General features: G+C 38.5%; 4 protein-coding genes and 1 long non-coding RNA gene across 6 annotated transcripts; 3 read left to right on the forward strand and 2 right to left on the reverse strand.

The window, feature by feature from the left end:
- Positions 1–16799: 16799 nt before the first annotated feature.
- LOC148115065 (uncharacterized) lies at positions 16800–21363 on the reverse strand. Its single transcript, XR_015732090.1, has 3 exons — positions 21205–21363; positions 20143–20287; positions 16800–19149 (listed from the first exon to the last, which is right to left on the reverse strand). It is a non-coding gene; the product is annotated as an uncharacterized LOC148115065 (long non-coding RNA).
- A 1995-nt stretch (positions 21364–23358) lies between these two features.
- On the forward strand, positions 23359–76496 carry RGS7BP (regulator of G protein signaling 7 binding protein). The gene is made up of 6 exons (XM_034440976.3): positions 23359–24385; positions 27331–27497; positions 62578–62708; positions 71300–71447; positions 72133–72203; positions 75357–76496. The coding sequence occupies exons 1-6, from the start codon at positions 24221–24223 to the stop codon at positions 75446–75448; spliced, it is 774 nt and encodes a 257-aa protein (XP_034296867.1). The 5' UTR covers positions 23359–24220; the 3' UTR covers positions 75449–76496.
- Positions 76497–86894: 10398 nt separating this feature from the next.
- SREK1IP1 (SREK1 interacting protein 1) lies at positions 86895–98399 on the reverse strand. The gene is made up of 5 exons (XM_034440977.3): positions 98262–98399; positions 94349–94396; positions 90036–90176; positions 89758–89836; positions 86895–88691 (listed from the first exon to the last, which is right to left on the reverse strand). The coding sequence occupies exons 1-5, from the start codon at positions 98272–98274 to the stop codon at positions 88496–88498; spliced, it is 477 nt and encodes a 158-aa protein (XP_034296868.1). The 5' UTR covers positions 98275–98399; the 3' UTR covers positions 86895–88495.
- A 2002-nt stretch (positions 98400–100401) lies between these two features.
- On the forward strand, positions 100402–214411 carry CWC27 (CWC27 spliceosome associated cyclophilin). Of its 2 annotated transcripts, none has more exons than XM_034440978.3 (14): positions 100402–100796; positions 102956–103052; positions 104813–104925; positions 107006–107149; positions 108362–108460; positions 112148–112251; positions 112669–112738; positions 113857–113936; positions 114451–114484; positions 116860–117014; positions 169566–169666; positions 183018–183127; positions 185262–185365; positions 212796–214411. In XM_034440978.3, exons 1-14 carry the CDS (start codon positions 100755–100757, stop codon positions 212956–212958), a joined length of 1416 nt encoding a protein of 471 aa, XP_034296869.1. In that variant the 5' UTR covers positions 100402–100754; the 3' UTR covers positions 212959–214411. The 2 variants fall into 2 exon arrangements, with proteins under 2 accessions (XP_034296869.1, XP_087741852.1); XM_087885726.1 differs by having other exon boundaries at positions 100409–100796; positions 183021–183127.
- LOC148115066 (uncharacterized) lies at positions 174306–179736 on the forward strand. The gene is made up of 2 exons (XM_087885725.1): positions 174306–176667; positions 177685–179736. Exons 1-2 carry the CDS (start codon positions 175021–175023, stop codon positions 179668–179670), a joined length of 3633 nt encoding a protein of 1210 aa, XP_087741851.1. The 5' UTR covers positions 174306–175020; the 3' UTR covers positions 179671–179736.
- Positions 214412–222616: the final 8205 nt, after the last annotated feature.

A 222616-nucleotide genomic window follows, 5' to 3' on the forward strand; every position in this document is an offset into this window, starting at 1 on the left:
GGAAAGTACAAACAAGCTGTTAAGAGAATGGGATGAAAGACCCACAAGATAGGAGCTTCAGAAAAGTTTACATAGTCCTGAGAATGAGATGATGCATGAGAAATAAATTCAAAATAATCCTGTCTTGATTTGTTTGATATAAGATGGAACAAAGAGAAACTTGGAAGAGTTTTGTGATGGCTTCTCCTGACGCCTGCTCAGAAGAGGAAGAGCCAACTCCAGGGATTTCAGAGGAGGGCATGGGGGAATATCAGGAAGATGTCGAGGTCTCTGAGCAGGGAGTGAATGGGCCAGAGGAAGAGGAGAGGCCAGGAATCTCAAAGGGGCTGTCGGGAACAACTGGATGAGCACCTGGTTGAAGAAAAAAGGGGAGAGATGCAGGTGCAGCTGGGAAGCTCAGGGATCCAGTCAGAAGCACAGGGCGGAGAAGTAATGCAGCTGCAGCTGGTCAGTGAGATACAGTGTCCTCCTCCATCAAATCCCAGGATGCATGGGGTCAAAGGGAGGCAGGCACAACAGAGGTCAGCAAGGCTACTTGTGAGGAGGCAGCCTTGCCCCTCCTACTGATTTACAGTGGCTTACACCTACTTAGCCTGAGAGTGGAACAGCGCAATGCTGGAAACAACAGTTCCAATTTCTTATTGTGTCTATGTTCTGGCTTGGATTCCTATCTTGTTTCTTGATTGCACTCAGACTCTGGACTTGTGAGTGGATTCTGACTTGTACCTTGGATTTGGATATCATGCCTTTGGACTCATGCCTAGACGATTTGGTATTTTGATTGGTTGACTTCGTACAGGATTTTGTTTTATTGAAACTTGGGGAGGGGGGCTATTTGCAGGCAAGTTTAGTGTAAAATAATGGGGAAATAACATTAGGAGCTGGTGGTGTTTAAATAAAGCCCTTCAACTCTGTGTGTGTTTGTGTTTGTGTGGTCTAGAGCACACAGTTTTCAAGATTCTGACATTCTACTTTACTACAATAAAGAGCATTTCCAGAGTCCCCATGGTGGCTGCTTTTTTGACCTTGAGAATCTTAAGAAAAATCCTGACACTTTTCATGATTCGAGCAATCAGTCTTTCAACCAGAATAAAACAGCTGGAAGTGGAAATACTAACAGTGCTTAGGTGGAAAGAATTCTAGTGAAAAATCCATTTTGTATTTTGACAAAAGCTTCAGATCCTGCCGATATCTGTGTTTCTATTCTTGCATTGACTCATTGCTAATTATTAAAGGACCCAAGATTGTCTACTCAGCCTGGTGCTTTGGATGGGATAAGCTCTCATTAGAATTTAAGACTGTTTTACAACGTTGAATTTGATCACCAAGAGTAAGTAAAGATATATGCAAATTGAATCCTGGAAGCAGATCCTTAAAACTGTACAGGACAATTTGCATATTCTGATGTATATTTGCAGCACGTTGTTAGATACGTTAATCTAAATATTTCACTGATGAAATGTTTCCTATTATATAAAAATTACTATGGTTTTTTAGTTTTAACATTATGGGTTAAAATGGTTAAAATACTTCTGTTTATGTGTGCTGAATTGAATATTAGAAATACACTTTTAGCTACAATTTTGGGCACAAATTAAATCCATCTGCTTAGATTGGCTGGATTCCAATGATTGTATAGTTTATCCTTGGAAGTGAATACATATTTTAATTAGCATAGTTGTTGATTATGGTCCATATTCTGTTTTATTTATTCTGTTCTGCTACCTTAGTTTCAATTAAATATTTCTTCTTCTGTGATATATTAGATTTTGTTTACTGTTAGTTAAGGTCTGTTTCTATCCTGCAAATAAATTCAACTATAGTGACTTCCATTTATACTCCTTCTACAATTGTCATCATAAAAGATAACACTGTTGAAGGAATCATGGTTATATCATGAGAATACTGTAAGGAAGTTGCATGTCATACTAGTATCATCGAATCCTCTATCTTTGGAGAATTTTAAATGATGTGAATTCATTAACTGGAAGCGCGGGATGACCCCTTGCAGGGCCAAGCTGAGGACTTTGTGCAGTATCTGTATGACAAAATCGCTCAGATTCGGGAAGGGCTGGCCTCTGACTGGGTATGTCCGGATGGGATGACTGAGGCAGGTCTTGAGAGTGTTATCTGGGGGGAGTTCGATCCTGTGGCTCCCGAGGACATGGGCAGGGTCCTGGGACGGCTGAATGCGACCACATGTTTATTGGACCCGTGTCCCTCCTGGTTGGTACTGGCTTCCCGGGAGGTGACACGAGGCTGGCTCCAGAAGATTGTTAACGCTTCTTTGAGTGAGGGGGTCCTGCCGGCCGCTTTGAAAGAAGCGGTTGTGAGGCCCCTCCTCAAGAAGCCCTCTCTGGATCCGGCTGTTTTGGCTAACTATCGTCCAGTCTCCAACCTTCGCTTTGTTGCGAAGGTTGTTGAGAGTGTGGTAGCACAACAGCTTCCCCGGTACCTGGATGAAACTGTCTATCTAGACCCGCTCCAGTCCGGCTTCCGACCTGGGCACAGCACGGAAACGGCATTGGTCGCGTTGGTGGATGATCTCTGGAGGGCTCGGGATAGGGGTTGCTCCTCTATCCTGGTCCTGTTAGACCTCTCAGCGGCTTTTGATACCATCGACCATGGTATCATGTTGCACCGGTTGGCGGGGTTGGGGTGGGGGGCACCGTTCTGCGGTGGTTCTCCTCCTACCTCTCTGACCGGTCGCAATCTGTGTTGACGGGGGGCAGCGGTCGACCCCGAGGCACCTTGCTTGTGGGGTGCCACAAGGGTCGGTCCTCTCGCCCCTTCTGTTCAACATTTATGTAAAGCCACTGGGTGAGATCATCCGTGGCTTCGGGGTGGAGTTCCATCAGTACGCTGATGACACCCAGCTGTACATCTCCACCCCAGGCCACCCCAACGATGCCCTTGAAGTGATGTCCCAGTGCCTGGAGGCCGTGCGGGCCTGGATGGGGAGAAACAGGCTCCGACTCAACCCCTCCAAGACCGAGTGGCTGTGGCTTCCAGCGTCCCGATATAGCCAGCTGACGCCATCGCTGGCTATTGGGGGCGAATCACTCGCCCCCACGGAGAGGGCTCGCAACTTGGGCATCCTCCTGGACGCACGGCTGTCTTTAGAAGACCATTTGACGGCCGTGGCCAGGGGGGCTTTTTATCAGGTTCGCCTGATACGCCAGTTGCGCCCCTTTCTAGATCGGGACTCTCTACGCACAGTCACTCAGGCACTAGTCACTTCCCGCCTGGACTACTGCAACGCTCTCTACATGGGGCTCCCCCTGGGGTGCACCCGGAGGCTCCAGCTGGTCCAGAATGCAGCCGCGCGGGGGATTATGGGGGCGACGAGGTGCTCCCATGTGACACCTCTCCTGCGCGAGCTGCACTGGCTCCCGGTAGTCTTCCGGGTGCGCTTCAAGGTGTTGGTGACCACCTTTAAAGCGCTCCATGGCTTAGGGCCGGGGTACTTACGAGACCGCCTACTGCCACCAATAGCCTCCCACCGGCCAGTACGCTCGCACAGAGTGGGCCTCCTCAGGGTGCCGTCCGCCAGACAATGTCGGCTGGCGACCCCCAGGGGGAGAGCCTTCTCTGTGACGGCGCCCACCCTCTGGAATAACCTTCCCCCGGAGTTACGTATAATAACAGACCTCCGGATTTTTCGTCGGGCCCTGAAAACTTATTTATTTCAACTAGCTGGGCTGGCTTGAGCTAAATTTTAAATTGGTTTTAAATTGGGTTGTTTTAATTTACGGCCAGAATATCTAATTATTTTAATACTGTTTTTTAAATTTTGTATGTTTTGTTTTTACTTAGGCTGTGCACCGCCCTGAGTCCTATTTGGAGAAGGGCGGTATAGAAATTTAAACAAATAAATAAATAAATAAATAAATTAACTCATTAAAAATAGATTGCATTCCTTCCACCAAAAACTGGTTATCTCTAAACTCAATTTTCCAAGCTTCTAACAATTTGCTTCTCACTCCGAAGGAAAGAAACCATGATGAAAATAATTAAAAGGTGATGTGCTAAATATATTCAGTGTAAAAAAAGTATCCCAAAAACATGACATAATTTTCCAAAAATGAAATTATAATTAATGGATATTCTAATGAGAAAATTATTTGATAACACAGATAATAGAATTTAAGAATTAAAAGACAATGTTATGCTCGAAAATTTTAGTTTGAGATCTTCAATAAATATATCTTCAAACCAGTCATCCACTAGTTTCTAAACTTATTTTACAGGATAAATTAACTGGGTTGTGAGGCAGACTAAATTATATTTAGTCTGTATATTATAGTTTTGAAGAAGTATCAACAGTTTACAAGGTGTGCTGTTGCTGAGCAGATGGATACTGAGAAGATCCAGTTAAAGGACGCTATCTGAATGAGACCAAAGACCTCAGACCTATTAGAAATTAAATGAAAAAAAAAATATTATGAGTGCATTTTAAAACTGGAGCTATTGTTGCAGTTAGTTCTGATCTATTTAAGCAGGTTAAGTTGAAGATTATGCAGTCAATGGGCTCAATAAAAGATTTTTAAAAAATCTCTACCAGATAAAACAGGAAACTTCTTGGTTTTAAATCATCAGCTGATTTGAAATGTAAATGAATTATTTTTATAATCTAAATATTTTTTGTTTCTTACTTGGCCTTTGGGAAAGATTATTTAATGAATCATTGCTTTTGGTCTGACAGTTTCTAAAGATTCAGATTGGACTTATAATTCAGCCATACAACTGAAATTGTGCTAGAATCTTTACTGACAGCCTTTGTCTCAAACCTAGTGGTAAAAAATATAAACTTCTGATCTCAGCAACTTTTTAAAAAAAAGAAACGTGAATGGACAAAGAGGAGAGACTGAGAAAGTGGTGACTGGGTGGAATTAATGAGATCCTCTGAAAGGGGGTGAAAATTTAAAGAAAAGACCATTTACAGGGCAGGATGTGGCCACAATGCAAGCAAAGATTATTTGAAAGTATAGAGAGGAATGGAAAGAACTAGTGAATGGAAATTGACTAAACCCATTTTTTCCTTCTACTTTTCTTTCATTTCTTCTGTCTCCTTTGTTGTGCTCTGCATTGTGTTGCTTACCCAGAAGGGGAATAGGTAATGGGCATGTACTATATATGACATTTTTAATCCTATTGAAAGACATATTATTTTATCATATAACGTAACAAATCTAGCATGAATAGCCATTAATCTGTTCATTTGGGACTCTCTATGACAATACTCTTGGAAAAATCAGTGTCTCTGTCAAGATATGTTTGTATCTCATCAACTGAACTGATGTCATCATAAATTGCTCCTAAATATGCTAGGATGATTTAGGGTTTTTTAAAAAGACCAGCTTCGTTCATCCTGATGTCTTGATTTTCAGAACTGTATAAAACCATTTTATATTACCTATTAAGCACCTGGAAAATATTCAGACGTTTTGAATATTATAAAGTCTTTTGGCATGTTTGATATGGAATCCTTCTTTAGTTGTTTATTTCCACAACAAATAAATAATTATCTGAACCAGTATTAGGCTGCCGATACTCAGTTAAGTAAAATTTACCAAGTAAATCAAGTTTTGATAATAATTGTGTGCCTTTGAAAACTTCCAAGCTAGTCATTGTTATGGAAAGATCTGCACAAATGATTAAACATGGACAACATGTAATGAAAAATAAATGCTTGTTATAATCTGCTGTGTTATGTTTCATCAGTTCGCATAAAATAGATACTAAATTCATTAACCTAATATTTCATATTTTTTTCCCTCTCTTATCAAAATGGAAGTTGTATTATCCGTTTTTCATTTCTCACAAATAAATACTTAAGGGAAAATGGCATCTTTAATTTCTTTGAAACTGGATGGATACTATTTTATCCTAATCTGTATACAGTTTTCTCTCACATTGTATAAATTTATTATTATGAAATCAATCATAATACTTTGGAGAAATTTGGTCCTCTGGATTTTTTTCTTTTCAATTTTTTTTTCACCTCATTTTTTGTTCTTTTTGCATCAAAGGTATACATGTTCAACTTCTTTGACATTTATCCATTTATGTGCATATTAAATATCACTATTTCCAATCAAATGAATAGTATCTGATATAGAATGTAAAGATTAAGCAATTACATGTATATTGTCATATAATTCAGCAGAGTTTCCTACATGATAGAAGTTACCTCTTCTCCCTTCACATCAGGATTCTACTACATTTTTGTTTTTTAATTAGTATAAAAAGTCTATTAGGCAGTATTTTTAATGGCTTTTTCATTTTATCTAGTCCCTTTCTATTGCCCAATTGCAATTCAAGCCCACTATTCATGTGGGTGATAACTGGGCAACACAGATGGAGATGTACTTTAATCACAGTTGGTGTATTACTTAATTGAGTCCAATAATATTTACTAGCAAGCTGCTACATTCTTGTAGAATATATTCATCTCAGCAGGAGAAAATTTACTTTGATCCTGCTGTCCTCATAACATAAGTACTTATTTGTAAATGGTAGCCTGACTTACAATCATGCTCTCATCCTACATAGTTTGAAGAACAAACATGCACACCTGTACATCTGTAGGTCTTTTATGCACGGTTGAAATCTCTGCTTCTTGCAAATGTCCAGTTATCTGAAGATATTCAGTGCTTTACATTTTTTTTACATAAGGCATATAAACAAACATCAGAAGTCATCTGTGGACCTGAAAAGGTTCTTTTTGGGATACACATAGTGTCACAGATAGAAATGAGCACCTCACTACGATTTGGATGCTTCTGGATTGAAAGGATTAGCCAGCAGAAGTAAAGACAGCAGATACATTTTCCATTTGTTCATCTAAATAAATAAATAGTACTAAAATCAAAGCATTTTAAAATATGATGAGGGATGAATATTAAATTACAATGTTTAGCTTGCTCACTATATAGTTGTTCAGCACATTTCAGAAAGTTAGTGAAATTTATTCAGGTTTCAATAATTATTATAAAACCAGATTATGCATATAACTGATATTATTTTGACCATGACTAAAATAATGGTGAAGACTCAGAGAATTCTTCCACTATTTTAAATTCCAACTCAGTTCTCGCCAATTTCAGACAACTGTCTTGGCAACTTCAACTGCACTGCACACATCATAGTCAGGAAAGTACTACTCAAGAATTCATTATTTGTAATCATTTATCTCATATTCTTGATCATTTAAAAGCCTTGGTCATATCTTTTTAAATATATTTTCTAATTTGCTGCCCGGAGAATAGAACTAAATCTATATATCTAGATTACTAAAACATAGCAATCTAGATCACTAAAACATAGGAGTAAGTGTTTTTCTCGAAATCTTATGGTACCAGGCTGATGCTGGCAAAATACAGGATGCCACACCTCCATACAATACTTATAAACAGCTTGCAGAGTATTGCTAGCAGTAGGTAAGTCAGTTTCATTTCATATTGCATATGTCAAATTCCAAAACCATTTCCAGTTATTCCCAATGTATAATTCAGTTACTTGAATGTTTCCAAATACATCTTTTTTTAGGACTGGAGAAAGATATACCACTGTGTATCTCCAATCTCTCACATTCTGCAGTCTCTTGCAGTTCAATTAGCAACCCTGAGTTGCATAAAGTGACTGTACTTTATAAAATGCCATACAGTGCATCTTGCAATAGATGATTTTGCATGAATTAAAAATAGATGGGTTTAAGTTTAATGAAAAAAGTGAGTTGAATGTTTCTACTGAGGGTTGTGTTTATTGCATCAAACAATGCACAGACATTCAAAATTCTATGTAATTTATTAAGTGGACTGAGACAGTATTGGTCAAAGGGATAATGAATAGCTGCAGCTGTATTTTCTAAAACCTGTCACAAAAATATTCAACAATTATATTCCTACAATCAGACATATTAAGCTTAACTGAACTTATTCCCAAAGATTGTGCTCTAAATATAGAATAGTAGGATTGACATATATGAAGCTCTGTTTACTGGAAAATTTAATCACCAAACATGATTATCCCACATATCCAGTTAAATTTAATATATAATCATTGCTATTCCATTCCTTTCTTATATAAAGTTCCACTTGTACGCTCCACTATGTTTGTCACTATATTCTTAAACTGGAAGCAAAGAAAAGCAAGATCAAGTTTTTTTTTCTGCCATTGCCACAAGAGAAAATAGTACTGCCTGTAATATAAACATTAAAATATGCAATGTAATTTTTACTATCTAACCAAAAAGTTCATAAAGAGAATTTTAGTGTGCATGGTTTTATCTGGAAGCTGTCATCCACTACTAAAAGGGCTTCATTATTACTCATAACAAATTAATGTATGGACCTGATTTGAGTACCATATGCTACTGTAAAATACTATGAAAAAATTATCACGTGCAAATGCACAAAACATATGTACTATAGCTAAAAATATACAGGGAATTGTGGATGGACAGAAAATTTCACTAAGCTTGTGTTTTATACAACAGCTACTATATCCTGAGTTATAGTAATTATGAGAACTTTGGAAGGAAGTGTAAATTGAGCTAATGAGATATTACTGTTATTCAATTCACATCAAGCATTCTTTTACTGACTTGGAAGGTTAGTTTTCTCTCTTCTCCTGTTGGAGCCCAACACTGGGAATAAAAAAGACCTGTGGCTAGGATGAAGTCTGGAAAGGAAGCAAGCTTGCATTTTACATAGAACTGCCATAGAATAACCATATACAATTTTTTGTCAGCTTCCCACTGAAGCTCCACCTGTTCAGCAAACAGAGACATATAGCAATAGACTTATATACCACTTTACAGTGCTTTACAAGCCTCTCTAAGTGGTTTACAGAGTCAGCAAATTGCAGTCAGCCGGCAGTCAGCAGAAGTAGCCTGCACTCTAATGCAATTATTGACAATAAGAGATGTTTTGCAATTAAAAACATTTGGGGGAGTTGACTTATTCTTTCCAGTGTTATATCACCAAAACCATGCACTGAATTTGAAAACACAATGAGCTCCAACTAAAATTAAGTCCTGGAAACATTAAATTATTTCTATTGCACACATAGGCATTTGAGGGCTCAGTTAAGTAATTTATCAGGAAGTGTCAAATAGTCCAATCATATTGTTTTTAGACAGCATGATAATATTTATATTTAGAAAGCAATTTATAACTAACACCCCATCTACCAACTGTCACAGATGTCCCAAAATGGCCAATATGTCCAGCAGCATTTAAGGCACAGCATTGCGTAAGTGGGTAAGCTTTTGCTGCAGTGTAGGGCCCAGATCCAAATTTTCTTCATTGCCAGACTTTTTCTAGTGCATTAACTTTCCCCCAAGGACCAGCTAAGGAATAAGCAGTGTGGTCAACTGTGAACATGGCCTAGAATGAATCATACATACGATTTTCTATTCCAAATATGGACTTTGTTTTGAAAGAAATTTATTTTATATTTGTCCATTTCGCATGTCTTCCACAAAAACCTAACCCAGTATATTTTGGCCTACTATTTTTTTTTAAAGTGTACAAATGAAAACACCAACTAAGAAAGACAGATTTTAGATGACAAAACTGAAAAACATGCGCAATCACATATACATATACTTTTTATTTATCAATTTTCTGTAACATTTTTCTTCTCAGAAAAAAATCCTCACAACTGTTACAAGAAAACAATAAAGCCACCTTAAATACAGTGTACCATCATAATAAAGTTAGCAATGTTTAAAAACAATAAATATAAAAAATTAAGTGTTCATTCAAAAAAATCCTAAAGCAAGTGTTGGAGATGTGATTGTGATGATCCACTATCATATATGGTGGACTTGTAAAAAGGTTAAAGCATTTTGGATTAAAATATGGTGGATTATCCAAAATATTCTTAAAAAGAAGATAAAGTTTACTCCACAATTGTTTTTGTTGGGTATAATTACAGATTGTACGGTTATAGAGACTAAATTGATTTTAAATTTAATAACTGCAGCTAGACTTTTGGTGGCGCAATATTGGAAGAAGGAAGATTTGCCTACTATTGAAGAATGGACATTAAAAGTAGCGAATTTGGCAGAAATGGCAAAGATTTCGGCATATTTGAAAGATCACTCACAAGAAAGATATATATCGGAATGGAGAAGATGGATTGATTATATTCAAAACAAATATCGGACTAAAAAGTATCAAATAGCTTATGAATGAATAGAAAAATTAAGAGTATTGATGCTTAGTAAAAGGGGAGTTAAAGTGTGAAGGGGGGATAGGAATCCTTAGTTTATCAGCTTAGTTTAGCTAATATGATTGTCAATTGTATACCCTGTATTTTGTTCTGGGAAGTTCGGGGGGGGGAGGAAGGGAGGGAGGGGCGGAAATACTTGTAAAAAAATTTTTTTTCCTCTTTCTGTAAAACTATTTAATAAAATTTTAAAAAAAATTGTCATGCCTAGTATGGCTCTTCAAAAATATCCTAAAGCAAAATAACAGGTAATTTAAAAACATTCAGGATGTTTTCTTATCCCACAAATGCTTGGCAGAAGAGTTATGCCTTTCCAGTTTTCTATAAAAATACGCTAGTCAACATGCTTTGAGACAGAATTCCTACTTCTGGTTGCTGAATTATAGTGAAATTATAAGCAGAGCATCTTGAATGGATATTTAAACATAGGTTGACTGTTTGAATGTGCCCCTTTAGGAACTTGCAACCTATGTTGTATAAGCAATATCTATATCTTACTGGGTCCAGTAGCTCATACTGAAAACAACCAGTGTAGTATTCTGCAATTGTAGAATCTCATTTAGTTCTCCATAGTTCCCCCGCCTCCATATTTTGTTCAAAGATAATTCTATTTTCCCAATTTGTGACTTGGACGTAGCGTAAATTATCACAAATTCTAAGGATTGCTTGTAGAGATTAAAAATCCAACATTTGATTTACTCTGAGATAAGTTCATCAGAAATCACATGTCATTTAGAAAGTATATTGGATGTGTTCCTTCAAACAAACCATGTTTTTGATACTTCTCCAAAGACATGCGGCACGCAGGTCCCTGAATAAAACAGCTCTGTGTAGCATTACTCAAAAACCATGGCAACAAGAAACCACAGAGCCTCACAATTTCATAATGGCTAAAACCACAAGGAAACAGCAAACTGCAGCTACATGCCACAACATTACAGTGTGTCTGTTTACAATGGGAAGTGATGCATCTCATTTTGAAAAAGAAAAAAGCCCTTTAAATCCACATGTCAAATAACTGAGCTATCAAGCATATATTTTCGCCATGGGATGCACCACCATTCCCAGCAATAAATTATGATTAACAAGAAAGGCAAACTAAGTTGTTCTGGAGAGATATTTTCAGTGATTGTCTCCCTATGTGAATAGTTAAAAACAGGGAGGGTGTTTTTTTTTTCTTGAAGTACAATACAAATAGCTTTATTAGGGTTTTGATCAATAGGCTGCTGTTGCTTAAACTTAAAATTGTTTCCAACCAAATAAAAATATGTTTAAATTTAACTTTCCATATTTTAGGGAATTGGAAAACAAAATGGGGACAAAATAAAAACTGATAAGGTGGTATACTTGCCTTTCCATGCTTAATTAGAAAAAAAGAGGTTTTAGTTACTCATTTAAATGGATAAGATTATCATTTGAAGCAATTTACTTTATTTCAAACATAACTGCAATCAGTTTCCATGAAAATCAGACCAGGCTAACATTATGAAAATATTATCATTGCCAATTTTCCTGACACTGATCATCTAATTTGAGAAAAAAAAGAAATAAATATTATTGTAAACTAGGAGTAATATTAATTAAAATGGCTCATTTTCATTGAATCAAAACTATAACCTGCAACTTCCTTCTCAAGTACATTCTCAGCTCTGTCTTGAAACAAAAAAGGCATTCAGAAGACAATTGATTCACGGGATAATGCTTTCCAGTAGACCATACATAGCGTAACAGATTTCCTCTCAGTAAATATTTTATAAATACTATGTATTCATGACATCAGAGAAGGATAAAACTATAAGGCCCACCATGAAGATATTACAGCCGTTATACTAGAAGCATTACTGTTGTCAGCTCTTTAAAGTAAGTCAGTTAAAAAAACAAACACTACATGGATTCCAGGAACGCTACTTTATTGAAAAAAGATTTGCTACTACAATCTTGAAAGCTTGTCCAAGTATCCACTGCTCCTTTTGCGAGGACAACAAAGTCAGGATGGGGCTGTTTTGAATCTTGTTTTTGCTTTCCCGTTTTGCTTCTCCTGTAGAATTACATTCCTCTACAATTGTAACTATGAAAGTATACTGATCCACTGTTGCTATTTTAATATCGGTACTTCCTCTAGAATTTTTTGGAAAGTTTAACAATAAGTTTATTGTTAAATTTATTTAACAATAAGTTTATTGGAAAGTTTATCTCAAAAGAAATCATGAGACAGGAATAAAAGCTTAATAGTGTGTTTCTCTATTTATTATCTTATGCATTTTAGATTATCAGAAGGATCCACAGACATTTTTTTTCTGCTTTGTCATCTTTGAAAGTTAAATAAAAATTCCCAAGCAGGCCTGCCTTGCTGCCTTGAGACAATGACTCTTAAATCCTGACAAAAAGCAATGGATAGCAGCAGTGGTGGGTTTCAAATTTTTTTTACTACTGGTACTCTGGGTGTGGCTTGGTGGGCGTGGCGTGGCTTGGTGGGCGTGGCAGGAGAAGGATACTGTAAAATCTCCATTCCCTCCCCAATCCAGGGGAAGGTTACTGCAAAATCCCCATTTCCTCCCAGTCAGCTGGGACTTGGGAGGCAGAGAATAGATGAGGGCAGTAAGAATTTTGGTGGGTTCCTCCCGGTTCGGTCCAGTTTGGCCGAGCCGGTAGCGGTGACGATATGATGTCACCGAACCGGTTCTCCCCCCTCCCCGCCCTCCCCCCCCACATTATTCTTACCTTTTATTTGGTCCCACCCCCAATCTATTGCTGCCTCCTGAATCCCAGGTGATGACTAGAGGGAAAAAAACTGTTTAAACTCTTGCCGCAGGGCTTCAAAGGGCCGTCCTACAGCTGATCAGTGTTAAAAGCAAACAAATGAGTCGGGTCGTAGGTGCGAGGACTGGTTGTAAGTGCGAGGACCTTCCAGAAATGACTGGCCAGCTAGCCATGCCCACCTAGTCACATGTTCTCCAAGCCACACCCACAAAATAAGCCACGCCCACAGAACCGGTAGTAAAAAAATTTAGAACCCACCCCTGATTTTTACTACCAGTTCTCCGAACTACTCAAAATTTCCACTACCAGTTCTCCAGAACTGGTCAGAACCAGCTGAAACCCACCTTTGGATACAGTGTTTCTAGTAGGATGCCCAAAGTAGCCAGGAACAGATGAAGATGACTTATTCTTGGGTCTGCATAAATTAACAAGGAAAAGCTAAGCTAAACTGCATTTTTTGGTGAGTCACATTCAGTGCAGTGCAAAATTTGTAAGAGTGGCAAAGTGCGGTAGGGAGAAGGAAAGACTATCCTTCTTCTAACACCTTTCCTATTGGAATGCATATCCTCCTCTCCAAACTAAGCTGAAATTTTCATTGAGCTATCACAGATCCTAGATCCCTTTTCCAGTCTGTCACTGCCAGCTCAGATTCAATTATTTGTTACTTGTTTAGATTTTATATATCTAAACCACACTACCAATTTTTTTCCAATAGTTTACAATAAAGCCAACCATGCTAACACATCAGGGGCGGGTTTCAAAACCCATCGCTACCGGTTCACTCATGGGTGCTCTCGTGCGCACAGTGCTTCTGCACATGCACAGAAGCGTCCAGGCGGGTGGGAAGAGCTTCCCGCCACCGCCGCTACCGGTTTGCCTGATCCAGGGCAAACCGGTAGCAACCCACCACTGTAACACATACACAAAAAACAATTCCAGCATCTTTTAGTCAGCCATAATCTTTTTTGGAAGAAAGATGGAGAAAGGAAAGAAGATCTTGTCTTCACCACTTTTTTAAACACAGAATCAACTCAGAATCAACTGTTCCACAGAGATAGAGCCATTCCAAGGAAAATGCTGTCTTCTGCCACTCCAAACCATGTCAGGGGAGTCCTAAGCATCTCTGCTCAGGATGAGCAAAATGCATGGAAATTAGAGAATATATGCAGTTTAGATTTTTTTTTATTGTTTTATTATACACCATTTGCACTTGTATATATTAAACTATATTGCCTAATTTAAATCAAATAAACCATATTTTCAGATTCACATTCATGAAAATCAATTCACTAATGGCCATCTAAATAGATGTTCAACTTTATTGTTCTTCCACACTGTTAACATCCATGTCATCTAACAGTTCAGTAGCCTCAAAACAGTTTTCCTTCTTAGAACTATTTAAATAATTTCCATAATGGGTTTTAATGATCTTGCCAGTTCTTCTTGAAATTTGTTTTTGCATCTGGTTGTGTTGCTTCTGTCAAAGATTATATTTATTTTTGTTCTTCACATTTGGGCAAAAGTTGCATTTGTTTCAAGAACTTTCTTCCTCCAATAGTTCCTCAGAAGCCCTTCCTCATTTCTAACTAACCATAGCACAAACATGCCTGTGTAACTTTTTTCCCCTGCAATTGTCATAGCACTGTCTTTATCCTATCTCCACTCCTTGTTAGCAAGGTCGTCCTCAGCATTGTTAAAGTAATGATTTGCCCTCTAGGCAGGCAACAAGACATGGCTGTTTTACCAGAGTGCAAACTGATAAGGTTTATCAACCAGCCAGCATTGCAGTCAGATAAACCCTAGGATCAGCCCAGGATTCACTGGCTACTTTAGACTAGTGTGAGCACAGCTCAGAGGTATCAAACGCAATTTCATTGAGGGCCGCATCAGGGTTGTGTTTGACCTTGGGGGGGGCGTGGCTAGCTGGATGTCACTTGTGTCAGGGACACCTGTTGCGGCCCGACCACTCTGCCAGCAAAAACAGGCTCTCGAGCTCTCTTTTCAGCTGCGATGGCCTCCTGCAACCCTCTGCCAGTGAAAACGGAGCTCGGGAGGACCGCACACGGCCCTCCCAAGTTCCATTTTCACTGGCAGAGGCACCACAAGCCAGTCCTTCACTGTTTCCAGGGCAGCCCCGCAGGCCAGATTTAAGCATGCTGCGGGCCAAATCTGGCCCACGGGCCTTGAGTTTGACCAGGGGTGAAATCCAGCAAGTTCTGACAGGTTCTAGAGAACCGGTAGTGGAAATTTTGAGCAGTTCAGAGAACCGGTAGCGGAAATTTTGAGTAGTTTGGAGAATTGGCAAATACCACGTCTGGCTGGCCCCAGAGGGGGTGGGAATGGAGATTTTGCAGTATCCTTCCCGACACACCCACCAAGCCACACCACGCCCACCAAGCGATGCCCACAGAACCGGTAGTAAAAAAAATTTGGATTTCCCCACTGAGTTTTACACCCCTGGCATAGCTCTTCCCCTTTGGTCCCTGGGTACTGCCTTCTAGGACTGTTTTGTTAATCCAGATCTAACAACCAGATCTGCAATCTGAACAGCAAGTGACCCATGGTATAGCAGGAAGAGCTGCTGTATATAACGAAGAGAAAGGAATAAAGATTTCTCTCTGCTACTTCATAGCACAACTTTTCCACCACGTCAGCTGTTTAGATCACTTTTGAACACTATTTTAATGTTGTTCTGGAAGAGCCCTAACATCATGTCCCAAAGGTGCCCAACAACCAGCTCTCATCTGGCACAATTGTTTTGCATAGCAGTGTTCAAAATACCCTATTTAGCTGGTATCAGTTAATTATCAAGCTTATGCAGCATTATTCCAGAGTAACACTATTATTATACATAATTATATGCATACATTGTGCACTATTATTATAACTAATTAGAATTAATCAAGTTTGATAGGTTTTCCTCCTGATAATGTCCTCGACTAGTGTTTTTCAAACTTGGCAACTTTTAAGTCTTGTGGCATTCAACTCCCAGAATTCCCCAGCCAGCATGCTAGGCAGGGCCTGATTGTTGACGTCCACTCATCTTAAAAGTTGCCATGCTTTAAAAAAAACTGCACTAGACCACTGATAGAATGTTTCAATCAGATGAGATCTTGATGTGTGAATTGACCATCACCTGATAGTTACTGCAAAAACCTCTTTTCTGTGATGGTGCCACATCTCTGGAACGCTCTGTCCCTGAAATTCTCAAAGTATCGGCTCTGTTCTTTAGACCTACATTTTTTTTCTGCCCCATCTCTTTCCCATTTTAGATTGTATAATGCTCCATAAATAATTTATAAACGTTTTGTTGAAACAGATAACACGGCATACATTAGTGCAAATTTCTTTTCTTTTTTTTTTCCTAGTGTTTTCCTCCAAGTACAGGATCTGTTTTGCTTTGATCCATTTGATTGCGACAGGAATAGACAAACCGGCTTGTTGCCCATGCATGATGTCGTGGACTGAGAGAGTGAGAGGTCCGAAGTCACCCCCCTGGCTTTCATGCCTAAGGGAGAATTAGAACTCACCGTCTTTTGGTTTCTAGCCTGCAGCCTTAGCCACTACTAGACCAAATTGTCTCTCCTATATTGGTGCAAAATACAGCTGAAAAAATAATTCACATCCAGCCCAAGATTCTTTCTGATAACTTGTATGACCAAATACCATTAGAAAGAATGGCAGCAATTTCTCCTGGAAGTTTTTTTTTTTCTTTTTAGCCCTCCCTGTCAGATATATATTGATGGTCGTGCTCATTTGGTTCTATGAGGAAGTTATTTGGTCAATACAGCTTCAGGTTCAAAAAGTTGTTTTATTATTTACAAAATATATACATGCATACAATAATGAACAGGGTGTCCTGTTGCACCTTTTACCCTAACTGTATGACTCAGATGTTAAAAGGAGAGATAAGTTCACGTGTTGTCTTGCTGAGAGATAGATGAGAGAGAGAGAAAAAAACAGGGAAGATGTCCAAGTGGTTTCTGGGTAAGAGTCCAATAAAAGAGTTCATTGGCTGATATAGTCACATGTGATGTCTGTAAAGACTTAACCCCTTCTAGTCTCTGGTGCATCATATGCAGGCAATATTCTGACACTCCCCTTAAATCTGCCTCAGCATTTTATCAGATCTTGTCCTTTACAAGCATTATGGAGGGAGGGGTGAGATATATATTTTTTCAGAATGCACGTTATTCAAAAGAGCAGAAGCACTATGGTTTTCCTACCAAATGTTTTCTTTTTAATAGTAAATATGATTAAATGAAACCATTGAAAAGTATCAAACGTTGTGGCATTAGTTTTTGTTGGAAGTCTCAAAAACCACCAAGAGAAGTTACGGATGTCGCTGATAGCATAGTTTGTGTTCCACCAGGTTTTGCTTACCATTACTAAGAAAGAAGGAAGAATGCTAGTTATATCAACTAACAGACAATTTGTACATGGGAAATGCAGACTAAGAAGCAAACAACTTTTATTATGCCAAATTATTAGGCATCACTTGCATAAAATTAATTAGCTCGTATTTATTTGGTTTAAATTGCCACCCACCTTACGCATCTATGAAGGCAGCATACATGGATTAGAAGCACAAAAACTACAACATACAACCCTAGTTGTTCAAGGATAAAACTATGACACTCCCGCCTCCATAAAAAACACATCAACAGCAAAGATCCTTAAGCCTCCTGGCCCAAATGTCTGGGGAAACAGCCAAGTCTTCAGAGCCTTATGAGAGGGTAACAGGGTCTGGTCCTTCTGAATTTCAGGGGCGGGGGGGGGGCAGGATTTTACTACATAGATCACGTGCTGCTGTGAGAAGGCACAACTCCAGAATCCACCAAAATAATACTATTTGCTACAAGGGCCTAAAACATGCCCTCACTGTGAGGTCTGGTGGAGCGAGCAGAGAGAATGAAAGGAATTAAGTATTCCTAATTAAGTAATGATTTCTGCTAAAGCAGGGGTGTCAAATTGAATTTCTTCGAGGGCTGGATCAGTATTGTAGTTGTCCTCCTCAGGCTGGCCGGGGGGGGGAAGGGGGGGGAGACAGACGCCTCCTGCAGCACACTGCCAGCCAAAACGGAGCATGGGGGGCCGTGCGTGCCCCAGGAGTGCTATTCAGCAGGTTCTGATAGGTTCTGGAGAACCGGTAGTGGAATTTTTGAGTAGTTCGGAGAACCAGCAAATACCACCTCTGGCTGGCCCCAGAATGGGGTGGGAATGGAGATTCTGCAGTATCCTTCCCCTGCCATGACCACCAAGCCACACCAACCAAACCCCACTGCGCCACCAAGCCACACCTACAGAACTGGTAGTAAAAAAATGTGAATTTCACCATTGACGTGCCCCCCACCATGCCGTTTTCGGCCTCAACAGCCCCCTACAGCACCCTTCCAGCGTTGAGTTTTGACACCCCTGTGCTAAAGCATTTTTAAGAAATGAATTCTTACCTTGTGTCTATTCTGATGTGATCCCTTGAATCTGTTCTTCCAGAAACTGAAAGTACTAGCCAAACACAATAAAGATATAAAAGGCAAATGCTATCTTAGTGTAAGCATGTTTGATAAATGAAACAAGGAGGAGAGTAAAATCTACAGACTAGTCAGAAAATGGCAAAGATGTGAGAATATAAAAGGAATGTAAAGGTAGTTCCTTGACTTACAATCATTCATATAGTGACCATTCAAAATTACAAGAGCAGTGAACAAAGTGATTTCTGACGGGTTTCACTTACTACTGTTGCAGTATCCCCAGGGTCATGTGATCAAAATTTGGATGGTTGGCAACTGGCATGTATTTATGAGTTGCACCATCCTGGGGTCACATAATCACCATTTGTGACTTTTCCAGCTGCCATTCAACAAGCAAAGTTACAGATTTGATTTAACATGATTCACTTAAAAACTGGAGTGATTCGCTTAACAATTGTGGCAAAAAGGTTGTAAAATGAGGCATGACCCACTTAACAAATTTGGGGCTCAAATGTAGTTATAAGTAGAGGATTACCTGTAGTCCTAGTGAAGCTGAAAGTAAGATTTAGGTCAAATCTCAAAATAGTAATTATTAAGAGACTTTGAGCTTCCTCATTCTTCATCCCACTTCTCTCTCATGCTCTATCCTGTATTTTCTTGTCATTCCATATCAAGATAACTGAAATAGTAAAAACCAAGTATTTGTTTTTCAAATGTAAAAACCTGGATTGGGATACTTATTGCTGACATACTACAGCTTGGAAACCAAGCAGCAGCAATTCTGATGGTTGATAATTAAAGGCTAAGTTCTCCATTCAATTAATTATATCCCTTAGGAAAGTATTTACATTTTATATTGGGCTTCTCTCATATATATTTATTATTAACAAATTTCTAATGTAATCAGTTAAAATCATCACCAGCGGTTTTTGTCTTTGAAAATTATTGAAAACTCAGTGGCTTCAAATTTCATTATTTCTTCATTTTAAATGTGCAACTTTAGCCTTCCTATTTTTTAACCCTGTGGTAAATTACAATTTTAAAAATAATTAAAAACTTAACAGGAAGGTAGTTAATCAGATTTGTTACAAAAACTAACGGGCCCTGGTTTGTTAAGACTCATGTGCCAAACATTGTCCAAAACAGTAGAGTCTCTAAGCAAATGCAGTATTTAAGCAAAAAGATCCAGGTAGTATGGAAAATCTGTGACCTGTTAAGAAGTCTAGTACTAAATGACAAATACGACATGACTTATTAATATTAGATTCAGTTCTGCATTTACAGGATTCTTTATATATATTGTTTATATATCTGTACTGTTGACAAGTTTGTTTTGCATTTTTGATGGGGATTCTTTTTGTATTATTATTAATAGGAACAGTACTATATTGTAAAGCAAAAAAAAAAAAATGCAATTCCAGGGTGCTCTCTGTTCATGAAATATTTTTGCAATTCCAGATGGTTTCTGCTTCTCCATCTGTGGAAATACATTAAAAGGTTTTGTTTCAAAAAGAAAATAGCACCTAAGCAACTTTCTTGTTTTGTAATGGAGCATACTGCTGTTACTACACATATATATTCCTAGAAAGTATCCATTGAAGCAGGTTATAAATGAAATAATAGAAATTTATATTAAGACATAATATATTACTTATGTATAAACATAGCTTACTATCAGGTTCTGGATCTGGATTTGTTGCCAATATTTGTATTTGTTTGTGAATGCAGTTTCATTATTTTAAAAGCTGCAAGACAGAATTTATTAGGTGAATCTTCTCCATCACATCCACACTGCTATGTTTATTCATCTTTTGTAGCTGTTAAGGGCATAAAAATCATATCAGAGAAGTATACAATCAATAATCCTACATATGAGTACATTAAAATGTTAGCTGAGTTGTATATGTTTGTCCATATTTTTCACCCTGATTGTTTAAAAGATCATTTAGAATGATCTGCTACACAAAGAATATATATATATGTTCTCTGTATGCAATATTTGATGCCGGACACTATTTTTTGAAAATGATACAAGCATGCTTAGCTCATCTAGTGATCTGGGCAAGAATTATGTTTTTCTCCACCTGTGTAATCATGTAACATAAATATACAAGAACATGGTTGGTGTTATATCTTTCTGTAACCAAAATGAGTATAATTATTGCTTAACATAAGAGTAACAACCATAGCAACAAGAAAGTTCGGAATTTTATAATAGAATCCAAACTCAGTATATGGCTGAGAGATTCTAGGAGTTAAGTCCAGACATTTTAAAGTGATCAAGGTTTAGAAACACTGGTCTATACTTACATCTTCTATAATTTCTAACAAAGTCTTCCAAGACCCATCTAAATGTTTGGATTGAACCTCAGATTTGCTCTATTACTGGATTACAGTTCTTCCAGCAATTAAATATTATAATTATAGTGTATTCAGATTCTTGTTATCAGAATGCACATCTGTATGCAGCATTTCTCATAATGATTTAGGTTATCATAGTTGGACTATCTTAGGCCATACCAAAATTCAGTTCTCGGGGAGGAATGAAAGCTTCTAAACAATTTTTATTCTGATCCATTTAACTGAACGATTACAAGAAAAAATGGGAATTAATAGCACAGATATTTCTATAGTCCATATTTCCAGTGTTCCCTAGGTTTATGTGAAACCAATAATGTGTGCATTAAAACTATTGGAATAGTAGCAAAAAAAAAGATATAGAAGCAGTCCTTACATTGTCTATTCTTCCTTTTCAGGCATGAAATCTAGAAATAATTAAAAATGAAAGTACTTTAGTTCTGATGTCAATTTTTAGTAATGGATACAAAACATTTCAAATTTAAAATGTTTCAGCATAAAATGTCCCATTTTGAATTTGAAATGCTGATTCTGATTTTTACCTTCCAAAAGCATTCCAAGCTTGAAATCTGAACACTTATTTTAAATTCAGTCTTAAAATGCTTTCAAACTGGCTAAAACCAGCTTTAACATTTTCACAAGAGTGCAACAAGCTCTCCTGAACTCAAAACAGCCATTTCACTGGACATTTTATGTTCAAAATCTTGGAGTCTGAAACCCAAGCTTTGAGTTTTCTTAAAAGAATTGTGATCACTGCAAATAAGCTGCCAACCTGTTTTACTATTATACAAGAGCAATATGATTTATAAGCCATAATTTATATACATACTTAAAACAGTCAAATTTAGAACTATTGTTCAATCAGTGCATTAAGGCAGGTGATCAGCCTTAATACGCTTGGTGAAATTATCTGTCCTTTTTACCTATTGGCTTTAATAGCCTTAAACAATTTGGGGCCTTAAATGTCAGGCTAAGTTTCCCTTAACCCATTTGAGCCTTGCAGTTGATTTCTGAGTCCTTTTTTCAACAAACTATTAAATTAATAGTTGTTTGTAATGGGCCTTTTGTACACTGATCGCTTCAATTTAGAACTTTCTTTCAGAAAATATGTTCTGGCCTCTTTTTCTGTTTTCAGATTCTATAATTAGATAATTCTATAATTTGTTATAATCATATTACAGTTATAGTTACATACATTGTAACTAATTATGCTGGTTTAATTGACATTGGTTGTATAAGTTGATCTGTGAAGACACACTGTAAATTTAAAAGATTACTTTATTAAATAATGAAGCCACTTTATGTCAAAGCTGAATCTTACTACATTAATTACAAGTTGAGATGAAAAAGTTATTGTTTTTCATAACTGAAAGTACTGAAGTAAAAACTGAAAGTTTTATGAGTAACTCCCAATAAAAATAATTTTCATAATTTTGCGTAATGTTTTCTGCAATTATAAAAAAAGCCATTAAGGAGAGGATGGGCATACACGTGCCCATCTAAGATTTTATGACAGTAATTTATTTGTATCCCACCTTTATTATTTTTACAAATAAGTCATGGTGGCGAACATATCCAATTTTCCTCCAATTTTCCTCACAACCCTTTGAGGTGAGTTGGGCTGAGACAGTGACTGGTCCAAGTCACCCAGCCGGCATTCATGACTAAGGCAGGACTAGAACTCACAGTCTCCTACTTTCTGCATAGAGAATTATGTCCTTGAAAATTTTTTGTTCTATCATTAATCGTTCTATTGTACAGTATATCCAAGAAATTGCAGGAAAATACTCCTGATGAATATCTAGTGATCGTTCACCTCAAATGCCCAAAATTAACTTATCCAAAAAGTGCTAGCCAAAAGTGGATCCAAATTTGGGGTTTGCTGGTCTGTGGAAATAAACTTAAGTTATTTTATTCAAGTAAGCCAACTAGCTCTCCTGCATGAGTAACCTTGACCTTTGTTATCCAAATGTTGTTTTTCTGAGAAACACCTGGTGTTTGCTTCAATAGCTCATGATCCAGATGACATTGTTTGATCCAATTCGGTGACTTTGTTTGCAAAATACAGTACACCTAGCCTGGTTACTATTTTTTTTTCTTTTCCTTGAATTGCACAATATACTGAACCATCAACGTTGAGTCCACACAATATGCGAAGCACAATCGACCCACACTTTTTTTGAAACACTAACCTAGTTGACTATACTATCTGAACGCAGTTGCTAGTCTTGCAACTGACCTGGTTTAACATAAAAGGGGGAATTTATGCTTCTGCTTTTTTGGGGATACCAGATAGAAAAAAAACGGGGGGGGGGAAATAGTGGGAAAAAAAGGACTAGAGCCTGGTGATGGAACTTCAGAAGACGGTTCTCCAGAATTCCACTTTTGCAAGTGGATCCTATTTTTTTAGGTCTTGTCTCCGGTACGAGGGGCTGCCTGTTTTGGAAGGTTTGGGTTAGCTCCGCGGGCTAAGCCGCTAACCTTGGCGCAACATCAGGCCCCGCCTTGCGGGAGGAGCAACCCTCAGCGGCTTTCTGTTTCCTCCCGTCGGGGGTGGGAGGGAACCTTCCCGCCGACGAGACCGGCTGGAAAGGGAACAAGTAACGTAAGAGCCCAGGGAAAGAAAATCGCCCGACTGAGGCGTGCGCCTGCGCGCGCCCAATTCTGCCTGATATACACAGGCGCACATGCCTTCGCTCCCCTTCTGTGCTGCGGCGTCGAGGGAGGGGAGGGAAGGGGGGCGCCGAGCGAGCGAGGCAGAAGCTGGTGCTGCTGTGCGCGAAGGAGGCACAAAGAAGCGGGGTTGCTGGAGACGGGCGGGCTGAGGCAAGGGCTGCGTTTCCCTCCCCCACCCACCCACCCACCCACATCCATCCGTCCTGAATGGAAGCCCCGCTCGGCCGAGCAGCCTGGGATCTCCGCCGCTTGCAAACCGGCGCTTGCAGAGCGGACCCGCGCTCACTTTTGGCTCCAGGGACTGACACGCTGCGGGTCACGACGGCGCTGAAAGGAAGGCGAAGAAGAAGTTGTTGAGCATCCTCCGTCTCGCTCGCTGCCGTAAGCCCGACGGGAGGCGATGCTGCAAGCCACCGCCACCGTCTCCTCGAGTGCTCCCTTGCCGGCCGAAGGCTCCCTCGAGCCCGAACAGCCTTCCCGCCTGTGAAAGGGGAAGGAAAAAAAAAAAAAAGGCGTCCGGGCGAGCGCGAGCGATTCTGGAGCTCTCGCCGGGTTCATCGACGCGCTGCTGCTGTTGCTGTTGCCGCCGCCGCTGCCGCCTGAGGCGGCGGCACTCGAATCTGGCGTGGTGGAAAAATCTTTGCGCCCCCCCCCTACCCACCCACCTCGGCTGGCACCCGTGTAAGCAGCAGCTTTTGCTTGGTGGATGCGTATGAATGAGTTCTGCACCGAATGGGCGCAAAAAGCGCCCCAGGTCCACCGGCTCGATCTTCCAAATCGGCAAAACGTCGCTGCACGGCAGAGACTGCGAAGGCCGAGACAGCGGCAGCACCGAGGGCGCCCCTAAGACCCAGAGACTAGCCCTGGATGACTGCAAGATGGTGGGTACCGCGCAGCTGCGCCCCCTCCCCTTTGTTGTTGTGGGTTGTTGTTGTTGTTTTTTGGTAGACGTGTTCGTGTGGGGCTCGGTGGAGGGACCACTCCTCTCCCCCCCCACCCTTCCCCCCCCGTCTCCCGCTCCTTGTCTATTCCGATCACGTGCAGCTGCACTATTTTTAAAACTGCAGTCCGCAATTGAGTTGACACCCTTTTTTTTTTTTTGCTCAAGTAGCGGCTTCAAGACCAGGGCTTGTGAGGCGGCGGCGTCAGGAAGGCGTGGGGGGGGGGGGAGAGGGTGTGTGTGTTATAATGATGGATTTATTTATTTTTTTAAGTGTTTAATAGGTTGGAGAAAGAGCTCACGTTTATACGTGTTTCGTAGGAAAGGTTTAAAGAAAGATGCGGTTTTGGAACATCGGGGCTTGCGTGGGGCAGTGGATACTACAGAAGTAGCAAACATCTGCTACTTGTTTGGTAGTATTTGCCCACCGTGTAATCTGGAACGGTACTTCTTCGCCCTGTGTAGTAGACCTCGGAAACCCCCAGAGCAGGCATTTTCTCTGCTTCCCCTTAATTCCAGAAGTGGGAAAAATAAATAAACCCACACAGTTCCGCTGGCTCAATAGAAAACAAGGCTGTGAATGCACATGGAGGTGATATTAAAAGATGTGCACCCGTCTTTTTCACGCCAGAGTTGTGCTAACTTAGTGGTGCAAGTAGCAGCTGTGCCTGTTGATGTATGAACTAACTTGCCACTTCAACCCCCAGGGTAGATAGGAAGTTAATCTACCAGAAGTATATTCTTCCCAAATCCAAATTACGTTGAACTTTGGTGCAATTGAGCTCTGTAGTATGGTTAACTTATAAATTCATTAAGATAGAGCTCTAACATCGAACTGTTCCTTTAAAAAAAAAAAACAATTGTATTTTTATGCTAATTTGTGCAGTTGAAAAAGCTAAAATCATAGTACTTGTTAGGAAAAATCTATTAGTTTTCTAATTTCCCTATTTAAGTACTTACCCTTTTGGAATCTATTGGTTGCAGATACTTCTTAGGCTATTATTTATAGTGACCATGACTGTAAACAATGCATGATTTAAAAAAAAAAAACATTTAATGACAACTCAAAAATAATTACACAAAACATTTTGGTTGCAATCATATATAGATTTACTTCAGAATAAATACTGAATTCAGAAGGAATTTCCTTTGCATAAATTTATATAGGATTGTAAATTGCCTTGGGCTTCTAATTTTTATATAAATGTTGAATTTGTCAGAGTTAGCTGAAGTTGAAATGCGGCTCAGGAAGGTCTGAGCCTTCATAAATCAAGCAAGAGAATTTTAGAATTACTGCTTTTATTTCAATGTGATATAAGTAGTCTGAACACAGTGGGCTGAGATAGGCAGCAGACCAGTCTTCTATTTCAGACACATTAGATTGGAATATGCATCTTCCTTCAGCAAGACCTATGTGTCCTAAAACAACAAATTTACATTGAGATTTGTGTAATTAGCTCTTGATAAGGCTGCTATACACTTAATGGGATTCTTACTGTAATCTATGAATTTAAATAAAAGTCCATTTTGTAAAATGAAACTACTGATTATTTGCGCTGAAAATCTTTTTCAATGGAAATACGTAATCTGGGCTATGAAGGTTACAATATTGAATGTAGTCATTTTCTTTAGGAAATGATTTTCTTAAACTTTTTAGTATTCTTTTCATTTTAGGGCATTTAAAAAATCTTCCCATTTAAATTTCTTTTAAATGCAATTGTGAGTTTACAAAACGTTAACTTTTAAAAATAAAGCTTGACATTCATAAGGTTCTATTAAGGCTCAGCAACTGTCACAAAAGAGCTTTTGAGGATAGTATTTTCAAGCCTTGGTTTGGGCAGTCTGTCAAATGTGATTTTCTTTGTCAGGCCCATAACATACTAATCTGGAAGGGAAAGCATGGAAGATTTATTTTATCACACAGTGCACAACAGTCCCTTGGAGTTGAACTGATTGGCCAGAGAATCCAGCTATGGATGTAGAGATGTTTCACTTTGTACAACAGAAGTGTTGAAAATATAATTTGGTGTTAGGATTATGGCAAAATATAGGCCAACTCAACAATAAGATATATTGTTGTTGGTTACATATATTCAAATGAAGGGATGCCATTTTATGATAGTTTGAGGATTAAACGGTGGACAAATCTGAACTGTGTTACAAATTAATGTTAGAATATATTGTTAATCTTTTCCCTTGTTGCATACCATACATATACAAACGTTAATGTCTCAGAAGAAAAATCAACAATAGTAATTGTGTTAAGCAGAATGATAATGATTCATTTAACCCTGAAGCCTTGAGTTGGAAGTATTTTTATATACAGACTAAGGTACTAGTACAAATACTGAATGGCAAGGGATTTTTCCTCCTAGATAAATAGCCAGATTCTTAAGAATAGTAAAAACAGCCTTGGGGCCAGGAAAAGCAGTTTAAAAAAATAGCAGAGGAATGAGTGACACATTCCACTCCTGATAGACAGCAAGTCAGAAAATTGGGGTGGGTGGGTGGAGGCTAGGGCAGGGGGCATAGAGGAGAAACTATTTCTGGAAACATTATATTCTTTCATGATAAAATATTTGGCTTCTGGGAAAAGAGAAGCTGTTAGTCAGCCAGCTTCAGCATGTAAAAACACTTTCAAAGGCTTAAAATATGTGGAATATCTTCATTTCTTAGTGAAATTGCATGCTCTGGGTGAGCAAAGGGCAGCTTTTATAACATGCTTCATTATTTATGGCATGGTAGGGGCAGATCTTCGTTCTGTTTCAAATGCCTACATCAGCATGGCTGGAGCAACATTTTTTTTAAAAAAAAATCCTGCTTTATCTTTCACTGCAGCAAAACGTTGGTTTTATGTAAATGGATTTTTCTCTTTCTCTTTCTCAGCTTGTCCAGGACTTCAACACCCAGGTGGCTCTGTATCGGGAATTGGTCATTTCCATTGGGGATGTCTCAGCCAGTTGCCCATCGTTACATGCTGAAATGCACAGAACACGTACCAAAGGATGCGAGATCGCCTATCAGGCACACCAAAAGCTGTCTGCAATCTCTGGGTAGGAGACTCTTTCAGTCTACTTGCCTGAGTTGTTACCAGTTCTGTACAAGGTTTAGGAGCAAGAGATAGCCACTATTGTATTTTAATAGCCTGGATTTCGGTTAAAAGGTTTAATTCGTTCTGAGCTGGCTTTTGGGATAGGAAAGCACCTCTTTGGTCTTTAGTTACAGCTCTCAGAACATTTGGAGGAAAGCTGTGCCATTTAAAATCGTTTGAAACTGAAAGCATTTTGTAACCTGCTGTAACAAACACAAGTTCATAGTTAAGCTGATACGAGTCTTTGACAGAGATAGAGGAACTTTTAAAAAATACATTCTAAAATACAAAGTTAAAGAGCGACATTATTAGACCAGACTATTATTTTAAAACTTTTATTATCTATTAACTGGAAAATAGCATTCTAAATAATGTTACAATATGCTTTCAGATGCTACATTTTTGTTTTGCTTCAAAACTTACAGCTAAAACAGCAAATCACTTCTAAACCAACTTAATAAAACAGTTTGCATCTGTGATTATGCCCATCAGTTACATCTAAGGTGGAAATAAAACTGGAATACATTTAATTTACATTGGATGTACATTTTATGCAGCCTTGCAGTACTAATTGTACCTGCAAACAGGACTCTAAAAATCTAATAATATTCATTGAAGTATTTTACTTTTAGCTGCTACCAAAATACAAATATTTTGGATGGTATACAAAAGGCAGGCATATTAAAAGCAACAGACTCTACCAAAAGATAAGATAGTGATTTAAGTCATTAAAACTACAAATCAGACTTAAATTTTATACTTAGGCATAGTTAAAGGTAAACTGAAAGGCGGGGGGCGGGGGGTTTAGCCAATGTGGAAGGCACCATTAAACTCCATTGGGGAGCAAATTCATCATATTCAGTCATGACAAAAAGTCAGGCCCCAAGTCGCAGCATGGTGGCCATCTACTGTTGAAGATGTACTTCCCCAGATGATTTAAATGATGGGAACTTTGCAAAAGGAGGCAATGTCTAAGGTATCCTGAACCGAAACTATTTAGATCTGTAAAAACAAGTGACTCCTTATATTGCACCCAGAACTAAATTAGCAACTAGTATAGAGATTTCAAAATTATTGTTAACTTTGTCTCTAAAAAATAGACTGAAGACCAAAGTGGGTATAGCACTTTGTACCAGTATTTCACACATGGGTAACCCAACACTCAATGTATTATCTAAGTGAAGCTTAGAGGTTATAAGTTGCTTTTAGGTCATTATTTAGGAAAGAAAGCCTATAATAAATGCTTCCATCTAAGGAAATAAGAGGTCCTACTGCACAATAACTCACAATTTGCACATCTGCTCTGCATAGGAAAGTTTGACCCCATCTTATCTGTCATCTGAATTATGTCTCAATTTATTTTCCTTCTATCTCTTAAATCAATAATAAATCGTAATTGACAAGCATAACTAAATAGTCCTATCTTGTTTCAATTAAAGCAAAATTCAAAGCTCTAGTTTTAGTAGTGATTGAGTAATTTTAAACACTCTTGTCATGCTATACACTTTTGGAGACGTAATGTTGTTTGATGCAGATACACTTAGCACTAAGGATGCAAAGATTTTAATATTAGGGATAAGAAGTACACCTTTCTGTCATCAAACATTGTAATAATTTATTGGCAACAGTGCCATTAGTTTGAATAAGTGCTCAGTAGAGGCTTTGTAATTAGTTCAGCAAGCAGCAATAAAAAGATGCAAGTAGCCACCAAAAATACAGCATTTAAAAATTGAAAAGTGGCAAAACCAGAAGTCCTCAAAACATGCATTTAAAAGCAAGTTTGTAAAAGTGTAAATAAACATTAGTTGTAATAAACAATGAACATCAGTAATTGCCTATGTTACCGATAATTCTTAAAACTCAGAACCTGCCTTATACTCTACTGCAGCCTATTTTAGGTTTATAGGGTCTGCTCTGATTGACAGTATCTATCCATATCTCAAGTGGAAGACTTTTTCATTAAATATCAGTAATTCTTTCAGTGAAAACACTAAGCTAAATGTTAGGCCACCATTATATCATGCTCTTCTAAGCTAGGAACCCATACTTCGGTTCCTAACCCTACTTGCTTTTATCATGCCAAATTAAGCATATATTTTACAAAGTAGATGAGTCAAGTAGAAGAGAATTTGGATTTAATTTCAGTTTTGCTTGTGCCAGAATGCTATACTGGGCTGTGGCCCTTAAATAGACATCTGTGATAATTACACAGATATGAAGTCCGTGGCTCCAAATTTGCTATTTTGACATTTTCTTTTAAATGCATGGCAGTGTAACTGATGTAATCTTGTTTCCAACCTTCACTACTGGCTTTCAGACTGCGGTAGGGATTAAAAATGCCCTTTTACTTACACACTGTTCTGTACATAGCCCCTGAAATGTTTATTAAATTAAAGATATGCATAAAGGTCAGAAGTAGGACAGAGCCTGCTTCAATTTTCCCTAATACTATTTGTTCATGCTGCCCTTGTTTGCCAGACACCTGACCCATCATTCCTATTCCCAACCAGCCAAGGTATCATACTTGGCTGATGTCTTTTGAATGAACCTTGTGAAAGTCTTTAAAGTGAAATATTTGGATGGTCAATCGATCCAGCAAACAGACTGGACTGGACTGGAATGGAATAGTAGACAAAGCATTTCTTCAGTCTATCTGAAGCATCCATTTCATCTTGCCTAGTGGTAGGGCTTAGCCCTGAATAGATGAGCAGGTTTACTTTTTGCTTCTTCAAAAAAAATTGCAGGAAATAATACTGTGTTCCATTTAAGGATCTTTTTTTAAAAAAATAGTTATATACAGGTAATTTCAGTTTCACAGTTCCTTTTATAGGTTTGCTGCAAATCTTATGGAATATTACTGAGTTGTGATTGATGTGTAATGTACTAAAAAGCTGAGGGAAAATTCTCTGGTGGATGTGCTTTAAATTGGAATTTCTACACTACTAGTAAAACCATTTAAAACTAATTAGTCCCAGTTTCCTAAAAAAAGCAAAAATATGGATTCCAAACATTTGTGTGATTGAAAAAAATAGATTTATAACTATTTTCAAACTGTATTTTGCTTAGAAAATTTATTTTAAGAAAATAATGTGTGAACCTTAGAGAATTTAAGCTAGTGGGGTGTTTGAATAGAAAACTATAACTGAAAACATAATTTTAATCATGAATAAAATAGCAAACAGGTCAGTTTGAGTTGTGCTCCTGAGATGTGAATGCCTCAAGATGCTAAATAAGATTTTATAGTTAAAATGTGGCTGAAATTTTCCATCCATAGGACTATGGAAAGTTGGGTCGATCTGCATCTTCCCATGATAATTGTTTTACGAGGCAGAAGATGCCACGTGTCTATGGTCTTCAGCTTCCTGGCTGTGAGAGAAGATTTTATTTCTCCCCCTTGCTTTTAAAGAGCAGTTTAGTTGTACACCAGAAAGGGATTAACAAGATGCTTTATTTTTGGAATAAATGGTAGTGTATAAAATGTTATTCAGCACTAAGAAATAGTGATAAATGAAAATAAGTTTAGCTGTGGCTCAACCTGTGACACTGGAAGTAGATTAGGACAGATAAAATAAACCAATTGTTTACACAATCAATATTTAATTTTATGCTGCTTGTTGACATAGGATGCAGTGGTGGCCATTGGCCTCCATAGCTTCAGAGGAGTTTGATAGCTATAGAGCTTGTTGATTTTGTGGTAGTACAGTTCAGATTTCCCCATTCTCTTCTGCCTAAAAGACTCCCAGATTTCCCCATTCTCTTCTGCGTAAAAGACTCCCAGAATAGTTTGCAATTACGTACATGTGAAACAAAACTGCCTTTGCCTACATGCTTATAGTCTAAAAGACACCATTCAAAAGGAAGGCAGACTGGGAATAAACAACCAACTTAAGACGTCATTAGAGTCTTGGGAGTAAAGTTAAAACAGAAAGTAAATTCAACTGGGAATGGTGCTAGGTTAGAAGATAAGGGATTGGCTGTTGCTGGTTTTTCTCTGGTGGCCTCAGCAATCATTGGTGATAACTGGAAGAAGAAAACTCAATTGGAGTTGTATTCAGGAAAGAGGGAACATTCCAGTGAATACATTTGGAGACCCAGAACAGGGAAGAATCCTTTTTTCCCCACAAGGGCATGAAAGAGGACATGCTGGATTAACCTCTATTCTTATGTATATACAAAGACACAAACCGTGAACTTTTTCCAGAACTGTGGAGCACATACTTCAAATCTATATCTGATCCTATAACAAAGTGAAGCATAGCTATTGCTAAAGTGAGAAGTAATTAGTCCAAACAGCTATTCAAACCAAAGGCTACGGATTTTATTTTTCATATACTTGTATACCTATCTCCACACTGCATTACTAATCCCCTAATACATGGGCAGGTATAGTGTTTCCAAGAGTCCTAAAAGAATCTAGGGGAGTCTACATTTGCCAGATACAGAGCAGAAAGGGTTATCATGAAAAGGAAATGCAGAATTGAAACATAAGAAGCTTATGCTTACTTTGTTTCAAAGCAAGGAAGCACAAATACACACACACACACACACACAAATATACATACACATGCTCAATTTCTGATTAGTCAAAGACAGTTGGAAAAATACTGCCTGCTTTTGCAATTACTTAATTTATATAAGAGAAACCAAATATGAGGTGCTTGAGTACTATTTCATCAAAAGAAATAGATTGAATGGTTTTATTTTATTTTATTTTTGTTTGCCTTCAAGTCAGTGTTGATTTCTTGTGACTGCCAGGATTAGTTCCTGCAGTTCTCTTGGCAAGATTTCTTGGAAGTGGCTTGCTATTGTCTCCTTCCTGACATGGAGAGAGTCTCCTCAATCAGATTGAACCACTTGGAAGGAACGTAGATGAGGATGGGAGAAATAACATCAACTTCCTCCTCTTCGTGCTTCTCCTCATAGACTTTTCCGGATCTTTACTGCAGAAGTTGAAGCCCAGGCTGCCAAAGGACGACAGCTGGACAGGATATACAAGCAAAGGAAGTAGCAGCTAGTCCCACTGCTTGCTGCCACAGTTCAGACACCTCCCTCAATCATTTCAGTTGAATCAATTGCTACTCAGCTGTTTTAGATAAATTATACTGTTTTTGTAATCCTTTAAGAGTTTTACAAAATGTATTATTAGCATGCATTGGTCTAGAGCAGTGACCCCATTTTTGGCCCAACCTTTTCAGGAAAAAAAAAATACTTCCCAGTTTTAAATAACAATTATTTCAAAGTGTCAATTTCTCATGGAATTAAAACTTATTTTTTCCCCCAATGGCATCCATGTACATCTGACTGCCTACAGTAAAGTTCTGGTTGAAACTAGAATAAAATGCTTTCTGCAGTTTCTAAAGTTGCAAATGATAATCCTGTAATCCCGTCCATAGAAGTACATGTTTGAGTCTTGTGTTCACTTCATTAAAAAAAAACAGGTTAATTAAGTGTGCCCATGGCACAATTGAGAATTAAGAAAAAGTTCCATATTAATTCAGGAGCTGCAACCTGGAGCATGAAACCAAAATTTAATCAGTGTTAACAATTTGTCTAAAACATCCAAGTTAAATGAGCATTAGGTTAAATGGTTATCTGAAATGATACACCAGCCCAAGGATCCTCACAACACGAAGGTGAAGAGCTCCCTCAAGTGGCAGTTCTCAGAAGCCCTATCCAAACTCACTAGGTCAAGTTCACCTCAGATCAAGCTAGAAATTATACAGCTTATGTGAAATAAGAGACTTTGTATAGTAGAAGAAGCGAAGGCAGCATAAACCTCCTGGAACAATATACAATACAGCTAGCTCTGAGGAGAGGTCACACTCTCCTAAAAGGACAGAATATCCTCCTCTTAACAAACATGATCAGAGAAAGCCATGTCACAGGAAAAGGAGGTAGCAGGCGCCTGCGCTGAGCGCAGAGGTAGTATTCAACCGGTTCGGATTGGTTCAAGCGAACCGGTAGTGGCAACCTGTGGGTGGGGGTAGGCCCTCCCAGGCGCAGTGCCGTCCTAGATCGCTGTGTTTTTTATGCCGCATGCATGTGTGGACGGCACACATGAGCAAATTGCCGTGTTTTGTGACACCTCACGCATGTGTGGACGGCAAGTGAGTGTGCACGCTCACATTTCCGGTGCTGGGCGAACTGGTTGCTACACTGTACCACCTCTGGCTGAGCTGAGAAAAATGTATTGTCTCCCACAGTATAACCCTCAAAAGAATCCACAACACAGCAGTGGGCTGGGTAAGGTGCAGAGATACGGTGCTTCAATCCCAGAGTATTCAGACAAACAAATCTTCATCTTTAGGAGGTTAAGTATTTGCAAAGACTCATTTTATTCAGATGTAACAGAGGTTTCCAGAGGTACCTGGCCACAAAAATGTTATATAACTGGTCAAAATTACAACAGACTTTAAGAAAAACTACTTACAACCCATCCTCAGTGTTATGACAGTTGCCTCTCGCCCCACAATCATGTGATTGCATTTCAGGTGTTGAGCAACCAACTTGCTTTTATAGTGTTGCAGTGTTCTCAATGGTCACATGACACAATTTGCAACACTTTGCCTTTTTCATCATGTTCAATGGGCAAAAAACACGCATTGAATCTGGTGAATTCATATGATGACCAGGATGACTTGTTTTACAGCTGTCGTAACACAGTTATAAAATTGAGTCGGGTCACGTGGTGCCTTGGTTTATGATTACAACCAAAATTCAGGGCTCTATACTGGTTGTAAGTCAAAGATTACTTATTATCAATCTCCTTCTGTAAATTGTGGCCTTCCAGCACGGGACTGTCTTGTTGTAGCTTTCACAAACCTATAACAATCCTTTCCTCAGTCCTTTCTTTAAAGAGCATGAAGTTTCTCTCTGCCCATCAATGATTCCTAAAACAGTTTCCTGCTACTATCCACCGATATCCACAATGAGACTTTCGGGGACTTCAAGCCTAGCCTGAATCCCATTTAAACCCTGCCATGAGTCAGAGCATTTTATATAGAAAATGACATTTCTAACAGTCACACAGTAATGTCTTTCACTGAGACCAGGAAGTCATCCTCCCCTCCTGCTATAATTCTCAAACTCAGTTGAATTAGGATTTGTGCAAACTGACATCTCATGAGTCATCAGAAATTAAGTTGAGTAGAATGAAGATAAATAGAATAGACAGTCTTCTAGTTTCCTTCTGACTGCCACAACCAGGTCCCAAAGCTTCAGTGACTATGATGTTCAGGTAAATCAAGGGTTCTGTTGAGCTGGCTGCAAGTCCTAAAATAAGCCTGCTCCATAGGAAATTGTGGCCCACTTTACTGGAAATGTAGTCACTGCCATCCTCAACATTAATCTTCCCTGAGTGATAACTGTATTTGTATCTACACAGTCCGCCTTTATAAAGAACCATAAGTTCTATTCTCTTGAAGCTTGGTTGAAGCCTTCTCAGCAGGAGGACACTCAGGAGAGTGGGAGGATGCATTTGTTTTGTAATGATGAAAAGACTGATTTGTCACCAGTTTTTAAAAAATTAATGGTAAAAGAGTTTTAAATGTCATGTATCATTTGTTTCATTGTAATATATATATATGAGGTATTTTTCAAAGTGTGGTCTGAGGACTACTGTGAGTCACCAATAACCATTCAAGGTATCTAGGAAGTCAAATCAATACTTAAAATTTCTCAGTTTTAATTTCTGATATAATAAATATCAGTGGATATATAACCCACATAAAGCTCTTTGAGATAATCATTTTTAGGAATGTAAAAGGGTCCTGAAATCAAAATATCTAAGAATCACTGCCAAAAGCAATTTCACAATACCTAATGGGAGCATTACCCACTCAATTTCTTTCTTTGCAGAACTGAAAAAATGGTGATAACGCCATTTAAAAACATGTCACCTATGAAATTTATAATCCTTTTTTATAAGTCAGATAAAAGGCAATTCCATATATTATTATAATTGCTTAAGTCCTGGATTAGCATTGTGGATTGACCTTGTGTTCCTCTGTCATCATCTGTGTTTGGCAGCTGGCTGATTAATTTCCATGTCAGATGTAGTGCAAAAAAAAAATAGTTGTTGAACATACATTGGCAGGAAAAATACTGCAACATGTGGTGGTATCAGAGTTAGTGTTCCCAGACAGGAATAAATAATTTACACAATCTCATAAGAAATCCAGAGAACTTCAGATAATTATTATTGAAGAAAGAAGCTAAAATGAATGAATTTTGGTCCCCCCCACCACCTTATACAGTATAAGAGACTTCTTGGCACTCTTGTTTAAATTGGGCAACATGTTTCCATCTGTCCTTTTGATTGTACAACAGTCAGAATGCAAACTGTAGGAGGAAGTCACTAGAGAATTATACTAACCTGAGATTATTCTTTATGACTATGGGAGTAGTTGAACTATTTTGCTGCTCCTTTCTGAATGACTGGTTGTGTTTTGTAATAGAAGATGTCAAGAAAAGAAATAGAACTCAAAGTAAGGACTAGAATTTGAGTGGAGGGAGGATTTGACTAATTTTTGAACTCCTTAAATGGTCAGGTACAGAGACTGTTGGCTGGCTTATGCAAAGATACCAGTGTTTTGAGAATGCAAGCAGTTAATAACCATTAAGCCAGTTTTGTTACCTGATTCTGAGCATTGGAGAAAGGATGTGGAAGGCTATGTAGAAATGCACAATTATTCCACTTTTTTCTCATTTAGTTTGTTTCAACCATGTACCTTCTTTTATTACATATTGAATATTTCTCTTTCCCTTTACCCATTATGAAATGTTTCAATTTGAATTTAAGTTTTTGGTTAGACGTCTGTGATTGGGCATCTGCCAGAGGCCTTTTATAATTTTTCCACTTAGACTCCTTGAAATATTGAGAGTCCTTCTGTCTGGCCTCTTCTACCCTTTTTCCCCCAAAATAAGAAATCCCCTGATAATAAGCCCAATCGGGCTTTTGAGTGCATGGCAATAAGGCCAAGCGCTTATTTCAGGGTTCAAAAAAATATAAGACAGGATCTTATTTTCGGGGAAACACAGTACTTAAACCCCACATTAAGTCACTACTGTTAGTCAGCTTACTTTCTGATAGGTATAATTACTTCCCAGCAGTGCCTGATAAAAACGAAGTCAGCGTGTCAATATTTCCAAGATTTTCCTTGATGATTCATTGCTTACTATGACAGTTGTTTGCAATGAAGTGGGATTTATCATTTGCTTGGCTTCCTAAATAACTTTTCTTACAAGATGAAGTGCCTTCTGGTAGAAGGGTGTGTGATAAGAGATGAATATCAACAATAGAATAGAATAGAATTCTTTATTGGCCAAGTGTGATTGGGCACACAAGGAATTTGTCTTCAGTGCATAAGCTCTCAGTGTACATAAAAAACAAGGAGTAGCACCATCAGGTGGACTCTGTGGCTGGAGTACTTGGAGATGTTACTTGGTTGCTAAACTGAACCCTGACATTCCATATTTAAATCAAGGAGATAAGAGAAGGACAAACCAAATTGCCATCTTCATAATTTGATAACAAATTGCAACTCATGGAAATTTTCAACAGTTAGGATGATTTTGAAGTGGTAGCATATTGGGATGCTGCACAGTAACTCCAAAGAAACAAAATGGTCTCAAAAAATTTGAGATGCAAAGAATGAAGTAAACTAAAAGCAAAGGATTTTGGATGGACATAGAATAATTGTTGACTTTGACAGTATTTTCTATGCCCTCACAGACCACTAACTCAGAACTGGCAAATAATCTCTGCTAACATCAAAATGTCCTTTGTATATATTTTTATCCCCCATCCCCCACATTAGTGCAAGATTTTACACAAAGAAAGTTTAGATCAGGATTCCATTAGGAGGGTCTGAAATACATAGAAAACCTTTCAGTAGAATTGATTTTGTTGCAGGTATATATTTCCTTTGGGGATTTTATTAGTAAACACAAGTTCAGGGGATGCGAGATGACTACAATATTCACTTTAAAGAAATTGAAAGTTAAGAATACATGGGTATGCAAGTGCCTTTTTATTGAATGAAACTTTTCTTCTGCCTCGCTCTAATAAAAAAATTAGTAACAGTTTTAAAGCACAATTTAGTATTAGCAAGGAAATGCAGAAGAAAGCTGACATAATGGACTTATTGACAAATAAATTTGTTGGTTTCTAGAATGAATAGTAAAATGATTTGGTGAACCCTGCACTCTCTTTTTAGTGTATTTTATAATGATGCCCTATTGCTTGATTTTTCCTGCTGTGTTGTGTTGCAATAACTATTTTATGCTATTAAAATCATTCAGAATAGTGACTACTACCGTGTTTCCCCAAAACTAAGACATGTCCGGATAATAAGCCCAATTGGGCTTTTGAGCGCATGCACTAAAATAAGCCCTCCCCCCCGAAAATAAGCCCCTCCAAAAATACTTAGGCCCATGCGCAGGGAGGGAAGGGAGGGGGAACATCAGAGCTACTGCTGTCGGAGATCAGCAGGCCAGATTCGGTGAGACCGACGCACCTCTGCCACTCGGGAGAAGAAGGGAGAGAAGGCGCTGCGAGAGCACCCATTTTTCATGTTCTTTTCCTCCCGGGCAGCGGCAGCGCAGTCAGCTCTCCGAATCTGGCTTGCCGATCTCGGCCAGTAAGGGGGAGTGGCAGGTGGGAAGGGGTGGGGCGGCAGAAAAGCAAGAATTCTGCCGTTCGCCCAAACCCCAGATCTCCTGTTTGCCCTGCAGGCTCTTCAAGAGGAAGGCGATCGAGCCAGTCCGTGGCTTTTGCAATCCAAGCCAGCGCTTCTTCTCCTGCTCCCCTTTCCTCCCCCCTGAGCGGTGTGTAACTTGAGAACTTGGATTCTCTCTTTTAAACTCTTCCTGGCTGTCCTTTTGTACTCCTCTTCAGCTCCAGGAGCTGCAACCAACCCCCATCCCACCCCATCCCTGGCTGGGGGTGGGCTTGAAATATCTTTGGCAAGGCTGGCCAGGTGCCCCTCAGGGTGGAGACCCCCACCCTGGCCCCCTTGGCCACTTTGAGAGCGGCCGTGCAAGCCCAGCCCAGTCCACCCAGCCTCCTTGGTTGGCAGCCAGGGAAGTGGGGTGGGGGGAGAGAAGGTCCAAGAATACTCCCGGGCTGCCCCGCACGCTTCTCCTGCCCCCTCGCTCTCCTTTCACACACACAGCCAATCTCATGGAGCTTGCTTGCATACAGGCTTGCCAGAAACTCCGCCTCCTTCCTGCTTTGTGCTCCAGAGCCTTTCTTGTCCAGGATGCCGTGGAGCCTGGCGGAGCTGGCTGGAGAGGCACCGGCCGATTTCAGCTGCGGCCAAGCCTGAAAAGACACCTGTTGTTGGCCTTTGCACCCTGCACCAGGTGAGCCCCACTCACTTTTGACCTGCTCCGCATCGGGCATTACCTTGGCTCGGGAATCGGACTCAGGACCTTCCTCTGGGGTGTCCTTCCACCCAACCAAGCCCTGCCAACTTTACAGGAGTGGGGGGGGGGTTGGAAGAAAAGAAAAGTTTCTGGGCATTGGGCAGCTGCTACGATTGCTAGAGGCAGTGGCCTGAGCTGCACCAGCAGAGCAGCTGGTCAGCACTATGGCACTACTCCCCCTGCCGGGGGGCCAAGATTTTGAAGTCCTGCACCTCAAATATAATAAGACCCCCGATAATAAGGCCAAGGCCATATTTTGAGGGTCAAAAGAAAATAAGACCCTGTTTTGTTTTCGGGGAAACATGGTAGTTAAAGAAAGTCTCAAGTCTGATCCCTGGCTTCCTTAGTTTCAAAAAGAATTTGTAGCAGTTTATTTGAAATATTTGAAGAATCTAGAAATAGGTAATACTAAGTAAGGTGGTTAAATAGTCTGTTTGGATATAAGACGACTTCCTACTTAGAGCCTCCTGTATTTGAGCTTGACTCATAATGTTTGAATAATTTAATTTCACATCTACGTGGTTTTCTTGGCAATAGTTCAGAAGTGATTTGCTATTGCCTTCTTGCAGAATCCCCCCTCCTTTTTTTCCTGTCTAGCTTGGGGTCCTAGCTTCTTGGTAGCTACCCAGTCAGATAGTAACCATGTTCCACTGTTAGCTTTTCAGCCAAGGTCAGAGAGTGCTGAGCAAAATGAGTAAGTAAATTGTCTAAAGTGATCCAAGACAGCTTCTCATATTCCTGGGAAAAATTAAGCATTTTCTGGAAATGCTGCAAAGGCATTGCTAAATGAGAAAAAAAATGAAGGGACCATAGTCCAAACAGATTGCCAGTTTGCCTGTCTAATGCAGGGGTCTCCAACCTTGGCAACTTTAAGCCTGGAGGACTTCAGTTCCTAGAATTCCCCAGCCAGCTTTGGCTGTGACTGGGAGTTGAAGTCCTCCAGGCTTAAAGTTGCCAAGGTTGGAGACTCCTGCTCTAATGAATGTAGGGTGTTGTTCAGTTCCACTTGAAAAAAAATATGAGAGCTAACTAATTCTAATGTTCCAATTCTCTGACTTGAAACGTTTCCTTCCCTAATATGCTCCATATTAAATGTTCTTTCCTAATATGCTCCATATTGAATGTTCATATCATCTTGATCAGCATTTATTGCTATGTGAGTATTTATATGTCATTGTATTGGTGATAGTAAGTCATTTAATCTATGAGAGTCTTGAAGTCTGTAATAGGTAATTTCTTCAGCGCTTTCTAGAACGTGACTGTTTTTAGTTTGCCATAAAAGGGGGTGTAGAGTATATATAGAAAATTGGATCCAACTGAAAATTCAAGTGTGCATAATAATAAGAGTATATTTTGACTCCACTAAATTAAATTATTTTTCAGATATACTGTAGTTTTGGCCAAAAGTGTGGGTGCCTCTCAATGTTATCTAAAAAACAACCCCATTTGCCATAAAATAAGTTGAAACTAACACAACTACAGTACATAATGTCCTCCATATTCTTTAGAGCAGTGGTTCTCAACCTTCCTAATGCCGCGACCCTTTAATACAGTTTCTCATGTTGTGGTGACCCCCAACCATAAAATTATTCCTAAGACCATTGAAAATATGTGTTTTCCGATGGTCTTAGGCGACCCCTGTGAAAGGGTCATTCGACCCCCAAAGGGGTCGCGACCCACAGGTTGAGAACCACTGCCTTAGAGCATACACATAACAATATATCTGGCCATATCTGCACAAGTACATTTCAAAACAAGACTAGAACCCTAACTTCCAGGTTAGCTACAAAATGCTTTTATACCTAAAATATGAACAATTCTTTGATTGGCCATTCGTAAATTATATAATAAAAGAAAAATAAATTATTTTAAAGTATTCATCCGTGATCAAAGTCCAATCCTGTACTTCAGTAATTCATGAAGTAAAAAAAACAGAGTAATTTACCTATAACTGATACTCATAGAATATCTCTCTACTATGGGTTTACTTCCACCTTCTACTTCTTCTTGCATTTCCTGGGGGAACTGCTCAGAAATTGAAGGTGAAGGTGCAGAGGGCTGTTGCCTCTCTTTTTTAAATAGCTTTGTGTTTGAACAAGTTTCAGCCTGTCCTTTTGTCATGGCCAGGTCTCATAAGCTTTCTACTGGATCTAAAAGTGCAAAAATGCACCCTTGAGATACAGGCAAGAAAAGCTGAACAGCCACTGAAATTGTAAGTTAAAAAAACATTACATTTTAAGACTTCATGTGCCAGTATTGGACTTAAACGTTTATTTTTTGTGTCATTTTGTTATCGTGGTTAAATCAACCTAGGTGTTAAGGCATTAAATAAAAAAGGAAAAATCTTGCTTTAAAGAAAGCAACGCATGCGCACCAGGGAGCTGCTCTTCCAGTTTCTGGCACTCCCGCACACACAAAGGCCAGCTGGCCGGCACGCATGTGCACACCGGAACTCAGAAGAGCAAAGGGGGACAGCTGGTGTGCCCAGAGAGATGGCTCTGTGTGCCACTTCTGGCATACATGACATAGGTTCGCTATCACGGACCTACAAGGTCCCTTCCAACTCTGTTATCTGTTATTTATTTATCTTTCCAGTATGTTTTTACCTGGATTTCTGCACTGAGCAGAAGTTTGGATGGCCTAGATCCAGGGTGGATTTGATTTAAATCAACTCGATTTAAATCATGATTTAAATCACTAGTAAAAAGGCTTGATTTAAATCAACTCAATTTAAATCATAATTTTTAAAGAGCAACCGTCATCTCTGCTACTCCTTTGACCCACTGTTGACTCACCGATAGTCCCAGTGTTGCAGAATATACAGCCTCAGGCTACATAACTAAGCTCCATTTCATGCTGAATAAACTAAATTATTTATGTATCTTAAATAGAAAACTATCTTACGATAGATTTTTACCCCAAAAGTTTTTTATTAAAATAAATTCAATAAAAATAAAAAAAAATCCAATTTAAATTAAAAAAATCCAATTTAAATTTTAAAAATCTGATTTTTTTGATTTTTTTAAAAAAATCATTGATTTTTATCCTCCCTGCCTAGATCAGTGTTTTTCAACCTTAACAAGTTTAATATGTGTGAACTTCAACTGCCAGACTCCCCCAACCAATTTCAGTTCTCCGAGTGGAAAGTCCATACATCTTAAACTTGTCAAGGTTGAGAAACACTGTGGTTCTGCTGGCGTGCTTGGAAAAGCCTGAGGTTTTAGTACAAAGCAACCTTTTAAAAATTCTTTTAAGTGTCTAGACCGAAACAAAGAAGGAGCTACAGAATGTTCAAAATCAGGTGGGAAGGATTCCCATGTGTTCATGGAATATCTGAAGATGTATAATATGCCACTCGTAAAACTGATAGGCTTTCAAGATTTTATTATTCTACTTTACAATAGAGGTATTTCTACAATTCTGGTACTTCTGTTTCTTGAGCTTGGCTATACACAGAACCTATAGAGGTGAACCAGATTTGCTCACCATTCAAAAGAGACCATAAAAAAGCTAAAAGGGAAACAAAAAGATAGAACATCTCCTTGCTAGCAATCAACATTCAGATAAACAGAAATTAACACCAGGAGCAACAGCAGACAAATAAGCAGTAAACAATACCCTAATAAAAGAACTATCAACTCAGACAAATTTATTTATTTATTTAATTTATATACCACCCTTCTCCTGAAGGACTCAGGTCGGTGAACAGTCAAAATAACATACATATAAAATGTGAAATAAAGCAATTTAAAATAATTAAACCAATTTAGATAAAAAACTCACCAGTTAAGAATCTTCAGCATAAAATTTAGAACAATTAGAAGAAATTTATGCTAGCCCGGCTTGGTGAAACAGAAAGGTCTTAAATGCACAACAGGGATCATTCGTATCCCTGGGGGTATCCTGTTCCAAAGGGTAGGTGCCCCCACAGAAAAGGCTGTCCCCCTGGGAACCATCAGTCGACATTGCTTTAGTGATGGCACCCTGAGGAGGCCCACTCTGTGGGACCGTATTGGTTGGTGGGAGGTTATTGGTTGCAGAAGGTGGTCTTGTAGGTACCCAGGTCCTAAACCATGGAGCACTTTAAAGGTAAGAACCAACATCTTGAAGCACACTCGGAAGACCACCGGGAGCCAGTGCAGCTCGCGTAGGAGAGGTGTTACATGTGAGCGCCATGTCGCTCCCAATATCACCCGCGCAGCTGCATTCTGGACCAGTTGGAGCCTCCGTGTGCACCTCAAGGGGAGCCCCATGTAGAGAGCATTACAGTAGTCCAGACGGGAAGTGACGAGGGCATGGGTGACTGTGCATAAGGAGTCCCGATCTAGAAAGGGTCGCAACTGGCAAATCAGGCGAACCTGATAGAAAGCTCCCCTGGTCACGGCCATCATATGCTCTTCTAAAGACAGCAGCATGTCCAGGAGGACACCCAAGTTGCGAGCCCTCTCCGTGGGGGGCCAATGACTCGCCCCCAATAGTCAATGATGGTATCAGCTGGCTATATCGGGACGCCGGCAGCTACAGCCACTCGGTCTTGGAAGGGTTGAGTCGGAGCCTATTTCTCCCCATCCAGATCCGCACGGCTTCAAGGCACCGGGACATCACTGCAAGGGCATCATTGGGGTTGTCTGGGGTGGAGATGTATAGCTGAGTATCATCAGCGTAAAGATGGCATTGCACCCTAAAACCACAGATGAGCTCACCCAGCGGCTTCACATAAATGTTGAACAGAAGAGGTGAAAGGACCGACCCCTGTGGCACACCACAAATAAGGTGTCTTGAAATTGACCTCTGCCCTCCTGCCAACACAGACTGCGACCGATCGGAGAGATAGGAAGAGAACCACCGTAGAACAGTGCTTCCCACTCCCAGCCCCTCCAGTCGGCGCAGTAAGATACCATGGTCAATGGTGTCAAAAGCCGCTGAGAGATCTAATAGAACCAGGATGGAGGAGCAGCCTCTATCTCAAGCTCTCCAGAGATCATCAACCAATGCGACCAATGCCGTTTCAGTGCTGTAACCAGGCCTGAAGCCAGACTGGAACAGATCTAAGTAGACAGTTTCATCCAGGTACTGCGGGAGTTACTGTGCAACCACACTCTCAACAACCTTTGCCACAAAGCGAAGGTTGGAGACAGGACGGTAGTTTGCTAGAATAGCTGGGTCCAAAGAGGGCTTCTTGAGGAGGGGCCTCACGACCGCCTCTTTCAAGGCGGAAGGCAAGAAACCATCACACAGAGAAGCGTTTATAATCCTCTGGAGCCAGCCTCGTGTAACCTCTCGGGAAGCCAGTACCAACCAGGAGGGACACGGGTCCAATAAACATGTGGTTGCGTTCAACTTCCCCAGTAACCTGTCTACGTCTTCAGGGGTCACAGGGTCAAATTCATCCCAAATAACATCCTCAAGACTCGCCTCCATCACTCCGTCCGAACCTACCCAGTCAGAGTCCAAGCCTTCCCAAATTTGAGCGATTTTATCATGTAGATATTGTGCAAAATCCTCAGCTCGACCTTGCAAGGGGTCTCCCGTGCCCTCAGGTGGAGGAGGGAGCGGGTCACCCTAAACAAGGCAGCTGGGCGATTATCTGCCGATGCAATAATAGCGGAAAAATAGTTATATTTTGCCGCTGCTATCGCCACTAAGTAGGTCTTAATATATGACCTCACCAGTGTTCGGTCAGATTCGGAATGACTGGTTCTCCAACTACTCTCTAGGCGTCTTTTCCGGCGCTTCATTTCCCTCAGCTCCTCGGAAAACCAAGGAGCCGGGGGAATTCGACGCCAGGTCAGAGGCCGCAAAGGCACAACTCGATCCAAAGCATCAGCGGCCATCCTATCCCAGGTTGCCGCCAGGTCTTCAATCGAGTTGTGAGCTAGAGTCTCAGGAAATGGCCCAAGCTCCATCTGGAATCTATCAGGATCCATCAGGCGCCTGGGGCGGAACCACTTAATCAGTTCCGCCTCCCTGCGGTGGGGTGTAGCGGACAGAAAGTCAAGCCTAAGGAGAGAATAGTCTGACCATGACAAGGGTTCGATGACTATATCCCCTATATCTAGACCATTCAACCACTGGTCAGATACAAAAACCAAGTCCAGAATGTGTCCCCCCGTGTGAGTAGGGCCATGAACTAACTGGGTCAGGTCCATGGCCGTCATGGAAGCCATGAACTTCCGAGCTGCCTCAGACGTTTCACCGATGGACGGCAGATTGAAATCTCCCATGACAAGAAGCCTAGGAGTCTCAACCGCCACCCCGGCTATTATGTTGAGGAGCTCAGGCAGGGCTGCTGCTACGTGACAGGGAGCCAGGTACGCGATCAGCAGGTCCATTTGTAACCCATGACCCCATTTCACAAGGAGGAACTCACATCCGACTGTCTGAGGAACAGTGGCTTCCCTAGGATCAAGACCCTCCTTTATAATAACCTCCACCCCTACCCTGAGCCCTTGGCTGATGGAATGCACGGAAACCTGGTGGGCACATCTCTACGAGGGGGACCCCCAATTCATGGCCCAACCAGGTCTCTGTAATACCCGCCAGGTCCGCTCTCCCCTCCTGAATTAGTTCACAAATGAGGGGGGCTTTTTTTAAATAAGCAATAAACAAAACAGCCTAATAATGGAACTAGGGTACCAAGAAGAAAACATCACCTTTACCAAGACTGACAAATCAAGCTACTGTATACCGGTATATAGAGAGAGTAAGTCCCACTCCCCTTTAGCACTGAAGGTGTTATCTAGTTGGGTAATGAAATGTCTGCAAGAAAATAATCAAGCTTAGAGAACTCCACAGAGCTTGGCTATCTCAAAAGGCTAGCACTGCCTTAAAAAAAATGTTGCAGTGCCTCACTTTACTGAATTTTAAAAGAGGTATTTGTTCACAATATCTAAGCATCCAGGTCTCCATTAACATTTAACTTTGCCACAAGTTACGATGAGCCCTTGCTCATACCATGAAGGTGGTTAGCTTTTTTAAAAAAACAGAAAAGTTGTAGGAGACAAGCCATTTAAAAGCAAATGAGCTGAAAAGCATTCTTGTAGTTTATTCATAGAGACCTGCAGCTTCTGAGAAATAGCAGCACAGAAATACTTTTACCAGCTAAAGAAATAGGTCTTACGGCAGGGGTGAAATCCAACAGGTTCTAACAGGTTCTGGAGAACCGGTAGCGAAAATTTTGAGTAGTTCGGAGAACTGGCAAATACCACCTTTGGCTGCCCCAGAGTAGGGTGGGAATGGAGATTTTGCAATATCCTTCCCCTGCCACGCCCACCAAGCCACGCCCACAGAACCGGTAGGAAAAAAAATTGGATTTCAGCCCTGTCTTACGGGTTATAGTATACATGGGAATGTATTTCAGCCCATGTATTCCAGGCCCTGAAACAGAAGAGAAAAGTGTGAATAATTTTAATAATTAAGATACTGGCCTAGAAACCAGGAGACTTTCGGCATTAAACCCTGCTTGAGTGACCTTGTGTCAGTCACACTCTTTCAGCCCAACTATTTCACAGGGTTGTTGTGGGTAAAAAGAGGAGAAGGAAGGAGGATTATGTATATCTGCCACTTGGAGTTACTTTTAAAATAATAAAGTCAGTTTGGACTAGTGGTTAAGGCACCAGGCTAAAAAGCAAGAGACACTGAATTCTGCCTTAGCTGTGAAAACTAGCTGTGTGACATTTGGCCAGTCATTCTCCCTCTCAGCCCAAACTCACCTCACAGGATTGTTATAGGGAAAATAGGGGGAAGGTGTGTTGGATATGTTTGCCACCTTGGGTTATTTGTAAAAATAATAAAGGTGGGATGTAATAAATAAATAAAAACAAATAAATAAATAACAGCTGTAACCATGTCACAGAGGAATATATACCTTATACCAGTTTTGTGATTGTTATGTTCACTATTAGCATGATAAAACAAGTTTTATTTATAGACTAAATGTGAACTATAAACACAGGTAAATTTTATTCATGGCAGAACTCTTAAAAATATATCATAGCTCAGGGGTCGGCAACCTTAAACACACAAAGAGCCACAAAAGTCCTAACCAGAAGCCCCCCCCCATTCAATTCTGGAGCCGACTGGAAGTCTAGTTCCCCCACCATAGAGTGTCCTCCTAGCGCAGCGTCCTTTTTCCTCTACCTGTCCTAACCGAAAGCCGTATCAATTGTGGAGCCGACTGGTGACGGAGCCACAGCAGAGGGATGAAAGAGCCATATGCGGCTCCAGAGCCACTGGTTGCTGACCCCTGTCATAGCTCTTCAGCTGTACCAGATAGTATTGTATTACCAAGAAGTTTATTCTGCAAAGGCTAAATTGAGTTTTCTATTCTAATTACTAGGCAGGCATTAACATAACAATACAGTTGAATTTTGTTATCTTAGCACAATTATGTATTTAAATCATGGCCTGTGTTGTATGTGATGGGAAATCAGGGTATCCATGCTATGGATGAGTTTTATTATGCTTTCAGCATTCTTTACTTCTTCAACACCATCCCCATTGTCTTCATAAGAAGGTAGCTGAAACAAAGGCTGTCTGATTTAAATAAACAATTCTTATGTTTGAACTGCTGGAGTCCAATTTCTTTTGTGAGAATAAGACATGATTGATCCATTATTTGGGATCTTGACCTCCTCTGAAAATATAATTTAAGCAACCACACTTTCTAGAATTGGAGGGAACAAAGCAATCTGTGTGAACAAAACAGAAGCTTTTGATTCTTTGGAACTTAGAAAACATTAGGAAATTAAATATGTGGAATTTGTGGTTCAGTCACATAAGAAGAACCTTGGTTTCTCATTTTCCATTACATCTGGAAAAGACTTATGATAAATTTGCATTTTTATCATGTATTAATTTAAATCACTATTACTTCACATGAGTGTCTAATACTTAAACAATGTCAGTCATTTGAAAGTTTGATAAATGCAGTCTTTCTGTTTTTATTCTGTTAAAATGCATTGATAATTGTATTTCACCCAGTGGTATTAGTAATACTACAAAAACATATTTAAACCTGGGAAGATACAATTAACACCCAAGTGGTACATTTTTATAATCACTGTTTCTATACTAGATAAGCTCAGTTGTCAAATGTATGATATCTCTGAAGAGGTAAGTGGGCTGGATTAATTCAGTAACATCCTATTAAATAGGATGTGAATGTATAAGAATGAGCTATAGTCCCAACTTCAGAGGTATTCATTATTTTGCAAATAGTTGCCTAAGTGCTAATGAAGATGTTGAGTAACAAAGTTTCAAAATTAATAAAATATAAACTAATGCATATATTGTATCTGGTTACTGAAGAAATAATGCATTTCAATTTTTATATTTTGGAATGAAATATTTTTTGAGAAATTTAACATCAACCGTATTGTAATTTAGTCTTGCCCAACCTGGAATTTTCCATCTGTGTCAAACTATAACTTTCATCAATCACAAAATAACCAATAACTTAGGATAATAAAGGGAGCCTAGTTGGGTAAAGCTGTCTTAAAATGAGCCATCATCCAAGAACCATTTTAAGCATAAACAAGATCATCTCCTCCCATCAAAAATAACAAAAGTAGTAGGCGCTCATTAATTAGAGCACATTTGAAACGCTTATATGAACTTGCATTTAATCATTGCCCAATCTCTGGCTGCCTAAGGGAAGGACTGGAAGTTAGAAGTACAACAGAGAATTGCATGCATTTATTGACTCCCCTTTCTGTTACAGGGACATACAATTTGTGATCCAATAAGCTGAATATATCCGGTAGTTATTTTTTGATGGGTTGCTGCATATATGGCATCAGCCCTTATATGTTTTCCCCAAATGGTTAGCAGTAGTAATATTTTTGAAAAGATAATTGTAAAGCTTCACCAATGAGTAGAATTTAAATTGATCGAAGTACTTCATATAAAGCAAACTTTGAAATTCTCTATCTTTATTTGATGAGATAGCTGCTTAATTGGATACCCTTGCAGGGTGGGTTTTAAATAGATTTCTGGAAAATCAGGGTATAGTGGTAATTACAATAGCTACATGCTGTTTCCAGGATCAGATAGAAAGTTGGCTGAGGAATCTGAGTGAAAAGATGTTGCTGTGTTCATATTTTGCTTAAGGTTTGGTGCACCTGTAGATCTGGCTTTTGTTGAAATTGAAATGTTAGATTAAGTATATATTTGATCTAAACAAACAAAATCTTTGGCTTCTGATGAAAAAGTCTGGCATTGTGAAATAGGTTGACATTATGAGAAGAAAGATTTCTAAAGATTTCTTTAGCTAGGGAATGAATTGTTAACAATGTGATAAAACCAAGAGTATAAAGAAGGCATGATTAAATTGTAAAATGCCATAAAACAATTGCTTTTAATTATTCTTCATGTTAGTGATTGAAGAGTAGATTTTCTATATGCAAAAAGAGCTTGAAAATCAGACTTGATTATGTCCAATATTAATTCCCTTCTAAGAATAAAATGATATGAAAATATTCTGATTGATAACTAATGGATTAGCAAGTTTAAAATATAAACCTAGAAATAATTGCTTATAATTGTAAATGGAATTCTGAGAGGAGATATGTTTTGCAAAGAATAGCCTTCTCCTAATGTAGAAGGCAGCAATATGCTGTATGGCCTGCTGATACTGTTCATTGTGCGGGGCAGCGGTGGCTCACATGTAAGACGCTGAGCCCGTGCTCCGCTGAGGTCGACAGCTTGGTGGCTCGATTCCCATGAGCGAATAAACCACGTAGGGACAGGAAAGGAGCCTCCCCCGATTGCCTACTGGCATTCAGGCATCCTGCAGGTAAAATAACAATGCCCGAAAAAATTCCTTTCACAGAGGCAGCCAGCCACTTCAGTGAATGAATGAATGAATCTGTTCATTGTGATCCTAGTTGTTTAGGACCAGTAGGAGTTGAAATTCACATCTATAAGGTGACTCACCTTGTACTAATGGATTAATCTGGATTAACAACTGCTAACTTCTCCGTCTTGGAGCTCTCCATCTTTTATAATTTTATAATGTTTTATATATTTTTTTAAAAAATAATCTTGAATCGTTCTGTTTTAATGCTTAATTTTATTGATTAAATTGTACACTGCCCATAGCTCATCTCTAAGGGAGATGGGTGGTTAAGAAGTGTGAAATATAAGTAAATGAATACATAAAAACATATAGTATTTCAGCTACTGTATATCATTGTTTCCTATATTTAATCTCTTATTGTTGCCTAATGGGGATACTTCCATATAAATTAGGTATAAATTGACCATAAATATGAGTGTGCTTTGCATTCACAATTATGATCAATTGCAACATCAGCAGAAAATAACAAGTATGACTATCTCTTTTAGCAATTTATACTTTCTTGGGTTTTTTTGCATTAATGAGAAAGAAAGAGAGATTGCAAACATATATTTCCAGTTAGGAAGATGATTGCAGATAGAAATATGTTAAGTAATGTGTATCCGCTATAAACTATGATCATAATTAAGTTTTGGTATTGTATTTTGTGCTACCCTCAAGCAAAGACAAGAAGGTATTCTCAAAGGCAAGCTCTGTTTACAGCTGTGGGTTGGGAAACTTGTCAGTTGCCAGAGTGGTTATTAACTCATCCTGAGCTTTAGTTGTTTTTAATTGTTAATAGACTAAGATAGCCTTCCCTAACCTAGTATATCTCCAGATATCTTGAATTTCAATCCCCAGAATTAGGAATTAAAGTTCAAAACATATAAAAGTAAGAGTTTGTCCCAATTGTAACCTGTGCTACAACAGCAGTTGTCTTTATTTTTAAGGCACTGTTTCTTTCAATATACTGTGACAGTGGAATAACTATAGTACATGCAGCATTTCTCAGTGATGGAAATTAAGTGGATTGGTTTCATTCACTGCCTGAGCATTTCAGAAGCACCTCCTTAATTTTGAGTAATAGAGCACTTGACTCCTGTCCATTTATTAAGATTTTTGTTAATTTTGAATTTTTGAATGTATGCTACTTTAGATTTGAAGAACACTTAGATCCAGTTATGACTAAGTTAGACTGCTGTAATGCACTCTGTTTATGGATGTCTTGGAACCTGCAGTTGGCTCAGAATTTAGTAATTAAAATTGGCCGCTTATAAAGCCATAATTAAGTCAACCTTTCCTGTTACTTGAAGGGCATCACAAAACTTTGGGTAGAAAAATGTAGGACTGTAACCTACTTTTTAGTGGTGTCTTGAGCCTTTAAGTCAGTGGTGGGTTTCAAAAAAATTTACTACCGGTTCTGTGGGCGTGGCTTGATGGGCATGGCAGGGCTTGGTGGGAGTGGCTTGGTGGGCAAGGCAGGGGAAGGATACTGTAAAATCTCCATTCCCACCCCACTCCAGGGGAAGGATACTGTAAAATCCCTATTCTCTCCTGATCAGCTGGGACTTGGGAGGCAGAGAATAGATGGGGGTGGGGCCAGTCAGAATTTTTACTACCGGTCCTCTGAACTACTCAAAATTTCCACCACCGGTTTTCCAGAACTGGTCAGAACCTGCTGAAACCCACCTCTGCTTTAAGTGCAAAGGTTGCCATAAACAAAACCAGAAGGCATATTTGGCCTTCAGGCTGGACTTTTTTGCACTCTTTTCTAAGAATTGATAAAATACCCCCCCCCTTTTTTTTTTTTTAAATGTCCCAATTATGCTGTAGACCTAATGGTAGAAATTATGTGGAATATCCTTATAGCTGAAATTATATAGAATCTTTTTCTTCTTGCTTGGCAGCCTTTCCAACGAATACTTTTTATTTTTTTAGATAAGCAAATTTTATCCAGTATTTGCTTTGAAGTCTGTTTATTACAGTAGTTTATTTTTTTTCTTGTTTGCAATTTCCTTTTTTTTTTTTTAATTGCTAAAATTAAGGGGAAGGATTTTCTCCAGCCCATACAGTTCCCTTTTATTAATTGTATTGTTCTGAAAATCAAGGCATTTGAATCTGCTTGATCCTGTGCCATAAATTAAATCTGTTGTGTTTTCATTTCTACTAACACGTTGGAATTTAATAATCGTATAAGTACTTATAACCATTTAGGGTAAAGTAACATACAAGAGAATCACTAATGATATTTCTGCACTGTAGCTTTCTCCTGTGTGTAAGTTGGCTAGTGTTGGCCCCTTGAGGTAGACCATGTCAAGAAACGCAGAGATTCCAAGAATGCTACTTATTGTAGCTGTGTCTATTTAAAGAACCTTGGAAGCCTGTCCAGAACCTTCACTGCCTCTTTTGAAGGACAACAAAGTCCTGGCAGAATCGAGTTTCTTTCTCCCACTGTCTACTTTCCCAGGACTGAATAACTGTTTCTACTCTCCCACCCTCTTCTCAAGGCCAAAATTAAATTGGTTTACAGCTGGAGATGAAAGTGGCTTAAGAAATCCCTTTGCAGATTTCATCTCCAACCTTCACTTTGGTTACAGGGATGGCTTGAAGTTCTGTTGGAATTTGTTTATCCTGGGCCCTGAATGGTTGACGCTCTGCTTCTTGACTCTACCTGGATTGGAAAAGAAAAACCAAGACAGATCCATCATTACACTGTTCCATCAGTGAATGTGGGAAAAGTTTTTTACATTCCATCAATAAGCTTGTAAAGAAAAATAAAAGGCTGATGTGGAGTGATGGTGAGGAGGAGGGCAAGAGCAGTTCCTACTAGAGGCCACAATAGCCGGTTGGAGCTGAGGAATTACTAACAAAATAACTGAAAAGTAGCACATGGTGTTGGACAGGATAAGAAACAAGACCTAAAAACAAGGGCAAGGTTGGAATAAGGAATTTATAGCAAAGGGATGAGATGAGAATGAGGTCGTGTATTTTTCCTCTCCAGAAATGAAGCGTGGCTCTTCTTTACACTGGGCTAAACCCAGTTCCTTTGATTGAGGTTCCTGTAGTGGAAGAATTAAGGAAGAGTCTTCCAGCATTAGAAAAGACCCCTTGTAAAATGAATTTACTGTGCTAAGACTCAAACTGTATGTGCCTGACAAATGGCAAGGAAAATGTCTTTTTTCTTTTTCTTTTTCTTTTTTTTTTTTGCTTGCTTTTTTTTTTTTTTTTTTTTTTGGATTATACTCTGAAAATGACACATTCGTTAATCTAACACAAGATTTTAAAAAGGAGTCTAAATTGAAAGCATTGGGCTCTGGCTGCAGTCCACTTTCCATTTATTCATGTGTAAGTCCATTGAAGTTAATGGGAGTGTTTCAGATTAAGTGGTTTTTGATTGATAGCCCAGGTCATTTAAGGCTTTTTTTCCCCTACAACAACAATCCATTTTTCATCTTAAGTCAGTAAGCAATGATTGCACGCAAAGCACATGCGCGAAGCGAACCGGTGATAACACCAGTTAGAACCCACCACTGGCCTGTTCATTCCATTTGTGTTAATTGAAATGAGCTGGCCATCCTAACCCTGTCTGCTTTTCCTCTCTACTATATGCTGACATTAAGATGATTTTATATAATCTTAAGAGTGTCATTATGATATGAACCCCCTCTTAGGATTTCATTTTTCTTATCCAGCTGCACTGTACTCAGCATTTTTTAAGCTATTTGTTTTGGGGACCATAAAAGACTGCAGAGATTTATTGATTTAGCAAGCCCTGAGGGATCATACTTGTACAGTACTGGCAGAATATGCAGGCTGAACTCTTTTACTTAAATTCTGTTTAACCTTCTCTTCCTTTACTGTACAGAGTTTTTTCTTCTTTCTGCTGTTTTTATTTTAAACAACTTTTCTGCTTGAGCAAAATTTCTCAGCAAGCAAATGAACGAGTTAAAGTTCAGATGGTCAATTTCTGTTAAATGATGTGTATGGATTGGTTGAAGGGGGAAAAAAACTTGGGTTAGCAGAAGAAATAAGGTGTTGGGGTTTTTTTGTGGGCCACAAAATATTTGTTATTCCTGATCTCATGTTTGCCCCAATAGAAATTATGTTTGCTACAATTCTCATATAAGAATATTTTCCTGAAATGAGGAATAGTGAACTATAAAAGGTAAGTGAGCTATAAAATACTTCATGTGTAATTCAATCTGTAATTTGATTGCAGTGCTGGAAATTACAAAAAAAAAGTATGGACAGATCTACAAAGTCACTAGAAATTGACTAAAAGTGATGTTATGATATTGATCTTGAAAACTGTTTGTGAGAAGGAAGAAGGGGGGGAGGGGACGGGAGGAAGGAAGGAAGGACTTTCCTATTCCACCCAGGGAGTCTTACGGGAGGCATGCTGGCAAAAGGCATCAAAGCCCAATACCTTTTTTATCTGCATCACAGAAGTACATAAAAGGGATAGAGCTTCAACTATGCATCTTGCCTTCTCTGACACTGCCTTCCTCTCCTTGCCCCCTTGCAGATTCCCTTGGTTTTCATAACCATTGCTGAACATCTGAAGTCCCCATTAAGCAAAACTAGTGAATCAGCAGGATTGATCCAGATTGATCAGTGGCAATATGCAGGAACAGAGAATATGCTATAATTTCTGATGCAATTCAGAATTGGCTGAAATTCTTTTCCCCAGTATAATCTACTTCTCCCACTCCCTCTCTTTCAGAGCATTTTTCTTTGTTCATAAGGCAGGTTATAACTTCAATAAGTTTAGATTTCTAAGGGCATCCAGAATTGTTACCGAGTTGAATCACCTTAGACTCTAAATATAAATAAGTGAATTTTTCAACAGGATTACAGTTGATTCATTAAAAAAAATCATTAAAAGACTGAAGCTAACAATCAGATGGTAGATGTGGTCCCAACTGATCTACATTACTAGCTATGCATGCAGGTTCCTGCTGCCTCTGCTAGACTAGGATATCTATAGCCTCTCCTCAAATATGAATGCAGAAATGAATATTTCTCTTATTCTGTATTAATGGACAATATGAAAAGAGAGTTTACAAGGAGTGAGTAAAGATTTTAATATAATGTTCTTCAGGAGTTAAGTAAAGTTTATAAATCGCCTTCAGACTTGTGTGTTACTGAGATAAAGATAGGGTTATTAGTGTTTTTTAAATTTGGAAGTGTTATCAAGAGTATTGAATATATTAATTATTTAACACCTTGGCATTTCTAAAAACTGCGTCCCAGAGGCTTATTTTCACGACAATCAATAGCTATATCCTAAATTCCAGCAAAAGTCAAGGAAGAATTGTGTAGGCAGCTTGCTGTGCGTTTTCTGCGTAGCAATTCTAAATGTCAAAAAATTTTCTCTTAGAAAGTTATGCAGCTAGAGCGAGGGAAAATGATTCTAGAGGTCTTGTACACATTTTTTTTTTACACTGGCTATGGTGATTTTAATGGATCTTATACTTTATAACTAGGGATGCAGTGGCTCAGTGGCTAAGACGCTGAACTTGTCGATCAGAGGGTCGGCAGTTCAGCGGTTCGAATCCCTAGCACCGCGTAATGGGGTAAGCTCCCGTAACTTGTCCCAGTTTCTGCCAACCTAGCAGTTTAAAAGCACATAAAAAATGCAAGTAGAAAAATAGGGACCACGTTGGTGGGAAGGTAACAGTGTTCCGTGTGTCTTTGGCATTTAGTCATGCCAGCCACATGACTACAGAGACGTCTTCGGACAGCGCTGGCTCTTCAGATTAGAAACAGAGATGAGCACCGCTCCTAGAGTCGAAAACGACTGGCAGGCATTTACCTTTACCTTTACCTTATACCTTAAAAGCAGCACAAGTGACACCTGCAGATATTTACCTTTTTTCCAGATCCTACTCATTTACTTTGTTTATGTCAGCTCCCCCCCCCCCAAGAACAAAAAAAGACATATGGAGTTATTTCTGAGTAATTTCCTTTGTTGTTCCTCACCTATAGACCAAAGTCTTGTCAAACTAAAACAACTACCATATTTTTCGGAGTATAAGAGACACCAAAGTATAAGATGCACTTTAGTTTTTGGGAGAAAAATAAGAAAAAAGCTGATTGGCGGTGGATCAGCCTCCCGGAATACCCCCAATCAGCTGTTCCCAGAGGTGAACTTTAGCAACAGGTTCGTTGGTTGTGAGCTCTGCGCCTTGCTTTTTTTTCAGCCTGTCAAACAGAGGTTTCAGAGGCTGAAAAAAGCCTCTGAAACCTCTGTTACAGAGGCTGGGCAGGGCTACATTCGGTGTATAAAACGCACCCAAATTTTCACCCTCTTTTAGGGGGGGAAAGGTGCGTTTTATACTCCGAAAAATACAGTATTTGAATGATTATAGACATTCTCTGAGAGTTGCTAGGGAGGAGCCGTTTTTACTGTCTTCCACCTGACCAAACATTCCATGCTTTTCTTCCTCTTTGAGCTCTGGAATGCAGCCCCTCCCTACTGGGAATCCAGACTACGTTCCATCCCTGTTCCTGAAGAATTTACATGAATTCATTTATCATTTTAGGAGTTTTGCAATGTTCAATGGTGTCTGCAGGAGGAGGATCAAGAAATGCAATGTTTTTCCCTTTCGCGGAGCTGGGATGGGTGTGGCCTGCGCGTCACGCATCCGGCCTGCAGGCCTTCAGTTTAATACCCCTGAGATAGTGGTTGCAGTTGAAGCCCTCCCCCTTTCTATGTGCATGCACTTATAAAAGAGAGGGGTTGCAATCACATGATCCCAACCACCATCTTGATTTTTTGTTGCCCATCCCCTATGCTGCTAAACATAGTTCAGAGCCTGAGAATTCCTAGTGTAATCTCTTAAATGTTCCATTTATGTGCTGCCGCTTAAAGATCAGAAGTAAAAAGCCAATCAGAATAACAATTCATGGTTGCAAACATATTAAACATTTATAATGCCATATTGTTTCCAGAACAATTTGGTTGCTATTACACTTCCTTTTCTTAAAATCTCAATTGTATCAGTAGTAAGAGTTAATTCTGGATTTTTAGTGCTGCAGATTCAAGAGATAGAATCCTTCTATGAAGTATATGCTAATTAAATAGCTAGGCAGAATATATCCACAAAAGGGACCTTTGTAGCCTAGTAAGTTAAATAAATAATCTCTAAAATAGTATATAGTGAATGAAACATCCAGGTTGTCAAGGGAACTGATTGTGTTTAAAGGGAATACAGTCAGGGAACCAAAAGGTGTCAAATGTTTTTGCTTCATACTCCCCAAAGGAATCTAAAAATATAATTCAAGTTAAATCTTAACACTCTAATTATATCAAGTTAATATACTAAACATATGTACCAAACATATTCCCCTTTCCTTTTTAGGAAAAAAAAAACCCAAGAAAAATGACTTTTTTTTTTTAATGAAAGATACAACTTTCCTAAAAATTTGTATTGGAAACGAAATCAAAACAGAGAAATTATTCAATTGCTTCTGTTTTTTGCTTGTCCATACAAAAAGAAGTAAAATGATGAGGATGATGACAAACAGCCAATATCACCAGTTCACTGTTGCAAATCAGGGTTAGGTTTGTCTTTCCAGAGTTGTGTCCTATCTTGGTCATCTCTGTGCATAAAAGGGTTCATGTTTATTGATGCCTTAATAAATTCCAATTACTGGTGATATAACTAAGCCAGGGGTGGGCAACTGTGGCCCTTTTACAACCTGTGGACTTCAACTCCCAGAATTCCTGAGACAGCCAAGCTGGCTCAGGAATTCTGGGAGTTGAAGTCCACAGGTTGTAAAATGACCACAGTTGCCCACTCCTGAACTAAGCCATTCACATGTTTCGTTTTCTTCCCAGAGGGACTAAAAAAGTTTCAGACTAGTTTCAAAACTTATGGAAATGTTGTATCTTTAAATGTCCATACTATGTCACAGTTAATTGGGTACCACTTTACTTCTATACTTCCCTAATGGAATTCTGTTTTAGGCATTTTTCTCTTGGGGGAAATTAATTTTGAGGGATGAGGATGTTCCCCAGTTTCTCTGGTTCCTACCCAAGATTATTGAGAAAACAGAATAAGGAATTAGATGCCATAATACGTTTTTATGGGAATAGCCCTAAAAGAAAATCTACTTTACAGTGTTCTGTCAAAGTTATATTTTCCAGTGTTGGGTCATAAACCACTGTGTAATACATTATATATTATAATAGGCTGGTGATATAGAGATACTTTTATTTTCCACAGAGACAATCCTGTCCCTTTCATTCTCTTTCTCTTGTATTAATTTAAATACTAAATCACTGTTGGCTGGATACAGCCTTGCAAAAGTAATGGTTAGTGTTAGAGCTCCCTCTGTGGGGACGAAATTAAGTACTTTAAAAGCTAGTTAGTTGCTAATCTAGGTGTATTCTGTGCACTTTAAAATACTTCAGCAGTCCACCTAGAGGTACAACCTAGGAAGTGAGTCTCACTGATTTTGAAACTTTTTTGTTGCTAATATTAAGCAAATCACTGCAGTCACTAAGTGAATCATGTTGTTAAGCAAATATGGCTTCTCCCTTTGACTTTGCTTGTCAGAAGCTTGCTAGGAAGGTTGCAGATGGTGATCACATGACCATGGGATACTGCAAACTTTGTAAATACATCCTAGTTGCCAAGCGCTCGAATTCTGATCATGTGACTATGGGCTGCTACAATGGCTGTTACTTTGAGGACCTGACATAAATAACTTTTTAGTGTCATCGTAGCTTCAAACAGTCACTAAAGGAATGGTCATAAATCGAGGACTACCTAATTCAGATTTTCATGAGTAGATCCAAAGGTGAAGACGTGGCAAGGCTAAAGCCACAAAAAACAAGATAAATGTTGAAAGATGAAATAAGGCTTGTAGTTGTGTTTGTCTTCAGAAGATGACAAGAAGGATATATGCTATAAGTGCTCCTGGAAGAGAAAGTGAAAGGTAAAACTGTCCACTCCCCAGCTTTGTATGGAGTTTGTGCATCAGACACAGAAGGCACTTAGGCAGAGCAAGCATTCCAAGAAGCTTTCCAGATACTAGAAGGAAACAAGGAGACCATGTGGATGGAAAGGAAAGGTGGAGGACAGTGGCCTACAGGTCCAAGCTTGTGAAGAAGAACTCATTCTCCTGAGTTTCAGAATGAATTCTGAAGAAGAGTATTTCACAGGTTCTGCCAAGGAAAGAATTTCTTCTGCCTGAGAAAAAAGAACAAATTTACCATTCATAGTTGAGAAATAAGTACATTGTTGTATTCCACTAACCGCTCCTATTTTAAAATGAGCTCACATTTTCAAATTGCTATCATCAGCTGTTAAGTAGTTTGTCAGTGATCGTTATATTTTGGCTTTCATTTCTTTGATTAAAAAAAAACCTTACGGTTTTATTTTAATTTAACAGAAAATGCTTCCATTCATAAGATAATTATCTTTTCAAAATGTCCACTTGGGTATATAGCAAGCTACTGTATACAAAAGCATATTTTTGCCTATTTAATCAGTATGTAGAACGTAGCCTAATATTGCCTAATGTGATTAATGGAGTCCTTCCAAAGTCTTGGGCAGTTTTTTCTCTTTACTTGCTTCCTACTAACTGGACATGCAGTAGATGGCCCAAAGGCCTTTCTCCATAGTGGTGGAGATAGTATCCAGGAATGGGTTGTCCTCGTCTGTTCAGTTGAAGGACTGAGTCTGTCAAAGTTGTTAAGCCATGCCTTTGTTGCTAGGTCTTCCCAGCTTTTGACTCAGTCCTTCAGCCTGGACAGACGTGTCGGAAGTTTCTCTTACAACTTGTTTATGCCTTTTCCTTCCAAAACATGTGTTCTGCTTCTGGGAATCTATAACTTTTTCCTAGAATTCATGGGATGAAATACAGCATTGAAATTCTTACATTGGGATTTTCCACCTATTCACTCCTTTGCAGACCTCCACATTGAATTTTGAGGACATTAAGAAAAAAATGTGTGGCCTGTGAGCCTAGTAATAAATACATTTATAACCTTGTCTGACCACTTCATTAACTGTAATCTAATTCATAACATCCTTATTTTTTTCACTTTGGCTCCAGGACTTTGTCCAAGCTAAGTTTCTTTTAACTTTCCAGAAAGAGACGGCTTCTTTGTTCTTTAAAGCATTGATACTTTCCAAAACATATGTCAGATTTCACTACTCATAGGCCAGATGTGTCAGAGTGCTCAGGCCACCACAGGTGCCACTGACACGAGTGACATCGTGCTGGCCACGCCCACCCCAGTCCCCTAGGTCAAACACAACCCTGATGCAGCCCTCAGTGAAATTGAGTTTGACACCTGACGTAGGCAATTGATATGTAGAAACTCAACCCTGCATTCTGTAACAATAGAATCTTCAAAAATTCAACTAGATAAATTGCAGATAGGAAAGTAATACCAAAGGCACCTATTCCATTTTACATGATTATGTCTGGCTGGAGAATCATTGTTTACTGCTTTGTCAGGTTCTGTCCTTATGATAGATTGGAGTATTTTAAGATAGAAAAAATCTCTTACAAATAAGGGCAATAATACTAACTCAGAAATAGTATTTTGAAATAGTAAGTATTGCAATTCCTCTTTGATTCCTCTTTTTTCTTTTTTAGAAAATTATTGCATTGAGATGTCAAATTCTGTACAATTAATTTTATTTCTTATTTGTGTAACTCTGTAGAATCACCCATTTTTCCAAGACAACCCTGAGCAATGTACTATAAAAATAATAACATATGATTCATAAAATCTGTATTCAAAATAATGCCTATAACAGAAGCCATGGGTCAAAAAAACCCATTGCCCTTCAAATTACTGTGACAAAACAATTAGAAGATGGGATTGATTTTAACATCTCCCAGCCCAAATGCGGGTGGGAAGATTCAGATCTTTAATGCCTTGTGAAAGGCCAATGAAGTCAGGGCCATCTGGCTCTCTGGGGTAATGTTGATCTATGTGGCAGTGTTGATCTATGTGGCATGCATAGCAACAGAGCTTTGAGAAATACTGGATCATGCTTGTAATTTCTCTTGGCCTAATGAAATGTTTATTTAATGTTTTGGTTAAAAATAAATATGGCTGCAATCCAGAACCCTGTACACATGGCTATTTTCCCATCATTCACATGGAGTATTTCCCATATGAATAAAGAAGAAAAATATCCTGTGCTCAGAGAACTATATTCTGTATAACTATCAAGCTTTTTGAATAGAAGTTGGTAGATTATTTTTTTCCCCTTCACAATCTTTCAAAATGTGAAATGTCTTTCATTGTTGAATATTTGGTTCACATATAGCACTAAGACATTATTTGATTTGATTTAGGCTTAGGCTTAGGGTATATGCAAATCAGGGCATTATTGTTCAAAAGCTAGGATTTTAAAATGGCTTAGTGTTGCATAGAATACAGGTAACCCTTGAATAAGGACCACCCATTCAATGATCATTGGAAATTACAACTGCACTGAACAAGTGGTACTTCCAATTGGTCTTCATGGCTGCTTTGCAAATATAAGGTTGCAGTGTCCTACAGTCGCAGTATCACCATTTGCAAAGTCTGAGTAAGATGGCAAGAGGTGACAGATGGTGACCATGCGACGTATTTAACAATGTTGCACAATTTAACGATAACAACCAGAAATGCTGGAATTGCCATTACTAAGTAGCACCATCATATGGTTTTGCACTTTGCAACTGTCATTTAATGGTGGAAATTATGATCCCAATTACCATCATTAAATCAGGTGTGTACCAAGTGATTATAATTAACCTCATTGGTAGAAGTGCAGTACAATATCTCAGTACCTTTCATAGTAAGTCCTACTAAGACTCACCGCACAACTTTGTTTCGATTTTCAATAAACCACTGTTTAATTTTATTTGAACCTAATAACTAATATAGAATTGTTGTCTTTTTCACAACCCATAGTTAATTTCAAAACATGTTTCTAAAAGTATTTTTCAGTCATAATTAGGATTCACTATAGTTGTGGTCAAGTATAATGCTATATTGCAGATAATTTAAAAAAATAAATGAATATATTTGGAGCCAGAATGGTAGTATACTTGATCAAAAGATCAAGATCAAAGATTTCACAGGTTATGTTGGCGTAAATCAGTTCTTAATGTAATTTTAAATATATTTCATATGGAATTAGAAATAACATTCTCTTACATAAAATAAATTTTCCATTTGGCAAATTTTGGGAAAGATTTAGTAATTGGGGTTGGGTGCTTTTTAAAAAAAATAAATAAGCAAAGTTAGAAATTGACTAATAAACTAGTGATCATTAGCATACTGATTTTTCTTGCTGGAGAAAGAAGCAAAAGGAAGGAATCAACACCTTGAAATAAAATTGGGAATGTTTGTTCCTGAAGTGTTTGCTTGATTTTGCTACCTGGGTTTTGAAATATTCATTGCCTTATGCAATTCTTTTGGCGTCATTGACTTTCATGATAACAATCACAAATTGTTTCCTCAACTGAACTTCCAGTCTTGGCTTGTCTTATCCAGAGAAGTAAGGCAGGGAAGAATTGGTAGCTGATGATTCTATACCTTCTTGATGTCACTACAATTAAATGGTTTTTGTTTAGGCATTTCTTCCAAAAGAAAAATGTTTATATAGTGTGTGCGTGCATGCATGTGTGTATGTGTATATACACGCACACACAGTACGTATAATGTAAATTGTATGGAGAAACGTGGAGAGGAGAATCATTGGTTGGCAATGATAACATTTTCTATTTGTTTTACACATACATATATCTATTGCAGGCCAGAAGATGGGGAAATTCATCCTGAAATCTGTAGACTATATATCCAGTTGCAGTGTTGCTTAGAAATGTACACAACAGAGATGCTGAAATCCATATGCCTTCTTGGATCACTTCAACTTCATCGGAAAGGTAGGAAGGTAACATATGATAAATCCTTCAGATATTGTTTCATTCAGTTCAGCTCTAATTGGCTAATTGTGAACTAGGACCATCATCTATTAATCTTCAGTCAGTCTGCCCATATATAGTTACAGAGCCACTCAGTCCAGACCTTTGTAGCCATTCCATTGCAGTTGAGATTTGTTACATCTTTAGGCAGTATACCGGTAAATCCTCTGATGCAGATTTGCAAAAGAATATGGATGTTGATTTGTTGCTTTCAAAAAATTTATTCTGGCCACAGGTCACTACGAATTCATTTTAAGTAAATAGTCTAAAAGCATTGTTTTAAAGTATCGTAACAGTATCTGTATATTTAGCTAGAAATAAATATTTTTCTCGTAGTTCCCCTAAAAGTCAAAGCAATATATATGTGGTCCATCCCATCCTCTTCACACACACCCACACACACCAACCATTTTATCTCTTCTTATTTCTTCCATAGGCCAAAATAAAACCCACCGTTCTTTGGAATCACAGATCCCACATTTCAAAATAGCACACCAGCTCAAAATCAACCAGCTTGTATGTTTTTTTAATGGAGGAGGAGCATTGACAGCATTCTGTGACAAGCCTAAGACTTAGTTCTCCATGAACAATATCTCAATCTGTAGCATCAAGGGTCAGTATTACTCGGGGGAAGGAACAACATCCTTCCCCCGAGCGGCAAAGAAAAAACACAATTTTTTTCAATCTACCTAGAGTTGCCTTTATGCAAGATGGGTGGCATATAAATTCAATAAATAATTTCTTAGAGCACAGAATTATCATAAAAATTAGTTAAGACAGAAACAAATCGGGGGGGGGGGGAATCAGAAGCAGAATTGTTGAAGTTACTCTACTTCTTAGTTCTGGTAGTTGGTGAAATGGCAATTTATAAGGGAGGGGGATTAGTTCAATAGTTAATGACATCAATATCAGTGGTCTCTATCATCTCCACTTACCAAATAGAAAGCAATATGAAGGTCTTCTAACCAGGACCTGAAATTACTGCCAGCCAAAGCAGGCATATTACACTAGATGTATGAAACAAAATGGCTCCTGAATACATAGCGAGACAAGCCAGTAGAAGGAAATATCATTAGCTTCATGTTCTAATGGAACAGAATTTCTGAATAATTATCTCATTAATGCTGGAAAACCCTACTTCTAAGAGGCTTCAAGCAAAGCCTTTGTTCTCAGAAGCAAGGAAGGTGGTGTCCACCAAGCACTCCTAATATTCTGAAAGTAAGAGTATTATCATTGCATTATTAACCGACACATAAAAGGCATCATAGTTGACTAAACATATAGCAGCTATTCACAACTGCATCTTCCATGTTTAACTCTGAATATTATTTTATTTCCTGAGACTGAGGTTCTGAGTCTGTACTACACAGTCAAGATGCATTACTAAGCAATTTTCTGGGAGATGTCTACCCAATAATTTTTCATCTGACCGCACTCGTTTTCTTTATGAATATGTTCCCAAGAGCGTGTAATTATGAATATATGTAGCATCATCAGTTCTCTGACCCCCTAAACTCAGGAAGATAGGTTATCAACTTAAGCAAGCTGCGCATTTAGATGCTTTGCTGACTTTTCTTGCCTTGTGGATACAAAACAATTTTGCAAAATCAAAGCTCAAGGTTCCCTGTTGCTTTTTATATCGTTGGTAAAGTTCAGCTAGCTACCTAGGTCCACTTTCTTCCTTCAGGGAGCTAATCTACAGAAATAAAATCAACCTCCTTGTATGGGGGCAGTAAACATATTGAAACTAAAATAGCTCTTTTGCAAAGAGACATTGAGCTGTTTTTAATCCAGATGTGCCCTTCTCTTGCAAGCACGATGCCTTCCTCCTACACACTAATTGAGCAGAAGCCAAACCTTAGGAACTCAACTCTGCACGGCTTGCTCTGGGGATATTCTTATGGGGGAGAGAGGAGGAAAGGAGTACTTTTAAAAGCACTCCTATGCCGCCCAAAACTAGCACATCCCCTCATCTGTTTTTGGTAAATTCATATTTGTAGCCAGAATTAAGAAAGTAAAATGTTTTTTTTTTTTATCCACAGGACTTATTCCTCCTGTTACTACTTATAAAAACACTTTTCTATAAGAATGTCACACTTTTAACGCACAAATGCTTTTAATTTTTTTAAAGTTTTCTCACAAAAGTTCACTCAGTCCCCTATGCTCTTCTTTCTTAAGTACTATAGAATGTTATTCCAGTAACTCCTGCTATGTGACATGAGTTGGGATTTACCATCTGGCTTGCCTGCTTATTTCAACTATTAACTTGCTAGCAAACCCTGTGCTTATGTCACAAAGCTGATGTGCGCAGCTTTTCCTGGAGAATATTGTGCAAATAGATCGTTGCATCATTTTCTCAAATAAAAGAAATGCAGAATCGTAGATACTGGATGTATGTTCCTTGGAGGAACATAAATTAAAGTATTCTTGACCAAACACTCTCCAGAGTCTCTTTGATTCATTTAGTGGTGAGCTCATCTACTTTCTAAGTACAGTATATCTATACATTCTGTCATACTTCTCTTGCTACTAAGAAGTCATTTGGAAAGTGCTTTCTGGTAATTAAATGCATTAACATTTTAACGTTACAGAACGTGTCTTGGTCTTCTGTTTAATATCACATCCTTCTAGTTAAATAATAAATATACCTAATATCTCCTTTGTCCTTCTAAGGATTGGTGTCTAGTTTCTTGATCATTCTTATTACCATCAATATGACAGGTTGAACTGGACACAGTAGTCAAAATGAGCCCTTCCCAATTCAAAAGAAATTAAAGAAATTAAAATGTATTGTTCATTATTCTTGTTTTATGTATTATTAGTTCTCTATAACCCATCTAGAATCCACTAGAATTGAGGCAGTGATAAATTATATATATGCATACTAGTAATTTCACATCATTGGAAAATAAACTTGCTGATTTATCTTTCGATTATAATGACTATTACTCCAAGGTCTTTTTCACCAGCACTTCTACAAAACCACTTATATTTACACATTTAACTTCTCTTTCTTAAGTGAAGAAATTTGCATTTGCCTCATTTGAATTTCTAGTATGTAGGAAATATATTTTTGTTCGCTTCATTAACTTTTGGCCTAGAAGAAATCATGTTATTTATATTACCAGTATATACAAGTATGTACACTTCATATTACTCCATTATGATTATTCACTGATTTATTTCTTTATGTAGCTGCCCATCTAACATATGTTAGTTAATCCACATCTTTACTAACTTGCCTGCTTTGAATATTTTTCCAACAATTCTCCAATATGCGTGTGCAGGCACACAGAGAAACAAAAAGATGGCCAACCTGCAGAATCTAAAATGCTTTCTTTCCATTTGTCTAATCAGTGTCTCTCTACCTTGGCAACTTTAAGACTTCAGCTCCCACAATTTCCCAGCCAGGGAAATTGATCAGGTTAAGAAACACTGGTCTAAGTGAACTTGAAGCAGATGCTTATGCAACTTATGCCCAAGCAATTCACATACTGATTTTTACTTATTTCAACCTCTAAGTCTACTCTTCCACATGTACTTTAAAAAAGACAGACTAGGGAAGAAATGTGATGGATGAGGCAAACAATAAAAAAAAAAAAAGAAACACAGTCGACGAGAGAACTTGGGTGTCTATTTACGAGCTTTTGCTGTGATGAATGTTGGGAATTTCTATCTGTTCACAGGTGCCACTTCATAACCATTTTGTCCTGAACAAGGTGGAGCAATTGCCTGGTGGCAGTCAAGTATTTGTGAGGGGGAAATTGCTGACAGACAGTTGAATGATTTTTGTACTCCTTGTGGCATTGATACTGACCGAAAGGAGTCATTATTTGCAATGTCCTTCAAATTCAAGCAGATTTGAAGAGTTGATTGAAATAGAAGGAATCCTGGGCAAGAGAGCCTTCTGAATTACGAAGAGAAGGCATTTTTTTTTTCTTTCGGCCTCCCTTTTGAAGCTGAAGGAAGTAGCCTGATACTTCTGTTTCACCCTCTTGAGTCTAGCTATTTCTGTTAATGGGTGAGCTATCTCACGTGTTAGACCAATTCTCTCAAAATAAAAACATAAAAGCCAATAAAAACACAAGCAACCATAAAAGTGGTTGCTTGTGTTTTTATTGGTAAGTAGAATTATGGCCATTCATTCCTCAAAGGAAAAATTCTGTCTTTCACAGTTTCTGGAAGGCCAACAATGATGATGCTAATCTACTCTCAAGATGAGAGTGCTCTACAACAGGGGTCTCCAACCTTGGCAACTTTAAGACATGTGGACTTCAATGCCCAGAATTCCTCAGCCAGCTTTGCTTTGCTTTGCTCCACAATATGGTGGGTGCAACAGAAAAATATTGCCTATGAGGCCAGACCATTTTTGTTAAGGGCTTATTTTTTAATTTTTATTTCTAGGCTGCTGCGTTTCATAACTGTAATAAACTAATGACTTCTAGTAACTTACTCTTGGCATGATACAAAAATGGCTTGCCAAGCATTTAAGGAATGGATTGGTTGAACAGTGTGTTTTGGTTTTCTCACTCTTATTATAAAATTTGCAAGTGCTGTATAAACAGAATCTTAAGTACATGAAGGAACTTAAGATATAATGCAATTGCTTTAAATTGTCTAACCTGCTGTCACAGAGACAGATTTGGCTCCAGGGTGTCATAAGATCTTGAGTTCTCAAAAAATAATCAGATGCCCAGCATCCAAAAACCTTATGGTTTTTCTCCTTTTTATTTATAACGTAGGCTAGATAAGAAGGGTTTCCTTCAGCAATGCAAATGTCTTTTGAGTCAAGCCTTTAAGCTAAGTCATTTAAATTATCATCTCCTGCCTTCCTGCAGCTTTGCAATAAATCAGCAGGGAGTAAAACTGTGACTTACCTTCAAGCATTTGAAAGTTAATTATCTTGCCAATGGCAACATGAAGCTTCCATTTCTGGTATAGTCTATCTTGTTAAGTATGTTACCATTTGTACGACGACTCTCCCTTAGAGGTAAATAAGGGCATTAATTATTCTTAGCTTAATTATTATTCTTAGAGTTTGCAGCCTTTGATTTTTTTAGCCTTCAGCCAGACTGACTGCAGAAAGAAGAAGACAGGTGCCTTGCTTCATCCCTAGTCCTGTTTGTAGCCTTTGGGCTACTCTGCAACAACAGTCCTTTCCTGTGCTGCTCTAGACCAGGGGTCCCCAACCTCTGGTCTGTGGACTGGCAGCAGTCCACAGCATTCCAGAAGCTGGGCTGTGCAAACAAGTGAAGCCCCATCTGCGGGATGCAGGCAGCATGCAAAACCACGCCTCCTCCAGTCTGCAGAAAAACCCCTCTCCACAGCACTGGTCCCTGGTACCCAAAAGGTTGGGGGCCACTGCTCTAGACCTCTTCAGTGGTCTTGGTCTGCTCTGAAACAAGCAAAACTTCAGCAGATCCATAGCTGTATAAGCCACATAGTTTGTCAGCCATTTTTTTTTCTTTTCATTTTAAATGAAAGTTTTATTAAGTTAAGGCATAAAGTAAAATTAAAATAAAGATTTAAAAAGAGTGCAGGATAAAAAAAAGAGAGGAAAAAATGGTTTGACTTCTGAATCTTTCCAACACAGTGAAATGCTAATACATTTATGACCTCAGTTTTTTACACTACTATAATTATTACAAACCGGTTCTATAACTAAAGGATTACTAAACCTTCTACTAAATCTTTACTAAATTTCATTTTTTTTCTATTTCAAGCATAAAAACCAAAAGCAATATCCCATAAAAACAAGATCAAATTAAATCTCTTTGTTAAAAACAGTTTACATCACCATCTTAACCAAATCCATTTTTCCGTGTTGTGGGAAATGATATATGTTTCTATTTGCACTTACTAATTTTCTAAATTATCATCATCCATATTAACAAAGATCACTATACTTGTTCAAATTATCAATTTTTTTCGTTAGATCCTTCAATAAAATTGTAAATTATAACTCCCAACATTGAATAAATGTGGCAAAATCATGGAAATGACAAAATAAAACCACAATTCCTTTAATTCCTTATATTTCTCCATCAAAGAAAGAAAAAAAGTAGTCCACTTTTCTTTAATTTAGGTCAACTCTGGCAACCCTCCTCCTCCTCATTCAACAATAATGATGTCCCAAAAATGGCATAAAAGGAATAAGAGGCTGTGACTGAAAAGAGCCTCTTTTAGCTTAGTAAATATAACAAATAATGTTTAAGAAGTGAAAAGTGTAATTTATTATCCATTTTAAAAAATACCCAAAAGGCTGGTTTTTCAACCATAAAGTGGTTGCAGCCCCACCTCCCAGCTTTTGTACATGTTGCCTGGCACTTCAGAGTGCCGTTCCAAAGTCTCCTTGCAGACTGCCACTATGTGGAAGATCATAGGGGATGATTCTGGGACTCTTCCCTAACCCAGGAGACACATATAAACTTAGAGGACTCAGTTTTCTGTTTGTAAATTGAAAAATCTTTGGTCAAGAAAGGATCTTTTAGACTGGTCAGTTGGCTTTATCACAGGGATCAAAAATAGTCAAGATCAGTGGTGGTATTCAGCTGGTTCTATCCGGTTTGGGTGAACCGGTAGCGGTGGCTGCAGGAGGCTCCTCCCACCCACTTGGACATCATCACTTCCCATTTTTAATGCTCTGCGCATGCATAGAAGGTCCTGCACATGCACAGAAGTGGCGCGTGCGCTTACATTTGCGAACCGGTTGTGAAGGTAAGTGAATACCACCCCTGGTCAAGATAATGGTTGTGACCATGCAGTTGAACATTTTTACATGCCTCATAAGAGGTTTTGCTTGTGAGTATCATGACTTTTTTGATACACATGTACACTGTTGGCCTCTTCTATAAACGTTAAGGGTGTAGCATAGGTGTTACTTGTCTTTTCGTCCAGTTCATGTGGTATAGATTTTTGCATATTTTGAAAGTTTATTTATTTTGATAATCTGATCACTAACAGTAAAGCACAAGTACAGCATAAATATCAGCAATATCTGAGAGACGAGCATGAAAACCTTGCAGAGAAATAAAACACTTACTTGCACCTTAAAATCACTTGTTTTTAAAAAATTGCTCCAAAACACCATGGTGATACAAAGCATGAGAAAGAAAACATGTTTTAAGATTATTTCAATATGGATCCGATTTGTTTTGAAAATTGCTGTGGAAACTGAAGCTAAAATGGCAATTGTTTTAGAAGATTGTACAGAAATTGTTCAAAAAAGGTCTCTTAGGAAAGATGCATTTCATTTCGATTTTTTATATTTAGAAGTGATTTCACTCACTTTTTTCTTGATAACTAGTGTGCATTCTATGTCATCATTTATGTCATTATTACTTTTCTGCCTCTTGCTGCTTGGTTGTGATTAATCTACCATTCTGGGTTCTAGATGCTTAGATGTCTGTGTTCTTCTGTTTTCTATTTTATCAGTTCTCTTGATAAAGCTAGTATTAGACTTTGCTTTATGTTTTCTTAATCAGGATTCTTCTGCCCACTCCTAAGCCTGCTAGCTCATGTTGCTGTTTCAAATGTTCTCCTTTGTTTCAGTGGACAATGTGCCTGGCATCATAGCTGTGGCTTTTTTTTAAGGGCCAGTTTATCCCATTCTAAAAGGCAGATCCTTAAAAGAGAAAGTGAAGGGGAGACATGAACATTCCAGCTGGCACACATCCTTCAACTCTTCTTCTTCTTTTTTTTAACAGAAGGAGAATAAACTATGAAAACTGCAAACGCTGCAAATTTGCATTATTTATGCAGCTCGTATTATTCAATTTGTCATATTGTCAAATATATAGTGAAATGTAATCTGGAGCCACAGGAGGGAGGAGCTCTTTTTTTCCCAGAAGGCAACAAGACAGGGAGCTAGGAATCTCTGGTAGGCAGGAAGAGAACCAGGTGATATCCTCCCCAGCAATTCACAGAGTATATCTATAGTTATTGGTATTAAGGTTCTATTTGTAGGCAAACAAAAATAAACTACTCAGAAGTAGTTCCACATGTTGTTTTTTATTGTTTGGGCCTGAAAAATGTTAGTGTGTTATTTAATTTATTTATAGCACCGAAATTAAGCAGAAATTAAGTTTCCAATTGGCAGGTGAAAGGATCAGGGCCGTGATGGCGAATCTATGGCACACGTGCCAGAAGTGGCACTCAGAGCCATCTTCGGGTTCCGGTGCGCTGGCCAGCTGGCTCTCACGCGGGAATGCCGGAAACCGGAAGAGCAGCCGCCCGGTGCACATGTGCGCGCCGGGAAGATAATCTTCCTGTTTCCAGTGCGCGCATGCACGCCGGCCACCTGGTCTTTTGGTTTCTAGCGCACATGCACGTGCGAAGACCAGCTGGCTGGTGTGCATGCACGTGCCAGAAAGATGATCTTCCTGGCGCATGCGTGCACACCGGGCAGCTGCTCTTCCGATTTCCAGCGCACATGTGCGCACTGGCCAGTTGGTCTTTTCGGTGCCAAAAAGGTTTGCCAACACTGGATTAGGGGGAAGATATTGACATAACATCTTTGTGATTAAATGTTTTGTTCATGGCTTTTTTCAAAGGAACGGAGACCTGTGCAGCACCCAAGAGCCTTGACAGTAAGCTAGAGGAGAGTTCGGAAGCTCCTATTTTGGAAGAAACATCATCTTCGCCAGTAGAAATACAACAACATTTATGGCAGGTTTCCACAGATATTGAAAACACCGAGAGGTATGGTGTTTTTTTGAGGGGGTCTAATTTTGTTCTTAAATTTATTTATTTTTACTTTTATATTTATTTGGTAGAATTCGTCAAAGCTATTCCATACTTTCAGTATCACAGCTGAAAAAAATGCAGGACTAGATACCTAATAAATGGTAACTGATCTCAGTTTTGTGAGCAAAACTAATATGCTGAATGATACTGGTGTACATTTGCTGTAAATTGCCTAGTGTATATTTGTCAACATACAGTATATCATGAAGATGTACTAGTTTTTTATTGCTGGTTTTTATTGTCATAGGTTTTTAATGTTTGCGCAATAATAAAGATTTGACTGTAATAAAGATTGATTTGAATGTTTATTTATTTATTGCATCCCATTATGATTGATCTGGGCTATAAACATTTAAATAAGTATTAGAAACGCATCACACATCCAAAATAAATAGATTTTGAATATGTATTAATGCCATTCTTGCCACTCTTTAATTCTTCCTCCTTATGTTTTTCTTTATTGTTGCTCTTATTGTTAGCATAGTCTCAAAGTAAAAGCTGATATTTATTGAAACTGTGTTGATACCATGTTTGGTATATGTATATTCCTCCTTTTTAAAAAAAAATTCCGTAGTGTTATTCTTGTAGTCTAAAATGTAGAAATAGGTCTTTATTTAAGTTCTGTGCTTTATTTTTGCAGGGATATGAGAGAAATGAAAAACCTTTTAAGTAAACTCAGGGAGACTATGCCTTTACCATTGAAAAATCAAGGTAAGGTTTTCTTTTCTGTATTTATCAATATGATAGTTGAGTGGGCAGGCTAAGTTCCTTTCAGTAATGGCAAATGAATTTCTTATAAACTACATTGGATGCTTCTGTTATGCTTAACGTTCTTGGAAGCATTATGAAGGTGACGATGCAAAATAAGTGGAGCCAGAATTTTCTTGGATTTTTAAAAATCTATTATGGGAGTTTGGAGGTGTTATTTTAAAAACGTTAAATCTATTTTAGAGCTTACAATACACTTTTGATTGTTTCCACTTCAGAACAACCTCCTACTAACCAACAGTTTTTAGCAATTACAGCAAGCCAGGGATCACGGATCATGGTGGTTTTTATCCACTTTTAAGCATATTGTGTCTATTCTATGCCTTGCAGATACTTTACACTAAATGTCCACTTACCTTAGCAAACAACTATGCTGGCTGGGCTAACATACTTAGGATAATGCATCCAATATAGTACTGTACAGTCATGAGTTTGGTGGGAAGCTTCTCCACTCAAAATATCAGTAAAACAACTCCATCCATTCTTTCATGTTGCCTTGACTCCTCAGAAGCTGTAAACGTGTACTCATCAACTGCACCCTATTGCTAAGCAATATTATAAAATGAAAAAAAAACCACTGACCACACCCAACTTATGACAACAATTCTAACTGCATTAATTAGCAGTCACTGAGGTTGTAAGGCACAATGTCATGTGACCACGACTTGTGATTTCCTGCCGGTTTCCCCATTTATTTATTTATTTATTTATTTATTAAATTTATATACCGCCCTATTCCTAAGGGACTCAGGGCGGTGAACAGCGAACGATAAAAATACATGTAATACAAACGTTAATAATAATAATAAAAAAAAAAACCAATTAAAATATACTAAACATTCTGGTCCTAGATAATTCAAGACATCCCAGTTTAAAATAAAATCAAAAAGCAATATAAAGGGAAAGTTAGGCCAGGCCGGCCTGCTGAAACAGGAATGTTTTGAGGGCACGGCGGAAAGTGCGCAGATCCGGAATCTTCTGTATCTCTGGGGGGAGCTCGTTCCAGATGGTGGGTGCCCCCACAGAAAAGGCTCTCCCCCTGGGGGCCGCCAGTCGACATTGTTTGGCTGACGGCACCCTGAGAAGCCCCTCTCTATGGGAGCGTACTGGGCGGTGAGAGGCTATTGGTGGCAGAAGGCGGTCTCGTAAGTACCCCGGTCCTAAGCCATGGAGTGCTCTAAAGGTGGTAACTAAGACCTTGAAGCGCACCCGGAAGACCACAGGGAGCCAGTGCAGCTCGCGCAGGAGGGGAGCCACATGGGAGCGCCATGCTGCTCCCATAACTACCCGCGCGGCCCATTCTGGACCAGCTGGAGCCTTCCATTGAATTTGCTTGCCAGAAGCCAGCTGTTGCAAATGACCATCATTTGACCAAAGGACATTGCAACTGTCTTATAGGCACGGCAGTTGCCAAGCAACCTCAATTTCAAGAACCTGTCATAAGTCCCCTCATTTAGCACCATCATAACTTCAAACTGTTATTGAAGTGGTCAGTAAGGGAGGACTGCCTGTACTATCTTTCTCTTCTTTTTAGTTTATACTTTGAATATAAACTAAAATGTAACTGAGGGACATGACCCTTCAGCTGTTGCTGAACTCTAAGCATTCTAGGATTTTGCCCTGACTGGCTAGGATTGCTGAAGGGTTCAATTTTGCCAGACCTATACTTGAATACTGTTCACCTGCCTGGAATCCTCACTGTATTCCAGAGATATTTTACTAGAAAAGTACTCAAATCTTCTGCTTGAAGATTCCCTATACCACCAGGCTTGAAATTTTAGGTCTGGATAGCCTTGAACTACTCCGTCTACGTTCCGAACTATGCTTAGTTCATAAGATTATTTACCAAAAAGTCCTACCTGTAAATGAGTACTTTAATTTCAACCGTAATAACAAGAGCTATCAATAGATTCAAACTCAATGTAATTCGCTCTAATCTTGATTGTAGGAAATATGACTTCTGCAATAGAGTAGTAAATGTCTAGAACACTCTACCTGATCCTGTTGTTACTCTTGCTAATCCCCATACCTTTTACCTTAAACTTCTACCGTGGACCTTTCATGTTTCTTAAGAGGTCCCTAAGGGGCGTGCATAAGTGCACCAGCGTGTCTACCGTCCCTGTCCTACTGTCCCCATTTATATGTAATCATTCTATGTGTTTATGGCTATGTTTTTCCTATTTATATCCTTTTATTTGTGCCAATTTTTTTCATGTGTCCATGTCTATGTCTATACTATTACTTGTTACCTTGTACTTGTTGACAAACAAACAAACAAACAATGTTGGAAAGGAATAGGTTCTTTACTGGCTTCCTCCTTATCCCAGATAAAATAAAACCTAAAGGTGAATACTACATCTGCTCTTGTATACAGTATCATGTACTTTAGCTCCCACCCTTTCCTGTCCTAGCATATTTCATTCATCAGTTTCTTGTGTCAAAATAGATGTTACATGCTTCTGAAATTTTTTGCTTTTTCATACTACTCTGTAAATTTGCTGTTGTTGTATCTGTAGTACTAAAAGATATTACTGGGACCCATAAATTAGAAGATGTAACTCAATTTTGATTATGTTAATCAATTCTCTGCTATCCATGTTATTAAACATCTCTTAGAGACTTTTCTATTTTGACAGGTTTGCAATTTGGAATTTTTAACTGATGTCTATATTAAATTAAGCCTGTTTTGGTCACCAAAGAGATATTCTAATCTCTTCTGCTGTTTACATTTTCAATATGCTTATAAGCATCCTGGTTACAAAAGTAGATCAGAATAATTGTTGATAATAATAACAGTATTCAAGATGCTGGCATTGCTGAAACCTGAAGATATCAAATATGATTGAGAAATGTGCTTCTCTCCTAAACCATAACAAAATCTATTCTAATACTAAGAGATACACAAGAGTTACTACTTATTATTATAGTAAAGTCTGAAAGAAAACTTCCCCAGACCCTATGAATCAAGTTTTCCTCTTAAAGCCTTCCAGATTTCACAGCTTGCTTTACTGTATGGTAAAGCAGAAGTGTTGCTGTTAAGAATCCATGCTCCATTGCTACTGAGACTAATTCTAATCTTTTTATTTAAAACCACAGATGATAGCAGCCTGCTAAACTTGACTCCTTATCCATTAGTGCGAAGACGGAAGAGAAGATTCTTTGGATTGTGCTGTCTTGTCTCCAGCTAAATGATCCATTTCAGAAGAGTATAGATGACTGCAGCCAATACAAAATGTCCTTTATTGGGATCAGTTAAAATGCTCTAAGTCAGTGTTTTTCAACGTCAGAAATTTTAAGACGGGTGTACTTCAACTCCCAGAATTGGCTGGGGGAATTCTGGAAATTGAAATCCACCATCTTAAAGTTCCCGAGATTGAGAAGCACTGTTCTAAAATGACCATGTGTGTTTTCTACATGCCCCTTATTATATTTCTTCCCTCCTTTTCAAAGAGTTTGTTGCTGACAAGAACCAAATTCAGAAACCCAATTAAACATTATCAAGAATATTTTTAAACTTTTTTTTTAATGGCATACAGCATGTCTACTTTAAATCATTTTGTGATTAGATGCAAATATGATTATTAACCAACACATGCAGATTTTTTATTTTAGTGTACAAGCCACAACCAATTATGTACAGTGCAACAGTATGACTGTAGCTCTTGCTAGTATGATGTTATGAACATTTGAACATATTCTATTAAGCAATTTTAATCCATAGAAAACTGTTTAGAAGAGCAAAATTGTGCTTAAATTCTAAAATGCTAAAATAAACAGAGCCAATATTGTACGAGAACATACACACTCTATTGCTTTTTGTGCTCTCATTCATATTTAGTCTTCCACTCTATAACACAACTTATACAAGATCTTCATAGTACAAATTTTTTAATTTCTAATACATAAGCAACATAACATTGATATGTTGTTCATGTAAATATGAGATAATATCTACATATTGTATAATGCATAGGAATAGCTATTTTACTTTTTTAAAAGAAAAAATCTGAACATGTTTATGTTACAACCTTAAGTAGAAAATTTAAAAGATGGTGTGGGAAACAATAAAATCCACCGATGTGAAACAGATTATTCCATTTTGTTTCCTGTAAAGGTTGAAGCATGGTGTCAGAACATCAACTTAGTGTTATTGCTTATAGGGCATGCCAGAATAGCTCTAACTGTAAAATATTAAACATTTTACATTGTTAATAAATATTTTTAGTTAAACTAAAACATGTCTTCTTTGTAATATTTATATTATTATTTTTTTAATTCCTCGGCACTGTATCTCTTATGAGCCATGATTCAGAATGTGATTCTGACCTTGAATCGGACAATGTTGCTCCAGCTGAGCCTGTGCTTCAGGATTGTCAGCCTCAGAAGCCAATAAGCCAGAATTCAGTTTAGGCTGATCAGCCACAGGCATCTCTTGTTCTGCTGGAGCAGTTAGATAATGAGGTACAATCCCCCAAGCCCCAGGTCTAGATGTCTATAGAAGCAAGCAGAGCAATGCTCCTCAATGAGACTCCTTACTAGGCAAAGGGCAAGTGATTGCAGCCAGTTGTCATCAGACAGAGTTAGATAGTTGCTTTGCTTGTAGTTGTTATAAGGGTCAACTCTTTGGCTTTCCAGCTCATAATTTTTCTTCCTCCTTTTGTGATCCTTTGACTCTTGAACTTGATTTGACCTTCTATGTCTCTCGGAACATATTCAGACTATGCTATTATTTCTTGGTCTATATTGACATTTTTCTAGCAAGCGCATTCTGCCAGGCTTTTTAATTACATTCCTGTTTCCTGCTATGTACGCCAGCAACCTTGAAACAGAACAATATGAGGAATCTGCCTTAGAATTATCAGTGGTTTCAAGTCAAGTCAACTATGTAAGGTGCTCAACTCCTTCTGTCGTCCACTTTTCTCTTACAATGATTCCATTTATTTAGATACACATATTTGGGTCTTCTGCTCAACATCAACATATTGTGTGCATAGAGCACTTTTTTCTTCTTTTTTGTCTTCCAAAACAGTTTGATTCATCAAAGGAACTTCAGGTATTATTATTGTTAAACAAATCTGAAGAAACTAATGTAAATGCATTGCCAAAGCAAATTTCATGCAAGACATAAGAATTCTATATTATCTTTCTCTTTTTTTATATGCCAAGAGAAGTTCCAGCTGTGGGCTGGACCCAACCAATCCTATATTTTATATGTTAAAATCAAGTCAGATTATTAAGCATTTTCTAATATTAAACTCTAGTGCAGTGATGGTTAACGTTTTTGCCATCGGGTATCAGGAAAGGGGGGCGGGGGAGGTTCGCGTGTGTGCATGCCCACATCCAGCCTTCCCCACCCACTCAGAAGCCTCGGAGGGTCTCTGAGGGGGTGGGGTGGGGAAGGCTGTTTTCGCCCTCCCCAGATGCATAGAGAGGATCTGGAGCTTGGTGAGAAAGAAAAACAGGCCTACCCCCTCCCCCAGGCCCTCCGAAGGCAGGAAACAGCCTGTTTCCCTACTTCTGATGGGCCTAGAAGGTCCAAAAATCAGCTGGCCAGCGCACGCATGCATGCCAGAGCTGAGCTGGCGTGCCAGGCAACATGGCTTGGCATGCCACCTGTGGCACGCGTGCCATAGGTCCGCCATCACAGCTCTAGTGAATGTGTTCAAGATTGTTTCTAAAATTTTGCAGCCACTGTGATGCCATTGCAGCAGGACATGATATAAGAGAAATAGCCTACATTTACACTTCCTTGCTGTTTGGATCTTTCATATCAGTCAGTGACCCAGAAGAACATCCTCTGTCAATGGAAGCTTCTTTCTCATGCCAAAAAGTAGCTTTAGAATTTGTTTTTTTCAGGATTTAAACACAGTATTCCATCTGTCCATCATTTGGCTCTTAATTCATAAACACTTAACCATTCGCCATGAATTTAATTTGTTTTTATTCTAATCAGTATTGCAAAATGGATAGCATATACTGGAAACGAAATAAATTACTTACGTTAATTGTATATACAGTCTTATGCAGATAGCAAATATAAATTACATATAAAAAGATTTGAGATGTAAACGGTAATCTAAACAATATTAAAGGTTAATAAAAACTAAAGGGCAGAAAATTATTTTAAAAACATGTAGATGAATTTAAATTATAAATTTATTTTTACGCTTGCTTTTCCTTAAATGTATACAGAAAAATCAATATTACATTGTACTGATAGGACGTGTAAAATTTATGTACTTTTTCATTGGCTCACATATACAGTTACTGGTTTGCACAGCTGAATGGCATAGATGTTTCACAATTTGCAATTTGTTATGTAATGGAAAAAGAAACAATGAATCTCAATTAGGATATAAAAAGAAACTAATCAGTTTTATCTTGGCTTTGTTAAATTTTAAGTGGCTTCCTGGTCAACACAACAGATTGGTTTAATATCAAACTAATACTACAGAGACTCAAGTTCAACTTTTAATGGAGTGCTTAACTTCTCCCTATCATTATCTTGGTTTACCTTTTTTTCCCTGATAAAGATAAAAAAGTAAAGAACACATTGATACACTTGTTGAAACAATATAAAATCAGGGGTGGGCTCCTAGGTTCGGGCGATCCTCTAACCAATGCCACCCCTGCCTGGCCACTCCCACCTCTCCTACCCTGCCCCTCCCAGGAGTCTCCATGCAGCCTCTTCATCATTCCAGGTAAGTTCAGGGGCCGCGTGGAGGGTCTGGGAGGGCAAAAAATGGGCCTCCCAGAAGTCTGGAAGCAGGCTGTTTCTGGCCTCCGGAGGGCCTCCAGACCCCGGGGGAACACCCCCCTCCGCCGTGGTGCAGGCAGCCAACTAGGCCACGCCCACCATGGCCATGCCCACCCAGAAATGGGGCAGCGCGCCCGTTGCTAAAGGATCTGAAGCCCACCCCTGTATAAAATGCATAATATGCATTAATATACATTTTTATGAGTTTCTACAATGAAATGGATAGATTGTTTCACAGTAGATCCTAACAGAGGCTTCAAGCTGTAGTTCATGATCCCTCAGTGTCAATCACATATCAACAGCACCTTCAAAGATGACTGGAATATTTCATATAAAAGTGTTGATTTAAACAATATATACAAAATGTAAAAACAAGCAACATTGAGTTATTTATACCAACTCCCATGCAGTCTCCAATTTGCCATGAAAATTAGGTGACAAAAGAGACTTATTTGTAGGAATGAAATCTTTTTAGATAATTTTTGGTTTGTTTTTGTAAAATGAAAGCTCAAATGTGTCTGTTCTCTGCAAGCATCAACAAGCCCACTTTGATGCTTTAATACCACTGTTCCCAAATTCAAAGTCCAATTCTGGGAGTTGAGAGAGCTTCTCAAGGGAGATGTGTCATCAGCCAGCAATTCAGTTTCAAGGTCAGAAAGTGCAAGGCAAAACAAAAAAACGGTTAAAACTGAGAAAGCTAGAAAAAAGCAGCTTTGGAAATAAACTACAAAGAATATAAGAAGGAAGTGCACTTCAATTTTGATAGAGGGCAATCAAATATCTTAGTGGCTTCATTCTAGAATGCGATAAAGCAGGAATGTCCAACCTTGGCAACTTTTGACTTGTGGACTTCAACCTTTTTTATTTATTTTTATTTATTTATTTTCATCTAGCATGTATTTTATGACAGATACAAGTGTAAACATAATTATAAATACATGAAAAGGATACAAATAAAAGAAAACTTTAGGATAGGGACGGTAGGCACGCTGGGAATTCTCCCAGAATTCCCCAGCTAACCAAGCCAATTTCTCTACATCTGTCATTTCTTCACTAACATCTTTTAGATATTGTCTATCCATAGTAGCAGGCATTATTACTATTAATATTGTAGTTATTAATTTCTGGTCCATTCTCCAAAAATCTCCTTTAATGTTATAACATTTTGTATCATTTTGCAAGTCTTAGGAGTAACTGACATCAAGCAAAGGTTTGCATTTGCCCCCTTCTGCTTTAAATCTTTTGTTCCCTTTAGTGCCCAGTTTTGTAAAATCATTATTTTTTTGTTATGACTTCTAATAGCCAAGATAGCCGAATAAGTCTGTTTCCCACAAAAGCTACTTATTTTTACAGGTAATTCCAAACTCTCACAGTAAAAGTCAATATTCTAAATATCTGGACCCTTAGTCCATTTATAACTTTCTTAGATCAACATCTTATTCAGTTTCTTGCTATTTCATTTTTAAATTCTTAAGCTTATAATTCATTTTTCCTTTGTTCAGAATTGAAGATAAACTCACCTGATGGAGATTTTGCACAGTTCTCTAATAGCTTTAAGATGGTGAATAGAGGCAACTTCCAAAAGTGATTATGCGGGTGAGAATTGCAAATGTAGTATCCTTTAAATTGTCCCACTTCCATTAAGAGCAAGGTAGCTGGTCTCATCATCTCCCAGCACTCAAACTTGGAGAAAACTAGTATTCTTCATTCTCCTCATGAGGAGTAGCCATCCAAAACACATGTGGGCAATCTCCCATCCTCACCTTTTTTGAGAAATTTCAAGGACCGTTCTACTCATGGATGCTTTAGTCTTTGCAGTGTTTGTCAACTCCACTTTTGCAGAGATGTCTACAGTTTGCCATGTCTCACCCAGAAGTCCAAAATCAAAACTATCTGCCATTTCTAAACCGGCTTTTATAAAGTTACAAGATTTAATTATAGAAAAACTCAAGTTACCACCTCTTAAATCTGCACATGCTGTACAAAATTACAAATGTTTGTTACTAAGTACTAGAACTGTGATGGCAAACCTATGGCACACATGCCAGAGGTGGTATGTAGCACCTTCTTTGTAGGCACACGAGCTATCACCTCAGTTCAGCTCTGCCATGCATGCGCATGCACCTCCTGCTGTCCAGCTGGTCTTGGGGTCTCTGCCGTGCATGCGGGGGGGGCAGGGCACATGTGGGGAGGCACGCACATATGTGGGGGTTGGCGCATGCAGGGGGTGCATGCATGCGGGAGGCATGTGGTGGGCCACAGGTAAATGCGGGGGGCCACATGGGGGCTGCACACACATGTGGGGTTGGGGCACATGGGGAGGCACGTGCACATGTCCGAGACCCGCATCCACATTGCATTTGGGGGGCTCAGGCATGTGTGTGCGCTTTGGGCACTCGGTCCAGAAAAGGTTAGCCATCACTAGAATATGGTGAATAGGCAGCATGCAAATCATTGTAAGAATAAGTACCAACCCAACCCTCAGATTACACCTTTTGGGGTCCAATGGCAAGCAGTATCTCCACTTTCAGGTTACTCCCACTCCTTCACATAGAAATAAATAAAGAACATGATATCATTTGTACATTCAACTTGCACCAGTGTGCAGAGACCCACTACATTTTTTCATGGACTGGAACACATTTCTCCATCCTCAGCTTGCCCCAGCTCACCACAAAGATAGCTGCTGACTGTCTTTGCTTTTCCTAATTTTTATCATCCCAAAGTACAGATCCACTGCAACATCCATGAATATTAGGCAGATTAGACTATGCTCATCAAGTATAATCCCATCCATCATTTATCAGTCTTTTGATGCAACTAAATTGTCTTTAATGCCTATCACTGTCAAATGCAATAGTACAGGATTAGTGAGAAGCTTTATACCAAGTATTTGTGAGAATGGAATGTATGAAAGATGGAAGTATGTGAGACCCAATCAAAGCAAGTTACAAAGTCTGAAAGGATGAATAGAAAATAAATAGAACCGTAATATATTTGGATCTTACTCTTTGTGAGTATCTGCTATTTTAAAGTGCAGGTTAAGCAAGTAATACAGTAACTCCTATTATTATTTAGCATATGGCATGTCATACATGGACTAGCAATATAAACATTTCACCTAAATTAGTAAAAGGCAATAAAATATAAATGTTAAAAAGATTTATGTTCAAATACCAATGTCTGGATCATCTAATCATTGAAGCACAATATCATTTATATTAAAAGAATCAGGTACTGGACCAGTATATGCCTTTAGCTTTCAGCCTATCACAATGTGACCTACAGTTTGACATGGAACCCCACAGTCACACTGAGGGGAGGATACTATGCCCCATTTATACAGAGAGTCCTGGCAGATGCTATGTGAGGTGCGAATCCTATTCAAGATTATAAATGGCTGATGTGGTAGTTCAAAGCCTGACATCTTTTTCTTGGAGTCATTTATGTGTCTTCCTATGTCTGGGCGTTCAGCCACCCATTTGGCTTTCTTGGGGAATCGATGTTAAAAGTTGTTGGGCAAATGTTGTGCAAGTGTCAGTGGGGATTTCCTGGATTTGAATTGTCCAGCTGATAAATGAGGAAGGTTGGCATGCACTGGTAGGAGTTGGTAACTCACATTAAAACAATGGTACAATAGCAGTTAGTTATATTGGTGTGCATGAATAGCAGATTTTGTTTTTTAAAAAATAACTGCATAATTCAATGCCACTAAAGATAACCCGTTTCAGCTTGTTTATTTGAATGCAAATTACATTTTAATATGGGTTTGACTGGGCATTGCTGGGCTGATGTTTGTTGATTTCATCATGAATGCTCTGGTGCTTTGCTATTTATTTCTTTTTACAAAGCCACAAAAATTAGAAGCTGTTCTAAAATGGCAACATCTGGTGATCTCTTCCCTCTGAGAAGGTAGGCACTGCATACTCTTGACAGCACAAAGAATTACTAAGAGTCCTTAATTATAACAGTCACATTTCTTAAGTGTTTAGTTGGAATGGCAATTAATTATATATCTTGCAGAAGTGTGTGTGACAATTAACTTAAACAAAGGCAGAACATTACATGCTGACTATTTTTATTTTAACTTGTAAACATGCAAAATGCTGTTTTCCATACTTAACTCAAAATCTCTTGAGCTAGACATTTTAAAGAGATGTTTTAAAAGACTTTCATGGTAAAATTCTTGAAATTGTCACTATTGTTATTATAATCGTTCGTTGCACAGTCAGCCAGATGTTTAGATTGAATTTGACATTTTTATTCATCTATTGAGTCCTTCCCAGGACCTGGGGTAGCAGATATTGTTTGATGGTGTTAAAGGATGTAAGGGATTCCAAGTAAAGCTGCCTTTTGCAATTGACTGATGGTGATTTTGTCAATACCGATAATGCTCAAGTGGTGTTCCAATTATTTTTGCATTGTACCCAAGGTGTGTACCTATTGATACTATCTTTGCTTTCTTTTGCCATAGTTGGTCTGCTTCTATTTGAAGGTCTTTGTATTTTGTGATTTTGTCTTCTGTTCTGCTGTCTTCGGGTACCATAACATCCACTATTCAGACTTTTCTTGTCTTTCATATTGACAGTTGTTAAGCCTGGAGTGTTATGTGGGAGGTGCCAATTTGTTTGGATTCTAATGTCCCAGAGAACTTTAGCTCCTTCATTTTCTATTATTTTGTTTATTTTATGGTTCTACCAGTTCTTGCTGATAGGCAAACAGTATTTCTTGCAGATTTTTCAGTATAACATTGTTGCTACATGTCATTCTGTTGCTTGTAGTCAGTCTGTGCAATCTTGTCCCAGCAGCTAACTAGGTAGTCCCGTTTCTTCAGCTTCTTTGCAGAGGTGGCTTTCTATGCTTTTGTTCTTAAGGCTTGGTTTTGTGCAGCCAGAATTAGCTGTTCTATCTTTTTCAATTTTCTTTCTCATATCTATTGCCAGGCCAGTTTGGTGTCTCCACAATTCAGTTAGCCCCTGTGGTATATTAGCTTCAATACATCTTCTTCAATGTCCTTCAAATATTCTTCCAATGCCCTTTTCTTCTTCAACATTCCACACCCACCTATTTTCTTTAAGTAGACTTTCAACTTCGCTGCATGGATGAAAGGCATGATTGTCATTATTTTTCTGGTCTTCTTATTCAGGGTTTTTAGTTCTGCTTGAGTCCATTCCACTATTCCAGTCATGTATTTAATGACCGGAACTGCCTAAATGTTAATTGCCTTGATGGTATTTTCTCCACTTGTAATTTTTTTCTTGACTTCAGTGTGTTTTATGTTAACTTGAAGGATGCCCAAGTATTTGTAATGATTTTCGGTTTTCACTATTTTTTCCCCTGTTGATGGTGAGTGTGACACATTTGTCCAGTCCAAACTCCATAGCAATTTCTTGGCTATACATGCAGATATTGTTGAGCAATAATTCTATTTTGGATGGTAGTTTTCCATACAATTTCAGATTGTCCATGTAAAAGAGGTGGGATAACTTAGCAGATGTTTTATAACAAGCAGATGTAACAAGTAACAATCTGAGAGGAAAGTTATTATAAAGAACCACCAGGTAAGAACATGCGGTGCTTTGGATTCAGTCCCCAAAAAGTGATTCTGAGTGTGGCGTCTCCCTTTCACAGCAGATTCTCTAGCCACATCAGTATCCTTTCTTTGCCATCCTGGAACACATCAGTTGTTGTTTGTACAAACAGAAAATGTATAAAACCCATCAGGTGTCAAGACCTGGTTACTTGCAGGACTGCCCATCTCCCAATACATCTATTGTGTTTCCCCGAAAATAAGACCCTGCCTTATATTTTTTTGAACCCCGAAATAAGCGCTTGGCCTTATTTTTGGGAAAGTCTTATTATTTTGGGGTGCGTGGACCAAGATGGGACTCCTCTTGCCGTCTTACCTGATTTCCAGCTCTGCGTTTAAATATTTTCAGGGTGGATGGGCTTATTTTAGCGCATGCGCTCAAAAGCCCGATTGGTCTTATTATCAGGGGTTGTCTTATTTTCAGGGAAACAGGATACCCATCTTATTAGATCTAGTAGAGCAGGCATAGTTCAGATTTCATCATTAAAATGTTGCAGTGTTCTGTCCCAACCATCATAGTTCTCCCCCAAAACCCACACATCCCCTACCCTGTTGTCATTTGAGAAAGCCCTTAAAACATGGCTTTTTCAAATCTTTGAGGCAGAGTGAATCATAACTTTGACCCTGATTTTGGGATTTTATTCCTTGGTTCTTTTTGTCTTGGATTGTAACAGATCCTTCTTCTTTCAGACCTTCGGAAGATATGAGTAAGAAAATGCTATGTTTGGAAGAGGTGATCTGGTGCTAAGAATAATTCTTCTTACTGCCCTGACAATTACCTAGGATTATGTGGAGCATCTTTTCTATCTTTATCTTGTTTGCTAGATTATTTTGCTTGTCTGCTATGTGCCCAACTGAGTAGTGGCATCTATACACAGTAATAAACCAGCACTTGGATTCAATTGCTTTGAACCAGTTGCATCCAATTAGATCTCTTGAAAAAATAAAGTTGTCCGCATTTATTGGCCTTGATCCCTCTAGAGACAGACTGCTAATATATGGTTTGGTTTATTTACTTTATAGCTTTTAATTATTAGTTGCTTAGAATCAAGTATTTGATATAGGCAGCCTTATAAACCTAATGAATAATAATAGATCACTAAGATACTGTCAGGGTTCACCAATAACATTATGGTTTAGCCTAGTGTGTGAAACCAGACAACTGGAACCTCATGCTGTTTAAGATATTAAGCAAGTTGTTGGGGGTGGGTGAGAAACCCACCTCCCACATTATTTTATGTGAGGAGCTACCTTTTCTTGGGCCAATGATTAGCTGCCAATCACACTTGGCTTATACATTTCAGCAATAGATTCCTATAGCAATATATAGCAATATCATGGTTGCTATTAGTGACAGAACAGAATATTTGCCTAACTACAGTGATAGTTTAGTATGTCAATGCAACATGAACAAAATCTTTCACACTTTTTTCTGAGGCGACAGCCATTTTTTCCCCTCTTGCTATATTTTCTTGTGGTGGCAGTGGGAACTTCACTACTTTAAGCACCATTTGACTAATGTCAACTCACTGACCATGTCAAATCATGCCCACATCACTATTTGTTCCATGTATGGGATGGGGTTCTTCCTTTATATTCAAAATAGTCAAGCAATAGGTAGAATAAAGCAATGCTACTTCCAACTCTCAGCACAAAATTACAGGTTTGTGAACAGCTTCATTATGTGTTTGTTTGTGTCAGCAACAAAACAATACTATTTATGTCTGATGATGCAGGAATGTCCAGGATGGTAAGCATTAATTTCTACCACTTAATTTGAAGATGTTTTGTGAGTAGACAGATCTTATTTTAAATTCCTGAGCTATTTTGTTTAATGAGTTCTTACAGTGCCTGTCAGTATCTGATACACAATTTGATAGTAAGAGGTAGTGTACTGTCTATACAGGAAGCTGGGTTCTTAGATGTCCCTGTCTGCAAACAGAAGAGTTACTTGCCTATGGGGAATTATTTAATATAATAAATACCATTAAGAATTAATTGCCACAATATTACAAACTGCTGCTCAACTAAGTAGCCATGTACTTCAAAGCACCTTTCTCCCTTTAAATCTAACGTGCTGCATCTAATAAACACCCCTATGTATATGTTGCCAAGATAACATTTTTAAAATATTGTATCTGGAACTTTTACTCTGAAGTGGTACATGCTGCAATATCATATAAACAGCCTCAAAACAAATGAGGCAGAACTATTGAAAATATAGAACGTATTCCCCTCCACTGCTTTTCACACCATTTTTCCAGTGGAAAAAAGAAGAACTTGGTGGTAAAAGAATGACCTTTTTTAATTTTTCAGCAAACTAAACACAATAAAGCAATCATTTAGCTTATAAATTCAATCATGTTTACTTCTTTGGTCCCCCCCAAAAAAGTATATACTAATTTTTCATATATACAAATAAATGGCAAGAAACAACAGGGAAATAAAAAAGCAGCATAAAAATAGTTTTCATCTTTAGTTCAAGTGGTTAAAAAACAGGATTTTTTACTAGAAAAAAAACACTTGGTGCTTAAAAATCTATGTCCACTTTGCTCATTTAATTCCCAATATTTACCCCCACACACAGGCTTATGTCTTGATTCAGAGATGCTTCTACCACGTAAACTTATAATATGCTACAACAGCCTTTCAACATCTTCACTTCTTTCCATTCCATGCCGTACACTATACAATCATTGCTAGTTATAGCTGATGATTCTAGAACTAATTACTCCTTTAATTAGTTCTAGAATCATCAGCTATAAGTAGCAATGATTGTATGTTTCAAAATTTTCTAAGATACATACTCCCTTCTAGTTTTACTAAACATATAAAAGTACATGTACCATAGTTTTCAGAGTATAAGACGCACCTTTCCCCCCCTAAAAGGGGGTGAAAATTTAGGTGCGTCTTATACACCAAATGTAGTCCTGTCCACCCTCTGGCCTCTGCCTCCCAGCAGTTTACCTCCTAGCAGCAAGAAGAAACAGCTCCTTTCAGCTTCAGCACAGCCTAGTTAGCACAAGTTGATTGGATCAGCCTCCCGGCTCTCAGCTGTTTTGCGCAGGCCTCTGGTGCTTGCTGCAAGGAGGTAAATTGCTGGGAACAGATTTTTTTTCCCTTGTGCGAATCAAGCTATGCTGAAAACAAAAATGAAAGTAAAGCAGGCTATTTGCTGTTTGCTACGAGGCAAAATTGCTGGGAGGCAGAGGCAGATTTCTTTTTCTTGTTTTCCTCACCAAAAAAGGTAGGTACGTCTTATAGTCCGGAGCGTCTTATACTCCAAAAAATACGGTATCTTAATAACAGAACACAATGACAAAACATTTCCATGGGGCAGAAAAAAAAAAAGAGAATTTAAAGAGGGAAAATTACTGGTTTCATGCTCTGCTAGTTTTCTACTGGAACGGATGCTGATGCAAGTGGAACTTCTTATGTTCCCAGTTAAGGGACATAAATGCCTGCTATAGAATTGGGCAGGTTTTTTTCTTCTCATTTTGGGACTATAATGGAAATAAATGGGATCTGGAATCTGTGGAACGGCAGTCTCTTTGCAGGTACCCAATGATTATCAGAAGTGTTAAAAAAAACCATGGGACTGTACAACTAAAATTACTGGCTTTTGTTCATGAATAATTTGTAATTGTTGAGAGATTAAAATTTTAGAAGCAACAACTTCTAAAATTTTAATCTCTCAAACGGTTTTAAATCAGGAAGTACAAATAAAGATTGAAACCCACAAAGGAGAATGAAAACCTTAATTCCTTCCGCCCCACAAAAAAAAAAGTTTGATACAAAGAGATTTTTAAAATAAATTATTAAGGAGTATATATATCTTGCGGCATTATTTGAACTAGGATTGACATAAATCAACCTAAGTCTTATTTTTCAGTCATTGCTAGAAGAATCTGAACTATCAGAAGATGAAGAATCTTTTCCTCTTTTGTGTTTTTTTCCTCCCTTTTTGTGATGATGTTTTCTTTTCTTAGATTTATTCTTTTTCACTTTCTTCTTTTCTTTTTTATGGGATTTCTGCTTTTTTGATTTAGGTTCATCATCTTCTGTGATGCTTGAAGAATGAGATCTATAAAACATAGGATTATATATGTAGTTTATGATATAATTAAAACACTAAATGCTAAACATAAAACTTCTGGTAAACCTAATTACTGTAGCTAAATACACCAAAGAAACTTTTCTTCATTCCTATAACATTTTATTCTATTATAGTCTTTCTCTATTTGAGAAACTGTCCTCTAGTTGGGGATAGTATATTAATAGGGAATTAATTTGCTAAAAGACATCACCCATATAGTAGACAGAAATTCTACAGGCTCAGGGTGACACTAAGATAACTAAGGTTTACAGATGAAAAAATTAATGATTTAAAAGAACAAAAAAAACAGAGGAAACAGATGTTAAGTACAGATGCACTAAATAAAAACAGGAGAAATGGAGCAGAGAACAATCTAGCTACTTCTACCTGAATTCTGAAACAGAAGTCACACATTGTGCTTAAACTATGAGTTAGGGCTTGATTAAACACGGTCTACTCAATCTACAATAGCTAGTTTCCTGCAACCACATTGTGGCTGAATATAACCTAGCCTAAGCAAGCATTATTGGGCTAGTTACCCAAAACAAAGTTCTTTTTTGGACTGTTTCTCCAGCTAAGCAGGAAAGTACGAGAAACTTTTCAGTATCTCAAAATGTTGTTTCCTTTTTCCTTTTTCCTTTTAATAGAATAATATATTGTCTGATTTGCCAGGGCATCATTATATGCTTTTAGCAATTTGACTCTCAACCTACGACCACAATTGAGCCACAAATTTCTGTTTCTTAAAGCAAGGCATTAAGAGAGTTTTGCCCTATTTTACGACCTTTCTTATCACAGTTGTTAAGTTAAATCACTGCAGTTAAGTTAGTAACATCACTGTTAAATCAATTTGGCTTCCCCATTGACTTCCCTACATGACCCCAGGACACTGCAACTGTCATAAATATGGATCAGTTGCCAAGCATCTGAATTTTGATTGTGTGATGGTGCAATGGTCATAAATCACTTTTTTACTGCCTTTGTAACTATGAATGGTCACTAAACCTGTGGTAAGGCGAGGACTACCTATACTTCTGTCTCAGTTTTTTGCTACCTTTTTCTTGATTTCTTTAATTTTGATTTTTCCTTGCTTTTCTTTTGGATTTTTTTCTTTTCTTCATCATCAGGAATACCTGTAAATTAGAGGGATTAAGATTTTAGTGATTCTTGAAGTAGGAGACATCTAGCTTTAAGGAGTAACTGCAAAGATAATTGAAGAAGGTCATTTCTTCTTCTGGCAGATATCCTGACAGTATCGTGGGCACCCGGTGTTCAGAAAAGAAAATTGCAAACGAAAAACAACAACGACAAATATAAGACAATCAAACTTACCCTGCTTTTCTGGAACGACATCAAGTTTTCCCAGCTCCTCTTCCTCACTCTCTTCACTGCTTGTGCTACTCACATCTAAAACAATGTCTCTTTTGGGATCTACACGGAGAAAGTTTCGGCACTCAAATGTCAGATGACCCGCTAAGTAAAGTTTGAGAAAGGAAAAGAAACAACAGAAGTGGTACAATTGACTATGTGGCGTTCAGCAAGCAAGTAAAAAAATAAATAAATAAAAGTCAGGAAATTTTGATTTATTTCTCCCCTCTCCTTTTGGTAAAAGACCAAAAGTAAAGGCTCCTTCTACTCAAGCTCACTTCCTGGTATCTATATAAATACATCCATGTAGTTTTTTTTACCATCAATACTTAACACTGAAAATATTTTCATTTCCATTTTTCACACAGATATGGCAGTTTCTTCAAGGTTAATGGATGCTATTGTTGTATTTTATGTGGGTGTGGTTTGCAGTGGAGTATATAGTAAAACCGTAGCTATAATACAAAATAATAAACATAATAGCAAGAAAATGTAACTTTGTTGTAACATCTCTTCTCAGAAAATTCACTTAATTTGATTTTGATTTTTAAAAAAGTATGGACATTGCTAATATAAATCTTTATTAGTGCAGAAAATTCTTCTAATATGTATTACGAAGTGGGCAGCTATAATAATTTTTATGAAATAAATATGAAATAAGAAAGTGGAAAATTGTTGCATATGAAAATATAAGTCAATTTAAAAAGGTTAATAGGAAAGATTTTTCCTATCTAGTTTTTTCAGTTATAAGCCGAGTCAAACAATAAAAAAAAATCCATAAGCACATTCCCTTTTTCTTTTTAGTATTCCTCATATCAACAATTCACAAACCATTAACCACTGAAGACACTAACAGAATGCAAACTAGCTCAAATGCTGTTCAGAAACACTTGCACATAGGTATAAAAATAATGCTTTAAACATTTACCGATACATGTAATGTTACAAATGTATTATTCCCACACAAAAACCTATCCTTATACCAATATGGTCAATCATATCTTAAACAAAATTGCTTTAGCTCTATTTCAGCATCATTCAATATAAAACTAGATCAAGCACTGATAAAAGAAACATATATATATATGTCACCTTTACAAAATCTAGCCAGATATTTAGCAAAACATCTTCAACCTTACGCAGAATCTGCTGCTTCATATGTACAGAACTCATACCATTTCATACAAATAATAAAAAAGCAACACATAAAAGAAAGTGACCTTCTTGTAAGCTTTGATGTTGTATCACTATTCACACAAATACCTGTCAAAGAAGCCTTGTCATCAATTAAAAACAAATATCAACTACCAAAACATATCACAAACTTAACAGAACATTGTTTATCCAACACATATTTCATACACAGAGGACAGAGATATAAACAAGTAGAAGGTGCACCAATGGGATCACCATTATCACCAGTCATCGCTAATCTTTTCATGGAAGAATTCGAATCCAATGCCTTAGAAAAAACTGTTAACAAACCAAAATTATGGCTCAGATACGTTGATGACACCTTTGTGATCTGGCCACATGGAAGAGATAAATTGGAAAACTTCTTAGTACATTTGAACAGCCTCCATCCCAAAATAAAGTTCACCATGGAGATAGAATCAGAAAACCAGTTCCCTTTCCTCGATGTATTAATTTATAAAAAATCTGATGGCACCTTAGGACATACCATCTATCAAAAGAAGACACATACGAACCGCTATCTCAACGCCAAATCACACCACCATCCAGCACAAATAAACTCTGTTGCCAAAACATTAACCACAAGAACTAAACGTCTGGCTGATAAAGCACATTTACAAACTGAATTATATACACTAACTAATGTACTGACATCAAATGGGTTCTGTAGAAATAAAGTCATCAATATGATCAAACATACAACACCAAGACAGAATAAAAAACAACAAGAGGAACAAAACAATGGGAAAGCCATCTTGCCCTATATAAGGGGAACAACAGATAAAATTAGCAAAGTACTACAAAAACACAACATCAAAACCATATTTTGCACAGATAGAAAGATATCGTCCATTCTGAGAAACCCCAAAGACAAAATAGAATTAGAAGATCAAGGCATATATGAAATCCCATGTGGTTCCTGCCCATCAACATACATTGGACAGACCAACAGAAGAATGAGTGTGCGCATCGAGGAACACAAAAACTCAATACAAAAGCAAGAACACACATCATCATTAGTTCAACATATAAATACAACAGGACACAACATTAATTTTAATAAAACAAAAACAGTTGCAAAAATAGAACATCTCAATGGCAGGATAATCAGAGAAGCAATAGAAATGGAAAAAAGACCATATTGCATGAATAAACGGGATGACACTTCACGTCTGCCTACTATTTGGAAACCTGCTCTCATAGATAGACGAATCTTGACACCATATGTGGAACATGGACCAAACATTGCACAAAAAAATCCCAACCAAATCATATTCAAACCAGCCACAAAGATAAAGCCCTGCCACCTAGTGGAGAAAAACCGACCATACACCCGAAGCCAAGCCAATAAACACATACTGGGACTCCCAACCAATCAGAATGAAAAGGTGGAGCCATCCCAGAATACCAGCACCAGATTTGAAATTCCAACGTCAGTTAGTGCAAAATGACTACTGGCATAAGCCTGATGATGGCAGATGGGATTCTGCCGAAACGTCGCTTCTACCCTTTTAGGGATATATCCACAATTACACGGGAAGAAACCCAAAATATTAACTATACACACACACACACACACACACACACACACACACACACATATATATTATAGACACACACACACATATTAGACACCCTGTTATAACCTAAGATCCGTTCACCAAGTAAATTAGGATTGGTGAAACTTCTTTCTGCTTAAAATTAGCTAGACGTGTTCAAAATAGATCTTCAGCAGGTTCTTTAAAACATTATGGAATGAATGATTACAGGTTCTACAAAAGTTCTCTCATGCAGTATAACCTCTGGTCATAAACACTTCTGACCACAATCAAATTGGGTTCCGACCAAAAAAATTCACAATTTTTTTTCCCCCGTGGCCAATTTCCCCTTCCAGACCATTTTTTTTGTAAGCACCAAATTTTCAAAATTAGGTCCAGGTCACGACCGAATCGGTTTGCTACCAAAGTTATGGAACCAATTATGGTTGTGACATCCATTGGTGATGTTTATCAGCAAAAACTACATAATCTGCATTTTTCTTTCAGTTATATATGTTCAAAATAAATACAGTAAATAATAAATGTTTATATATTTATTTATAATTGTGTTGTTGGCAAGACTATTATATATTGTTCCTTGTAATAGATTAGGTTGACAAGCTTGTTCAACCTATTATGTTCTACCCTAGCAGATTCTCTATTCTTTAGACAGGATGTTTTTCTTTCAAACGAGTCTTAGGTCACTTATTTCAAAATCAGCAAACTACTATGAGGACAACAATTCCCATCACTCTCTTTCCACTGCTTATGCAGACTAAGGCTGATTTAGCAAAGAACACATTACCTCCACCATACTACTACAGTCATGTGAAAAAGAAAGTACACCCTCTTTGAATTCTATGATTTTACATATTAGGGCATAATAAAAAACACCTGGTCCTTAGCAATTCTTAAAAGTAGGTAAATACAACCTCAGATGAACAACAATGCAAAACATATATACCATGTCATCATCAAGGTTGACTCAGCCTTCCATCCTTCCGAGGTAGGTAAAATGAGGACCCGGATTGTGGGGGCAATAAGCTGACTTTGTATAAAAAAGGACACCGCTTGGGGGCCCCCAAAAGCCCTACTAAGCAGGTATATACAAAAGTATGAAGGCTATTGCTTAACGCATTGTAAGCCGCCCTGAGTCTCTGGAGAAGGGCGGCATATAAATCGAACCAATAAACCAATAAATTTTACAAAAAGAAAGCCAAAATTACTATGTCTTGATAAGTAAAACCATAGAACCACTTAGTGATATAAAGATTGGAAAAAAATTCATTCATTTTTTGACTGATTTTTAATATGGCACTTGACCAATAAGGAATTGAAATTCACTTTTCCCTTCTTTCCTTCAGTAAGTTGAATTTCAGTATTTCCTTATCAGTCAAGCACCACACTACAAAAAAATCAGCGAAAAAAATAAACGTTTACCAACCCCCTAAAACTGCTGCTGCTAATACAAGTGATAGATTTCAAGAAGACTTGTTCCAACCTGTTCATTTTCAGAACTGTATCTTCATCTTTGTAGATACTTACGATAGCCACATTTCTTGCACCCTGCCCTGATATTATCCTTATTTCCACCTAAAAAGCCAAACAGATTTCTTATTAGTTTGTGGACATTCTAGAAATATTCAACGTACAGGAAACTTCTTGATGCAACAGTCCCAATAATAATTTTGTAAATTTTACTTTCTTGTGCATTGCATAATAAAAATTACAGCCACCTACAATTACAATGGTTAGTGCCAAATTGTGACTTGTTACATTGCTCTGATCAATTAAATCTCGGAGCCAGGTATGTTTCTTAAATAAAATGTTGTTCCTGGGTTTGCAGCATTTTTATGTAGATTAAGCTCTACAACAGAGGACCACTTTTTCTACATTAGACTGTTTGGCAGAATTAAGCTGCCTTTTCTATTTGCAGCTCACATGAGGTTATATACTGACTTAGTGCTACTTCTAGGCCAATTCGGCATAAGGCACAATACAATGACACCCATAAAAACTCCACACAATGTGCAAATTACTGTTTTCTAGTAATGTATAGAACATATGGAGCTGATGAGCTCTGGTTGACATAAAACAGGAACAACCACAACTATAAAGAATTTGGCAAACAATTAACATGTGAATTAAAATAGGAGAATAAGATATCCTATCATCCTGAAACTATTCTTTGTAAAACTGAAAACATTTAGAATATGTCAGGTTATTATATTCTTCATTATTTTTAAAAATCAGTACTGATGTACACGGAAAGTACATTTAGGCACTCACTCAAATATAATACAAAAACAAGTGTGACCAAGGATTGCATAAACTGAGCACCTATTCATTTAAAAAAAAAAAAAACATAGCTACATGAATCTATTTCTCCATAAATTATAAGAGCCAGATGTGAATAAAGAATTATGTTGATGCTTCAAGTTTAAAAAAGAGTTGACTTATTATATCCAAAGACCATCTTGAGAGCTGACAGAATTTTCTGAAGCTACATGGGTATGGAAATAGACTTGCTTTATATATCAAAAGTGTATCAACAGCTTTTCCCAGTGTAATAGCCTTCAAATATTGAAAGATATGTTCAGTATTTTCTATAGCTAGCTATGTCGTTTTTATTTATTTATATCCCACCTTTATTATTTTTATGAAACAACTCAAAGCAAACATATGTAATCCTTCTCCCTCCTATTTTCCCCACAACCACCACCCAGGTGAGGTGAAGTGAGGTGAGTTGGATTGCTTTTATGCCTAATGCAGGATGAGATCTCAGTCTCTAGATCAGCCTGGCCTGGTGCCTTAACCACTAGACCAGATTGGTTCTATTGCTAAAACATGTCCATTAGCACTTAGATATCTGAGGTCCAAGAACTGCTGGGAGGGCTATAATAAACCTAGTACATTCTTCCACTTCTTTTTCAGATAGGAACTGAAAATATTGTTTTTCAATAGCTTCCTACTTAGAAAACTAATGACCAGGTACATTTAACTTGCTGCATCTGTTTCATTAACTAATCCTTTTCTAACTCCTTTTGTCTTAATTGTTTTCTTTAAAAATATTTACTTTTGTAGCAGCTTTAGTCTACATGCACTTAAGGGCATAACATAAATGTTAAATTAAATTGCATCTTTATTGCCCCAATGAAAGAACAGGAAGAAAGCAGCAGCATCTCTGCCTCTAAGTTGTCCTTCAAATTAAGCTTCCAAGCATATAGTTTTCACGCAAGCATTTCAGAAGTGGATAACCAATGCTTTCTTTCAGATATTCTTTTGAATTTGACTGTATAGTTTGTGATTTTCTAATGGCTCTCATCAGAGTACTAATCGGATCTGACCCTTCTCAATTTCCGAGCCATCCAGAATACTGTTGTCATGTTAACAAAAGTCAACCATACAGGTAAGTCCTTGGTTTACAATCAATCATTTAGTGAATATTCGAAGTTATAATGGCACTGAACAAAAGTGACTTATGACTGGTTTTCACAGAACCATTGTAGCATCTCCATGATCACGTGATTGGAATTTGGATGCTTGGCAACTAGCATATTTTTATGCCAGTTGCACTGTCCCAAGGTCATGTGATCACCATTTGTAAGCTTTCCAGCTGCCTTCCGACAAGCAAAGTCAACGGGGGAAGCTGGATTTGCTTAACAACCGCATGATTCACTTAACAACTGCAGTAATTTGTTTAAAACCGTGGCAAAAAGGTTGCAAAACAGGGCACAACTCACTTAATAACTGTCTTGCCTAGCAAGAGAAATGTTGGGGTCAATTGTTGCAAGGTGAGGACTACCTGTACTGTTATATACCCTGAATTCATCCTGGTGCTCTGTACTCTGGAAAGAATTACTGAACAGCCCAATTCCTGATTCTCCCCACTTCAATTTGTCATATGTTTACAAAATATCGTAATATGTAAAATTATAGGATATCTAACAGGAAGTATATTAAAAAATGCTCTAAAGTTACATAGGTCTGTGTGTAAGGTTTTTCCTTCTGCCAAATATTAATATTTAAACATCTGGATAAGTAATAGAATATAAAACTGAAAGTACAAACTTGCAATCGTGGGGTTTATAATACTAGAATGACTAACCATTTTACTTTTTAAATAATGGGTTGAAAACCTTTTCATTAAAATCTTAATTAAAGCCTTGCATATTAAGTTTGTTAGTGAAAATGTCAATACAAAACGAACAGAAATTCAACAAGACTTTCAGCATTTTCCTTAAGCCAAAATGTAGTTTGCTTGTTTGCGGTTTTATGATTTATGGAATTCCAGTTAGTATGGTTTATAAACGGCTTGATGGTCTACTAGATATGTGATGATACTTTATCCCCACTTTGGCTAATCTCCCAAATACAAACTGAAGGATAGGACTGATCTATCGATCCATTTTCTAGATAGATTTAGATAGACCACCAGTGTTTCTTACACTTTTTGCTCTCAGACTGAGGCCTTCTCCCCACTTCTTTTAAAGATTACGGAGGACCACCTCAAAAGCTTTCATTTGCATGGGTTATATTTATCCATATCTGCAGTGTTAAAAAAATTAACATCGGCCCATCAGTAGATGTTTAAATCACGTAAAAATCACATTAAACATATTCAGGGTGGATTTGATTTAAATCGAGTTGATTTAAATCACAATTTAAATCATAATTTAAATCACTAGTAAAAAGGCTTGATTTAAATCAACTCGATTTAAATCATAATTTTTAAAGAGCAACTGCTACTCCTTTGACCCAGTTGACTCACCGATAGTCCCAGTGTTGCAGAATATACAGCCTCATGCTACATAACTAAGCTCCATTTCATGCTGAATAAACTAAATTATTTATGTATCCTAAATAGAAAACTATCTTACGATAGATTTTTACCCCAAAAGTTTTTTATTAAAATAAATTCGATAAAAATAAAAAAAAATCCGATTTAAATAAAAAAAAATCTGATTTTTTTGATTTTTTTAAAAAAATCATTGATTTTTATCCACCCTGAACATATTAGATATTAACATCAATAAAAGTATTTTTCATGGGGGGGGGAATTACTTTTAACAAACAAAAAAGTAATAATGGAAGAGAGCCGTTGTTTTAAACGTTTGCAAATATCTTCCAACATCTGGCAAATCTCGTTGATGTCACGGATCCCCAAGAGGGCATTGGGGGGGATACCCCCCTCCCAGGGAGTCCTCGGACCACCTTTTTAAGGAACCCTGGCCGCGACTTCATTAAACCCAGGCTTAAGGTAGAGATTAAAAGTAACGGCAGTTTAGACGGCCATCGAGAGGCAGTCAAATTCATTCACTACGGCTGTTTTTCAGCCGCGGCTTCCTCGCTTGCACTCGTCTCCCAGGCTCCTCCGGCAAAAGCCGCCGCTTTTGACTCGCGTCTGAACCCCGCGGATTTTCTCCACATCCCTTTCCCCCCCCCCCCAACAGCTCACCTGGCAACGCCATGCGCCCAGCGCAACCCTCCCCACCTCTAAGCCTCCACTAACGGCGGTCAGACGAGCTCGCGGGGTAACGTTCCTCGCTGGGGAACTCTGACCCGAAACGCGAAGGGCTGAACCAAGTGTGTGTAGGGGGAGGGGGGGAGTTCTTAAGGAAAGAACTAAGAGGCGGGCAGCAGCAAAAGCCTTTCTTTCCTGGCTTGCTGGGAGAGAAAAGGAGAGCACCATCATTCGCCTTTGTCTCTTTGTTGATTCCTGTCTGAAGTCAGTCCGAAGGTTATTCAGTCCTACGGGAGAGACCACTGTGCCACCCACCCCCGGCAATACCAGAGTTTTCTTCTCGAGCCCTTCCCACTAAAAGGCAATGGGCTGTTCTCTTGATTGACAGCACCTTGGTCCAATGGGTATAAGCCAAGGTTAGTTTTTTTTTCTAAGAAAGCAGTCTAGTTCAGGGGGTCTCTAACCTTGGCCACTTTAAGCCTTGTGGACTTCAACTCCCAGAATTCTTCAGCCAGCAGCAGCTGGCTAAGGAATTCTGGGAACTGAAGTCCGCCAAGGGTTAAAGTGGCTAAGGTTGGAGACCCCTGGTCTTGTTAATACACCGGTGCTCGGCATCTACTGTGCATCCCACCTGCATTTAGGTTGGAAGCTCGTTTTTGTAATGCTTATTTTCTGTCTAGTTACTCTGAAAGTTTAGGATGCAAGTCTTGAGCGTCTGTCTTCTTCATTCATTGCTTGCAGGGCGATAGGACTTCATCGGTCTCAGATCTTTGAGGGGTCCTTTGGTGCTCTCTTTAAGTCACCAGCACTGATGACGTTACCTAGTTTGGGTAATGAAATGTCTGCAAGAAAACAAGCAAACTCAGCACTAAGGATCCTTCGTTTCAACGCCGATTTACAAATATTCTCCCTTATTTGGCCCTCAGATCTTGCTAAAGCTAACTGAATTCATAAGCGGCCGCTTTTTGCCCTCTGCTTATTCTGCTTTTGGGCCACGAAAACACCAGTTTCAAAAGGAACGGTGGACTTGTAGATATAGTACCCGAAGAAGGGTCAACCAAGACCAACAGAGCATCCTTCCTTGGGGAGGGGTGGAGGAATACTGGGAATTTGATGCACCTAACGCATCTGAGCGGCACACAATAGTCTCCACTCGACTCTCAACGCTAGAAGTGTGCAGTTGTGGGTACATCCTAGCTGATTCAATTGGCACTTGTCTTTTGTGGGTGGTGTTGGTGTTTTCCTATGTGCTGAGCAACTCTTAAGCATGTAATGTGAGAAAAGTCAGAAACAAATGATTTAAATTGATCTAAGAACAGAGGTGAAATCCAGCAGGTTCTGATAGGTTCTGGAGAACCGGTAGTGGAAATTTTGAGTAATTCAGAGAACCGGCAAATACCACCTCTGGTTGGCCCGAGTGGGGTGGGAATGGAGCTTTTGCAATATCCTTCCCCAGGAGTGGGGAGGGAATGGAGATTTTGCAGTATCTTTCCCCTGGAGTGGGGTGGGAATGGAGATTTTGCAATATCCTTCACCCAGGAGTGGGGTGCAGTATCCTTCCCCTGCCACGCCCACCAAGCCACGGCTATAGTAAAAAAAAATTGGATTTCACCTGTCCAAGAATATATAATACTGAATGTAGCCGGATAATCCGAGCCGTCGTCGGGATTTTCCATTATCAGGGAAGCCCTTACCCAAAGGTTCTTTTTCAAAAGGCAATTGGACTTTGTTTTTTTCCTGAAGACGTTTCGCTTCTCATTCAAGAAGCTTCTTCAGTTCAGAACTTCTTGGATGAGTAGCGAAACGTCTTTAAGAAGAAAAAACAGTCCAGTTGCCTTTTGCAAAAAAAAAAAAAAACAACCTTTGGGACAACCATGACCTGGATGACTGAGAATCTCCATAGACACCTAGGTGAATTAGAAACTGAATCCTCCGGCGGCCTTTGAAGATTTTCCCCCATAGTGTTCCTCCGTAGGCCTTGCTCCTTTCCTTCAGTTGGGGGGATAAGGCGTGGGACAGGCAGATCAATTCAGAAAAGTCTCCCTCGCTTTCGCGGTGGAAGAGGTTACCGCTCTCAGGCGGATCAAAATAGTTAGAGCAGTGTTTCTAGTCGGAAGATTATAGATCCGGCACAGCGGGTCATACTACTCGCTAAGATCTGAAGAGGGGGACCCTCCTAATACGCAAAAAAAATGGCCATACCAGGCCGCGCTGAGCGGTGGTTAGCTCGTCGACGTTCCCTGAAATCCCAGGGAAATTTCTCTTTGTCTTCTTGAAGAGAACATCAGAAGCCAGACTTCTCTTGGTGGCGCTATCTTCTGCCTCTCCCCCCCCCGGCTAGAAATGAGGTCTTCCATGACCCAACATGGCGGGGAAATGATTCCCGCTGGAGTCCCAAATAGTCATTGACGAGCTTTCAAGTCCCACCGGGTGGGTGTTAAGGGTGAGATATTCTGTCAGGGCAGCTGCTGTGTGGAAGTTTTCACCATGAGCAATATTTACATCCAGGAACCGCCAACCAACGGCAAGGTGAGAGTCCTTCCGCTCATCTAAGGAAGAGCTTTCATATACCCCGTGCTTAATAACTGCTTCAGGTTGAGTGGGAAGCACTGAAGTGCTTCAGTTTGTAGCGAATGTAGGAACTTAATTTGCGATGTGACTTAAATTGAAATGAATTGTATTAAATGCCTGCTCGTGGCCCGAGTATATCTCGGTTGGAACAGTGTGGTTTCAATATTGTAATACTAGACAGGTTGAATTCAATAGGGTTTACTGCAGAATATGAATGTAAAGAATTTAGATTGAAACATTCTCCAAGGAGTCATTGTTAGGGTAATAGCTGTGATAGGACTTAATGCGTATTAAAATGAGAGCCAAGGGAAATCTGTTCACTCCAATGGCAGAAACCGTTTTATTTCCAACAAAAGCCTTGCAAAGGTTTTAATTGAGTTATGTGACTAAATAATGAAATCCTCAAAGCATTTGAAAGAAATGGAAGTTTGCAAAAGCCATCATATTACTATCCCTTTTTTTTAGGTAAACACTCTAATGAAAAGAGTGGAAAAGGAGTGATGAGAAATAGCATCAGATGAGCTCATTGACCTCTGTTACTCTGTTACTGTGCTTTGGTCCATTTAGGCTTTCACGTACTTTTGGAAATTACAGCCTCAGTGTTTGTAACCTGTGGCCCTTGCAATATTTTCTGCACATGATAAGGATAGTAAGAATCACTGTGGGGACATTTTGGCTAATACAGAAGTGCTACCAAAGTTCAGGTGTACCTCAGGTATCTGTATAAAATTTTAGGGTTCACTGCTACCATTTAAGTACAGATAACACTAGCATTTTAGCATGGCATCTATACCTCCTTTTGAAATTTAGGAAACCATGCTTTTCTTTTGAGACAAAGATATTTCTTCTGACGTGCAAAACTAGCTTTTTCAAGGAAAGGATATGACTAATTAAACAACGAGGCTGTATTCTGAAGTCCTTGATCAGTGTTAAGAAACAAGCCCACAATTGCAACATTTTATATGATAAAACTCTCATGCCTAACAAAAATAATGTGTTTTTATTGCACATCAATCCCTTTTTTTATTATTTGTTACTTTCTGATACACCTATTATATATCAAATGTATATACCTGTATCCCAGTGGGGTTAAACTCGTGGCCCATGGACCAGATGTGTCACATGCCCCCCCCCCCCCAGTTTAGCGAAAGGGAAAAAAGTCCCGATGCATCACGTGATTACGTCATGATGACGTGAGTTTGACACCCCTGCTGTATCCTATCTGTTAATAAACACTTTTTTGCTTTGCTTGTAGGACTTGTGGTTCATGTTGTCAGGGAGCAAAAAATGGTTGCTGATTTGCTTCTGGATCAAATTCAAGGCCATGTAATATCAATAGGAGATGTCATTGGTTATTCTTGTGATTGGTTGTTTTTATTCTGAAAAGCTGAACCTTTTTCATGCAACTGAAAAATGTTTTATGTCTTTGCTAAGAATGTAGCAAAATGGTCTAGTCTAGAGAGTTGTATGGGCAGACTTTCTATATAGTTTCTGAAATATTGCTCAGGTTATACTTCTTAAACAACTGTTTTAACAGAGGTATGACATGATTTCCTGTAATTTAGTTATTTATAAAAACTTTCTTCCCCAACTTTTTGGCTGTCAAACAAACTGCTCAAATCAACAAAGAGAAAAACATTGGAGCCATATTTTAGGACCCTTATTAGTTAACTTTTTATCCAGTAAAAAAATACTTATAATAGTATACTTTTAATTATTTAATTATTAAATACTTATAATTCAGTTGTCTACCAGTTTGGACATCTAACTGTGCAATCCTAAACATTTCTATCTGCTTTTTTTATTAAAATATTCAAATCCTCTTACAATATACTTGTAGAGATACAGTTCCAATTCTTAATGTATTTGTGTACTGTACACAAAAGTACAAGAGTATGCCTGCATTACTAACTACTGTTTTATTAGCAATGTCTTATTTATTGCTTCCATATTATTTTCTGTTAATTAGTTATTTTGCTGTTGATTGTGTTATATCACATTCTAGAGAATATGTAGTAAATGTATGCTTCAGAAGATGTAATTATGTATTGAGACTGATTTAAAAAATATTGAGACCTCTAATGATCACATAATCATACATTAAATCTATTCTGTAGGTATTATTGAAAACAACAGCTGGAGATATTGATATTGAATTATGGTCAAAAGAAGCTCCCAAAGCTTGTCGGAATTTTATTCAGCTTTGTATGGAAGGTAATGATTAATAAAAACACAGTAGTTCCTAATGTGATACAACAAGAACAATAACAACAATAATAAATAATAATACTAGTAATATAATAAAATATAGTTCCTATACAATGAAAAGTACTCAATTTCAATATGTCTGCTTAATTCTCATACTACTTTTCCAAAAAGTTTTAAATAGAAATACAAGCTTTGTTTGAAAGAAACAGCAAACATCTGCAGTACCCTCACTTAGGGAAGTATTCTTAGCCCTTTTGATGATCAGACTTGTAACAGCTTCTTGCATACTTTATAGTTGAGAGAGGGAAGGAGCAGTGGCAGGAGTTTTGCTCTGTGTCCTCCTTTCCTCAAAAGTGTGTGGCAAGTAAGATAATGTCATCTTTCTATCAAACTCTCTTGCTCTTTACCAGAGGATTCAGCCAAGAGATGCTTTTGATTCACTTCCTTTCTCTGCAAAATTCCATGCAAGTGATTGAAGATCTATTTCTTAGGTGCTGAGGGCCACATCAAGGTTGTGTTTGACCTCAGGGGCCAGAGTGGGCATGCCAGCTTGACGTCACTCGTGTCAGGGGTGCCTGTGGTGGCCTGAGCACTCTGCCAGCGAAAACAGGCTCCCAATCTCCGTTTTCAGATGCAGTGACCTCCTGCAACCCTCTGCCCGTAGCCCTCCCAAGCTCCTTTTTCGCTGGCAGAAGCACCGTGGACCGGTCCTTCACTTTTTCCAGAGTGGCCCCACGGGCCAGATCTAAGCACCTTGCAGGCCGGATCCGGCCCCAGGCCTTGAGTTTGACACCCCTGTCATAGGGCATGGAGAAAATGATGGATTTGCTCTGATTTTCCCCAAGATTAAAAAAGCAATAGAAATTGTTCTTTCTCACCCAAACTTCCACCCAATTGAGCCAAATCTTTTCCAAGTCAGTCAGGTTGCCAGAGGGATTGGGGAAGAGAAGAAAATTACATTATTCTTTAATCTAATTTCAGAGGTGAAAACTGAAACACTGAAAATAAGAAAAGGAAAATTTATTATTTGTGCTGCAAAACAAATCCCAGATCTGTACAAATAAGAGTTGATAAGATTGTACTGCAGATTTAAGGGTGCCTGTATGAAATTAAGCAAAGACTAATTGGTAAATCTAACAAGTATTTTCATGCCTTCATTGTCAGAGTTCCAAGTAATAGAGCCCTTGCAAGCAAAAACTCAGAGGCAGGTAGATTCATCAAGAATAGCTTGATTGGAAATATCATATTGGCACATATCTGGTGAAAACCGACTCAGAAGAGTCTCTCCGTTTTCATCTAATTAAAAGTGAAAGTTTTCCCCCCAAGCCCAAACAATCAGTCACATGGCCCAATCAAGGCAGCGTCCACTGGTCTGGTGACATCACTCCTCCTTCCTCCAGCCAGGTGGGAGAACATCGTTGGCTCCCAAGAGAATGTATTTTATTTTGACTACACAATTCCAGCTATTTCTATTTCCCCCCTCCCTATCCCTCAGCTTCAGTGTGGCAGCACTGAAGCTCCAAGATGGCTTCGGCCAGGCCAGCTTCAGGATTGACATTCATTCTTTTAAAAAAAAAATTTTTTTTGTACAAATGATTATGTAATTCAGAAAACTGCATATTTTAATAAAAGTTCTTTAATTATACATAATTAATTTGATGTTGACATTTCCTCTGAAATAAATACACACAAATAAAAAGTAAATCTCCCACAAGTGAATATGTTGCAATTCCTGTAAAGTGGCTTAACACTTGTTTTATTTTCAGGCTATTATGACAACACCATATTTCATAGGGTTGTACCTGAATTTATAATACAAGGTGGTGATCCAACTGGTACTGGCTCAGGAGGAGAATCTGTCTATGGAGCCCCTTTCAGGGTAACCCTCTGCTTTAGCTAGTTGGTTTCTTTATGTTCCTTTTATTACTATACAAGCATGTCTCTTTTACAATTTGTTCCTGTTTTCTTTCCCCCACCTTTGATTTCAGTGGTAGAAATTTGGACACAGGAGATGTGGGACATATTCTACTGAAATAGATAGAGCTTATATGGCTAACTATTGAAAATAGAGGTGTGCTTTGGGGAGTATTAAAGGATGAGTCTTTTCTAGGTTTTCCAAGAAATATGAGTTTATTCATAAAGACTAAACAAACAAATATAAATAAGATGCAAGTAGCCCTCACATAATGACAGCAATTGGGATTGATAACTCCATTGCTAAGCAGTGGGGTCAATTCGGCAACTCGACTGTGTTAAGCTCAGCAACTCAGCGCCACTAAGCATTATGGTTAATTGAGACATCATTCGACTGCGTCAGACTTAAGATGTCTGCTCCACTGCAGTCGTTAAGTATAGTTGAAACTCAAAAAATTAGAATATCGTGCAAAAGTTCATTTATTTCAGTAATGCAACTTAAAAGGTGAAACTAATATATGAGATAGACTCATTACACGCAAAGTGAGATAGTTCAAGCCTTGATTTGTCATAATTTTGATGATTATGGCTTACAGCTCATGAAATTCACAATCTCAGAAAATTAGAATATTACATGAAATCAATAAAACAAGGATTGTACATAGAACAATATCGGACTTAATGAAGCACAATGGACCAACACCAGCAGATGACATGGCTCCTCAAATCAACACAGACTGGAAATTTCACACTGGATTTCAAGCATTTTGCAGTGTGTGCCTCTCCATTCTTCCTCCAGGCTCCTTGGTTTCCAAATGAGATGCAAAAGTTGCTCTCATCAGAAAAGAGGACTTTGGACCACTGAGCAACAGACCAGTTCTTTTTGTCTTTAGCCCAGTTCTTTTTGTCTTTAGCCCAGGTAAGACACTTCGGACGTTGTTTATTGTTCAGGAGCGGCTTGACAAGAGGAATACGACATTTGAAGCCCATGTCCAGGATCCATCTGTGTGTGGTGGCTCTTGATGCACTGACTCCAGCCTCAGTCCATTCCTTGTGAAAGTCCCCGACACTTTTGAATGGCCTTTTCCTGACAATCCTCTCCAGGCTGCGGTCATCCCTGCTGCTTGTGCACCTTTTTCTTCCATACTTTTCCCTTCCACATAACTTTCTATTAATGTGCTTTGATACAGCACTTTGGGAACATCCAACTTCTTTTGCAATTACCTTTTGAGGCTTTCCCTCCTTATAGAGGGTGTCAATGTTGGTTTTCTGCACAACTGTCAGGTCAGCAGTCTTTCCCATGATTGTGATTCCTACTCAACCAGACTGAGAGACCATTTAAAGGCTCAGGAACCCTTTACAGGTGTTATGGCTTAATTAGCTGATTAGAGTGGGACACTTTGAGCCTAGAATATTGAACCTTTTCACAATATTCTAATTTTCTGAGATTGTGAATTTGGGGTTGAACTGTATGAACTGTAAGCCATAATCATCAAAATTATGACAAATCAAGGCTTGAACTATCTCACTTTGCATGTAATGCGTCTATCTCATATATTGGTTTTACCTTTTAAGTTGCATTACTGAAATAAATGAACTTTTGCACGATATTCTAATTTTTCGAGTTTCACCTGTAGATTATCACATGACTAAGACTTGTGCCATTGCCAGCTTTCTCCACTGACTTTATTTGTCAGAAGCGGGTTGTAAGCTTGCAAATGATGATTACCTGACCAAGATATGCTGTGACTGTTGTATAAGTATGTCTGTTATAAAGTGCCTGAATGGTGATCATGTGACTGTGGGGATGCTGCAATAATTGTAAGTTCAAGGACTAATTATATAACTACATTTTAAGTGCTGTATAAATTTGAACCATCATTAAACAAGTCAGTCGTTGACTGAGGACTGCCAGTTGATTTGTTCAGATGTTGGTGGGAAATACAGAATGCCTTTTGTTATCATTTTGGATTTCATCCTATGTACGTCAACCTAAATGAATTGGAGGCAATTGTGCACTAATTCTTATTTGTCATAATTTACAGGATGAATTCCATTCACGATTGCGTTTTATTCGACGAGGACTCGTTGCCATGGCAAATTCTGAGCCTCATGACAATGGCAGCCAGTTCTTTTTCACTTTGGGGCGTGCGGATGAACTTAACAACAAACACACTATCTTTGGAAAGGTTTGGAAAACTTCTACTCAAATGATATTTAGTGTCTGCAAAAATTTGTTCATATTGATATTATTTTATTTGTGAGAACTAAACAAAGTGACAAGAAAAGCTTTCAAATCCTTTGGATAGGATATTTGATAAATTATTAATAAACATAGACTGCAATATAAATAACTATTTCATAATGGGTAAAAAAGTAAATAAGCTAGTGAAAGAAGGAGCGGTGATAAATAGAAAGAATAGAAGGGAAGAGATTGCTGTTAGTTCTTTGCTGTGGTAGATCACTTCCTGGTTCAAATGAAGCAACCTTGTTACCACTCCATAGTGAGAGAATTGATTAAAACTAGTGCGATCAGCCACCTTATGTATCTTGATGGATTCCAGTGGGCACCTTCAGATTTTTCAGCAATTTGACAAGAAATTCCATCGGTCATCTGGTCAATCCCTGGAAGTGGGGTGGTCAGATCATTCAACATGGCTGCTTCAATCTTAAAGATTACCTTGGTTAACAAATGAATTCTTGCTGCCGACGCCACCTATCTCTGCCACCTGGAACAGGCCAAAAATTGGACACGTGGAGGCTGAAAATGGGGCACACAGAAGCCAAAAATGGGGCACACGGAGGCAGCCATAGGCAGCAGCGGCAATGGTGGAGATGGGCGGTGGCGATCCTGCTGATAGGCGTTATTCCTGGAGGCAGATCCAACCGCCAATCAGCTGCTCGTGCTAAATCAGGCTGTGCCGAAGCTGACCAGGCTGTTGGCTGTTTGCTGCAAGGAGGCAAATTGCTGGGAGGCAGAGGCAGATTTTTTGTTTCTTGTTTTCCTCCCTAAAAGCTAGGTGTGTCTTATAGTCCGGAGTGTCTGATAGTCCAAAAAATACGGGTAAAATGTGTTTTGAAAATAATTTGGGAAAAGTAGCTTTTAAACATGAATTTAGGCACTGAATCTATGCTCCTTCTAGTTTTTTCTAAGGAATGATCTGGGAGGTTGTCCATGTTCCTTTCTGAGAAGTTGGGGGAGGAATTGCTGTTAATTTGATATTTTTAATTCTTATGTTTTATGGGTTTGTTACTATTGTAATCAATCAATCATACTATTGTTTGGAATGTGCCAATGTAGAAATAATAGTAATAAATACATAAATTGAGATTTTTAAATTAAAATGTGTTTTGAAAATAATTTGTGAAAAGATTTTAAAAGAGTCCTTCTAATTTGGCAGATCACTGGAGATACTATATATAATATGTTGCGACTTTCAGAAGTTGAAATTGGCACAGATGAAAGACCAGTCAATCCACATAAAATAACAAGTACAGAGGTAGGAATAAGATTATTTGTAATAGATATAAATATATATTTCTCTTGTCTCAATGCTATTAAAATGAAATCAGATGTTTTCTTGCATTTTGCTTCAATATTAGAAATAATTGAAAGCTCAACTTGTATACCATGAATATGTTACCATTTTTGACCCAAGTGCTGATCTTGACATCTCTTTCTAATGTATTGCACAGTTCTTATTTACAGTAGCTATCACAATTGGGACCAGCAACCTAGTTGTTAAAGTAGTTGCTAAATGAAACTGATTGTGCTTATAGTCTTACTTCAACTTTCCTTTGCTTTACAGACATATAAAGGTCATCAATCCAGGGATAGGTTGTAAAGTTACTTTTTCATCACTGTCATAACTGTGAATGGTCGCTAAACAAGGCAGTCACTAAATAAGGACTACCTGTTGTTAATAAAAAGCCAGCAGCTACTAATACTACTTGCTTACACATAATCAAGGCAATTCTAGGAGATATTCACTGATACTTATTCAGTAGTGGGTTCTAACCAGTTTTACCACTGGTTTGCATCACGCACGCGCTTTGCGTGTGATCGCCGTGCGCATGCTCACTGCGCCACATGGGCGCCAAACCTGCGCTTTGCGCAAGCGCATTGAGTAAAAAAACCACTGAGGCACGGCAATCCATTCTGCCGCGCCTTACAGCTGATCTAAAAACAAAGAAATAAAGGTAGTTATAGTACGGGGGGGAGGGCCCAACTGATGTTTGGAGCGAACCGGTTCGCTCTCCTATCAAGATTTCCACTACTGGCTCTCCCGAACCGGGGAGAACCGGTAGCAACCCACCACTGTGTTTATTTTACATTATTATTTTTCTTAAAACAAGAAAAAGCCATGAATGAAACCCTTGGTTTGCCTGGATTTTGTATATTTGACCACAGTTGCTTGCCCAAGGAGTTCAAATAATAGGTTCAGAACTGAAGATTAATTACATATCAATTATATCAAATTCTAGAAGATCTCATGAAGTTTCATGTACAGTCGTGTACGTGAAAAAAAGGTTTGTGAATCCTTTCAAATTTTCAATATTTCTGCATAAATATGATCTTAAAAAGGTGTGATCTGTTCTTTACATAAGCTCTAAAAGTAGATAATGAGAGCCCATTAAGCAAATGAGTCAAAAACACATTCGTTCGTTGACTAATTGAGGAAAATGATCCTAATTATCAATTCACATGAAAATTAGTCATATGACAATTAGATTGTTTTGATCAGTGGGTTAATAATCAGGTTTGAGTGTGGCAGGTTCTGTCTTATTAAAAGAACAGACTTCTGGATATTCACTATGTGATATTCACAACACAGGTATGTGGAAGTATGTCATGGCTTGAACAAACAAGATTTCTGAGGATGTCTGAAAAACAAATTGTTGATGTTCACCAGACTGGGAAAACCTATTTCCAAAGAGTGTGGACTTCACTAGTCCAATATCAGGCAGATCATGTGCAAATAGAGGCAATCAATGGCATTGTTTCCCTTTCCAGGAGATCAATCAAGATCACACCAAGAGCAAGGTTTGTTATACTCCAGGAGGTCTCAAAGAAGCCCAGTGTAATGTCTAAGGATTTAAAGGCCTGTCTTGCATTGGTGAATGTCTGTTCAAGAAACCACCATCAGAAGAACAATGAACAACATTAAACAACAACAATCCTGGCAGGGTTGGAAGAAGAAAGCCACTTTTATCCAAAAAGAATATTGTTCCCCATCTTCGGTTTGCAAAATACCACCTAGATAAGTCGAAGGCTGTTGGAACAATTTTCTGTGGACAGATAAGACCAAAGTAGACTTGTAGTTTGAATGAAAAGCTTTATGTTTGTTGAAAAACAAACACTGCAGTCCAGCGTAATAATCTTATCCCAGCTGTGAAACATGGTGTTAGGATCTTGGTTTGGTCTTGCTATTAGGACCAAGAATGCTTGCCCATCATTGATGGAACTATACGTTCTGAATTATGTCAGCAATTTCAGGGTAAACTGTATGTGAAAACTTGAAGATCAAAAGAAGTGGATCATACAGCAAGACAGTATTCCAAAACACACAAGTTTTATAAACAAAGAATGATTAAAGCAGAAAAAACTGTTTTGGAATGTCCAAGATCTGCTATTCTCCTATAGAAATGTGGAAGGATCTGAAGTAGACATTTCATGCACAGAAGCTCACCACCATCCCAAAGTTGAATCTCTTCTATAGGGAGGAATGAACGAAAAGTCCTCCTAGTCAATGTATATGACTGATCAACAGTTGCAGGAAACGTTTAGTTGAAATTATTGCTGTCCAAGAAGATCACACTAGTTACTGAGTCCAAAGGTTCATATATTTTGGCACATACAAATTTGTAGCTATGATACATTTTCCTCAATAAATATATTAATAGGTATAATGATTTTGGCTCATTGTTTAATTGGTTATTTTTTTCTAGTTTTAGGACCTATGTGAAGAACATATTTGGATAGGGAGAAACAAGCTCAAGCTCAACCCTTCCAAGACCGAGTGGCTGTGGCTTCCAGCATCCCGGTATAGTCAGCTGACTCCATTGCTGACTATTGGGGGTGAGATCCTGGCCCCCACAGAGAGGGCTCGCAACTTGGGTGTTCTCCTGGATGCACGGCTGTCTTTGGAAGATCATATGACGGCCATGTCCAGGGGAGCTTTCTATCGGGTTCGCCTGATGCACCAGTTGCGTCCCTTTCTGGACCGGGATGCCTTGCGCACGGTCACTCATGCCCTCGTGACGTCCCGTCTGGACTACTGCAATGCTCTCTACATGGGACTCCCCTTGAACAAACATCAACAACCTCCCACCGGCCAATATACTCCCACAGAGAGGGACTCCTCAGGGTGCCGTCGGCCAAACAATGTTGACTGGTGACACCCAGGGGGAGAGCCTTCTCTGTGGGGGCACCAGCCCTCTGGAATGAGTTGCCCCTAGAGCTCCGTCTTAGCCCCGACCTGCGTACTTTTCGCCGCGCGTTTAAGACCCTCCAATTCCAGCAAGCCGGACTGGCCTAATACGATTTTTTTATTATGGGTGTATGTATGTTTTAACTTGCGGGCCAATTTTATATATTGATTTTAATTGGTTTTAAATTTTATAAATCTATGTATTTTAATACGGCTGTACACTGCCCTGAGTCCTTCGGGAGAAGGGCGGTATAGAAATCGAATAAACTCTTAAACTCTTAAATTCATATCACCATATAGGTCATCGAACTATTCTGTTAAATTTTCATACTTCTTAATCGATGGATAATTCAAACATTTGTTTGATTGATTTCCAATAAAAACTGGCGTATAACTATTTTGGCCATTGTTAGATAAGGCTATTACCTAAAGTATACAAGCTTCAGCCAATTTAATAAGTTATGTTCAGTAAGCCTAGTTATGCCTCATCACCATTTCTAGATTGCAGTGTTTAGGTGCTTATGAAATACTATTTTTCACAATTGAAGCAGTGGTGGGTTGCCCCCGGTTCGGACTGGTTCACAAGAACCGCTAGTAAAACTGGCGGGAGGCCGCCCACTGACCAGGACATCATCATAGGTGATCTGTGCATGCGCAGAGGAGCACACGTGCACGATGCGAACCGGTAGTAAAGGTAAGTAGAACCCACCCCTGAATAAAAGGTCTTAAAAGATTAACAAAACATGTTTGTTTTAGGTTTTATTTAATCCTTTTGATGATATAATTCCAAGGACGACTAAAGCGCTGAAGAATGAGAAACCGGTGGAAGAAGTTGAGAAGGCAAAATCAAAGGGCACAAAGTAAGAATAGCATATTTATTTATTTCCTGCAAACTCAGTTATAGTTTTCTACATAACAGATTAGGATTTGATTCATGCCTTGACACTGAATTATATACAAATAATAGTTGTGTAAAAGATAAGGAACAGAATCCAGTTGTATGCTTTCTTGAATGGAACCTTTTACCCTGATAAGGTAAGTCTTATGCTGTAGTCTCTTATGCATCCTCACACTGTGTTCTAGGCAAGATTTTAAGGATACTTGACAAAGTACAGCAAGAAAAAAATCCTATTGCAGAGGTTGGCTAGGATTATATGAGATTTCAACAGGAAAATTAAATTCTATAGACTTTCAAAGGGGCAATAATGTTCAAACGAATTCTGGTTTTTTTATGTGTTCTACTGTTAAATGAAGGTACCTCTTTTTTCTATTTGAAGAAATTTTAGTCTGCTTTCATTTGGAGAAGAAGCTGAGGAGGAAGAAGTAGAAGTCAACAGAGTTAGTCAGGTATAATTTCAAGCTAACTACCTATATATTTCTGTGAATCTCTTTAATTTTCAGCATTGTGAAATTAATGGCCAGATTTGCTTATTGAAATTTTATTAGTAAACTGAATATAAACTGAGGCCCCAGACTATGGATTTAGATAAAATAAAGATAAATAAAAGAAATAATATATCTTGATGGTATATTAGCAAGTCTTACTAGTAGAAATTATACAGATCTAGACTTAAAGATTACTTATTCTTCCACTAAAACATAGTAAATTGTGCTTAATAGCAATTATTTCTCTGAAAGTTTGCAGATACACATCTTCAGCCAAAAGTAAAAAGATGAGGTTGTAGGGAGATTTGTATTGTTTATGTTGAATGCATTTGCCCTCCCTTAATGTCTTACCATAGCTTAGGTTTCTTCTAAGCTCCTAGCATTGTTCCGAGAAATTTAGGTGCTACTGTTGCCAGGAGTGCTTTTTATCAGTCTTGGCAGTCAGTTCAACTATTGAATGTATAGCGAGAATGATGGAGGAGGGTGGTTTCCAGATTAGTTGCCTTTAAGTTGCTTTTTGGGCTGCCTTTGAAAACTGTCTAGCAAATTGAATTAGTATAGGATATAACTGCCAGGCTATTAATAGAGATAAAATAACTGGTTCCTGCTTACTTTCAATACACTATTGAAAGTAAGTAAAGAAATTGAAAGCCCTGATTACAATTATAAACACAAAATAATCTGGCACCCGGTATCCTGGAGGTTATTTTTCTTAAGTAAAACTGTCAATATATCTCTGTGCAATATAGGAGAAAGGCTTTTTGATTCTTTCCTGCTTCTCTGAAATCCAGGGAGTTTCAAAGTCAAATGGTCATTTTGATAGTAGAAACAACACCAAGGTTAGATCTTCCTGCAGAATAAATCCATTTCTCCTTTATAACAAATATAGGTAGCAGATCTTCATAGTTTTATTTGAATGAACATCTGCAATCAACACAATATATGTAATAATTAGGATATTGTTTAATGCCTTTGCATGAGTAGCAATGCTCTGTTTTTTTCATAGAGAAATTTGTGTTACAAAAGTGAAGACATTTTATCATAAACCCATCATTCCATTCTTTTTTAAAAAAATTTAGAGCATGAAAGGAAAAAGCAAAAGTAGTCATGATTTACTGAAAGATGATCCACACCTGAGTTCTGTTCCTGCCATTGACAGGTAAATAAACTCTGGCTAATTCAAAAGTAATTCTGTTAGTTTAGAAGTGTAGAATTTCTATTGTGATAAATATGTGAAATTTGGCCTACTTGTTACTGCATTACAAACCAACCTTTTTTCACGTATTTTAGTACTGCAGTTTTCAGAATTCCCAGTTAGCATGGCCAGTAGCCATGTTTGAATTACTCTTCACTTAGGGAGGGCTAGGATTAAGATTAGGAAAGACTGCCATACATTATTAGGCAATTGCCTATTTACCAAACATTTCTTGAGGATATCATGCAGCTTTGATTGCAACTCTTGAGTTAAGACGGCTCCTTTAAATATATATGATACTTATTTATGAAATAGTAATCAGATTGCCTTTGTTTCTACTGGAAAAACATTAATGAGTTAGGCTAAAGGGTACACTAGATAAAAACCTGTAACCTAAACAAAAAAAATCATTTAGATTAATTTTATTTTAGAACATGCATTATGAAACAATTAACTTACATGTTGCATTTTCTTTCAGTGAAAAAGGAAATGAAAGTGATAATTCAGATAAGGTAAGACCTTTACATTTGCTATATTTATGGGGCTAATGTCTGTTACCACTATACACATCTGGTTATTGTCTCAGCTGCTGCTGAAACATTGGTAGTATTTAATTATCCTGTTAACAAAAAGGTTTCAATAGGGTAGGGAAATCTTTCCTACCTCATTAGTTCAGTTATATATTTCAGAGATTTGTGTTCTGCCAGTTCATCTTAGATATGAGGTGGCTTTTTGTGAGTAAACAATAAAACATATAATATCATTACAAATATAGTCCATCTTTTCAATCCCAGGCCCAATTAACAGTTGTCACTCCCATCACCTCTTGTTTTGAAAGCTTTTTGAAAATGCACCATTTAAATGCTCTTCTGAAATGACCATACGGAGGGGATCTGATTTTGGAGGGTAAGTTGTTCCAAACGCATTCAACAGAGAAAGCTTGTCCATGGGGCCCTATGTTCTTCATATCTCGGATGCAGAAAAGTTTCTGCCCCATGTCCTTCTCACCAGCATGTACTGGTTAATTAGATTCTGTATGGAACAAATATAGTCATCTCTGAGGTAATGAAAACCTGAATTTAAGGAGCTTTATAAGTAATAATTGTTACCTTGAATTGTACCCAGAAGCCTCCTGGATTTGGAATCAGAAGGCTTTTGCACAGCAGTACCTCTGTCTTGTTCAGATTTATTATAAGTCTGTTCTATCCCATCCAGTTCTTCATAGCCTAGAGCAGGGATGTCAAACTTGCGTCATCAGGGTGGCATCACATGATGTATCTGGACTTTTTTCCCCTTCGCTAAACCAGGCGTGGGTGTGGCCAGCGTGTAACGCATTGGGCCCGTGGGCCAGGAGTTTGACAGCCCTGGCCTAGAGGCACTTGGGTTACATCCTCAATTTGTTTAATCGTATCCAATCCCTCACTGATTTGCACTGAGATAATATTTATCCAGGATATTTTGTAATTGGCTTTTTCCTTTCTCAAACAACTTTGAGATCCCCAAAAGAAGATCAGGTAAGGGAAATGGTTCTCCAAAATAACTGGGTGAAAGGATGAATGAACTCTTGGTGGGCGAAAGCTAGCTTTGATAATTCAACCAAGTGATTTGATGTCAACCATGTGATTTCTTAGATTCCAACAGTGTAAACACTTGATGGAGTAATATACTGTTGGATTTTCAGCCCAGGCTTAAAGCTGATAGCATGTAACGGCTATATTTATTCCTGCCACGCATCATTGTTCCTAGGTTCTAACTAACCATCCTTGGATTGTATAGCTGAACTATTTGTGTTAAAAGCTTCAGTATCATTCTGGTAGTAGTTGTCCTCTAAGGTGACCCATTTCATTTCCTGTCATGGAATGCGAGTTTGATGTCAGCCTTCCAAGAGAGATAGACAGGAAACAGGACCAGCTGAACTAATTCTACTTTCTTGTAAACTTATATTAACAGACTCATGCAAATCGGATAGTACTAATCTCCCACCATCTCTTTTACAGCCTTATAAATTGGGGAAGTTCCTTTGTGACTTACGTTCTCAGTAGTTGTGCAGCTGTAGGCTATGCCCTCTTATCTGATCATTCCCTAGGCAGCATCGCTTTCCCCTCCCTCCCATGTGAGATGATTCCCACAAAGCATTACTGTGCTTCCAATTAGACATTGCTGTTTGAGACTAGAGGCCTTCCAGGACCAGGAATTTTAAGTTGCCAACAAAGATGTTTTCATTTTACATTTGGAGATAAAAAATATATTTGCATCACTTGTTTTTGTACTGAATAATGTCTGGTATTAAAATTTAAAATGTCCTTGGTGGGTGAATTTATATATATTTTACAGAGGTGATAAGAATTGAAGGATATAAATAAATAAAATTCTAGTAAAAAATATAGAATACTTTATTTTAGCTTCTGAATGGAGATCAACGAGCAAATTCACTTGATTTCCTTGCTGTTTGAGAACCCACAAGCAAAGAAATGTAATTTCTTTTGGAAATGATAGCTCTTTGAATACAGAAATGCATCTTTCGGAGCTGAGAGTGTTGCAGTTACTACTTGCCCACAGCCTAATAACTGTGCAGGGAAGCTGTGCTGTGACATAGTTTTTAGAGGTCGCTTGTGACAGTGACACACAATGTCTTGAGCATTTTTATCAATTGTGCCAAAAACATATTCCATTTAAGTTCAAACCTAATTATTTTAGAGGAAAAAAGCCTTAAAAGGTTTCCCCATTTTTTATTTTTTGGGGACCTTTCATATCTCTATAAATAACTTGCTCTTTTAGAAATATGCTTTTCTAATACATAGGTCACGAGAAATAATCTTTTTTGGATTGAAACTGAGCAGTTCAGACATATAAAATAAATGTATGAATGTCTTAACATCCTGCCAAGGAAGAAGAGGAGGGATATTGTGATGAAGATGATGGTCTTGATAATGAAGAAAAGAATCAGATGAAAAAACGAGTTATGCAAAAGTTAAAGAAAAATACTGATATACCTGTTAAAAAAATAACAGAAGGAGAGCAAAAGCAGAAGAGTAGCCGTAGGTGAGTAATGCATATCTTGAATTAATTGAGAGGGTAAGTTTCTAAAGGAAACTTTCAAATATGTTATAGTTGTCATTTTAAATAAAATGTTATAATGTATCTAAGCTTTTCATAATTATTTTAAGAGGTCCATTTTGTCACCAACTATAAATTTAAAAATGTTTAAATAAATATTGAACGTAAAAATAAAGCATAGTCTTGTTCTATGTTATAACATTCGATAATGTGTTAGTTACAGTCTACTCAGCAATTGTCAGGCATGGGAAATGGAAAAAACAATTTCAAGATAAAATCGAAACACTTGTGAATGGCATGTTCTCAAGAGATGGCTTTGGAAAAGCTGATTCAATTTTCTGTTAATTTCTGTGAATCAAAGCATGTGGCGAGTCATAGTACGAATAGAACTTCGGTGGAAGATTCTGCTAACATTTTGTCAAATGTCTGGTAGCTATCAAAAGTTTTAAAGTTAAATAATCAAAGACAATTCTGAAAGTTAAATACATTATTGGAGTAAGATTTCATATGTGAAGTAATATTGCTTTTATAGCAACTCTGATCTAATTTTTATATTCATTTGTAAAAATTGCTCATTTAGTGCTTTACATATGAGTCTTGTTTCTTGAGAATTGGGATTCTAATGAGACAGCGAAACTTGCTTTTTACCTAATAGAAGAGAATGCCAAAATAAATCATAAATATCTGATCATTTAATTTTATATACTGGTCTGCAAGGAAACAAACTTAATGGCTTTTTCTCCAGGAGGATGCTTTGGTTGCAATCTAGATTGAAGAGACTGGGCTTCCATGACTTTGGACTGGACTTTGATTAATCTTTACAAAATAAACAATTTCTTTTTAAATTCCTGTTTCAAATCCACCTCTTGGTATCCCTCTTATACGTGATGTCATAGAATTATAGCATTGGAAGGGACCTTGAAGATCTTCTGGTCCAAACTCTTGCCCAAGGCAGAATTTCTCAACTCCATCTTGGACAAATCTTTGGTGGTCCAATCTTTTCTCCTCAATTAAGTGGTGGGATTCAATTTTTTTAACAATCTGTTCTGTGGGTGTGGCTTAGTTGGGGGTGTGGCTTGGTGGTCATGTGACTGGGTGGGCGTGGCTATGTGCATAGAGGGCTGAAAAAAGTCATTTCTGACTGGTCCTCACACTTTTGACCCGTCCTTGTACTTATGACCATCCTCATATCCTCATCCACCATCATCACATTTATGCCTGTTGCGGCATTCTTAACAACCGTGTCAGTCATTTCACCACTACTTCTCTTCACCCCGGTGACAAGATAGGGCGCAAAACGTAAAATATGAGGACAGTCGTAAGTTCAAGGACTGGTCAAAAGTGCGAGGACCGGTCAAAAATAACTTTTTCAGCCTTCTGAGTAGTCCATATGCACATAGGAACTACCCAGAGGGCTGAAAAAAGTGATTTCTGACAGGTCTTCGCACTTTTGACCAGTCATCATGTATGCCCATTGCAGCATTCTTAATTAAATTAATTAAATAAAAATGACTCGCTGGAGCGGTTGGAGGCAGACCGAGGCGGACATTCGGGCCAGCTGCAGGGCAAGGTGATACAACCGGGGTAGGTAGGCCGCTGCTGCCCAGGTGGGAGGCGGGTGCAGGCCTACAGGGGTGGTTGCAGGGTGAAGCAATCGGATGGGGTAGGTCAGGGGTCTGCAACTTTAAACACTCAACCTTAAACACATGTAAACACTTAAACACAACCTTAAACCTGGGTGGGATTGCCAACTCCATATAACTTACTCCCACCCAGGTTTTGTGGCTCCCAGTATTTTCTTTTAAACAGGTATCTCTGTGTGTCTCTTTCATCTCTCTCATCTCTTTCTTTCTCCCTCCCCCTTTCTCTCCTTCATCTCTCTTCCCCCCCCCCCTTTCTCTCCTTCATCTCTCTTCATCTCCATCTCTTTCTCTTCACCTGCTTGGGCAGCGGCGGCGGCAGCACACTACCGCACATCGGGTCGCCCCTTGGCTTGGAGGCGGCATCTTAAGCCTGCGCTCCACTGTGCATGCGTCCGCCTGGCTGCGCCTGCAGCTGGCTCTTGTTGCTCTTACTGAGCTTCACAATGGGACAGACGGCACCCCTCTTCCTCCTGAAGCCCATTATGATGCGGAGCTTCAGCTGCAGCCTGGGCAGCCAGTGTTCCAGGGCGGAGAAAAGTCGCGCGTCTCCCCCAGCGACTCGATGGGCTAGGGTAGGGGTGGGCAATTGTGGCTCTTTTACAACCTGTGGACTTCAACTCCCAGAATTCCTGAGACAGCCAAGCTGTCTCAGGAATTCTGGGAGTTGAAGTCCACAGGTTTGTCCACAGGGAGTTGAAGTCCACAGGTTGTAAAAGAGCCACAATTGCCCACCCCTGGCCTAGGGTAGGCTGACACCGCGCGGGTGGGAGGTGGGACAGGACGAGCCAGCAATTTAACAAACGATTTGGCCAAACTGCCTAGAACTGGCAGAATCCCACCACTGGATCGCACGTTCAAAAAAAAATGTGGCAAAGATAATTTTGTTTCCTGTTGCACACAGCTGTAAAGACCTAAAGTAAAATAGATTTTTCCAGTCATAAAACAAATTATGTAGCTATTCATAAAATATACATTTAAAATGTGTGTGAAAAAAATATTAGAACATGAAATTAGAATCTTCCTTTCTAAGTAATCACCTATTAAAGCTTTTAATTGAATTGTTGACCTGTAGATGGAGCTCACGTGTCATGTATTTATGGACAGCCATTGGGTTCATTTTTTAAAATTTGGTTTAATTTAATTTAAATTATTCTTACTGATTGTTGATATAACAGTCTCAACCTTAAGGATATAACAGTAGAGGCATGCTGATTATGAGCCACAGATGGCAGAATAAAGAATCAATCTTTTTTATGGTTTTCAGTGTAAAAATTGTAAAGCTATACAGTCATTCTACAGAGGAAAATAAAATTCAGTAAACACATGATCATTAATTATGGCATAACCAAACTGTAATGATTAAAACTAATTAATAAGCTTTAGTTGAAAGATGAGAATTAGTTTTTAATTAAACCGAGAGCAGATTATTTAGAAGCTATTTTCATTTGCATGTCTCAGTAAAAGAAGCCTTTGAATAATTATTGTTACTTCTTTGTTCAGTATTTCCAAAAGTCACATTTTGAAATAAAAATGTTTAAAAATGTGTACATATTTTTAGAACTTGATTGAAAATAGGAGGGAAAACTTCACTGTAATGGGTTTACTTCATTTCCTCAAGATGACAAGCAGTAACATGCTTTCCAGTAATGCCTCTCTGTAATGGCATAAATTTTTGGTCCTTTCCACAAGAGAAACAGTGCATAAAGTGTTTTGTCTCATCTCACAGAATCCATCATACCAAATTCAGTGGAAGTTTATTTTTTTTGATCAATTTAATTTGAAATGGCAGTCTTATGCACCAGCTATTCTTGGGGTAGCAGAGTCTATATGCTAACATGTCTTGTGTAAATCAGTATATTCTTTTATCTCTTCTCACTGCCCATTTTAGGGAGAAAAATGTTTGCTTTCCTATTTTTTTTTTTTATATCATGCATCATTTCATGTTTTTCTTTATTTGCCGTTTGTAAGCTAAAAAGGCCTAATGTTTATAGCCATTACCCACATGACTTTGATCACTTGTGCTGCTCCTTTCTGTACCTTTTTCATTTGTGGTATTTTTGTTGAGATGTATACACTATATTACATATTTTAAGAGTGGTTAGAATTTTTGTAGTGGGCAGCTAAGACAAAGTATTGTTTTGTTTGAACATCACAATGTTAGATCCTTTCTAATATGGATTTTATTTTTGTTGGAAAAATGAAGCTATGATTTTGTGATTAACTAATTAAATTATATTTAATTTGCTGATGCTATATTTTGCAGAAAACTGAGCAAGCAAATGGTGCAGTTTTTTTATTTCTTTATTATTTTAATAAAATAATAGATTGTTGTATTCATACCCATTGCGTAGAAAACACACAAAGGGTAAAGCTTCTAGCAAAAATCTTCCTACAGCAAAATTCATTATTTTTGCTTGTACTTCTTAACGTTTTGCAACATAGTATAAATCCAACTTTCTAACTACATATTAAAACAAAAAACAATAGGTAATTTATGTGTTATATTTCATATTTTCAAATTAAAATCCTTCCGCAGCAATTTACAGCAAAATTTAAACACTATAAAATTAACACGTTATTTCAAAATGTTAAAGATTTAAGTATGCCAAGATAGAATATAAAACAAGCATATCTTTAATGAAACAATTTTGTAAGGAAAAATCTTTTGCTTAAATTTTCATAGTTCGAATATTGTTGGATTCATCCTTTGTTTTGAATAATCAATACATTTTAGAGATTAGAAGCAAAGTTCATTTTTTTTATTTGATGTAATTAGATTTTGGGCAAAAATGTAGACCAAAGGCAGCTCTTCCCATGTTACCCTTCAACATTTAACAATTCTCATGAGATGCTGGTACATAATATTCTAAAATATGAATTTATTTATATCTATCTATCTATCTATCTATCTATCTATCTATCTATCTATCTATCAATCAAATTTTTATACTGTGATTCTCATTTAAGTAATCCTAAACTTTAGGTGGTGGAATAAGCAAAAGCACTATATTAGCACTTACGTTATTTCAAACCTTTTCTCATAATTCTAGGCCATACAAGATTTAACACTTAAATATCGTTTTTTTCCACATTAATGCCTGTCCAAATCACCCAAGGCCTCGATTGACTACATCAAATGCTTTGGTTGTAGCATAGATATTCTGAGACAATCTACTTGAAAATGTCCCTGATTAGGGTTTCTAGTTTAAGAAAGTCTTCTTCATCTCAGTATCTTCATTTGCTTGTCATCTGAAAATGGTATACTTTTTATCAAAGTGTAGTGGGAAAGTGCTTGGGGTTGAACTTTTAGGTAGTTTTGTATGCAAATGAGACCTGTAAAGTTACTTGACTTTATTACCCATCTCCCTTTTTTACAATGAATTGTCAGTCAGCATTTTAATTCACATCAAGCAGAGCAGCTTTGGTCTGAGCTCTCCATCACATAATAAAGTCATATTTACTACCGTAGTCAGTAATCTGTTTCAGGGTTTTGATTTATACATGCCATAAACCTTCAAATGAGGTACTTAATAATTTATCAGTATATATAAAACATCTTTTTTTGGACTGTTAAAACAGTCATTTCTTTTTTCCAGGATTGAATGGTTTCTGAAGGAGTAATACAAATCTGTAAAAAAGCACAGCTACTTTAATGTTTAAAAAGACGTCCTATTTATGTACTCAAAGCACCTTTTTGGAAAGTATTGCACAGCCATATCAGTTGTACTTGTGTTTCTACAGAACAGTTTGTTGTGGAAAACTTCTTAAACAAATTAAGTGATTTATATATTTAGACATATGTGTTGATGAGTTAAGAATAAGTTGATTAATTTGAAAAGCAGCTGTTGTGTACTTGATTTGCTGGATATGTCTGCCAGGATATGCTATTGCCAAAATCAAAAGATCCCTAAACATATGTGTTTCAGAATATGATTTGAATTCAATAAAATGAATTCAATTCCAGGCATACGTCTTAATATTGTTTTATGTATGCTTCTTTGAGTTCAGTAGAAACAAGACATGGATGTGCTTTTACAAAATATGTATATGCTTATTTTGTTTGATGCCCATTTTTCCCCTGGGTCTTGGTTATTTATAGGTGAGTTAATTCCTAGGCAATTTCTTGCTGGAATATCCTTTTATTTCCAACTCTTTAGTGACTGATAACGGCCTCAGTAATTCTTGCTTTATTATCTCCTACAGTTTTCCTGTCCTGATTTGTTTGCCTAGACTTTATGCCTCTTATTGCAGTCTTTAGATCTTTAAATAAAGCAAAACAAACAGAATCGTAGCATAATAGAGAAGTTCCATTTACACTGACCTATACTATTGCAGGACATAAGGGGAAGAAATCATCATTCACCATAATTGCTGACCCATGAAAAGCATTCTTTTGTTATATTTTCATACATTTTACTAAGCTATGAAACATGTTTCAAATAACAGTTATGAAATGGCTGTTTCTTCTAATGATTAATCTTTTTTTTTTACCCAATGCTCTATATTGTTTGGAGTGAAATCCCTGTACAGGAATTTCAGAGAGAAAATATTCTGCAGATATGTCTTGTTGATAGCTAAACTCACTCAGGCTGTAATTGATATAAACAAATGTATGAGCAATTTGCCCATTGAGTTTAAACAATTCAAACAGATGAACGAAATGAACTATGGAGATTTATACTGTGTACTCCAATATTATTTAGATATGTTGTACTTTTGGAAAATAAATAGAGAAGTATTGAAATACAACTAGCCTTTGTAAACTGCAAAGATTAGAAGGTGTTAAGAGATTGGTTAGTGAACTATAAGTATCTGGAGTTAAAGGTCCTTTTGTCTTCAAATGATCACACAATTTCCGAGTTTGAAAATTGATTTCTCAGTGCAATGTACTATAATATCTAGAAAAGAAATGCTGTAATGCACAAGAGAATTTTGGTGCCCCATATATAGAAGGACTGGTAGGAAGAAAAAGAAAAGAAAAAAAAGGCACCAAGCTAGAAAACAGTAGACTGAATTCTAAGCTTTAGGTAATTCTAAGCTTTAGATATGAAAGCTGCCTGAGTGATTTTGGGCCAGTTACTCGTTCTCAGGTCAACTCACCTCACCCAGTTGTTGTGGAGAAAATAGAAGGAAGAAGGAACATCAGGTATGTTCAATTCGATGAATACTTTTATTTTAAAAAAACCTTGGTTGTTATATAAAAGGTTTTATCATATTGCCCAATTCCACTATTAATTTCCAATGGTCATTTTCATCTCAAAACATTTGATAAAGCGTAAATGCACACAAAAACAGGACAACCCTATATGTTTAATCTGTAGGATTATCATCCCACTTCGTTTGGTTTAAATTTGGGAATATTTTATCAAATTCATGTTTGTGGGCTGATTACATTTACAAAACAGGACAGTGGTTTTTTTTTTATTTTTCACTGTGTATAATGTCACTAATTATGTTTTTGAGATGTTTATTATTTCAAAATCTGAGCTAGGTTCTTATTGCTACAACAATATGTGATACTTTTCTTAGATCTATAGTAGGCTGATTAGTAATTTTAAAAAAATTGATTGACATTTGATCATAAACTTATTTTGGAATAGTTGTCCTTTCAAACACAAGCTTTGGGAGGGACAAAGATGGGGAGAAGAGCAAGGAAGGGGATAGCCAATCAATAACCCTGATGATCAATGGGGTGATAGATATACCGGCGGATTGCTTTCACATCCACTGCCATAAATTCGTATATACCATAATCCTATGCACATAATAATGAATTAATTCTATTACCCTTTCAATATATAAAAGGGAAGATAGGTACATCCTCATTAATTATTGCCCAGTCTTCTCTCAGTAATTGTCAAATTATATGTCAAATTTGTACATTATAAAATGCTGGATTGTTGTACTCTGAGAATATCAGAGTCTGAGCAGACCAGTTTCAAGCCTGAATACTGTATGATGAATCAGTGCATAACTTTGTACCATGCAGCAGATAAATATACTCTCCCAAATGGATCCCTGTAAATTGTGACTTTTGACTCTATACCCCGAGATAAACTCTTAGGGGAAATTAGCAGGCTCAACAGTTGATCATCATCTTCTCAAATTAATCATATAATTCAAAGCACTATTGCATAGTTCAAATAAAATAGCAATGGGGACTTAGCAGACCTTTTTCCCATGTGTAAATGAGTGAAGAACTGGTGCACAGTTGCCCCAGTGCATAGTTCCCCCTATTATATTAACAATATTGTTGAGTATTTTGCTACATAGACTTTCAGCTATGATCTCTTGCTCATTGCCCCATATCTTTTCTTGTATATGCAAATGCTGCATATACAGCATTTGATTCTCTATTGAATTATCTATTACCCTCTAATGCTGAACTGTGTAGTTGCCTTAGTGAGCTATCATCCTATTGCAATAGAAAATACCTTGAAATAAATTATTAAAAACACACAAAAGTTTGGGTATTTTTCAGAAAGCGTCCCAATCCCTCAACTAGGAGATGATTAATGGAAAAATGATCAGGTAGGTAAAAGCTTTCAAATAATTAAGCATTTATTTTCAAGTATTACCTGCTGGAGAAATCAAGTCAGGGAATTATCTATAAAGGCCCAAGAAGCATCTCCAGCTATTACCAAATTTACAACTTGGCAGGGGAATTATTTTGTCTCGGCTGCCATTAAATTATTCAAGGTCAAAGTTTTTGGCTATGTTACATTGTAGAACTGAATTTGTATCTCTAAGAACAAGTCAACCTTGAATTCCATACTCTAAATTTTTAATAACAATAGTATGCATCCTGCATTCAGTGTCTAGGGTTATAACATTATTAGAATTGGGCTGCATTTTTTGAAGATCACACAAGATTATGCTGTTTAAGGTCTTGGGCAGGGCAACTCCTTTGGGAGTGGGTTCTTTGGTTCATCTTATCCCGAACAAAAGATTTGAATCCAATCAGTGAAGACAAATTGACCAAGGTCTAGTGTAGTTTGTCAAAATCAGCCTAATTTATCCTAAGCCCCAATAATTCTTCAGCAGAATTTAAGCAAGGTCTCGGACTTAGACATTCAGGTGGATATTGGTAACTTTTTCTATTGTTATTATAGTAGAATTAAATAACCTCCCCCCCTTTTGGGGGGATTCTCCCTAATTATTTTTTTCAAGATCATGCATGCTCTGCCCCTAAGATACTTTTTGTGCGACCCAAGTTGACGCCTTATCAATCAGTGTGACTTTAAGATTTTATAATCTTCCATATGAAAATCATACTTGTATATGTTCATGCATAGAGGTTGTATCTCATATTGTCTTATTACAATGCCCACTATGTTTACATTGGCAATCAGAATTCATAACCCAAATTATTAGGAAATTTTAATTTCCCTCATGATGATGAAATCATTGTTTTTCTTTTAAATTACTAATTTTTAGGTGTGTGAAGGGCAATGGCGAAATTTCTATCTGTAGCATTAGGCTATAGAAATCGACTGGTGTCTCCCTCACTGGTATTATTGACTTGGTTTCACATTATTTTTAATTACATTTTTAATTGCATTTTAATTACATATGCTTTAATGGATGTTAGTTTGGAACAATAAAGCAATAAATTAAATTAATTGTTTGTGGTGAGTGCTTGGCTCAATCTAATATAATCCTAGATTGATGCTTGTCGCTCTTTATACAAACTGAATGTTGCTTTCGTAAATACACAGACTAGGTTTTAAATTCTAATCTCCCACAGTAGACACTCTTCAATAGAGGAATAAACTGGCTAGAATCTCTTTTTTTTGAGACTTTGAAAAAGGTGCATAGATATCTATTACAAATACTTTAGTTAGAGGATGTCCAAGATTGAGGAGTTCAAGTAGGTTCTTTCCTATTGTAATTCAAATAACATAAATATTGAGTCTATGGTTTATACTTGATTTATTTGTTTAATTTGTATTCCTTCTTTATTGTTTTTACAAATAACTCAAGACAATGAATATATTCTCCACATACCCTTCTCCTATTTTCCTCACCCAGCTGACTTTCATGGCTAAGATGGGACTTGGAACTCAAGGTCTCCCATTTTCTAGTTTGGTGTCTTAATTACTATAACAGTCATATTTTTAAGTCTGGTATAGTAGTTTTAACTATGTCAAATAGTGGATTCTCTGATAGCCTTTACAGGTTGGCTTACCCTTATAAAGGGTTAGTCTTGAGGGTTTTCCAGTTATCTCCTGGGATATTGTTTTAAGTATTTGGCTATTTACTTGCTTGTCCAGTATCCAGTAGGTGGTGAGAGAAGCAGTGTTGACACAGTGCCAAGGGTTGATACTCTATTAAATGGACACAAAAGTTCTCAAGAAAACATCTCAATCCAATAGCTGCAGCTGCAATTAAATGCCATAAAATGTTTGCACTATCCTGTTTTATAAGCATGCTGCAGATTTTTAGAGATTTGAGAAAATTAAACTGGATTTAAGTATTGTTTTAAGCCATTGTTTGCTTAAGTATGATTTATTGAATAGACAAGCTGGTTGGCTCATTCATCATACTAAGCTAAAATGAAACAAGCAACAGTATGGCTCAGTGTAACATGTGACCTGAATCTTATCCCTTGAGTAAGGTGCTTCATACAAGACAATCTCTAACATAGCTGTTATTTTGATGTTGGAAATTCCTGAAGTAAATCACAGAATAAACATATGCAAACATATGTCACTTAGTTGTTCAAGAAATTTATGGCTAGCTATAAATTCTCTGTCTGGAACACTGAAATATCGGTTAGTTGCAAGTTACTGCATATAGAGATGTTTCTTAAATGTACATAACTTCTGCAGGCAAACAATTTGTGTGACAGTAATGTCATTTTTTCCTAGATGCTCCAATCACTACTGCATAATATATTTAATTTCAATGTTTCTAACTTTATTCAAAATATCATAATGAAAAACCTATTTATTCTATTACAGGAGTTCTTAGAAGTCTATTGTCGCTTACAGTTATGACTAATTTTGTTTGCATGTAGACATTTGTCTTTAGTTATCAGTGTGGGAACACATGAAAAGTAACAAATTTTCTGAAAAGTAACAAACATCTGAAAAGCATTGTCAAATATGATTTTATGTATTTTTACTAGAAATAGAGGACTGCTATGCTCAGTTGAGCAAGAACAAACCACTTCTAAATTTTATATATAATGAAATCATACGTAATGACAGTTTTGCTGAAGCATGTGTCTCCTTCTGAAAACAAAGTATTTAGCATCAGCTGTAGTCAAAGTTATTATAATAATAATGATGCTATTTCTATGTGTCTTAAAACCCAGAAATCTTGATCGGTCTATATAATTGCTTGTACAGTACACTTCTTTGTGGTGCTATTTTTTCTTAGCAAGTGGGCAAAGTAGCTTAAAATAGAATTAAAAAGATTTTTTTGTAAATTCATATTCTCATATAGTGCAAAACACAATGGTAACGTTATTATGTAAAGCTATTGTTATTGCTCATTGCTTATTTAATCAAGCCAGGCTCTATGGAATATGTCATAAAGAAACAGCTCAGTAATTCAAGACGGGAAAAACTGTAACAAACTGAACATCAAAAACAATAACTGCAAAAGCGTTTTATATTTTATATATAAAATTTATATTTGTATTTTATATTCTATTATTTCATATTTAATTTCAAAATGGGACATTGACTAATATTTTTCTGAGAAAGAAGAACCTTCCTTAGATTATGAATATTTGAAGAATATTTTGCATCTTTAAATAATTTTCTCTGGGGTGTTTCTTGATCATTTAGAATACTGTATATGTCATTCCTCAGAGGATGATATATTTTGACTTAACCGTTCTTGTTACATTGTATGTGCTTTAGCTGCAAGATAATCTGGAAGCTACTTGTTATTTGAAATTCATGGTAACATGTAATCAAATGTTAAACTTTACATTGTGTGAACCTAAGCCATTGAGAAGACTAAGACTTACTCTGAACTAAACTGTTGGTTTTTTCCCCCCTTTTGTTATTGGAAGTGGTTCTGTTCTGGGACATGTTTCCTCTGCATCCTTCAGAATCAATTATTTATTTATTTATTTATTTATTTATTTATTTATTTATTTATTTATTTTATTAAATTTGTATACCGCCCTTCTCCTGCTGGACTCAGGGCGGTGCATAGCCAAAATAAAAAACATCCCAATACAAAATTTAAAATTTGTTAAAAGAATTACACACTTTGGCCCAAATTAGCTGCAGCCAGGGGCTAAAGGCCATATTGTTTTGTAGTCACTGTACAAATACAGGCCTGTGGGATAATCCCAGTTAAGCACTAACAAATAAAATGGACAAAAGAAAAGGGAGGAAAGATTAGCATACAACTAAAGTAAATAAAAAGAAAGGATGGTTAAGTAGTTAAGTTCCAGGTTCCCTGAAACACATTCTATCCCTCTTTTTCTTTTTTAAATTTTTCTCAGTGGTTCAAAATTGTCTTTCTGTATTTTATTTTCAGTCGAGGTCAATTGAACAACAACAATTCAATTTCTAAATATCCTTGGGAGATTAAAAAGTAGTGCTGAACACTGAAATGCAGGGTGCTATAACTGAACAGTCTATGTTTTGGTCACCATTCACTTCACCAATTCTATTAACTAACAAAGGATAGCTATTGATCTTTTATAGCTGGGTTTAAAGTGTGCAAATAGTTCTGTGTATCTAATAGTGTTTAGGACATGCATTTATTCATTCATCGGATTTGTAAGTCGACCCATTCTGTTACTACTTTGATCAGCTTACAGAATACAATAATAAAAGATTAAATGTAAATAATTCGTGGAAAAACAACCATTCAAAAACCCAACATCACACAAAGAGTCCATCACTGGATCCAGGGCCTGGAATAGAGCTCTTCTTGAATAAGCAATTCTATGTGCTGTGGGAAGTTAAAAAAAAATAGGAGGAGGCAGTGGCACTTTTTTTCCACATTGTTGAGAAGAAGAAAAAACCTATGTGGATCTCTCCATGAAGTCTCCAGGGCTAATATTAGACTCAAAGGGCACTTTATTATGTTGTATAAAGCATCTTTTTAAAAGAGGAAGTTTTCCCAAGTGATTGATTTAATGAGGAGCCCTTCTGTTTGTGGAATAACAACATATGGATGAGCTCTACTGAATCAAGACCAATATTTTGCTAGTAACTACCAGAATTTCCTGGAGGTGTAAGGCAGTAATATTTTCCAGCAAACACAGATTTCATGACTAGTAGCCAGTGATAAATCTAACCTTAGGAAATTGTTAAATCGAATTTTAAAGTTAGATAGTTACTGTAAATACTGACTATCACAGCATCTAATTAATACATTCTGTAAAGATGTGTTTTTTTACCCAACCGATTTTGTTTGCTGACTCAAAGATCTATATTCAGAGAAATGGAGAAAAAGTTATTTCCATCCCATGTATCTTTTTTGTAAATCTCTTATATATTCTCCTTATAAACTGTCTTTTTACCTTTTCAAGAAGCACCACGATGATTACTGTTTTGAATTGAGTATCCAGAACTGTATGCATTCCAAATGGGATTCCCGTATGGGTTTGTATATGGGCAGTGCAATATATCAGCCTTGTTTATAACCCCTTTTTAATATAATTCTATAGAAAAAAGGAGTAAATCCCTGTCTAGTGATTGTTGTGATTGTTACCTTGAAATTGTAGAATGATTTGGGAGATAAATATGATTAGATCCAGACTTATACCAGTAAACTTGCTTTCCATTTCTTCTAACAGTGTAGCACCTCTTTGAAATACTATACTCTGTGTCAGACAGTGCAGTGGAATAGATTTTTATATGAGGAAAAAGATTTCTTAAATCAGAAGGGAAGCAATTTTTTTTAACAGAACTAAACTTACAGAAAGTTATTTTTCCTAATTTTCTGGGCACATTCAGTAGATCCCATGGTGTGCAATATTTTCATTAGGTTGGACAGGCTAATGTGGCAGAAAAAAGATAAGTTTCTGCTTCTGCCAGTCCGTTAATGCATCTATATTTAGATCCACGTATTCTTTTTTTATCTTTGTAACTGTGTAATTTGTTTAATGTGTGCCCAAATTTTTGTAGCCAAACAACTTTATTTGATTGTAAAGTTTATTATCAATTCATTGAAGAAATGAAGGTTGGTGTTGTATGAAATTGGAGTAACTTGTCAAAATATGAGTTTAAGTTGATGTGGGTCCCAAATTTGCTTAGATGAGTGGCAACTAGGGAATTGCATACAAACAACCCTGAGCTTTTTGGAAGAAGAGTAGAGAGCAAGTGCAATTAACCAATAAAATTAAAGTACTTCATATATGATTTCTTTCCCGAAAGCTTGCTTTTGTCCTTTTGTCCTTCCAAGATCTTTCTTATGGTCCTAATGATATTACAATTAAGCATAGATTTTGTTGGTGATTTTGATTTTATGAAGCCGTACGGAGAGAACACCTGCGTTTTACTGTTCAGTGAAGCATGCTTCATTATGAAAATGAAGTACTTGCAATGTTTGCTTGACCCTCCAAAATCCATCCACTTCCCCTGTAGCGTCTGGTACACATTAACTTGAATGGTCTTTGTTCCTGAACATCTGGCAGTGTAGGAGTGGCCTGAAAGTGGTGGTGGGGAGAGACATTGATTTCCAGCGGGGCAGTAAAGTTGCTTCTTTAAGACATGTTACATTGTTGAGTCAGTTCCCCTTAAAACAGCACATTGTTTCAACAATTCCTTTTTTCAAAATATTATTGTCAACATGTTTGGATGATTTTTTTTTTCAGTTCAGCTGTTAGCTAAACTTGAATATATGTATATGAATATAAGTGTAATGGCATGATTCCTCCTTTCATAGTACTATACATTTTTTTATATTTCTGGATTTGCTAAAATTCTTGAGAAAAAAAAAAGTCAGCTAAGTTCTTCATGTAGAATGCATGATTGACATAGCCTTGAAAATAGACTATAGTATATTAAACACAAGCACAGATTGTTTAGGCGTAAAAACTCTATCCCAGCACTGAGATTTTTATTGGCTTGGCTTCAAAGCATGTTAATAGGTATAGTCTTGGTCTCAGACAAAGATTCAATTGTTACAGTAGTGTATTTCATCCTGCTGCTACTTGGCAAAGCTGGTGTACTTTCAAGTGAAATTTGTATGTGCACTTGTCTAGTCACCTGGAAAAAAAGAATATTTAGTTGACCTGTAAAAATGTACTTAGAGTACTTGTAGTTAGAAGAAAACGCATAATCCTTATTATATATTCCATTTTTAATTCAGTACCATATGAGAAATCACTACAGTACTCTTGATTGTTTAGTTATACATTCACTTTATACTATAGCTGGAAAGATTCAACAAAGATACTGTAATGTGTTATCTAATTATTCTTTCAGTAGAACAGTATAGGAAGTTTGTACTATTGGATGTACATACAGCTCCTAAGGATGCAGTTTTGTTTATCTGGACTGAGCTTCTTGATTTTTGTTTAATTTAACTACAAAGCAAAGCATTTCATGCTCATTCAGACCTTTTCATTACTTACCTCATCCATTAGTTTTATTGTTGGTTTCTTCGTTGTAGGAGATTTAATAATGATTTTAAGAGATTACCTAAATATATTTTGCTCAGTTTTAGACACTATAGTTATCTAAGGCGTAAGTGGAAGGTTTAGGTTGCTGTCAATTAATGCATTAGGTCACAACCTTAAACTGGGCTTGTAAATATTTTTATAGGATAAAGCAAAGATTATAGTTAACTCTAACTTTGAAAATATAAACGAGAAGCTAATGGGAATGTGTAGACCACAGTGGGCAGAGAGTGATTTTGTGTATGATACGAGAGTGGTTTTCTGAAATAATATAGGATCTCTTGCTTGAGCAGGGGACTGGATTAGAAGACCTTCAAGGACCCTTCCAGCTCTATTCTGATTCTGAAGTTTTGTTAGGTGGACATAGGACCTAGACTGCCAACTAATGCTGATGGTCAAAGCAAGATTACCAGCTTTATATTGCTATCCAGTATATGCCAAGACAATTAAAGCATAGCCACAGGTGTTTTAACAAAAAGAAAACACAATAGCTTTCCTCATTGTATTTATTATTATTTATTAGTCATATTTCTATGCCGCCCACTCTCCGAGGACTCTGGGCGGCTTACACCAAAGACAGTATACTAAATAGCATATTGCCCCCTAACAATCTGGGTCCTCATTTTACCCACCTCGGAAGGATGGAAGGCTGAGTCAACCTTGAGCCGGTGAAATTTGATCCGCTGATCTGCTGAACTAGCAGTCAGCTGAAGTAGCTGCAGTACTGCACTCTAACCACTGTGCCACCTCGACTCTTTTCATTGTTTATGTGGCTTCAGGAAATTGAGATCTAGTTAGATAATACTTGCTTTAAAAAAGAATAGGTTAGATAGTCTCCAAGGCTTTGTAAATGCATCATTCATTAGAAAGGCTATCTATACAAGTAGTCTTTGACTTACAACAATTCGGTAGTGACTGTTCAAAGTTACAATGGCACTAAAAAAAGTGACTTATGACCGTTTTTCACACTTACGATGGTTGCTTGGCAACTGATTCATATGACGGTTGCAGTATTCTGGGGTCATGTGATCACCTTTTGCAACCTTCTGACCAGCAAAGTCAATGGGGAAGCCAGATTCACTTAACAATGGTGTCATGAATTCACTTAACAATTGTGACAAGAAAGGTGGTAAAATGGGGCAAAACTCACTTAACAAATGTCTCACTTAGCAACAGAAATTTTGGGCTCAATTGTGGTTGTTAAATTGAGGGCTACTTCTATATGAGAATCTCTAAGAGACCAGCACTGAAAAACTTGTTAAGGTATACTAACAAAGTCTGTGTCATGCCCAACTCTGAGGAATATGACTCAAGGGAAATTTTTCCAGATGCGCCAGACAAACATCAGCCTTAGGAACTGGTAAGTAAACATACAATTGAGGTGGACATTGAAGTTACCCATAACACAGTGCCCAAGGTCAGATGATGAAGATCCCAATCTTAGCCAACTTCCCACTGTTGGCTAAGATTGTCTAGACGCACTGTTAGCTTTAGGCAGCAAACAAAAATGCTCAGTGTGAATCCTTATCAAGCAAGAGTACTACTGCCTTAATTGGTTTCCACCTAGCAATGACTCTACATAAGGATGATACTGCCAACCAGAAACTTTCTATTGAAAACAGTCAATCCTACCTAGACTCTGTATCAGAAGCTTGAAACCAATGCATCTTCAAACTCTCTGATGCCACACTGACTGATGACCTGTTTGCGACCACCTAGAACAGGGGTGTCAAACTCACAGCGTCATAGCAGTGTCACGTGACATATCAGGACTTTTCCCCCCTTTGCTAAACTGAGCGTGGGTGTGGCCAGTGCATGATACATTCTGCCCATATCCCGGGAGTTTGACAGGCCTGACCTAGAATCTTGAATTGTGACCTGAGTATCTTACTATTTGCTGACTTGAACTTTTCACAGCCAAGTTGCTTGTAAACTTAACTGAAGCTTGTGTGCAATTAACATACAAGTAGCCCATGCTGCTTGTAAAGCTTTGGTAATGTTCAGTAAACTGAAACTGTATGTGCAGAGCAGTGGTGAAATCTGAACCGGTTTGCCACCGGTTTGCTGCGTGCAGTGCTTGTGCATGTGCAGCACGCACCAAACACACACTTCGCGCAGAAAAAGAAGACTTCACTAGGTAAGTAGAACAGTGAGGGGTGGGAACAGGTGTGCTGCGCAATTTAGCTTCGCTAGAAAGCAGGATTTCCTGCTTTCTAGTAAATATAAACAGCGCGACACAACTGATCGTTGGAAATACCAGTTCGGATGAACTGGTAGCTTTTTTTAACTACCAGTTTGCCCAAACTGGTAGTTTTTATCACTACAAGTTTTCCCGAAATGGGACGAACCGGTAGCATTTCACCCCAGTGCATAGTTAGGCTCTTTCCTACTTTTGAAAAGGACAGGATGCAAGCAAGGGTTTGTGCTTTCCCCATTCGATCATGAAGCCTTTCTTGATGCCACTTTCATACTTGTTCCTAATTTTATCTTTTTCATTGTTGTTACTTAATTACAACAAAGGAAACCTTATTTCCAGACTTTATTGGCAGAAAAGTAAAGATGGCAGCCAAAATCACATGATTGAAGTCCCACCTCTTTTTATATTCAATATGTGTTAAAAAATGGAGCTTTAATCATGCAGTTATGAGCACTGTTTTTGTTTTCTTCTCCCCAATGCAACTGAAGGAGAGGAGCTATTGATTTTTTGACTAAATTTGCAAGTAAATAAGACTAGAAACCTTATGCCTTTTCTATCTTTCTATTGCTTATATTAATTATACTTGTATAATTATATATGTAATTATTCTTTATTGTATAATTGGGAAGTCCGAAAGTGACTATTTGTTGCTAGCAAATCAGTGCTAGCTGGAGCACTGATTTGCTGGCAGCTAAAAACTGCTTTAAATGGGCACAGCACAGCCAAATAGCCTGAAGAAAAGACATTTAAGCAGGAAACTTTGCTTCAATTATTATTTTGGATACAAAGAAATAACCATTAAGTGGAAGAACTCCAAAGAGTTCAAGCTAAACTTGGCACTTGAAAACTCACTGAAGCCAAAAGTTTGTCCAATTCCAAAGACAATTCCTGATTAAAGTAGCTTTCAGGTAAATGAGTGAAAAAAGGAATTTAATAAAAGTGAGATAAGGAACAATCTTACAGTAGTAAATCAGACTATTGGTTCATATAGGCCATTGTTCTTTGACTTCAGGTAAGCTCCAAGATCCTGGAAGAATAATAATTCCTATAACTTGCAGTTATTGTTATAGATTTAATCTTCAATTAGATTCACAGTCTGGGACTGGTAAAAACTTAACAGTTCAAGTCCTAACCAAGAACCTAAGAGCTATTAAAGGAATGTCTGAGTATATAGGCAAGTTCCAAATAAGGTGATTTTTTGCACAGTCAGAATATTCAGGTCTAATAAGTTCAACATTTCCATGTATCTAGGCAGCCCTTTGGGTATTGTTGCAAGGGTTCCTATTACTGTAGATACAACCATTGATTTCTTCCTCCACAATTGCTCAGCTTCAGTTTGCAAATTATTATTATTAGTAGTAGTAATAGTAAATCTAAACCAATGCAAATGATATAATTTTTATGAAGGCGTTATTACAGAAATTACTTGAATTGCAAAGGAATTTGGCTTGCTGCATTGAAGTCTAGAAAATAGTCTAGAACTGCTATCAAACCTGTGGACATGTCAAACCTGGATTGCAGAATTTAGATGAGTTCTGTATAATAGCGAAAATTGTTTCTTTGGTGCCATCTAATGATTGGATTTTTTACAACCCAGATATGACAGCCACAACCAAATTATTTAAACCATAGTTTAAATTAATGTTTTCCAGGTTAAAGGATAGCATAGGATTCTACCATCACAATTGGCTAACTACATAGAGAACTTATGCTTTTATGAGAAATGCATCAGTATAGAGCTTTTGAAATTGTTAGGCTTGACTGATAAGCAGCCATATGAACTAATTGATGGGAAAGCACCATTTCCTTTAGGGAAAAAAACCCTTCTTCCAATCTTTTATGTCACTGCTTGGTTAATTGGTTGCACCTGTAATTTTTTTTTAGCTATCATAATCCAATAATCACTAACCCACTTGTTAAAAGGTCAAAAGAATCAGGAAAGAGCTCTGTTTACTGTGGAAAATGATTAGATAATATAGCTTGGTGACCCTTTATGTTTGTTAAGTTCAAGCATAAAGTCCTTTTTATATTATAATGTGTTCTTCTCATTCAAAAGCATTGCAAATAATAATGATTAAATAGGTTAAATGATTTTTCTTTAGTTCACAGTTAACATACCACTCTTCCCATTTATATATGCCTATATTTACTTACTAATAATTATTTAAATTTTGAGTTTATCTTGTGCTAAATACAGAAAAGTTAGACTGGTCCTGAGTATATATTTCCTTGCTACTAAAGTGGCTAAATTATCCCACCAAAAAGGGACTCTAGTTTTCATACAAACTGGGCATTTTGGAGTTGCAAAGGAGGACAGTCTCTTCAGACCTTACACATGGTGTAAGAGAAATATGGTTTCAGAAGAGTTCCCCCACATATATGGTAAAGGATCCCATTGAGAAACGGGCTGTCACTTCTCATCAGCTGCAGGTTCCACACCAAGCATAGGAGTAGCCACATACAGTAGATACAGTAATCAAAAGATAAAGTTAACACTCTGTGAACTAACATAGCTGGATATCAGGACTTGGTGTACTATAGGAGATGACCAGGCTTAGCCGGACGAAGCGGTCTAACACATCATAAGTCTCTTTGCGCCCAAAAGAGATCTAAGTCCAACCCACCTTGAATTCCTTTGACTCTTGTCTACTGCCAAATTGTTTTGACTGTTAGTAATTCAGATTCTTGTAGAGAGCTTAAGCTTGCAATAAATCTTTATACCCGTTTGAACTGCCTGGATCTTCTGATTTCCCTGACTCTTGACATGTACCTATTAAAGTAGATAATAAACACCCCATGTCATATGTGGGCAAGCTTGCACCATATGCAATCCACAAGGCACATGCAGCTCCACCAAACACCTTGTGTGACCCACAGTCCCTTTTTAAAAAAAAAAATCAGTAAATTCACTGCCAACATATGTTGCCACCACTATCCTGAAGACATGCTGTTGAGCTTTACTGGCTGAGGAACTCTGGGAGTTGAAGTCCACAAGTCTTAAAGTTGCCAAGTTTGGAGACCCCTGCTCTAGAGTACTCTTGAAATATGTGCCTATATTTTTGAAGGAGTGCACCCCATTTGCAATTCCTGTACACATGTACTGTCTTTCTCACAGTCTTGTCAAGGTTCACCCCATCTATTGGCCTTTATCATGGCCTGCCTATTCAAGTTTAGACATAATCCTAACTTTGTCAATTTTGACCTTTTATTGCACTAAATACGTTATTGAAAAATAAGCATTCTGTATGTGTAAGAACAAAAAATAGCAAGTCACCATTTAGGGGGACCTTTTTATAATTGTTGTCTTTTTGCACATACCTGTTTTGGTTATTTAAATTGTCCAATTTGTGGATGTATTTGATATTAATGCTGTTGAATTTTTCTAATATTGAATTGTTTCTGTAATGAAAAAATTGGTAATGAAATATTAGATATCCTATTAGAAATTACTAATCCTGTATTATTTAATTTTAGCCACAAAATAGAGAAAAGTAATCTAATGTGATGATGTCAGCGTGTTGTGAATTTTTTCCTTCAAATAAGAGATTCTCATTTTCCCTCTCAAACATTCAAGGTTCAAGAGGGAAACGCACACATGGACTGGGAACACAATGTTTTCCTCCACAAAATCCTTCTGGAATCACTTTAGTTTCTGGGATGAGAGAATCACATGAATCTTTCACTTTGTTGCTTAATTTATGACTAAAGTAGCATTTGCTATTCATTCATCTATTAATTGGCCTTCAAAGTAATTAAACAAATAGAAGAACAATTGCTGTTGTGGCATTTCAATATGTCCTAAATGATAAATATGGTATCATGAATAAGTCTCCTGGTTTTCATGTCATGGCAGTGTTGGTTCAGCAAATATTTTTAATTTACAATGAGGACCAGGTTTTTTGATCTAAGTATTTCTTCAGGGAATAATTAATATTGTTCCTTATTCTATGTTGAAAATATTATAACATAAAGTATGCAGTTCTTAAACATCTTTATGGCATCTAATTCATTCTAATCAGTTGATTAACTTGCCTTGTATTTCATGTTTAATTTCTTGGCATAGAAAACTTGGTTTGATGGCTTCATGTTTTTCAAGACAACTAGAATAGTTTCCATTTTATTAAAAAAATACTTCAAAGTAACAGCTTCTACACTTGGTTTTAATTATAAATATTCAAGTTGATATGAATAAATCTGTGCTACATGCATATCTGTGTCACATACATCTGACAGTATAGTCAAATACTATATCTGAGCTACATTACGATAATTTTAACAAGATTTAAGGCTTTCCAAAAGATATCATTGTTAACATATTTTTTTTGAAACTTATATATCACTTGTCTACAAAGGAATTAGGCCCAAATTGGTGATAGGCATTATTTTGTAATAAAATTATAACCATGTAAAATGAGAAGCTGACAATATTCAGAACTTCAACCAAATCAAAAACATAACCTTTCCTTGCCAACTTCTAAACAGTTACACAACTGTTTATATAATTGGCTTGACCTATCAGGTCATCTATGGAAGAACTCCTAATGCCCCATGTTTGGGAGGCTAAAGGAGCTGTAGCCAGGAAGTGCAGCTTCTCAGCTGCTCAAGAGAATATTTGAATAGCTTGGGGGGTTATCTTTGTTTCACAGAATCTTGAGGTTTTGAGTTTAATTGTAATTTAGCTTTCATATGTTTTTATGAATACTGTCTTACATTTTCTATGAACTGCTGAGAATAAAAGTGATTATGATGGTATGTAAATTGAATAAATGAATAAATATACTTTAGCGATACATTTGTGACTTATAGACCAGAAATATTTTAGTGATTTGCTTAAGTAGGATTTTTTTAGGGTCAGCATAAAGTTGATAACATGATTTATTACTGCCTTTGGCCACCCATTAATTTTATATTATTTCCTATCAAAAAGAAATATTCCAAATATACTACAATATTTTGTTATTTGAACAAGGATTTTTTAAGATTAATAATTTATTTATTTATTTATTTATAATCAAATTTCTATACCGCCCTACTCCCGAAGGACTCAGGGCGGTGAACAGCCAAGATAAAATACAGATAATACAAATATTAAAAATCCCTTAAAATTATTAAATATTTTGGCCAAAACACAGATTAAAACACCCAATTTATAAAGTCACGAATTAAAAAATTTAAAAAATTTAAAAGAGGGGAGTTAGGCCAGGCCAGCTTGCTGAAATAGAAAAGTTTTGAGAGCACGGCGAAACGTGCGCAGGTCCGGGATCTTCCGTATCTCTGGGGGGAGCTCGTTCCAGATGGTAGGTGCCCCCACAGAGAAGGCTCTCCCCCTGGGGGCCGCCAGTCGACACTGTTTGGCCGACGGCACCCTGAGGAGCCCCTCTCTATGGGAGCGTACTGGTCGGTGAGAGGCTGTTGGTAGCAGAAGGCGGTCTCGTAAATACCCCGGTCCGATGCCATGGAGCGCTCTAAAGGTGGTAACCAAAACCTTGAAGCGCACCCGGAAGACCACCGGGAGCCAGCGCAGGAGGGGGGTCACATGGGAGGGCCACGTCGCTCCCATAACCACCCGCGCGGCTGCATTCTGGACTAGCTGGAGCCTCCGGGTGCTCCTCAAGGGGAGCCCCATGTAGAGAGCATTGCAGTAGTCCAAGCGGGAAGTAACGAGGGCATGAGTGACCGTGTTTAACGAGTCCCGATCCAGAAAGGGGCGCAACTGGCGAATCAGGTGGACCTGATAAAAAGTCCCCCTGGCCACGGCCGTCATGTGCTCTTCTAAAGACAGCCGTGAGTCCAGGAGGACACCCAAGTTGCGAACCCTCTCCGTGGGGGCCAATGACTCGCCCCCAATAGTCAGTGATGGCACCAACTGACTATATTGGGATGTCGGAAACCACAGCCACTCGGTCTTGGATGGGTTGAGCCTGAGTCTGTTTCTCCCCATCCAGATCCGCACGGCCTCCAGGCACCGGGACATCACTTCAAGGGCATCATTGGGGTGGTCCGGGGTGGAGATGTACAGCTGAGTATCATCAGCGTAATATCATCAGCGTAATATCATCAGCGTAATATGATTGTGTATAAGCAGCGTAATGATATGTGTATAATGTGCCTATTAGTGCACACAAAATGAATTTTAAAAAACTATTTCCCAATTATGACAACTTTCTACATTTCTGACTTCTTGAGTATTCTTTGTAAATTCTATATTCTGTATACATTATTTGGTATGATCAGTATGTATTTATATAGAAGCTAAACATGATCAAGCCTGATTAGTACCTATATGTGCTGTAAGCTACACTAGAAAATCAAAAACAAATCCTGGGGCGAAAAAGCAGTGTTAAACTATTCCTACATTGCTGCCAGAAAACTCCATGGACCTGTCCACAAAGTCACCAATAACTGAAATCAGTTTGAAGGCAAATTTAATTATATGAATATTTAAATCATATAGTTAAATGGCTATCTATCTTCCGGTAAGATAGCTGAGAAAGCAGGAGTTTTGGAACTGTTGTGCTGGTGATTTTATGTTATATTTTATTGTGTGTGAGATGCCTACATGGTACTCACCAGTAGGAAGGCTGGACTGTGGATTTTGGGATTGGACTCCTTAGCCCAATCTAGACTTCCACTGTCCGAAGAGCTTGAGACAGAGGAGGACAATGTTTGTCCTCATTCTTCCATGCTGACCACTGTTGGAAATTGCGTAGCTTTTTTAAATCTGGCAATGGGGCTCAGAACTGCCCTGTCATTGTTGGTCTGCTGCTGGAAATTGTCTACGTCACTGAGAGCTGTTTGGGCTACTTCCTGGAATAGCTGTTTCCAGATGGAGGAGGAGGCTGAGGAACAGGTCAGGAAATGCTAGGCTGGCTTTGTTTCCTGTCCTAATGAATTGGATAGCTTTGTCAGCTTTGTACCTCTACAAACTGAACTGCTTTTGTACCTGCTCCCTTTTGTGGAAGCTGTTGTGAATGGGATAGCTTCTGATTTTGTTGGTTTTGTTGGGCCATCTGGGCTACTCCCATGGGTCTGCGCTGAAAAGATTTGCTTGGACCTGTTTGGGCTCAATGGTACATAAGCCTCCATCCTTTTGCATGCCGTTTTACAGTGGGACATTGGGGCTTGGTGGGATGAGTGGTGACTGGGTGGGGGGAAGGTTGCAGTTCTACAGTGGACCCTCTTCCCTTATGGAAGCCTTTCTGCCTTCTCTCCTGTGGCTCTGTGGGAGCCTCCCCTGACTGATGGCAGCAGGAGGAGGATGCCATTTGTATGAGCAGGTGTGGGTGAATTTGGTCAGAGAAAGAAGGGCAAGAGTGGGGAAAGGAGCGGGTGAAACTGGCAGGGGAGAGTTTCCTTGTTTGCAATGGATCCGAATGTGTTGTATTGATATGGGGGAAGAATTGCTTGGCACCATTTTGGTGTTGAGAACTGGTAAAGCTAAAGTGCCTGTGAATGTCTGACTTTTTCCTCCCAGGAATATTTGGTGAGGACCACCAATTGTGTTAGCCTCCCTGCCTGAGTTCTTTGATGCCATTTCCAGGTTGGCAGTGGAGTTCCTCAGTGTTCTGATTCTGCAGGACTTTGATCTCCCTTCCCTGGGAATGGGATAAGGTGGCTCAGGTGTTCTTAGTTACTTCTCCTAGTTCATCCAGAGCCCAACTTGGAACAGTGGTTACACTCTGGACTTGCTGTTCCTATTGCAGAAGTAGCAAGGTAATCTGAAATTGGGGGAGCTTTCAGTCTCCTTTCTATCATGATCGGCTCACTCACTAATTTCCGTCGGTTCTCCAGTGCCACTTAACCCACTGCACAGATGTTGGATGTGTTAGACTGATCTGTCCCCAGTGACTGATGGACCCAGAGTGATTTCAAAGAGAATTGGGGGTTGTCCCTGTTAGTCTGCTGCATGGTCCATCTGAAGCCTTAGTTGCCACTTGGAATAAGAAAACAGCTGAGGCTTTGGATCAGATTGCACCCGTGTGACCTCTCCTCTCTCAAGGATCCCATCACTCTCCATAGTTTACAGAGACTGCCTTTCCCCACTTACATCATATTCCAAAAGGCCCTTAAAACCTGGTTATGTGATCAGGCCTGATGCTCCCATGGAACTATGGACTTATCTAGATGGCTCCATTGTTGAGGGAACATTTTTATTCTTCCCACAATTTCTTATGTTCCTGATATTTTTAAGGATATTTATTATGGTATTTTATATTTTCACTCTTAATATATTGTGTGCTGTCCAGAGTCACCTTGGGTGAGATGGGTTGCTATATAAATTTGACTGGATGGGTGGGTGGGTGGATGGGTAGGTAGGTAAGTAGGTAGTAGGTAGGTAGGTAGGTAGGTAGTAGGTAGGTAGGTAGGTAGGTAGGTAGGTAGGTAGGTAGGTAGATAGATAGATAGATAGATAGATAGATAGATAGATAGATAGATAGATAGATAGATAGAGTTCAGCCTTTCTCAATCTGATATCTTGAAAAACTGTTGAACTAACTTTTATCATCTTAGACTGATTGATTTATTGTGGACCATTAGGTTAATGTCAACACTTAGAGACTATATAGATCAATTTTCTCTGATGATGGTCTGTCCCTAACCTGGTCCTTAAGGTTTCCAATGATGTACTTAAAGGGGGTGGGTTTACAATATCTTTAGAGAGCACTATATTGGAAATACTAAAATATATTATATATTCTTAGATATGCTTTTGTCCTTTGGAGAAAACTATTTTAAAAAGAAAGAAAGCAATGGCAATCATTTACATATTATTGCCAATAAATTTGTGTACATATATGCTCTAAAGTCACTAAGAATGAAGCCCAACTAGAGGCTTGAATCTACACCTTTTTTTGAACAAGAGGTTGGACTTGACAATTTAAAGAACTTCCAATTCTATGATTCAAGCATACGCACATTTTTAATAGTTTGGAGGAAGATAACAGATCAGCATTCCACAACCTGGTGCCTTCCAGATGTGTTTGGACTACAGTTCCCAGCTGGCTGGGAACCAGGGAGTTAGAATTCCAACCCATCTGGAGGGTATCATGCTAGAAAGCTGTGGTAGATTATATTCATTTTATAATGATAGCTATCTGTAGAGCGAAAGCAGAGGGAAAAAGAGACATAATCCAACGTTGCACGCTGCTTACACAAGGCTATTTTCTTTTTCCCTCTCTAGCTGTAGCATGGTCTGGAGGTCAGCAGAAAGCTGTAGGGAAAGAAGGGAAATGTGATCTACTAATATTATCCTTTTGTTTGATAGAAAAATACCATTGCATTTTTAGGACATCTGTACTTATCATTTGCTATGGAATTGGTCAAGTAATCATGGTTAATTTATAAGGAGGATTTGGATTACTATGCTCTAGCTGCAGGACTTGTAAAATAATACAGTTGTATGATTGTCTGATAAATTAGCCAGTGGTAAAACTGTTTAAGAGAACATAACTGAAATAAGATGCAACAGGTAGAAACCAAATGTTTTTCACTATGCCTGAGTCCTGCTTCTATAATACTTGCGCTATGTGCTGCATTTAGTTTCATATGTAATATTGGATTACTTTCTAAAATTCACATCCCCAGAGCCCATCAGCTGATTATTTAATTGGTTATTTACAGTGTACATACTAGTTCTACTGATAGACAGATAAGGTGGAAGTCTTTTCTGTGACATTTGGGAAAGCATATGAACAAGCCATTGTTATCATTGAATACTGTAACCAACAAATAATGCTGACTAGATCAGAGGTAGGTTTCAGCAGGTTCTGACCAGTTCTGGAGAACTGGTAACGGAAATTTTGAGTAGTTTGGAGAACCGGTGGTAAAAATTCTGACTGGCCCCGCCCCCATCTATTCTCTGCCTCCCAAATCTCAGCTGATTGGGAGGAAATGGGGATTTTGCAGTAATCTTTTTATGGAGTGGGGTGGGAATGGAGATTTTACAGGATCCTTCCCCTGCCATGCCCACCAAGCCACACCCACCAAGCCACGCCCACAGAACCAGTAGTAAAATAATTTGAAACCCACTACTGGACTAGATGTCTGATTTTAAGATGGGTGCTTCACTGGAGTTGTCATTGGATAAGGCAAGGGGTTTTAAATTGGAGAAGCCAAAGATAATTTAATTTTGTTTTAATGTATTTTAATATTTGTATTGTGTGTTTTTAATTTTGGCTGTTCACCGCCCCGAGTCCTTCGGGAGAGGGGGCGGTATAAAAATTTAATAAATAAATAAATAAATAAATAAACTTAAAGCCTAACTTTCTTTTTGTGGATATAATTCTGTATGTCTCCTGAAAATCTTTTAGCTTGAGATCCTTGGGAACAATGTAGAAATTGATGCAGAGAGCATCAGGCAACAGTAGAAGTTAGAACACATGCATTTATAAGCTGTGTAGTTGACTCATATCCAGAAAGCAACAAGTGACTAATATAGCTCGGTTAAAATAGACATAATACAATTTTGGTATTGTTCCTAGATGGTACAGTTTCCATGAAACATTGTTGGCATACATTTCTGTTTCCCTAGGGCAGGGGTGGGCAATTGTGGCTCTTTTACAACCTGTGGACTTCAACTCCCAGAATTCCTGAGACAGCTTGGCTATCTGAGCAATTTTGGGAGTTGAAGTCCACAGGTTGTAAAAGAGTCACAATTGCCCACACCTGCCCTAGTGTATATGAAATTCTGATTTTGGTCCTAATACAGCAACCTCAGTGTGGGCTTTATAATCTTCCAAATTGAATAATCTTAGATAATACTAAGCTGTCCATAAAATTGCATAGACAAAACAGAAAGGAAGCAGCATAATCTTTACATTGTCCCAGCAATACAACTTCAGCTAAATGATGCATTGTTGGTTGGAACAACCGATCAGCAAGAGATAGTACTTAGAGGCTGTCTTCACTCTGCCTCCTTGCATTGCAAATTGGGCTGACTAAGCTAGGAGTGATGACCTCTCCTTCAAGTCTCTGTGTTGTATGCAGTTCTACATTTTCATCAATGGTGGGTTTCAAAAGTTTTTACTACCGGTTCTGTGGGTGTGGCTTGGTGGGCGTGGCATGGCTTGGTGGACATGACTTGGGCGTGGCAGGGGAAGGATACTGTAAAATCTCCATTCTCTGCCCACTTCAGGGGAAGGTTACTGCAAAATCCCCATTTCTTCCCGATCAGCTGGGACTCGGGAGGCAGAAAATGGATGGGGGCGGGGCCAGTCAGAGGTGTTATTTACCGGTTCTCCGAACTATTCAAAATTTCCGCTACCAGTTCTCCAGAACTGGTCAGAACCTGCTGAAACCCACCTCTGATTTTCATCCTCAGAATGAATGCAGGGGGATATTGTACCAAGCATTAGCCCTACAATAAAAAGTAAGTTCTTTAGGCAAGGAGACCACGTTTACTGACTTTTACAGTAAACTCCAATGAGTTGTTCTTCCCTTTTTCCCTGCAACACAGAAGTTGAAATTTCGCATAGTACTGACTCCCGGTTGTAACTACATCAGCAGTCAGTGTCAGTTGGTTCACTGTTTCCTTGTTCTCATATTCGTTTCTTAAAACCAGATTCCAGTCAAAACAGACGTATAAGTATATTTTCCAATAAAAGCTTTCCTTCCCTTAGCATACATACAAATAAGCTTGCATATTGGCCAAGCTGCTGTTTGGACAGACAATGATTCCCCCCCCTCCCCCCCTTTGAGATAGGTCCAGGCTGCTCTTGGCTAGAGTCTGGTTAAGAAACATTTGAAGATGCTGAGTTTTAAAACCTGTTTTTTGTGCGTGGTATCAAATAGCGAGTTAAACTCCTTTAAGAAACAAAATTAAAAATCGTCTTATGCCTGTCTTTATGTATTTAAGTATATGTGCTAATCATGTGGATTTGTAGCACTGAGAACATGAAACTTCAAAGCAAGGAATGACTGGCCAGATGAGGTGTCAGCAATCTTTTCATGTGTCAAGTACTTTTAAGATAAATTTGCCAAAACCTCTCAAGATTTTAGTCCTTTTAAAAATAAAATCATTTTTAATTAATGCCATGCAGATCTGACATCCTTAACCTCCTTAAATCCTTAAGCTGCCAACTTTTTGGCTAAATGCTGAGGAATGCTTCCTGGGCAGAAGTATTAGAAAGCATACTACAAAGGCTTTCCCATTTTCTTTTGTCTTCTTTGGAAGTATCTACCACACCACACAGCTATTTCATAATGAAACCAATTGCCATTTTAAAAAATCAAAATGCTTTCTTTCACAGACTCATCAGATATCAATCCTATTATTAAAAAATATGGAGGGCATAGTGGTAGACAACAGATTACTTGTCAGACTGATAATATACTGAATATGTGCCAAATTTGATATCTAAAAAATGAACATGTTACCATGTAGCATTTTAAACGAATACTTCCTTATCATGAAGGGCAGCTATGTATTTTTATTAAATTAGTGAATTCCTAAGAAATGAAAATTAAAGCCCTGATCGCATTGCACTCATATCGGGAGCACCAAGGCGCTACCAGGTTGAAAGGATTAGCTGGTGACATTACTGTTATCCAGGGGCTTCTTTCATAGCTCCTGTAGGAGCTTCAGCAAAGGACAGGAGTTCATTTTGCCCCATGGCAGCACTCAGGTCTCAAAAGCAAGCTTGTTCCTTGTCAAGCCAGTATCTTAACTATGTGAGCCACCAAGCTCCATAAAGCCCTGATGTTATTCTATCATAATACAATTATTATGTGATGAGATATATATATACTGTAACTACATCTATCATATAGATGTTAAGTGTGTTGTCATATAGATGTTAAGTCCTCTATTGTTCTGAGATTACTCTGAAACCAGTTGTAGTTGAAGGCTGAAGCACCAAATAGTGATGCTTGCATGCAGAAAAATAAATAAAAATAATTTTACAATATTTTCAAGAAATGTTATACTAGTGTGAAACTAGTATATTGTTCTTACATTTTATATGAAAAGCATCTCAGTTTTTACTATTTATTTGACAGTCCTAAAATATCAGTGTCTCAAGGACATTTATATAAATATTCCATCTTGGTAAGAAAAAAAGCCCTTGCCCTTGTTAGTGTTTTTTAATATGGGATAAAATTCCTTCTTTAAGAAAAGTAACAGCATTGATTCCATCCAAATTTCTATTAATGGAAGGTAAGATACTTTTAATGCCACCTAAGCCCATAATATTTTGTTCAACATATGCACATTTATCAAAACTTCAGTGTAATGTGCAAAACAAATGTACATAATGTAAGTAAATGTACTAATACTGTACTGATTTGTCAAACTATGGACTTTTGCCATTGTTTGCTTAGTTTGGAGTGAAGTCTGTTGACCAAAATTCAGATCCATTTCATCAAAAATCTCCTAAATTGAGGTCCATTAAATTGAGGGTTTATATCATAGAGGAATTCTGACTAAAAAAGCAAATTTATGTGGATTCATGTTGCGTCCAAAGTTTGGATGAGTAATTAGCCTAAAAGTGTTGTTTCTCTTGCAAGATTTGATGAATGGGAAGCAATAGTGAAAAATACAATTTTCATGTTTGTTAGACATTTGGTCTAGGAAGCTAGTAGAGTTGTGTATGTGAAGAAGAATTGATTATCTGTATGCAGGAGCTAAGTTACTATACAGTATTTAGGAAAGGGAAAACAAACAATTGTTCACCTAAATCAAAACTGTATGACTGGACCAGAGAAGCATTGATGGTCACTTGAAAAGTTGCCCTTTTACTTTCTCAAATAAAAATTATCAGCTTTATTTTTTTATATATATTTTATAATGTTTGGGTGGTGGGGCAACAAAAAATTATGGAACTAATATATTGGCAGATTATTTTGTTAGTAAATTAAAACTATAGTCTACAATAATAAGGAAATAGGTTAAGAGCGCATTTTTCTTTCTATTCCTAGTGAACTGTAATATAAATGCAATCTATGTCTGTGAACATAGTTTGATCATAAGTTATAACTGGCTAGGCCTGCATGTTACACGAAACAATAACCTTGGTTTATAAATCGCAATGGCTGAGTTTGCACCACATGATAAGCCAAAGCAGATCACATTTTCACTTAGTATAATTCACAAAGCAGGCCAGAGATTGAAATTTTCAAATGCTACTTGGAAAAATGCCTAGGATTAGTTCTTAGTCCTGGAAAACATCTTTCAGAGTCTGCTTCTCTCTGGAGGTTTGATGTGGACAGTGGAATTTGCTGTTTATCAAAGTGAAGCTGTATGTTTGTACAGGTTTAGGGAACTACTCTTAATGAGTACATTTGTAAGTAAATCCAGTATTATAAAACACTTCTAGTAATTGTTCCTTTAAATTAAATAATTACAATTGCTCAACCACTTGGGGATGATTTATTTGCTAGAATAATTTGAGCATTTCCAGTTGCATAGTTTCTTTTTGTGCTTATTGTCTAATAGTAATTGCAGTTTTGTCCAGATATGTGGCAGATATGTACCCTGTTTCCCCTAAAATAAGACATCCCCTGATAATAAATGCAATCTGGGTTTTGAGCACATGCGCTAAAATAAGTCCCCTCTCTGAAAATAAGCCCTCCCCCAAAATATTTAACCGCATGCACAGCCAGTCACCGCCATTTCCTCTGGTTAGGGTTAGGGAGGCAGAGCTGGAAATCAGGTAAGACGGCAAGTCTTGCTCCACGCACCCCAAAATAATAAGAACTCCCCGAAAATAAGGCCAAGCGCTTTTTTTTGGAGTTCAAAAAAATATAAGACAGGGTCTTATTTTCGGGGGAAAACAGTATGTATTACCTGATTTTATATTGTGAGGAATTATTTTTAAAGTAAAAGTTTTATGCTTTTCTTTTTAACTGTAATAAATTATCTGTCTATTCAAGTGTGGAAGATTATTATTCTGTGCCAGAAGTCCATTCAATCCCATTTGCTATCTTATTATGTACCTTGTTAACTGATGCTGAGAAGATTAAATTATTCCTAAAGCTGGCAGTATTACCAAAAGGGTTATTAAAATTATTTAGGAAAGAAAAAATAATGATCAATGCACCTAAATGTACATTCTGTTTGAAGGAGAATGCTTTTTAGTAGTATGTGGACATCTGGGAAAAACAATATTTTTGGTTGCTATTATAGAAAATTAATCTGTGGTTTTTGTATCTTGATACTTTTTTCCTCTGGAGTACTAAGGTTATTTTTTAACCTAATTTGCAGTTTTTCACTTGTAAAGGCTTTTGGAATATTTCCAATCTACTTAGAAGTTATTGCTATTCCTTATTATTTTCCCACCCGGTTATAGAAATTCTTTTTTTAAAAAAAACTAGAGGCTTACAAAATGTTTGCTTAGTTTTCAAGAAAAAGAAAGGTAGTGGTAGAGCCTGGCAGAGAGATCAGTGGCTATATTTCAGCAGCGCTTGTAACTAATTCTGCTATTTTCTATCCTGCTATATATTGAACTGTTACTGAGAAGGAGATCTGAAATTGTTCCTTTTTTTTTTTTTTTTTTGCAAAGCTAGTCATAACAAAATGTTAAGTTATGCCATTCCTCTAAAATATTCCAAAATAAGAGGTTTTCCTGTATGGTGACCCAGAGCTTTATATTTCAACTTTTTTAATATACTTCTTTCATTGAAAGTAGTTGCTCAAACACTTTGCCCAAGCAGCTCACTACATTGTTATTTTTTTTGTGCTTAGAAAATATTACATGCTTCTTTATGATATTAGGAAGGTATTTTATCTATTTAAGGTAGATGAACCAGTCTGATGAAAGTTCACTGGACAAATCTTATTGCAAATACTTATTGATGAAGATTGTTGCTACACACAAGAGGAGAGAAGATAAAGCTCTATCTGTGTTACAGAGCCCTTAGAACATTGTCGTCACATGACATTTTGCAATATTTTTCCCATTCACGGAGCTGACGTAGGTGTGACCTGCGTGTGATGCATCCGGCCCATGGGCCGCCAGTTTGACACCCCTGCCTTAGAATTATAAAATACATTATCATTTTAAGCAAGAAGGTATAAACGTGGTATTAAATTATTTTAGGGAATAATCAAATAAGTAATTTTTGCCTTAAATGACAGCATGTTCTATGATCCATCTGTTTGTTTTCTTGGCTGTCAACAGTATCCTCAGAAGTCTTCAACAGGTATAAAAGGAAGAAATCTTTATTTAATGATGATGCCAATTATTTTGAATATGAGATCATAGCTGAAGAATATAAAGATGCATTCCTAGGTTTTTTATTTGGAAATTGATGATCCAACTTGACTGCGCAATTTTAATAGTTGGAAATTCCATGGGCAATTTACTCATAGCAACAGTATGCTTGCCATAGTGCCTCAGTAATGCCACAGAATCTTTTTCTTTTAATTGAAGCATTGATCGAAAAGCTCACAAGAAGACTAAATGTTCTACATTGGGGGTGGTTGATAGACTAACAACAGATCCCACCCTGTCCCCTTCTCATCCTACTCCCACCCTCTCTATCTTTTAGCTAGGTTGATTATCTGGATTTTTATAGTATTATATCATTGGATTTCTCACAGTTTTATCAGAGTTGCCTTGTGGTAAGATGGGAAGCTAATAAATTTCACAATAAAAAATTATAAATCAAGAACATTAAAGGCAAACCAGGAAAAGAGAAAAATCCAGCTAGTAGGAAGCTGACCCATGAGACAAACTGGTTTAAGACTTGCTTGGCACAGTCAAGATAATGTAGCTTTTAATGCTGAAGAAGAAATCTTGCTACTGAACCGCTTGGAACCATCATTACGTATTTCCAGAAATATTGTGCTGAAGCAGAGATTTACACTGTTCAGGGCTCTGTGCAGGGTGGTGAATGGAGAACATATTTTGAAAACTCATATAAGATGCTCTCAGATACTCCAGAAAAAGTTATTTGGCCAGAATTCAGTTAGAAAAAAATATATATTTATATCCAACCAATTGCAAATTAGTCCTTAGACTTTATTTTCTGCTGGTTCATTTCTTTTTTTGGGCTCTTGATAATCTATTTACCATGTGTATTAAGTTTGGGCACAAATTTAAAAAAATGTATTGTCTATAATTGGTTCTAACATTGTATTATAAGAATATAAGAAGATTTGGCTATTACTACTTTTGTAAAATGTTGTACCTGCAAAAGCTGTGGAGTTTCTTATGCTTGCTTTTGTATGTGTGTATTTCAAGTTTAATTTAAGAATTTTACCAGACCTGCTGTGAGTACTCTCAAGTGCTTTATTAAATTGCAAGGGCGTAGCCTTTGGCAGTGCTTTACATCTGCAGTGGTCACTCATTACCTGTACTGAAATACTTGTAACAGTGAATTAAAATAAAATTTCTTCAGGTAATATTTATCTAAACCAGGATTTTCCCTCTAGATTAAATGCCAACAATAATAACTGCCTTTCTTCTGGGTTTTATTCCAGATGTATTTATTTAAAACCAAATTCTATTATGGCTCTGGACTGTTGATGAATTCTGAAATTACAGACACATAGTTTAGAGATGTGACTTGATGCCAGAATCTTTTCTCTTGAGGGGCAGTTCTTTTTCATGGTTTTGGCCACCTGGGACAACACTACTACAGTGTTTTTTTCCCAGTGTGTATGGTTTTCACCTAATTTACAAGTCTGAAACATTCTCACTCCATTTCCTGGTCCAGTCTATAACCTTTATCAATCCTAGATTGATTATCTATAAACCGTCAGTAGCATTGTCTCTGGAACCTTTTGAAAAGTAAACAGTGCCAGCTTATTTGTACACATTTCTTTCTTCCCAATTTTGAATTAAACTGGCATTTCATTTCAGCTCTTAAAAGGCTGCTGAGATTCCCTTGAGAAAAACTGCTTTTCATTTACTCCATGGTTTGATTTCCAGAAATTCTGTGAGGAAATGTTTTCATTCAGATTTTGTTGTTGGATGTGTATGAATCTGTGAAATTCCCAGAGTATGTGAAGTTCGAAGTGGTGATAATCTATAACTATCTCATGTGGAAATATATGTGGGTGTGTTTACCCTTGTATATATGTTTATTCTTGCTCTCTGTTAAAAGCCCCAGGTCACTCAGAGCCTGCAGAAGTGTGAAAATATGTGAGCCCATCTAAAATATTTTAGAAATGATAATCATCTATTCCCTGTTTTAAAATTAAGAAACCAAGGACTAATTTGACTTCATCTGACTGAAAAACTATGTCTTCTTCTGCAGAAGGATATATATACTGTAACCTTTGCAGACCATTTCTGATTTGGTGGCCCAGAGGGACACTTTGGGAGAAATTGGAACAATTCTCGATGGTCAGGAGATTGTTTTTGTGGATCTACTGACTATATAAAGACATAGATTACAAGGTAGCCTTTGACTTACGTTTAAAGTTAAAACAGATTTTAAAAAGTTACTTATGACCCATCCTTGAAATTACAACTACTGCATTGCCCTCTGCCACACCACGCAATTACATTTCAGGCACTGAGCAATCAGTTTATGTTTATGACTGGGTACAGTGTCCTGTATGCATGTCATTGTATGCTTATATAATAAGCATTGTATACCTATGATTCACTTAATGACTCACTTAACAATCATTGTAAAAACAGTTATAAAATAGAGTCCAGTTTACTTACACTCAAAATTTCAAACTCAATTGTGATTGTAACTCAACTCAAAGTTATCTTTTCATTTGAGAATAATAGTGATCTTCAATGAGGTGATGACTAGTATGAGAGTGCTGAACTAGAAGTGCATTTTGGGGGACCTGTTTTTTAATTTTTAAAAATATATTATATTTATTATATTACATTTATTATATTATAATTCTCTGGTGACAAATTTCTGATTCAACTTTTCATCACCCTATTTTGGCAGGGTTAGGGTTAGGGTTAGGGTTGTGATTGTCTGGATTTGTTTTCTCATTTTGTCTCTCATAGTTGAGGTCTACCTATGATGTCAATTACAGGCCTCTCTCATCTTTTTAAGTGGGAGAACTTGCACAATTGGTGGCTGACTAAATACTTTTTTGCCCCACTGTATATAGTTATGTATGAATGATGGATATGGAAGGGAATAGATTCATAAGTATTACCAGTACTTAGCATCTCTTGGAGAAGGAGCAGCAAATTATAAATTCAACAACAGCAGTGAACCTGAACAGGATTATAATTTTGGATTCTTTTTTTCTTAATTGTTTTGTTTAAGTGCAATTCTGTGCATTATTGCTTAGAAGTCCCAGTATGTGCAGTTTTCTTCTAGGAAAATATATGTTGGACCAGAGACCCTGATTTTCTGGTATTTGAGCTGCTAATTTTTGGAACCGTTCTCCTTGAGATATTTGTGTTTCATTATATTGGCTTCATTTAACTTTTTCTGCTATATTTAGTTATTATAAATTGCCAGAAAAAACAGTAACTTGCATATACAAATTTCTAGCAACAAACTATATTATGAATTTCTGACTGTTCCATTTCTGTATTTAAAATACCATCGTAATATTTTTTTGCATTAACTTCGGAAGTCCTATGTTAAGTTTTGAATGATATCTCAAACACTAGGCAAAACTTTGTGCTAGAAATTGTGGTGAAAACTTCCTCTTATGATTTGCAGTGCATGGGTACTTAACTGTTTTGAATCTAATCATTGGCATGCTTTAAAGCGGAGATTGAGGGTTTTTTTATTTAGGGCTTTTAATGATCTTTTAAGGGGAATTGGGAGGACAACCAAGGGGGGGGGGGTAATCCACCAAGGTCGGAGCCAAGCCCAGCATGGGGTAACGGTTTGGAGGGTGCAGGACGAGGGGCTAGGGAGCTGATGGAGGGCCATCCTAATGAGGGATGTACTATCAGCACGGTGGAGGGGAGGGGCAGATACGGCGGGAGCAGGGGGCCATACCATGTGTCAGGGGTGCGCACTCGCTGTTTGAGAGCAATTGCACACCCCGGTCCCCAATGCTCCTCTCGGGTACTAGGTTGCACAGATACTCAGGACCGGGGCCTTCGGCTGATGCTGTGCAATGCCAGGTCCGTGGTAAATAAGGCCCCCCACATCTACGATCTTATACAGGAGGGGGGAGCGGATCTGGCAGGTATTACGGAGACCTGGCTGGGCCCGGAGGGAGGGGTCCCTCTGGTTGAGATGTGCCCACTAGGCTTCAGAGCATTCCATCAGCCGAGGGCCCGGGGCGGGGGGGGTGGCGGTTATTATTAAAGAAGGTCTTGGTCCGAGGGAGACCACTGTGCCACAGATTGCAGGGTGTGAGTCCCTCTTTGTGAGGTGGGGTCAGAGGGTTCAGATGGGCTTGTTGCTAACGTACCTGGCTCCCTGTCACGTGGCAACGGCCCTACCCAAGCTACTCGACGTGATAGCCACGGTGGCAGTTGATACACCCAGGCTTATGGTCATGGGTGATTTCAACCTGCCATCCATTGGTGAAATGTCTGAGATGGCCCGGGAGTTCATGGCTTCCATGACGGCCATGGACCTGACCCAGTTAGATCATGACCCCACTCACAAGGGGGGGACACACGCTAGACCTGATTTTTGTCTCTGGCCAGTGGTTGGATGGTCTTATAGGGGATATAGAGATGGAACCCTTGTCATGGACAGATCACTCGCTTTTTCGCCTGGACCTTTGAACCGCTACACCCCGCCGCAGGGAGGCGGAACCAATAAGGTGGGTCCGCCCCAGGTACCTGATGGATCCTAATAGGTTCCAGACCAAGCTTGGGCCATTTCCTGAGGATCTGGCACATGATTCGGCTGAAGACCTGGTAGCTGCCTGGGATCGGGCGGCTGGTGGGGCTTTAGATCGAGTTGTGCCTTTGTGGCCCCTGACCCGGTGCCGATCCCATGTGGCTCCTTGGTTTACCGAGGAGCCGAGGGAGATGAAGCGCCGGAAAAGACGCCTGGAGAGCGGTTGGAAGGCCAGTCTCGCTGAATCTGACCGAACACTGGTAAGGTCACATATTAAGACCTATCTAGTGGTGATAAAGGCGGCAAAATTTAATTACTTTTCCGCTCTTATTGCATCATCAGATAATCGTCTGGTCGCCCTGTTCAGGGTGACCCGCTCCCTGCTACATCCGGGAGTGCGGAAGGACCCCCTGGAAGGCAGGGCTGAGGATTTCGGACAATATCTGTATGACAAAATCGCACAGATTCGGGGGGATTTGGACTCTGACTGGGTAGATTCGGGCAGGGTGGCGAGGAATAGTCTTGAGAATGTTATCTGGGAGGAGTTGGATTCTGTGACCCCTGATGACGTGGACAGGACTTTGGGGAGACTTAGTGCGGCCACATGTTTGTTGGACTCGTGTCCCTCCTGGTTAGTACTGGCTTCCCGGGAGGTTACACGAGACTGGCTCCAGGGAATTATCAACGCTTTGTTGAGTGAGGGTTACTTCCCCATGGCCTTGAAAGAGGCGGTGGTGAGGTCTCTCCTCAAGAAGCCTTCCCTGGATCCGGCAGTATTAGCCAACTACCGTCCCGTCTCCAACCTTCGCTTTGTGGTGAAGGTTGTTGAGAGTGTGGTCGCACAACAGTTTCCACAATACCTGGAGGAAACGTCTTATCTGGATCCCTTCCAGTCGAGTTTCAGGCCCAGGTACAGCACGGAAATGGCATTGATCGCATTGGTAAATGATCTCTGGAGGGCTCGGTACAGGGGTTGCTCCTCTGTTCTGGTTCTGTTAGACCTCTTAGCGGCTTTTGATACCATCGACCATGGTATCATGCTGCGCTGGTTGAAAGAGTTGGGGATGGGGGGCACCGTGTTACAGTGGTTCTCCTTTGTCTTGGACTGGTCGCAGTTTGTGTTGGCAGGGGGGCAGAGGTCGACCTCGAGACGCCTCATATGTGGGGTGCCTCAGGGGTCGGTCCTCTCGCCCCTTTTGTTCAACATCTATGTGAAGCCGCTGGGTGAGATCATCCATGGCTTTGGGGTGAAGTACCACCAGTACGCTGATGACACCCAGCTGTACATCTCCACCCCGGGCCACCCCAATGATGCCCTTGAAGTGATGTCCCAGTGCCTGGAGGCTGTGCGGATCTGGATGGGGAGGAACAGGCTCAGGCTCAACCCATCCAAGACTGAGTGGCTGTGGTTTCCAGCATCCCGATATAGTCAGTTGACACCATCACTAACTATTGGGGACGAGTCTTTGGCCCCCACGGAGAGGGCTTGCAATTTGGGCGTCCTCCTGGATACGCAGCTGTCCTTGGAGGAACATCTGATGGCTGTAGCCAGGGGGACTTTTTATCAGGTTTGCCTGATCCGCCAGTTGCGGCCCTTCCTAGATCGGGATTCCTTGTGCACAGTCACTCATGCCCTCGTCACCTCTCCCCTGGACTACGGCAATGCTCTCTACATGGGGCTCCCCTTGAAGAGCACCCGGAGGATCCAACTGGTCCAGAATGCGGCCGCGCGGGTTGTTAGGGGAGCCGCATGGCACTCCCACATAACACTCTCCTGCGTGAGCTGCACTGGCTTCCAGTGGTCTTCTGGGTGCGCTTCAAGGTGTTGGTTATCACCTTTAAAGCGCTCCATGGCATAGGACCTGGATATCTTCGAGACCGCCTGCTGCTACCAATGGCCTCCCACCGACCTGTGTTCTCCTACAGAGAGGGCCTCCTCAGGGTGCCATCGGCCAAGCAATGTAGACTGGTGGCCCCCATGGGGAGGACCTTTTCTGTGGGGGCACCTGCCCTCTGGAATCAGCTGCCCCCAGAGTTACGAAGAATCCAAGACCTCAGTGCCTTCCTCTGTGCCCTTAAGACCTTTCTTTTTCAGCAAGCCGGGCTGGCTTAACACTTTTTAAAATGCTTTTAATAGGTTTGTTATTGTTTTTTAACTATGGGGCCAAACACATATATATCTTTTTAACTGTATTTTAATGTTTGTATTTATGTTCTTACTTTTGCTGTGCACCGCCCTGAGTCCTTCGGGATAAGGGCGGTATATAAATCTGATAATTAATTAATTAATTAATTAATTAACAAGGCTTCTTGTTGTTTCTTTTTTTTCATTTATTCTGGAAAGCATTTTGGAAATATCAAAGAAATAAGGAAATGGATTGTTTCTTGTAAAATTTAGAAAATAGTCTTAGAAGATAATATCACTCACTGCTAATGTATTGAATGTTAGAATAGAATAACAGAGTTGGAAGGGACCTTGAAGGTCTTCTAGTCCAACCCCCTGCTTAGGCTGGAAACCCTACACCACTTCAGACAAATTGTTATCCAACATCTTCTTAAAAGCTTCCAGTGTTGGAGCATTCACAACTTCTGGACGCAAGTTGTCCAACTGATTAATGTTCTAACTGTCAGGAAATTTCTCCTTAATTCTAAGTTGCTTCTCTCCTTGATTAGTTTCCACCCATTACTTCTTGTCCTACCCCCAGGTGCTTTGGAGAATAGCTTGACTCCCTCTTCTTTGTGGTAGCCCCTGAGATATTGGAATGCTGCTATCATGTCTCCCCTAGATATACCCAATTCCTGCAACCGTTCTTTATATGTTATTATATTATATTATATATTATAAAATATTATAAAGATCTCAATATTGTAGATTCCAAATAAATACTAAATACAACATAGATAGATAACAAATACAACATACTGGCTGGGGAATTCTGGGAGTTGAAGTCCACAAGTCTTATAGTTGCCAAGTCTGGAGACCCTTGCTATAGATAAATTATTTTCTCTTGACAAACCTAATTCATTATAAAAAGAAAAAAAAAGCACAGGCTGTATCTTTTTAATGCTGTTGAAATATGGGTAGTGCTTCATTCCAAGAGGGTGTTTAATCTTAGTGGAAGCTTTACTATGTTCCCCAAAAGGAAACTCTACTTCTGAATTGTAGGTAAGTGAGGTGAGTTTGGAGCTATTCATGGTTGAGGCAAATGCATTCTGCATATACTTGGAGATATGCTTAACAAGACTTTGGCATTAATTTTATTATTAATATTGTTGTTGCAGCACAGATATACAGTAAATGGCAGAACTTTAGAAGGTGTAGTTATAGAGAACAGGTGTATCTGATAGAGCCGTGGTGGTGCAATGGTTAGAATGCAATACTGCAGGGCTAACTCACTGCTCACTCCAGGAGTTCAATTCTGAGTGGCTCAAGGTTGACTCAGCCTTCCATTCTTCAGAGGTTGGTAAAATGAGGGGCCATATTGTTGGGGGCAATAGGCTGATTCTGTAAACCGCTTAGAGAGGGCTGTAAAGCACTGTGAAGTGGTATATAAGTGCTATTCCTATTGACCTTGTATAAAGTTTGGGATGGGATGGTGGGTAGGTTATGCTTGTATCATTGTAGCTGAGTATCTGTAACATATTGATGGGCAAGATGTTCAAAAATACTTTTAAGATTCACTCTTCAGTGTTCAGTTATAATATTGAATCCAGAGAAGTAACATTTGAGAGAACAAAATAAAACCACAAGAAATGATTAGCCATGTGATTTAGCATACCTCTGAGAATAAATACTCCTGTCTGGTTTTCTGTGGATGACTAAAATACTACAAGTCAATCTTGATATGAAACGAAAACCATTTTACGTAACTCTTATTTAGTCTGCCCCGAAAAGAATTTATTTTGTTGAAGTTCAGCACGACTCTTAACAAGTTTGGTAAACCAACAGAATGATTTCATTTTGAAGAATTCTGCTAGCAGACTGCTGCATTCAACAAAGGCTGGATTGTTTCACAGTGCGATTCTTCAAAACCTCTGGGCATCAGGCCCAGGCTTGGCCATTTACCTGTGTAATATATGACCAGGCAATCAGAAAAACAATGGAAATAGGTTTGCCAATGTATAAAAATGGTTATCATGTATCTAACAGTTGAAAAACTGCAATTAAGACATGTTGTATTAATAAAGTGATAAAGATTTTATTTTCCCTTATTTCTTGCCACTGTGCCTAACGTTCTGTTTTCTTTTCTGAAAATGAATTCTTTCTTGTTTTTAATTAAATGCAGGAAAATAATGTGGTTCAGCATTTCTGGAGTAAAGAATATTAACTGATTCATAATACGGTGAAGACATGTTACATAGATTAAGCTTTACTTTGCAATTTAGCTTTATCCCTCTTCAATCTACAGACTTCTACATTTTGTGAAGAATTGCCATTAAAACAAATAAATTGTGTAGATTATTTCAGGGACTTGCTCTTGGGGATGACTTTGCATTGAAACTGAGTGGTTCATTCAACTAATGTATACCTGCACCCTACTTTAATTATTTTAGGGTTGCTTTTATTGTCTTATTTTCATAGGATACACTGAGTGAGGAACAGTAGAAGAGAAAAATATGTATGCTGTCTGAAGCTTCTGTGAGAAAAAGATCTAAGATGCAGCAAGCCATTTGCTAAGGAGGACTATAGGATAGGTTGAATTTAGTGATGGTGGGTTAGACAACTTTGAATTTCTCTGTCTCTCTGCTTTACATAATTGTGGACAATGTGGTGACCTGTTGGATGCCTGTATGACAGTTGTGATTCAGTACAGGTTGCTACCATTGTAAGGATAGAGGACAGGAGAAGGTAGTAATGACAGACATTGCTTTCACAAGGGAAAGTGAATGAGCACTCATTCGCCTTGCTTTCTGGTATGCTTGTTTTTCAAATTCTTAGAGGTTCTGGGGAGAAATCAAATATCAGGTCAGTGAGAAGGAAGAACATGATATCTAGTTCTTAATACAGTGAAAGAAAGTTGGTTACTTGGGTAGCTCTGTGAACTTTGCAACTTTAGTGGTAAAGTAGCACAACATAATTGCAGAAAGTGTTCTTCCTCCAGCTCCCATATTCCAACTTTGAGAACTGGGGAGCAATACAAAAACTTGTCTTCAGTAATAATGTATTTGTCATAAAAAGCCATTGTTTGAAAAATAAATGAGAAAGGCTAGGTTCTCACAACAAGCTTAGCTAAACCCAAACAGTGTGTTATGGCTTGATGTGATATATGAATCCAGCTAAGTTTTAGAAGACAAATCCCAGTTATTTTGCACTTGGAATGCTTCTAGTAAGAGCAGAACATTTCCTGCAAGGCCAGAACAGCCCAATTTAATGTTGAAACATTTTGAATTTGAAATGTTTTGCACAGCTCTGCTGTGTATTCCACACTGAACTCTTGGAGAAAAGGAAGAATAAATCTAACTAACAAATAATTACACACTTAGCATATTAAGCACACTCAGCACTTACAATAAATCAGATATGGACTATTTGTAGCCCTGTGGTCTTGCAGACCCTAGACTGGAGTCTGACTTGTAAATTTCGGTGGCCACAGTCTTTTCCCGTTTTTGAGGCAAGAAACACATAAAACTTGGTGGAATTCCTAAAACTGATTTAAGAAAGAAGAATGAGAAAACTTATTTACTCTCCCCCCTGTAACAAGGGAAAAAATGAACTTTTTAAATAACAATGTTCATACCACTCTGTCTAGTGTACCTCCCAAATGATTAATTTGGCCTTTCTTGCTTAATACCAGATACCAAAAGATGCAGAACAGCTCCAACACGTATCTGGTAGATGACATTTAAAAGTGTCAGACCTGAGGTCATGGTTTTGCTCTCTTTTTTTGGATCTGATTAATGGATATTGAGCTGAAAAGTAGTGATTAGCTCAGACTGTCCAGTTACTTTTGTAATACAGCTGCTGTGTGTATGAAAATGGCTTTTTCTATGAATAGGCTGAATGTTGTTGCTCTACCATTTTTATTTTTTTATTTTTTTTATTTTATCTTATACATCCAACAAACATTAAATCTATAGCGGTCTACATCACAACGCGAGAAGGAAATAAACTTGTCCCATTACATATATAGGGTATTACATATACCAATTGACATGCTTATCCAATACCTCTATTTGTAGCTCGATTTGACATCCAATTATACCATTGACTCCAAGATATATAGTAATCTGTGTCTCCCCCCCGTCCTTTCAATATCATAATAAGCTGATAATAAGCTGATCTGATTCCACACAATTCATATTTTCTGAATTACTACTTGTTTGGATAGGCTAACATCCATCTCCTCTACCATTTTTTAAATGATTTGGTTGATTTGAGAATCAAAAAAGCTCCTTTAAGCATTTGCATGTTTTTGGTAGCGATAGATTGTACATTTTTGCTATAGAACAGGGGTGTCAAACTGGCGGCCCATGGGCTGGATGCATCAAGTGCAGGCCACCCCAGCTCCGCAAAGGGTAAAATGTTGCGATACATTACAAGATGGCAATGTGACGTGGAGAGTTTGACACCTGTGCTATAGAATAATTTCCTGTGTTGATATACATGTAGCTATCTTTTGATTAACATTTGTTTTATCTTCTATGTCAGATTACCACTATCTTTCTGCCATTGTTTCTAACATTATGCTATGAAAAAAAAACCCTTTCATTGCACTACTTCAAATTGGATAAAGTAGAGGAAAAAGATGGGGGTGTCTAACCCCCTTTTTTGTGCCTCAAAGTGCAGAATATCTGGAATTAGACTCTAATGTGGGTTGACATAAAACCATGATGTTCATGGCAGCAGTGAAGATCTAGTGTCTTTTCCATTATTGCAGGCCCACAAAAAGGCTGAGCCTATACCCATCTACCCTTTCCAAGGCTATTGTTTAAGCAGATTTGGTATGTTTGTTATTAAGTCTGCAGACTGGAGAACATGAAGGGTGTGCTGTTCAACATAGAATCATTTCCATCTGTTGTAAATTCTTGTCAGATGTTGGGAAACAGCAGGCAAAGCTAATAGCAAGTGTTCTAACCATCCACCAAGGAGAAGCTCTTTATTGTATAGATTCATATACTGCTGGAAATTAAGTTGATATTTTAATTTTTTTTTTTTTCAAGAATGCTTGCTAGCTTATTATATATTTATTTTAAAATGTTTGGATCATCTTTTAAGGCTAAAAAGAGAATCTATTCCGTGGAACGAACTGCGCAACTAATTTCACATACTGCAAGGTTTAGGGCTTTGTCTTGCCAAATGGCTTCCAATCCATGAAATAGCTCCCAGCAAGGCATTTTTTGAAATTTGAACAGTTTTGAAAAGTAGTCTGCAGTATTGTGCTGGAAGTATAAGACTTCTCTTCCCTCCTGCAGCCTGAAAAAACAGGAAAAAATCAGAAGGATTGGAGTGCTAGAAATAGCTGTGATATTACTTCAGAAAACTAGGCAATAATTATTATTTAAAGCCATCATTGCTGGAGTAATAATCGCAGTGCTTTTTTTAAAAAAAAACAAAACACTATTGGGCATTTAAAAAACCTGCACACAAGTCTAAAATGGTGAAATTAAAGATACTTTCATCAATACAAAATATTCTTTGAATAGGAGCTATGTTTGATTGTAAAATGATCATGTAAGATAGTGAAGGGCAAATTGGTGCCCTCTAGAAGTTCTAGGCTCTTGCATTCCTTTATTATTTGCCATGTAAGTTAGAAGAATAATGAGTTGAGACAAAATATTAGGCACCAGGTTCCTTCATCCAATGTTAGAGAACCGGCATTCAATATAGGTTTAGGAAGAAGGCTGTGTGTCACAAAAGTTTGTGTGATCTCATTAGCCTTTGTTCTAAGCAGTGAAAAACCTGAATGTAGAATTGGATGAAAAACCCTAAATTCTTGATTTAGGCACAGAATGGCAATAAATTAAGACAGTGTGCAATAACTGCACACAATCTTAATTTATTTTTATTTCTGCTATTAGATGTCTTAAAAGTGGCCCAAGAATATTTGAGATCAGCATGTAATATTCCCCAAGAACACCAAACCCATGGCAATCATATAGATAGATGCCTACCTAGATTCACAATATTAGCACTTGAAACTATTTGAATGAAACAGGAATGTTTTACTGTATTCTATTCATCTTAACTCTTGGAAGTGGGGTTATTTATTTATCAAATTGATATGTTGCTCATCTTGCAGGATCATTATTTAGAGGTAACTGCTCAACATTCTGAAAACATAGCAATAAATGGTTTATTTATTTTAAATGAAGCGTAAATAAAAGGCTGTAACACCTGCAGAATAGAAATCAGGGCTATTTGACAGATGTAAAGGAAGTTACAACACAAGAGTATTCTTCCTTTCTGGAGTGGGGATTTACCATGTTGACAAAAGCTTTTTCTGCTTAGAGAAAGCGTGAAGTAACTGGGTGTGTGTGTATTACCGTGTTTCCCCGAAAATAAGACCCTGTCTTATATTTTTTAAACCCTGAAATAAGCGCTTGGCCTTATTTTCGGGGAGGTCTTATTATTTTGGGGCACGTGGAGCAAAATGGGGCTCCTCTTGCCATTTTACCTGATTTCCAGCTCTGTGTTTAAATATTTTCAGAGAGGGCTTATTTTTGGGGGGAGACTTATTTTAGCACATGCACTCAAAAGCCGATTGGGCTTATTACAGGGGATGTCTTATTTTCGGGAAAACAGGGTATACTGTTTGCACACTATTAGCATAGGCATTATTATAACATGCTTTTTGAAGACATGGCGTTTCTTTTCAAGACATGATAGTAGTAAAACAGCAACAGAGATAATACCTAATGAACTTTTAGAATATTAACTTGCTTGAGATTAAAAGCTATACATGTAATATCCAATATGCAGTTGAAAAGACAGTGGCAGTGAATGAACTATTTCTTTAGTATATATTTTAAGTTGCATATCCACAATTTATGAAAACTGAAAACCAGTGTTAGCAGCTAGGCTGTCTGACTGTCTCAAGCAAGTTACATCAGTTTTGCTTCAGAATGTAGCCTTCATTAGATTTAGTTTCCCACAAATGCACATCCAGCATCTCATGGCATATTAATATGTTGTTCCTTACTAAGCTACTGAAACCTGTTTTTGAATCATTAAGTCCTTGTCAGCTCTGGATCCTAATAAGAAAGTTTTTATCTTTAATGGAAGTGACTTCAGTCTGCAAAGTACAGCATGTAAACTGTAATGTCTGGTGACTAATCCTCCCTACAATATTAATATTAACAATGTTTTTACATCATGAGAGTCTAATATTAACATAATCCAAACAGGAACTTTGTTTAATAGTGAATGGGGAGACTCAGGTAGCAGAAATGGGAACTGACTTTCTGCAGCAACCTTGGATGGAGAAAATAGTTGGCAGTTTTTCAGTCTCCATTTTGCATCGTTTATTGATTCTCATATTTTAAAGAAGAAAGTTACATGAAAGGTTGCTTGAAAAGAAAATATGTCCATTTTCACAATCATTCAGTTGAACTTTTTTTTTTTACTAATTTATAATTCTCACACAGATTGGTTTCAGAGTTTTATTTTGTTTTGTTTTTTTAATAGGAATTTTTCCCCCTTCCAGTCACAGTAGTTGAATAATTTTCACTTATGAAATCAAAAGCTTTTGTCTTAAAGACATATAGATGGATTTTGGAAAAGCAGTGTATTCTATACAATTACAATGTAATGGTATGTTTAAATCAGCAATTAGATTATGGGTATTATTAGTAGATAACACCTGCTAAAGTAATTTATATTACTTTATTTTTGCATTGGCTTCCTAATTTCAGTAGAAAGAAGATTCGCCTCCAAGGATCATTCTGAATTTTTGTTAATATTTGTAAAACACTTAATGATGAAAGAAAAGAAGTAATATTTATTTACCGAATAGCAAAGACAAAGACATTCTTCAAGTTCTAGAGTAAGTCTTCTTAGCCTGCCAATGAATCTGAACTAGTCAAAGGTGAGACCTGTTGAGTAAGACATTCTGTCAGCAGACAGCTAGTAGAGATAATAAAGTCTGAAGCTATGAATGTTAGGAGGATTGGGTTAGGGAGAGGCTTCATGCCCCAATCTGCTGAAGTCAGCCATATGCACAACCTTGGTGGCAAGTCTCTGTTTAGCGTGATAGGCAATTAATGTAAAATCTTTAGCAACATTTGAGGGATTTTGATGTGAAATCTTAGCAATCCAGTTTCTGGGTTAATATTTTTGCTCATTTTAGTGTAGAATTTATGTGTGGGATCTTGTCTTTGAGACAAGTCTAGTTTTGGAGTGGCATAGACTTTGCTCTACAATCTCTATACCCATTTGCTAGTCATGTCGGATGGGTATGGTTATTTGAAACTTGGGAGAAGGATATACTTTTGTTTTTGTTTTGTTATGTTTGCTGCGTGAGCTGTATCAAGAAAAAACATTAAAATATGCAGTAACAGCACTTAATAAATAATCCAATCCAATAATCCAAATAATCCAATAATCCAAAACACTTATTCTGCAGGAAAATAATAAGGCCTGTTTTGTAAAAATGTAAAAGCAATACACTTATACACAGTAAGCCAAAATTTGCTATGGCACTTGTTCTTAGAAACTCCACAGGAAGATGCATACCGGGACAGTATTTGGTAACTTTTATTCTTGTAGATAATGGTAAGGGTTTAATCTTGAATTCATTACAATAATCCAGAATATAGTGAACAATAGATATTGCAGATGTATCAACACACTTATACAGCTCAAATACTTTTTTTTTTTACACTTAAAAAAAATATTCTCAAATAGCTGGCAGTATAATCTGCTTCTTTACACTTTTCCCCCAGGTAAAAGCCATATTCTTTATCCAATGGATCAGTTTTATTAAAATAATAAATAAGATACTGAAATAGTCAGTGTGGTAATTAAGATGTTGGACAGTACTGGTGAGTCCCAGCTTTAGGTTTGTCATCATTCATGTTTATTGGTTAAATCTGAGCCAATTGGACTCTTTCAGCCCAACCTACGTCATAGAGCTTTTAATTTTTGCATGTGCTGATGTCTACAAAGAAAAAAGTACAAGCTTTTCTTCCATGACATATATCCAAAAAATTTACCTCTTAATCATGATTCACTTTGCTTTATTATTTGCAATAATGAAACAATTATGAGGAAAGTACAACCAAATGTATAATGCTCAGAAGGTTCCTGACTTCATTTTTCAAATGTTTGTGCATTTTAATGAAGTATAGTTCTTCATTAAACTGGAACAATATATTCGATATATTGGTTTTGTGCATTATGTCTGAGAGCAGTATGTTAAATTTTTATGCATATACCTATACATTCTCAATACAGAAGTCAATTTTTATAATCAACAGTCCCTGACTGTTCTCTGCTACTGGAGCAGGAATATACAAATCAAATATGTTCTTGAAAGGGGAAATGGGGTAATAGTTAAGAAATTATTCTCTTCCAATATCTTAGCCCAGGAACACACTTGACTGGGGTGTTTGTGCAGTTCATCTATTCATCTTCCCAAAAATCTACATTTAATTAAATAAATTTTAAAAGAAAGTGTTTGTAGAGTTAATAAACAATCTCCTGTACAACAAGTATGATTTTGATAGGGGAAATGAGTTAATAGTTAAGTGGCTTCTCTCACAACATCCCAAATCAAGCGCACACTTGACTTAATTGTTTGTGCAGTTAACAACCGATTCATATTCCCAGGATCTATATTTCCTTAATTAAATTAAAAGAAGAAAATGTTTGTAGAGCTGATAATCAATATGAACTTTCTCTCCTAGTCAAACTATGAGTCCTATTGAAGGTATACTTGAAGTAATAGTAACCGAATATTTTTATTGTTTCTCAAAAACATCAAGCTTCAAAAGAGTGTATTAAACCCACTGATTAAATCAGTAACGTTTAATTGTTCTGCACAAAATATTAATTGTAAGAAATCATGAAGGAAGTTCCTCAAAATAAAAACACAACCTTGTCAATAGCTATAATTTCAATTTCAGATAATTTTCAGGAAGAATTTAAGCAGGTAAGTAACATTACAATACAAATCAATGACACCTTAACATACAGGTAGTCTTCGACTTACAACAGTTCATTTAATGACAATTCAAAGTTATAATGGTGACTTAAGACCATTTTTCACAGTTAATGACCTTTGCAGTACCCACATGATCATGTGATCAAAATTCAGACACTTAGCAACTGACTCATATTTATTACTATTGCTGTGTCCCAAGGTCATGTGATCATCTTTTGCGACCTTCTGACAAGGAAAATCAATAGGAAAGCCAGATTCACTTAAAAACTGGATTACTAACTTAACAACTGCAGTGATTCACGTAACAACTGAGGCAAGGTCGTAAAACGGGGCAAAACTCATTTAACAAATGTCTCACTCAGCAATGAAAATTTTGGGCTCTATCATAGTCGTAAATTGAGGACTTACCTGTACTTCATTGAGGTTGGTGCAAGCTGAATGCATTGAAAAATATCATTTTCTATTTGAGTTGTGCTGTAAATACTTTATAAGAGTAAATGTACACTACAGATATGCAAATGTTGTAGTCAGCATTCTAAGAAAGAATGTTGGGAGTGCTGACATTTTGTTGAGATATTGGGACCTCCTCAGAGAAATGCAATTTCAGTGATTTCCTGTGGCTAGGGAGTGAGTGGTTTAAAGTCTATGTCAATAAATCCACAGTACTGTTTCACACCCACAAAGAAAAAGCAATGTTAGCGTGTATATGCAGTCATATGCATGCTTACTCAGAAGAAAATCCCATTTGAGTTGAGTTTGGCTTATTCCCCTAGTAAATACACATAAACCTGCAGCATTAGATTTCCACCCAGCATTTTTTTTTTTTTTTGCCTAGACAGCTTAATGACTTCTATTTTTATTCCTGCAAGTTATTATTTTGGCTCTTTGATAATTAATAAAATATGCCACTGATGTCATCTAAGGATAACATAGCTTCTTATAAGTATTCAGTTTCAAATAAGAAAAGAAATGCAAATCTTTTGTTTAAGTCTCATTTTGTCATTGTTGCTTCTATTTATTAAAATGAAGTTGAATTACCATTATGAAAATTTAGAGCAAATAGCTAGTCAGAGCTAATCCTGGAATGTGCTGTGTTAGCTTAACCCCACAGCACTGACAATGCCCTTTAATGCATCTATTATTTCAGATTTGGCTGCCTTCTCTTGAGTAATGCTCTTTAACTCTATAGTGGTAAATTCTGAATGAATTATCCAGACTGATAATCTCTGGATGTGAGGTCATTAGTTTACCCATAGAAGATCCCAGCATAGAATAGACAATACAGAAGCCTCTCTATTGTATCCAACAAAATACCTGGGATTAACAGGATAGCTTCCCCATCATACCTGTATCCCTTCACTTTATAGCTTCTGTTGATTTTTTAAAATTGACTTTGAATTCTGCTTTTTGTGAGATTTCATAAACTAGTTTGCAGATTCCAATATGTATAAATACTGAGACCTTAGAGAGCTTTCACTAGAAAACAACTCTTAGTATTGGAAAGTAAAAGAGGGAACAGAAGGATTGCCTAGATTGAACATACATACAATTGAAACTAAAAACATGGTAGGTGAAGATGAAGATAAAGATAATAGCAACAGCCACCTGAGATTGCTGTTGCTATTTTTTTATTTGGTGCTAAAAGTTCATTTTTATTTGTATATAATAAAGGCCGACATGCCCTTTTCCTTTGGTTTCCTTAGTAATTACTAGGAAATTTTACTTCTGCAATTTGGTTATTTTTGTAAATGAATTTTGGAATTGGAGTGCCAGACCATTTTGTAAAAATCTTTGAAGCTATTGCAGCCTGTAATCCAAGGTTGTCTTTCTAGGAGCAGATGTAAGATATATTGTACAATATATTCACATATTCCACTTCAAAGTATCCACTGGGAAATACTCATTAGTATGTTTGATGATAATCCTATATTTAAGTAATATGTTAAATAGTCAATTCATAAGGATCAAAATGAAAGAGGTATTCTAATGGTGATTGTAATCTACCAGAACAGTTGCTTGGTTACTTCAATTTAAAAAAGCACCAGAAAAATTTTACTGGCTGGGACTTAGTGAAGTTCAGAACCTTTTATAATGTTCAGTTAAGATGTTTTCTTCAATTAACAGTTCGATTTCCTGTTATATTAGCAGAGTTTCTGCCTATACAACTTTTGAAATTGTGTAGGCTGAAGACAATTGACAGAATCAAATTATGATTATCATGTCTGAATACAGATTTGTCAACTATTAATTTTGTGTCTATTTTCCTCTGACTTAATTTTTTAAAGAAAATTTAATTTGTCTAAACATTTTTCTGTGCAGTGAGGAACTACGAAAGGAAGTTCGCCAGTTGAAACGTGAACTAATAAAGGCAAAGCAAATGAAAGAAAATCCCTCAAAAGTGAAAGAGGATCAATCTGAAGGTAAAAGATGAAGCAAAGTATCACTTCTTGCAATCATATTCTAATAAATAGGATACATTTCCTTATAAAGCATGGTGTTAAGCTATTAAGAAATATTGTTCGACTTCGTTTAAGAAAAACTTTTTCTATATGAGTTAGGTAAACTGAGTTTTGCCTCCCTAGAATCGTAGGTTTCAGCAAACATGTATTAGCAGGGGAAGGGGGGATGAAATTCTGTTACTTAATTAAGTAATGATAGTTACTATAGATGTGACTATGCTTTCAAACCCCCTAGGAGAGCATCACATTCTCATGTAATGTGCGGCTCATTCCTTGCCTGTTATCTTCTTCAACAGTTAAATTGATTCCCAATTTCAATTGCTTAAATATATTTTGCTAATGCAACAACAGGAGACATCAAATATTATGTTCGTTACTCTTTTCTGTTTTTGTTGTTTTATAATACTGCAGCTAAACAATCTGATTTTTAAAAAAAAGAAGAAAAAACCTCATGAATCTAATTTAAATGGTGAGGTTATTGATGGTATTTATACCATCTCTTGAAAATTATGAATACTGTGGTACATTGAAACTTAACAGATGTATTAAAGATATATTTTTGAAGGTCGAATCAGCAATTAGACACAACCTAAGTGGGGGGAAGAGGAAAGCACACATTTTTATTTCATCTGACTTCTTGTTCATCAGCAGCATGCTAGTACAAATAAGCCCAATTGTTTCTACTTTGCTTATTCCTTCATGCAGAAAGTAAAAACAGCAAGCCAGCTTTAGACTAGTTTTTACAGGTTTACAAATTTTGATCTATTGCATCAAGAATATAGATCCTGGATATTATAGTGATAATTATGATAATGTATGTCTTCCTATTTTTGTTTGAGTAAAAAGAAAAAAAAATAAGAATAAGCTCTACACATACTCACAGGGGGAACCTTTACCTTTATGTTCACAGTAAACCTAAAGAAGCCATTACTGTTGTTATTATAGTCTTATGTCTAACATACTGACATTATACAAGTAAACAGTGAAGACTGGCGATCTTGTGCTATAGGAGGCAAGAAAAAAGCAGATGCAGATAGACTATAGTCCAGTGATGGCTAACCTTTTTGCCACTGTGTGCCAAAAGTGGGGGGAGCGCAGGGGGATCACGCATACACATGCCCACACCCATAATTCAATGCCCCCCACACCCCGCCCCCCCACGCATGCGCCTGTGACCCCCCCCCATGCTCACCCTGCTTTTGGCACGTGATGGCACGGTGGGCCTGGTAGGCCCGTTTTTCGCTCTCCCCAGACTCCAGAGGCTTTCTAGGAGCATGGGAAGGGCAAAAACGGCCTTCCCCATACCCCAGAGGCCCTCCGTAGGCCAGAAATGGCCCATTTCCTGGCTTCCGGTGGGCCCAGAAGGCCCGAAAATCAGCTGGCCAGTTTGTGCATGCACGCTGGAGCTGAGGTAGGACAACACTCGCATGCCCACAGATACGGCTCCACGTGCCACAGGTTCGCCATCACGGCTGTAGTCTATCCAATGGAAATGGATACATGAAAAAGATAGAAACAATTCTATCATTTGAATTCTTAAACTAAAAAGAGAAATTTCTGGCAACCAGCGGAAGAGAATGCCCAAAAGCACCGTATTAGATTATAAGAAAGAGAAATACAGAAGGTTTAGTAAAGTACTGGTGGTTCCAGGGTTCATGAGGGATTCTTCTCCAGTTATTTTGGCAATTCAGCTGGAATATCTGTTAACACTGGGCACAAATTCAATAGCACAGCCTTTTCCCATTTATGTACAGTAGTGAGGATATACTTGTTTTATTCTGTTTTTTTCGTAATGGCTTGCCATAAATTAGTCTGAATTGCTTTGTTGACCTGGTTGATCCAAAATATGGTAGATTTATTTGTTTGCTTAGAAACGTCTCTAAATTATATTTCTAAACCATTCTCTTGTGGCTTTGAATATAAGTGTTTGTTTCAAATTAGCATCCAATAAAGCTGAATCCTATACAAATAAAGATTTAAACAAATATTTTATTCCTTAAACAAATGTTCTATTCCTTAGTCAATTCCCTTTTTTGGTGCATTATCAAAACAACATCTCTGTTGTGAATTGCAAAAATGTAGGGTAAAAGCAATTTGAGTTTTGGGAATAAAGGCAAAGAGTAAAATTCAACATTTGTTGAATATTTGTTGAATAGATACAAGAAGCTTGGGATAAACACAGGTCCATTAACCAACAAAAATGTAAAATGAAATAAAAACCTCAAAGGGCAGACTCAATAAACCACAAGGTTTTTTCCTGCCATCCATTTTCTATGTTTCAACAAAATCTGAACAGAACTATCAATATGTTTGAACATTGAGCAACATTTTCAATTACTGTGTTTTCCTAGATTATGTCCATGAAAGGCATGAAATGCTGTCTGAACAATATATAGAAAGATAAAGTCAGATATGTGGTGTCTTTTGGAGATGATCAAAGATAGGTGACAAAGACAGAGGGATCCTGCAATCCTTGTGCACAGTCACTCACGCCCTCGTCACCTCTCGCCTTGACTACTGCAACGCTCTCTACATGGGGCTCCCCTTGAAGAGCACCCGGAGGCTCCAGCTGGTCCAGAATGCAGCAGCGCGGGTAGTGATGGGAGCAACATGGCGCTCCCATGTAACACCGCTCCTGCGCGAGCTGCACTGGCTCCCGGTGGTCTTCCGGGTGCGCTTCAAGGTGTTGGTTATCACCTTTAAAGCGCTCCATGGCATAGGGCCTAGCTATCTCCGAGACCGCCTGCTGCTACCGACGACCTCCCACCGACCCGTGCGCTCCCACAGAGAGGGCCTCCTCAGGGTGCCATCAGCCAAACAATGTAGGCTGGTGGCCCCCAGGGGGAGGGCCTTCTCTGTGGGGGCTCCTACCCTCTGGAATCAGTTGCCCCCGGAGATAAGAAGAATCCAGGACCTCAATGCCTTCCGTCGTTCCCTGAAAACCCATCTTTTTCAACAAGCCGGGTTGGCCTAAGAAGAAATTTTTAAAATTTTAAAATTTTTAAATTCTTTTAATTAGTCTGTGATTCTTAACTTTCGGGCCAAAATTTATATATATTTTTAAATGTTTTAATATTTGTATCCTATGTTTTTTATCTTGGCTGTACACCGCCCTGAGTCCTCAGGGAGAAGGGCGGTATATAAATTGGAAATTAAATTAAATTAAATTAAAATAAATTTTATTAATACTGTTAAAAAAAGCTCGCCTTTTATTTTATGCATGTTTACAACAGTGGCCCCTGGCCACTTTCCTTGGTTTGCACCAAAATCAGAACTGACTTGTTTCTTCAAACACATTCCCTGAAATTTGGGGAAATATTCCATAATCCATTAGAATTGTGGAATAAAAGCACTGCAAAATGCACTTTTATGTTTCCCATATTCATATTATTCATAAGAATGTTTCAATGCTACCTTTAACCGGAACAAAACATTCAGAATAATCTTTGTTAGCTGCAAGACTGTTCGTTATTCATACATTGGATTACTGCAATAATAGCAATATTCATTACTATGGTTAAGTTATAAAATGATAAATATCTGGATGCAAGTCTACTTTCAAGCCGAATAACTGAAATGCTTTCTTATTTTACAGCTTTCTTCCCCAAGCTCTCTTTTTATGGTACAACCATTGTCCTGGTTTAAATGTGCCAATTAATGCATGGAGATGTGTGCAGTTGCATAACCAACTACAAATATTTTACTGTAATCAGATTACTTATTCTTTTCAATTATATAGTTTTATTACTGCACATCCTGATACATTGTCTAAGTTTCTGCCATTTATTCTGCTATTAATTTTGAGTTTTATGAGTCCCTTGACCTCAAAGCTACTGTGATGCACTTTAAAACTAAATATAATGGTATTTTTCCTAACAATCATTGTGTATTATTTCCTTGGGTTTTTTTTTTTAAAGAAAATATTCTTGGGCCAGCAGTAATTTCACATTTTCTTTGTAGAAAAGAATTGGCACTGCTTCACTACTTGTCAACACTGTCCCATTAGATTATTACATATAAAATGTATATGTGAGGAAAACAAGTGTCTGGAGGCAGATCACAATCTGCCTATTAGATGCGAGCATGTAGTTAGTACATGTTCTTACTACTACTTGGTTACCATATTTTGGCCCATCAATAATGTCATTCCTTTGAAATATGTCTGTGTTGTATAGAACACTATTGTATTCTTACCCATAAATCAGAAAGCAATATTGTTAAAAAAAACAATTTTAAATATCTTATGAAGTGCAAATATTTTAAAAGCAACTTTAGTTTCTACATTTCCATAGCAGTTAAGTTAGAGATCAGAACAGCAGAAGCGCAATATTAGGTGTCAAATATTTTTTATATCTAATTTGTAATAGGAGGAGGAAATACACTTCTCATTATTGTGTTCATTTGTGGTTTTTTCAGGTAAAATAACAGGATTTAAGCAGGAAAGCTGTCAGTAGTTATTCCTGAACATTAAAGTACAATAGTCTGTTGCTAAAAAGGCAAGTCCTGAAGGCAGCATCATTCAACAATCTGTAGGGCTAATCATGAACACTAAATAAAAGAGTAATTTAGATTAAGATAAAGTATTACTGAAAGCAGGAATTCTCCTGCAGGGCGCCCACGGCAGTCATGCCTGGGTAGTGACACGGCTGTTATCCAATGACCGAGTCTTCTGGAATCTTTAGCACCGCCCCTTCCTGCTATGATCCAGTTTTTCGACTCGGTCTGTTCCATAAAGTCGTGTCTGTAGCTTCTCCAAAGCCTCTGCAAAAACTTTGTTCTAATTTCACCACCTGGAGTGAGATCGCAATAGCGGAGCTGCCTTTGAAACTGCCGGGTTTCCACCCACGCGCACGAGCTCGCCTAGCTTGCTCCGCCGCGTTGCTGCCCCATTCGGCTTGGAAACGGGGGCCGGAGCGCTCAGCAGCAGCGCCTCTTCTATCGGCCTGGATCGGCGCGCCCTTTGAATTTCCCGCCGATTCGAACAGCTGAGAGGCGCGAGAAGGGATTCCGCGCCGCTTTTGTTCGCCGCTTCGGAGCCGGCTAGCTTCTTATCCCCGGGGCGTTCTCCACCTCAGCGGACAGGCGCGGCTTGCTTTTTCGCGCCTTTTTGACTCAACCAGGCAGCCACCTCGCCTTCCAACAGCGGCATCCAGGTACTGACGGCCCGATCTTCCGCCTGTGGTCCTGGTTAGCGCGAAGTCACATTCCGCGCCTAATAGTTCTCGCGCACAAGCCGTAAGGCTAGCGAGAAGAAGGGTTATTCCCTTGGGGCTTAGAACTCATTGGGCGCCATTTTAAGAGAGATTTGGGACGAGATGGCTGACAGACCCAAATCTAAGGGCAGAGGAAAACGCCGCCAGCAGGAGGACCCTGGGGAGGGTACCTCCACGGGCCACAGAAGCAAGATCAGGGCCCCAGCCCCCCAATCCTCGGCCCCCCATAAATCCTCTGCCAGCTCCAGAGACGAGGACAGGCGCCACAAGGCCATGGAGAAGGCCTTCGAGAGGGCTCATTCCAAGGCTGTTCAAGGCTCCTCTACAGCTCCTCCCTCTGATCACCCTGAACAATCTGGAATTTCTAGGGCCTTGTCTCCTGACAGGTCTGTCCAAGGTGATGTCATAGATACAGCTGAGGTGGCTTCGGTTTTTCCTTCTGACACTGGCCACAACCAAGACCAGGCCCAGTGCTCCCCTGATCCTGTTCAGGTTCCTCCTGCCTCACCTTCTCCTTCTACTGGACCTCAGGTTTCTTTTGGGCCTCACGATTTGCCCCCTGATATGCGGTCATCCCTGGCTGATCTTATCTCGGAAGCCATTCGCCAGGGCATTGCTCAAGGCCTCCAGCAACATCCTGCTCTGGCTCAGGTTTCGGCGGCTCCTAAGAGATCGGATAGGGCCATCTCTCGGTCTCCTGCCCCCCATTCTAATGAGGAATCTGTCGCTGAGGTCTCTGATCACGACTCCGCTAGTCAGGATTCGGTGTCAGAAGAAGGGGAATTGCCTGAGCAAGACCTGTCAGAGGACGAAGGGCTTGAGCCAGACCAGCCAGCCTTTGTGGGCCTCTTCAAGCCCCACATGTTTCGATCTTTACTGTACAAAGCCAAGATCACCACCCGACTCGGCATTGAGACTTCTTCTTCTTCCAACCCTCCTGGGCCAGTTGATCCTACATCTGTCCTTTTTCAGGAACCCAAGGTGCAATCGGATACTATTCCGGCTCCCAAACTTTTTTCGGAAGTCTTAAAACGCCAGTGGTCTTCTCCCAGCACCGGTCCGATTCCTAACAACTTGGACCGTAAGTTCTACAACATGGCTTCAGATTTTTCCGATCTGCTACAAGTTCCAGTTGTCGATACTCCAGTTGTGGCTTTATCTTCTACCTCTCTCCCAACGGGACCTTCGGAGGAATATTTGCGGCCTGAAGAGAAGAAGGCTGAAAGAACCCTCATCAAAGGCCACCAAGCATCAGCTTGGTCCATCCAAGCTTCCTCCGCTGCATCGTTCTTTAACAGGGCCTCTATCCTGTGGTTACGCCAGCTGCAAGAACGTCTTCCGGCTTCCGACCATCGTGCCCATCAAGATATAAATAAAATAATTGCAGCAACCGAGTTCTCCGCAGATGCTACGCTTAATGCGGCCAGATTCTCAGCCAAGGCCATCGGCACTTCCATCACGTCGAGACGCCTCCTATGGCTCCGGAATTGGCAGGCGGACGCCAGGAATAAGTGGCGTCTCGCTTCGTCTCCTTATGCAGCCGACAAGTTATTCGGTTCCCCGCTGGATCCACTGTTAATCGAGACAAAGGACCACCGTAAGATCCTTCCTTCTGCGTCTCGTCGTTCTGAGACCCGACCTCAGGGCTCCTTTCGTCGTTCTTCCTTTCGAGGCTCCGATCCCAACTTCTTCCAGCACCGCTCTCACCGTTCCTTCTCCTCCAGACCTTCACAACCTTCCGGAGACCAGGTCAGACAGGGACCCCGGTTTACATCGAGGTCCTCATATCGTGGCGGGAGGGGTCGCCCCTTTAGAAGGTTCCGCTAGAGATCTACCAGCTTCCTCTATTGGAGGTAGATTATCCCATTTTTCCAACCAGTGGGATTTATCGGTTTCTGACTCCTGGGTCAGGGACACAGTTAAATTAGGCCTTAAGCTCGAATTTCAGTCTCCCCCTCCCAATCACTATTTCCGTTGCCCCGTATCTCTGGACCCTGTTAAAAGGGCTAGGTTTTCTCAGGCCATCCAACATCTTCTCGCCATCAAGGCCATTCAGCCTGTACCTTCCCACGAACGTGGCCGGGGTTTTTACTCCCGCCTATTTTTGGTCCCCAAAACATCAGGGGATTGGAGGGCTATCCTGGATTTAAAATCTCTCAATCGGCACATTAGATACCGCCGTTTTAAAATGCAGTCACTCCACACTATTCTGCTCTGTATTAGGAAGGATGACCTTATGTCCTCCATTGACTTAACGGAGGCCTACCTCCACATCCCCATTTTCCCGGCCCATCGCAAGTACCTCAGGTTTTCGTATAACGGTCAGCATTTTCAATATGCTGCCTTGCCCTTTGGCCTTTCCTCTGCCCCTAGGGTATTTACTAAGGTTATGGCAGCCCTAATGGCCCACATTAGTTCTATCCCCATTCGCATACTTTTTTACTTGGATGACATCCTCATCCTCTCTAAGTCTCTACCTTCGGCCCGAGAGGATGTTGCCTTGGTCGTCTCCACCTTACAAAAGCATGGCTTTTCCATTAATTGGTCCAAGAGCCATCTATCACCTTCTACATCCTTACAACACCTAGGGGCGGTTATTAATTCAACCTCTCTCCAAGTTACCCTGTCACCCGAGCGCCAAGCTAGTCTCTCCGTCATGGCTTCCAAGTTTCGGAGGCGGGGCTCCGCCTCTCTCCTGGATCTCTCTAGCCTCTTGGGTAAGATGGTTTCCACTTACGACATTGTGCCGTGGTCTCGCCTCCACAGCAGGGAGCTGCAGTGGCTGCTTCTTCCTTACCAAAGGCGCTTCACCAACACCTCGGCCTCCAGAATTGTCCTTCCTCCACCGGTTCTAGACTCTCTACGTTGGTGGACGTCGTCGGCCATTTCCCTGGGCTCTTCGTTCGGAGACCAGCACAGGATTGTGGTCACTACAGATGCCAGCCTCTCGGGCTGGGGGGCTCATCTCGACTCGCACCTGGCTCAGGGTCTCTGGTCTCAAGCAGAACGAGCCATGAATATCAACCTTCTAGAATTGCGAGCTATTCGTCTAGCCCTCCTCGAATTCGAGCCTCATGTCCTGGGTCGGGACGTCCTCATCCTGACGGACAATGTCTCGGCCAAGGCTCATGTCAACCGACAAGGGGGGACTCGGTCTCGGTCCCTCATGGCGGAATCTCTTCGGCTGGGGCTCTGGGCGGAGACCCATCTGTCGTCGCTTCGGGCCGAGCACATATCCGGATCTGCCAACACTCAAGCGGACTCTCTCAGTCGCTCCCTCATCGATCCGGCCGAATGGAGCCTGCATCCCCTCCTGTTCGAAGATCTGTGCACCCGGTTCGGCCTCCCGTCAGTGGACCTGTTTGCGGCCCCCGGCAACCAGCAGCTTCCCCGCTTCTTCTCTCGGTTTCCATGTCAGGGAGCGGAGGCGGTGGATGCACTCCGAAGTCCTTGGCCGCAGAATCAACTGCTCTACGCTTTTCCTCCTCTACCCCTAATTTCCAAGGTCGTGCGAAAGATCGTAGCGGAGCGAGCGGAGATTCTCCTTTTGGCCCCACATTGGCCTCGCCAACCGTGGTTTGCCGATCTTCTGGGCCTGTCAGTAACTCCCCACTGGAGGATTCCCGACGATCGGATAACGCTCCACCAAGGCCCCCTGCTCCATCCGGATCCCCGGTCCTACCAACTGACCGCATGGCGGCTGAGCGGCTCCTCTTAGCGAAGGCCCAGGTTCCCCCGGACGCTATTCCCATCATCCAGGCCGCCCGCCGTCCATCGACGCTCCGGATCTACGGCTCCACCTGGCGCGTGTTTTCATCCTGGTGTCACAAGAAGGGGATCTCTCCTATGGACGTGACTATCCCTCATCTGCTGGACTTCCTTCACCAGGGCTACATTGCGGGTCTAGCTCCTAACACCCTACGGAGACAGGTGGCCGCCTTATCATCAATTCTGTCATGTTCGTCCTCCTCGCCCATTTCTGCTGATCCTCTCATTCGATCCTTTTTGAGAGGTGCTACCAATCTCCGTCCTCCCACGGTTCACCGGTTCCCTTCTTGGGATCTGAACAAAGTTCTTAGTGCCTTAACGGGTCCTCCGTTTGAACCCTTACGGGAAGTTGGTCTGAAGTTTTTGTCGTTCAAAGTTTCGTTCCTGGTTGCAGTAACCTCCGCTAGGCGGATTTCTGAACTCGCTGCTCTGTCAGTCCGCTCTGACCTCTGCATTTTCCATACAGACAGGGTAGTTCTTCGCCTCGACCCTGCATTTGTGCCAAAGATCAACACCATTTTTCACCGGTCGCAAGAGCTTACACTTCCTAACTTCTGCCCTTCCCCTCGCCGTCCCCAGGAGTTCCTATGGCATAAGCTGGATGTCCGCAGGGCTCTCAAAATCTATGTGGCTCGTACGGCCACTTTCCGGAGGTCAGAGGCCCTCTTCCTCTCCTTTCAACCTGCAACTATGGGTTCCCGTGTCTCCTCTGTTACCATTGGACGGTGGATCAGAGCTACCATTGCGCTGGCCTACGAGGCACAGTCGCTGCCGGTACCTCCGAATATTACGGCTCACTCTACACGGAGCGCCTCCACCTCCGCTGCCTGGTCCACGCAGGCGCCTTTGGACGAGATTTGCCGGGCCGCTACTTGGTCGTCTGTCTCTCCTTTCATTCGGCACTACCGCCTGGATGTCTACGCCTCGGCAGACGCAGCATTCGGCAGGAGAGTTCTGCAGCAGGTCCGGCCTCTCCCTCCCTAGGAGACATCATGCTTTGGTATGTCCCAGGCATGACTGCCGTGGGCGCCCTGCAGGAGAATGGGCGTTGTACTTACCTGATACGCCTCTTCTCTGTCCTGGCGCCCACGGCAGTCAGCCCCACCCGTTCCGGCCGTCCCTGGGTTCCGGGGGTGGGAATTTGTTACCTTTTTAATTTGTTTCTACAGACACTCCGGTCTTCTGGACAGCCTCGCCTCAAAACTGGATCATAGCAGGAAGGGGCGGTGCTAAAGATTCCAGAAGACTCGGTCATTGGATAACAGCCGTGTCACTACCCAGGCATGACTGCCGTGGGCGCCAGGACAGAGAAGAGGCGTATCAGGTAAGTACAACGCCCAATCTCATCTTGCAGATAAAGGAAGAAGAAAGCATTTGTTTCTTATCTGTATGATCTAGTGCTAGTTTTAATGTAACCATGTGATTTCCTGTTAAGTACTTATCACCCTTTTTAAATGAATTGCATTATATTACAATTTTATTTTTCTTACTTTTTAAAATTTAGTTCCTAAATTTTGTGTGTGTATTATTGAACAATGACCTGTAGGGTGAACTGGGTTATAGAATTTTATCTTAAATATAGTCATCATTTAGGGGACTCTTATTCAACCTTTAAGGTCTTTGCATATTGTCACATTCGTTTTGTTTGTACTAATACTATCTAGCTGACAGACATCCTCAAACTCTTGTTACGATCTTTTCTTGTTTAGTGACTCCAATTTGATAATTTCTGCTAACTGGCTGGAGAAGGGAACATTCTATCTGCTGCTCAGAAATTATTGCTTGGGGGAAAATATGTAGACTATTTTCTCTAATTAGTCAAAACAACCTCTATTTAAGACAGAAAAGAAAAAAACGATTCAGCTAAAAAACCAAGAACAATTTCATAGCACAAGAACAAATTCATTGAAACATTTGTCAATACTTCTTTAAATAAAAGTGCTTTTGAGGTTCATGAAAAATTAGCAAGTAGAGCATATACAGAAATAGATGATGGATTCTAAAAACTTCATAAGCGGAATGTACTTCAATTTGGATTCAGGCCTATTTTAGGATAGAAACACATTTGGAAGCAAAAGTTGGCCTGTTAGATCAACATCATTGACTGACTAGCTGTGTTTTAAAAAATTTCTATACTGTCTACGAATTTGTACTCAACTCAGACAATCTGTTCCACAGTTTGGCTGTTTGGTGAAGTTTTGGTGAAGTGTATCTAGTCCTCAAGTTTCCCTTTCCTGTTGAAGTCTTATCTAAAGATCGTTTTCTCTTTAAGATACATTAATAATTTAGTTTATTCAGCATGGAGCTTAGTTATGTAGCATGAGGTTATATATTCTGCAATATTAGGACTGTTGGTGAGTCAACAGCGGGTCAGAGCTGCTGCAGGACAAAGATGACAGTTGCTCTTTAAAAATTATGATTTAAATCAAGTTGATTTAAATCAAGCCTTTTTACTACTGATTTAAATAATTATTTAAATCGTGATTTAAATCGACTTGATTTAAATCAAATCCACCCCGAAAGTAGGGCAAAGAAATATTGCCTAGGGAACTCAGCCTGCAGCTACATAATAGACAGAGCTCAGAAGGGACCCTCCCTGAGAAGGGACCTTCTCAGACTATAAAGAAAATAGTAGGAGATTGTACTTTCAGATTTGCAAGATTCTGTTAATGTAGATAATATAATACAATATTATACTTTATTATATTAGCCACAGCTGGCTGTGTTTCTTCTTTGGCTTATCTGGGAGAATGTGTGTGTGTGTGTGTGCCTATGTGCACATGTGCCTGCCTGCCTTATATTTTTTGCCACCAAAAGAGTCATCAGGTCTTATTTTCGGGCGGGGGGGCTCACTTGCGGGCATCGCCTCCCCCCCGGCCTCCTTTTCACTGTCAGAGGCCTTCAGGAACTTCTGCTGCCAGCAAGGCTTTCATTAAGTCCTCTGCAACCGATAACAGAGCTCCGGATCGATCCGGAGCTCTGTTATCAGCTACAAAGGCCTTCAGGAATGCCTTGTTGGCTGCAGAAGAAATGGGCCAGCAAGGCAGGTGTCGGAGTGTGCAAGGCCTGGATGCAACTGTCCAAAGATAAGTAGTAGGGCAGCTCCATCCCCACCCTAGCTTAATTTTTACCCATGCACCCTGGAGTGGGCGGGGTCTTAATTAGGGCTTATTTTGGGAAGTAGGGCTTATATTGGACACAAATGTAAAAATCAAGCTAGAACTTACTTTTGGGGTAGGTCGTATTTTCGGGGAAACACGGTATTATCCACAGAATATTGATGGTTACATGATTCTAGAAATTCTAAATCAATAATGACTGTTCTACACTGATTACAGGCATTTGTTAATTGCCTGGATTTCAGTTTGTCAAACTGGAGTCTTCTGAATAAACTTGCATAAGGTTTCACTGTTAAATAAGTTAATATTTTATAAGATGTGTATGTCTGTGGAGATTCTCAGTCATCCAGGTCATGGTTGTCCCAAAAGTGCTTTTTCAAAAGCCAGCTAGACTTTATTTTTGGGTTTGAAGTGGATCTGTATATTGTGTTGGTTGAAAATCCTCCTGAGCTTTTCCGATATTCCTGCAACATATGGAATGAATAAGCTCAGGAGGATTTTCAACCAACACCATATACACTAAGGCAGAAGCTTGTCCACCCCAAGAATAAAACACCCAGACTCAAACTGAGCAATGTGATATATGCAGTTCAGTGCTATGAGACATGTACAGATCTGTGCATTGGAGAAACAAAACAACCTTCATAAACGCATGGCACAACATAGGAGATCAAACCCATCAGGACAAGATTCAGCAGTCTATCTGCATTTGAAAAACAAAGGTCATTCTTTTGAAGGCAACAAAGACCATATTCTGGACAGGGAGGACTGCTGTTTTGAAAGAGGGATCAAAGAGGCCATCTATTAAGATTGAATAGCCCTCTCTCAACAGAAGGGGAGAGATCTGATACCACCTATCTCCTATTTACAATACAATCCTTTCAGCAGTTCCAAGAAGGTTTCACGCCCATTTGCATTATTCAGGTGGCCCTGAGGGCACAGATAAACCTTCAAGTGGCCTCAACGACTTTCAGAAAGAATGCAAATGAGCAGATCACTGCAAGGAATATAAATACTATAATCCTCCACCATTTGGTCAGACCTGAAGAAGCTTCTTGGATAAGAAGCTAAACATCTTCAAGAAAAAAGTCCAGTTGCCTTTTGAAAAAGCACTTTTGGGATTAAGATGTATATGTGAAATGAGTAATGTAAATTTAAGTATCACAATTATTTTTGAATAAAATGTGTGTTTTCTTTTGTTTCTAAATGGAGAAGAGGAAGCTGCTCCAAATAGCATTGTTGCAGAATATCTTGAAGAAAAGAAGAAATATGAGGAATTGAGAAAGCATCAGCCAAAGAAAGGAACCTCTCGTGAAGAACAAGTAAGTGTCATATTTACTCAAAAAGAAAAAAGACTTTAATTTAATACCATCTTTCACCTGCAAAACAAGATTAGACAGAACCAAATAATCTAACTCCATTTCTACATTCACAGAAATATCTAAGGCAAGTCTGTTATTCTACATTATAAAGGAGGGAGAGAGAGGAGCTTAGTTTTATTTCATCTTTTTCTTTACAATTTAATTTGTGCGCTGAATGCTTACATTAATTTTAAATCATATTAATAAATCTATGATCTTGACACCATAGCAGAATAGTGAAAGTAGAAGCCTGGAATTATTTGTTATACTTTTTAAACATTATACCGCATCTTCACAGAGCTATATTCAAAACTTGTTTTACAGCTAGTGAAAGTGTTTTAGTAGATGTCTACCTCTTTCAAAGCCCACTCTAATGATTGCTGGTTCATAAACTCAAGTTCAGTTCCTTCTTTTTGGATGTGTTTTGTTTGTGGTGATAAATTATCTTTCAGTGACAGACACAGTCACTGTCATCTCTGCAATGGTAAGGGGCACCTTCTGAATACATGAGGCCTTGCTAGCAATATTTCAATAGGCAAATATATGAAAATGTCTTTTCTTAGTTACAGTTATACTTTGCAACTTACTTGTACCTGATTCAGCACGTGCTGCTGTTTATAGAGGAGAATATTTTATCAGACTAATAAGCCATTGGCAAACTCTCTCTGTTGTATGTCCAACTTCCATGATATAGATACAGTCTCCAACAGCCACTGAATCCTCTGTGGATTTTCTGTAGTATGTTGAACAGATGCAGGTGTATATAGTAGTTAAATCCTACATATTGCATCTTTGTACACTTAATATGATAGTCCTTGGCTGCCTTGTCACCAAGTACCAGCTGCATTTCTTTTAAGATTTTTGCACATTGATAGCGATCACCAAGAAAACAAGGTGCTATTTATTTTTATTTTTAACATTTCACTATTTTGTCAGTTAAGTGATATGCCAGTCTTTTAGGAATTGAGCAGGAAGGGAGGGATTTCTCACTGGGGAGATTAGTAATGTCACACTAAAGTCATTCCGCCAATGCTATTCATTTTTTTCTGACAATATGTGACCACAGAGTATTTTAAATAATTGCAGTGAATAGGCTCCTTACCATTAATACCTGTATACATTGATTGAATGAAATGATTATTTCTTTTGGAACATAAGTTGTGAAATCAGATGTTCCCTAGCAACACAATTCAATGGGCAAATAATTCTGCAATAAATGAAAATTTTTGTATGGGAACATTAAAGATGTGTACAAACATAAGCTATACCTTACAGTATGTTTGTATTGTAGGGTATAGCTTACAATATAAATAGAATATAGCGGATAGCTGTATGGCAGTATAGCCAATGAAGAACTAGAATGTTCATTGGAACTACATTCATTGAAGAATAATAGACAAAAATTTATTTGATAAAATAAGTACATTAAAAAATATAGTTCAGAGTTTTTTTTCCACAAAATACAACACTTTACAAATCCTATATTGTGAACACTAATACTGTGTAAAGCACAATGTCTGTAGAGATTCTGAGTCATCCAGAATCAGGTCATGGTTTTTCCAAAGGTGCTTTTTTAAAAAGGCAACTTGACTTGTTTTGTTTTTCCTTGAAAATGTTTCACTTCTCATCCAAGAAGCTTGTTCAGTTCTGACTGAATGAATGGTGGAGAATGGAAGGATTTATATTCCTCATCTGGTCCTCAGTTGAGGCCACTTGGAGGTTTATGTGTGTCCTCAGGGTCACTTGAATAGTGCAAATGGGTGTGGAACCTTCTTGGAACTGCTGAAAGGACTGTGTTGTAAACAGGAAATTTGTGGTGTTGTATGCCTCTCCCTCTGTTGAGAGAGGGCTGTTCAATCTTAATGTAGATGACCTCTTTGACCCCTCTTTCAAACCTGGTTATATAAATTATATATAATTATATAAATATAAATCCTTCCATTCTTCATTATTGTTAGAACTAAAGAAGCTTCTTGGATGAGAAACAAAATATTTTCAAGGAAGAACAAAGAAAATCCAGTTGCCTTTTGAAAAAGCACCTTTGTGTAAGACAGAGTGTATTGGGCATGTGTTAAGCCTCATGTTTTAATTCCAGACACTGGCGTTACTGGATCGATTCAAATCAAAGCTAAACCAAGCAATATCAGAAACACCTGAAGATGAAGTACCTGAACCTGAAGTGGAGAATGATGAAGGATGGTGAGAAACTTATGAATTCAAAATAACCTGAAGTACAAAATACAGAATAGAAAATATTTTCATAGTTTTATCTTCAGGATTTTAATTTTCTCTTCCTAATAACTCTAACCTAATTATAAACAAATTTGTTTTATGCAAGGATATTTTTTTCCTTAACAAAGAGAAAAACTCCTCTGGTAAGGGATAGATTCAGGGGTGAAATGCTCCCGGTTCAGACCAGATTGCTCGATCCAGTAGCGATGGCGGTGGGTGCTTCAGAGAACCGGTAGCAAAAATCCCTGCGCCCCCCCCCCCCACCATGCCCAGCTGAGCCGCATGATCATCAGAGGCTTCTTTTTTTCTTTTTTTTTAAAGCATTTTTTCTATAACCTCTTCTGCTGCAAAAATGCTTTTAAAAGTAAAAAAAAAAAGCCTCTGATGATCGTGTGGCTCAGCTGGGATCGTCAGAGGCTTTTCAAAGCATTTTTTTCTGCAACCTCTTCGGCTAAAGAGGTTGTAGAAAAAAATGCTTTGAAAAATAATAAAAGAAAAAGGTGGCCACGCCCACCCAGTCATATTACCCCTCCCATGCCACGCCCACAAAACCAGTAGTAACAAATTTTACATTTCACCCCTGGATAGATTTCATCTCTACCTCCACTCTCAATAAACCTAAATAAGATTGCCATTTCCTTACTACAATTCCTTACTAGTGTAGAAAAAACTAACTTTCCTGCATCAGAACTAGCGAAGCTTATAAGCAAGTTTACCCTTCATCCACCCTAACTGTTACAAACTTAATCACACAAATTGAATGATAGGATTAAAATCTATCCTCTCCAGTGGACTCCAGCAGAAACCAGGAGACTGTGAATTCTAGTCCTTGCTTAGGCATGAAGCCGTCTAGGTGACTTGTGCTAGTCATTTTTTTTCAGCCTAGAAAGCAGTGGCAAGCCAGTTCTGGCAAACCAAGAAAACAGGAGTCAAGACTAGTACAACCCCCCCTCCCACATACACAAACACATATATAAAAAACCCACTACCAGTAACAATAGCACCTCCCCCCCTTCCAGATAAAATTGTGTATATCAGACCATGGTTTATTTTCAAGAATATAGTAAGCCTAAAAGAGGACAGGGAATCCTTTTCTGTTTGAGAGACACAATGCATTATAGGAAATATTATGGGAGTCAGGAGTGCTTCCCATCAATGGGTGAGATCATTGCTTTTTATTCTGTTAGTCTCTTTAAAAAAACCTCCCTCACACACACAATCATGCACCACCCATTTAGTCAATTCTCTTTCTGGCTTTTTTTGTTTGTTTGTTTGTTTCATGACCATTGCTGATTTCTGAACGAGTGCACAAGAGGAAGAAGAAAACAGACAGAGCAAGGATTCTTACCATGGGCACGTTCATTTAGCAACATATTGATCCTAGGGCTTAATCAGAGTTAGCCTACTGCTGAGAATATGCACACAAATAAAAGTTTATTTTGTATACTCTAGATTAAGTTGCTTCTTCTTGGATTGTGTCTTTTGGAATTTCACTAACCTAAAAACTATAACAAGCATGAAGAATTTTTTGGTTGAGAGATTGGTTTGGGAAGAAAAAAATATTTTTGGATTCAAATTGTTTTTTTTCCCCTCTTCAGTGCCCTTAACTAGGTTGAGTGGCTGGATCCAATTGTGGCAACTTCGAAGGAATTTTTAGTGTAGACTTCCAACCCACTCCTCAAAAACTACAGCAGTGTGCTTTGAGATGATTTACTGAAAGTGTGTGTGTCTGTGTGTGTGACTGAGTGAGAGAGAGAGAGAGAGAATGAGAGAGAGAGAGAGATGCATAAATTATATGATTGTAAACCATTTTGTAGGGTATGGTTGCTGCTTTTATGGAAAGTGAAATCAAGCCAGCAGGCCTTGCACAACTGTCAGGGTATGTTATCTGAAATAAAATGATTGCCTGTAAGACATTCTTTTGTGTCCACATGAGTGGCCACACATTGAGGTATAATTTTCATTTTCTGTCAAGATAGAAGCCATTACCAATTTGTTATATTTTCTTTTATTTGGCAATCTTCTCTTTCTGCATTTTTGGCTGAATTGTCCTGTTGGCATAGAATACAGCAGACATTTGGGTACTTTTCAGACGTATTTGACTTCTCTGTGCAAAAACATTTTTTTAAATATTACAACTCTACTGTAAACTGTGTATGGCGTTTGATAATTACTACCAGACATTACTATTTTACGAGGCATTTGAGGAAGCATTGTTAAAAGATCTAAAGCAAATTTGATAGGGTAAAGTTTCATTCTAAAGCTTAAAATCTCTTATTAGGACATACCGCTGTCATCTGAAACTCAACAGTGCTTCTGTCTGCTTCATGGCGCTCTCGTCTCCTTATAACAGCTATATAATGTAAAATGCATATAAAACACAGGTCATAAATGCCAATGTGACATTTGCAGGACTGTTGATGGAGCCCGGTGAAAACCTATATGACCCTCTGCTACATGAGACATCTGGATTTGGCACAGCAATGGCATTTGCATCATTTACTCAGCATTTCTTGGCACTGGCTGACACTGAGGTGTCTAATGCTGATAAACAGCAGCTAGTTTCATGACCATTATTAACAAGGTGCTCCTGACACCTTCGGGTTTCATTCATATTTTTTTTTTATGTTTATAGCTTCAGTTATCCTCTTTTAACATAGAGAGTTGCTTAATTTCTCAAAGAATTTTTAATGAAGGCATTTGCTCATTCATTGCTGCTCAGCACATTTCCTGAACGAGTATTGATTTGAGAGCATTACATACAGATATAGGGACCTTGGAATCCTATTGGACGATCACTTAAACATGGGCCAGCAGTGTGCAGCAACAGCCAAAAGAGGTAATACGATCTGTGGTTGTATAAACAGAGACATAGAATCAAAATCACATGAAGTATTAGCACCGCTTTATAAATCCTTAGTAAGATCACACCTGGAATACTGCATCCAGTTTTTGGTCACCACATTACAAAAAAGTTGTAGAGATTTTGGGGGGGAAAGTGCAAAGAAGATTATTAAAGGTCTGGAGAGAAAAACATACAAAGAGCGGTTGCAGCAGGGGTGAAATGCTACCAGTTCGCTCCGGTTCGGGCAAACCGGTCGTCATAAAAACTACCAGTTCAGGCGACCGGTAGCAAAAAATGCTTTAAAAAGTTTTTTTTAAAAAAAAGGTTCCAACGATCACAGCTGTGCTGCGCGATCATCACAACCTTTTTTTACTTTTTTAAAACATTTTTTTACTACCGGTTCGGGTGAATAGATAGTAAAAAATGCTTTAAAAAGTTTTTTTAAAAATGTTGGCCACACCCACTCAGTCACATGACCCCTCCCCCCACCAAGCCACGCCCACAGAACCGATAGCAAAAAAAATTGCGTTTCACCACTGCGTTGCAGGAATTGGATATGGTTAAGTCTAGAGAAGAAGGACTAGGGATGACATGATAGCAGTATTCCAGTGTTTGACCACAAAGAAGAAGGGGTCAACTTATTTTCCAAAAGCACCAGAAGGCAAGGCAAGAAACAATGGATGGAAACTAATCAAGGAGAGAAGCAATTTGGGATTAAGGAGAAACTTCCGAACAGAGAGGACAACTGGAGCAGCTTGCCTTCAGAAATTGTGGGTACTGGAGATTTTTAAGAAAACACTGGACAGCTACCTATCTGAAATGGCATAGGGTCTCCTGCTTGAGCATGAGGTTGGACTAGAAAACCTCTGAGATCCCTTCTAGCTCAATTCTGATTGATTGCATGATTCCAGTAATACAAGATGCAATAGAAAGGGGACAAGACTAAACTGCTTTCTGCTTCATATTTGTTTTCTGTTAATAGTGGAAAGACGGAGAACCATTTCTTTCCTTTTTAGGAAAAAGCTATTGCCATTCTGAAATGCTATGCATGTTGCAAGGCATATGCCTTGATTATGTCCAGCACAAGAGACCTGAATTTGTACAGCTGAGCTGTGCCTCGGTGATGAGACTTCCTTAATACATTCTGTGGGACCAAATCACAATCCAGGAATACCATTAAGAGGTGACATCCCTCCCTCTTATACCAGAGGGTTAAAATGGAATCACTTTATTATACTCTCCTCCTTTCAAGCTTAAATCATGCGTCGCTAATTGTCGCATTCTTTTTCCAAAGTTCTCTCTACTCATCTTGTAGCAACAGTGACCTCAGAAGGAAGATAGAACACACATGCATGTACATCCCTGCCTCTCACTATCATCAAATACATTGCCCACATTCACAATGCTAAGTCAGGATTTTGAGCCATGTTTGTTAAAGAAACGATGAAGGCCTGATTTGTATGCAATGTTAAGGCAGTATAGACAAGGCCATACGCCACAATATGCCCAAAAGAAGCAGTATTTGGCTTAGTTCAATGGATGAACCCAGTCACTGTGCACATGTGTATGTGAGATAAAGAGGAAGTAGAGCAGCGGTTTTCAACCTGGGGGTCGCAACCCCTTTGGGGGTCGAACGGCCATTTCACAGGAGTCGCCAAAGTCCTCTCTTGTCCCCCCCACGCCTTCACTCACCCTCACTCTCTGCTCTGTTGGATCGCCGGCCGTTCGCTTACCCCGCCCATTCCCAATCTATTGCTGCCTCCTCAGTCCCAGCTGATGGCTAGAGGGAAAAAACTTTAAATTCTTGCCGTGGGGCTTCAAAGGACCGCCCTATAGCCAGTGGTGGGATTCTGCCGGTTCCGCCCTGCCCCTTGCCCCGCCCCTCCACACCACTATTTATTGCCAATAAATAGTGGTGGGCGAGGGGCGGGCGAGTCAGCAATTTAACAAACGGTTCGGTGTTTTTTTGTAATTTTATTGGCTCGCGGAGCTTCAGCATAGGCAAATTAGCCCTTGATTAGATCGGCTCCCGACTCTCAGCTGATTTGCTCTCAGCTGTTTTGCTCAGGGCTCTGCTGCTTGCTGGAGCAGATTTTTTTTGCCCTAGCTATGCTGAAAAACGAAACTGAAACTGTTTTGCTGTTGCTGCAACGTTGGAAAAATAGGCAGGCAGATTTCTTTTCTTTTTCCTCACCAAAAAAGGTAGGTGCAAACAATGGGAAATTTAGGGAAAAAGAGGAGAGTTCAAGATTTTAAAACACAAAAGAAAAAAGCTCTATTTAACTAGGGAATTGTAATAATTGAGATACTATTAATTGTATATTTCTGAAAGCAGAAATGGTTAAGTTGTGGTTTGGAGGAATATATGGGGGAAATTATTTGGTTTATTATTATTGGTAAATATAATTAATTGATTTGTAAGAAATTGGATTGCATGGAAATAATTGGAATATTCATGTTCATATTGATTAATATACAAAAAAGGTAGTTATTTAACTAATTGATTTATATTAAAATGTTGAATTTATATTAAACAACTGTAATACATAATTAACCAATGTGAGAATGGATATAAAAATATATGACAATGGGAAGGGGTATAATATAGAATAGAAGGGAAAAATTGAATTTGATTAAGATTAGAGATGAGGATGAAGGGTAATATTGGTTTTTTTATAAAAATAGATGAGGAATAAATATGGCAAAAAGGAAATATAGAAATTGTAAATTTAATTGAAATGACTAAACACTGTTTAAATTTGTGAACCGGCCAAATACTCTGTTCAAAGAAAATACATTGTATGTTTGTATGTGTGTTTCTAATTATTGCTATTTATTCATATTTGTTCTCTTTTATTCTTTAAAGTTTAACAATTCATTCTTTATCTTAATATCTTTATATTTGTTTGAGGTTGGCTTTCTTCCCTTTCATCTTTTTTATTGTACAGCAATCTTTCTCCTCAAACCTACCACCTCTCTCTTTTCTTTCCTTCTTACTTTCTCTTCCTCCCCCTCTTCTTCTCCTCCCTACTGAAAAAGTTATTTCTGACTGGTCCTCGCACTTTTGATCAGTCCTTGAACTTACGACTGTCCTCACATTTTACGTTTTTGCCCTATCTTGTCACCATGGTGAAGAGAAGCAGTTGTGAAATGAGTGACATGGTTGTTAAGAATGCTACAATGGGCATAAATGATGACCAGTCATAAGTGCAAAGACTGGTCAGAAGTGCGAGGACCTGTCAGAAATCACTTTTTTCAGCCCTCTGGGTAGTCCTTTTGTGCATATGGACTACTCAGAGGGCTGAAAAAGTTATTTTTGACTGGGCCTCGCACTTTTGACCAGTCCTCGAACTTACGACTGTCCTCACATTTTACGTTTTTGCCCTATCTTGTCACCATGGTGAAGAGAAGCAGTTGTGAAATGAGTGACACAGTTGTTAAGAAAGCTGCACGGGCATAAATGTGAGGATGGTCATAAGTGTAAGGACCAGTCAAAAGTGCGAGGACCTGTCAGAAATGACTTTTTTCAGCCCTCTGAGTAGTCCCTATACACATAGCCATGGCCACCCGGTCACATGACCAGCTAGCCACGCCCACACAGTCACATGACCTCCAAGCAACGCCCACAAAATAAGCCACGCCCACAGAACCGGTAATAAAAAAATTTAGAACCCACCCCTAGTTGGGGGTCACCACAACATGAGGAACTGTATTAAAGGGTCGCGGCATTAGGAAGGTTGAGAACCACTGAAGTAGAGGAAAGATATGTGGGCCCCTTTTTGCATGTCAGTTTTCACATCAAATCAGACTACTTCTGGGATATGAGCTGGGGCAAAAAGACATGCCTTGGTAGCTGCAGATTCCTGCTTCTGCTTTGACTATGTTTAGCAGAACTATATAACTATAAAGAGTTTAGAAATTTTACAGATCAGAAAGGTCCAGATTTAATATATTCCAGACTGGCAAAATAAGATACACAATTGTCTGGTACGTATATGGAATGAGAATGTATATTTTTTTTTAAAAAAAAGTTGCAAATGAAGATACATTTATTAATCCAAAATATCCTGATTTGCTAGGTTGAGACTCATGGGATGAAGAATGTTGGGAAGTTTTTCACAATAAATGAAACAAGGTCATGCAGCAGGAAATAGATACCAGTTTTTCTTCTTTCTCCATTATAGGGAGAGAACCCACCTTTTAACCAGCATATTTTCACCTCAATTTGGCAGCTTCACACAATTGATTTAGTTCTTGTCTGCTAGATGATTGAACATTTTTGATTATGAGGATTTAAATTTCTGTTTGGATCAAGATTAAGTTCGTTTGAGAGACTGTTATATAAACATATTCCACTCTGGAAGTGATTAAGCCAGGAGTTATAAAACCATGCACAACTTGATGTTTAAAAGCATTTTCTGGCTTTTCTCATAGTGCATAGTATCAAGTTGTTCAAATATCTGCATTCCAAACTTAGATGTGCTTGATTGTTGAACATATCCTAAATCATTTACATGCTAAACAACCTGCTGCTGATTAGAATAAAATTTTCCAAGGATTCACAAATGCTCTTATAATTACAAAGTAAACTTTTAAAAGCCTGCCTTGATATTGTATTGTCAACTCTGATAGTAACTTTGTCAGTGTCAATGAAGAGTATTGTTTGGATCTTCAAAACATAAGGCATGATTTGCAATGAAATACTTGGTTGCATTACTCAAGCAATTAGTACATTGACAATTTTTATTTTGATCTCCCTAGCATACAAGCATCACAAAATAAGCTCTTAATTTCTTAAGAGTTGCCAACTCCAAAGGGTCACCCAGGATCTACAGGAAAGGTCCTTTCTTATGTGGTATACCAAGTCTAGCGATTAAACAATATATCAAAAGTCAATTATTCAAAATGGAAGAATTTCTCAGCTTTAGGAATCAAATCAATGGTGTGTCCAATAAGAAGCTGAATAATGTGTCACTTCAAATTGTAACATCTAACATTGCTTCAAAAAGATTCCTTCAGGCCCAAAGGATAGAAAAAGCCAGATTAGCCACCACAATTTTCAAAGAAATACATTTTTAATGGGCTCAGGTGGTTATACAGGACACCATGTGTCAGGGTAATGATGATTTAATAGCTGACCAGCTGCTGTAATACTGTAATGCTGTAATGATGATGCAATGGTAGGAATGAGTCAGCAGGGTTATTTGGCTGTTACCACTTTAAGAGTCTGTATTATAAGAGAGGCCCTTTTGGGGTGTGTGTGTCTCTCTCTCCCTCTCTTTCTCTCTCCCCCCCCTCTGTTCTTCCATGCTGTAGCTGCTGATTGATTGTTTGACCTTTGCCTTGTACGTGTATGTATATTCTTTTGTAGAGATAAACCACTATTTATTATTACAAACCTCTGTTTGATGTTATTGCTCCTGGGTTGTCTCACATAGTCTCACTGTGCAGACTTTGATACCATGGTTTAATCTTTTCAGATTATCTGGCTGGTTCTCTGGCCTCACTTATATAATGCATAAGTTGCATTAGTGTCCATGTGGATTTGGTATGTCCAATTTGTACAGGTAGTTAAGTCAACTTGTTAAATTGAGGACTGCCTGTACAAGTCGGATATATCTAGCCCACCTGGACACTAGTACAACTTCATATTATGTAAGTCAGGGGTGTCAAACTTGATTTCATTGAGGGCCACATCAGGGATGTTTGATCTTCAGGGGCCGGGTGGGTGTGGCCAGCTCAATATCACTCGTGTTGGGGGCATCTGTGGTGGCTGCCACGGCGTCCTGCAATCCTCTGCCAGTGAAAATGGAGCTCGGGAAGGCTCTCCTGAGTTCCGTTTTCTCTGGCAGAGGGTTGCAGGAGGCCATGGCAGCCAAAAACAGAGCTCAGGAGCCCATTTTCACTGGCAGAAGCACCGCATGCTGGTTCTTCGCTGTTTCCAGGGTGGCCCTGCAGGCCAGATCTAAGTACTCTGCGGGTCGGATCCGGGCTCCGGGCCTTGAATTTGACACCCCTAATATTAGTGGTTCATTTAGTGATCAGTCAAAGTTACCACAGCACAGAAAAAAGTGACTTATGACCATTTTCACACTTATGATTGTTGCAGCACCCCCACGGTCACATGATCAAAATTCAGTTACATGACAACTGATTCATATTTATGATGGTCCCGGGTCGTGTGATCATCTTTTGCAACCTTCTGACAAGCAAAGACAATGGGGAAGCCAGATTGACTTAATAACTATGTTACTAACTTAACAACTGCAGTGATTCACTTAACAATTGTGGCAAGAAAGGTCATAAAATGGAGCAAAACTCACTTAACAACTGTATCAGTTAGCAATAGAATTTTTTGGGCTAAATTGTGGTTGTAAGTTGAAGACTACCTGTATTTGTATTGCTTGCTTTCATATCATTCCAGCAGAGATAAAATTTGACTGAGACAAGTGCTAAAAAAAATAATAATAATAGAATACCACAGCTTCCTCAGAGATCGGCCATAATTAAAACTATAGCTCCAAAGCAATTACAACAGCACATATGTATCAAATTTATATCTGCTGCAATTATGAGACACTGCAGCTTATAGTAATTAAGTATATACATTAAACATCTACTATAGGAGTAAAATCATAAAATGGAATTCAAAACATGCTACTCACCATACTATTAACACAGTGAGTTGGGACTTCACCAATATTTTTTTTCTTGAAGCAGAACATAAAATGAGTTTTCCAGCTTCTTTAAAGCTATTATGGCCTTTACTTCTTGTAAAAAAAACAACAAAACAAAAACAACTCATCATAAACTCTCTGAATTTTATTTTGGGTTTTTTAAATACTTTTGAGCCTTGTTGGCTGAGCATGGATAATACCATGCCTGACTGGCCAAATAGTGGAAAAGTGTATAATTTGTGTTCTGAAACAAAACCATAGACCTTATGCAATTTAGATAACTTTGTACAAATATGCTGATTATCTGCCCAAGTCTGAGGATAGTAATGTAGTTTTAATGTGAGGTAATGTAATATTTAAGAGCCTCTATAGAAATATTACTTTCTAATCAGTTTTTGATCGTTGGGGTGACAAATGCATCCTTATGGTTATTCTTTTCCAAAATGGCAAATCGTAACATTGAGCATGTTTTAATATACAATATATATTTATAAGCTTGCCTTCTATTACGTGTCTGGTTACTGTAGAAAAATGCATAAAAATACAATGAAACTCAAAGATCATAGGAATATACTGTAGTTTTTGCAATGCGCTTGTCTCTAGGATTCACTTGTTAGTGTTTCTTGTATTTTAGACCAATTCCAATGGAAAAATCCTTATTATTCTCTTGTGCTTTCTTAAAATGGAAACCAAAGTTAGACAAAAGTTATATTGCTCTGCAATAATATACAAAGTTAATTAATCAGCTACATTTCTATATGAACACAATAGTTCATTAAACTCACTAATTCACTTTATTTGAATTTAATCATAGGTATAAATCTGACTATTTCTATAATTAAGTTTATTTTTTCCCCATTTCCTATAGACTAAACATAGCCAGATCTTTTATCTTTGCCTTATAAGTCTAGCATTCTAAATCTTGTGTCCACTCAGTTCAAGCTTTTACATTTTGTAATTTTTCCTTTAAAGATTCAAAATCCTCAAGTATGTGTAGTTATTAATAGGTTGGAACAGGGTAACAGTTTTAATCATAAGTTTTATATTACTGTATCTGGTCAGCCTTTCTCTTTTAAAATATTTACTTAAAACATTATTATACTGTTTTTCATTAGATCTGATTTCAAAATGGTATATATATATATAGCAAATATAATTCTGCATGAAAAAGCCCCATAGCTCCTTTAGTTAAACCATTAAAACCACTTGAAATTCCCAGATCAATAAAGTATCTTATGTTGTATTGTATAGCAATGAGGACTTCTTGTTGTTGGGTTTTTTTTAAAAAAAATAATGATTATAGCAAAAGTTAATTATTACTATCATTTGCTTATTAGAATTTTTTTTAATGTGATTAAATCTTGTCAGCTCATCCAGGACAATTATTGCTCAGGAATAATGGGAGTGTAGTTCAGCCAGATAGCTCCAGTTTACCATCCCTACTCTAGGCCAGGGGTCTCCAACCATGGCAACTTTAAGCCTGGCGGATTTCAGCTCCCAGAATTCCCCAGCCTGGGGAATTCTGGGAATTGAAGTCCTCCAGGCTTAAAGTTGCCAAAGTTGGAGACTCCTGCTCTAGGCCAATCTTATAGAGAAGCAATTTCACTTGTCTCTTGCGCATTATGGTATAATGCCTATAATATTATTGGCTGGAATATTAACATATGCAATAAGTACCTTTCTGTACCACAATTCCAGTACAACACTGACTGCTCTAAGGGGCAAATTGTTCTCCCAGAGCGAGAAAGAGACATGGAATGTTGCATAACGTGGAGTTCTTCTGCCAGAGCTGTAATTTTTATTGTTAAAATACATTTCATCAGTCAGGGGGGAAAAAGAGTTGTTTTTCTTGCATTTTGCTCAATCTGTGTTTTTTTAAAAAAATGGATTTTAAAATAGATTTTTTTAAAAATCTATCTTTTTAATATTCTAATTGTTTATTACATGGCAAAGGTGAAACATCATGGACATCATTTATAACCAAGGAAGAGCCTTGGTACTACAGTGGTTTAAAGCACCCTGTTATTAACACAGCTGCCTGCAATTTACTGCTGGTTCGAATCTCTCCAAGGCTCAAGGTTGACTCAGCCTTCCATCCTTTCTAAGGTAGGTTAAATGAGGACCCAGTTTGTGGGGGCAATAAGCTGACTTTGTATAAATATACAAAAGTATGAAGGCTATTGCTTAACGCACTGTAAGCCGCCCTGAGTCTCCGGAGAAGGGCGGCATATAAATCAAATTTAAAATAAAAAAATTAAAATAAATAACAGGGTTCTCCAAGCTTGGCAACTTTTAAGACTTGTGGTCTTCAGCTCCCAGAATTCCTCAGCCAGCAATGTTTGGCCAAAGCAATGCTTTGCTGGCTGAGGAATTCTGGGAGCTGAAGTCCACAAGTCTTGAAGTTGCCAAGGTTGGAGACCCCAGATCTATAACATGTATATCAATTTATGCACAAACTACCAATCTTAAATATTTGTTTCTGAGGCAGTAATAAAGGCACACTGCCTTTATAATCTAAAGGGTGAATCTAAACAGATTCTTAATCATGTGCAAGAATTGAGAACATTCAGTGAGCATAAATGAAATATTCTAGTGCCAGGCAGATATGATTATTACAAAGCTTACCAGCCCATAGAATTAAGTTAAGTATGAGAACTTTATAACCAGGAGGAAAAACTTCCAATCGGAACAGAAAAAGTGCTGGTGGACTGCACCTCAAACATTGCAACTCTCTGTAGAGAGAATTGGGCCACGTCACAACTCTAACATTGTATAGGAAACACTGCTATATAGATTTTGTTTTATAAAAGGTTCCTTTGGGTAGTTATAAACATTTGTTTAAAAATGTAGGCCTCAGCATCGCATATCTGGGCACTTACATGCCCTTACATCAAGGATTTTCCAGCTCTGATCATAAAAGCCAGAACTGGCTACAGTAGATAAGATTTCATTAAAGGTCTCACTTCTTGTTAATTGTCTGGGCCTGTTTATGGAAAGCTTTGCAGTCCTCTATACTACTTCTGGCATTGTTCAAGTTTTGCCAGGTCCTCTGATCCCTGAGTTGTTTGCTACCATAAGACTGTTCAGAGCTCTTGGGCCAGTGAAACAGCATAGCTAGGGTATTAGACTAATTAAATTATTGACCTACTCCAGTCTGAACATCCCTGTATCTTATAAGACGTGCTTTGTAACTCTGTGTACATCATTCTGCTGTCTGGGATGACATCTGGCCTTCACATTATCATGTCTCATATTCATTTGCACTACTGGTATGTACTTTTGAGAGCACTTGATTAATCTTCTTTATCAAAACATTTGAAGTATGTTTCTGTAGCAGTTTTGGGAAATGTTTTAAATATAGTGTATGTGTGAACTGTTCCTGTAAATGATAGAACAAAGGCATCATGTCTCTGCTTCCCCAGTGGAAATACTGGAAGCATAAATCATAATGGTTTTATATGTCTCTGTCCTGATGCTGTTGCAAAACCCAGTTGCTTTTTTTATGGAGCAGGGTTGTGAGTTCTGATAGCCTGCTTTTTTGTAGACACATTAATATCCCACCAGACAGATTGTTCAGAATGTTTTAAGAGCAGAATGACCAATCTGGGGCCCTTAAAATGGGGATGTGGGAGGGGGGATCAACCTGTGACAGCAGTTTTACAAAGTAGAATGTATATTAGCAATTAGATTTCTGCAAAGAATGAAAGTGAGTGAGTGGGATTGCCAGTTGTTTATTCCCGTTTGCCATTGGGGTTGTAGCACAGTAAGTGTGCATCTACACACATGAAAGCACATGCAAATTGAATTAATACTATTACACATGGCACTCCGAAGCTTATTCTCAGTTTCTATTCCTGAGGATCCAAATTGTTGGGGGCAATATGCTGACTCTGTAAACCACTTAGGGAAAGGTTCCCTCGCACATATGTGCTAGGGGAACAAATGTGCTAGTCGTTCCCGACTCTAGGGGGCGGTGCTCATCTCTGTTTCAAAGCTGAAGAGCCAGCGCTGACCAAAGATGTCTCCCTGGTCATGTGGCCAGCATGACTAATTGCCAAAGACGCATGGAACACTGTTACCTTCCCATCAAAGGTGGTCCCTATTATTCTACTTGCATTTTTAACATGCTTTCGAACTGCTATGTTGGCAGAAGCTGGGACAAGTAATAGGAGCTCACCCCGTTACGCAGCACTAGGGAACTGAACTGCTGAACTGCCGACCTTTCGATCGACAAGCTCAGCGTCTTAGCCACTGAGCCATCATATCCCTCTAAACCGCTTAGAGAGGGCTATAAAGCACTATGGACTGGTATATCTGTGTTGACAGGGGGACAGAGGTCGACCCCGAGGCCCCTTGTATGTGGGGTGGCACAAGGATCGGTCCTCTCGCCCCTTCTGTTCAACATTTATGTGAAGCCGCTAGGCGAGATCATCGTGATTTCGGGGTGAAGTACCACCAGTATGCTGATGACACTCAGCTGTACATCTCCACCCCGGATCACCCCAATGATACCCTTGAAGTGATGTCCCGGTGCCTGGAGGCCGTGCAGATCTGGATGGGGAGAAACAGACTCAGACTCAACCCATCCAAGACCGAGTGGCTGTGGTTTCCGACATCCCGGTATAGTCAGTTGGTGCCATCACTGACTATTGGGAGCGAGTCGTTGGCCCCCACGGATAGGGCTCGCAACTTGGGTGTCCTCCTGGACTCACGGCTGTCTTTAGAAGAGCATTGACAGCTGTGGCCGGGAGGACTTTCTATCAGGTCCGCCTGATTCGCCAGTTGCGTCCCTTTCTGGATTGGGACTCGTTACGTACGGTCACTCATGCCCTCGTCACCTCATGCCTGGACTACTGTAATGTTCTCTACATGGGGCTCCCCTTGAGGAGCACCCGGAGGCTCCAGCTGGTCCAGAATGCAGCCACGCGGGTGGTTATGGGAGTGACGTGGCACTCCCATGTGACTCCCCTCCTGCGCGAGCTGCACTGGCTCCCGGTGGTCTTCCGGGTGCACTTCAAGGTTTTGGTCACCACCTTTAGTGTGCTCCATGGCTTAGGACCAGGATACCTACGAGACCGCCTTCTGCCACCAGTAGCCTCTCACCGACCAGTACGCTCCCATAGAGAGGGGCTCCTCAGGGTGCCGTTGGCCAAACAGTGTCGACTGGCGGCCCCCAGGGGGAGACCCTTCTCTGTGGGGGCACCTGCCATCTGGAATGAGCTCCCCCCGGAGATACGGAGGATACCAGATTTACGCACTTTCCGCTGCGCCCTCAAAACATTTTTATTCCAGCAGGCTGGTCTCGCTTGACTCTCCCTTTTAATTTGCTTTTAAGTTTTATACAAATTGGGTGTTTTTAAATTCGTTTGTTGGGCCAAAATTATTTAATTATACTTTTAAATTGTTTTTAACTTTTGTATGATGTATTTTTAATTTTGTGGCTGTTCACCGCCCTGAGTCCTTTGGGAGTAGGGCAGTATATAAATAAAATAAAATAAAATAAATAAATAAATAAATATAAGTCTAAGTCCTATTGCTATTGCTATTAAATAAAGCAATAGCCTTTCTTACTGATAAGCAGAATAAGGAAAAAGAGTGATGGATTATAGTCAGAGCACATATTCTATCTTTGATCTAGTTCTTTACTTTGCTGGGGATATAAAAGCATCCCAAATAAAATTTGAAGTATCTGTGCCTCCATTGTAATTACATTCCATTTTTTAAATTAAAACACAATTGCAAATAGAGTAGAAGTCTTGTATTATATATATACTGAAGTTCTTGGTCCAAAGTGAATCTAAGTCTGGATGAACTTTGAAGTGCGCTGCCAGATAAAAATATAGGCAATATTATTACACTATCTGAAAACTTCGATGAAATGTTTTAATACAGAGGTTTTTAAGCAATCCTATCAAAAGAATTTGTTTCCCACTATGATAGAAAAAAAAAATGTTATTTTTTTCTGAGAAGGGCATTTTATATGTTTATTGACATTTGATTATAATTATCATTCATGATGAAGTTTATAAAAGCCCTGCTCATATCTACTAATGTGTCAAAGATTAGAAATAAGGACTTGGTTATGAATATACCATGTATGGCAAAAATAAATATATTTATTATATAAGCACTATGTATTATGCACACATACACGTCACATACATTTGGGAAAGATTCAAGAAATTGCATATCCGCTAACTCACTGTTTTTCATATAAAAAGTATTGCTTCATAATAATCTTTTTTTTAAAACTTTGTAATAGTTACAATAGTCATTTCTTTTCATTGAGATTTTTAACAAGATAAAAGCAATACAAATATAGAAAAGAAAAAAATACAATAAAGAAGAAAATTGAATAGGTAACAAAATAGAAAAAGAGATAGAAATATAAAAGAGAAGGCATAACTTTTGACAGTTATTAAAAATGCATTTATATTTTACTCTCTCTAAAGTTGCATTTTAATTTCCTTCTTCCATAAGTTACCCATTCTAATCATCAAACCCATAAATCACAAGTTCATTTTTTTTCTTTTTTCAGCAAGAAATCCATAAGGGGTTTCCAGTCACTAATAAATGTAATAGTTGACCTTTTTTCAATTAATTTTGTCATCTCTGCTAGTCTATTATCTTCACCAACCATTCCAATTGTGGGTATATCAGAGATTTTCCATTTTTGTACATATAATAGTCTGGCAGCAGATCATATATAAAAATAGTCTTCTGTGGTTCTTTTCTATTGTCTGCCCATTAATTCCAACAAGATATGTTCTGGCTTCAGTTGATTCTTAGTCTTTAAAATTCTTTTGATCGTTGTATGTATTTGAACTCAAACTTTTCTGGCTTGTTTACAAGTCCATGAGGCATAATAAAATGACCCTTCGTGTTGCCTACATTTCCAACATAAATTTGAAGTGCCCTCATACATTTTGGCTATTTTTTTCTGGAGTTATATAACAACAGTGAATCATTTTAGGTTATAATATAATGGAAACTTCAGTCCCTTAAAGCACAATTGTTCTCTTGATTTCATCTCATATTCTCTGGGTTGTTGTTCTAATAGTTGTGATAAACATTAATGTGCTGTTCTCATGGTCTACATGGTTGCCTTTGATACTACTGAAGGTCAAATGATGCAGGTTTAAGAAATACTAATAGCCTGCTTCGATGGTAAAAAATGTAGTAATATTGACAACTTCAAAGATCACATCCAAACAAAAAGCAAATACAGCTAACCTGCAAAAGAGCATCCCTCCACACACATTGTACAAGGAGAACACTTTCTTGCTCCAATCAGCCTAGTCTTCTCCCTCTAATTCCTATTAGTTTTTCCCAGTGTAGACCCCATGGGGCAAGCAAGTGATGAAATTACGATATTGCAATATTATGAACAGTACTGAAGAGAGTGACGTACAACCAGTCCTCATTCTTACAACTGCTTGGTAACTGGCAGGTATTTATGACAGTTGCCTCGTCCCAGATGCCATTGGTGACCTTCCTAGGCAACTTCCAACAAGCAAAGTCAATGGAGGCAGCCGCAGGGGTGGGTTCTACTTACCTTTACTACTGGTTCGCAATGGGATTGTGTGCATGCTGAGCTTCACTCTCTCGCGCGCTGAGCTTTTGCGCATGTGCAGATTGCCTATGACGACATCCAGGGTGGTGGGCGGAGCCTCCTGCCAGTTTTACTACCAGTTCTTGCGAACCGGTCGAAACCAGGGGCAACCCACCCTGGGCAGCCAGATTCACTTAATTTCATGATTCACTTAGCAATTGCAGTTGCTAAGAGTGCGAATCATTTGACAACCCATCCTGTTTACCAACATAAATTCTGATCCCAGTTGTGGATGTCAGTTGAGGACTACCTGTAATGTCTTCATCCATACCGTAGCTTCTTTCTTGATACTGAGGAGCAGGTAGCATGGATGTGAATATAGAGGCTATCAAAGGTTGGCCTAAGGGGGCTTTTCCCCATGAACTGCTTCATACAGCAGAGCATTTGAGTGAAATCCATTCCCATGAGGCAACCACAGTTTCTCAGCATTCTCTGACAACCACAGGTATAAAAGTAGCAAAGATATCCCTGCTGCTTGGCCTCTGATCAGAAAGTGCTTTGCATTGTCAGTTGGAAATGACACATTTATTTATTAAATTTATTTATTAAATTTATATCCCGCCCTTCTCCCCGAAGGGACTCTGGGCGGTGAACAGCCAAGAATTAAAATAACATGCAATATAAAAGTTAAAATAATTAAAAATAAATTAAATTAAACGGCCGCCCCAATTTAAAACCCCTAGCAATACAATTAAAAACCCCTAAAACCTATTCAGGCCAGGCCGGCTTGCTGAAATAAAAACGTCTTCAGGGCCTTACAGAAAGTGCGGAGATCCGGAATCAGCCGTATTCCGGGAGGTAGCTCGTTCCAGAGGGCGGGTGCTCCCACAGAGAAGGCTCTCCCCCTGGGGCCACCAGCCGACATTGCTTGACCGACAGCACCCTGAGGAGGCCCTCTCTGTGAGAGCGTATTGGCCGGTGGGAGGTTATCGGTCGCAGCAGGCAGTCTCGTAAACATGAACAGTGGTACTTGCTCACAGGCAGGCCTTGAAGGAGTTTTCATTGGGCCATTTGTCAACCTTGCAACTTGGAAGGAATACAAATTTGGTCGCTTGAGCAATGCAAAATAGGTTGGGGAAAGGCAGGCAAAGCCATTGGTAGCCTTTCAGCAAACAGTTGAATGCAGAATAGCACAGTTGCCCCTGTTGGCCACTGCTGTCCAAAAGTAGGACTTCCCGGGTCTCTCTTGCAAGGTTGATTTCTATGGCTGGGTAAGAATTAGCTGCGTTCTAATTGTCATGTGTATGTTTATGCACTCACATTTACTTTTCTGCTCTAGTATGTGCGTTTGCCTCCTTTTTCTTACAAGGGGAAGCATTTTAAGCTGTTTCCCAAATGTTGCCATCTCTTCCTGATAGCTCCCATTTTGCCATCTCTTCCTGATAGCTCCCATTTTGTTGCAGTTGGCAAGAGTGGTTGCATGCCACTTGACTGCCTCTGTGCACCACCCATTGAGAAGTATCGTTCTAATACTCTTGGAAGCCTGGAATTTATTTATCCACTTTCATTTCTTTAGAATTAAAGAAATGTGTAACCTTCTAGAGACCTCATTTAGACCTCAAGAGATTTGTGTGCAAATTCTCTTTAGTAATTAATTTTGCTGTTTTGAGTTTGGAGGCAGTACATCCATCTTTCTTCCATTGCTCCTGCTAATTAGCCTTTTTTATCACAGTTTTGGTTTTGGACCAAACTCTCTCTCTCTCTCTCTCTCTTTCTCTCATGTGATTGATTAAGTACTCCCACTACACTTTAAAGTACATTTTAAGATTTGCAGGTCTTGTCTCTGAAGATTATGTTTGCAATCCACCAAGTACTGCCTCTGCAGAATCTTCATTTATTTCAGTGAGATTTGTTTTAAACAGAGGCTGCTCTGTGCAAAGGATAGGAACGAAAAAAGGAGACAGTGCAGTCGTAGCAGAAGTGCTAAATTACTCAGGCCCTACTCATCTCCTAATGCCTTTTAGTCCTAATAAAATAAGTTGCATAAAAAGAGCTAGATCAATACCTTAATCGAAATATCCTGCAGGAGGTACCAATTTAGTAATTATATTTTTCAGTTTAATTTCTACAGACGTTTGCCCAAACTGGTGCACACTTAGGCATATTTAAACCTCTTGATTCAAATGGAATTAGAAACACATAATTTCCCTTAGAAACTATGGGAAACTTTAGATGCCTTGCCATGATTTCATTTCAATATTTATTTATTGGGGGGGGGGTTCATGGTTTTCTTTTTCTTCATCTTTCCTTTGCAATTTGATCGTCAACATTTTGTCAATTGTCTCTCTGTCAATCTTGCCTTCTCGGTCCCTGCTTGTTCTGTCCTCTTTCATTCTTTACATGTCTTCCTTGATTTATTTTTCTTCTGGGTTACTTCTGTTTCTCATTTAGAATAGAATAGAATAACAGAGTTGGAAGAGACTTTGGAGGCCTTCTAGTCCAACCCAGTGGTGAAATCTAAAATTTGTTACTACCAGTTCTGTGGGCGTGGCTTAGTGGGGGGGGGGGTAATGTGACTGGGTGGGCGTGGCCATTTTTTTTTTTACTTTTAAAACCATTTTTTACATGTAAAACCATGTAAAAAAAATGCTTTCAAAAGGCTCTGACAATCCCAGCTGAGTTGCCTGATCGTCAGAGGGTTTTTTAAAAGCTAGGATCGTCAGAGCTTGGCTTGTCAGAGCCATTTAAAAGAAAAAAAGCCTCAGCTGGGCATGGGGGGCGGGGGCAGGGATTTTTGCTACCGGTTCTCCAAACTGCCCGCCACCATCACTACCTACTCGCCCGAGCCGGTCCGAACCGGGAGCATTTCACCCCTGGTCCAACCCCCTGCTTAGGCAGGAAACCCTACACCATTTCAGACAAATGGTTATCCAACATCTTTGACCTTCCTTTTCTTATGCCACCCACTACATTGCTGGTAATGAAAAGAATGCCAGGGAGTTCATTGTTCCAGAACAACTAACACTTCTTTTTTAGGTAAGAAAATTATATTTTTGATCTGTGGAATCACTTAGCTGTTTTGTCTGTCTGCTTATTTTTGCATCCTGCAATTTTAGCGTAAATAGAAAAAGAAGTGTTGCAATCTTTTCTTCTTGTCATTTGCACTTCTAACATTACAAATAACATTTTTTGTGCTATTTCTTGGAAATGTCCAAGATTTAAAGGCATACCTTCCCACTGACTAGTATGCTTGGGAGGCCATGGCAAAGCCAAAACCTCATTTCTGTTGCTTTCTTTATAGACATGCACATGCCACAATCCTAGACACACATTGATTGTTTGGGCTCAACCAAAGTGCTGACAAGAACCGAAAGCTAGTGAGCAGGCAGATGATAATGCAGTCTGTCATTCCTTCTGGAGATGCAGAAAGCGGCAGTCTTGCAAAAATGGGGGTAAAGGTAAAGGTTCCCCTCGCACATATGTACTAGTCGTTCCTGACTCTAGGGGGCGGTGCTCATCTCCATTTCAAAGCCGAAGAGCCAGCGCTGTCCGAAGACATCTCCATGGTCATGTGGTTGGCATGACTAAACGCCAAATGCGCACAGAACGCTATTACCTTCCCACCAAAGATGGTCCCTATTTTTCTACTTACATTTTTTAAGAGCTTTCGAACTGCTAGGTTGGCAGAAGCTGGGACAAGTACCGGGAGCTCATGGTGGGGGGAGGGATGTTAAAAGAAAGCCATCATTGCAGTTCTCTGCAGAATCTCTTACCCCATTGGAAGCTGCCTGAATCTCTCTCCTCTGACTTGTAATTTCATTGGTGTAGGGAGATTAATAAATCTCCTGTTATGCTTGGGACTTTAAATCCACATATTTCTTATATGCCATACTTTAAGAAGAGAATATTGCAAATCAGCAGAAGCCCCCCCTCCCCATCATCACAACATTCTTAGGACCTAGATTCTATGTAAGAAATATAGCTTTAAAGTCAAAGCTTTAAGCATTTTTTAAACTTTAGGAGATCCTCTTAATATATTTGGAAGCCCTGACAAGGGCTGACATAAAGTTTTAAAAGCCAGCTGTTTTTTCATTATGCCTCATTGTCAGGGTGAACCTAACATACTACATAAAATATAGAGCTGATTATTTACAATAGTCATCTTTGGTGTACTTTGCAATATAATTAATCTTGCTGAACTAATTTGATTTTAAATATGGAAGTGATTTGTAGGTTTTCTCCATTATCTGTTGCTTTGTGTTGTTTATCCTGGCATTGCACAAGGGGCACAGTTCTAACCAGCCTTTGTTTTATGTGTGTGTCTGTTTGTTTAGACAATGCTTATGGTTGTGTCTCCAACTTTAATATACTTTGTGGGCATACAGAATAAAACAGCATAAAACCTTTGTTGTTTATTGTACGGTCTTTGTAGTTTCTGTAGAGCAGCCTGTTAACTAAAGTTATGCATCCTCCTGGCAGTACAATTATGATATCATCCAGAGGCAGACAATGTTGGGAGGGTGTATACCCATGCCTGGATGTATACGCATCCAGGCATTTGACAAGAAATGAAGTTCTTCCCTTTTTCTCCTTAAATACCATGTTTCACCGAATATATGACCTATTCAAAAATTAAGGCCTAACCCAATTTTTTTGGGGTGGGACTAATATATGCCCTACCCCAAAAATAAGGCCTTGTGAAAAGGGTGAGCATGTCCAGCACAGGAGGCAGCCCTTCCCTTCCCCAGTCACCTCATGGCTGTTCGGCCCCTTAACTGTGGCCCACGGATCAGCTGATCCAGGAAGGGCCAGGAGTTCTGTCTCTCCAGGTGCCTGGAGATATTTCCAGCGCACTCTTGCTAGCCCCAGCCCTGCCCATGGCGCCAGGCCCCTCTGTTCAGCAGCTCACCTTGTGACTATGGAGCAGGCGGCAACCACGGTTTGCGCTCCACCAGGCCTGGTGCTCCGGTGTTGCTTAGGCTTCTGCTATGGTGAGGCAGAAAGCCATGTGGCCCGTCGGAATCGGCTCCACCCCCTGCCTCTACCTGGCTGCTGTTGCTTGAGAAAAGGACAGGCAGTTGTGGAAGATTGTGGGAAGCATGTGCTTACGATAGAAGGAAAGCCCAGCCTGTCCCTTTCAAGCGATCAAATGTCTGTATGTGAGAGAGAGAGAATGAGAGAGAGAAAGAGAGTGAAAGAGTAATGACAGAGGGGAGTAACAAAAATTGCAGGCAACGCTGTTTGAAAGGGTTTCCTCTGCGCCATTTCTCTTCTCCGCTCTGCCTGCCCACTGCAGCCGGGCACCATCCACCCCAAACCAAGCGGCGGGGAGGCTTCGGGACAGCGCCCTTCTAGCGCCCGCTGCCCTGGCAAAGGTGAAGCTGAAGCAGACGAGGGCCACCTGGGGTTCCTCCAATGGCCTCCCCACCCCTGCCCCGCTTGGGGGTGGCCCATACACAAGATGTGAGTATCTCAATATTTGGCCAAATAAAGGTATTCACCAACTCTGTTTGAGAAAGGCAGACTTCTTCTGCTAGGCCTGAAATAACACAAAAATACAATTAATTTGATGTTGTCACTTACATGTTTTTAACATTCTGACAGACCCAGAAGAGCTTTGGTGGGAAGGGACCAAGTTGAGGGAGTGAGGAGACTTTTTGGGGGAAGGGGGTGTCAGATCAATAGCTTCCATCAGTTATAACAGTTGTCAGTTAAGTTGCCTATCCCTATTGTTATGTTTAAAATAATACAGTATTGTATTCGGTCTTAGAATTTTTCCCTGACCAGCATTATGTTGTCTTGGTAGCTTACTTTCAGCAGAGGCAAAGAGGGTGTTATATTTCTTGAATTATAAGGGAGTGTTAATAATGAAAACCATGGTAGCTTTTTTAGAGATGTTAACTCACCTCATCAGTGATGAGCATGTGAAGGACTTGGGGCATATTTGGCTCTATCACTTTGGGCTGATGGTTTTGTATCTGTGGAATGTACTTAGGGATGGTTTCTTCCTCTTTTCTTTCTTCTCTGTGCCTCTGCATTATTGTTTTGGCTTCATTTGATTGTTCCAGCAACTACCTGTTCAAGTTCTCACTCATTTAAGGAGTTGTTTAATAGGTTAGGCTAGAACACAGGTCTCCAACCTTGGCCACTTCAAGCCTGGTGGACTTCAACTCTCAGAATTCCCCAGCCAGCTTTGCTTTGCTGGCTGGGGAATTCTGGGAGTTGAAGTCATCCAGGCTTGAAGTGGCCAAGGTTGGAGACCCCTGGTTTTAAAATAATTATAATTAAAATAATTAAAATCATCAACCCTGGTCTTAAAATAATTTGTAACCTATATATGTTTTTTTTAATTACTGATTTTATATTTCTTATTTATGTTAACATATGGAGGAGGAGCTTGGATTTGAGTTACTATAACTATTGCTCTTAAAAGTGAAAAGGTGCTGCTTATTCTAAGTTGCTAAGATTTTTAGCAAGACATATTTGGGGAAAAAATACTGCAGGTAACTTCTTTGTAAATTGTTACAAGGGGTACTTCTTGAAAAGTACAAAATGGAATTTTTAAAACTCCTAGCAAAATAAAATGACTAACTTACTTCGTAACTTTCAGTTTTATGTGTTGCAAAATTGGAACATGACCTGATGTAAACTTCTGGAGATAAGCCCCAGCTGCACAGTAATGTTTCTTGAAGTTGTACAAGTTCAAAAGATAAATATATGAAATGTCAGCATACTGACACCGGATAAATACTGTAAAGGTGCCTTAAATACTCTAAAGATCTATAGAAAATCTGGATATTTTTTTTTTAAAGATATTGAGCTGAGTCTTCTCAGCCCTTGCTTAGAGGAATGTTGATGGAATGGTTACTGCTTAATAACTAAAGATGTTTCTTAGCTATACCAGGAAAGCTTGATTCTGTAGGCTTCGTTCTTCTGTTGAAAAAATAATGATCTCAGCAAGAGATCTGCCTTCTGCTTTAAACAGCTGTTCGTTAGGAGATAAAGCTTCCTCAAGCATGCAGTGTTACCTGCAGAGTTTTCTGTATCTGGTTGAATATCCTGTTTTAGGCTTCTCCAACCATGCGGCTTGTAGATATGCTGTGCTCAAATTCCCCTAATGATTATGTTGGCTAAGGAACTAGAGAAGATGAACTCAAAAGCCTCTGGTGGCTACCTAGAGTTGTGACAGAGTATTTTAGAAGGTAATTAAAAACAGATATAGAGAGCAATTCCATCTTCTGATTTTTCTCTCAGATTGCAACCAAGATGATGGAGGTGCCTGAATCCTTACTCAGTTGGTAATTTTTTTCTTCATGCGAGCAGTTTTGCTTATCATGGTCTTATATCACTTCATTTTAAAAACCTTATTTGCCTGAGCCCATCTCTAGTGGAAAGATTTTTATATGTGCATATGTTTTACCTACGAATAAAACCAGAGTTTATATATTAATCTATTCCAGGTTTTCATGCATCTTGGAGCCAAAAAAAGATAGGGAATACTCCCAGCAAGCTTATAACCTTTATATCTTTGAAACTTGATTACGTAGAGTTAATGCAAACATGGTAAAGATGGTTACAAAAATACTTGTATTAAGAAGCAACGTTATATTTAATTTCTAGACTGCTCAATTAATCTGGATTTATACAATTGAATTATTCAAATTGATTGCAAGGAGTGTAGGAAATTTCTTTTCCAGCTACAGAAGTCATGGCAATTTTTTCATTCAAGCATTCATGATTCATGAAATGATAGAACAAAGCAATGTGATTAATAGAGAACTTGAAAGACATTCCTAACTGGCAACAGCTTCATTATTTCTAAGGCCTTTCTGGGAGACTTGGTGTCTTGTTCTTTTCATATATTTTTTGGAATAGTTTTTAATATGCAAGCCAATACTGAGTAAATTCCAAATCATAACCAATAGTATTATTTATATCAGCAAGGTAGATAGAAATCTCTAGAAACCTAGCCTGTCTATCTGTCTATAGCCTATATCTATGTATCTATAACCTTAGTTAAATTTGGATTCTTTTTGTTGCATTATATATTTACTATCTATATTATATCAAAAAGGATGTCTTTAAAGAGCAATTAATTAAGACCTTCTGAATATGTAAGTAAAAGCAAAATCATACATTGTTGAGGAGAATGGTACAAACTCAAGTACTACTACATTATATTAGGCCCTAATTAACATAAATCTCTTTTCTTTGGTGTGTTAAAACAATCATATCCTTTACAAGCCTTGTGGAAAGAAGTGCTCAGTTACACTTGCTGGTCAGGGAGTTTCAGCTGAGCTTGCTAATTAAGTGATTATCTTGCCTTCATTAATTTTTTTATAAATAACTCAAGAAGGCGAACATACCTAATGTTCCTTCCTTGTTCTGTTTTCCACATAACAACAACTCTGTGAGGTGGGATGGACTGAGAGAGAGTGATTGGCCCAAATCAAATCAAATCAAATCAAAGTCACCCAGCTGGATTTCATGCCTAAGATACGACTAGACTTTATGGTCTCTCGGTTTCTAGCTTGATGCCTTAACCCAGGGGTGTCAAACTCAAGGCCCATGGCCCAAATCCGGCCCACAGGGTTTTAGATCTGAAAACAGAGAAGGACCAGCCCACAGTGCCTCTGCCAGTGAAAGTGGAGCTTGGAAGGCTGCGACGGCCTCCTGCAACCCTCTGCCAGTGAAAACGGAGCTCTGTTTTCATTGGCAGAGGGTTGCAGGAGGCCGTCGCAGCCTCCCAAGCTCCGCTTTTGCTGGCGGAGCGCTCAGGCCTCCACAGGCGCCCATGACATGAGTGACGTCGAACTGGCCGTGCCCCCCTTGGCCACGCCCACCCAGCCCCCAAGGTCAAGTACAACCCTGATGTGGCCCTCAATGAAATTGAGTTTGACACCCCTGCCTTAACCACTAAACCAAACTGGCATATGGTTATGGAGGCAGCTGCAATAACTTTTGAAACAACTACGGAGCAAGGATGCAGCTACAGGAATACTTCAAAAGGAAACGCTTCAGTCACACTAACGTGCTTTGCGAATAACCTCTGTGGAGTGTTTTATGCAGCCCTATAACCTCTGTGAAATCGTCATATCAAATGCTGCCTAATATAAGCAGCTATGACATATAGCTTCCATCATTTGGTTTAGGCTAAAGATGATCTACTGTGAGGAGCCAACTTTTAAAAGAAAAATTCTTAAATGGGATGGCAGAGACAGGGCATAATTCTATGCAAATTTTTCTGTTACCAAAATTATACAATCCTCTCTGGTAATTGAGATTTAAAGCCTGAAGGACCACCAAAATATAAACTGATGTGGGGGCCAAGCATAATTATCAAAAGCCATAAAAATATTATGGCCACAGTCTAAATGCACATAAGTGGTACAGATTATATACACTTGAGAATTGATTATAACTCCTTTCTTATATGCGTTTGCTCGGGCAGACTTGGCCCTAAGAATAAAAACACGTGGTCTGTGGGGGAACTTGGTTGAGATCAGGGAGAGAAAGCAATGAGAGGGGATTCGGCCATTGAGTATGCAGTCACAAATAGGGCTAAATGTCAAAGCAAAACAAAACAAAACATCAATAATACTTGACGGATATTCTGTGGTCAACAAAAATAGATATGGTGGTTTTTCATAGCAATTCCAATTAATTGTTGGAGGTTTTAAAATGGAATCTCCATTCATTTGATCTGGACTTTAACATATTTGGCTAGCTTACATGTTTATGTATAGACCTTGCAATGCTTCAATGCCACCTCAAGAAAGCACTTTGTAACCTCCAGGGTCACACAGGCAGCTTCTTGTCTGCAGCACTTTAGCAGGCTGAGCCTTTCCATAGTAAATCATCCAGCTACCTTCTGTAGCTGATATGCAATTCCAGGAAAAGCCATGGCTGCTTCAAGAGATTTTGGACAGGTACTACATTCATGAGCCTGTGCATCTGGAATATGCTACACAACCCCAGGATAAAGGTGTAACAAACTGGATTTATTTCTTTGTTGGTGTTTTATTCTATTTATTGACAAAAAAAGAGAGAGGAAGGTGGCAGCGGATAGAGGTGGGGTTTCCAAAGGAAGAAGGAATGAAATTCCTGAGTTGTTTTTGGTAGAAATTGTTCCAGGAGACGCAAGAATTCAAATGTCTAATAAGGCAACTATGTTCCTAATTTTTACTTGTTAGCATTTTTTTTTTTTTGTAAGATTGTTTATGATGTTCTGTGTGGAAGTAAATGTTTTGTTCAGGCTTTATTTGCTTACAGTATCTAAAGTTTTTTCCAGTTACTATGTCTTTTTTAAAAAAAACCTTATAGGATGTCACATGTGCTCCACTTTGAGGACCAAACCAGAAAAGTAAAAGATGCAAGTGTGCAAGATGAAGACACATTTGAAATTTATGATCCTCGGAACCCTGTTAATAAGAGGAGGCGGGAGGAAAGCAAAAAGATTCTGAGAGAGAAAAAGGCGAGGAGATGAAATGTGTGGTAAAACTCACCAGATCCAGCTTGGAAAAGTACATCGCAGTACTTCTGTCTCTGCAGAAGTTGATGTCCCAAAATATATCACTTACAAGGTGTGAAAAGGAATCTGGGGTCTAATTTGGAAGCAGTGCTATCGCCTCTGTTTTGTGAATTCTGATGTAAAATAAGCAAGTCTTCTCAGTAAAGTCCTTGGAGTCTATTTTTAGTCATTATTGTTAATAAATAGTTCATTTTCCATATTCTGTTCCTTTTTTATGTATTTGCATTGTTAAATAGAGGATTTTATATTTACAATCTTCTCGGAACACTGAAAACTTTTTCCAGAATGTAGAACAAAAGGATTTGGCATTACTGAAAAATAATGTTATCACTCCTGGTAACAAACTCAGACATTTATTGCTTGTAGAATTGGAGAGAAGCAGCGGAGAGTATCAGCATGCTCAGGAAAACCCCAAGATTGGAAAATAATAGCAAAACCTAAAACCTTCAGGAAGTAATAGATGACAAAACAAAAGTAAAAAAAACAACCCAGGATGATAAAAGATTGTGCATGTTCTTTTGTCAGAACTTTGAAACAAGCATAAGAGAGGGAGGGAGGGCGAGAGAGAGAAGGAGAGAGAGAGGGAAGGGAGAGAGAGAGAGATTATGGCCAGTACTAATAGAATATTTGTAGATCAGGATTGAACCTTGAGGTCCTTGCTGCTCTCTTGGTTTTATAGATGTTTCATGATGTTCATTGTGCACTGATGATGTTACCTAGTTGGATAATAAAGATCTGCCAGAAAATAATCAAATTCAGAAAGCACCAAGGACCCTACAGAATTACTAGTTCTAATTATATAACTTGCAAGGCTCTAGCAACTCATTCTGTAACTGCAATTCCATTTACCACTCTTATTTCTGATGCCAACATAATCTGTAGTACAATGTGTGAAAAGGATCACAATCTGATTTACAACTCGTATATTACCATTTGATCTTAATCACTTTGGAAGCCAGCTTCCTCAACAATAAAAAAAAAATTCTATTCTAATATGCATGTGTGCAAAAGTATTCTTGAAAAGAATCTCCTCATGTCTTCATTATTTAAACTGCAATCTATGATATTGTTAGCAATTCCACCTTAACTTCAGAACTATTTCTATGCCTTGAAATGAACACACTTTGCATTAGAACAAAATTAAAGTGTAACACATTTAATAATCTGGAAGCAAAGGACCAAGAATGGAGACATACAAAGATTCAGCAATATTCTGCATTGCTATATCATATATATTCCCTTCATTTGGTGGACATTGCAATCATTAAAATAATCAATTTATTATCTCTCCTTATAAGTCTTGCATTTATTTATGTGTTTTACACAGAAATGGGGGGAAACAATTTGTACATTTTAAACCATGCAAAAAGTATCTCTTTAATGAAATAAAATGCATATTTTGAATACATTTAAATGTTTCATGCATATGTTGACATATATGATCTGAAAACAATTCCTAATTTATAAGAGTGACACCACATCTAAACATAATGATGTTCAAGTGTCTGTGTGATCCTACATATGGCTAAAATGCAAATCAAACACACCTCAAGCATTCACAGAATGAAAGGTTTTTCATCTTTTAGCTCGTCTTTCTAACTCTGTCATGGCACTTAAATTACAATTGGAAAACTGGGTTTCTAGCTAGCTACTTAATTACAGTAGTAATTATAGGGTGTTGGATGGGAGATTCTGCCCTGGGTCTAACCTCTGTATCTCCAACACTCAGAAGAAGGTACCCTTCAGATACCTTTGATTAGAATTACTTCACCTTTTATGGATTAACAGGAGGTTAAAGACCTAATGATTTCCATTACAGATTTAATATAGAGTCCTTTATTAAATTCAGTTTTAAAGATGTTAAGAAACTCAGTTTGCCTAATAATTATAATACTAGGTTCCTGAATTATTTATTGAATTATTAAGATTCTAAGCACATCAGAGCACTTAACAGTGAAAAATATGGGTGCTCTTGAGTAGTTTCTGATCATTTTAAATGGAGACTTCCTGTTTGTTGTTCTCAATACAACTTAAAACAAATGAAGTCCAGGAGTAACTGGGACAACTTTAATGGATGAAGCAACCAAGGTCATTTTAAAAGCCCAATTGCAACACTTCTGATGTTGTTTTTAGAATGAGTTCAATAAGGTATAGTAGTAACCTTATCAGGCTATGATAACTAAGTTTCTCGATAGGGTCTGACGTGTCACAAACATAAAACTGTCGTATCATGTTAATATGGCCCAAGTGGCATGGGTTAGTTTAGTGCTGAATATTGTTAAAATATGCTATATAATCTCGCTAAGATAACACACCAAAAGAATGGAGGTGTGAAGAGAGTCCTTGTAAGAGGTTGTCATTGTCCCCAGCTTACATGTGAGGGTACAGAGCAGTTAACGGGTGGTATGTTCTTAAATTGTCATTTACAATAAGACAAATTTCTCATGCTTCTAATTTGCTATTAAGTTGCTGTTACAACAGACTTTCTTAAAAACAGCTTTCCTTCTACCATGCCGCATTAATGTATAGTTAAATTATTCTTGTAAATGAAAATAGAGCACCCCTTTTTATATAAAAATCTAATGTCAGATTATTCTGTTCTACAGACGGATGCTTCTTAATATCCTGGTTCTAAATGTATTTACTTAGAGATTAACTTCATTGCTACTCTTCCAAATTATAGATAGAAGATAAGGCTACCATGACTTCCTTTGCTAACAATTAGGGAGACGAGGCCATTTTTAAAGTCACTCGATAGTGAGCTGGGTGACATATAATTTTAGTAAACAAATATTTTCGTACAAAATTTAAGGCCATACCACACAGATCTAGCTCTTTCTGGATATTACTAGTAGCTTGATAGGGTTAAAGTCTAAAAGATTTATCCACACGATTTCATAACTACTGTAACTGATATCATTATTGGGTGAGAATGAACACTCCTGATGCATTAGCTGGATCAATTCTGGATTTTGTTGCTTGTTTTTTTAAATCAGAAACCAAAGATCCACCAACAGAGCAAAGTGCAAAAAATACATGTTTAGGATTACAGGATTAAGTTTCTTGCAACCATATTTCAAGTACACAAATGTGCAGAATCTGAACTGAAATAATCTCATTCAAGAATTTCCCCCTTCTTATTTTCAATTATTAATTTAATTTTGGAAAGAAATGTCCACTTTTGGTTGCCACTGAAAATTTTCAGAGATCTAATATATTCTAAATGTCAACATCCTTCGAGTGAGGAAAGGTAAGTCCATGACCGCTTACTTTACAGGCAGATATACCCATAAAATATGTAATTCTTAGCTGATATGCATAGCCTGTCCTAAAATCTATATCAGATCTCTTTACAAGGAAACCACATTCACCAGAAGGACATCCAGGATATATACTTTCTAAGCTTCAGGTTTTTTTAAAATCATTTCTCCATTTCTAAGAATCAAACTTTTAATGCCAGTACATATATTGCTATTTCAAATCAGAACCAGGTTCATCTGAAAGATTCTAAAAAATAATTTTCTACTATTAACATGATTCAAATCGATCTCTCTTTTCTCTCTCTCTCTCTTTCTCTCCCTCTCTCTTTCCTCCCCCCCAAACATCAAGTTTGTGATGTGAGGATATCATTTAAGTGTCTAAACTGAGGATAATATCTGTTGAGAATTCTGTAATTATATCCCTAACATTATTTTCAACTAGAATATTATGTTTATTTCACTAGCTTGCTTTCTACTCACAGGTACAATCCAATAGAAACTCCTCCTGCACTCCATAACATGTATCATTCTGCAAAGATCTTGGTGACTTTAGTGGAACCTGCACAAGAGAACTTCCTGCCAGAAGCACCTTTTTTTCCCGTCCTAATTCAATTGAAATTTACCAGATTGGGCTTCTTAACCAGCCATTCAGATGAACTCAACCTGTCTCATTAAGTATCATCAATTACGTATTCAGGTGGATTGTGTGTTTTTGAGGTTTTATTTTGCAAAGCGTGCGACAGCTACTTGTCTTATTTCTTACCAAAATTTCTACCAGAATTTCTACCAAAATTCTCAACTCAATTATGCTCTGATACTGAATATTCCGTTCTAAGTTCCCCCTCCTGTCATATGACCCCAAACAGATTGTATGCAGCCTATCTTTTGCTTCCCAGCACATAAAAGTAAGGTAAAGGTAAAGATTCCCCTCACACATATGTGCTAATCATTCCCGACTCTAGGGGGCGGGGCTCATCTCCGTTTCTAAGCCAAACAGCCAGCTCTGTCTGATGACGATTCTGTGGTCATGTGGCTGGCATGACTAAACGCTGAAGGTGCATGAAACGCTGTTAACTTCCCACCAAAGTGGTCCCTATTTTTCTACGTGCATTTTTACATGCTTTTGAACTGCTAGATTGGCAGAAGCTGGGGCAAGTAACGGGAGCTCACTCCGTTATGCGGCGCTAGGGATTCAAACCGCCAAACTGCCTACCTTTCTGATCGACAAGCTCAGCATCTCAGCCACTGAGCCACCACGTCCCCTTTCCCAGCACACACACACACACAAATCAATGAAACAAAACGGGATAGCAGAAGTACACAGATACAGCATTTAGACTAGATTTTGATGAGTTGATGATACTCTTGTCAAATGACTTGCTGTTTTATAAAGAACATAGAAATTAGAAGAACCATTTTACTTTAATGCTGCCTGCCTCCACCTCCCTCACTTATCTTTTGTTAGATAGTCTTTGTAATCCTGTTTATCATCTGTAGGTAAAGGAGAGATCCATTCTTCTCCTTGTTTCTGAATGGTAAATAAACTCTTGACACTGCAAATGCTTTAAGTCTGCAATCCTCCCTTTCAGTAGAGACAGTCAACTGCACTACATGGTTGTAACCAGGGGTGAAATCCAGCAGGTTCTGACAGGTTCTGGAGAAACGGTAGTGTAAATTTTGAGTAGTTCGGAGAACCAGTAGTGTAAATTTTGAGTAGTTTGCAGAACTGGCAAATACCATCTCTGGCTGGCCCCAGAGTGGGGTGGGAATGGAGATTTTGCAATATCCTTCCCCCAGGAGTGGGGAGGGAATGGGGATTTTGCTGTAACCTTCCCCTGGAGTGGGGTGGGAATGGAGATTTTGCAGTATCCTTCCCCTACCATGCCCACCAAGCCACGCCCACCAAGTAATGCCCACAGAACCGGTAGTAAAAAAATTTGGATTTCACCACTGGTTGTAACAAATGAGCTACAGCTGCAGGATTTGGGTTTGGCTAGTTTAAAGAGAAGAAGAATTAGGGGGTGACATGATAGCAGTATTCCAGTATTTGAGGAGCTGCCACAAAGAAGAGGGGGGTCAAATTCTACAAACCACCAAAAGGCAGGACAAGAAACAATGGTTGGAAACTAATCAGAGAAGCAACCTGGAATTGAGGATAAACTTCCTAACTAGGGTTGGGTTCTATAAAACTTTTACTACCGGTTCTGTGGGCGTGGCTTATTTTGTGGGCGTGGTTTGATGGTCATGTTACAATTCTTTAGGATTAGCAGAGGTACTGGTCTATCAGGCTTTTAACTGCTTGCAGAGCTATACTGGTCTACCCATTTGTTCTTGGAGCTGTACCAGTCTATCCATTTGTTTTTGGAGGCACTGGTCTACTCATTTGTTTTTGGAGGCACCGGTCTACTCATTTGTTTTTGGAGGCACCGGTCTACCACCACACTGCCTTTTAACACTGATCAGCTGTAGGGCGGCCCTTTGAAGCCCCACGGCAAGAGTTTAAACCATTTTTTTCCTTCTAGCCAATCAGCTGGGACTCAGGAGGCAGCAAATAGATTGGGGGCGGGGCCAAATAAAAGGTAAGAATAATGTGGGGGGGCGGGAGGGCCCAGCTCCTGAACAAAGAGAACCGGTTCGGTGATGTCATATCGTCACCGCTACTGGCTCAGCCGAACCGGGAGGAACCCACCACTGTTCCTAACAGTGAGGACAATTAACTAGTGGACCAGCTTGCCATCAGAAATCATGGGTGCTCTATCACTGGAGATTTTAAAGAAGAGACTAGACAGTCACTTATCTGAAATAGTATATGTTCTCCTGCTTGAACAGGGGGCTGGACTAGAAGACCTCCAATGTCCCTTCCAGCTATTCTATTCTATCATCCCTTTTCAGTGCCTTGGTTTTTCTAACATCTTCCCCAAGGACACGTTCTGGAGAACATGACATTTTGTGCTGAAGGAAGAGTGCCATGTTAGTTTATGGTATCTAAAAATGTGGAGGCGCCTGATAGCTCCTTTTCAGACTATCCCATTTTATGAAAAGGCATAAGCTTTCCTGATTCACAAAAACATGTGCCTTTTTTCTAATCATTAGCCTGAAAGGCTGCTACCAGTCTCTTTGCAATGAACAGATGTGAAGCTTTTGTTTCATTTGGGTTGTCCTTCTGACTCAATATTTTTTCTGATGGCAGTCATAACAAGGACTGGGGGTTGTTGTTTTTTAATGTTCCACAAGACATACTCTTGCTGAGGCGACCCCTGTGTTGCATACGAGACTGAAAACAGTAACACCCCCAAACCCCATCTGTTTCGGGGAAGCATAACTCTAAAATCTGGCAGCCTGACCAATTTCCTACTAAGTGTGGAATGAGCTCTTGCAGAAAAGCAGTCTAGCAGAAGTGCATTTCAAGAGATTCTTTTCTTGCAGCTGACAAATAATGTTTATTGGGACTCAGGGTGTAATGAACATTTACTGCATCACTTTTAGCATCACACTAGAAGCCTAAAATGTGGTCTGTAATTACAGCCAGCTTAGTTGGATCTGAGATGAAAAAAAATATAGAACAGTTTGTAGGCTCAGTTCTCAACTCTGTTAGAGAAAGAAGTTTTTCCAGACAGCTTGGCAATTCTTAGCTCTCACGGAATGGACAGGAAGAAGTGCTGTGTGAGAGTGTGTGTTGTGTTGTTGGTTTTTTTCAAATGTTCATAAGGTATCTTAGTACCATTTCTTACTATCTGAAATAGAAAAAGAAAAAGAAAATATGTTCCAGTTTGGCAAAGGAGTCACATGCTCAAAGACTAAGTGATAAAAATGACTGCCCATTGTTTTTTTATTTATTCGGTGCCCCTGAATTTTTGGCAATAGGCTGAAATATTTGAAACTATTTGAACTTTGAAACTAGTCTGAAAATCCTGCAGTAAAAGTTCTTGTCTCTCATTGGGGTGGGAGAAGGAAATAAAAAGTATAAGCTCCAGACAATTTGGCACCATAAGAATAAAGAATAATGCAAAAGTCCTGCTTTACTTTACTAGAGACCTTTATGATAAGCAATTTGAGGAACAAACCATTAACAAAAAATATTTAGAATTGTTTTCTATTCTGCTGTAACTTTGCAGATAGTTTCTTCAGAGGTCAATATGTTAGCAATTACTCAGTAGTTCTATCCTCACTGTCACATTGGACTATTCTGTGTCTCTGAATTATTCAATGATTCTTATCTAGATGTACATTCAATATTATTTACAGATGTGTAGTCAAGATGCACATACACATTCCCTTAACTGTTACCCTACTTCTGTCCACTCCTCTTACAGCACAGGCTGAATTACTACAGCTATGCTTTCTCAGGTTGCTAATAGTTTAGATTAACAAAGATCTGATTTACACATTGCACAATGCACAATGCAGTGTGATGATTAACCATAGTTTATTGAATTAATCCTATTCACTTGGGTTGACATTGAGTGATTCATTTTCAACTCCTAGTAACTACGTAAATAAATAGATTATAGAGTGATCTACAGTATAGATAGACCCGTCAATTGATAAGTAGATATATAGATGGTAGGAAAGTAGGAAGGTAGGTAGGTAGGTAGGTAGGTAGGTAGGTAGGTAGGTATAGATAGATAGATAGATAGATAGATAGATAGATAGATAGATAGATAGATAGACAGAGATGAGAGAAAGACCTAAGACCTAAAATCAGACCATTTTATGACTTAGCATAGCATAGTCCTACTGTTTTAATGACTCAAAAAATTATTAATAAAATAGAATTGCAATGCTCATATAACACGCAATGCCCAAGTAAACAACTCAAACATATCATGGCTTAATATAATTGCCTGGTTTGATTTATCTAGTTGGGCTCATCTAACACTAGCACTTAAACTTATATACCACTTCACAGTGCTTTACAGCCCTCTCTAAGCGGTTTACAGAGTCAGCACACTGCCTGCAACAATCTGGGTCCTCATTTCACCAACCTCGGAAGGATGGAAGGCTGAATCAACCTTGAGCCACTCAGAATCAAACTCCTGGAGTGAGCAGTAAGTTAGCCCTGCAGTACTGCATTCTAACCACTGCGCCACCACGGCTCTATACCACCACTAGTTAAAAAAACAAGATTGGGTAGTTTTTGCTTTAGCATGTTGTCAGATGATAGATATTGTTTCAGAATATTGTCTGAAGCAGGCCATCATGTGATACCATGTTTCCCCGAAAATAAGACCCGGTCTTATATTAATTTTTGCTCCAAAATACGCATTAGGGTTTATTTTCTGGTTAGGTCTTATTTTGGGGGAAATACAGTACTAAATGCACCCATCTGGTTGACAATCTTAACTGGGGCTTATTTTGGGGGTATTACGAGCATCCTGAAAAATCACGCTAGGACTTATTTTCCAGCTGGGTCTTATTTTCAGGGAAACAGGGTAAAATATTTCAGATTGAGTACAATCTTCCCTTCTCCTCCTCTCTTCCACCTCAGAAATTATTTATGAGAGATTTTTTTCCACACATAAATACAGCCTCATATAATTTTAAAAGGATAATAAATACATTTGCAGACATTCAATAACAATTTGCTATGATACCTAAGTGGACTTTATGTTTAGGGATATTGTATGCCATTCAATAACATACAATATATATGGGGAGGTGATCAGGCCATCCTTGTTTTGTTGGGAAGAAAATGCTGCTTTTAGTGGTTCCTTTTTGGTCAATGTGAACGATGAGGGATGAATTTATATTTGTATTTACCATAGATGAAGTCCATCTCTTGAAGGCCTACCATTATATCTAGTGTCAACTTAATGCAAAAGAGCAACTAGACCTCTGAACTCTCTGAAAATGCTCAAAGAAACATCTCACACCTATGTGGAAAGCATTGCACCAACTGTCAGTTTATTTCTAGAGGTGATACAAAGTGTTGGCTATTAGCTTTAAAGGTTCTATAAGATCAGGATCCAAACTATTATGATACCAACACACACACAAGCACACACCAAAGATCTGAAGAACTTTGCCTAAAGTGCTAAAGATTCACTCACAGCACCAGTGTAGCTACTATGCTTTCTGGATTGCCAACTGAATTGAGGGACTGATCATCTTATTGGCTTTTCCAAAGTCTCTTTCTGAACAGGCAAATAATATTGAAGATTATTTTTTTTTAGTAAGAGTGGTAATAATATGTCATATCCTAGGCATATTGTAGAAGCTAGAATGACATTATGTGGTCAAATGTCATCATGATGTTACTTTGCCTCTCCCTGAAGATGCTCACATCCTTGCAGACTTTTCAATGTGATGCTTCCTGGACATTTTTGGGCCAATTCCCAGAATATCACATCAGC

This window comes from Pantherophis guttatus, chromosome 2, assembly GCF_059756535.1.
Source record: "Pantherophis guttatus breed Tessera chromosome 2, ASM5975653v1, whole genome shotgun sequence".
Taxonomy (NCBI): domain Eukaryota; kingdom Metazoa; phylum Chordata; class Lepidosauria; order Squamata; family Colubridae; genus Pantherophis; species Pantherophis guttatus.

Excerpts from the sequence above, each read along its gene's own strand:
- RGS7BP (XM_034440976.3), top strand. The coding sequence starts at position 24,221 with ATGAGTTCTGCACCGAATGGGCGCAAAAAGCGCCCCAGGTCCACCGGC. Across the intron at positions 27,498-62,577 it reads AAGCTGTCTGCAATCTCTGG|GCCAGAAGATGGGGAAATTC; the intron begins GTAGGAGACTCT and ends TATCTATTGCAG. Across the intron at positions 71,448-72,132 it reads GATATTGAAAACACCGAGAG|GGATATGAGAGAAATGAAAA; the intron begins GTATGGTGTTTT and ends TTATTTTTGCAG.
- SREK1IP1 (XM_034440977.3), bottom strand. Across the intron at positions 90,177-94,348 it reads GTGCAAGAAATGTGGCTATC|CGGGTCATCTGACATTTGAG; the intron begins GTAAGTATCTAC and ends AACTTTACTTAG. Across the intron at positions 89,837-90,035 it reads TGTCGTTCCAGAAAAGCAGG|GTATTCCTGATGATGAAGAA; the intron begins GTAAGTTTGATT and ends TCTAATTTACAG.
- CWC27 (XM_034440978.3), top strand. The coding sequence starts at position 100,755 with ATGAGCAATATTTACATCCAGGAACCGCCAACCAACGGCAAG. Across the intron at positions 100,797-102,955 it reads AACCGCCAACCAACGGCAAG|GTATTATTGAAAACAACAGC; the intron begins GTGAGAGTCCTT and ends TCTATTCTGTAG. Across the intron at positions 185,366-212,795 it reads GTGGAGAATGATGAAGGATG|GATGTCACATGTGCTCCACT; the intron begins GTGAGAAACTTA and ends AAAACCTTATAG.
- LOC148115066 (XM_087885725.1), top strand. The coding sequence starts at position 175,021 with ATGGCTGACAGACCCAAATCTAAGGGCAGAGGAAAACGCCGCCAGCAG. Across the intron at positions 176,668-177,684 it reads CACAACCTTCCGGAGACCAG|CAGGGAGCTGCAGTGGCTGC; the intron begins GTCAGACAGGGA and ends TCGCCTCCACAG.